The 257,500-nt window shown below is 45.0% G+C and overlaps 11 protein-coding genes across 22 annotated transcripts; 6 read left to right on the top strand and 5 right to left on the bottom strand.

The window, feature by feature from the left end:
- Positions 1–10,392: 10,392 nt before the first annotated feature.
- Positions 10,393–36,863, top strand: MYO1F (myosin IF). The gene is made up of 28 exons (XM_089535554.1): positions 10,393–10,449; positions 15,089–15,226; positions 15,489–15,578; positions 16,669–16,763; positions 18,435–18,522; positions 18,868–18,957; positions 19,628–19,759; positions 20,538–20,672; positions 21,277–21,409; positions 21,909–22,105; positions 22,678–22,758; positions 23,030–23,116; positions 23,391–23,477; positions 23,984–24,151; positions 24,423–24,508; positions 25,373–25,454; positions 26,506–26,612; positions 27,086–27,184; positions 27,586–27,730; positions 28,382–28,496; positions 29,699–29,868; positions 30,510–30,655; positions 31,396–31,542; positions 32,034–32,182; positions 32,534–32,617; positions 34,079–34,292; positions 35,260–35,429; positions 35,965–36,863. Exons 2-28 carry the CDS (start codon positions 15,149–15,151, stop codon positions 36,039–36,041), a joined length of 3,252 nt encoding a protein of 1,083 aa, XP_089391680.1. The 5' UTR covers positions 10,393–10,449; positions 15,089–15,148; the 3' UTR covers positions 36,042–36,863.
- Positions 36,864–36,932: 69 nt separating this feature from the next.
- On the bottom strand, positions 36,933–46,929 carry OAZ1 (ornithine decarboxylase antizyme 1). The gene is given in 6 exon segments (XM_089535555.1): positions 36,933–37,452; positions 37,625–37,710; positions 38,790–38,962; positions 39,242–39,328; positions 39,330–39,387; positions 46,691–46,929. Coding segments are annotated over 6 exon segments (669 nt in total). The 5' UTR covers positions 46,825–46,929; the 3' UTR covers positions 36,933–37,321.
- An 8,734-nt stretch (positions 46,930–55,663) lies between these two features.
- JSRP1 (junctional sarcoplasmic reticulum protein 1) lies at positions 55,664–67,580 on the top strand. Of its 2 annotated transcripts, none has more exons than XM_089535551.1 (7): positions 55,664–55,810; positions 57,843–57,990; positions 58,643–58,689; positions 61,837–62,185; positions 63,538–63,684; positions 64,523–64,617; positions 65,638–67,580. In XM_089535551.1, the coding sequence occupies exons 2-7, from the start codon at positions 57,873–57,875 to the stop codon at positions 66,247–66,249; spliced, it is 1,368 nt and encodes a 455-aa protein (XP_089391677.1). In that variant the 5' UTR covers positions 55,664–55,810; positions 57,843–57,872; the 3' UTR covers positions 66,250–67,580. The 2 variants fall into 2 exon arrangements, with proteins under 2 accessions (XP_089391677.1, XP_089391678.1); XM_089535552.1 differs by lacking the exon at positions 55,664–55,810 and adding an exon at positions 55,837–56,105.
- Positions 67,581–68,157: 577 nt separating this feature from the next.
- AMH (anti-Mullerian hormone) lies at positions 68,158–76,557 on the bottom strand. The gene is made up of 5 exons (XM_089535550.1): positions 75,854–76,557; positions 73,157–73,332; positions 72,042–72,165; positions 71,278–71,464; positions 68,158–70,718 (listed from the first exon to the last, which is right to left on the bottom strand). Exons 1-5 carry the CDS (start codon positions 76,434–76,436, stop codon positions 69,776–69,778), a joined length of 2,013 nt encoding a protein of 670 aa, XP_089391676.1. The 5' UTR covers positions 76,437–76,557; the 3' UTR covers positions 68,158–69,775.
- Positions 76,558–78,426: 1,869 nt separating this feature from the next.
- On the bottom strand, positions 78,427–86,967 carry SF3A2 (splicing factor 3a subunit 2). The gene is made up of 9 exons (XM_089535548.1): positions 86,465–86,967; positions 84,863–85,029; positions 83,971–84,042; positions 83,613–83,659; positions 81,344–81,453; positions 80,608–80,657; positions 80,174–80,314; positions 79,754–79,822; positions 78,427–78,901 (listed from the first exon to the last, which is right to left on the bottom strand). The coding sequence occupies exons 2-9, from the start codon at positions 84,986–84,988 to the stop codon at positions 78,566–78,568; spliced, it is 951 nt and encodes a 316-aa protein (XP_089391674.1). The 5' UTR covers positions 84,989–85,029; positions 86,465–86,967; the 3' UTR covers positions 78,427–78,565.
- A 77-nt stretch (positions 86,968–87,044) lies between these two features.
- On the top strand, positions 87,045–92,092 carry PLEKHJ1 (pleckstrin homology domain containing J1). The gene is made up of 6 exons (XM_089535549.1): positions 87,045–87,276; positions 87,731–87,798; positions 88,660–88,726; positions 89,177–89,267; positions 90,029–90,092; positions 90,452–92,092. Exons 1-6 carry the CDS (start codon positions 87,183–87,185, stop codon positions 90,515–90,517), a joined length of 450 nt encoding a protein of 149 aa, XP_089391675.1. The 5' UTR covers positions 87,045–87,182; the 3' UTR covers positions 90,518–92,092.
- Positions 92,093–92,472: 380 nt separating this feature from the next.
- DOT1L (DOT1 like histone lysine methyltransferase) lies at positions 92,473–149,735 on the bottom strand. Of its 6 annotated transcripts, none has more exons than XM_089535541.1 (29): positions 149,348–149,735; positions 135,060–135,103; positions 132,681–132,755; positions 128,270–128,333; positions 126,528–126,756; positions 123,165–123,259; positions 122,775–122,837; positions 118,946–119,001; positions 118,214–118,293; positions 113,876–113,944; positions 112,547–112,653; positions 112,090–112,131; positions 111,367–111,450; positions 110,767–111,007; positions 110,328–110,441; positions 109,989–110,080; positions 109,541–109,642; positions 109,255–109,392; positions 108,212–108,337; positions 107,314–107,798; positions 106,497–106,620; positions 105,537–105,683; positions 105,268–105,397; positions 104,394–105,019; positions 103,121–103,326; positions 102,928–102,992; positions 100,796–101,758; positions 99,639–100,254; positions 92,473–98,721 (listed from the first exon to the last, which is right to left on the bottom strand). In XM_089535541.1, exons 1-28 carry the CDS (start codon positions 149,426–149,428, stop codon positions 99,683–99,685), a joined length of 5,220 nt encoding a protein of 1,739 aa, XP_089391667.1. In that variant the 5' UTR covers positions 149,429–149,735; the 3' UTR covers positions 92,473–98,721; positions 99,639–99,682. The 6 variants fall into 6 exon arrangements, with proteins under 6 accessions (XP_089391667.1, XP_089391669.1, XP_089391668.1 ...); XM_089535543.1 differs by having other exon boundaries at positions 103,121–103,242; XM_089535542.1 differs by having other exon boundaries at positions 110,767–111,004.
- An 8,646-nt stretch (positions 149,736–158,381) lies between these two features.
- On the top strand, positions 158,382–194,989 carry AP3D1 (adaptor related protein complex 3 subunit delta 1). 2 transcript variants are annotated; one of them, XM_089535539.1, is made up of 33 exons: positions 158,382–158,657; positions 169,005–169,100; positions 169,803–169,883; positions 171,099–171,179; positions 172,726–172,833; positions 173,952–174,081; positions 175,178–175,317; positions 176,074–176,147; positions 178,371–178,420; positions 178,533–178,582; positions 179,773–179,821; positions 180,098–180,243; positions 180,373–180,521; positions 181,018–181,248; positions 181,601–181,832; positions 182,360–182,505; positions 183,396–183,537; positions 183,775–183,846; positions 184,241–184,316; positions 184,981–185,180; positions 185,831–185,904; positions 186,442–186,465; positions 187,551–187,752; positions 188,022–188,087; positions 188,659–188,757; positions 189,168–189,311; positions 189,758–189,805; positions 189,980–190,169; positions 190,822–190,910; positions 191,184–191,269; positions 191,454–191,575; positions 191,869–191,948; positions 192,918–194,989. In XM_089535539.1, exons 1-33 carry the CDS (start codon positions 158,562–158,564, stop codon positions 193,011–193,013), a joined length of 3,669 nt encoding a protein of 1,222 aa, XP_089391665.1. In that variant the 5' UTR covers positions 158,382–158,561; the 3' UTR covers positions 193,014–194,989. The 2 variants fall into 2 exon arrangements, with proteins under 2 accessions (XP_089391665.1, XP_089391666.1); XM_089535540.1 differs by lacking the exon at positions 186,442–186,465 and having other exon boundaries at positions 192,918–194,988.
- Positions 194,990–196,849: 1,860 nt separating this feature from the next.
- On the bottom strand, positions 196,850–214,996 carry IZUMO4 (IZUMO family member 4). Of its 4 annotated transcripts, none has more exons than XM_089535532.1 (11): positions 214,903–214,996; positions 204,590–204,670; positions 203,611–203,682; positions 202,719–202,745; positions 202,131–202,206; positions 201,448–201,495; positions 200,302–200,316; positions 199,022–199,069; positions 198,792–198,809; positions 197,935–197,957; positions 196,850–197,224 (listed from the first exon to the last, which is right to left on the bottom strand). In XM_089535532.1, the coding sequence occupies exons 1-11, from the start codon at positions 214,937–214,939 to the stop codon at positions 197,121–197,123; spliced, it is 549 nt and encodes a 182-aa protein (XP_089391658.1). In that variant the 5' UTR covers positions 214,940–214,996; the 3' UTR covers positions 196,850–197,120. The 4 variants fall into 4 exon arrangements, with proteins under 4 accessions (XP_089391658.1, XP_089391657.1, XP_089391659.1 ...); XM_089535531.1 differs by lacking the exon at positions 214,903–214,996 and adding an exon at positions 214,326–214,875; XM_089535533.1 differs by lacking the exon at positions 214,903–214,996 and adding an exon at positions 213,040–214,312.
- Positions 206,362–212,002, top strand: MOB3A (MOB kinase activator 3A). 2 transcript variants are annotated; one of them, XM_089535537.1, is made up of 5 exons: positions 206,362–206,426; positions 207,473–207,548; positions 208,731–209,253; positions 210,349–210,551; positions 211,241–212,002. In XM_089535537.1, the coding sequence occupies exons 3-5, from the start codon at positions 208,839–208,841 to the stop codon at positions 211,268–211,270; spliced, it is 648 nt and encodes a 215-aa protein (XP_089391663.1). In that variant the 5' UTR covers positions 206,362–206,426; positions 207,473–207,548; positions 208,731–208,838; the 3' UTR covers positions 211,271–212,002. The 2 variants fall into 2 exon arrangements, with proteins under 2 accessions (XP_089391663.1, XP_089391662.1); XM_089535536.1 differs by lacking the exon at positions 206,362–206,426 and having other exon boundaries at positions 207,335–207,548.
- An 11,078-nt stretch (positions 214,997–226,074) lies between the features above and the next one.
- Positions 226,075–255,631, top strand: MKNK2 (MAPK interacting serine/threonine kinase 2). Its single transcript, XM_089535517.1, has 14 exons — positions 226,075–226,147; positions 228,013–228,197; positions 233,471–233,552; positions 233,783–233,884; positions 235,056–235,153; positions 239,861–239,940; positions 240,548–240,621; positions 240,718–240,822; positions 241,136–241,191; positions 241,821–241,916; positions 245,862–246,056; positions 246,168–246,332; positions 246,801–246,844; positions 247,881–255,631. Exons 2-14 carry the CDS (start codon positions 228,150–228,152, stop codon positions 248,137–248,139), a joined length of 1,404 nt encoding a protein of 467 aa, XP_089391643.1. The 5' UTR covers positions 226,075–226,147; positions 228,013–228,149; the 3' UTR covers positions 248,140–255,631.
- Positions 255,632–257,500: the final 1,869 nt, after the last annotated feature.

Raw genomic sequence — 257,500 nt, 5'->3', positions numbered from 1 at the left:
TGGAATGGAGCCAACAAAGGCAGATTTGCATAACCCTGAGATCATATTAGGTGGGCTGCCTGAATCATGAGGTTCCAGAAGGCCTGGGCAGTTGGCCTTTGGCATCCCTTCGGCTGAGACATGGATGGCTTGGTTGTGGTTTCGATCTCGATTTTCTTCTGGCTGATCTTTGTTGGAGGAGCTGTAGCTTCAGTCTATCTGTTGTCCCATACATGGTCTCCGATAATGATTACCTTCTTGGGTGTCTCGAGCGTGTTGTTCCTTTCGTCATCGGTATACTATCTATATCGCATGGTTAAAGAGTATATCCGCCAACTCCAGTTACACTACAGGAATATGTTCATCAATGCACAGAGGCTGGTGAGTAATGGCTGGCGTCTCCCATCTCCATCTTTGGAGACCGGAAAGGTCAGCACCTTGGGAAGATGTGCGCTAAAAGTAGTTTTCTTTCCAGTCCTTTGAGGCAGGAAATTTGTTTTCCTTCTGGCTGTTTCCCCTTTGTTTAGAATCTGTATCGTGACCCAATTCCTGCCCCCTGCCCTTATCATGACTGAGGGCTTGCCAGAATAAAATCAAGGGACATCTAAACTGAATAAATAAATAAGACACATGTGGTCTAGGGGTTAGACTTTGGGACGTTATTGCCTCTGCTGTTGAGGTATATAAATATGTTTTTTAATATTTAGGTGTTTTTAAAGGCTGGTGAACAAGAGAACATGAACAGCATTGGTGATATTTTGGTGGAGGGGAGAATGGAAAGAAAAGGGGAAAGAAATGGGGGGCAGAATCTCCCCATCCTTTCAGAGCTCTTTTGCCGTTTGCTTTGTGACATATAGTGAAATTCAGACATTTAATTCTTTGGGATTCAAATTATTAATTTGCGATGTGCCTCAATGGGGAATCCCAAACTCTGATTTCCTTTAACTGGGGATTTGGTGATCTTTTTAAAGAAATCCAAAGCTTGCCAAAACTTCTGTTTGCTACACCGTCAACTTTTAAAATATATTGATAGTAATTCAGTTGTATAAATCCCCCAAATTGTGATTATAGCCATCTGTTAAAAACTTATCTGGCCAATCGTTGATGCAGTACAGAGTGATGATAAATGCTCAGGTATAAAGCATAGCCACATAGTTGTGGGAGTGGGACAGAAGTAATAAGATGTAAAATGTGCAAATCGTGATGCTTGTCCTAAATTTTCAAAGGGCATAATAAGGTAATACAGGTCTTTCAGATCTTTACATGGTCAGTTAATACTAATGTGTGAAAGCAATAAATTTGCTTGCTAAAAGTCAGTTTCCTTAAGATCAACCTTCTCTGAGAAGATTCTTTTTGTCAGAGTAGTGAGAACTCTTGTATTAATATATTTTGCATGCCATGAAGCCATTGTCTTTGCTCATACCTCTGTTAATGGATTGGAATTTGCAAATGCAATTCAATTCAGCTGTTTCAATTTCTAGTCTTCCTTTGTAATTTCATTGTCCAATGTATGTTCAGGAAAGTTGAATTATTCTGCAACTGGTTTTTCGATAAAGCCATTTGTGACAATTTGTCTTCTTGTGTAAAGACTGTCCAGTTTGTCTAGTATAGTGTAGAAGGGCATTGCTGGCATATGCCACACTGGAGAAGAACAATCTACCTCTAATGTTCTAGGTGATACTATTAGTCCCTGTGATATTGCTCCCAGAGTAGATGTGAGGTCAGCGTTGGCATTTGGGTTTGTACAGCATCTTGTCCCTCGACAGCGGGGCCTTGGTATCGGCTGGGATTTGGTTCCAGGACGGTCCATGGATGCCAAAATCTGTAGTTACTCAAGTGCCATTATATGCAATAATGTAGCAAAATGCCATCTCTTATGTAAAATGGCAAAATAAAGGTGTGCTTTTTGGATGTCATGTGTGTATTTTCAAACCATGGTAGCTTGAATCTGTGGATGCGTAATCCATGAATATGAACGAACCAAAGAATATTTCAGTCCTTCTGATACTCTTAAGACATTTCTTTTGGCATGAAGGGGGTCCAGGAAGCTTTGTGCCAAATAGAAATGTGTTAGGCTGCAACCACACTGCAGAAATAATCCAGTTTGACACCCCTTTAACTGCCCTGGCTCAGTGCTATGAAATCCTGGGAATTCTAGCTTTGTGAGACATTTAACCTTCTCTGTCAGCAAACTCTGGTGCAACAACAAACTACAGTTCCCAGGATTTCATAGCACTGGGCCATGGCATTTAAAGCAGTGTCAACCTGGCTCATTTTGGCATTACAGATACTGCCAAAGTGGCACCAAACTGCATGATTTCTACAATGCAGATGCACTCTTAGGCTGTATCCACACTGCAGAAATGATCCAGTGTGACACCGCTTGAACAGCCATGGCTCCATGCTATGGAGTCCTGGGATTTCTAGTTTCTTGGGTACCAGAGCTCCCTGACAGAGAAGGCTAAATGCCTCACAAAACAATTCCCAGGACACCTCAATCTGTGGCAGCGAAACTAACAAAATAATATTTGGCCCCTTCAAATATTTAAAACTATTTCTTTTGGCACAAAATTTTGCGGGTGCTGCTTCAAAGTTGTTCTTAACAAAATGATTCAGGAAATCCTTTCAAATATAAAAATAAATCAACTGAGTTCTTCCATTTCTTCTATATATAATTCATTCTATTTAACTAATATATCATATATATTTAAATATATATAGGTAAATCTATATATAGATCCAAAGAACTGTGAGTGCAAACAGCTATTAGTACTGTTTTTCAAATCCTTCTGCAATCACTTAAGTACCTTTTACACACAAAATGCCACCTTATTCTGACCCAACCCTACAAAACTGGAGTTGGAATTAACTGATAATTTTCTACTTAGACCTTTATGCAAGAGGTTTTACAACAGAGCTTTTCATTATTCCTAGACAGTATTAGTAGAATAAAATCACATCTGCTTGGGCAAACAGACCTATGTTAGCAATAGAACCACCCTCCTTCTGAATCATATTCTTCACAGCAGCTTTGCATGTCAATATTGTTCCCAAAAGATTGGTCTGAAGCTGGGAAACCGTATCTTCAGCCTTGGTTCATGACAACAAGCTATCCCTAATTAAAGAAAGAAAGAAGCAACAGGCTAAGATTAATACTAATTTATGGAGAAATAATATTCATTAGGCTTAAGAAAGAGACTGGGAAATGTGCTTAATCACAATTATTCACAATACACTGAGAAATATAAAAAGCATGTCAATTGGCATATTGACAATTTATTATAGTTGGTCAATGATTAAACCTAGAAAAGCATTTACATATAAATCCTAATAATTTCATTTTGAAGTTGTATACCCAAAAATCCACGATCATTGTACCTTCGTTCACTATAAGTATACAGTTACTGTCATTGCGGTAAATTTTAAAAGTCCCTTAAAAGGCTTACACAGATACTGATCTTGCTATTGGTTAAATAAGGCCCGTTCTGCACGGGCATATAGTATGTCCCCTGGACATACTAGGGTTAGGAAGGGGCATCACTTCCTGACGCCCCTAACCCTAGTACGGACTGGGTCCGTACAAAATGGCGGCACCCTTCCACATGGGCTCCGCCATCTTGATGTAGTGGACGCATAGCATCCGCACGTCGTGAGGCGCAAATGACGTCATGAGTGTGCCATTGGTGCCTCGCGTTGTCATAAGTGCGCCATTTTGGGGCTTCTTTTTGCTCTGCAAGGGAGCTGTGCAGTTTGGCCGCTGTGGCTCCCTCGCGGAGCAACTGGCAGCACCGGCAGACTGCCGCTTTTAGGCGGTCTGTAACGGACCTGTGCCATTTAAAATACTGCAGAGGCAGATAAAGATTTTCCAAAAACCTCATTCAGCCTCAGATCAAATAAAAAAGATTGAAACAAATTAAAGCAAGATCAAGTTTTATGTCTGCAAGGTCCAAATAACACATCCCTTACCTGTCCTCATGGTGAAAAGTCCAGGTGACGCAAGGCCCAATCCCCAATTCTGGTGCAAAATGTCAGTCCAACGGACTGTTCATACTATTTACTTCCATACGTACTGGCCACTCTACGGATGATGCCATTTCATCACTGAATCCACCTTCTGCCACACTTCACACAGATTTTTAAAACTTACCTTTTTTCTCTGCATTGTCCAAACAATCAAGAACCCTCTGGGGCAATTTCAGTGCTGATGCAAGATGAAAACGAGGTGCCCAGCCATGCAAACGGATGCCTTGTTTTCAACCTCAAAGGTGGCACAATGGGAAACACAGAGTTTGCTGCCCTCTGAGTGCCAGCTTCTCCAGCCCCCCTCCCCCAGGCCTTTTCAGATCGATAGCTCTCTCCGGAGAGACAGCTATGGGTCTGAAATGGCATGGGGGGTGGAGGAGTGGTGGACAAACTCTGAAGGGTGACAACCAGAAGTGCCCGCCTATGGCTGCCGTCCTCGGAAAGCTATTTGCTGGCCTGTGAGTGTCAATGTCTGTATTCTGGGAGCCGGCACTGGGGCTGAGCAAGGTTGCAGACCCTCCCCCTCCACTCTGTCTGTCACTCCCATGTTCTATCTTTCAGTATCAAATGTCTGGTCAATGACTGTCTTTTTTGTCTTCTTTTTTTTCTTGGGTAGCATATTTGTAGGCTACAAAGAGCCGCCCAGATGCCTCCCCGCGTTGTGATCCATTTGGTCCCCATCAATATCAACGTCCAGCAGGCCCGTGCACAGAGAATGCCGCAACAACCCAATGGCCGTATGCCTGGAGTCCACCACCACCAGCCACGTCGACGACGCAATAACCATGATGGGGGAAATGGCATTGCTGCAGATGGCATGAGGGCTCTCCCCCTACGGAGGAGTGCACGCATTAGGGCCCAGAAGGAAGCTGAGGAGAGGGTAGAACCTCTTCAGGCTCTACGCAGAAGCGCTCGAATCCAAGCCATGAGAGAAGCTGAACAGTGGAGAGCCCAGCAGCTACGATGAAACACAAGAAATCGGGCCTATTAAAATCAACATGTTGCGGTAGAGTCAGCCAGACAGTGCGACAATAGACTGATAGAATGACATAGTTAGGATTCATTTCTTTGACTTTTTTATGGTATTTGTAGAACAGTTAGCATAGGTTGTGTGTTTTTTGCAGTCTTCCCCTTTGAATTCGTGGGAGATCCATGCTGGGAACCTCCCTCCATCCTCACGCTCCTTTCCATCTCTCCTCCCTTCCCTCCTTCCCTCCTTCTTTTGTGCACACACAACACACACTGCATAGCTGAGAGAGGGCTGAGAGAGGGAACAGCTACCATCACTCCTCCCACCCCATCCTTCTACCTCCCCCTTCTAACAATGAAAAAGCAATACCCTCTCCTCCCCACTTGGCCTGAATTTGTTTCCTTTCCTTTTTAAAGTGCTTCTAATTTCCCCATCTCTCTTCTCCTACCCTTCCTTCCTGGCCTACCAAAAGCAGAACCTTTACATTCTCCCTAAGCCTGATTGCCTTGGAAAAACCTCGCCTGACCCAGCCCCATCGCGAAGGGGAAAGAGGGGAAGCAGGGAGGCAGCCACTGGCCAAGGGGGAGGGGTGCAGGTTGCACCTGATGGAAAGGGGGATCGCCATGGTGGCTTGCCAGCAGGGAGAGGATTGCATCCCCTGGCAGTCTCTGGCCTCTAGCCCCGTGCCCCTGGACTGTGGGGAAGACCTCTGCTAGCCCCCTGGGCAAAGCTATGCAGTGTGTGTTGTGTGTGCACAAAAGAAGGAGGGAAGGAGGGAAGGGAGGAGAGATGGAAATAGCAGGGGGGCCGGAGTAAGAGCTGGCAAACCCACAAATAATCAAAACTTCAAGTCCCAAAACCGCAAATTCAGGGAGACTACTGTAAAGCATCTGTAAATAAAACATTGATGTTGAAATGGAATCCTGCTTCCAGTTTGTATGTCTCTTTGTTTGGGTTTCATGGATCTGGTTATCATTGAATGATAGTCTTTATTAATGGCTTGGATGATAGTATTGGGGGCATAGTTATCAAATTTGCAGATGACACCAAATTAGGAAGAATAGCTAATACCCCAGAAGACAGGAGGACAAGATGCTATATGTGGCAATTACCCCTCCCATTCAAAATACAAAATCAATGTTGGCAGACATGAGCTCATTCATCCTTGCCAACCATATGTTACATCCAGTAATACATACAGATCAAGACAGGTATTGCTTAGCATAAGCACAGTAAAATGGAATCTGACTAGAAACATTTGGTGACAAATACACAGAACTTGTCGTTCACACCTCTTCAATATGTATTTGCATTTTTAAAAGCATGGTAAAATACCAGTCATGCAGTTCTGTTCTGCACCATGAAGTCAGAAATGTGTTCCACATGTCAGAAGAAAACATGTTTAGTAGAATAGTGGCTCTTGAAAGCAGGCTTCTGAAATATAGAGTATTTTTTAATCACATGTGGATATAATATTTCTTAATTCAATGAGGGGTCTTACTAACAAGAGTATTTGGGATTCATTGGGTTTAGAAACCAGCATTTCCATGCTGAGCTTCATGGTACACATGCTGTTTGCTGTGCCAAACTGGCTAGTCCCTTGCTTGACAGCAGAAAACAAATATCTGATGAATTATTTTGTAAGCATTTGTTTAGTTTCCACAAGAATTGTTTCCAGGAAAATGAGATGGTTATTGAAGTTGTATTTTGGAACTGTTTTAGCACTGCTTTTAGTGCTCTGATGCTAAATCTTTCCTCCTACACCCCTTGGAACTTTACTAGATTGTCAATGCATCTTCCAATGAATTTATGGGATTCACCAGACAAGGAGAGTTATATTTATGGGGTGCTTTCCTTGTTTAGCAAGGGCAGAGATTACTTTGAAAGGTAATTATGGTGCGTTACAGACCCAGGGACGTAGCTAGGATTTTAGGAAGGGGGGGTCCAGACTAAGTGCCACCATTATAATGGGGCTTGGGTGCGGTGGCGCAGCAGCACACACCATTCATTTTTCTAATGGAAGGGGGGGGTTCGGACCCCAAGAACCCCCCCTTGGCTACATCCCTGATAGACTGCTGAAAAGCAGCGGCCTGCACCCGCCCCTTTCCCGCTGGATTGGGGCCTCAGTGGCCAGAGCGGCAGCCGCTGAGGCCCCGATCCGCCGCTTTCCAGGCCGCGTTTGGAGGTGGTGCGTTCGTGACGCCATCATGGCAGTCCCCATGTAGATGGGGCACCGCCATCTTGTACGTCCTGTCTGTAACGCGCCAATATTTTCCATTTCATTTTTCAAGTTTTCTACTACTTCAGCATCCCACATTTCTCCCTATTTGTGCCTCACTGACTAGTCTGCATTTGTTAAGTCATGAAGTATTTGTTTTTTAAAGTTGTTTGTAAGCAACTTTTCAAAAGACACAACTAAGCATGGTGTGCCTTTATATTTGAGGCTTGAGTCACCTCTAGCGTTATCATCAATGTACGGAGTGAAATGCAGGCAGCTATTTCATTTTACTGTTTGACAAGCAAACTGTTTCCATAAATTACTGGCTAGATGTTACGGCATGCCAGTTACAAAATTAACCACAAGGACCAATAATTTTAGGGGGAAAACATCCCATCGCTTCTACAGCGACTTTGTTGTTAAGAGGCATCTTGAGTTTATTTATGGGAGGCTAGTCAGGCGTAAAGGGAGCACACCTGACTGTTCATTTTTATGTACTTCACTATATGACCAAGTGGGATGAAAATCATTTTATTTTATCTGCAGGGCTTTTAAGGGCTGAATCAGTCCGTCAACGATCAGTTCATTTCCAGATGCTTGTTTTTACCTTCAATATTGTTATTTCCTAGAGCTTGCCGTTCTATACATAGAAATGCAAAAGAAATGTGGAAACTTTAATAATTCTGCATTTAAGAGCAAATACAGAGTTATGTGTATGTTTCAGTGCTCCAGGGCTGGAACCGTCTATGCACTATGTTGCTACATAACTACTGTAGTTACATGGCTACATAAAGCATCCTGGCCCCTCGGGGGAGGTCGCGCGAGACTTCGCCGCCATTTTGGGCGAAAAAATGGCGACACCCAGAGCGGCCTCTGGGGCTATGGGCGCCGCCATTTTGCCGCCCAAAATGGCGGCGCCCAGAGCGGCGAAAAGCCGCGATGGGCGGCCGCGGCGGCGGGCCTTTAAGAGGCCCGCTGCCGTCCCTGGGGCCCTCCAGTAGGGCTCCGAGGGCGTCAGGGGGCCTCTGGGGGCCCTTTGCCATCCCTGGGCCCCTCCAGGAGGGCCCCGAGGGACGGCAGGGGGCCTCTGGGGGCCCTTTGCCATCCCTGGGGCCCTCCAGTAGGGCTCCGAGGGCGGCAGGGGGCCTCTGGGGGCCCTTTGCCATCCCTGGGGCCCTCCAGTAGGGCTCCAAGGGCAGCAGGGGGCCTCTGGGGACCCTTTGCCATCGCTGGGCCCTCCAGGAGGGCTCCGACGGCGGCAGGGGGCCTCTGGGAGGCCCGGTGCCGTCGCTGGGGCCCTCCAGGGGGCCCTCCAGCGCTGGTGGCCCCCACCAGCTTTTTTGCCGGTCTCTGACGGGGCCTGGGGCCCCGTCAGGGGCCAGCATAGATGGGGAGGCCTGGCCCCTGGAGGGTGGAAGCTCCGCCCCCAGCACGCAGCCCCGCCCCTGAGGGTGGAAGCTCCACCCCCCGCACGTGGCCCCGCCCCAGAGGGTTGAAGCTCCACCCCCGGCTTCGGCCCCCCCAGTTGCCTGAGGGACACCAACCCGGCCCCCGGCTCAAAAAGGTTGCCTTCCCCTGATATAGAGAAACGTTTGTGCAGGAGACTATTGGAGCCATCGCTGCATCGCAAAGGAGTCGGGAGGCTCCAAGGGACTCAGTCCTGGCTCTCGGGCGCCCTCTTGTGGCTGCATTCAAGCACATTTCCCAATGCTAGCCACAGGAGGGCGCCCGAGAGCCATGCAGCAATGGCCCTTTATCTGAATAAAGAGCCAGTGAGAGTCCTCAGACTACAATTCCTATCATCCCCAACCAACCCATATGCCCATGGCCCTGGAGAAGGGCTCAAGCATTCTGGGACTTTCCAGCTGCCATGGTCTGAGGATGATGAAACCAAGGGCAAATCCACTTCTTGTTAAACCACCTTGACATGTTAGATATGCATAGCCATGTTAACCATGTTAAGTGTTAAACCCAAAGGGTTTGGTTATGGAATAAGCCTCTGAAATATGCAAGAGGCTATGTTCAATAAAGCCATATCAAATGCCCAAATGTGCGTTGTGTGTGTTTTGGAATGGGGGGGGGGGGTGTCTGGCCAGAAAGGGAAGTACATTTCTGCCATCTGTCTAGGAATAATGCCAAAATGTCCTCCATTTTGAGCATGCCTAAGATACATGCCTTTATATTAATCCTTTTTATAATTTTTAAATTTTTTAGTTGTTCGTGTGTCCTCCATTTTAAAAATATGTTGGGGCTAAATTTTGCCCTCCATTTGTCCTACATTTTTAACACATTTGTCCCGGTTTGGAGGTTGACAGTTATGGCAAGGCTACCCGCTGAACGTGTTTTTAACACCCGGCTCCATTTTTAGGTTTGTGTCTTCATCATACTTCCGTTGTGGTTGCCGGTGGCCAATGCCTTGCACCATCGCCTATGCCTTTTGTGTTTGGTGAGATCTTCCTTTTTGTCAAACTGGCCAAGAAAACCCCATGATAGGGTCACCATAAGTTGGACGCGACTTGAAGGCATACAGCAACAACTACGGATTTGAAATCCAGCATGGCATAGTGGTTTAAGTATTGGAGTAACACTCCCATGATTAGGATTCGATCATTCCCCACTTGAGTGTAAAAAGCCCAATGGGAGACTGTGGGCAAGTCACACTCTCTCAGCCTCAGAGGATGGGCATGGCAACCCCCCCCCCTGAAACAACACCCCATTAGATGGATAGATAGATAGATAGATAGATGATAGATAGATGATAGATAGATAGATAGATAGATAGATAGATAGATAGATGGATGGATGATAGGCTAGTTCGATTTGTGTTCCAGATCAGTTTCTTTCCAAAAGTTGAACTCTGAATATGGTGGTTTGCATTTATTTTGACTCTACAGAGGCCACAACAACAAACTATATATCAATACAAGCTACATTGATTAGTGTTGCAGTGCAGATCAGGGGTTTTTGTTCTTTGCGAAAGCTGGACTCTGAATATGGTGGTTTGCCTCGATTTTGACCTTATGGAGGCCACACTTTTGCTTTTTTTAATGTATCTGTCAACTTGAACTCCAAAGGAGGAAGTGAAGGAGAAATTGAGAGAAGGGGTGGAGGGAAGATAGAGGAACCCACACGCCTTTAGTGTTCATGCGGTTCCACTTTTGTCTTGAAACACCAGCAACAAAGAGCCGAGAGAAACTTTGCTCTCTTGCCGTGCAAAAGCCAGGATCCCTGTGATGCGAGGGTTGCATCGGTGGCACCGGTGAGATCTCAGTGGCGCTGGAGTGCGGATGGGTGAAAGACCATGGTAAGAAGCCTAGGGTAGGGATGGAGGAGAAATGGAGTGCTGGAAAAGACATTGGGCATCCTCTCTTCCTGGTACGAAAGGAAACAAATGGATTGGGGAAGTGTCCTTCCTAAAGGGCAGGGCAGAGTTATGGGGTTGCCTCTCTGTTGGGCAAGGAGTTCACATCACATCTTGTCCTCTCCAAGATTTCATAGTTGGATATGTTTCCAACACAGATGAACAACATCAGAATGGGATCGCAATGGCAAGTGTTTTTAAGGAGGAAGAACCAAGCGAGGTGAGGACGCAGCAGTTTGCTTTTGCCAGAGGCGACTGGGACGGACTTAGTGTCGCCCGGTTTTTGAACACAGCAATAAGAGACCATTGACATTCATGATATACAAGAAGCAGCTTTTCACAAGTGTGTGTTCTACCAAAATGCCAAATGAAAGCATGAATTTCTGTGAAGCTAGCTGTGTTTCTGTTAAGCTAGTCGTGATTCCCAGATCGACCATGGAAACCCAGCTTGGGACAGTCACACTCTCTCAGCCTCAAGGGAAGGCAAGGACAAACTCTCTCTGAACAACTGGAAAGTACACTAGTGGGTGCTTGTCTTTACCACTTCAGATGGTGACAAGATGGAAAATCCATCCTTCAAGCATAAGAGCAAGAAGAAGAAGAAATGTGGTGATGATGATAATGATGATGATGATGGAGAATGATGATTTCTCCTTGCATGAAGAAAATGTCAAGACAAGGCGAGGGCGAAGCTGGTTTCCCTTCTTGGCACAGTAGCTTTCCAGGGGCATGGGTTTTATTTTTCTTAGCCTTATCAAGAGGTGAGGTTGTTTAGGCGGTGCCAGTTTGCCACCCTGCTGCCTCTGAAGTGGTCCGGCTTCAGAGTCCACTGTGTCACCTCAATGAGGACTAGAGCCTTGATCCTCCAGATAGCGAAGAACCACAAGAAGCACGTTTCCTTCCTGTCCCAGAAGCGGACACGCAAGACAGGAAATCCTGCTTGGGTCCACAGGTGGAGTTGGCAGCACAGTGTGCCTTTGCACCCAGGAAGGCAAGCCCAGAGCAGAGACTCAGACAGAGTTGCCTTATGAGACTCTGCAACCTTTGCATCGCTTTTCCATCTCTCTGGGATTCATTTATCATCACACTTCACCCAGGTCTCTTTGTTGTCATGTGCCTTCAAGTCGTTTCCAACTTATGGCGACCCTAACGGGAACCTATCCCAAGGTCTCCTTGGAAAGATTGGTTCAGAGGAGGTTTGCCATGGCCTTCCCCTGAGGCTGAGAGAGTGTGACTTGCCTAAGATCACAGCCAAGCTGGGAATCAAACCCTGGTCTCCAGCGTCGCAGTCCAACACTCTAACCACTATGCCACTTGTTATTGTTGTTAACTGCCTTTGCGTTAGTCTTGACCCATGGCAACCCTATCTATGGATGAGATATCTCTAAGCCCCACTGTCCTCTATTGCTCTGCCCAGCTCCATATTCATGGTCTCTTTAATAAAGTCCATCTGTCTAGCATTGGCCTTCTTCTCTTTCTACTTCCCTCCACCTTTCCTAACATTATTGTCTTTTCTAACGTTTCATGCCTTCCCATGATGTGTCCAAAATATGACAGTCTAAGTCTTGTCCTCTTGGCTTCGAGGGATATTTCTGGCTTGATCTGCTCCAGGACTCATTTGTTGGTCTTTTTGGTTGTCCATGGAATCCTTAGCACTTTTCTCCAGCACTACATTTCGAATGAGTTGGTTTTCCTCTTATTTTCTTTCTTGATGGTCCAGCATTGCCACTACATTGCCACTACAATGCATTAAAAACCATTTTGCAATTCAAGCTGGACAAGCTGGAGGGTGTCCAGAGGAGAGTGACCAAAATGGTGGAAGGCCTGGAAGCCACCAAGTCCTTAAGGATCTGGGTAGGTTTAGCCTGGAGAAAAAAGAGGTTAAAAGGTGATATGATAGTCATATTTAAGTATTTGAAGGTGTGTCATATTGAGGAGGGAGCAAGCTTGTTTGCTGTTGCTCCAGAAAATAGGAGACAATGGAGCAATGGATGCAAACTACAGGGAACCTTAGGAAGATCTTCCCGACGGTAAGAGTTGTTTGGCAGTGGAGTAACCTCCTTCTTTGGAGGTTTTCAAGCAGGGGATGGATGGTTATCTGTCACAGGGATTGTGTTTTCCTGCATGGCAGAATGGGGTCGGACTGGATGACCCTTGGGATCCCTTCCAACTCTAGCACTCTATGATTTTAAGGTCTGGATGTCAGGCTGTCCCGTCTTGCACCTTGTTTAAAATTACATCCCAGGCTTTCTCAACCCACCCTTCCTCCATCCCCCAAGTTCCCCATTCCCCCTTCCTTTTTTACTGAGCTGTTTCAGGCCACAGAGCCAGACCTCAGAGGAAGCAGTTTGTGGTGCACAGCCCCAAAACCCATTGAGGCTGTGCAGACAGCATTGGCCGAGAAGGGAATCGAATCCAGATCAAACGAAAGAGGGTCACCTTTTGAGTTGAGCCAGATCTTGAGCAGATATGAGCCTTATTATCTCCTTGCATTCAGGTCCCTGGCTGCATCTGCACTGCAGCATGAATGCACTCTGATGCCGCTTTAATTGCCACGGCTCCATACTATGGAAGCCTGGGATTTTGTAGCTTGGCGAGACATTTCCCCTTCTCTGGGTGCATTTGCATTGTGGGAAGTTGTTGTTGTTGTTCGGTGCCTTCAAGTCATTCCCAACTTAAGGGGAAGCTATCATAGGATTTTCTTGGCAAGGGAGGGTACCTCTGAGGCTCTGACTCAGCCTAGGACTCCCTGTGGGTTTCCATGGCTGAGCGGGGATTCGAAGCCTGGTCCCTAGAATCATAGTCCAGCACTCAAACCACGACACCATGCTGCCGTAGATGATTTTAGACCTCTGGAATAGAGGCCATGCCACCGTTGCACAGATCACACTCTCTCGCACATCTCTTCCCAAACCTTTCTTTCATATGGTCTCTCAGCTACAGAGTCAGTAGCCGGATGTTTGCACAAGCCAAGGGGGGGAGTCTTGCAAACTACCTGCAGAAAGAACACTTTTAAAGCCATGTTTCCTAACTTCCCCTCTTCTTTGGCTTTTGCTCAGTGATTGTGGAACTTGAAAAGCCTCCCACATCCCTTGTCTGAAGACAAATGTGACCACTTGGGCTCCTAGCATCCGCCCAGCAAACTTTGGATTCATTTTTCTTTTAGTCATAAACTAAATGAGAAACTGAACAACCTGCTCCTTTGGCCTGGTGTTTAATAGTGGGTTATTATTAGCAACCTTCTGCAAATAACCTTGTATTTAATTATTTAATTATTAGATTTTTGTGGGGGGGGGGGGGGGGTTGGGCTCTGTGACCATGTTCTAGAAGAGTTTATTCCTGACATTTTGCCTGCATCTATGGCTGGCATCTTCACTGCATCAGATGCAGGCGAAACGTCAGGAATAAACTCTTCTAGAACATGGCCTTCATATTTAATTATTATTTATTTAATGATTATTTAATGATTTAAATATTAATTAAATAATAATTAAATTAAATTAAATTTTTATTGCTGTTGTATTTTATTATTGTCGTTGTTGTATTTAACCATTGTATTCAATTATATAAAGAATAACCTTGCATTTAGTTACTCAGCAACTGCCCTAACTGCCTCTGTCTTGTAATTTTAATGATTGTTTCAATCGTTGTTCAATCATTTAATTGTATTTTATTGCAAATGGGAGGGTTAGGGAGGGCTTGGGATATAATGGTAACAGTCAATTATTGTATTTTATGGATGTTTTTAGTGTTAGTCCGCTTTGATCTTCTGGAGAAGTGGGATATAAATGCTTACAACTCTCCTCATCCTTGACCATCGGCAATTGCTGGCCAAGGAGTTGTCATCCAAGGCCTCCGAAGTTGGGAAGGTGGCCTTCCAGGTGTTGTTGTTGTTGTGTGCCTTCAAGTTGTTTCTGACTTATGGGGACCCTAAGGCAAACCTATCATGGACTTTTCTGGGGCTGAGAGAGTATGACTTGACCAAGGTTACCCAGTGGGTTTCCACAGCCAAGCAAGGAATTGAACACTGAGACCTATCATGGGATTTTCTGAGGCTGAGAGTGTGACTTGACCAAGGTTACCCAGTGGGTTTCCATGGCCAAGCAAGGAATTGAACACTGAGACCTATCATGGGGTTTTCTGAGGCTGAGAGAGTGTGACTTGCCCAAGCTCACCTGGCAGGTTTCTATTACTTGAACAGGGACTCAAACCCTGATCTCCTAGCCCTAAGTTCAAACCACTATGCCAAGATGCCCACCATTTATTTGTTTTTAATTTTACATTTCAAAAACTGGGCCTTTGTCTTTAGCCTAAAAGTCTCCCAAGGCAGTTATGACAGATATCGGCAGGAACAGAGGCACTGCCTTCAGGGGCTTACGATCCAAAGGATGCAGCACTAAAGAAAAAAGGGATGAGGAGGGAAGAGGAAAAAAACAAGTGCGGGCACCAATTCTTAAAATGATGGTTAAATATTAATACTCTAATCCAACTTCATCCAAAACTGGAGAAATTAATTCCTTTTCTCTTTTCTCCATAGGGCAGCAAGGAGAGATTTCACTGGCAGAGCCACAATGTCAAGCAGAGCGGGGTGGACGACATGGTCCTGCTCTCCAAAATCAACGAAGACGCCATCGTCGAGAATCTGAAGAAGCGCTTCATGGACGATTATATTTTTGTATCCTTTTAGCCTTATCTTTTTTAATCTGGGAGGGACAGTTTTAAAAGGAAAAATAAATCCTGAACTTGTCTGAGAATCCAATGTCTTTTCATACATTCTCTCAGCAGCCTTGCAAGGTAGGTCAGAATTTCTTTAGCCATGGTGCTTATATGGCCGTACAGAGGCGAAAGTGGGACTAGAAAAGGACCTAGAGAGTCTCCCTCCTTCATTCCCATGCCATTTTACATTGGGCACAGACACCTTAACAAGGGATGCTCAGACCTATATCGGGCCGGTTCTCATATCCATCAACCCCTTCAAACAGATGCCCTACTTCACAGACCGAGAAGTCGAACTCTACCAAGGAGCGGTAAGGATGCCGATTTGCATTCAGGAAAAAATAGCAGTCAAGAGAACAGAAAACAAGCAAAAGCTGCTGCCTCCCAGGTCAGTGGGGTGACGAATCCGCTCCAGGTTTTGGAGTGCTCCCATGGAGCTCTCCATAGTGCTGAATCCTATTCTCAACCAGGTTCAGCACTTTGGGGAGCTCCTCTATGCAAAACCTGGAGTGGATTCATTGCCCCACTGACATGGAAACCCCACAACCATGGGCCTGCCGCTGTCTTGTCTCCCAGAGGAGGGACAGGGGGCAGGGCAGGCAGTGACAAGAGGTTCCCATTGGCTGGTCCAACAGTAGCAACAGCTCAGAAGGAAATCTCCTTTTGTTCAATGGGGCTTTATTGTTGTTATCTGTCGTCAAGTCAACTTCGACTTATGGCGACCCCATGCATGAGAGACCTCCAATTCAACAGCCCAGCTCAGGTCTTCCAAAGTCATCACATCCTGTACATGAAACCCCGTGGAGACCCCATGCATGAGAGAACTCCAACTCACATTGTTATCGACAGCCCAGCTGAGGTCTTCAAAAGTCAGGGCATCCCATGGATAAAACCCCATGGAAACCCCATGCATGAGAGACCCGCAACTCACCCTGTTATCAGTAGCTCAGCTCAGGTCTTGCAAAATCAGGGTACCGCATGCATGAGACCCCAATGGAGACCCCCTACATGAGAGACTTCCAACTCACATTGTTATCAGCAGCCCAGCTCAGGTCTTGCAAAGTCAGGGCAGCCATTGTGGAGTCTATCCATCTGGAATGTGGTCTTCCTCTGTTTCCACTACCTTCTTCCTTCCCAAGCATTATTGTCTTTTCACATGAGACATGTCTTCTCATGATACATTCAAAGTATGGCAGTCTCAGTTTAGCCATCTTGGCTCCTAGGGTGAATTTAATCTTGATGTGCTCTAAGCCCCATTGATTTCCTTGGTATGTGAATTTACTCCCTGGTATGTGGCTATAGGTTTGCAATTCTGTTAGATTTCACTTCTTTTGATGCAGAATCTCAAATGCTTGTAGGGATTTTGTGGCCTTACCTCTATGCCTCCCAATTTCGTTCTAGGCTCAGTACGAAAATCCTCCCCACATCTACGCTCTGACGGACAACATGTACCGCAATATGCTCATTGATGGGGAGAATCAGTGCGTGATCATCAGGTAAAAAGCAAAACTGAGCTTCTCCATGGCTGAGGCAATGTGGCGCAGTGGTTTGAGCATCGGGCTACATCACAGAGGTGATCAACTGGTCACCTACCAAGTGTGGCTGGACTCTATCTCCCATGTTTCTGTGATGGAGTTCATAGGCTGGCCATATGGAAACAGCCACACATACAGAAATGCTGCTGCCTGGGGCCCTTTCACTCTACACAGTGTAGCAAGTGTGGAATTATGGGACTTGTAGTTCTTTGCGGTCCTCTTTAGCTAGCTTCCTGCTCTTCCCCTGGAGATGAGATCATTGCAACAGAAGGATTGCAAGATATGGATTAACTTCCTCCTTTCTCTTGTGACTGCTCACTGAAAAGTTTGCACTAGGGTGTGTTTCAAAATGTTCATAATGTCAAGACTCTCTTCCATAATATTCACACTCACAGAACTTCGTCCCTTGCCTTAAAGGAAGGTAAAGGAAATGATGGTGGTTGTGGTTCCTTGCTTGGTTTAGGACTTCTCTGTCCTTAATGTAGCTGGAAAAAATTCAACAGTTGGATCATAGCATTGGAAGGGACCCTAGCCTAACCCTGACCCTAACCCTAAGACTAAGACTAACCCTAATTTGATTTGCCAGTACAGCAGTCTTCACCAATCCCTAAAGGGTGGCCATCCGAGTTTCTTGGTGGTGGCCCCTCATCTCTGGAATTCTCTTCCTAGGAGAGCGAGAATGTCCTCCCCAATATATTGTCCTTCCATTGCCAGGCCAAGACTTTATTCCAGCTGGGATTTTGCAAATTTAACTATTTTAAAGAAAGGGCTTTGGATAGAGTGGTGTACTATTTTCAGTTGTACTCTTCTTAAGCTGCTCTCTTTCACTGGGGAGGGAGATGATGATGATGATGATGATGGTGATGATGATGATGATGATGATGATCCAGACTGAGATCAAGATGAAGAGATGGTGGAGATGATGGAGATGAGAAGATGGTGATGGAAATGGAGAAGATGAAGGAGGAGGAGGAGGAAATGGACATGGAGGTGGACATGGAAGTGGAGATGGACATGGACATGGAAGAGGGCAAGAAGACAGAGGAGGAGTAGCAGTTGGAGGCATTCAAGACTAAAAACAAGATGGAGAAAGAGGAGGAGATGGAGATGAAAGAGGACGAGGAGAAGGTGTATTCAAGACTGAGATCAAGATGAAGAAGGAGATGGAGATGGAGGAAAAGAGGGAGGAGAAGATGGTGAAGAAGGAGGAGAGGAAGATTAAGACTGAGATCAAGATGGAGGAGGAGAAAGAGAAGAAAGTGGAGATGAAGAAAGAGTAGAAAATGCAGTCTAACTAAAAGATTGTATGTACAGCGCTGGGTAAATTTACAGCACTATATAAATAAAGGTTAATAATAAAAAAATGGAGGAGGAGGAGATGGAGATGGAGATATAGGAGTAGGAGGCACCACTGAGAATTTAATTCCTTTTTAATAATAATCATTTTTCTGCATTTCAACTGTATTGTATTGTAGGCCATCTTTCATCCTGATTCTGAGGAAAAGGTGGAGTGTGGATGATGATGATGATGATGATGATGATGATGATGATGATGATGATGATGATGATATCATCCTGTTTCACTTTTTATTTCCTTCTAAATTGTGTGTGTATGTTTGTGGTTTTTTTTAGTGGCGAAAGCGGTGCTGGGAAAACCGTAGCAGCAAAATACATCATGGGATACATTTCCAAAGTGTCTGGAGGTGGTGAAAAAGTCCAGGTACAGCCCATTTGCAAAACTCGTCTAAACCCCATCGAAAAACAAAATGCTAGCTCACATGCTGTCTGGGAAGTTATAGTCTTGACAAAGTAAATTACTTCAGTGCTGTTGCCTCTTTCAGAAGGCAATCAGTCATATGGACTTACTGGTCAGGGGATTCTGGGAGATATAGTTCTCTTTCCCCTAAAAAGGTGCCAGCAGACATGGTGGCTGGTGGGATTCTGGGAGCTGCAGTCCAAAAATGTAAAAGCTCCATGTTTTGGTCCCTGTTCAGACATCTTGAATCATATTTCCATGACTCTACTATGTCTCCCTAACACAAAGGTCTTGTTGTTTTTAATTCAGCATGTCAAAGATATCATCCTCCAATCCAACCCATTACTTGAAGCCTTTGGCAATGCCAAGACCGTCAGAAACAACAACTCCAGCCGATTTGTAAGTCCTCGCAAGATTTTTGTTTGGGAAGTAAAGAGGGTCAGAGGCGGCTTCCCCATATTTCTGTTCATGAAAATTGGGCTACTTCATTGGAGAGATGGTTGTGGTTGCGTGCCTCAGAGTCGCTCATGGGATTTCCTTGGCAAGAAACTCATGTGGTTTCCTTGGCAAGATTTGTTCAGAGGAGGTTTGCCGTTGCCTTCCCCTGAGGCTGAGAGAGCGTGACTTGTCTAAGGGTTTCTGTGTTTGAGCAGAAGAGCGTCGGACCAAGTCTAATGGTTATAAGGGACAGACGGGTAGATTTGGATTGAACGTTAGAAGGAACTTTTTGACAGTAAGATTTTAGAAGGAACATCTTGAGAACTTTAGAAAGAGCATCTTGAGAACTTTAGAAGAAACATCTTAATAACATTAGAAGGAACATCTTGAGAATATTAGAAGAAACATCTCGAGTCTTGAGAGTGATAGGAGTTTGGAAATGGAGGCAACGGCCTAAAGGGGTGGTGATGTCTCCTTCTTTGGACATCTCCAAAAAGAGGCTGAGATGCCATAGCTGAAGACCCTTGGGGCTGGATTTGATGGCTTTTGGGGTTCCCTTCCAACTCCACAATTCTATGGATGTCTCATAAATTTCCCTGCCCTCCTTATTCTGTTGTCTCTCTCCCATCAGGGGAAATACTTTGAAATCCAATTCAGCCGCGGAGGAGAACCCGACGGAGGGAAGATCTCCAACTTCTTGCTGGAAAAATCCCGGGTGGTGAGCCAAAATGAGTGCGAGAGAAACTTCCACATCTACTACCAGGTGATGGCAGCCGGACGTGGCACAGCAGAGTCCGGCAATAACTAGTTACCAGTATAAGTTACTAGTGACCAGTTGGGACCATGGGACTAGTTGGGACCTCTTTGGGACCATGTTATTGTCGTTGTTGTTGTGTGCCTTCAAGTCATTTTCGACTAAGGCCAGCCTATCCTGGGTTTCCTTGTTCACAAGAGGTTTGCCATTGCCTTCCCCTGAGGCTGAGAGGATGTGACTTGCCCAAGCTCACCCAATGGATTTCCATGGCCAACCTAGGATTCGAACCCCGGTCTCCAAGGCCACAGTCCAACACTCAAACCAAGTAGTGGGCAAGTCACACTCTCTCAGCCCCAGAGGATGGCAAAGGCAAACCCTCCTCTGAACAAATCTTGCCCAGAAAACCCCTAGATAGGGTTGCCTTGGGTTGCCATAAATTGGAAATAACTTGAAGGCACACAACAGCAACAACACGCCCGTCGTAATGCAAAGTAGGTATTTTATGGCTTGGTTGAATTAGCAGTCTAGAACCGTTCGCTTGACAAAAAAACTGCTCCAGGCAGAAAAGGAAATTGCTAAAAGTGTTTTGCTGATATGGATGAACAATAGCTTGCTTTGTGAAGTTGAAGGCTTTCATGGCTGGGATACATAGATTTGAATGGGTTTTTTGGTCTATGTGTGCCCTGTTCTGGTACAGAGATGAAACTTGTCGCAATGACCACCCGTCCTTCCACACCATCTTTGTGTTGTCCTTTTGCTTACATTTCCCCCTTTCTCGCTTTGACAGCTCATCGAGGGTGCTACCCAAGATCAAAAACACAACTTGGGGATTATGTCCCCAGACTACTACTATTACCTAAACCAGTCGGAAACCTATGTCGTGGACGGGACGGATGACCGGAAGGACTTTCACGAGACCATGGTGAGCGGCCATTGTTCGTACTCAGAACCTTCACTTAAAATGTAGTCAATGCATATTTAAGAAATAGCGAACTAAGGTTCGCCTTAGGGTTGCCTCCAGTTGGAAATGACTCAAAGGTGCACAACAACACAACCCATGGCGGTGTTGTGGTTTAAGCATTGGAGTATGATTCTGGAGACCAGGGTTCGAATCCCGGCTTGGACACATAAACCCACTGGATAACCTTGGGCGAGTCCAACCTTGGGCATCTCAGTGGATGACAGTAGTAAACCCCCTTTGAAGAAACTTGCTAAGAAACCCCCTAGTAGGGGGTAGTAGGAAAGGTATAACCCATTCATTGATCAGCCTCCTGTGCCAACCAATTTTAAAGCCTAAAGCCCTATTTAAATGAATGGATGAAAAGAAAGCAGAGAAGGGACCAAGAAGGCCTCCCTTTGGAGGGAATCCTTAGCATAGGAGCCAGCACTAAAAAGGCCCCATCAGTAGTGTCCTCACAAAACAAGCCTGAGATGATGGTGGAACCAAGAAAAAGCTTCTTTTCTCAACTCTCTCTTGTTCTCCTTCCTCCCTTCTTTTCTTTTTCGGGGTTCCTGCCCACCTCCAGAATGCCATGGATGTGATTGGCATCACAGGCCAAGACAAACAACTCGTCCTGCAGATCGTGGCTGGCATCCTTCACCTGGGCAACATCGGCTTCGAGGAACAAGGCAACTATGCCCAAGTAGAGAACCCAGATTGTGAGTAATGATTGCCTTGGACTCATACGAATTCCTCTTCTGAATAACAATGAGCAAGTAGGAAAGATAAGAGCCAGCGTGGTGTAGTGGTTTGAGCGTCAGATTAGGACTCTGGGAGGCCAGGGTTCGAATCCCCATCCAGCCGTGGAAATCCACAGGGTGGCTTTGGGTAGGTCACACTCTCTCAGCTTCAGAGGAACACACACACACACACACGTGAGAGTATATTTTGGTATATTTATAGGAGTAGCTTTGGTAAACCTCCCTGTAGATACACCGCCCCAAACTAAGAGAGTTATTGTCCGACTCGGAGCCATGGCAGTTAAAGGGGTGTCAAACTGCATTATTTCCGCAATGCAGATGTCAACCTGTGACTACTTTTTGGGGAATAACTTTCCGCACTCTGGGCTTTCTGCTTGCATATGCGAGAAATGCAAGCACGTTCCTGACTTCCAGCATCCCACTGTATGGTCTTCCCGTTCCCCTTTCCCCATCTCAGTACTGGCTTTTCCGGCTTATCTCCTGGGGATCGACAAGGACCGCCTGAATGATAAGCTGACCAGTCGGAAGATGGACAGCAAATGGGGCGGACGGTCCGAGTCCATCAACGTGACCCTCAACGTCGAGCAAGCATCCTACACCCGAGATGCTCTCGCCAAGGGACTTTACTCCCGGGTCTTCGATTTCCTTGTGGAGGTGAGTGAACTTTTCCAGATGTGGTTTCAGAAGTGGGATCTCATCATAGGGAAAGCTTGGATGGCATGCCAGCGATAGTCTGGAACCACTTTCCACTTTGGAACATGGTCTCTCCTGGGTCTAAAGTATCGAAAAATAGGGCACAATTGCCCTCTGGAAGGCACATTTTTGAGGAAAGAACATTTATCATAGAACCTTATGGGGTTTATCACATTAAAGAGAGATTATGGGGCATTTAATGCATATTACAAATAAAGCGAACATGGTGAGTAATTGCACAAATGGTTATCACACGCAATCGTGCAAATAAAGTGATATCAGAAATACATTGTCACCGAGATCCTGAAAGTACAAAGATGCGCATTAGTGGTTCTTTGTGACCACATTAATGGCGGGTTTTGTGCGACATCATCCATTTTTCCAGATATTCCTGGGATAAACGCCATAGAGTTGGAAGAGACCCCAAGGGCCATCCATTCCAGCCCCATTCCACCATGTAGGAAGATTCATTACAACATTTGATAGGAGATTTTTTGCCGTATTTATGACCTAAAATTCTCCTTCGTCTCCAGTCTATCAACAGGGCCATGCGGAAGCCGAATGAAGAATATAGTGTTGGTGTTCTGGACATTTACGGCTTTGAAATATTTCAGGTACAAGTAACGTTCCCTAGCTCTTTGCACCTGTAAAGCCATAGTGCGTTGCAAGATATAGAATTAACCACTCCAGATTCTGAGGTTTAAGGCGACAATGATGTGAATAAGTGCAAAGGGTTGATAGATTGCAATCTGCTCCTTACTCTGGGATTTCCAGATCTGGCTTTATCACATCACAAGACTAAAGACTTTGGTCATCACTAGTAAATGCAATTTTTTAAATCTATTTTTTTTAATCCCGACTCACCACCTTTCTCTTTCTTTTCAGAGAAACGGCTTTGAGCAATTCTGCATCAACTTTGTGAATGAAAAGCTGCAACAGATTTTCATTGAGTTGACTCTCAAAGCGGAGCAGGTGAGCCCTGACCATTTCCTTTGCGAAATTCCCATTCCAGCCTAAATGCTCTGAATTTGGGCAAGCGAAATCGGGAACTGTTTTATGGAGAACTACAGAGCCCCTGTCCCAAGGCTTTTACAATCTAAAATTTCCTCGCAAGGGAAACCACTGCAAGGGAAGAAGATGCCACTGCAAGGAACAAATGCAGCATGAGATCGGTCCCTTTGCAGAGAAAAAGTACATTCTTTTTCTTTTATTTCCTCCTTTCTCGCCCTTTTGCCTTTTGCCATAGGAAGAGTACGTTCAGGAAGGCATCAAATGGACCCCGATCGAATATTTTAACAACAAAGTGGTGTGCGACCTTATCGAAAATAAGGTGGTAAGAAGATGACGGCATTTATGTTTTTCTTTATTTCAACTTTTATATTCTGCCCTTTCTGCAAAGATCCCAAGGCGGCTTATGATAATATCAATTTAAAACAGTAAATAATTAAAACCTGGTTAACATAACCATAAAACATGGTTAAGTCAGCATGGTGTGGTGGCTTGAGTGCTGGACTAGGACTTTGGGAGACCAAGGTTCGAATCCCGGCTTGACCATTTAAACCCACTGGCTGTCCTTGGGCGAGTCACACTCTCTCAGCCTCAGAGAAAGGCTGTGGCAAACAAATTTGAACAAACCTTGCCAAGAAAAACCCTGTGATAAGGTCACCATAAGTTGGACAGGCCTTGAAGGCAATGTGCCCGACGCACATTGGAACCCCGGATGCGCATCTTCGCCATTTTGTTGCATTTCTCCAAGATGGTGATAGGTGCATCAAGTTGCAAAATGTAGACTGTGATGTCGAATCTCAGCTTGTTTCCTTTCTGTGTTATTTTTCCCAGAATCCCCCTGGCATCATGAGCGTCTTGGACGACGTCTGTGCCACCGTCTATGCCAAGGGCGATGGAGCAGACCAGACGCTTTTGCAGAAACTGCAGTCGGCCGTGGGCACTCATGAGCATTTCAATGGCTCCAGCTCAGGATTCATCATCCACCATTATGCTGGCAAGGTCTCTGGAAAGAACTGGGTGCCAAAATACCTATGTATTTGCTACCACTTTTTAAAAATATTACCAAAATGCAAAGGTGGGATGAATTGTATAATATTGGGCACACCTCAAGTGGCGGATTCTGGAGGGTGGCAAAGAGAACCATATACCAGCTGTTTCCATCTGTCCTGTGCTAGGACTATAATAAATCATAATTATTTTTAATGTATACTCTTTAAAGGAGATTTACTGGTCAGATTGACGGTTGGTTGTCCCAAATGACTTTTTTAAGGTGTCCTACGATGTGAGCGGATTTTGCGAAAGGAATCGGGACGTGCTTTTCACGGACTTAATCGAGTTGATGCAAAGCAGCGAATTGTGAGTGTTACCCATCCTTCAGTCCACAATTGAAGTATTAGGGAATAAAATAAGAGAGAACGCAGATATTGGAGGAGTAAAAATTAAGGAAGATGAGTACGAAATAAAATTATACGCAGATGATATGGCTATTTATTTGGCAAATGCAGTAGAAAGAATTCATACTTTATTGGATCAATTGAAAACTTTGGGGCAATTCCAGATATTGTTGGTCTCCAGCTCCCATCAGCCTTGGCCAGCTGGTCAAGGATGATGGGATTTGTAGTTGAGCCAATGGTCAAAGATGATGATGATGGATGGATGGTCCACTTAATTGACCTAGAGCCCTTTCCCAGAAGGCTTATCCAGATAATATTAAAATGATGGCTTTTAAATATGGGTTGTTTTATGTCCTTTTAAACTGGTGCAAGCTTTAATTAAAGTGTTTTAATTGATGTTGTGCACTGTTGATATATTGTTGATCCCTGCCTCCACTGAAGGGGAGAGACGGGTAAGAAATTGTTGTTGTTGTTGTTAATATTAAATATTATATTGTTTTTATATATATATATATATATATAATATTGAATAATTATATTGTTATATATTTATAATAATAGTATGTTATTAATATATATATATTAATATATATATATATATATTATACTATTACGTATTATAAATATATAACAATGTAATTATTCATTTATTACTATGATCATCACCATTAGCATCATCATACGTCATTTTAAAATATTAATTGATTCCTTTTGTGAGCCACCTCATGTTCTCCCAGTCTGAGGCAAAAGTGGCATATAAATTAAATAAATACAAGGCATGGTCATCTCCTTTCTTTCTTTCTTTCTTTCTTTCTTTCTTTCTCAGCGCTTTCATCCGGACACTTTTTCCGGAAAAACTTGACGCGGACAAGAAAGGGAGGCCTACTACAGCTGGGACCAAAATCAAAGTAAGTCTTGCTCTGGTCAGCTATTTTTCTTAGATGGGTTTCTCACAACCTGGAAGGACTACACAACATATTATGCCGAGGGGGACAAAGTGTGTCCCATGGCTTACATTTACCTCCGGGACCAATGTTTAGTCCTAGGGGTCAAAAAGTAGCCCCAAAATATACTTGAGGAAACCCCCTGGGTGACCCTTGGGTGAGTCACACGCTCTCAGCCTCAGGGGAAGGCAATGGCAAACCTCCCTTGAACAAATTGTGCCAAGAAAAACCCATTATAGAAATGACTTGAAGACTCCTAACAAATCATCATCATCATCACCACCACCACCATCACCATAATCTAATCTCATTCTAATTTCTGCCTACCATATCCCAAAATACCCAAGGCTTGCAAAATTGGGGAAAGTGGTTTTCTTTGGACTACAGTCCCCAGAATCCAGTGGCCAGCGTTGAATTATGCCTTCCATATACCTGTCTACTCCAGGTAGTTGTCAGCCATTGATCGTATTGGTCTTGGTATTACTATTGCTGCTGCTATCACAATAATAATAATAATAATAATAATAATAATAATAATAATTAGATATCGTTGGTCTCCGACTCCCATCAGCCTTGGCCAGCTGGTCAAGGATGGTGGGATTTGTAGCTGAGCCAATGGTCAAAGAAGAAGATGATAGATGGATGGATGAATGGTCCACTTGGTTTAGAGCCCTTTCCCAGCAGGGTTATCCAGATAATATTTAAATGATGGCTATCACATATTTTGTGATATGTTATTTTATTTCTTTTTATTGTAGCCTGCCTCGATCTGTAGGGAGAGGGAGGCTAAAAATAATAGTTGTTATTATTATTATTATTAGCTCACCTCTCCCTACAGATCAAGGTGGGTTAAAAAGAAATAAAATGACATATCACAAAATCATAAATACATAAGTCAACAGAATAATCAATTAAACAACCCTCCACCACAGCAAAATAATAATCTAATACAAATTACACATCATCATCATCATCATCATCATCATCATCATCATCATCATCCTTTCCTATACAGAAACAAGCCAATGATCTGGTCAACACATTGATGAAGTGTACGCCTCACTACATCCGTTGCATCAAACCCAATGAGACGAAGAGACCCCGGGATTGGGAGGAAAGCAGGTGAGAGATAGCCAGAGATGTGTGAATGCTTCCTATGGTTTAGGTGGAACCTCTTTCTCTGTAGCTTGGATCCATTGCTCCAGTGTCTTCTATTCTCTGGATCAGCAGAAAACAAGCTTGCTCCATCCTCAATAGGACATCCCTTCCAATATTAAAACATGGCCATCGTGTCCCCAGTTAAGCTTCTTTTCCCCAGACTAAACATACCCAGATTCCTAAGGTGCTCCTCATAGGGTTTTTGGTGGCTTCCAGTCCTTCCAACATTTTGGTCGCCCAACTATGGACACGTTCCAGTTATTATTATTTTTGCCCCCAAGACATCCAGGGAATTGTTATTCCAAGAAAGTCGAGGTAAGGGAAATGTGGAGTTTTGTGGGACTGTTGGAACCAGGCTTCATGGAGTGTGGTGTTAACCATCATCTCCGTAAGAAGTGAATGTTGAAATGCAGATCAGCTTCTTCATGCTTTTGTAGGGTGAAGCATCAAGTGGAGTACCTGGGTCTGAAGGAGAACATCCGTGTCCGCCGTGCTGGCTTTGCCTATCGCAGGCTGTTCCAAAAATTCTTGCAAAGGTGAGAGATATCTCTAAAAACGTGGGGGGGGGGGATGACAACGTAGTGACTATCTATATGGTCATCTACTCACCTTGGCTTTAGGCAGCATCTTTCCTCCCGCTTTTGTCCGCCAATGACCATCAAACTTTTTACTTCGTCACCATACCCACAAGCTTTTGACTTTACATTATAAAGCTGCTGGCAAAATGTTGGGAATAAACTCTCCAATAATGGACATCTCCAATAATGGATAATGGGCAAACAACCCTTGCCCATTCCACTGAAAAGTACTGAATTAGAGCCATAGCAAGCAAAAAGTAACTTATTACTGCACCCAGGATCCTCCAACCACCTTTACACAGTTAAGAAAAAGGTATTTTTGCGGAGGAGATCCAGTAGATGTATACTTTTCCTCGCAGGTACGCCATCCTGACCCCAGAGACCTGGCCAAAATGGAGGGGAGATGAGCGCCAAGGGGTCCAGCATTTGTTGCGGGCTGTCAACATGGATGCTGACCAGTATCAGATGGGTCGCACCAAGGTTTTCGTCAAGAACCCAGAGTCGGTGAGAGCTATGCGCTGTCTGACATTAAGGTTCTAGAGCACTGTCTGACACCGGGGTTCTATGACGGGGTTCTTCGTAGCAGATATGTTGCTCAACGCCTTGAATTTGGCAGCTGTTATTTTTCCAAGTGCAAGCTGAGTCTCACTTATTCCTGCCATTGATTGTTTTAATAGTTTAAAATGGTATTATTAAATTATTATTTAATATGCAAGAATGATTGTATTGTTTTAGGAGGATGGGGACAATGAGATGTATTTTTATAACGTATGATGCATTCTACGTTGTATTTTATGACTCTTGTAAGCTGCCTCGATCCTGTCAGAGAGGCAGGGTAAAACTGTATTATTATTATTATTATTATTATTATTATTATTATTATTATTATTTGAAATGCTTCAAATCAGAAGTGTTTCGGATTTCAGCATTTTCCAGATTTTGGAATATTTGCCTATAGATAATGCGATATCTCGGAGATGAGACACAAGTCTAAACCTGGAATTCATGTATGTTCCGTACACACCTTTTACAGAGTCTGATGGCACTTCTATACACAATATTGTGAACAGTTTTGTGCACGGAACCAAGTTATAAATAATAATAAATAAAAGCTTTATTTTTACCCCGCTTTTTTATACCCACACTCCCTGCCAGCTCTTCCTTCTAGAAGAGATGAGAGAACGGAAGTTTGATGGATACGCCCGGGTCATCCAGAAAGCATGGCGACGACACATTGCGGTCCGGAAATATGAACAAATGCGAGAAGAAGGTAAGAAATGTCGGCATTCCTGGACGCAACAAGGTTTGCATCGGCACTACACAGTTATAGCCGTTTCTTAGCACTTTAACTTGTCATGGCTCCATCCTTTTAGAATGTAAGCCTGAGGGCAAGGAAATGTCTAATTAACAAATTGTAAGCTGCTCTGATAGCCTTGGCTGAAGAGTGGGGTATAAATAAATAATTATTATTATTATTATTATTATTATTATTATTATTATTATTATTATTATCTGTGGAAACCTAGGATTGGTAGAGAATGCCTCTCCAGACAGGCATTCAAAACAGAATGCTTTTAAAGAATGACCTGGGGTACTATATTCTTTAAACATATTTTAAGTATTTTTTAAATCTTTTTAAAGTATTTGATATTTTAGCATTGGATTTATTATTAATTAATTATTGTAGTAATTTAATCCTATTTTAACATATATATATTTTTGGGGGGTGTATTTTTTAACTGTACAGTCATCCCTCCATATTTGCGGCTTTGATATTTGCGGATTTGATTATTCACGGATGTCATTAATATGTTATCTCTAGGACTGTCTAGGTCCTGCAGTGCAACTCTGTGGTCAACTTTAACTAAAAGTTGCACTGAAAGACCATTTGTAGCTACTCCAGTGCCATTCTATGGTCAGTGTATGTTGGACATTGACCGCAGAGTTGCACTGGAGGACCTAGAGATTCCTAGAGAGGTGTCCTCTCAGGTAAAAACAGTGTTTTTGTTATTTGCGGTTTTTCCATATTCACGGGGGTCTTGTTCCCCTAACCCTAGCCAATATGGAGGGACAACTGTATTGTGTTTTTTAATATTATAAGCTGCCCTAAATCCCAGTTTGGGGGAAGGAATGGATATCATCATCATCATCATCATCATCATCATCATCATCATCATCATCATCTCCCAATGGGTGTTCTTACTTTTATCGGTTATGGGTCTATTTGTTTAATAATAATAATAATAATAATAATAATAATAATAATAATAGTTTGTGCCTCACAAAGCCAGAAACCCCAGGACTCGGTGGGATGGAGTCAGGGCAGTTAAACTGGCGTCAAAGTGCATTATTTCTACAGTGTCAAAGGCCCAAACCACTACTCTACACTGCATACCCATATTATATATATACACACACACACACTCAGCCTTGGTGTGTTGGTCAATGACTTTGTCCTTTCCTCTCGAAAAGCGTCCCACATCCTCTACAACTTCAAAGAGCGGCGACGGAACAGCATCAACCGAAATTTCGTGGGCGACTACCTGGGCATGGAAGACAAGCCAGAACTTCGCCAGTTCTTGGCCAAGAGGGAAAGGATCGATTTTGCCGACTCAGTCACCAAATACGACCGGCGATTTAAGGTGAGGAAAGGATCCATGGGACAATGTTCAATGGGACAATTGCTAGTATGGCACTGTCTAAGCTGCCCAAACAATCTGCTGCAAGCCTCATGTCTGTCCAAAATAATCCAATGTCCACGTTATCCCATCTTAAGACATGTAATTGTTTATATTTATAGGTTTCATTTTTAAACACAGAAGTCTATGGGGTCCCCTTCTCCCATATGGTCCACCCCATATACTCAAGCCTTCTGGGGGACACTTCATTGGATGTCTCTTCCAGCTCTATGATTCTATGGCCGGACTGCAACTCCCATCGCAGTTGGTGATGAATGTTAGGAGTTGAAGTCCAACAACATCCGGATCAGTGCTTCTCAAGCTTCCTAATGCCGGGACCCTTTAATACAGTTCCTCATGTTGTGGTGACCCCCCAAGCATAAAATTATTTTCGTTGCTACTTCCTAAATGTAATTTTGCTACTGTTTTCCAATGGTCTGAGGCGACCCCTTTGAAAGGGTCATTCAACCCAAAGGGGTCGCGACTCACAGGTTAAGAACCACTGATCTAGATGGTCTTGATCTAAAAAAGAGAAAGTCTTGCATGATCCCACTCTCCATTGCTTTCACATCCGGCAATCTCCTTCTCCTCCTCCTCCTCCTCAGCCTATCAAGCGGGATTTCATCTTGACCCCCAAATACTTCTACCTGATCGGCCGAGAGAAGGTAAAAAAGGGTCCCGAGAAAGGTCAAATCCGAGAAGTGCTGAAGAAGAAAGTAGAGGTCCAAGCGGTGAACCGAGTCTCTCTCAGGTGAGATCCTCAATCTGTTGTGTGTCCAAGGAGTTAGTGGTGTGTTTTCATTGCTATGTGCTTTAGGCTTAGTATATGTTTCTACCATCTTACCAACCTGTTTCCACAGTCCTACACAAGGCAAAGGTATTTCATTAGATGCAAAATCAGCCAGGACTCCTACACCTTTAATAGCAGTGCAGAAAGCCATATTTCAGCAGGCAACCGTTTATTAAAGGTGCAAGAGTCCTGTTTCGTTTTTGGTCGATAATCACCTTAACTGTCCAGAGATTGTCACGGTTCTGCCCAAAAGTCACAGCAAAATCTAGGTAGGTATGTATCCAGTTTTAATTTTAATTGTTTTTTAAAGTGTTGTTTTAATGTGTTTTTATGTGTTTACATACACACACACACACACACACACATACATTCACACATACATATATAGTGATCCAGCTTGGGTCCCAACTTGGGAGAATGGTGGTATAAAAATAAAATAAATTAATAATAATAATAATAATAATAATAATAATAATCTTTATTTATTAAGTGCTGTAAATTTACACAGTGCTTTACATGCAATCAGTTAAAAACAGAATAAAATAAAATAAGCCTACCTATGGCGTCAGTTCTATAAAAATAATTTCCTTCCATTCTCCTGCCCTCCCAGGGCTTTAGGGTATCTGTGTCACTCCCAAGAAAACTGATTTTCACTCCTTTTCTCTGGGTGTTTTCTCGTTGGGGTCTTTCCTGCCCATCAGCACCAAACAGGACGACTTCTTTATCCTCCATGAAGCGGAGGCAGACACCTTCCTGGAGTCCGTCTTCAAGACCGAACTCATCAGCCTCCTGTGCAAGCGCTACGAAGAGGCGACCCAGAGGAAACTCCTGCTCACTTTCAACGACACGTAAGCAGCGGGGTGCGGGCAGTCATTTTGGCATTGCCAGTTGCAACTAGGAGGATGGTACGCCATCATTTTCTACTTACAGAGACCCTACGTTGAACCTATCATGGGGTTTTCTTGGACAGATTTGTTTGAGGATGGGTTGCCTTGGCCTTCCTCTGAAGCTGAGAGTATGACTCACCTAAGGTCATCAATGGGTTTCCATGGACGAGCGGGGATTTGAACCTAGAATCGTAGTCCATTGCGCAAACCATGCACCACATTGACTCTCACTGTAGTTGGTGGTGCATAATGCATAATGCTTCATGGTGTCCCTACGTTTTCGATTTAGGTCTAGAAACCTGAGCAACTGAGATGATGCAGAACTGGCAAATCCACTCAGGACCGATTTGGCTTGGGACCTGTATTCCCCTACTTAGGCGCTCACATCCCCAATTCTTGCAAGCCATAACCATCCATCCACCTGACAAATTTCTTCCTCTCTGTCCCCTCAGGTTACAATTTAGGGTGAAGAAAGAAGGCTGGGGGGGAGGCAGCACCCGGACAGTGACCTTCGTAAGCGGTCAAGGCAGCGTTGCACTCCTCAAGGCCGGAGGGAAAACCCTGACCATCTCCATCGGGAGCGGGCTGCCCAAAAACTCCAGTAAGCATTGGGTCTTGATGGGACACCATGCACCTTCATGCTACACACCCCTTCCAACGTTTCACATACGAAAAGCGGGGCAGGTGTGGCCAAGGTAGTCACCCACAGTGGTCTGGAGGATGGTTCAGAGGATAGTCAAGAGGGCAAAAGTTATGATTCATAGAGGCTGCAGCAGCTTGCTTTTGCCAGTCTCCAAGGAAGGGCAAGTCTCTGCCCTCTCTAGTGTGCATGCGAATTTTCTATCAGCCCAGTATTCCTACCTTGGTTCTAATTTAGTGGGAAACTTTCCAAACACCAGGTGAGGAATTCTATCTTCCATCTCGCTCAGTCATCATGTTTTCTTCTTTCCAGAGCCTACCAAGAAAGGGATCCAACACAGCAAAGGTTACCCCAAGCGGGAAACGCCATCTCGATCTGCACCACCAGTCCCAAGAGGTAGGGAGGCCTGAATACTCTGTCTAAATGCACTTTCGGAAAGGTAGACAGCAGGACCAAAAGGGGGGGGAATTAAGCCTTGGGAACATGGATGGTCAGGTGACAATTACTTGTCTGGATGCATCCCATGACCCTTGCGTTGATCTCCAGCAACTTGGAAATGTTTAGGCTGGGGTCTGAAAAGGTACGGTTTTGGGGTCGCGTTCAGTCATTCGCCTTTAATGTGAATCGCTGGAGGTTACGATATTTTAAGTCCATCTGTCCCCCATGCTTTTCAACATCTACATGAAACCGCTGGGAGAGATCATCCGGAGGCATGGGGCACGGGGTTATCAGTACGCTGATGACACCCAGATAGTTTTCTCTATGTCCCCGACTGATTCAGTGACCAAGGATGGCATCTCACCTCTCATTGCCTGTCTGGAGTCGGTAATGGGCTGGATGAGGGAAAACAGACTCAGCCTGAATCCAGAGAAAACGGAAGTGCTCGTGATAGGTTCTCCGGGCCCGGGAATGGCTGTGTTTCCACCTGTCCTGAACGGGATCACACTTCCTGTGAAGGACTCAGTGCACAGTCTGGGGGTGCTCCTTGACTCGTCGCTCCACCTTACATCTCAGGTGGATGCGACAGTCAGGAGTACCTGTTATCAACTTCGGTTGATTCGCCAGCTGCGCCCCTACCTGGGCTGAGGGGACCTTGAAACGGTAATACATACTCTGGTAACCTCTCGACTGGATTTCTGCAATGCGCTCTACATGGGGCAACCCTTGTACCATACCCGGAAGCTGCAATTGGTGCAGAATATGGCGGCCAGACTGGTCACTGGTACTTCCCGGGCCAGTCATATAACACCGGTCCTTAAAGACCTTCATTGGTTGCCTATTCGCTTCCGGGCACAATACAAGGTGTTGGTTATTACCTATAAAGCCCTAAATAGCTTGGGCCCAGGGTACTTGGAGGACTGCCTCTCTCCATACAATCCGCCCCGCACACTCAGGTCTGCCGGGAAGCAATTGCTAAGGATTCCAGGGGGTAGATATGTTACCACCACGCAGAGGGCCTTTTCTACTTCGGCCCCCATGCTCTGGAACTCACTTCCCGGCGAGCTCCGCTCGGCCGCCTTGCTGGAACAATTTAAAAGGGGGTTGAAAACACACCTATTCCAGCAGGCATACCCCTGACTCCTGATGTACTCCCTTCCCCCCCCCCCCACTCTTAGCAGCATTGTTGAGCTAGTGCGAGATTTTTTATTGTGTGATATGTTTTAATGATGTTTTAATGGTTTTATTGGTGAAATGTATTGTATTATGTTGTAAAACTGCCTTAATCCCTGGAAAGGTGGTATATAAATAAAATTTTATTATTATTATTATTATCTTATGACCTCAGTGAACACAGAACTGTCAGCCCAAATGTCACAGATTTATTTGCAAAGCTGCTCTTTGCACCCTCCACTTTAGGAGGACCTCCTTCGGGGGCTTGCAGGAACGGAGCCCCACAGTTCCCCCGCAATAGCAGGCCGCAAGAACAGACGTACAGCACCCCCAGAAGGCCTGGGCATGGGCCCCCAGCCACAGCACTCCCCAAACAAAACATGTCACGGCGTGCAAAGGCCAGGACACCGTCCGACCACAACATGGAGTTCCTCAATGTTCCAGATCAGGGAATGGCAGGGTAAGTGATGCTTTGAGGATCCCATTGTCATAACATTGGGGTAAAGGCTAGAAGGCACTAGAAAGACACCTTCTGGCGTAATGCTCCCCTAAGTATTTACGTTGGCATAACCATGGCTGAAAAATCCTTGGGTGTGCTTTGAATTGTACTGTAAGCCCTCCATATCCTCAGACTGCATCCAAGGATTCAATCATCCATGACTTGAAAATATTCCCATTTTCCCTTCAAAAAAAGCAAACCTTGAGATTATCATTTTATATAAGGGAAACCATTTTACTACACCAGTCTATGTAATGGGAATTGAGCATCCAAGGATTTTGCTGCCTACAGCGGGGTCCAGAAACAAACCCCAGCAGATACAAAAGGCCCGCTGTAATTCAGAAAGGTAATTTTTCCTAATTCTGCACAAAAATGATGTGGACAGTGTCTGCCCTGAAAACTAATGCTCCCTTCCCCAATTTTTAGACAACAGAATTGGAAAGAATATTTGAAAATATCTGGAAAATGATTGAAAAGCATGTATTTCTAGTGCTGAGACACTCTGATGAGATGAATCCTGGATTGGTGTGGATTTATTTTGCAAGTTCAGGACTTCTTCTGTGCAAAATTCATACATTATTGTTTTCAACAGAAAACGCTGTCGCTAGGGAGTTCCACACAAACTTTGCACCTGCCTTATTTGCAGAAAACATTATGCGCAGAAATATTGTTCTGTGCAGAAATATTATTTTCAGCATTGAAAATGTTACTTCCTCTGCAAAGTAACTTTCTGCAAATTTTGCATCAAAGTCCTGAATTGTGAATACATTTTGGACACTACATGGTTTTCAAAACTTTTTCACAGCAGAAGGAAAAATGTGGCAATTACTCATTTCTTCCTTCAAGAACGTGAGTGAAGAATTACATCCCTATTAGAAAGATCCCCACAGATGTCCGCACTGACTCCATTTTGTATCTCGCACCGCAGGACACAAAGGAAGCGAAGCATTGGCCAAAGGCCTCCTCCGGCCGCAGGGCGGCCTAAGCCTCAGCCTAAAGTCTCTGGACCCCGCTGCCGTGCTCTGTACCAGTACCTCAGTCAGGATGTGGATGAGCTCAGCTTCAACGTGGGCGACGTGATAGACCTCCTGATGGAAGGTAAGAAAGCGTTAAGTGCTCTCTGAACAAATCATGCCAAGAAAACCTTATGATAGCGTTGCTGCCTGACATAAACTGGAAGGCACACAACAGCAGCAATGCAAAACTACACTGGTCATACCATGGAGTCACTATAGGTCCTTCCCACCATGAGACACACCATGCCTTGTAAAAGAAATGATGGATCAGAAAAGCATTTGGCTATGTCCCTGTAGCCAGCTATAAAATTACATCCTCTGCTGAGATCCACTAGGATACTCCAGAGATACTGGCAGACTGAAGCTGGCATCTGGTTACAGGGACATAGCCAGATGCCTCCAATCCATGAATCTTAGCAGGCATGGTATGGCTAACAGGGTCCCCAATAACTCTATAGGAAGCTAGGGATGGGGACTTTTGTTGATGCCATCTCCACATTGACCAGATGTATATGTAGACTTACCCTTCCGTATGCCATTAACAGGATATCAACCACATATGGACACAATGCAACATAGGGAGACTTAATAAATGCTTCATGTTTGATTTGTCACAGATGCCTCTGGATGGTGGAAGGGCCGTCTCCATGGGCGTGAAGGCCTTTTCCCTGGGAATTATGTACAGAAACTCTGAGGAAAGCCCTATCAACAGCCCCATAAGAGGGAAAAGGGCCCAATATCAGCAAGAAAGTACAAACCTGCTTTCCAGAGGAACAAGCCTGTGGAAGCTTGGTTAAGATGAACAAGGATATTGCAGGAAATCACTGACTCTTGACAGCCGTCTCTCTATAAAGGGCATTTCGTTTTTTCAAAGCCTCATTTAGAAAAATCCCATAAGGGGACATATGAAGGCAAACCTAGCAAGCACACCATATTGTCTGGATGCTCTGGTGCTAATTTACTGAAGAAGGGAGCAAGTAGGAATATGTTAAATAAAGGGCAGGGGTGTTGAACGTGTGCCACAGATACTGCATGGAATCCTTAATGTTTTTCGTACATGTTGCAGTGCTCCATGTGAAGCTGGAGTCTTACGGGAAGGAATGAAAACACTTGCTGTTTGGGAACGCAAGGGTTTTATCCTGTTGCTTTTTGGTGCCAGGTGAACCTCCCATACCTCTCTCCATTTTCAGGATGGACAGTCTCAGGGTGTTGTTAAGCCAGGGAGTCTTCCTAAGAGCTTGGCTAACCAAAACTACTGCATAAAGAATTGTACAAATAAAAATAAATAATACCCACATTTGTGTTGCCGCTAACATTTTCAGCCCAGTTTTACCCATGAAACCATACACATCCCTCCAAACCCCACTCCTACAAAGCAGAGCAGCCAGAGAAATCCTTTCCTACCTCCCAATCATTCACCTGCTGACCTCCAGGACTACAACTCCCATCAATCCCAGCCAAACTGGTGTGGTGCAGCCCCAAACATCTTAAAAGAGGGCACCAGGTTCCCTACCACTTGCCCGGCAAAAGGTCCTCTTCTCCTGGAGCCATAGCCTCTCCCTTTTTAAATATTTAAAACCAGCAATAAAGTAAAATATAAACTTTTATTTAGAATTAAAGCAAATACTTCAGTATCACAAACACACAATATTAAACTTCCAAGAAATATACTGCTAATTTGGAGTGAGCATTTATTTTTGAACGGTCACAACATGCGGACAAAATGCAAGGGAGAAAAGAGAAAGTGGGAGAAAGAAAGATGACAAAAGTTGGAAATTTTCAACATCTCCCCAACCACCACCACCAGAGCAGCCTGACACAATAATCCATACAAAGAAGTCATTTATGCGCACGCACAACACACACACACACACGTAGATATGCGTATGTATAAGATGTTGACAAAATTTCTACAGATTTCATCTTCTGACAAAGGACAAGAAAAAGCTCTACAAGGCAAAAACACTGCAAATTCTATTCTTCTTCCGAAGAGTCTCGTTCGAAGGTGTAGGCCATAAAGCAAGCGTCGGGTCGCTTAGGGACAAGGGGATGCCCCGGTCTCACAATCTCAAAGCCCAAGAAGCTGAAAGTACGGAGCAGCGAGGCTGGCGGAGGAGAAAGGAAAGGTTAAAGACAAGTGAATACAGGGCTGGAAGACCCCAAAAGTCACAGCTGACCAAACCCGCTGCTGCCGCCCATCTCTTAAGCAGTGCGGATTTGTATTTTATTTTTCTAAAGCAATGGGTTCATATAGCCCTCCCGTTCCCACTGACTCACCTCTGTCATCTCTGTTCTTGTGGAAGCAAATAAACACATGGTCTACTTGGAGCTGTTCTTCAGCAAACTCCAGAAGAACTGCAAAACTGAAAACAGGAAGTGGGTGAGACGCTTTCTCCTCCCTCTATCCAAACTTAACATGGCTGCGGTTTTAAGGGGAAGTCAGCAAAACAAGTGCAGGCAACAACACTCTACCAGTTAAACTGCAAGCCACAGAACAGATGTTGACACAATGATAAGCTTTCGATGCTCTGAGCAGACCAGTCCTGGACCTCATCTGCTCTGCCCAACACTACCAGGTAGATCTAGCGCTAAGGATTTAAAATGCAGGTAGAGTCAGCCTGGGAAAACAGCAATAGGTGGCTTTTTCTTTTCCCTGACAATCTGCTCTTCTGCATTCCTTGTCTGAACATGGTGGCTTCATGAGCAAACACTCTTCCATGAATCTGCTCAACTGATCCCTTTCTCAGCCAAAGTAAGGAACCATCTCATATGGGGCCAACGAGTTCCCCTCTCTTTTGCTTCTCTGCCAAAACTGACAGGGATCCAATTCTTCTCCCCCAGCTCCAAATTCCACCAAGCAACAAAGAGAAGGATACTGACAAGCTGGCACATGCCCAAAGGAAGGTGACCAAGATGGGGGAAAGTCTGGGAGCCAAAACTTATGGGTAATGGCTTAGGGAGCTTGGAGAAGAGAGTGCTAGGTGGTAAGATAAGCAGTCTTTCAGCCTCTGAAGGGATATCACACATAACAGGGAGCAAGCTTGTTTTCTGCTCCAAATTTAAAGGCGATTCAATCTCAACATTAAGAAAAATAGTGTGTCAATAGCCCAGATTGCCACAGAGGGTAATGGATTCTCCTTCATGGGAGATCTTTGGAAGGCCAACATCTAGGAGTGCTTTATTTGTGGTTTCCTGCATGACAAAGGAATGGACGAGATGCTATCAAGAGTCCCTTCCGAGTCCGATACACACTGAATGCCACAAGAGACAGCCACATGACAAGAGAAAACCCACATCCAGAGGTTTCAAGACTTATTGTGGGGCAGTTCCAGACAATAGGCTGAAGAAATAAGGGTACTTGTTGACTAAGCTGAACTTATTAAAAGCCACTGATGCCCTTCCATGTCCTTGCAACACAATGTCAGCATCACTGCCAGCTTACCTATCTTTGCTCCCTTCTGGCAGAGCGCCATTGGGAATTTCAATGTATAAGTTGTTGTTGTTCAACACTGTTCTCCAACTGATGTGTTTGGTATCCGTCAGCCTGGACTGGACATGGAGGATTCTTGTCCTGTTATTGGATGTTATTTCCTCTGTTACATTCAGCCGATTATCCTAGGGAAGGGCAAAGAAGATTTAGAACTATTTGCAGCCAAAGGCGACACTGAAATAGAAATATGCCAATCAACGAACACGCGGACTTAGGTTTTATGTCTCGCTCTCCCTGGATAATACAGTTTTACAAGATCCTCTGCTGGCACGCTCTTTTGCCTCACTGTACAAGACAGGTGCCATCAGAAGTTACAGGATACTGCCTGGAAGTCACCCCACCTCATCCCCTTCTCAAGCATTAAACAAAAGAGCCAAGATACTATAAAGACCATGCATACTTACAGAATAAAATAAATTAGCTGAAAGATTGTGATCCCTCTGACTATTCCCTCGCCCACCTGGGATCTTCAGGGGTGGGTGAGGGGCATCAGGAGCACCACCGAGGCCCTGGACCCAGGTTACTACAGCAATTGAAGGCCACCCTGGAACTGGAAAGGAGAAAAATACAGATGTATTAGTGAAGACGCTAACATGCAAGGAGAACCAGCGTGGTGCAGTGGTTTGAGTTTTCGATTTGGACTCAGGAAACCAAGGTTCAACTCAGACATGGAAACCCACTGGGTGAGTGGCCCTGGGCAAGTCTTACTTTCTCAGCCTCAGAAGGCAAGGGCAACCCCTCAATCTTGCCAAGAAAACCCTAGAATAGAGTAATCCATATGTCAGTGTCATATGACATATGGATCACTCTATGTACATTCATATGTGCTTGAAAGCATATAATAAATACACAAGGTAGCAAGTAGTGGGTTCCTATACATATAAAGTTAAGTCTTATCCAAGAAGGTGGGATATTTTAATCCATCTTGTTCTGTTTTTAGACATAAATTGGGGGGCAAGGAGAACAAGGTCTCCATAGTTATCAGAAGCATATATATGCCTCCAAGTCACTTATGGCAACCCATGAAAGGATGTTCTAAGGAAAGGAACCCTCAGAGGTGTTTTTGCTTTTTCTTCCCTCCAAAATATAGCCAACAGTACCTAATATTCACTGGCAATCTCCCATCGCAGTATTAGCCAGAGCTGACTCTGCTTAGGTTCCAAGACCAGACCAGATCTGATGCCTATGGGGATATTTTTAGGCCCCTAAAACCTGCAGATTTAAAAAAGCACAATACGGCCACAGTCTCATCTCACAGTAATCCGAGAGCTGAAATGACCGTGGAGATGTCCCGGCCAACTGAAATAGGTTTCAACCAGGACTTGTGCAGGGCCGAGGTGGCTTTAGTGTCACCATTAAGCCGGCTGAACCAAATGAAATCCTTCCCCCTTTCTGGCAACCTGGATTGCCCCTCCCTTCTGCACCATCCGTTGCCCGGCAGGCTCAACGCAGCTTGCGTCACCCCGGCAGATGCAGCACAGACTCCGTTCCCCTCGGGGAAAACGCTCACAACCCATCCGGCCAGCAGCCATTTACAAAACACTACAAACAGGCCAAAAAAAAAAAAATCCTCATCCACCATTTTAAATGGCCAAAAAACCACTCCACCACCTGGCTCTTCCTTAAACTCAGCGTTCCCTGAACAATTGTGTAACAACCCATTGTGCCGTAGGTGTTGTCAAGTGTTGCTAAAAGGAGAACTATGCCCCCCTCCATGACACTACAAATTTAACTCACTGGCTTCTTAAGTACAGATAAAATGTTTGTGCATGTCTACACCGGTGTCTTTTCAAATAGCTTCATCATCCTATCAGGACTCTTTGTCAAAGCCATTTGTGCCTCTATCACCATTTGCCACTTGGGTTCCTTTTATACTACACAATTACAGCACTACAATTCCACTTCCCAGCTGCAGCCTCTGAAAATCCTGGGATTTGCAGTTCAGGGAGGCACTAGAGCCTTCCAGTTGAGAATTCAGCATTCCCTCCCTGAATGGCTATATTTCATCAGAGGACAGAGCTAGTAAAGCCACCTCTTGAGCATTTCCTGCCTAAGAAAACTTTATGAATCTCAAAGAGTCACCCTTAGTTTACAGTTGACATGAAGGCACATACATACAAACTGCAAATCCCAGGAGTCCAGAGGATGTTGCCATGGCAGTCAAGAATCGAATCACAGTGCTACAATGATGCAATTTAAAAGTCCTTAATAAGAACCACTGAACTGTTTACGTCCTGGAGGATTTAACTGTTTGGATTCATTACTTTTAAAGTGCTTTGCACTGCAAACCAAGCACTGCTCAACCTTTGTGTTCTGCAATTACAAGTCCTGAACTGAAAGATGGGTATTGGTGTTTTTTGATTCCTCTACCTGCGTTTGACAGAAACAATCCTTCCTCCTCTGGTTAGGATGAACCAAATTCATCCTGACACCCAAAAGGTGAACCCTCAAGCCCACGGTGGGGAGATGCGACCAACTCAAGACCGAGGCCTGACCCCCATCATTATGTGGCGGCCAGCGACTTCTTCAGGTCCCCAGAATTGTTGCACTACAACTTCCACCATCCCTGACCACTGCCATGGCAGTACTGGAACCTACTAGCAAGATCTGGAGAGGTTAGGTTTCAAACCAGTTTTTATGGGCAGCATTACAGTCAGGAGAAGGGCAGTACGGGGCAGTGGTTTGAATGTTTATTTAGTGTTGGATTTATATTTAGTGTTGAATTCAGATTTGGGAGTCAGGTCCTTATTGAAGTTTAGCCTGGCCTACTTCAGAGCTGTTGCGAGGACAAAATAAATCATTAGCTCATTAGAAGGGCAAGATATATAAATGTAACTAGAGTCGGCATGGGGTAGTGGGCTGTTTTGAACTTGGACTCAAGAGAGACCAGGGTTCAAGCCCCCCCTCAGCCGTGGAAACCCACTAAGTGGCCTCAGCTTCAGAAGCAGGCAAAAGCAAACCTTCTCTGGACAAATGTTGCCGAGAAAATCCCATTGTTAGGGCTGCCATAAGTCACAGTGAAGGTCTTACAGTTGTTTTAAGTCCAAACAGCTGAAATGCCTGCAGCGACAAAAAATAAAATGTCTGTGTTAGCAATCAACAGATCAGTCCCCAGCTAAAGCGGAAAGAGGTCCCAGCTACGGTTGGCAAGGCCTTGGGTCTCGCCCCACAAAAAGAGGAAGCTGGGTGTTAATGAGCCCACAATGCAAAGGGATGGAAATTCCCCCAGCATGCCCTTCCCTTCCTGAAATGGGCAGCTACATCTCAAACCACACTCGCCTTATACGCCTCTTCTCATTTACTCAAGCCCAGGGAAGAAATGTTTCCGGAGGGACCTCTTTCTCCTGGTCACACCAAAACGTAGCATTCAACATCAGTCTTCCCCAACCTGCTTCCCAGTTTCTTTGTACTGTACCCACCACCACCAACCCCAACCATTAGGAAGGAGGAGTGGTGTAGTCCAAAACCTTCTAGAAGCACCCAGCTTGTGGAAGGTTTGCTTTTTTAAGTGCACAAATAAAAAGCTCTCCCTTTACTAAAAGCCCTGACCACCTTTCAGTGTTACTCAAGATCTTTCCCTACTTTAGCAGCCTCATGCCCAGTGTTACCAAAAAGGGAGGAATTGAGTATTAACTTCCTTTATAGGAGAATATGCTCTTGGAGGGATACCTACACAGGTTATTTAGCGAATGGTCCCTATGAGTAGTCAACATCCCAGTAATGACTACATTCTACACTATCCCTTCCTAATCCTAAAGGGTTTGAAGATGCAAACATGAGAGAGGGAAGGTACATAATTCTGCCTCGCCATTCACTAAGCATGTTTATTGTTCACAGAAGGGGGAATGTGCTCCATTTGCTTGCATCCCAACAAAAGAAGGACACTGGCCTCCTCTGAAACCTCTCCTCAGACCCTGGTACTTTGGATGGTGAAAGAACATAATCATGCTATTCCCATGTTCTGCATAGGGCTGCCCTCTTTCCTGGGTGCTTAAATCTAAGCAAACTCCATGCTTTTTTTGGCAGGGAAGAGCTGAAAAAAATCCACCAACGTGCCCCCATGAATGGCCATCTTGTGCGCATTTGAGGCCTCATTCTTTCATTGCCGGTGGGTACCTAAATATGCAGACATCTCCGTGGAAGGAAGAGGAGAACGTTCCCCCAATGAATAAAGGGCCTGTGTTTCTTCTTCCCATTTAGATCAGAGAGGGAGAGGTCCTATATAATGAATGAGCCTTCTGAGGGGTACAGAGATACACACACTGAATGAACCTTGTTCTTTCCTGGGTGGCAGTGACTAAGATCTTGCTTTCATTCCCTTTCAAGCAGCACAGAAAGACCTTCCTCTTCCTGGGAGGGGATGCGCGATGGAAGGGCCCTGGAAAGATTATAGCACAGCGGCCCCATGCTTTGCCAACTCTCCCTTCCACAGAACACATTTTTAAATGGGTCACCTCTGCTTCACAAATATTAGTTGCTTGAGCTGCAGCTCACCCTAATGGCCTTACCCTAAAGGCTAAGATTTAGGCTTTCCTCAATGACCAGGTTCTCACCAGCCCCTTTTTCCTGGCCTAGTAAATTTTAAGAACCCACCAGAGACAAGAAAACAGCAGTATTTGGTGGGTCTCATTCTACGCTGCCCGCCCCAAAGATACAACCACCACTAAGGCAATGATCCCACAAACATTGGCCCTTCAGCTGTTTTGGACTTCAGCTTCCAGAATTCCTGACTGTTGACCAAACTGTCTGGGGCTTCAGGGAGCTGGAAGCCTAATACACTTGGGAGGACCAAAGTTTGGGAATCCCTGCACTAAGGTATATTTTTGTTGTGTACAGTGGGCCCTTGGTATCCGCTGGGGTTTGCTTCCAGAACCCCCCCGTGGATAACAAAATCCATGGATGTTCGAGTCCCACTAAATACAATAGCATAGTAAAATAGTGTCTCTTATATAAAATGGAAAAATCAAAGTTTGCTATTTGGAATTTATACTGTTTTGGAATATTTTCAAGCTGTAGATGCTTGAATCCGTGGATAAAAAAAAAAACCATGGATAAGGAAAGCTGACCATAGTTTCCGACTTATGGCAACTCTATCATATGGTTTGCTTAGCAAGGTTTGTTCAAAGATGGTTTGCCGCTGCGTTCCGCTGAGGCCGAGAGCATGTGCCATGCCCAAAGTCTCCCAAAGTGGAGGGAATCGAACCCTGGTCTCCAACAGAGTAGTCTAACACTCAACTCACTACATTATGCTGGCTCATATCAATGTATATATGTATACATATATATAAATGGGACCTCCTTCTTTCCTGGGTTCCAAATTCTGGATGGCACTAGTGGGGAGGCAAAGGAGGTAACCGATTTGAACTTTCCCTGATGAAAACGGACAGGCTTCATTCCCTTTGCAACTCAGATTCCTCATATTCACCTAAGGAAGCTGGGTAGCCATTTTTGTTACTGAGGGAGGAAAGGATAACCCAAAGCAGATGCGAGTTCTCTTAATCGAGGGATGAAAAACTCACCTTCCGCTCTTATCCACCAGCCACCCTACTTGACCAAGATCTCAAGGCCTGGATGGTAGAAACCTAATATCTACGTTCTGGGAACCAGATCAAGATAAAAAAAGCATAGAGATAAAAAAAATTCCTGACGGCGAGTGAGTTCTCACTTCTTGCTCAAAACGTTTACGTGGAAGATCTTATTTCTTGGGTGATGGATAACTAATACTTGCAGGAGAAAGAAAAAAATGCCTTTTCTTTAAGGGACAAAGAGAGGGCTTTTGTTTCACCTCCTCTCACACTCCTTTGTGACCTGAAATCTCCCTCTCACAAACACACTTGTGTGGGGTCAGAAGAGAACAACCAACCACTGTCGCCCTGAGAAGGGGAAAAGGCAGGGAACTGAGTCATAAAGGTCCAAAACACATTGCAGAAATAATCCGGTTTGAGACCGCTTTAGCTGCCCTGGCTCGATACTAGGGAATCCTGGGAGCTGTAGTTTTGCGAGACACTGAGCCTTCTCTAGCAGAGAGCTCTGGTGCCACAACAAACTCCAGTTCCCACGATTGCCTAGCACTGACCCAAGGCAGTTAAAGCGGTCTCAAACCGGATTATTTTTTCAGTGTGCTTTGGACCAGAGGCTAAAAACGTCTCACAAAACTACAAATACCAGGATTGCCGAGCACTGAGCCAGGGCAGGTAAAGTGGTCTCAAACTGGATCCTTTTTGCAGTGTGTTTTGGACCATACTTACTCTTCCGGCCTCTACCACGCTATACTTCAGTCCACTACACCTCCACCGACCCTATCAATAGTCACTCTGGCTGAAGGGAAGCTCACTCCATCCTATATGAGTAGATCCAAGCACCTGGCCTGTGTATTTTGGGGGAAGCGGGAGGGATAAACCAATGCCTGGGAGATCTACTTTGGGAAGGGCGAGAGAAAATTCTTCCCTGCTGTTCACGCTGGGTAAAGAAGTGAATACTGGGGTGGCTTTGTTTTGTGGAGGGAAGAAGGGAAACTAAGGCTGCATCTACACTGGAGAAATAACCTGGTTTGGCACTGCTTTTCAGCATCCTGGCTCAAGGCTATGGAATTCTGGGAGTTAGGAGTTTGTTGTGGGCCCAGAGCGGAGCAGAGCTTAAGGAAGGAAGGCCCCACAACAAACTCCTAACTCCCAGAATTCCATAGCCTTGAGCCAGGATGCTGAAAAGCGGTGCCAAACCGGGTTATTTCTCCAGTGTGGATGCATTCCAAGGCTGTTTGGGGAAGGAGGAGAAGGAATTGCTGATGAAATTGGTGGAGGAGGAGGAGGAGAGATTGGGGAGGAGACATTTTGGGGAGGCAAACAGATGCGGCTTCGTGAGATCATTTTGGAGGATGGGAGAAGGAAAGGGGGTGCTTCCTGGGTCTTTCTTGGGGAGAAATCAATCGCCTCCTGAGGCCATTCTCGTGGGACGGTGGACGGAGAAAACTGATGCCGTGTGAGATTGTTTTGGGGTGACAAGGAGACGGTGCATTATTCTGGGGAGGGAAGGAAAAGGGAAGCTGGTGCCTCAAGTGAAACATTTTGGGAGGGATAGAAAAATGGGGGGGGGGGAGGAAACTGGTACCCAGTAAAACCATTTTGGGAAGGAAGGAGAGAACACTGGCACCCAGAGAGGCCATTTTGAGAGTGAAAAAGGGGGATAAAACAAATACCCATTTTTGGGAGAAAGGGATAAAACTGGAACCCAGAGAGACCATTTTGGGAAGGAAAAAGGGGATAAAGCTGGCACCTTGAGAGATCGTTTTGGGGAGAAAGAGAGGGATCTGGCACCCAGAGAGGCCATTTTGGGAAGGAAAAAGGGGGATAAAACTAACACTCAGGGAGACCATTTGGGGAGAGAGAAAGGGATAAAACTGGGACCCAGAGAGACCATTTTTGGTAAGGAAGAGGATGAAACCTGCACCAAGAGAGGCCATTTTGGGGAGGAAAAAGAGGGGAATTAAACTGGAACCCGGCGAGACCATTTTGGGAAGGAAAAAGGGGATAAAGCTGGCACCTTGAGAGATCATTTTGGGGAGAAAGAGGGGGGGAACTGGGCACCTAAAGACCCCATTTTGGGGAAGAGGCGTCTGAATGTGTCTCCTCCCAGGGATCCTGCTCTGGGGACAATAAAAGCGGCCATTTTGGGAAGAGGGGGTAAGCCAGCCCTATCAAGGCTCCTTGACAGGAGCCCCTTCTTCCCCCAAAACCACTTCGTGGGGGAGGCGAGGGGCGGGGCTACTCGGGGCCACGCCCCTCCCTCTCTCTCCCCTGGAAGGCGAGGCGGGTAGGCCGCGTGGGAGTCTTTCCCTGCGGGGCCTAACGCCTCACCTCCTCAAAGCGGCGGCGCTGGCGGGCAGGGCGGGCATCTCGGCGGCGGCGTTGGCGTAGGTCCTTTTATTCCCTTCCTTCTCTCGGGCGAAGCAGTGACTGTTGAGGATCCGCTGCAGGGAGGATTTCACCATCCGGTCGGGTCTTCTCCCCCCTCCGCCGCCTCCTCCTCCTCCTCCTCCTCCTCGGATCCCTCCGCGGCGGTACCTCCGATCCTCCTTCTCCCGTCGGCTTCACAAAATGGCGGACGGAGCAGCGCCGACAACCGCCTTTATATACCCCCTACTAAGCCACGCCCACTCCTCTCATTGAAACACGGTGATGCCACGCCCATTCCTGACGTAAACACCGCATGGCCACGCCCGTTTATGCATATCACTCTAACTCCACGCCTACTTCCAAGGCGCGCCACGCCCATCGTTCGTCATATAAGGACAAGGCCACGCCTACGTATTAATCCCGCCCACTAGCTCTTCTCCTTTCTCTCTCTGTGAGGTAAACAACGTTTTTTCCTCCCTCCCCGTCACCTTGAAAGGCTTCTGTGATTGGCTGAGAGAGAAAAAGAGAGAGAGGAAGGAGGGAGGGTGCTGTGGCACATCGCCCGAGATTGGGGGGCGGGGGGAGAAGGAGCTGTCTTGTTCTGATTGGCTGAAGGGAAATAAGCCTAGGCATTTGATTGGCTGGGAGAGTTGGCTTTCTTGAAAGAAATGGTCGTTGAAGAGGCGGCTGAGAAGAGTGATAAAAAATGGAGGGGAAGGAGCAGGGAATGAGAGAGTTGCGCATGCGCAGAAGCTTATAAGGCTGAGGGGACTCATTTATACACACACATATGTATATATACAGTATATATGTATATGTATATGTATATATATATATATATAAACGCCTTATAAAAGAAACACGAGCAAATTGTCACAAATTCATTTTTCACAATAAGCAACCATATAATGAATAAAATTACAATTCAAACATTCAAACACGAACAAATTGTGTCTGTTATATTATTACCATTAATTTATTATTATTATTATTATTATTATTATTATTATATATCTATATCTATATATCTATTGGGGTGCATGGTGAGAATTTGCTGTGGAGAATGTTTAACTGACCAAGGATTGCATTTCTTTCTATAGTAGTAATTATTGTTATTATTAATAATAATTATTAATTATAATATTACATGATTAATATAATAATAATTATTATTAATAAAAACGACAAAAAGGAATGTATTCTTTGGTCAGGTAAACATTCTCCACACCCCAATATATGTGTGTGTGTGTGTATATAAACATATATAAACACAAATCTATACATACACAAACACACATATTGGAGTACAAGGTAAGAAATTGCTGTGGAGAATATTTAACTGACCAAGGAATACATTTATTCCTATAGTAATAATTATTGTTAATAATCATCATCATCATCATCATCATCATCATCATCATCATCATCTAAAAAAGAAATGTATTCCTTGGTCACTTGAACATTCTCCACAGCAAATTCTTGCCATGCACCCCAATGCATATGTATGTGTTTGTGTGTTTATGTATACATTTATAGACACACGTTAATCATCATCATAATCTACAAAAATAAATGTATTCCTTGGTCACTTAAACATTCTCCACAGCAAAATCTCGCCATGCACCTCAATACGTATGTGTGAGTATATATATATGTGTGTGTGTGTGTGTGTGTGTGTGTGTGTAATAGATTCACCTTAGGGTCAAAAATTACTCGGACACAATACAAGAGTTCACCTATAAATGCAATGGAATTTGTAATATATACTATTTATGTAAGTGAGAGCAGGCATGGTGTAATGGCTTGAGCATTGAGGTATGACTGGAGACAAGGGTTCGAATCCCCACTCGGGCAATGCCAACCTCCCTTGGAACCAGGGACGTAGCCAGGATTTTGGGAAGGGGGGGGGTCCAGACTAAGTGCCACCATTATAATGGGGCTTGGGTGCGGCGGCGCAGCAGCACACACCATTGATTTTATCTAACGGAAGGGGGGATCCAGACCCCAAGAACCCCCCCTTGGCTACGTCCCTGTTGGAACAAATCTTGCCAAGGAAAGCCCATGTGGGTCGCCATGGGTCAAAACAATGGAGTTCTGTCCTCATAGTTACAGCTGACAATGTGAAAACCACTACCAACTGGTCCAAAAATGTGCATTTTTGCCTGCTTGCACTTGCACCCCCTTTCAGCTCTCCTGTGTTTGTGGGGTGCATCTTTGCAGGTTTTCCGCAATTGCTGACTGCAAACAGGAATCCCCAGTAGTTACAACACAGTGACTCCAATTTACAATTTCGTCGGTAACAAACAGGATCCCAGCAAAGCATATTTAATTATTTAAATTGTATTTTATTATTGTTATGCGGGAATTATTATGTTCTCTCCCTCACACTTTTCGCACATTGCAAAGTGGAATTTTTTAGTGGTCTCCGCTTCTGGCCAGGCATTTTGCCGGCTCTATTGTGCAAAGGACTTAGCTGTTCCCTTTCTGCCGGAGTGTCCTTCCGTGTGAGGACCAGGGTGTGTATAATCACAACACCTCTCTTGCTTCTTCTTTTTTGGCTTGGGGAACGATGAGCTGATCCTATTTAATCTCTTGTTATCGTTGGGCCGATCCGCCTTAGGGACACAGAAGGGCCCTGTATTGTTCTGTCGCTGCAACTCGCCACTCGGCCGGTAAATGCTGCGAAAACAATCAGAGGCCCCGGCGCGAGCGTTTACGTAAGGGATCTATCGTGAATAAATTCAGGCTCAGTTCTGCATGCCGAAACATTTCTATTCCAAACAGCCCATTATATTGGAATATGTGCTTGTTAGGATAGGTTCCCTATCCATCTGCAAAATGCCAGGCCATTTGATGGAAGTCCCTGGTCCTAAAAGAAGATATTCTGGCCTCATTCCCACAATCTATTAAACCCGATCACATATAGGTTTGAACCAGTTTAAATGACTATGGTTCACTCTTGAACCAAATCGCTGAAGTGATTCGGAGAGGGGGGCCATGCGCTAGACCCATTTAACCCGCATATTTTTGACGCCAATTTTTCCCATGTCTTTTTGGATAAATCGCTTCCGCGCATATTTCTCTCAGTCCAACCATCTTCAGAGGTACACAAGATAGAACCTTCTCGGCGGCTGCGCCCAGATTTTGGGGTTATTTTGACGGACTCCTTACAGTCCAACAATTGCACCCTTGTCTTGTGGAACATGGTGCTTTGTTTGTGTGATTCCCTTTCACCTTAGTCTCCATTTTCTCATCTCTTTGTCTTAACAGGTGAACCTTTCTGGCTATCAGTTAACCTTGCTTTGCTTGCACCGGCAACTCCAGGTTGTGAAACGCCGGATCGAAACATCAGGACTTTATTGAACTGAGAAGAACGGGTCTGGCCAGTTTGGATCCCTCCCTGCAGTGGTTTCAGTATCCTTCTTTTGTCCGTGGCATTATTGCTTTTCAGACCATGGACTCAAGAGAATGTACCTCAAACGGAGGGATGCTCAAAAGCTGCTAAGGTAGAACATGGGGTGGCCAGTCAGTTGAAGGTGAAATATGCAATTACACTCATTCCTCCATATTTGCGGCTTTAATATTTGCGGATTTGATTAATATGTTCTCTCTAGGTCCCCCAGTGCATCTCTGTGGTGAACTTTAACTAAAAGTTGCACTAAAAGACCTAGGGATTCCTAGAGAGAATACTAAGCATTTGCAACTCCTCCAGCGCAGTTTCTATGGTCAGTGTCTGTCAGACGTTGACCAAAGAGTTGCGCTGGAGGACCTAGAGATTCCTAGAGAGGTGTCTTCTTGGGTATAAACATTGTGTTTTTGTTATTTGTGGTTTTCCCATATTCACGGGGGTCTTGTGCCCCTAACCCTAGTGAATATGGAGAGACAAGTATATTCTTACTTAGGGAGATGGGATAACTATTTAATCTAGTCTACTAGGGCCAGCGTGGTGTAATGGTTTGAGGGTTGGACTATGACTCTGGAGACCAGAGTTCAGATTTGGGTTCAGCCATGAACACCCACCCACTGGATGATTTGGGCCAAATCACAGTCTCTCAGCCTCAAAGAAAGGCAAAAGCACATCCTTTCATAACAAATCTCGCCAAGAAAACCCTGTGATAGGGTCACCGTATGTCGGAAACGACTTGAAGGCACAGAGCAACCACTTGCTTCTAGACAGAACATTGATGTAGTGCAGAATGGAGGGATGAGCCCCAGGATCACAATTACTGGGAAAAGGCAGGAGGGAGCTAAGTTAGGTAAACATATAAAGCCCTGGAAAGTCTTTGCAAATTGATGCAGTAAATGAATATAACCTTGGAAATCATGGCTTCTCTCCTAGCTGAGCTGTAGACTTGCACCCAGCCCTTTCCTTTTTCCTGAAGGTGAGTACCCCAAAACTGGACAATTTGCGCTTGTCTTCTCCGAGGAGTTAATCCACAAAAACTGGAGACTCACTCAGGCCCAATCCCTGAGGTCTGGCAACGTTATGCCTGATATCCTTACACTAAAGTCCAGTTAGCAAAAAGTGCATGCGAAGGATCAGCTTCACGCTGATTCCTTTCCGCTGCGTAATAAATCTCAACACAAAAGCCTGCAAGGAAGAACTTTGCTCCGGTTTGAAGCTTGCGAGTCGAGGCTTGTGGGGAATGCTCTTAACATGTCTCTCAGGAATGTAGTTTGGATAGTCAAGAGAGTGGTTTCATTTGTTACAGCTGGTCTAAGCAAATATTTCAAATACCTAGGCTCTACCACCAAGTTTCTAGGCAAAGAACAGATTAAAATAGGTTTTTGCCTGCACCTATTGATGCGAAAGTCTATCCGTTTGAAGTCAGTGGGGATAAACATTAACCTGGCTTCAGTCTAAGAATTTCAAATATTGATAAGGACATTATTAACATATCCTCCAACCCTCCCAATTTGGTAGGGACAGTCCCAATTCATCCTGTATCATCCCACTTTCTCAACTGCTTTTAAAATGTCCCGGTTTCTCTTTCCTCCTCCCACTTTCCCCCTTTGTCCGAATTGCTTCAGTGGCCACAAAATGAGTTCAAAGCGCAATTTGCACACAATTAACTCAAGGAAGGGAGAGGAAGGAGGTGAAATCTTACCTTTCCCAGGAGTCTCAGGCAAAAGCAAGCTGCTCCTAGCTTGTCTGTTTTATTCCTTATTAATAGCTTTTTGCCATCTTGACCTCATGCAGATGTTGCTTGGCTACACCAGTCCCAGTTGTCATCTGTGAAACGTTGGAGGGTATGTGTTAAATGCTTTCTAATAAAGTTCATGGTATACGTCTCCTTAATTTCCCTTGCCACCTCTTTGTTCTTGTGTCCGTCTCCTTATTCGTGACTTGTCCTGAAATGTATTTATTTAATTTATATCCCTCTTTTCTCTCGAACGGGGGCCAAAGCAGCTCTGAACATGACTGAAAACAAGGTAAAATGGAGCAAAATAAACCTGCATGGAGAAGTCAAGACGACTCAACTGAAGCTATCTTGCTTTGGACATATCATGAGATGATGTGACTCAATAGAAAAGACAATCATGCTTGGCAAGGTAAAAGGCAGGAGGAAAAGAGGAATCAATCGCAGGTGGATTGATTCAACCAAGGAAGCCACAATCCTAAATTTGCAATACCTGAGCAGGGCAGTCGATGACAAGGTGTCATTTAAAGGTCTCCCATTTGTAAAGTCACCACAAGTCAAAGCCAACTTCACGGCAATAAATACTTGAAGGGATGTCATATTGAGGAGGGAGCAAACTTGTTTTCTGCTGCTCCAGAGACCAAGACCCAGAACAGTGGATGCAAACTGCAGGAAAAGAGATTCCACCCAAACATTAGGAGGAACTTCCTGACATTAAGAACTGTTCAACAGTGAAGTGCAGTGGAGCCTCCTTCTTTGGAGGTCTTTAAACAGAGGCTGGATGGCCATCAGCTGGGGATGCTTTGATTGAGAGTTCCTGCATGGCAGAAGGGGGTTGGACAGTTGACCCCTTGTGTAGTCTAACAACTACATGAATTAAAACCTAAGTGAGTCCACAGATTGTGGCTGCAGCCTTGACACCGCTTTAAAATCCATGCAAAGCTAATGCGAAGGAATTCTGGGATTTGCAGTTTGGTGGGGCGCCAGAGCTTTTTTGCCAGGAAAGGCTTAATATCTCACAAAATTAGAAATACCAGAAATCCCATTGCATTGAGTCAGGGCAGTTAAAGTGGTATCAAACTACTTTCTGGGAGCTGCCACCGAGAAGTCTCTCTCTCCCCGTATCCTCGCCAAACACATCCGTGGATTGAAAGGAAGCCCTCTTCAAAGTCAGGCGAGCTGATAAAATGAAATGGTGTGTTTGTGTGCGTAGGTGTGTTTGCTTGTGTGTGGACAGGGAAAGCTGCCGCCCTGAGGTTTTTGACACCCAGCCAAGCTACCTTTGTGACTAGCAAATGGTGACTCAACTCTCGGTGCCTTCAGACATCTGCTACGTGCCGCGAAAAAGAGAGGCGGCTCCGCGCGTGACCATGAGGAAAGATGACAAACCTCCGCCGATTTCCTAATCATAACTACTCCAGATTGTAAGCACACTTCTTCACAGAGCATGGGAAGGGCCCTTGTCGAATGGCACGTCCTTTGTATGGCAAAGGTTCAGGGTTCAGGTCCTGACAGCTCCCAAGGCCTCTGGAGCAAAGGTTTATGACAGCGAATCCCTTTGGCCACTGATGAAAGCAGAAATAAGTACACAAAAACACAGTTGACGCCAAGGTAAAAGGATTTTGGAGCATGGTTTTACATCAAATATCAATCATTTACCCACCAAACTGTATTTTTTTCGTCCTGCTTTAATCTTGCTTTCTGTGTTTGTAAAGAGAAATGTTAGCCTCAAACACAGGATTTTATCACACGGGGGGAAATTGGTAGTTTAAATGGTGATTATGCCGTGAAAATCACGCAATCACGAATCAAATGTGATTAACATTTTCGCACACGGCGCGATAAAAGAGCCATCGTCCCAGGAATAACCGGGCAATAAACCGCAACAAATCATTCAAGGGATTTTAAAAAGATTGCATTTTTAGATTAACATTCATATAGGAAAAATTAAAAGTAACAGGAGGAATTCTTGCTAGAGGCCAAAGCGTACTTTGGATATATCATGAGATATCATGAATCCCATTTCTGAGAGAAAGGCAACAGTATAAATCCAATAAATGAATAAATGCAGGAGTTTCTGGAAAGGACAATAATGCTGGGGAAAGTGGAAAGCAATTGGAAAAGAGGAAGATTGTGTTACAGATGGATGGATTCGATCCAAGGAAGTTTGCAAGACTTGAGCAGAGCTGCGGATGCATTATCATTTTACTATCAATTTCCTATGAATAACAAGCTGCTTCGTGGCTTCCTTGCAGAAGAAAACCTTATGAAATGCATGGAGTTGTCATCAATCAATAATAGATGATCAATTTGGAATACGTCATTAGCTAACCTCACCAATAGGGGGCACTGTTTATCCTTTCAATTTGGAAAACACACCCCCACCCAAAAAAACCCCTTTATATTTATTGTTTAAGAATATAATTACAACAAGCATGACTGAAAGGTTTGTGCCTTTGCTTCAGATACATAAAACGAGTCTCTCCAGAGGAGCTAATGCACTTCTTACTCTGAGCTGATGGTTTACTTATTGCTCCCCAGGGTTTCAAGCAGAAAAGGGCATTTCCCCATCTCTACAAATGTGGCTATTTTCACTCTGACAACCCTAGTTTGCTGTTATAGTGTACCTCCAAGGCGACCCTATCATGGGGTTTTACGTGACCAGGTTTGTCCAGAGGAGGTTTGCCATTGTCTTCCCCTGAGGCTGAGAGAGTGTGACTTGTCCTAGGTCATCCATTGGGTTTACATGGCTGAGACGGGATTCGCACCCTGGTCTCCAGAGTCAAACATATTGTCTTTATTTCTTTTTTCCATTCCTTGGAAATGGATCAGTAGAGCCATCCCAGCAGCGTTCCTCATTCTTTCTTCCATTTCTCCTTTCCCCGAATGGTGTGGCCAGCCGAGCCGTGTGCCCAGTTCTTCCATTTCTTGCCTTCCCTGACAATAGACTCAACCCAGCTGCTGCCACACTGCAAAAATAATCCAGTTCGACACCGCTTTAACTTCCATGGCTCTATTCTATGGAATCCTAGGATTTCTAGTTAGTTTTGGCACCAGATCTCTGAGGACTTTATCACACGGGAAAAACTGGAAGGTTAATCCAGGATCAATCGAGGTATTTCACGTAATTTCGCAAAAGGTTTTCAAACAACGTCACACGCAAACAGAAAGCAATCCAAACGCAATCGCGAGACATCCCAGGAATAGCTGGATTCGGAAAAATATCAAATTTATAAATCCTTTCCCACTCAAATTCACAGTCAATTTGCATTTGTGTTAGTAAATTGATGAAATGCATCTCCATGGGATTACTGTCGACCATGGGATCCTGTCGTCCCTGCGCATGCACAAACACACTCATTCGAAATCAAGAAGCCAATGGGTACATACTCATGTGATGAATTCATTTGCATTTGCACCGTTTTCTCTTTCGGACGGATGCTGTATTCGTCTGTGCGTGTGATAAACTACAACGTCATTTCTTGCATTTTCAGATTGCCCTCCCCTTTTCTTCTTCTTTTAGGATGGTGATACATTTCTCCGTGTGAAAAACTCCTCAGAGGGAGAAGACTAAACATCTCACAAATCCCAGAACGCCGTACCATGGAGCCATGGCAGTTAAAGCGGTTTCAAACTGCATTAAATCAGCAGTGTGGACACAGCTTTCCTTCCATTTCGTCACTCCGGCCCAGCTGTGCCCTTCCGTTCCTCTCTGGCCCTGTCAAGCCAGACGTGTCCTCGCCGCCTGCGAAAACGAAAGAGCGCCTGTGCCCCTCGCTTGGCTGGCATTTTCTGGGGAGGTATCGGCACCTGTTGCTGTATATTACATTTGCACAGAGCGAAAAGGGAGCAGGAGGGAGGAAAGCGCAGGCGGCTGATCCAGGCGACAAGCTCAAGGCGAGACGGAGGGATTTGAGCCCTGGGCCGAAACACACGTCGGGTAGGTTTGTGGGTCGGTCTCTCTCTAAACCTCAAAACGGTTCCATGTAAAGGCCTCTGTCCGCTTGCATGTTTTTGACACACTCTCAAGTCCACAGTGACTGTGGCTCCATAGGCTCTGTCAGCTTGCCTTGGACCCTGGCTGAAGTCCAGCACTTCTGCCTTGCATGGGCCGCCTGGCCTGGCTCCTCTGGGGAAGGACACTATTTTGGGATACTTCTTTGATGTTGAATCAGCAGCAGACTCCCAAAAGCCCTGCGCTGAGATTTTCTAAGCACAGGCATGAAGCTGGAAAGGTAACTCTTTTCTCCATATATATATATATATATATGAACTAACATCATGTGTTTTGCTGGTCTTACCAAATGCAACTTAACCAAGTTCATATGACTAACATCAGATGTTTTGCTGATCTTTCCAAATGTGACTTAACCAGGTTCATATATGTCTATGAACTAACATCAGATGTTTTGCTGATCTTTCCAAATGTGACTTAATCAAGTTCATATATATATTAACATCAGATGTTTTCCTGGCCTTACCAAATGCAACTTAACCAAGTTCATATACATTTATGAACTAATATCTGACGTATTGCTGATTGTACCAAATGCAACTTAACCAAGTTCACACACATGCGCACGTGCGCACACACACACACACACACACACACATATATGAACTAACATGAGATGTTTTACTGATCTTACCAAATGCAGCTTGAGTTAGTACATGTGATAAATGCCTATGACAGATTCACTTTAAGTCAGAAATGACTTAAAGGCACACAATACACTCAGACAAGTACATATCATCTCCTGACCCGACTCATCAAACCCACCTTAACATCCAAGCAACGGAAGCCTGTTCTGCCAGTGGCCAGGGCATAGCAAGATGTCATTTCCAGCCCCTTCCCACCAGCGAGCATTAGTGCAAAGAGGAATCTCAACAGGGGTCTTGCTTTGACCATGGTACTGCAGATCACTGGTAGGAGGGGGCTGGAAACATTATCCTGTTGCACCCTGGTTTCCAGACCAATGGTAGGTTTGGGGGACGAGATTGGGGATCATGGCACTGTGATCATAAACAGGAATACGCAATGGTTACAAGTGACTCAGGCTGCTGACACGATGCAGAAAGGATGCGGCATGACACTGCTTTAATTGCCATGGCTCAATATTCTGGAGCCATGGGATTTGTCACTGGTTGTGGCACCAAAGTGCTCTGACTAAATATCTCACCAAACTGCAAATCCCAGAGTTCTATAGCAATTAAATCAGTGTTTTCTCTCATCTCTGCATTATTTTTTCTGGTGTAGATGCAGCCTCAGTCAAATGCTGACTTTTCCCCAGCTCTGGTTCTTTAGGGAGGAGGGAGAGAAGGGTCAGGCTCTTACGTCTTGTAGCACCTGCTGGGGAAATCCAAATTCCCAGATTGGAAGCCCTCCAGCGTACTTGGTTTCACATCCCTATTCTTAGAAAACGGCCTCCGGGTTTTTTTAATGACGACTGCTCAGCCCCAGGTTTTATGTATCCGAGTGAATGAAGAGAGTTTGGTGTGTCCAGAAGTGGGGAGACCCAACAACTGTTTAAGAAACAAGGATATTCCTCTTCTTTCTCGTCTCAGTCTCCTACCTCAGTCAGTCAGTCAGTCAGTCAGTCAGTCAATCAATCCTTTTGGCTGAGATTTCGTAATGTCATGAGTCTGGAGCTCTGTGGCAGACAGGCAACAAATTCCTGGTAGTGAACTGCAACACATTCCTGGTAGTGAACTGCAACAAATTCCTGGTAGTGAACACTAGCAAGAGAGTCACGATTCTCATATGGTGCTCCCGATGAGCACCAGGCCCTTCTGCTGCGCATTGCATACATTACAATTCTGGGCAGAAAGGCCCTCTCCTTTGAGACCCTGTCCAAAACTTTGCATTAAAGATGAGCAAAGGTTGGAAGACAACCTTGGGTTTGTATCGATATATTTAAAGGAAAATGATACGACAAGGAACCAAAAGCTAACGTTTGTTCTCTTCTTTCCAGTGTGTTTAGCAAGGATTGCCAAGAAGGAATATGGCGACAGGACCGTGTGACGTACTGGAAAGAAAGGACGAACGCCCAGATCCCATAAAAGAGCTTCCAACCCAAAAGGAGGATATTCAGAGACAATTGAAGGAGGAGAGCAAAGAAGGTATTTTAATGCTGGGACTGCAGCTATGACTTTTCTAAGGGAAAAAGTTGATGGTATCTTTCCCTCTTCTGTGCCCAAAAAATTCTGCAATTCATCCATGCTAGGAAGATGTTTGCTTGCTGGACTGATTTATTTTCATAGAGCTATACAGTTGGAAGGGACCTCAAGGACCATCAAGGGTATATCCATACTGCAGAAATAAAGTAGTTTGACCCCACTTTAACAACCATGACAGTCTTACAGAATCCAGGGATTTATAGTTTGACACCAGAGCTCTCTAACAGACCCAGGCTGAATACTTCACCAAAAGACAAATCCCCAGATTTGTCTTTATTACTTTATAATTTGCATCGTGGACGTGCCAGGCAGTAATCCACAGCAAAAAGACGATCATTCAAAGTCATTTTAAAAACCTCTGTGCTGGTCAAGGCTTTCTACTTTTAATATCAGAAATATATTTTTGGGATAGATGACCGTTTTGTTATCGTTATTACAATGGAATCAGTATTTTATGATGGTTGTTTGTGGCAAAAATTGCAATGGCTCTTGGTTTGATGCAAACAGACTTTTGCCTAAAAGATGAACCAATAGTTTTTAAGATAGATTGATAAAAGTTTGACTTGTCTGCTTCTGTTTCTCTGTCTTTTAACAGATGCCAAGAAACCTCCAAGTAAAGAAGAGGTGATCAGCACCCCAAATGTAAGGAGACCTCTTTTCTTGAAGCCTAGATGCAAACAACAGTCTAACAAATCTTTGCACTGTCTGACGTTCCCTCCTTGAATCAAGAGACCCTTGAGAGATCATACAGAAAAAGAAAGGTGACACATAGGTCTTGGAGGATGGCCCAGTTCTTCAGGAACGATGATAGATTTGACCAGATGAAATGGTTTGCTAGTAACAGCCAGAGGAATGAGCAACCTTGTTCCCTCCTTACAGGATTTCCCCATATCCTCCAATTCCAGTCCCAATTAATCCTCTGCCATCCCACTTTCCCGGCTGGATTTTTATAATGTCCCAGTTTCTCTCTCCACCTCCCACCTTTTCCCTTTCAACCTCAGCTTACTTCAACTGCTATAAAACGGGTCCAAATTGCAAAAGTTGTTTACACTCCTGCAACGTCAGAGTGTGATCAAGATGGCCAAGGCCATTGCGTTTCATCGTTTGCTTTAGATTATTATACATTCGATGTTCTGACCTTTGGTGAAAAGAGAGTTATACTGTATATACTCGACTATAAGCCGACCTCACATATAAGTCAAGAGCAGGTTTGGAGCAGACCAAAATTGTGGGTTTTGATATGGCAAAGCAAAGGAAAACAATGCCAACAAACTTACAAAATTTCAGCAGACATAACTATTTGTGCTCAAACTAAAGGCTGGATGGATGAGAGAGTAGAAGGGGGTCAGTACTTCCAGGGCAGATTAAACTCTTGCCTTTCAGCACAGGATGTGTGTGTGTGTGTGTGTGTGTATATATATATATATGATTTAAAATACAGTACTTACATTGACCCATGGATAAGTTGACTCCGGTTTTTGGGGTCAATTTTTTAGCCTAAATTTCTAGACTTATACATGAGTATATACAGTAAATATATTATTGCTATTATTAACCAGACAAGCTAGGACAGCAACACTTTGCTTTTCCCTGAGTCAACTGGGAAGGGCAAGACTCTGCCTGCCTCCTTTCATCTTCCCCTGCTTGAGTTAAAATACTACTTTTGCAGCAATGAAAGTAAGCTGAGGATGAAGAGGGAAAGCAGGACATTTTAAAAGCAGTTGAAAAAGCTGGACAACAACAAAAATAAATAATGGGGATTGTTCGGTTCATTTCTTCCCTGCAAAATAACCCACTTGTGGTTCACATTCATGAACGAATCGGTTCAAAAGGGACCCACTCCAGCCAGACAAAGGACAAATTTAAATCGATTCCGATCTGCATCTGGTTCACACTTGCACAGAATTGATTTATCCAAAAAGTTTGTAAAAAATCATTGTCGAAAAGACATGGGTTAAATGGGTCTGGTGCATGGCCCCCATCGCCAGATCGCTCCAGTGATTCGATTTAAGTGGGAAGCAGAGTCATTTGAACCGTTTCAAACCAAATTGCGATCCCGTTCAGAAGGTAGTGGGAATGAGGCCTTAAAAAGTTTGTGTGGCAGTTAGACAACCCTAAATAATATTTTTTTAAAAGGTCTGTAGGCAGCCAATAAATCCTACCACTGACTGCCCTCCCAAACTGAAGGGACTCACCAATCTGCCACATTGTTTGAGAAGGGTTATCCGAGGCAGAGAAAGCATCCAAGGACATTTAAATTCCAACCAAATAGTGCAGAAAAAAGGACTGTGCTTAGGAAACCCACAAGATACAAAATAAAACCTCCTCCTTGAAACTGAAAGGGCAGAAAGCAAACCTTCGCCCGTCCTTCATGTTCCTCTGATAGATTGCTTTGTCCTCTAACAATACAGAGCATTTTTACAGAGTGCCCATGGAGGTGACTCAGCCACACAAACCTCCAACATTTCAGAAATGAAAACTAGGACATGCATGGTCAAGCAACATCGGAGTGTGGTCAAAATGGCAAGTTTTGAAGGAGGAAGAATGGAGGCTGCAGCAGTTTGCTTTTTCCTGAGCTGACAGGGAAGCGTAAAATGCTGCCACCATCTCTCTTCTCCCCACTGTTGAATGCAAACTATTTTCCCACTTTGATCTCAAGTTTGCAGCAAATGAAGTAAGATGAGGAGAAAGTGGGAGAGTGTGAGGAAGAGAAAAACCAGGACATTTTAAAGGCTGCTGAAAAAGTGGGACGACAGGGGATTAATTGGTCCTAAACCAAACCATGACAGCTGAACCGTATGCAGTCAGTATTAATATTCATTTACTGTTACATTAATTTCTATCTCACCTTGCCTCGAGCAAGTTCAGAGCGTCACATATGGCCTTCCTCCTTCCCACCTGATTCTCAGAACAACAACCCTGTCTGGCAGAGAAGGCCACACCATCGATTACTATTATTTTTTTGTCTGCAGCTCCCAAGATCTGTCACCCTTTCCATCAGAACTGTTAAACAAACACCGTTAAAACCATTCAGCTAAATGGGTACTCACCATAGTCAAGGCTATATGCACCTGAGAAGTAGACCAAAGTCTACAAAAGCTCATGCTGACAACTTCTTTCTTTCAGTTAGTCTCAAAGATCTCTCTACATAGGAGGAGAGGAGACTTTAGCCTGAAAGTCTTGGCTAGAGTAGACCTATTCCATAAATTAGATTTAGCTGCATGTTCACATAGCATTGAACAGCTGATGGAATAATGGGTCAGCTCTAGTTGGAACTAAATAACAGAACATCAGGCTTTGGTACTCCAGATGTTTTGGATTTGAGCATCCAAGATCCTTGACTGTTGGCCAAGCCCTTTGGGGCTTCTGAGAGCTGATGTTCAAAACATGTAAAGGACCAAAGTTTGGGAACTAGGGACCTAGGAACCGTTTAAATGTTGAATAAACATCCACACAGACTTACATGTGAAGTTTAGAAGCAGGATTTGAAAAAGAAATAATTAAATTTTGAGAAGTCAAAGGCAAACTATTTCACCGAACAGACAGGCCAAAATAAAGCTGCTTTGGGTCACTTTGGAGGTATGCTGTTTAAATGATGCATGCGTCCGAAGAGGCCGGAAGCCACGCCAAAGCCATGCTCCAGTCCTAAGGACTATAACGCAGCTTTTGCGCAGCTTCTGGCCTCTTAAGATGCATGTGTCATTTAACAGCATACCTCCAAAGTAACCCAAAGCAGCTTTATTTTGGCCTGTCTGTTCAGGCCCTATGTCATTTTCTCATTTGTCTCAGGGGATAGAGAAAGGAGAGACAGACAAGCTCCACGTGGTTGACCAGGACCTCGACGAATTTGTGGACAGCATGACGGAGGCCATGGCCCCAGAGAAGCCTCCAGAGGTGGAGAAGGCAACGGTTCCTGAGAAGGCCCCCGCCAAAACGCCCCGAGCGGAGCAAGTGGCTGAAAAGGTGCTGAGGGCTGAAAGGGTGGCTGAGAGACCACTGCCGCGGGTGGAGAAACCAGTGACAGCAGCGGCAGATAAAGCGCCAGAGCCCAAAGGGACACGCGTGGAGAAAGCACCGCGGGTAGAGAAGCCGGGGCGGACAGAGAAGCCGGTGGAGAAACCACGGCCAGCAGCACCAGGTTTTTATGATTCCATTTTTCATCATCATCATCTTTTCCCTCTCTTCCTATTCTTCTTTGTATTATCCAACAATAGCTGACGCCTAGATTCTTAGATGGAATGTGAGTAATGGACAGTCCAAATCTTCAGTCAATAACACCAGCGCTAGACTCTGAACCTGAGAATAATAACAACAGCTGGAATCCTGGATGGAAGTTACATCTTCATAAGTTGACTCATTGAATTGGGCAAAGCCATAATGTCTATATCCAGTAGAACAGTGATTGGCAAACTTGGGTCCTCCAGAGGTTTTTGGGCTTCAACTCCCAGCTTGGCCAACAGTCAGGAATCCTGGGAGCTGAAGTCCAAAACTTCTGAAGGACCCAAATTTGGGAACCATGTGTGGTAGAGATTCTCTACTACACAAGGAAGTTAGCAAAGTGTCCAATGCACATGGCGGCCCATTGGTCCTGACACACACTCTAGCTGGTCCCAAATCTCGATACGTACCGTTGCAATTCACTAATGGAGTCTCTTAATGCCTCTGTTACCTAGCTAAGTATGTGTAAAGTTAGGTTAAGTAAAAGGTGATGCATATAGGATTCTGGCAATTAAATGTCTCAACAAACTGTCAAAACATCTGAATGAAATTACTGTAGATAGGGTCACAAGAGCACAGTGACCCTGTATTATTATTCATTATTCACTACTACTTAGATTCTTGGAGACACTCTTTTGTGTCCAAAAATTCAGTCAGTAACACCTGGGAGACTGTGGAACCAGGAGGAGGAAAAGATGATAATGACAATGAATAAAACCCACAAATAATAATAACAACAACTATGTTTTCCTCTGCCCATTTCTTCTGGGAGCAATTCCAAATGGAGTGGAAAAATATCTGAATGGCATGGCCAACAATATCTGGAGGTCTACGTGATTCACATCTGGGCTTATAGGATAGGGAAGGGAAGGGAAGGGAAGGGAGGAAGGAAGGAAGGAAGGAAGGAAGGAAGGAAGGACAGGTAGGAGGGAAAGAATGATGAAGAAAAGGAATAAATGAACGAAGAACAAAGAGGAGAAAAGAATTAAGAGCATTGTTCACAGCAGAAGCCTTCATTTGGTTATTTATTCAGGTCTGTCCTTGTTCTGGTAGAATTATGAGTCTTAATCATCTTAGCTATTGGTTGAGGATGCTAGGAGTTGCAGTCCAACAGTTTTGGGGGGCATCCATTCCCCATCTTATAAAAGAAGTTCAACTTCCTGAGACCCATCTAGCATACTAGTCCTTGGGGTGTTGTGACCACTTTGAAAAGTTAATATCTCACTCCCCCATTTGATTTTAATTTTATTTCTGTCTGTCTCTGTCCTGAAGCCCCCAAGACTGTCCCCGTTAAGAGGAAAGCAGAAGCTCGTGGGGCTGCAAAGGACACGCTTCCCTGGGAGGGCCTGACCCTCAACAAATGCCTTTTCTTGGCCTCCTTTGTCGCCCTCCTCAGCGTGAGCTGCCAAGTGGTTCAAGGTAAGAGAACAGAGTCACTTCACCCCATTCGGGTACCTATCCTTTGGCAGCTCCCATGTCAATGGGGCAGTGAATCCAGTCTAGGTTTTAGGTAGCTTTAAACTCGCCAAGATGCTGAACTCAAGACCCAAATTAGATTCAGCACAGCAAGTAACTCCTTTGAGAAGTGTCCATTCATTGCCAGCCCTGCAGTAACCTTTCTTTGGAGAAACAGAAAAACCAAAGTCAGCAAGCACTTGTCTTGTTTGGAGCAGATCAGCCAGGCAGGAGCTGCATCCACACTGGAGAAATAACCCGGTTTGGCACAGTTTAACTGCCTTGGGTCAAGGCTATGGAATTCTGGAAGTTGGGGTTTGTTGTGGGGCCTTCCTTCCTTAAGTTCCGCTCCACTCTGGGCCCACAACAAACCCCAACTCCTAGAATTCCATAGCCTTGAGCCAGGGCAGTTAAAGTGATGCCAAACTGGATTATTTCTCCAGTATAGATGCAGTCAGGGTCTACTTTCTGCATAGACAGGACTCTGAATGCTTGCACATGACATTAACGGGATTCCAGTCCCTGTATTTATATCTGAGAGCCTGTGTGGTTGTTGTGTTTTGGGAGTTGGACTAGGACTCTGGGAGACTAGGGTTTGAATCCATTTGGCCCACTGGGTGCCTTTGGGCAGAAAGAGAGCAAAGAGGGGGCCAAGTGGAGCCTGTGAAGATGGTGGAACCAAGAGAAAGTCTTCCCCTGCTGACTTTAAAGTGAGAGCTGGTTTGTATAGGGAGATACAGTGTGTGTATGCCAACCTGCCTGTGATCCAGGAGCTCATTCCAGCATCCTCTCATTTTCACAGATATAATAGACTATGGCGAGAACGTCCTCATGGCAGAGTGGAGCGCCTGGACCCTGGAAGATGGCAGTCCTCAAGACGGCAGCATTGGGGAACTGGTGAGTGAAGGCGGTCAAGGATGGCAAGAGGGAGGCAGCAGCCAAATGGCAGCATACCCCCCTGAAGGAATCTGAGAGAATGGCATGACATCAGGGGGAAAAACATACGAAAAGTCGATTTTGGGGGGAAAGAGCTAAAACCTCTGCTTCACAAAACGCTGATGAAATTTACTGTTCTTTTCTGATGCCGTTTTCTCATATAGATTCCTAGCAAAGGCTTTCTCCTGTCCTGGCAAGGAAGATAGCAGTGAGCCACTAACATTAGGCACAACATATTTTAAAGCAATGTTGGAAGCCACAGGGGTGGGCAACTGTACCTTGCACCACCACATGGGTGTCCATATGCCTTCAAGTTGCCTGTTGACTTTTGGTGACACCACTTTCTTAAGCAAGGAAGACTAAGGTGTGCTTTTGCCAGTCCCTTCCTCTGAAACAAAACTGACAACACCTGGAATTCATTGGTGGTCTCCCATGCAAGCACTAACCAGGGCTGACTCTGCTTCGCTTCCAAGATCAGATGGGATTTTGTCCCATTTGCCAGTCGGGCTCCCAGTGGGTGCAGACTCCCCAACTTTGAGGCAAAGCGTTCATGCTAAATAACTCTGGTACAGTTACTGGAGGAGGGAAATGAAGGCATTGGCCTCTGAAAGAATTCTGCATCTCCAATGAAATATTCCTCCAGTCCTCAAATTTCTAGCATTTTACAGTGAAGACTTGAAAATTGTTCACACCTTAAACTCTTTGCTGAATTCTCAGTCCTTTGGTCACTCTCGGCCTGACCCTTGGCTTTGGGTCTGGATTCAACTGAGGTTTTAAGTGGCTGCATATTAGAAACTTGGGGCCTGAAGGACACTTTCATTGGGTGGGTGGGGGGGCAGAATTCTTATGTTGCTGCCTCTGGTAGCTACACCCCTGAGGAAACTTAACCATGATGCAGACCTAAGATTATCCCTACCAAATCTCAGGTCTGAACTCTCATCAATGGTCTTTTTTGGTCAAAGTCTGTGTGTTTCTTTCTAGGATGAGCGGTGGTTTTATGAGAGGTGGCTGGACTGGTCGGACACGGATGAACCACTTGAGGTGGAGGAAGAGGAAGAGGAAGATCTCATCGAAATCGAGGAGGGAGAGGAGGAACCAGCAGAAGAGGGGAAAGAAACTAAATTGATAGAAGAAGAAGAGGAGCAGGAGGAAGAGGAAGAAGAACTAGCAGAGAAAGAGGATGAGGAACCAGGGGCCAAGGTAGGACCCAAGAAGAGCCGGGAAAAAGTGATCAGGAGAGAAAAGGCACCCAAACACAAGAGGGTCAAAGATCACAAGGCCTCTAAGGAGGAAGAGGATGAGGAAGAGGAGGAAAAACATCCACCTGGCAGACGACTTCGGCGAGAGAGGAAGGGCAAAGAGGAATGGCCGCGTCGGGAAGAGAGCAAGGGCCATCCCAGCAAGGAGCCCAAGAGAGAACGGCGCCCCAAGGAAGAGCCCGAAAGCAAGAAGGGACGCCCCAAGCACGAAAAGGACTCTAAGCCCCATCCCCTAGAGCATAAGGAGAGGAAGCCCTGGCAGGCAGAGCGCTCTTTCTTCCCCTCCCACAAGTTTGGGAAACACAGAGCTCAGGAGGGCAAGAGGCACGACTAAGACTTTCCTTGCACCTTCCACCTTGTGGAAAGCAGGGCTCTGAGATACCTCCTACTCCAACCTCCCTACACTCAAAAGACGGCAACTGCCTGCCGCAACAACAGACACACCAATACCCTCCAACTTGGCAGGAGCAGTCCTGGTTAATCCTCTGCCGTCCCACTTTTCCAGCAGCTTTTAAAATGTCCCAGTTTCTCTCTCCTCCTCCTCCCGCTTTCCCCCTTGGTCCTCGGCAGACTTCAGGTGCTGCAGATAGAGTCCAAAGTGCAAAAGTAATTTGCACTCCCTTAATTCAGCAGTGGGGAGGTATAGGGAAGAATTTCTCCCTTCCAGTCGGCTCAGGCAAAAGCAAACTGTTGCAGCATCTCCTAGCTTGTCTGTTCTTGCTCATCCATAACTTTTGCCCTCTTGACCACACTCTGATGTTGCTTGGCCACGCATGTCCCTGTGTTTATTTGTGAAACATTGGAGGGTACACACACTCCCTGCCTGTCTATAGAGGATGCTTCCAGACAGAATCTTTCTGGACATGTTTTGTCCACATAGAATAGGGACTGAGCCGGACAAGATCGGTCTCACTCCTGACCTCTGACTCTCTGTAACCTCAAGAAAGACCTCTCTACCATTCTTTTTTGTCTCCTCTCCTGTGCCTTCATTCCCTCAGCTCCAAAAATGAAGGATCGTTGCTCCCCCATGGCCATAATTTTCCCTGTATAAATAATTTTATGATACCAGCAAAGGCATTGATGCAGCTGCTTTGCTAAATGTGGCCACTCCAGGAACGAATCTGATTTTCTCTCTAAGTCTATCCCTGTTTCTATCCCATTGTTCTCCAAAAGCTGAGAATCAATATGACTTACAAGATTTTGGAAGCCAAAAGGCGACTTTCTAGTGAGTTCGATCTTGTGCTTCGGCCACTAGGACTTGCCACACAGCTTCTGAAAGACTTGCAGCGGAAATCGTTCCAAAATGAACGCTGTCTTTGGATAGGACCCACAAGGGTCATGTAGTCCAACCTCCTCCCAGTGCAGGTGCCTGGAGCGAAAAGTGACAAAAAAGCTCCAGTAACATTGCTTAATCTGCAACGGTTCAGTCACACTCACACACATATGCATGCTGTTAAGATATTTGAAGCAACGGGAGTAGTTGGTTTCTGCTAACCCCGCTCCTGCATACACTTTCTAAAACTTTTCTGGGTCTCCTGCAGTCCTTTTCTCTCCGTGTTTTATTTTTTAGCATGGCCATTTGATCTTTTCTGGGTTTTTCCCTTAGATTGGAAGGATTTTGGGATTTCCAATCCTCTTGCACAAAATAAAGCAAGTCTCTCTTCCTGCCCAGCGTCATTAATGGTGTGTGACCAGGAGAAAGATGTATGATCCCACTAGGGGTCTTGTTCCTTGCTAATTTTCTTCCCCAAAAGGGCCTAAATACGACAAAGGCACCCATCTGATCTTGGAGGCTAAGCAGGGTCAGCCCTGATGAATACTTGGATAGGAGACCACTAAGGAATACATCTTAAGCAGAGCTAGTGGTTTAATATGGAGAAAAACAGGCAACCTTCAAGCAAACCCAGATGGAGAGGTATGGAGACGGCAGCAAAATCACCCCTCAGCATTATGATGGGTAAGCTGGCTGGGACACTGTTGTTGTTGTGTGCCTTCATGCCTTTTCTGACGTATGGCAATCCTACATGGGGTTTTCTTGACAAGATTTGTTCAGCGGAGGTTTGCCATGTCCTTCCCCTGAGGCTGAGAGAGTGTGACTCGCCCCAAAGTTATCCAGTGGGTTTCTAGGGCTGAGCAGAGAATGTGGCATTGGTCACCAAAATTCAATCACTCCCCCGCCCCCCCAAAAAAGAAGAGCTTAGATATCATTTTTAAAAGAGGCACCTTAAGTTTCTAACCCTTATTTATTTCTGAACTGGTAGATTGACTTCCAATATCGATCAATTCTATCTCAAAGATACACACAAACATTTTAAAACAATTACAAACCGCAGGATCTGTAAGCTAAAACACACTCCAAACTACCCAATATTTTCACAGCGGCTGGTAAACAGCAGAGTAAAACCGGTATGTAATTTGGTAACAACAACAACAACACCACAATATTCTTAAAGAACTGGATAGCCTTTGCAGTTAAAACTAAACAGCAACTGAATACCAAACAAAAAATATCAGTTGAGAGCAGCTTGGAATAAATAAATCCTCCAAGACAAATTCAGAGAGAGGAATGCAGGGGCTGTACATACCAAAGCAGCAAACTTGAAAGATTTGTGGAGCCACCACTGTAAAGACTCTGTTTTTAAACGAAACTAAAAAGAAATGCTTTTGAAGTCTGCAAGGCAGCTGAGAAGTCAGAGCAGAAGCTGTTCAATTTTCCTTTGGGAGGTTGGGGCAAAAGAGGAACATGTTATTTCCAGACATCTCCCTGACCCATCCTAGATTAATCTGTGCAGGAGCTGTATTTCACAGCATATAAGAACATGCAAGCAAGAATCATTCTGTGAGAGAGCTTGTTGTATGTACCTTTATAAAGAAAGTAGTTTACACTTGTATAAAGAATCAGAATTGTTATCAGTGCCTTGGATGCCCAAGACAAAGAGGAAGGTAGAGGCTCAAGCAGACCACCGGAGGAACATACAGTATATACTCGACTATAAGTTGACCTTATGTGTAAATCAAGGGCAGGTTTTGGGGCCAAAATTATGCATTTTGAAATGACCCGTGGATAAGTCAAGGGTGAAACTCAAGGGCATGTAATGAAGGATGTAAAGGACAAAGTAAAGGAAAACAATGCCAAAGAACTTGCAAAATTCCAGCAGGCATAACTATTAGTGCACATACTAAAGGTTGGATAGATGAGAGAGTAGAAGGGGGTCAGTGCTTCTAGGGCAGATTAAACTCTTGCCTTTCCCCACTATCTATCTATCTATCTATCTATCTATCTATCTATCTATCTATCTGAGTTAAAATACGGTACTTACATTGACCTGTGGATAAGTCGATTCAGGTTTTTTGGGTCAATTTTTTAACCTAAATTTCTAGACTTATACATGAGTATATACAGTAACTACTTTCAGAAATGTTGCAGAAGGCGTTACCAGGTACCTGCAACCAGGAGTTAAATCAGTACAGTTGCCCCTGCTTTTTCATGGGGGATTCACTGCAGACCCTCTCACAAAAATGGAGTTTTGCCTGTATTCAAGCCCCATTGGCTTGAATATAGGTATGGGCGTTTGGGCACGGACACGTGCCATGAGCATGTGCCCCATTCGTTCTCCCTCCATTCATCCCTCGCGCATAAGCGAAGATCGCAAGAATGGAAGGAAGACTGTATATGTATTTTCCGTAATGTTGTGAAAGGAGGTCCGTGGTACTTCTTTCTAATACTTAATCTGGGATTTTACCAGTGTATGTTACCACCAAGGAGATTCTGGGTATGAGCGTCATGCCATCCAAAGCGACAGGCCCAGCATGTCATACTTTCCCAGGAGAGCCTGGGAGCCCCCTTTCCCTCTCTTTCTCTATCGACATCCGCACGACTTAGCCACCATGTCTGGGTACACCTTCACCATCAGCCCTTGATCATTGGTAAAGGTGACCATGTGGCTTTGGGAGTATTTGACTGGGACACAGCATGGGGCCCGGTCCAAGGGCATGCCCTGTTCATGCATGCGCAGCAGGAAGACGGTGTGAGAGTAATAGTCGGAGATGCGGGTGGATAAAGGACTCCGGCAAGGGCCCACACAGTTGTTGGCATTGTACGACTCCGGCAAGATGATGTACCCTGTGGAGACAAGATCGATCTGGAGCTCCCGCAGCTGGCAGTAGTCGTCCTGGTTGCGGGCGCTACGGTTGGCCCGGGAGGATGCTTTCTTTGATTCTCGCCAGCGGGCCCGCACTGCCTGGAGGGCCTTGAGGAGCAGCAGGCTGTGGATTTTTTCCCGGCCTCTCGGTCCCTCCACCTGTCTGGAATCGCCATGGGAAAGACCGCCCGATGGGTAGTAGCAGAAACCCAGGAGTGTGTGGAAAAGGTCCGCATTGGCTTGGAAGGAAGGCAGGGACTTCAGTTCGCGGATCACCAAGCGCAGCTTCTCCAAAAGTTGCTGTAGCAAAGAGCCCTCCAAGTACCAGTGCCCCACATGCTCCTCCATCAAGGCCTGGCTGTCCTCCGGAAAAAGGACCACCAAGTGGTCCTCCGACTGCACCAGCTGCTCCAAGGCGACTTTCTCCGACAGGTTGAGACGCAGATGAGGGAGAGCCTCCATCGTGTCGAAATCCAGCCGGAGGTGGACCCTGGAGACGGAGGGTGGATCGCCTGAGGGACTCAGCACCTTGTTGACAAAGTGAGAGAGGGCCTCCAGGAAGCGTCCGGTGCTGGTGGGCTCTGGAACTGAGATATTGGTCAAGTTGGTGGCCCCGCTATCGGAAGGCGGCACTTCGGCCACGCCAAAGGCAGGCAAACGGCTGCAGAGACAGAACACAGAACTCATCACCATCACCTCCTTCATTTACAGTGCGATCAGGAGTGAAGGACCCATGTGAATGTGGAAAACCCACAAATAAAAAAACACTATTCTTTTAATCTAAGAATCTGCAGGTGCTCCAGTGCAACTCTATGGTCAACATCTGCCAGAGGTTGATCACAGATTCATGCTGGAGGACCTACAAATGCCTAGAGAAGTGTTTTCCCTAACAACTCTAGGTTCTCCAGCACAACTCTATGGTCAGCTTTTGGCAGAATTGCGCTGGAGGACTTAAGAGATTCCTAGAGAGAACATATTAGTCAAAACCACAAATAATCAAATCTGCAAAAGTCTGAGCCGCAAATGTGGGGGGCCAACTGCATATCACATCTTTTCTCCAAAAATGTGGACTCAAAGGAACTTTGAAAATTAAAATAAATACAACATAAAGAGACATAAGCAAAAGTGTGTGACAGCGCAACTATGATTTTTAAACTCTTTCAAACCCGTCCAAAGGCTAAAGGTAGAAACCACCTGGTAAAGCGAAAGGGAAGGTTCACCTGGGCTTCAGGTAAGGGACTGTGTCCAACTTGCCGCTGGCAGCCAGGAAAGAAGAGGGAGCGGGAAGAGCGGCATCTCCGGGCCTTTGCTTCACCAACAGCAACACCATCGGGGTCATACGCGTGAAACACTTCGGATCGAAGCCGAACAGCAGGTCTTGAGCTTCCTGGGAGGAGAGGGCAGCCCCTGGGAATCCCAAAACCACAGAAACTGGGATGAGAAAGAAAACCCCAAAGGCACCAGATCCTTCCAGATCTTGAAAGCTAAGCAGGGTCATCCCTGGTTAGTCCTGGGATAGGAGACGGCAAACAAATACCAAGTGCTGGAGGCTATATTTCAGAGGAAGGAAATAGCAAAGCTACCTTTCAGGATTCCTTGCCTAAGAAAAGCCTAGGACATCCATAGGGTTGTCGTAAGTCGACACGTGACCTATACACACAGAGAATTTGGAGCTCAGAAGGGTGACTTTTTTGGACTGCAGCTCCCAGAGTCCAGTCAGTCAGTTTACAAGGAAGGCAAGATTTTGCCTCTGCCTCTTTCTCAACTGAGTGCCAACTCCTTTTGTACTTCGAACTCATGTTTTCGACAACTGAAGTAAACCGAGGACAAAAGGACAAAGTGGGAGAAGGAGAGAGAAGCTGGGACATTTTTAAAGGCAGCTGAAAAAGTGGGAAGGCAGAGGATTCATTGGGACTGTGCCTGCCAAATTGGGACAGTTGGAGGGTATGACATTTGCATGTGGAACTCTCCACCACAACCGTACCTTCACTGCTCTGGCGTCTGATTTCCAAGGAAAGGTCAAAGCTTAAATGCCCAGGGCCAGGTCTCCCCAAAATCTCTGAACCTTGGAGGACGAGGAACTGTGTTCTCCTGGAGAGGCAAACTTCCTACGGAAAGAAAGAAATACATTAACTTTCACAGGACCAACAAAGCATGTAAATGAGACCTTGGCAGGCACAGGTTCAACTAGTAAAGTGTTCCCCCACTCAGTCCTTTCCTGGATAGGGTTAACTGACCACAGTAGATCAGGGACTGGAAGCTTCCTCATTAGACCACTGTAATGGATTCCTGATGGGACGGCCCTTGAGAGGGACTGCAGAGAAAAATGGAAGATATTTAAAGGAACTGCACCGGCCGCCAAGGTGTTCCTATTCTGAATCCAAGGTACCGATGCAGACTTTCAAATTACAGGTGGAGGATGAATCAGTTTGCTTTTCCTGGGAAGGAAACAATTTTGACCCTCCTCTCCTCTTCCTTCTGCTGAATTAATGACTTTTGCACTTTGAACCATTTGCAGCGATTGAAGCAAGCTGAAAATAAAGGAGGAAAGCGGGAAGAGAAGAAGAGAGAAACCGGGACATTTTTAAAAGAGCTGAAAAGTGGGACAGCAGAGATTTAATTGGGATTAAATAGTTTGGGATCCCAATGACAGGAGGAGCACCTATCCCTATAAAGTAATCTCCAAGTGTCTCAGTTCCCAATTAACCCATTCCCATCCCACTTTTCCAGATGCTTTTCAACCATCCCAGTTTCTGTCTTCTCCTCCCTCTTTTCCCCAGCTTACTTCCATTGCTGGAAATTGAGTTCAAAGTGCCAAAGTCAATTAATTCAGCAGGGACGAAAGGAGAAGAAAGGGAAGAATTTTGCCTTTCCCTGTTGGTTCAGGCAAAAGCAAACTGCTTCAACTTCTCCTAGCTTACGTGTTTTTCCTTATTAATAACTTATGCCCCTTTGACCACACTCTGACGTTCTCGGCCCACAAATGTCCTGATTTTCATCTGTGAAATGGATTCACAATCTAATTTTAATTCAGAGTGGGAAGGAAAAAGATCCAGTGATGTGTATGGAAGGGAAATGTCTATTAAAACCGTGGCTTACCTGTTCCTGATGGAGACCTTCCCCTCCGACGAGGAACTTCTCCAGAGGCATGGTTTCACCTTCTCTTCCTCCTCGGTAAAACACCAAAAGGGCATGTTGAAGAGGACCTAAGGATTCTTCAATATCCTCTTGAAAAACCACCTTGAAGCGGAGTTTTGTCTCCGCTTCCCATTTCACTGTCGGAAGAAAGAAGTTTAAAAATAAGGCTTTCAAAAAGAAAAAATCCCTTTTGCTTCAACAATCCTAGAGGTCATGTAATCCAGCCCCTTGCTGTTCCTTAAGCAGTCGCTGCAGTAACAAGATAAAACTGAAGTGGCCCAACTCCAAATCCGTCCCCAACTAGAGCAGATCCCATTGAACTGATAGACACATATATATAAGTGGCTGGCTTAAAATTCATTGCAATGTACATTTAAATGCCGACTTACCCTTCTCCCATTGATTAAATGAGTCTAAATTAGGTCTCTTCAATAGTATAATCTAGACCTGACCCATCTAGGTCTCTAGAAACCATCACCTGCATGCCCAGAAAAAAAACTGGCAACTATAGTGGAGTTGTTGCAACAAGGGAGTTATGTTGTGTTCCTCTGACTTTTGCCCTTCCCAAAAGTTGCCAAGCAGGAACTGCTCTATCTAGAGACTTCTTTATATTATTATTAAGCATAACAAACCATCGCCAAAACTGCCAAGAATTCTCTCTTGGATCAGCCTGTCCTTTCAAAACATCTAACGCTAAAAGCATCCCTTTATGGGAGGCAGCAATCCCTCTATCTCCGGAGCGGTTTGGGAGTTTTTATCTCAAAACGATGTGAACTTTCTGGTCCAGAGAGGGTTTTTGCAGCATTTTGCAGTTGTTGCTTTGCATTGTTCAATTGTTCATCAGTTTGTGATTCTGCCAGCTTGGGTATTCTGGCCCTAAGAGAGATGTTTGAGGGGATTGTGTTGTTCAACTGTGCTTTTCTTTCTCTGCTGCCATTTTCTAAATTCTCGTTTCTCTCTTGCTCTGAATTATTATCGATTTATATTAATTTGGAAAAAATTTATAGATTGTGAGCTATAAAATAAAATCCAGCTATAAAATCATTCAAATCTACTTTCCCCTCTTTACTGAGTTTGTTTGTTTATGGGTTCCTAAAACAATTCCCTACTCACAGGGTATGTCTGCACTGAAGAATTAAAGCACTTTGATACCACTTCAACTGCTGTGACTCTGTTCTACAGAGGATCTGTAGTTTGGTGAGGAACCAGGACTCTTTGACAGACCAGACTGAATAAAACCACCAAACTACAACTTCCAAGAGTCTGTAGGATAGAGTCATGTCAGTTAAAGGGATGTCAAACTGCTATAATTTTTTGCAGTGTGGATACAGCCATAGATAACAAAGGAAAAAAAGGCATGGGAAAGAGCCCTGTAATAAAATGTTGCAGTATGGAGCATTTCTATTCTGAGTTCGAGTCAGCCACGCTCAATCTCAGGCTATCCTTCCTATACAGTGGACCCTTGTTATATGCTGGGGTTTGGTTCCAAGATCCCCCATGGATAACAAAATCCATGTATGCTCAAGTCCCTTTAAATATAATGACATAGCAAAATGGTGTCCCTTATAAAAAATGGAAAATCAAGGTTTGATATTTGAAATTTATACTTTTTAAAAAATATTTTCAAACCGTGGATGCTTGAATCCGTGTATAAAAAATCCGTGTATAAGAAGGGCCGGCTGTATTCCCTTTTTCAAGATGAGGAAACAGTAACTAAGCATATTCATTGTACTGCTTTGGAGTCTTGGACATTAAGACTGCTTTAAAAAGATGCTTTTTGGACTTATAACTTTCAGAATTTGTCAACCTGCACCAAAATTCCTGTAATGATAGGGCTATTTCGGCAATATAATGACCAGCATGCAAAAAACAAATCTGTTTTCCTCTAAAGAACAGAATGTATAGCTTCCTCTATTGTGCTAGATTGGGGAGAGAGGTTTATATCTCTCCCCCAGATATCTGGTCTTGTTGGACTGGAACTCCCATCAGTCAGTGTAGCCAGAAGGATCACAGGTGTCGCAGTCCAACAGCCTCTGGAAGACCACATCTTGCTAGATTAAATACCCCACCCCACCCCAATCCTACAGGACTATTCTTATCCTAAAGCAAGGCTGGAAAGAAGGCCCTCCTGGTGATTCTGAACTTCGCAATTGCCAGAATTCCCACTTTTGCCTGGGATGGCTGGGGCAGCTGGGAGCTATAATCTAACAATACCTGGAGGGCTATAAGATTCCCACTCTGGCTTCTATTGAAGGGAAAGAAAGAGATGGGGAGGGAGGGAAGGAAGGAAGGAAGGAAGGAAGGAAGGAAGGAAGGAAGGAAGGAAGGTGGGAGAGAAGGAAGGAGGGAAGGAAGAAGGGGGAAGGAAGGAGGGAGTAAGGAAGGAAGGAAGGAAGGAAGGTGAGAGATAGAGAGGAAAGGAAGGAAGGCAGGTGGGCTGGTGAGAAGGAAGAAATAAAGAGGGAAAGAGAAGGAAAGAGAGAAGGAAGGAAGGAAATGATGGAACAGGGGACAAGGACAATGACTGATGAAAAAGTAAACAAATTAAGAGCATTGTTCACAGCAGAAGTTTTTCATTTTCTCATCCATTCTGGCTTCCTGAGTTCCCCTCTGACAGAAGCCAACTCATTCAGCCTCTGGGTTTTCTTCCACGCTTACCTTCTTCCAGATGAAGCAGGAGAAACCGGCTCTCCCCCGGATCGGCCAGGCTCTCCCCAACGCGCTGGAGGGATGAGAGGAGGCCGCGGGGGGTCTCTGTCGGACACAAGCCAAAAGTCTCCAGTTCTTCTTGGCTCCAGGCCAAGCGGCTCAGTGCCTTGAGGAACCCGCTGTCATAGCTGGTCAGGAGTCCCACCACTTCCAGGTGGTTGGGAGCCCAGAGGCTGCCCCGGTCCAGCTTCACCCGACAGACGGGCTCTTCTGGGACTCCTTGGGGCCACGGTTGGAAGCTGGCTCTGGCCCATAAACCCAACACCTCTCTGCCGGCAAAGTTCTGGCCAGGTTGGACATGGCCACCACGATGGTCTTGAAGGTTGACCACAGCAAGAGAGACCTGGGATCGAGGTCCTGTGATGTCTGACGCAGCCAGGATTTCATCTTCTTCTGGAGTCTCGGATCTTCTCAAGTTGGAGACCTCTGGCTCTGTCCGAAGTCCTTCTGAAAGGTTCTCCTTTTCAGGAATGGAGATGGCCTCCAGGACCAACAAGAGAGCCAACAAGAGCCCTCCGGCTGCAACCTGCATGGTCTTGCTTCCTCTGGAGAGTTAAAGCACCTTCCCCAAAACTCTCCAGAGAAGTCCAGAACCAAGAAAAGACATTTTTGGAAAGACAGGAGGGGGGAGAAAAAAACGCACACAAGACCAGACATACATACACCAGGCAGAAGTGGCTGGACTTCCCCTTCTTTAAGCCTCCTTGGATTGTGTCCTTGACTCGACAACACACATGGCACCTCCCTGAAGGCATTCTTGCAAGGAGGGAGGCAATGGCCAGCTCAAAGAAACCCTTTCTGTTCTATTTTCAGCATTTTGGTTATCTACAAAGAGACTTCACAAAAATCCACACCTCCCGGTTAGACTCAACCTTGACTTAAAATGTCTTTTATCGCATCCCGCCCCCCACCCCCAAAGGATCAAAGCGAAACAACCATCATATACAAAACACACACACACACACAAAACCAACAGTCTAGACTGCAACATCTCCCGAGGTGGCTCTAAAAGTATTATCGGAGCGAGCATCTCAAAAGAGTTTGAATTCAAAGGGGCTTTTGTTAGTCACAATGACCTGTGGAGTAACAAAACCAGGTGTGACTGGGTTGCAAGTCCCAGCGTCCCTCCCTTATGTATGCTGGCTTGGGCTGATGGGAGTGGTAGTCCCACATGATGCCCACTTTCACCTTATTATATCACATGGGTTTTAGAAAATACATTCAGTGAAGGAAAACATCATATGGGGAAGACAGAGGATCAGTGTGTGCGATTTAAAACTGTGAAGTTTGTATATTTTATTGACACGCAAACACATCCCTCTAGCTAGCTGCCCCTTACTCTTCCAACAAATGTCTCTGGCCATGCTGGATGGGGGATCCTGGGGATTGTAGTCCAAAATGTTTCCAAGAACGCATACTGTCTCATATCCTACTAGACCCGAAATTAAAGACTTCTCTAGTTTGCTAACTTCTTGCCCACATTAAATCAATGACACCTCTGAAGGTTTCCTCCTTTGGAATAGATGTTCACCTGCTTCTCTCACACAAAATTTGTTGTCTCATGTGTCACAAGCAGCCATGTTGTAGTTTGTTGGATGCTGGTGCGTGTGTGCCTGCCTACAACAGGCAAGGTACACAACAGCTACCTCCGAAATCCTGGACTGAGCATGCAAACCGAAAGAAAAACAGAGAAAGCAGGTAAGCCTAACCCCAAGTGTTTCAAAAGCACAGATCTGTAAGGCGATAAGTGAATAGAGATTGGTATAACTAAAGGTAATCCTTGGATATATTTTAGAAAAAGCCTTCAAATGGTGTCTAGAAGGTTCAAAATGTGTTTGATTACACAACTTGTACTTGATCTGGGGATTTCATTGACAATAGCTATTTCTGGATAGTTTTCTGAAATATGTTCAAATACTTTTTTTGGTGTGTGTCTTTTCATGCAATTTTAAGGTGCATCTCCACCACACAAATAATGCAGTTTGACACCACTTGAACTGCCGTGGCTCCATCCTACAGAATCCTGAGATTTGTAGTTTGGTGAGGCACCAGCCCTCTTTGGCAGAGACGGCTAAAGGCCCTGTAGAACTATAAACCTCAGGATCTCACAGCTGCAGCACTGAAAGTGGTGTCAAATTGCATTGTTTCTCTTTTGTAGATGTAACCTCTTGTCTCTCTCGACACTAAATTTTCTTAAAGAAGGACCACATCTGGCTCATTAACCAAGGTATACCTGTAGTGTCAAAAACATTTCCCAGATCAGGTCTTAAATAGGACCATTCTCAACTTTTTAGATAGTGCAGGGTTAAACTTATCTAGCAATACAACAAAGAGCTTTGGGATCACTAACCTGCTGTTCCTTACTTCACTAATTCAATCCACACGGCACATTAGCTTATGAATTCCCAATCTGCCCTCCCAACCAATGGAGAACTAACTCAGAAGCTTTGGACGCACAAGAGACTTATTTCCACAGAGGTTTAGAAGTCAAGACAAAGAGATCTGTGCAACGGAAACAAGCAGAGGTTTTTGTTGCTTTTAATACAGCTATATAAGATTCTAGGCAAAAGTCACTGGCGTACTCATTTTTAAAAAAAACGACAAAAACCAAGATGAAAAATGGCATTGCAAAACCGGAGAAACGGAACGAGGGGAATCTTTTCAACTGGTGGGGGGCGGTGGAGGAATATTTCCAGGCCCTTCTGTGGGGAGAGGGGGCCTGAGCATCGGGGGCATTGGGGCTGGAGGAGGGACGCCTGGAGCTGGGGGCAGCTGAGGCGGCCCCGGGGGCAAGGGCACAGGCCCCGTGGGGGGAGGCATAGGGGGCATGGCCATGCCTCCCGGAGGAGGGGGCGGGATGGACTCCGGGAGTGGCGGCCGAGGGGGCAGGCCGTTCATGAGAGGTGGAGGTGGGGGCCTCTTCACTGTGGCTGGTCCGGCGGGGATGCTTTGGGGCGCGGGGGGCTTCTCCATCTTGAAATGGAACTGAAGGAAGAACTGGAGGAGGAAGAGGAAGAGAAAGAAGGGAGAGAAAGAGAGAGACGGGGTGTTATTTCCAACAAGAAGAGCAATAGGCTTGTAAGAGACAGCGAACTGGACATTCAGAGAGCATGGATACAGAAATGCTCCCTCAACATAGTTTGGTGCAGAGCTCAGAAGCTGGCTTTCCACCTCTTTTTAACCTTGGAAGAACCTTTGTGTTTTGTACCACAGGTCAACAACCTGTACCATTCAGATGTACTAAAAAGGTAACTGAAAGTAACTTTGTTACTTTAGAGCAGTGGTCCCCAACTGTGGCCTTTAGGGGATTTTGGACTTCAGTTCCCAGAATCCCAGGCTATTGGCCAACATGGCTGAAACGTCTGGGAGCTGAAGTCCAAAATCTTTTAAAGGGCATAGTTTGGGGACCACTGCATTAGAGCAACAAGAAGGTAGAATTACTTTTTAAATGTATAGTTGTAATAGTAACAAAGGACTCAGTTTGTGTGCAGCAAGACCAGAGACTATGATTTAAATTATTCCCTTTTTCTTTTAAAACTAAGTTATTGATTTCACTGATGTTTTAGTTTTTTTAATTGCTTGTTAACATTTGAATGTTTAACTGTTGTAAGATGCCTTAATCACCATCATCACCAACATTATCTACTTATACAGTATAAAGATGATGCTGATTGCTATTCCTTCTATAACCACCATGCCTTTCTTCCAAAACTAGATGCAAACCAGCTCCCAACATACATTAAAACAAAATACAGTTTTAAAAATATATATAAGCATTTTTCAAACTAGCTTTACAAATGTTCAGGTATTTGTGGGCTGCAAAGCTCCCCTCCTTTGGCTACTCTTTACCTGTTTCGTTTCTCTGTTCCAGTGAGTCCAGAACTTCCCTTCAGCTTTATCAATCTCCCTGCTTGGGACCTGGGCAATGAGAAAGGCAAGAAGCCGTTAGTAGTGATGCCAAAACTGCTGCAAGGCAAGATACCAAGGATAAAGAAGTCCAACTATTCTGAGGAGAGAGGTAAGGAGGGGAGGTGGTTTGATAGATGTGGTCATCTCAGATCAAGGCTGAAAAGGGAGAGCTGCAAGTGCTCTGGGAGACTGAAAGGAGAAAAGCGAGGTGGGGAGACAGAATGGGAGGCAGGAAAGAGATATGCTTTTTGGCAGGAGAACTCATCTATAACTTAGCTTGATACACCAAAGTTCTCCACTATAGAACTGGTCAAACGACAGATTGTGAAAAAGAAACAAGGAAGTGGCATCTCTGGTCACCTTGAAAGCAATCGTCTCGTATGGTTCAGCTGCCATCAGAAGGTATTGCCAGCGGCGGTCAGGGGGTTCAATCCTTTGCTCATATGCTGACATGAACCGATGCCTTGGCATGATGCTCTCTGCGATCTCTGGGTAATCTATCTGTCAGGAGAGTAGAGATGATCAAATGCAAGAAAAAGGGCCGTTTAGATGCCAGTTGCCAACAAGTGATAAAGGAGGGTTGAAAAAGTACCTCTCTGTTTTAACTTGAGAGGTTAAAGGGCCTCTCAAAGGGTTGCCATAAATCAAAACCAACTTAGCGGCAAAGAAGCAACAACAAACCTGGCTTGAGGTTCAGTGGGCTCAGTGTGTATTTCAAAATAAGATGCTGTTTTATGTTGTAAAGGCAGCACCAAGAAAAGCCACAGGGTAAGGAAGAATTTGCTGGGTCTTACCTGGAAAAGCAGACTTTGCTGGCCTGTCTCTGGGTCCCTCTGTTTGGTCACTGAGGTGGAAAAAGAGAGGACATACTTAGCTTGGCACTGCCAAGAAGTACAGGCTTCATTACATTGCATGTGTGTTGCAGTTCCACAGGAGCTCAAAAGCACCACTTCTGAGATCCTGAGACTCTGCCCTTTAATTAAAAAGGGAGACCAAGTTTCTAATCCTGATGGGTATAGGGAAATTGCACAAACCCTAACAGACTAGTAGCTGAATTTCCAGGTTTCTAGGCTTTTCCTCTTCATGGAAAAACATGCAAATGTTTGCAATCTCTGGCCTGTTACAGGCTGCCAAAATAAAGCTGCTTCGGGTCTCTTTGGAGGTATGCTGTTTAAATGATGCATGCATCCTCAGAATCCGGAAGCTGCACCAAAGCTGCACTCCAGTGCTTAGGAATGGAGTGTGGCTTTGGCACGACCTCCGGACTCTTAGGACCCATGCATCATTTAAATAGCATACCTCCAAAGAGACCTGAAGCAGCTTTATTTTGGCAGTCTGTAACAGGCCTCTGTGACTGAGAGAGGCTGCCAAATCTGGCTTGCCTGACTCTATAAATGGAACTAGTATACGTACATATCACTCCGTTTATCCTACAAGCTACAATGAGGTCTAGCTCCCTGCCACAACGTTAATAGGGGTCTTTGCCAAGGGAACAAGAGAGAGAGTGTAAGGCTTCTAAGCACCACCTACCCTTGTAACCCGGCCGCCCAATCTTCACAAACTTCTTGACTTCAACCTTCACCTTTTCGGGGGCAGGCTGGGCTGGGGCTTCCTTGGCTTCTTTTGCAGCTCGCCGAGCTCTGAAATAGGAGAGAGAGAAAAACAAGGAAGGGTTGAGATCTGACATCACAGTTTACATTTTGTAACTTTATGACTCTGTAGCTAAGCTGCAGAAGCACAAAGCAACCTTGCTAGTGAATTGTGAAGATGTGCATCCAGACTCTGGCAAGATTGCTTCAATGCGCATTTGGCACTTCTGATAAGTACTGGACACTTCTGATGTGCAACTGGCATTCCTGTTGCCCTCTTGCTCTTCCTAGCCTGTGTCCAAATGCGCACTGGGAGCAACCAAACACGCATCGGTATCCACTGAGCATCACTCACTCCATTGGCTAGCGCTGCGCAACAGACACACACACGTTGCAATGTCACAGCAGCTCTTGCTGAATATTGGCATTGTGAAACCACTCCGTTTCAGTTTTGTGCACAAATCAGTTCAAGCCCTTAAAATGAGGCGAGCCAACCTCTTTGTGTCTGGGACAGACCACCAATACCCAATCTCTTTGCCTTGGGACTTTCCATCAAGTTGGAGCGACACAGCATTGTAACTGGGACCTGTGGCTGGTGGAGGACAGATGCTCTGAGACTGAGCTGTGGATGTTCCTTGCTCTACATAGGAATTTTGCCATAAACTAGTCAAAACCATGAATTTGTATTATCTACTCTACCCGCCAGCAACTCTCTGGACATGCATCTTTCCCCATCAACTGCCACCCAGCCCTACTAACTGGAGATGCTTCGATGTGTAGACTAAGGGTGCATCTAGACAGTAGAAATAATATATGAAGTCGAAGGCTTTCATAGCCAGCATCCATACTTTTTTGTGGGTTTTTCGGGATACATGGCCATGTTCTAGAAAAGTTTATTCCTGATGTTTCGCCAGCATCTGTGGCTGGCATCTTCAGAGAAAAAGAAGATGAAGATGCCTCCCACAGATGCTGGCAAAACATCAGGAATACTCTTCTAGAACATGGCCACGTAGCCCGAAAAACCCACAAAAACTATACAAATAATATAGGTTTGACACCACCTGAATTGCCATGGCTCCAACCTAGAGAATCCTGGGATTTCCAGTTTTGTGAGACACCAGAACTCTTTGGTTGTAGAAATAATTCAGATTGACACCACTTTAACTGCCATTCTATCATCCATTGCCAGCCTAGCAGGGATGATGGGATTTAGGATTCACCACTGCATCTGGAGGTCCTTAGATTTTGCAATGCTGCTTTTATACTGGAATTGGGAGGGACTGTAGGGACCTTGGGAGTTCCTTTTGCTTCCAAATGACCAGGAGCACAATCCACCAACGATGCATAGTGGCCGCCATGGTGGGAGACAGGCCTCAGACAAGCGTGTGCTTTCAAACAAAGACTCACACATTCTCCTGGGAGGAACTGAGGCGCAGCCAAAGCCCTCACAATGCTACCCAGGGATGGTCTGTTATCAAATGGAGTCTGTTACCGCTGGATGTCGTAAAATTGATACTTCCTAGGCAGCGCCAAGGCCACCTCTGGCCAAAAGGGAAATAAGAAAAAAAAAAGAAAAGGCACAGCTACCTCCTTGAAAACTGCATGCCTCTGTCTGGTTTCCAAAGACATTATTTGCACCCATTATTTGGGTCCAAGCAATAACAAAAAAAAGGATGAACTGTAGGGGCAGAAGAGGTGACAGGAAAAGGTAGGGAAGATGGAAAGATTTCCCCTTATTTATTTTATACCCTGCCTTTCTCCTGAACCTCCTACCTTCCCCAGATATCTCCATTTTCCTCTACAGTCCCTCTCAAAATGGTGACAGGAACGGTGAAAGCTTAAAACCCAACACTACACACCAATTAAATTAAGCAATGCCATTGGAACACAAATTTGAATCAATTTAAAACACATTTAAAATATGGTAAAGGTAAAATGTACAGCAGCCCTCATCAAAAGATGGCTCTGTGACAACCAGATGAAAAGGTCACTCAGTGTTGGGACTTCGTTCCCTTCCATTCCTCCTCCCAGAAAGTCCTGTGCCTAGTTTCCTTTTCTTGGCGGCAAGTGACTCACATTGTACCCAGTTCTTTTAACAAAACCCTGGCCACAACACACACACACACACACACTCTCTTTTGGAGGGCTTTCAACGGGAAGAAAGAAAGAAGGCTTCAATAATTAAAAAATAACAATTAGCCAACACTTACAAATTGGTCTGATGCTTCTTCCCCTGAGTGTGTGCCAAGTAACTTCCCTGTTGGGTGAGAAGAAGAATAAAGAATAAGCAAAGATTGGGTCTCAAAAGGAAGAAAGGACAAGGCAAGCTCCAAGCAAGAAAAAGGGAGCATAAGGAATTGCCATAGACTGAGTTGGATGATAGCTCCTTCTAGCTCAGTATCATTTGTACCAACTGGTAGTAACATTTCAGGTTTTCAAACTGGACTCTTCCCACCCCTAACTGGAGATGTCAGGATTTGAACCTGGAATCTCATGTATGCCAAGGATGTACATCCTTTTCAACTTCCCCAAGGAAGAGAAAGCGCACTGGCAAACGCAGGAGCTCACCTCATTGTTGTGCAGCGTCAGGCAAAGCTTGCACTCATAAGAGCCCAAGTGGTTTTTCATAAAATAGGGATCCTGAATGGGGAGAAAAAGAAGAATTTTATTTAGTTTCTTTTAAATGAAGATTCAGGCTTGGCTCTGCAGAAGCCACAGAGAAATACTGACACAAAGGTTTCGTTCTTTCCTGGCCAGGGATCAGCAAGTGATGGGTCACCAGTCCACAAACCACTTTTTCAGCAGCACCATTGTACAGAGGCATAGGCAGCTTTGTGAGGGCTCTTCTCATCCGGCTTTCCCACAACAAGCCCAAATGCCTCCATTTTACTCTGCAGTCACTCTCAAAATGGCAACAGGATCAGACTCCCTGTCACCATTTTGAGAGGAATTATAGTGGGAAATGGAAGTATCTGGGGACGGTAGGAGTTTCCGGGACACATGTGTGGATGGACATATTTTTGTGAGCTTTCATATATTTGGGGGATTTTCTCCATGGTTTTGGGAGGGGACAAAACCCATAATTGTGCTGAGGTTATTATTTTTTAATACAGAAAGATGGGTTGGGATACTTTAGGAGACAGAATTTGCCCACCTCTGTTGCTCAGGATTGTCGTTGTGTGCCTTCAAGTCATTTCCGACTTACGGTGACCCCAAGGCAAACCTATTGTGGGGTTTTCCTGGCAAGATTTGTTCAGAGGGGGTTTGCCATGGCTTTCCGCTGAGGCTGAGAGAGTGCGACTTGCCCTTATTTACCCAGTGGGTTTCATGACTGATTTGGCAATCAAGTTCTTCAGAGTCATAGTCCAATGCAATAAATCACTATGCCACACTGGCTCTCCTGGTCAGGATATGTCTGGCTTAATATTTCCTGCACTGTATTATCAAACCAGGAGCCCACCTTGTTGATGTCGATGGTTTCCAAGGCCAGCTGCCTCAGCCGCTCTCTGCGGTCGCGGTTGTTCTCCGAAGCAGAGGCCACCCCTCCGCTGCCCGTTTTGCCCCCCGGACGGTGCTGGAAATCCATGATGGAGGCTTTTGTGCTTCAAAGCGACCAAAGAAAAAAGGCTGAGGGGTCAGAGAGGAGGGGGGGGGGAAGGAGGAAAGATTACATTTTTAAGGCACTCAAATGGTAAAAAGGTTATCATAGAATTCAAAGGCAGAGCCCTGTCAGTCTGGGAAAGCAGTATGCAAGTAAGCATAACTCTCTGCAAGGCTATTAGAGGTTTATTCCATTAATACATGGAAGGAAGGAGGTTTAATGGTCCAATATACACTGCAGAAGTAATCCAGTTTGAAGCCGCTTTAGTTGCCCTGGCTCAGTGCCAGGGAATCCTGGGAAATGTAGTTTATTGCAGCACCAGAGCTCTCTGACCAAAAAAAACCCCTCAATGTCTCACAAAACTACAATTCCCAGAATTCCCTAGAATTGAGCCAGGGCAGTTAAAGCGGTCTCAAACAAGGTTATTATTATTATTATTATTATTATTAATCATATAATTTATTTATATTCTGTCTTTTCCTGAGGGAATCAAGGCGGATTACAGACAAAATAGAGGTAAAGTACAATACAGGATAAAATTCATGATTTTAAAATATCCCTTCCTCCCAATCATAAAAATAACAACAAAAAAGAAAATAACGATAACAATAAAAATTAAAGCACAAACTAATTTTTTTTTAAATTAAAATAAAAATTATCTAAAATTAAGAGGTAGATTTGAGGTGAGAGCAAGATTATTTGGGAGCGCCTTCTTCCTCAGAGGCTTTGCTAACCGAGGTACGTCTGCAATAAATAATAATAATAATAATAATAACTATATTTATTATATAATATATATATAAATTATACTATATATAATAATAATATATTTAATATTGACTAAATAATATATATATATAATATCTATTATGCAATAATATATTATATTATATATATTATTATATAATAAATATTTTAATGTGTTATTATATAATAATAATTATTATTATTATTATTATTATTTATATTTTAATGTGTTATTATATAATAATAATAATAATTATTATTATTATTATTATTATTTATACCTTGCCTCTCCAAAAGGATCGAAGCAGCTAACGATAATAAAAGCAGCATTAAAATACAGTAAAACATCAAAACCCGTAAAAACCATTTTAGTTATGAATTTTAATTATATAAAAATTATATATATATATATATATATATATATTAATGAATGAATGAAATTATAAAAGGGCACAATTGAGGGGCAAATGATGGGAGGCTACTCAGAAGCTAGTCTGTATTATCATCATTGTTCTCATCATCTAATTAAAAGCCATTCGAAGCTTACACTGTAAAAGCAGCGCAGGGAATTCTGGGATTTGTAGTTCCGCGCGCTTTGGCGTTTGAGGCCAAAGGCCAGGTTGAACTACAGATCCCAGGATCCCCTCGGATGGCGCTGCAATGCTTAAAGCGGTGTCAAACCACATTGTTGTTTTTTTGGCAGCGTAGACGGACCTGAAGTGCCTCCTTACGCCGCTCTCGGGCCTCCGCCGAAGAGGGAGCCCGCGAAGCCTTCCTTTCTCCTTACAACCTCTTTCCAGGAGGGAAAGCAGCAGAGAAAAGGCCAGGCCAGGCCTACCAACGCCGCCACACTCGCGCGAGGATCCACTTCCGGGTCGACCCGGAAGCGGTCCTCTGGAGCCCACCGAGTGTACTTCCGCTCATGAGGGAGGGGAAGTTATGTACATTCTAACACAGCAATGTAGATATTATGATTCAGAGCCGGTTATAACTGCCACGGCGGTGGTTTTCAAACTTTGGGCCTTCAGAGGGGTGGGGTTTTTGTTAAGGACTTCATTTCCCAGAATGCCTCGCCATTAGGTTTGTTAGAGGAGGCTTCTGGGAGTTGGAGTGCAAAAGGCCTGAAGGGACCCAGGTTGAGAGAGGGATAGGGATAGAGAGAGATAGAAATATATAGAGTTAGATAGGGTTAGAGATAAGATAGATAGATAGATAGATAGATAGATAGATAGATAGATAGATAGATAGATAGATAGATAGATAGATAGATAGATAGATGTATTATGTATGACTGTGTTCTGCTCTGAGGAGATAAGCTCCTCCTGGCCACCGGAAGTGAGGCTGAGGGAAAGTGCCCACTTCCGGTCCCGAGCCGGAAGTGCGCGAGGAAGGGTTGAACCATAGAGCGTGGGAGGGCAGAGTGTCGCTGGCGATGCGGTTCAACGAGCGGGAGCTGCTGTCTCTCTCTCGGCAGCCGGCGGAGAAGGCGGCCGAGGTGCTGATGCGGGCGCCCAAGAAGGGCAGCGGTGAGGAGGAGGAGGAGGAGGAAGCCGTGACGTCAGCACGCCGTGACGTCATGGGGCGTGGGCGGGGCCAGGGCTTCTTGAGTGAAAGGGCCCCAAGAAGAGCCAAGGCACTACAAACTCCATCTGGCATAGAAGAGAGTGGGGTCTATACTGTATAGACTCATCCCTCCGTATTTGCTGCTTTGATTATTCATGCATTTGATTAATATGTCCTCTCTAGGAATCTCTAGGTCCTCCAGCGCAACTCTATGGTCAGCTTTAACTAAAGGTTGCACTGAAGGACCTGGAGATTCCTAGAGAGGACACTCTCCCAGGCCTTTGTAGCTCCTCCAGCGCAACTCTATGGTCAGTGTCTGCCAAGGCAATTAAAGCGGTACCAAAGTGGGTCATTTCTGCCGTGTGGACGCAGCCCTGGCCAACTTTAACCCCTTTCCCTCTCCTTCTCTTTCCGCAGCACTCAAGAAGCGCCTGGTGAAGCTGGTGGTCAACTTCCTCTTCTATTTCCGGACGGATGAAGCCGAGGTAAAGGCTGCTGGGCATCTCCGCTGAGGACTAGCGGCCTGGATGGGAGCTTACAGTCTGCCCAGGGTTGGCCCCGTTGGCCATAGAGCAAAGTACAAGAACATCCAAAATCCACATTCCCTTTATTGAACCAACTCAATAAATACATCTCGGTTATAAACAAATCCGGTGGGGATTGCTGGTGCTAATTGCCATCAAGGCATCCTGTAATATACACCCCTCCCTCCGCATTTGCTGGGGTTAGGGGCACAGGACCCCCGTGAATGTGGGGAAAACCACAAACAACAAAAACACTATGTCTTTACCTGAGAGAATACCTCTCTAGGGATTTCTGAGTCCTCCAGCGCAACTCTGTGGTCAACATTTGCCAGAAATTGACCATAGAGTTACACTGGAGGAGCTACAAAGGCCTAGTGGAGTATTCTCTAGGTCCTTCAGTGCGACTTTTGGTTAAAGTTGACCATAGAGCTGCACTGGAGGACCTAGATATTCCTAGAGAGAACATATAAATCAAGTCCATGAATAATGAAGTCTGCAGACGTCAAAGCCGCAATGTGGAGGGACATGTGTATATGAACCCAGCGTGGTGCTTTGGTTTGAATGCTGGACCTGAATTACAGGAGACCAGGGTTCAAATCCCACTCCGCCACAGAAAACCCCCAGGTGACTATGGGCAAGCAGGCCTCCCTCAGGTTTAGAGGAAGGCAAGGGCTAAATCTTGCCAAGAAAAGCCAGAACTAGGATTGGCACATAACAAATGTCATTATTTGGTGTGACCATGACCTGCTGAAACCAAAATAGTGTGACGCTGCTTAGAAAGTGGATACGCAGATTTGTCGATTTCTCTTTCCTTCTCCCCAGCCCATTGGTGCTTTGCTGCTGGAACATTGCCGGATCATCCAAGAAGAAGAAAATGTCTTCTCGATCAGTGAGTCTTTGCAAAGGAGATTTTGGGGTGCAGCAGAGCAAAGGGGTTTCTGGACTGGGCCTTCCCCCCCAAAAAAAGGTTCCTGTCCCAGGGATATTACAGTTTGAAACTAAGATGGCAGGGGGAAGGATGCCACATTGAGGATGGAGCAAGCTTGTTATCTGCTGCTCCAGAGACTAGGATAGATGCAGACTCCAGGAAAAGAGATTCCACCTGAATGTTAGGAGGAACCTCCTGAGGGCAAGAGCTCTTTGACAGTAGATGATGCTGCCTCAGATGGTGGAGGAGTCTCCTTCTTTGGAGATGGTTGGTTGGTCATCTCTCTGGAAGGATATAATAATAATAATAATAATGTGTGTTCCTGCATGGCAGACCCTTGGGGTCTCTTCCAACTCTAGGAGTCTATGAATTGAGTATGAAAAGCCAGACTTAACAATAAGGTTCTTACAGGTTTCCTGGAGGAGCCAGAGCGGAAATACTACTTTGAGTGCGACACGGAGGAGCAATGCCAGGAATGGATTGAGGTGCTGAGGCGGGCCAGGTGAGGCAGAGGCAGACGGATTCCTCTGGTGGGAAACTTGATAGCTGTATCTTGAATTAATTGGTCAATAATTTGGTCTCCCAGAGCCCTAGTCCAACACTCAGTCCACTACTACACAGTGCCTCTTAATTGATACCCTCTCCTATCCTCCTCCTTTACCCATTTCCCCCCTATTTTACAGGGCTGCATCTAGACTAGACCTAATTCAGTTTGACGCTGCTTTAAGCGTTGTAGCTCCATCCAGTGTAATCCTGGGATTGGCAATTTTACAAGGTCTTTAGGTCTCTGCCAAATAGTAACGGTGCCTCACCAAACTTCAAACCCATGTTTCTGTAGGATGGAGCCATGGCAGTTAAAGTGGTGTCACAATGCATTAACGTTACAGTATAGATGCACCCCTAATCATCCCTGAAAACTCCCTAAAATAGGAAAGAGAGGCCTGTTACAGACTGCCAAAATAAAGCTGCTTCGGGTCTCTTTGCAGATATGCTATTTAAATGATGCATGGGTCCTAAGAGTCCGGAGGTTGTGCCAAAGCCACACTCCATTCCTAAGCACTGGAGTGCAGCTTTGGTGCAGCTTCCGGATTCTTAGGATGCATGCATCATTTAAACAGCATACCTCCAAAGAGACCCCAAGCAGCTTTATTTTGGCAGTCTGTAACAGGCCAGAGATTCAGAAAGAAAGAGGGAAATCAATCCCAGCTGTGTGGCCTATTCGCTTCAACTTCACTCTCAGCCTCCATCTTCTCTCTCCCACAGTTACGAGTTCATGAGGAGCAGCTTGATCTTCTACCGTAATGAGATCCAGAAGATGACCGGAAAGGTGAATTACTCCTTGGCTGTCTTTCCAAACATGTCATGTCCACTCCAAAGGGTCACACTAACTTTGGCCGTTCCAGTATGCAAAGAAATCTTGTCACACTTTTGAGACTAACTTAAAGAAGTTGGCAGCATGAGCTTTCGTAGACTTAAGTCTACTTCCTCAGATACATTTGGGGGAGTGGAAAGCCAGGGACAGACCTAGATGTGTCATTATATGTGTGACAATGTCAGTTCAAATTCAAAAACCTTTGTATATGGAAATGAAGTGGCAAGTCCAGCTGCTCTGGTGCTTTTTCAGCAAGGGATTTGTATATTCCCCGTAAGCAGTCCAGCTGCGAATAACCCTTCTCTCTCATACAGGACCCCTTGGAACAGTATGGCATTTCAGAAGAAGCGCGTTTCCAGTTGGGAACACGGAAACTGTAGCCTTGAATACACAGCATGGCGTCCTCAGCCTACTCCAACTCCCATCGTGCCTGGAGTCTGCCGACGGCCCAAGCCTCCTACTCAGGGCTTCTCTATGGAGCTGAAACCTTGACCAAGTGACTTTCCCCTTCATGTGTTTATTTTAAACAAGTTTATGGGAGGATTCTTCTCATTTTAGGAAGCGGGTGAAGTCTCATTTGTACGTATCCACCTCCTTCCCCCTCGTCTTCTCTTTGGAGGCTGTTGCCAGCAGTTTTGGCCTTTTTTTAACATCCTATTTTTATTTTTTACAAAATTAGCTTTGGCCCAAATAATGGAGAAAATGATCAGTTTAGGAAAATTGTCCTTTTAATAGTTTGACACAGCCACCGACCCCAGAATGCCTTCTGCAGTCCTGTTTGTGAAGACAAAGGAAAGAGGAGTTTGCCACTTTTAATTCCCCTCTGTATCGTTCTTTGGCAAGCCCTCTCTGAAGAAATCTTGCCACGAAAACCCCACAATAGGTGTGCCTTAGTCAGAAATGACTTGAAAGGCACACCAACAACAACAACTGTCATTCTTTGAACAATGTTGAAGCAGGTGAACGTCTCTCAATGAGTGACCGCACCTCACTGTGAGCGCACTCTTGCTCTTTCTCTGAAGCAGAAAGGCAGTGTAAATCTTTACTCTTGAAGCAAACCTCTCCTGGTGAAAGTGTTCTCTCCTCCTTAACTAAGCTAGTAATGCAAAGGGATTTTGGTTTTAGTTTCCGAGCTCAGTCTATCCTTTGCCACCATCTTGTGTTCAGTACCTGGGAGAGGTTGCGTATTCCCTCCCTCAGCCGCTCCAAGGGGCAATCGGACTACAAGGAGTGGGATCCCATCGCCCACCAAAAACGGCTTGGACTTCCAACTCCCAGAATCCCCAACATGGCCAAACAGCATGGGAAGTTGGGGCTCAAAACATCCAAAAGGCCAGATTTTCAGGGCTTTAAAGTGGGATATGGCATAGGAGGCAGTTTTCTATTTTGTTGCACCTTGCTGGCAACCCTTAAAAGTGCCGTTACTCTTCTTACCCCAAGGCAGAAGAAGCATAAATACCCTGCAGTCTTCCCCGTTCTTCTAGACCCTGTGCTTAGGCCTTGGGAGACTATAGAGCCATTCTCAGCACCAAAGACCACTACTGAGACTTGTGTGCTCTGCCTTTCACAAACCAGGAACACGGTGCTGATTTTCCTTTCTTTGCAGAATTCCTTTATCTAGAAAACGTTTTCTTTTTGGCCTGTTCTTTTATTCTTTCTCTCTTCTCCCCCCCCAACTTTTGGGGCTGGCAGCTGAATGTATTTTTTTAAAACCTGCTGTGAAATTTTTGTGAGGGCATTCTGAAATCTTCCTTCTGTGGGGGACTCAGTATGGAAGATGCCCATCAGAAGGGGTGGCATACGCCATTTAGAGTGTTTTCTGGGCGCTTCAGAAGCTCAGCGCTTGACCAGTTTACATCCAAAAACCTTCCTTCCTCCCCACCGCTCTGTTCCCTGCTAGCAGCCGATTTTATTACTTCTGTACATTCAATGAAAAGATTGTTTTCTCCTTGAAATGGTTGGAAATTCCTTTTTTGTCATGCATACACTGATTTTCTTGTTCAAGCCTCAAGTACAAGTGACTGTTATCTGGGTTTCAGGTCATTTTTATCAACCAAACTTAGGTCTGCCGTTTAATTTTTTTGTCCTTTTAATTTTATACTTCCATAGACATCATCCTCATCTGTGGACCAAAAAGAGTAACGTTTCCAAATTCCATTGGGAACATGTAGTTTTACTACCCTTTATGGTTAATAGATCACTCTCCTAAATCTTATTGGCAGCCTTTAAATCTAGCACCCCTTGCCACCTTTTCACGGTAACAAATCATTCAAGCGGCATCTTCCTCTCCAGAATTAAATCAGACAACTTCAAAATGATGGAAGCACAGCCATGGTACAGTGTATTAAAATACATACATTTTTTTTTTAATATAAAGACAAAACTTCAAAGCCTTTTTTTAATTACAAATCAAGGTGAAGTGGGGTTGGGAGGGAGGTTCATAGTGGAGATGAGAATGGAAAGAAAAACTTTTGCAGTGCAGAGGACTGGAAGGGCCAGAAAAGTGGAAAATATATCGATAAGATTATTATTATTAATTATTATTATTATTATCGTTACATATATACACACGCAAAAGGAGGTTTCACATGAGCTCCATGGAAGAATGACAAGTTAAAACGTAGGGACCGAAATTAAAAACGAGACAAACCAAAGACATATTAGAGAAGAGTTTGGATTTTAAATAAATTTCACTTTTCATGGGCTAATGTGTACAAATCAAGTCCCTAGGAAAGAACATCCCATATCACCACCTCTTAAGAAAATGGGAACTCCCTTCGATCCATTTACAAACAGATTTTTTTTTTTTTACATATATATTTATATTTATACTTATTATCTTACAAATGAATTCCTGAGCAGCAGTAATTTCCATCACTGACTGAATTTCATCAGCAAAGCAGATTTCCATTCCTGGGGGATTTGTAATAAAAAAAAGCAAAATTCATACATGGTACGACGTTTCCAGAGCGCTCAGAAATGCCGAGCGCTCCGAGGAGCAGTTAAGTTAGCTAAACCGCTACGTTAGCTAGTCCTAACTTTCCCTTACCTCGCTTTCAGGAAAAATTTAAGTTTCTACCTCATTGGGCTAGAATTGCCAAAGGCTACATGAAGAGCTGAGAGGACCACCGGCTTGGATGGCGGGAAGATACGTACGTGAAGGAATTAAAACTGCCCTGTACACCTTGACCCTCGTAGAGCCCTGTAAGTTTATACTGAAGAAGACAGCTTCAGTTTGAACGCGTTAAAATGGCCATAAAATGGTGGTCACCTCTAGGAAGTGTATAATCACTTTAGGAGACCAGGCAAGGTATTTTTGTAAACTGGGTTCCTTCTCACACTTCCAACTCCTCTCCTAGCGATGCGACTGATCTTACCAGAGATGGAAGAATCCAAACAAAGGCCTCTTTATTTTCACCTTTCTTTACAACTCGCAGAAGTATTGAAAAATAGTTTTACTCAACAGCAAAAATCTGTTGTCTCTTGCTCCCCGCCCCAGACACTTTTGAAGTAAACCATACTTGGAAATTAAACAAATCCCACGCCGTTCGTAAAAAGAACCCCTTCGGTTCAGCCAATAACTGTCTGTCAGTGATTTCAGAAATATTAATCGCTGTAGCAAACTGGGCAGATGCACATAAAACACCACCACAACTCAGCCTGAAGTATTAAAAGACACCAAAGCAGCCATTATTTTAAAAGCGGAGGACAGCAAAACGCAAGGGGATCCCAAAATGCAGATGACAAAGGTACTCTACTCATTTCTTTTGTTCAGGCACCGACAGAAACCAAACGGATGGTTCAGGAAAAGCAGGTGTGTGGCTTGGCCTTGTGTAAAATTGTTAACCATTGTAGAAACACGACTATACGTGGCAATACGAAAGCAACCGGCAATCCTTGGTTAGTCTAAGACGGCCGTGGATAAGGCGGATTGCAGATCTAGCAGGCGAATACAGAAACACACACAACCCATAGCACCATGTTCTGTACCGGAATGGGGTTTTTAAAAGTGTTTTGGGGTGAACCAAGCCATCCCCCATCCAAAGAAGTCACGGCAGCAAAAATGGCTGATGCTCCCACAATAAAACTAGATAGAAGATCTGTGCACTTAACAACGGAAAAGATAAGACATGTTTTTCTGACATTTTAGCTGAGAAGAACCCGCACCCTGCCCTAGCAGCGGTTAACCAGGATGCTGGGTCAAGGGCCGAAGCCCTCGCGTCATAAAACCAGTATTTGCACATAGCACCAACAAAGGGACCCGGGGGCTGATTCTGCTTCCAGATACATGCGTCCCCAAAAAGGAATCCAAAAAGCTGCGGTTGGCTTCGCGCACGCAACAGAAATAAAACCCCACGTCCCAACCGTGGCAAGTTTGGTTGCTGCACATCCAGTGATAGCAAAGGACTGTCTGGGGCATTTCAGAGATCCATTGCTGTGTCAGGAATAAGCGACGGGGACAAGAAAGCGCTCGGCTTTCAGCTTTGCACAGTTCTTGGGACAGCACCAGAAGAAACTGAAAAGCGCACAGTGGAATAAGGAGAGCCCAGGATGAAGGTCCCCGAAAACGGCCCTTCTCTGAGAACTTGGGTGCTCCAAATCTGAACAGCCGCCTCATTAAAGGCAGGTGGTTCGGTCTTGTTGAAGAGGCTAATTTATTTGACAACACTCCCATATTTTTGTTAATACTATAAAGCAAACCCTTACTTTGCCCTGTACTTTGTCTCTGTTGAGAACAGGAGAGGGATCTCTGACTCCAGTCTCCTTGGTCAAACAGTGCTATGGGGGACTTTTTGAACTGCAGAAGACGGAGAAGGATGGAACGGATTTAATCTGGCCTTCCCAAAGGGACACTGGATCCAAAAACAATCTCAATTTTGCTGCTAAGGAATCTTGGTTTTGTTGTCTTGTTGCTTGTTAAGGGCTGGGGGAATAGCTCTTTTCAGCAAGGAGTGAGCTTCTAAGAAGCAGATCGTTTGGTTTAGCCATCGCCTCCCTGTCATCAAAATTTCATTCCCTACTAACATCAAGCAAAGCCAGCTTCCTGGCAGAATAGAAGTCTTGCAAACACTTCTCCAACAAGGAAATCTCTCTTGTTACAGCTTGATTTTGTAGGCATTTCGAAGTCGCTCCTTCCTAGCAGAAAGCTCCCTCTAGATCTAAGCAGCTGGAGGAAGGTTCAATGCAACTTGGCATCCGATTTATGCCGCCGTAAGAAAAACATGCAAAAGGGACCGAGTGGCACAGTTGATCCAGATACAAGCACTGACTTGCGTTGGACATTTGGCTACTTTATTGGTATTATATAGACAAGAACTGGGAGAAGAGGAGTGATTTTTTTCCTCAATGGTTTGGCAAAGAAAAGTAGAGGAGTTAATAAGGTTTTGTACCTGGGTTCCAGGTGGGACAAAAGAAGGGAGAGAAAGGATGTGCGGTGTGTGATAAAATATCTCTCTGCTATCCACCTGCCAGAGGTTTATTGGTATGCAGAGCAATTATTTGTAAAGCCTCCTGAAGGGATGTCCAAAGTAGTATGGAGTGGGCTCCCCTTATTTGGCCAGTTTCCCCCCCAACTCTTCCGTCCCTCTATAAACCGAGACCGAAGCAACGGATGTTGTGAAGGAGGAGCAGCAACAAAACACTCAAAGGCTCTGAATGCTGTTGGCAGAAAGACCTAACATTTTCTCTTCTCACTCGTTCCCAACCTAGATATCCCTCCAGATATTCTTAAGCTACACCTGCTGCCATCTTGCCTATTGTCCAAGGCAAGCTTTGGAGGCTCCTGTGTGACTCAAGGATAGAAGACAATGCCTTTTTCTCAAAGAGTCAGGAATATTTTGGGTGGGGCGAGATACAGATCTCGCCTCAACTCCATCCTCTCAACACCCCTTTTGTCAAGTTAGCATTATAAAAGACAAGAGCACCGTGTTTCCACTTTGCACGGCTAACACAATGTGAATTATTGCATCTTCTCTCGCTTGTTCATCCTAAATGCTGAGCCAGAAGCCAAACTAGGAAAACAATTATAGTTTCCCCTTCCATCTCCTGCTTTCCATGCTCAAATAAATAAAACCAAGCTTTATGAACAACACAACTTAATGAAAATAAATGGAAAGCCTTAAGTCTTTTTATATAGAAATTATCGACACGTCGCTACAAAATACTTGTCGCGGTCAAGAAGTGGTGTGCCTTTAAAAAACAACGAAAACCCTTTGTGTGCAATGATCATCCGAGTCACTTGTTAAAAACTGCACCAAGTGTATTAAGTGTGCTACAAAGACTGTGATGTGTTTCCTTCTGATGTGTGAAACAACATTACAACCCTATGTTAAATGCAAAAGCATTACATACACAAAATTAATGAGCAAGCAAGTTCAAAGCTGATAAAACATTGCCAAAACAAAGCTGCTTCTCTTGATCAAGTATCAAAATTAACTAACAATGCCAAAAAAGACACTGTACGTTGAAGAAACAAAAAATTGAAGATGAGATGCAAGGCTACCCCGACATACACATTTCGGTCCTCTGATTTCTCAAGTCCTACTGAAAATGGTCTGGCTAATCTGAGAGGAATTATGGCATGTAGGGCCGACACTTTCTTAAGTCAATGGTTCTTAAATCTCTGGTCCTACAGATGTCTTAAGACTTCAGCTCCCAGAATCCCTGACCATTAGCCAAACTCGCTAGAGCTGCTGGGAACTGAAGTCCAAAACACCCAGTGGACCCAATTTTGAGGACTGCTCTGTGTTTGAGAAGTTTGCTCTAAGCAAAATTAGTCTTCGGACAAGAGGACTGCTATGGATGGTTAACAGGTTTAGCTCCTCCACCACCGCATCCCCCGTGAGAACATCGGATTAGACTCCGAATGCAGTGCAAAAAATGAAGGGGAAAGAATATTCAGAAGACAGCAAGGGAGGAAGCAGATCTGGATCGCTGCCTCACACCGCTGAGGTTCTTAACCTTAACCAAGAACACGGAGAAGGCTGCAGCGTGAAAGATGGAAACTGGACTTGGGAGATAACAGTGGGGTTTTCTCTCTCTGAAAGTCAAGAATATCTGCGGACAACTATGCTAGCGAGGCTGTTCACAGTGAGAAAAATACACCCTTCCGGTACCCGAACCAATTCCTAAACTTTGGTCTTCCAGGTGTTTTGGACTTCAGCCAGCTTGGCCAACAGTCAAGAACTTTAGGAGCTGAAACATCTCCAAAAACATCTGGGGGACCAAAGTTTGGGATCCACTGGTCTGGTCTAGGGGCTTTATGGGACCACACTTTGGTAGCCCAATGCCGGCATGCCCACCTCTTGCCAGAAGTGAACTAACAACCTGGAACACCAGAGACTGGTTTTACGAGTCACCTGCCCCAGAGGCTTTGTTACCCTAGTTTAGTCCTCTGAGTGCCGTTGGACTCACATCAGCTCCAGGCAACAGTGAAAGATGATGATGGGCACTGTAGTCCAAAGAGAAGATGGAGGCCCAAGAGCTATCCATCCCTCTCCCACCCCTCGTAAACTGTCGTTTAACTCCGCCTTTTGGCTTTCACATAATAAGGCAGAGACACCCTTCCAAAAAAAGCACCTGGATGTCTGAATGCCTTTCGGCAAAGGGTTGCAGGGAATGCCGCTGGTTACGAACGAGCACCATAGTTGAATTCTGCCTAGGGCCTGGAAAGGAGGACTGCAAGAGAGCGCACATCGGCGTTTCATCACCTTCCTGGTTGCAATATACATTACATTGATACCTGGACCTATTTCGAAAACAAAAACGAAGCACAAAGTTCCCCCGCTAAAAAAAACAAAAAAGAGAAAACCATCAATTTTGCTGATTTCCTGGCTCCGAGACAAAAATAACGTAATAATACTAACCCAGTCAAGTTGACATACGTCATTCGAGAATAGGCAGAATAAATACACAGACAGCATCCAGGAACAACGCGGGTTTGGTGTCAGTCATTCCCATCACGCCAAAAATAGAAACCCAAGTTCATTTTTTCTTTAAAAATAACCCCAAAAAGCACCACGGGTTCAGACCGGAGAGGCACTGTTCCTGCTGGAAGTCGATAGCACCACAAGAAGCCTTGTTACATCTCTGCTGGTGTGCCAGTCCTTTTATTTCACAGAAAGCTGTTACTGAATGTTTAAAGTCACCCTCTTTTTTTTGTTTTCTTCAGTTCTACAACTTCGGATGGAAACCCCCCGCCCCAAAAATAAAGTTGTGTCTGAGTTGTGTTTAACACATTTAAAAATATATATATATATGTATATAAATATCTAAACTATCAACAATACAAACTGGAGCTGATTCTAAGCATTTATTTTCTGCTCTTTGAATATATATATTTATATATATATATATTTATATTTATCTCTATCTATTTAACTTAAAATTCACAGTAGCATTTCATTTCCTCCGGTTTTTTATGATTGTTTCTGTCCAGTAGTAAAAGAGACAACAACAACAAAGGAGGGAAGGGGGAACTCTTTTAGCCGCCAAGGCAAACAGCACCTTCGGTGGAAGCTGGAAGAAGTTGGTCCAGGTTGTCCTTGCATAGGTCACGATGGGTTGAGGTAGAAATCCTAGTTACCTGTGAGAGAAGGAGGGAAAAGAAATAATGTTATTCGGCTTGAAGTTCACGCTTTACAAATTAGAAACGACAAAAGAGAATATGAGTGAGAGCGCATATACACAAACACGCTGATAGCTGAGCCCTGTGGCATATTGAACACAACAAATTGGCAAACCTTTGTGGTCTGCATTCCAAAAAACCCTACACATTTTGAGGGTGGGACTCTGGACTGTGAAGTCGGGGGGGGGGGAGATGGAAATGAACAAAGTACAGTAGTATTTACACTACTGAAAGTGCATCCAACTTTCATCCAACCACAATGGCTGTTGGGTGATAACGCAAGACATCCTGATGGACTGGTGTCCATTTTTTCACCAAATTACTCTCTAGTCTTAAATTCTTATTTTAAAAACATGAATAAGGGCAAACAGTGGACCATGCAAATGTTAATAGGTATACTTTAAAGCATATAAAGTTAACAAAGGTATGACTAGAGAGGGTCAAGACTGACAGCTGAACTTGCATTTCATTAGTTGGCATGCCTGTCAGTCACTCAGACTGCAATATGATCACGAATGCAGCTTGCCCATGGATTCTGCGGTGCGGAAAAGTGTCAGTCACTTTATTTATATCCTACTTTCATCATCATCCTCCCCCATCCCTGTATTACTGGAACCTTTCAATTACAAATACCAGGGACTGAAATCTTGGATCTCCTGGGTGAGAAGAGGCTTGAACTGGGACATAATTGCTTTTCTTTTTCACAGCCCTTGGGAAATCCGTGGCAAATCGTGAACCTGAAATGGAAAGCCCACCCAGTCTCACCACTTTTTCTAAGCATGAGCTGCCTGCCCACACCTCTCTCTCTCACACACACACACACACACACAGAGACACACGCACCCTGCCCACCTGTGAGCCCAGACCGGCCTTACCTTGCCGAGCACAAACTGCTTAGAAAGCTAAGCGGATCCCGCTTTTACCGTGGCTTAACCCCCGCGAGGTGCGAAGCGTAAGGCGACTGCGTGCCAAGGGCGACCCACATAGCGGGCGCGCCGGCCGCGTTGGTCTGTGGGATCCCAGCCGCGGCCTGGGCCAGCGCCAAGCGAGGCAAAGGCGGGTGGTGGACAGTGAAGGAAGGGCGGGAGGTTTTGTGCTGGAGAGAAGCTAGTTTAACAGACAAAGTGGAGTTAGCAGTGGAGGATGGCGGCAAGGCAGAGAGACTCTGCAGAAAGATGGGTTCCGGGTTAGACGCGAGGAGCGGAGGCAGGGGTGGGAGTGAAACATTTGGGGGTGGAGAGGTATGGAGGGAGGGTTGCGCGGCGGCCCGACCAGAGTGTTGGAGCTCGCCGGAGGGTGCGTGGAATGACGGGGAGCCCGCCGTAACCGGCAAGGGGTTTAAGCTGAGGACGGCACAGCTGGAGACGGTGCTGCTGCCCAAGGTGGTCCCGAAATGGAGGGAGGAAGCGGAAGAAGGAAAAGAGGAAGTGGAAGGGGAGGGAGTGGAAGAGGAGGAGGAGGAGGCAGAAGGCACCACATGGTTAAAAATACCTGCAAACAGGAGAGAAAAAAAATGCTCAGCAGATGGACTTTGTATAAGCGAGAGAAGCCAACAACGAAAATAAATGAACAAAAGGCAAGCAAGCAACCAAGGAAAACAGAATTGTAATGGTCATAGCTCAGACGCCAATGAGGTAAAGCATGGAAAACAGCAGCAGGCAATGGGCAGCGATGGGACAAAACCTAGACAGGAAGGAGACGCACTTACCTGCTTCTGTTCAGGTCCTAGCAAGACCAAAGGTGACTTTGTGGCTAGACACAGAAGATACCCATCAAGAACCACCCTGTCTAGGTCAACCTTTTTACCACCTTGAGTTTAACCTGGGCCATTCGGACACATCGCCTCTTCCACCGAAAACAGGTTATTTCACACATACATTCTTGGGATGGCGGGGGAAGGACTGACAACCCTACAGCTTGCGAGGCCCTCAGCTGGATGAATTTATGGTAAACCTTAGAAGAGGACTTTGGGAAGATCAACCAAGCTAAGACTCTCTGTGCTTGTGAAAACGAAAATGAAAAAAAGTGGTACCTCCAACTGTTCCACCCGTCACCCCCGGGGAAAAACTCCCCATCGCATGAGAGTTGGTCAAGCGGGTGGCGGCCGAGGAGACGTGGACCAGGCCGGTGGCTGGCATCGAGTTAAATAAGGACTGCAGTACCGAGGAGTTTGTCACCATGGGGCCGAGGGGGAACTGCGACCCGGAAGCTAAGGAGTTCAAGAAGGAGTGGTGTGCCTGGGCGGAGGAGGCCGTCACGGGTGATCCGCTGGAGGGAGGCGCAGAGAGTCCTTTGCCGTTGAGGAGGCCACTGGAGGGAGGAACAGCAGCAGCGGCGATGAAGAGGTTGTGCCCGTTCTTGAACTCCACGTCCCACTCCCGCCCTTTGCTGCCCGTTTTGCCATTGTGAAGCAGCGAGGCCTTTTCAGTAGTGGTCCCTAGGCGGAGGCTGAGTTCATTGCCCTCTTTGCATTTAGGCCCAGGCCAGTTTAAGTCTTCCCCCTTCCCAGCTCCCAGGCTTTCTAGCTGTCTTTTGCTCAAGAACAGGTTTGTCTCGGAGCCCCCAGATTCCTTGTTCCGCTGCACCAGGAAGCTCAGCGAGGAGCCGCCCAGGGCCGCCGCAGTCACCATGTCGGCATTTTTATGAGGCAGCGAAGCACCATCAATAAAGCTATGTAAACCGTCCACTGACAACCCTCCGTTATAAGTGAATCCATTCAGGGGGGTTGTACTTTGCCCAACCCCGTCAGGCCCAGGGGCGGACATATGTTTCCTCGGGTGCACAGCAGCTGCCTTGGCGTCTCCGGCTGGGCTGTCCTCAGAGGAAGGCCTCAAACCAGCAAAGAGGGAGTTCTGGCCCAGGGACGATGCTGATGCCTGCAAAGGACTGTCCATAGTTTTGGTCAAGTTGATGTCGGATATCGGAGAGAAGGTCGATTTCCACTTGCTCATGTTCACGTTCTCGCTGGCTTGCTTTCTCCCAGTTAAACTGAGGCCTGATATACAAAAAAAGATAGAGGGAGAGACTCTCACATTTGGAAGTAGGTTTACTCCAATCTTTTTACTCTCCTTGCATGCTCCAAAAAAAGAGAAAGGAAGGAAGGAAGGAAGGAAGGAAGGAAGGAAGGAAGGAAGGAAGGAAGGAAGGGATTTCCTCTGAGTGGGAGAAGAACAGCTAGGCACAGCTCCATCATGACTTGGCCCCAGTAGTTAGTGAAAGGCCCTCTCTCCATCTTCCAATTGCCATTGCTCTTGTGTCTGAGGGAGAGAAGAGTAGCCAGACACAGCTTCACTGTGCCGGGGTGCCAGTGGCTGGTGAGAAGCCTGCCCTCCATGTTCCAACTGCTATGGCCTTGGAGGGAGAAAAGAGCAGCCAGACACAGTGCCATTGTGCCTTGATCCCAGTGGCTGAGGAAAGGTCCTCTCTCCATCCCAACTGCTATTGCTGTGGCCTCTGAGGGAGAGAAGAGCAGTCAGGCAAGGCTCCAGCATACTTTGGCTCCAGTAATAATGAGAGGTCTTCCCTTCATATTCCAATTGCCATTGCTATTGTCTCTGAGAGAGAGAAGGACAGCTAGGCACAACTCCATTGGGCTTTGGCCTCAGCAGCTGCTGAAAGGTCTTGGCTCCATATTCCAACTGGCACTGCTCTGGCCAGTGAGAGAGAGAAAAGCAGCCAGCTTCTGCAGGTCCTAATTGCCTCCTTCATTGCTATACCCTTCTCCTTGTGTGACTTGTCTCTAGGATGTAAGCCTGAGAGCAGGGAACTGTCAAATTAAGGATTTATAAGCTGCCCAGGGAGTTTAAATACTATAAATAAGTAGCAGGATAGCAAAACCCCTATGAACAGGAATGGCTGTTTTTGACCACTACTTTTAAAGAGGAGATTGTATTGTTTTTTAATTGGCTTATAGTAACTTAAACTTTTTAATGTATTTTTATCATTTCTGCATCCCCCTGGGGAGCTGATGGATCAAAGATGCAATACATTAATGCCTTGGGTAGATAAAAAATTAATAAATGTATCTGAACTTCACAGAGGAGCAGCCCAACAGGATGAGAGTCCAAGATCAATCAAGCCAAGTACAGCAACAATGATAATCAATAGAAAAAGAGAATATACTAAGCACCCGAACGCACATGTATCAAAGACATCCAGACTTACTGTTTTCCATCGGCTTTTGTGGAGATTTGCTTTCCAGAGATATCGTTGCAATTTTCCTCTCAATCCTAGGAAGGAAGGAACAGAAAGAGAGTTTAATTTACAAAATATGTTACCCTACTCATTGCATGAGCCTTCAAGGGAACTACAGAAAGAAAACAGTATTTAAGAACAAAAGAAGGGTGGCTCAGCTCACCTGGTACTGTTCCGGTCGTCCTCCGATCCCTGCTCTTCATCGGATGTCAGGGGTGAGTAATGGATGCCATTGGTCTGGGGCAGCGGCTTCTCCTTTTTCAGCACTGGCGGCTGGTCGTTGTCCTGGTATGGAACAGGAGAATTCTTCAGGGAGTTTTCAGGGGAAGAAATGGCTGTTATTTCTAAAGGCTGGTTAATGTTACTGACCTGAAGAAGGGAAAGGACAGGAAAAAAGAGACAAAGTTGGAAAAAATATGTTAAGGATCAGAGAGGTAGAAGAATTGGAAGAGAGGTAAATGGAGAAAGAAAACCCTGTGTCTGCGGTCAAGACAGTTGTTTGGGTAGACTACAACTCCCACAAACACAAACCACTGTGCTCATGCTACCTTGGGAGAAAGGGGAGTTGTAGTCAACCTCAGCCGGGCAAGGTCCACAGGTTTCCCAGCCAATTCTATGAGAGCTTGCTGAAATGTTCTCAGCCCAACCAAAAAGGGAATAACCTACAGCTACAAAATGTATGTGCAATTCCACATATTCATCCCAAAGCTTGACACATTTGGCACATTGCTTCTCATGTTTCTTTCCCCTTTCAAAAAATAATGCTGACATCTGGTCAGTGAAATGCTGCTCAGCTGCTTCCTTTTAAACTCTTTTTAAGGTTTGGAAATAGGAAACAGTCAGCTGGAGAAAGACCTGGTGAGGAGAGTGGATGGTCTATGCACACAAATTGGGGATTTACAATACAAAAGAACACCTCTCGCAAGCTACAGCGACAAAATTATGCTCAAATTTTGGGATGTTGGTCTGGCCAAGAACTTTTCAGTACCTGCTTGTACATGAAAGAGAGAGAATGACAGAGAGAAAGAGAGCGCTTGGAACCGAAGACAATTCTGGCCAACATCTCTTCCAGCATTTGGAAGGAAAGAACACTATTTTGGGGACAGTTGCTCTCGAAACTACAGAATCCTGGAGTTGGAAGACACCCCAAGGGACATTTCAAACGCCCACCAAGAAGCCTCATGAAGCATCTATGAGCGTGCCTCACTTTTAAAATCTGTGGTCCAGGGCTTTCTTTTAGGGAAGGTACTATCTGGTGATGTCTCCTTCTCTGGGCATCTTCAAAAAGAGGCTGGACAGCTCCCTGCTGGGGATGCTTAGCTATGGTTTAACTCCAAATTAATCTTCCAAACCTGGTTGCCTAGGAAGACTCCTGATCTCCTGTTCTAAACAGCCCCATCTTAACCTTTCAAAGGCAACACCTTCCAGATTCTCACCATGGAGTTGATATTCAGTGGAGACCCCGATGGCTGAGCAAAGAGCCCAGCCACTGTAGGCAGCGATTTGCGTTTTGGTGACACCCCGGAATTGACACTTGGGGTTCCCGTGGAAGACCGCTTCCTCCGCCCACGCTTTTTCCCATCCTGCATGTACACCTGGCCGCATTCCATCCGGACGCTCGCAGTGAGGGGGCTGTGCTTGTTTGAGGGGGATTGCTTGATGGTTCCCGTTGCAGGGGAGATGGTGAAGATGATCCTCCTCTTGCCCTCACTCTCGGGATCGGAGAAGGCTGGATCGGACTGTACATCCCCTCGGGAGCCTTCAGAGAACATCTTCTGGGCCTCCACATATTGCAGCACCCCTCCCAGGTTCTGGGAGAGCCCATTCAACCTGGGACTCGCCGAGTGCTGGTGGGCAGGTGAGTTTTGCCCTGAGGTCCGTGACGGCATCATAAGTAAGGAAGGGTGCTGAGGCGTGGAGCTGCGAGATCCCGATGAGTTGAACAAACTTCCTGAACTGGACACATCTTCAAGAGCTGCGTGGTCGATGCTGTGGTTCGACTGGGCAGGGCTGTTGGGAAGAGTCCCGTTGAGTGACGCAGAGCCGGACATATAAGAAAAACCTGTGCAAAGGACGAAATCCTTGGTAAGGGTTGCAGTTTCACTGGGGTTTGGTTCCAAGACACACACACCCTCCAACATGGATACCAAAAATGCTCAAGAACCATTATAGACAATGGTGTGGTAAAATAGTATTCCTTATATAAAATGGCAAAATCAAAAGTGTTTAGAAGTTTAAAACTTCTCAGCACCCAAGAACCTCCAACCCATCTGTGTAGGAAAGAACAGAGGCAGAAGGCAAAGGACTCACCTGAGGTAGCCAAAGTCAGTGGCTTGTTGCCAGCAGCACTGCTAATGCCGTTATGAGAACTAGCACCATATTGTTTTTCAAGTGTTGAAAGGGAATCACGATTCTGGTGGACAGGACTGGGTGTGCTTCTCTGGGGGGAAGAAAAGAAGGAGAAAGGTGGTTTCATTTCAGCCAAGGAAAATGATGTTCTTGGGACCCCAAAAGCACACTTAGGAATAACATGGTCTGGCTTTGCATGAGAGAGAAACAAAAAACGGATCCTTACTCACCACCTTCTCAACACGGCTAGGTAGGACTACGCTGGCCAGGGGGATACTAACAGGGAGTTTATTGGGCTGCACTGTGCTGAGGGGAATACTGATGGGAAGGCTGGTGATCGTCTCCCCGTTATTCACAGATGACCTCTCACGCAAAGCCTGCAAACATACAAAAAGCAGACAAGGACAAAATTTGAACCTTTCACCTCCAGCCTGTGCTTTTGGCAAAACATGGGAAGAGCAGAGGTGGTGTTTGGAAAAGTGTGGGTAATGCTGCCCCACTTCCACACCAGCAAATACAGTGCAACCTCCGTGTCTGCTGGGGATACATTCAAAGATTTATTCTGGATAGTGAAAACCATGGATAATAGCAAACCCTGTATTTCCAGATGCCTAGAGGACGATATTTTTTCAGACACAGGTAAGTGAAACGGTGAATACCAGGCCCGTGAATACAGGGTTTGTGCTGTATACTTTTTACAGATGCAGACAGTCAACTAACATATGAATCCACAAACACATACACGCACACCCAAGTCTTGCTGTTCCAACAGTCACACTTCACAGCCACTCCCCAGGGAGGATTTTTACCTAGCCAAGTATCTACATTTAGCAGCAATATCTGCTGCTACTGCAGCACACAGTGAAGGATTTCTGTAACTGTGTACTGCCGTAACCCATAGAGGTAAAAGGGCTGTGCTTACCAGGCTTTTGTTGGTTAATGCTGTCTTTTATTAAGTCTATTATGGAGTAGACCCAATGAATTAATTGGATCTGCCTATGTGTTGAATCACCATTCGACAACTGACTTAATGGGTCTACTCTAGTTGGCATTAACCAACAGAATTCCATCCTATGTCTGAATTATGCTTATACCTATGGTGCAAAGCATCAATTTCCCCTCAAGTTAGTACATGATAAAACTGCTACTCGGATACAAAGGCTTGCAATGACACACAGCAGTTTCTTCACCTTCTCATTTGTGACTGGCAAGGCTGCTGGAGAAGATGGCCGGGGTTCCAGAGGACTCATTTTTATGCCATTTGATAGCGTAGGGCTTGGAAAGGTAAGGCCATTCTCCTTTAGGTGCTCAACTCTGAAAATTAAAAAGGCATTATTAAATTTAAAAAAGGTTTGAGGGTTTCTCTGCTTTTCAAGTGACATTTGCTCCCCAGTAAGAAAGCTAGTAATTGTAGACCATCTTCTGAGGGGCAGAAAGATAAACAGAGAGTGTGTGAATTTCCCCCTTGCTCCTGATATTTCCCTGCAGTTGTTTTATGTTGCTTCTGAAGGGTCACAGTAACCATTTTAAATACCTTTTGGATCATTGTTACCCTGCACCTTTTGCATTCCATTTCCCTTAAACCTTACTGATTATGCCCGAGTCCCAGTTTTGCAGGAAGGGGGGTATAAATAAATGTAACAATAATCATAACAATTATCTCAGCCATTCTATATGGACACTTGTGGATCTTGGAGGATTTCACAATTCCAGGTAAGGGAAGCCTAACCTGTATATACAAAATTAAGAGTAAGATGCCACAACTAATAGGTCTGTCTTTAGAAGTACCAAAAGACTCTGTATGGCATGGGTCAAAATGCTATAGCCATGTGCACTATCCTATCCAATCTGAACTGCCACGTTAACAATTTTCAAGCCACTCTGGGAGCCTTTTGGCTGAAAGGTGGAGTATAAATTCTCTAAACAAAGAAACAAGCAAACCAATATATATAGAAGTAGTACTACCGAGATTCTCAGACTGGCCTCCTGCCCTCCCCTCCCACTTACCTCTGATGATTCTCTCCACAGGATGCTTTCCCACCACCAACGTGGTCCTGGTTCAAATGCCTCCGGAGGGCAATCTTGGCCGGGGAAAACCTGGTATAATCCGGCAAGGACAAGCTAGATGCCTTGTCTGGCTTCTGCCTGGAACTGTGGTTGGGGGTGCAAGGAACGATATCTTGGTCCAGGTGAGGAGCCGGGTACTGGGGGGTGCTCTGCTTGGAAGTGGGGCGGCTGAGGGCATTGTGAATCTCGTAGGCTGTGGCATGGCCATTCATGGAGAGCTCTGGGCTCATGCCGTTGATCTGGGGCGGCGGGAACTTGGAGCACTCCAGCTCAAGGTGGAAGAGGCCCTGGTCGGGTTCTGCTTCACGGCTCAGGTGGCTTTTGTGCCGAGGCTGTGTCAGCAAGGACTCCTCAGGGGGCATGTATGACTTTAGCTGCAGCAGTTCCTGCTGCCTTTGGCTCTTCTCAAGCTCCACGATGCTGATCTGAAAAAAGCAAGGGCAAAAGGGGCAGGGGATGATTTAAACGCCACTGTTTTACAATAAACTTTTGGTTTTAGGGAGCAGGGGAGTTTCACTGTCTGTCCTTTCAAGCCTTTTTGCTGCTAGCCCGGTCTTTCTGCTCCCATAGCCATTGTGTGACCCACAGCCGAGAGGAAAACTCGAGTATCTCGTGCGCACAGAGGAATTAATTAATCCTTGGCCAAAATCCAACTGGCAGCAACTAAAAGAGCGGCCAGATGTCCTCTACTGGCACTGCGGCATGTGAAAATGAGACATACACATTCACTCGAAATAAAACAGAATGTAGCTAAAAGAAGGCATACAGAGAGAGAGTCAGAGAATGAAAAAGAGGAGCTGCTCCTAACATGGAGTTTTACACTGAATCCATACCCTACCTGCAGTTCCAAGCAATGCTTCTGCTTCTCAGAAATCTGGTTTTTCAGTGCTTGCTTTTCTTTGAGCAGATTCTCCAGTGAAAGGGTTGACCAGTCCAGCTTCAGTTCTTCGCACCTGGCCTTCAACTAGATGGATATGGGTTGTTAAGTGAAGAGAGAGACAGACAGACAAAGGGGAAAGATGGGTGAGCTAGACAATGGTATTGTTCGGCTTTCTTTACAAAAAAAATCCTACATATTATCATTTCACCTGACTGAAGGTATCAGGGTTTGCCTAGCCCACTGAAGCTGTTCTACAGTGTAGAGCAGCTCTTGGAATTCAGCTCATTTATGACCTACTCTCTTGGACAGCAACTTTTCTAACAATCAGTCTCACTGAGCATTGCTAATCAAGATCTTTGTCACTGGATACGCCAAGGAGTGGACCATCATGTCCATCATGGCTTAGCCCAGAGGCTGGTGAGAGGCCCTCCTTCCATGTTCTAACTGCCACTCCTATGGACTCTGAGGGACAGAGGATCAGCCAGGCACAGCTCCATAGTGCTTTGGCCCCAGTGGCTGGTGAGAGGCCCTTTCTCCATTTCCCAACTGCCTTTGCTCTGGCAGAGAGGTCAGCAGCCAGCTTCTGATGGACATAATTTCCTCCTCCACTGTCATCCTTTTTCCTTGTGTGTTTTAGGATATAAACCTGAGGATAGGGAACTGCAACTTTAATGATGTAAGCCATTCTGGGAGGCTTTTTGGCTAAAAGGCAGGGTAAAAATATTCTAAATACAGTAAAGTTCCTGCACTGAGCTACAGCCCATCTAGATAGGATGAAGAGATGGTAGAGAGGTAAGAGGGAGAGAGGTGATCCTAGGCCATTTAGCCAATTCTCACTGGCAGCAGCCTCACCAAAGGAGCATCTCTCTCATCACATGGTTCTCAATCCTTTTCAAGTGGAACCTAACATGATAGCTAAATAATAATTGGGTAGGATATCCAGGGAAGCTCTGTTTGTCCGCGCAGCTGTGTGAACCTAGATACCTTTGGAAGGAACCTACCAGCTGTAAACTCTGGTTCCTGAGCTCACTGTTGTCTTTCTCCAACTGCTTGCTCTGTTCCTTCAACTGCTGGTTGTGAGCAGAGATCTCTTTCTGGGCCTGAATAAGGTCGTTGTACGTCAGAGCCTTAACGCCCAGCTAGAAGATGAGGACAGAATGTAGTTAAGATTACCCCATTACCATCCCAGCTTTTGCTACCTCAGAGGCATCTGCAGGCCATCTCTTTGGGCATTTGATCCTGCTGAGGAGAGACCCACCCAGGCATGATCCCACCACTCCCACATACCTCATCTAACTTCTGCTGGAACAATCGCTTGATTTCTTCTTTCTGAGCCTGACAGTGAGTAAACAACTGCTGGGCCTTTCCTAGCAGCTGAGTGTTCTTTTCCTGAGAAAGGAGAGAAAAAGGAGGAATTTAAAGCAGCAGCAGCAGCAGCAACACTACAGAAAGGCAACAGGGTATTGATTCTACTCCATCCACTGGGTGATACAGCTTCAGAAGAGCAATAGACAAAATTATAAAGCATGGTTACTATGTGGGTCATCAGTGGCCAGGAGCAGTTTATATCCAAACCCTGTCAAGAAAGCCCCATGATAGGTTTGCTGTCAGGCTGCCGTAAGTCAGAAATAACTTGAAGGCACTCAACAACTACAGGATGTTTTAGCATGCCATCTGCAGCTAGCTATTGCCTTCCACCTCCCCCTGGACCTCGCATCATCTGATTTCTACATACCTTCTCCTGTTCCAGCAACTGCTGAAGGTTCGCCTTGTACTGAGGGGTCTTCATGTATGCCATGAATTGCATGTACTGGATCTTAAAAGAATCTGCAAGGACAGCAGGAGGGGAGAAGGGACAAGACAGACAAACACAAACATCAACCCTGTAGACAGTTTTCAATTGTCAAACCTTCCGTGCAATATATCATGTCTAAATCAGAGGTGAGCAGCCTTCAGGTTTGGGGGCCTTACTTTTTCCTGATGGCAGAATCCCAAGAGAACCACTGTAGTGTAGTGGTTTGAGTGTTGGACATCTTCCCTCCCTCCAAGTCCAGAGGAGCACAGGCCTCATTACCTAGCAGCTTCTGGAGTGCAGGAGGGGTTGGAGTCACCAAGAGCTGGTTTGACGAATGCCGCTGCACTTTCGGAGGTAGTTGGTAGAATGGGCTATGGGGTGACCTGTATGCATCTGGAGAGGGAAAAAATGGGGAGAGAAAAAAAGAAGACAAATGCTTTTGTGCAAAGGCCGAAGTGGAGCCAGCTGATCACAGCTCAGGGAATACTGTGAAGAGTGGGCTACAGGGGAGAAGGGATATAAAATTGAGGCTTATCTCTGACAGAAGGCAAATGGGGAAAGATGGCAGAGAGAGAGGGGAAAGGGCTTGGAACTGCAGGACCAGCCTGCAGAGGGGATTTATCCAATTTGTGGGTGCTGATGTTGTTTCAACATATTCAAGTCAACCATCTGAGACAGAGACTCTAACTGTCAACACAAAAGGCACAAAAGGCCTTACCCTGAGGAGAGGATGAGCATGTCTGTGAGACGGTTTGAGAATGGAGCAGCTCCAGCGCAGTCTGGTTCTTCTTGGGTTTGCGCTCTGCATTCCCAACGTTCATCTTCTTGGGGCGCCCGCGCTTCCTCCCAGCCATTTTCCTTCCCTTCTTGCTCAGCTTCTTCTTGCGCGCTTTGGACGGAGAAGGCTTTTTGATGGCGTTGGCTCCGGGGAGTTTCTCTTCTTCAGCACCATCGTCCTGCTTTTTTTAAAAATGGCAGGTGTGGGAGGAAGTTAAGAGATAAAAGGAAAGGGAGAGGGAATACAAATTTGAGATGAGTGATAGAAAGTTCCTAAAGAATTTCTCCCCAGGTAGGAAGAGGCAGGGAAGGGCTTTCTTGACAAGTTTTGTGCTGAGGAGGGAGGTTTGCCTTTGCTTCTCTCTGAGGCTGAGAGAGTGTGACTTACACACTCTTAGTTTCTCCCCCTCCCCCAAAACTATGAGCCAACACAGCTAAATATGCTTTTCTAGGGACTGGCACATGGCCACCATGCAGCCTAAACCTGACCATTCTAGAGAGAAAGCCAGTGACATGAAACAGAGCGTTTGTGAGTTCAGACCTTGTTCTCTTGGACTTTTGTCGGAGTCGTTGTGTTACTCTTGTTTTCTTTTTGCTGTCTGCGCCTAGCTGCCTCTTGTTCCTCCTACAATGGGTAAGTGAGGAGAAAATGGAGAGATAATCCAATAGGCAATCTGGTGCTGAGGGACACAAGATATAACTAGGCCTTCAAAAATGTATTATAGTGCAGTGGTTCTGGGATCGAAAATTATCAAAATAGGCCAATGCCAATCCAGCCTAGTTCACAAAGGCGCATTTTGATAACTATATCATTTATTCCAGGTATCAGACTTTGTGCTAATATTTCATGACATATACTTTATGTCTTATATACTACACTATCTATCCATTCATCCATCCATCCCTATATAAAACAATATATTTGTCTATCTATATATCACTATTTAGACTGCTTTTCTCTGGCATGACTTCAGGTAATTTCTGGCTTATGGTGACCCTAAGGTGAATCTCTCACAGGGTTTTCTTGGCAGAATCTGTTCAGAGGCGGTTTGCCCTTGCCTTCTTCTGAGGCTGAGAGAGTGGTACTTGTCTACTATAAGGTATAATGTTAGGTGCTATATAAAGTGAAAGGTGTAACATATCATGATATAACATGTTGGCACTACCTTACACATGATATCTAGGAATGGGTTGTCTGAAGGGCTGCTTCCACACAGGTGAATATACCCAAGCCCAAATACAATCATTAGGAATCAGCGCTTACCCTGAGTTTTGGATTTTTGAGACTAGAGAAGTAGTTTTCAAGCTAAAAACAAGAGGGAAGAAAAGACAAGTGGGTATCATTCCTGTGAACAGAAGGTATATTTCAGAACTCGGCATACGTCTTCACAAAGGAGATGCAAAGCAGCAAGTACTGCCTCTCTAAAACAATGTAAAAAACCTCACAGCAACCCTCACGGTTGACAACTGTAAGGATCATTTGATATAGAGACCATATTCCTCACATCACATTAAGTCAAGGTTTACCAAAGGGGAGGGCAAACTATGTCATCCAGGCCCACCATAAAGAAAAGCTTTTTTGCCTCCAAATGCCATCAGATTACCTTTAGGAGGTGTGGGGGCATTTCTGCCGTGTTTTTGGGAACTGGTTGGCCACAAAACCAACAACAGGTTATAACAATCTGGCACATTTCCACCCCGATTGCCCTGAACATACTCACTATTGTTCGATCAATGGTATGCAGGTAGTAAGAAACTGGTTTCCCGGTCCATGAGACAGATCCTTTCAGTGGTGACAATTCTACAACTCTCATTATAGTGCCAATGTCTTTGAAAGCAAGAGACCAAAATTCAGAATTGCTTGTGCAGAAATTCATAGATTAGAACAGGACCTCCAAAAGGCAGCTAGTGCAACTGCCAAGCAAGAATATACTGTACAACTAAACATTCCAAATGGCCATCCAACCTCTGTTTGTTGGTGCTGTTGTGTGACTTCCAAGTCATTTCTGACCTATGGCAACCCTAAGGTGACTCTTTCATCTCTAAAGGTGGAGTCCACCACCCTAGAGAACTGCTTATTCCACTGAAGAAGCTCTTCCAAATGGAATATATATTTCTTTTAATTTGAATACAGTATGTTTTTTCTTGTGTGTTCTGGAGCAGCGGAAAATAAGTTCCAATATGTCCAGAGATTTATTGCTTCCTAATCTATGACTCTTCGATTCCTAGGCACAGAAGCTTCTACTTGTGTTCAAGAGAACGTGAACAGAGCCTTCCTTCTAATCTTCAATATGTGGAACTCATGGACAGAGTTGAGTAAAGTGGGGCTTGGGAGAACACCCTCCACTGTGCTCACTTTCCCCTCACCCCCATGTGACTAGGATGACTGCAGCAAGCATAAGGCCGATATATTTGCGCTGGGAGTCCAACAGCTCTGGGGAAAAAACAGCATCCTGGAAGCCTATGCTTGGATGGATCCAGCAATGGGAAGTGCCCACCCTTATGGCATTTCTACCATGCTCAGACAATCTGACTCCTATCAATTGCAATCTCTCCTCCTTCCTCTATAAGGCTCCATGCTGCAATTCACTTCTGAACCTCAAGAGAGCTCCAAAATGCTGTCTGCTGTCTTTTGCCATTTCCGACTTATGGCAACCTCATCATGGGGATTTCTTGGCAAGTTTCTATAGTCGGGGTTGACACTACCATCCTCTGAGGCTGAGAGAGTGTGACTTGGCCAAGGTTACCCAGTCTGCATGGTCGAGCCAGGTTCGAACCCTGGTCTCCCAGTGTCCTAGTCCAACACTCAAGCCATTACACCATGCTGGAAGCATAGGACCTTTTAGATTACCCAGGCCTTTCAGTGTTAAAAGAGGCCCTTGCAGAAACTGGGGAATGCGGTATTATTATTATTATTATTATTATTATTATTATTATTATGTATACAGAACTCCCATAGGTTTTACACACAAAACTGAGTACTGCTGCTTAGATCCCTGGCTCAACAACTCTGAGAAACATGCGCCCAAGTGAGACAAGTCAGCCCTTACCGCTCAAGTTTCGACTGTTTATTCTGAAGTTTAGCGGTGCGAAAGGTTTCGAGGATACAATCTGGCCACCTGGGAAGAAAGGGAAGATCACAGCAGAATGTTAATTTCCCTTAGTGATGGAAAGGCAGACAGGAACAGGTGGAGTTTTGAGTGTGTGTGTCAGAAAAATGTTAACACTGAAAATCTTACCATCCAAAGATGAATGGGTACTTAGTTTGAATGCAGCTCACCTCTTTAACATTTAAGCAATTATTTATTTCAAACTATACAGACTCCTTTGTCCCAAGACTAGGCATCGGTGTTAGGGAATGCAAAAGAAATATTTAAATTAAAAGGACCCCAAAACCATGACATTTTGCAGCACTTCCTAACAATGGTTTATCTTTGAGGTTATGATTTTGGTGGGCACCAAAAGGTGAAAGCATGGTACTTCCTCCTTCGAGTTGTTACGCATTCTGAAGAACCAACATTGAAAAACCAACAACATGGGTAAATACAGAGGTAAACACTTGCCACATCTAAAGCTACACCTTTTGTCTGAAGAGCTGAAGGAGGGGAAGGAAGAGCACAAGAAAAAAAATGTTTGTAAAATACATACATGCACCAGCTTTTAAAAAACAATACACCTTGGAGCAGCCAAACACACCGGCTCAGACAAGCATCCAAAACAGCATTGATACAATTGGGAAGATAGAGATGGAGGAATACAGCTAAGCAATGAAGTAAACCGATGTAGCAAAGACAGAGACATTGAGTGAAAACTTATAAAGTTGGAGCAATCTTTTTCTACAGGAAAACCCAAAGATGAAAGGGGTCTGCTTGAGAAATCTGAATGAGCACAAACTCAAGTCAGTTTACGGCTTGATGTATTTCTATAAGTGCAGTTTTATTTGGCAGCCATGTGGTATCAAGTACCTATGGGAAGTTATGATGGTCACTGACTACATGCTTGAAAGAAGTAGCAACAGAGATTAACATGTGGGACAATCCGCAGAGAAGACTGAGAGGTGACATGATAGTCATATTTAAGAAACCTGATGTCAGGTAGAAGATGGAGCCAGCTTGCTTTCTGCTGCTCCAGAGGCCAGAAGATGGACCAGTGGGTTCAAATTGCCAGAAGAGATTCCACCTAAATGTTAGACAGAACTTGTTGACTGTTCAGAGCTGTTTGATTGTGGAATGAACTGCCACAGAAGGTGGTGGATTACCCTTCATTGTAAATCTTTAAACTGAGGTTGGATGAACATCTTTCAGGAGTGCTTTAGTTGTCTATTCCTGCAGGGGGGATACTTGACTGCATGGCCATTGCAGCCCCTTCCAACTATAAGTTTCCATGACTCTAAATGTGTAAACACAGCTCCATTATCCAATGAGACTGAAAGCTGCCATAGTGGACCACAGGCTGAACATGAGTCAGCTAAGAAAGCCAATGCAATACTAGGCTGTATCCAATATGAATGTAGTGCCTAAATTGAGGTAAGTGATAGTGTCACTCTATTCTACTTTGGCCAGACCTCTATTGGGTCCAGTTCTGGGCACCAGAATTCAAGAAGGATGTTGAGAAGCTGGAGCATGCCCAGAGGAGGGTGACCAAAATGGTGGAAGGTCTAGAAACCTCCAAGCTCTATGAGAAGCGGCTCAAGGAGCTGGGGAAGAAAAAGTTAAGAGGGGGCATGATAGCCATGATTAAATATATGAAAGGATGTCATGCTGAGGATGGAACAAGCTTGTTTTCTGTTGCTCCAGAGAACGGCATATGGAGCAATGGATTCAAACTTCAGGAAAAGAGATCCCTCCTAAAATTGGAAAAAACTTCCTGAGGGTAAGAGCTGTGCAACGGTGGGGTGGGCGGGGGAGTCTCCTTCTTTGGAGGTTTTTAAACAGAGACTGAATGGCCATCCGTCGGCGATGCTTTGATGGTGTCTTCTTGCATGGCAGAAGGAGGTTGAACTGGATGACCCTTGGGATCCCTTCCAACTCTAGCATTATATGCATTCCTGCATGGCAGGACTGGAAGACCCTTGAGGTATCTTTCAACTCTATGATTCTATGATTGAGTTCTGCCTATGCAGATGCGGGTATCCTGTATCTCTGTGGTGCAAATGCACATGTTCGGAATTGGCATGAGTGGCAAAGGCATTTAACACAGAACCAGAAGTGTTGGTCAACAATACACAGTAGATTGGCAATTAAATCCTTTTGTTATGTCATGATGGAAGGAGCTACAAATCTATCTCTGTGATCCTCGCTGAAGGGATCTATATATGGTACAAAAAAATTTCATCACTTAAGTGCACTACTACGGTGCGAAGATGCAGGTGCTGATGCAATTTTTTTGAAATGAGACAAATGATCTGTCAACAAGGAAATGAGTGCAGCTTTTGATGGAAAAAGAGGAGAAACCAGTAAATACATTAGCAAGGAGCAACGCAAAAGCCAGGAAAGTACTTTGGCCATTTGCTTTCAGCAGTCAGCGGGTTTTAGATGGAACAATGATAAATTTTTGGAAGCCCACAGACTGCAAGCAAAAGCTTCTAAGAAAATGGCAAAAGTGGAGATGCATGCAGAAGACTCTCCAGAATCTGTTTTTGGCACTATAGGAAGGACAAAAATCCTGATGCTACTACTAGGATTACACTAGATCGGGGCATAGCTCAGCATCTTTATATTATTTGCCCAAGTTTTCAATGTATTTGCTGAGTGGCCAAGGAAACTCTGTGATGAAGGCAAAAAAAATGGGGGTCTGAGAGACTCAATTGACAAGAGCCTCTGAAACAGAGAGTGTGCTGCCATTACACACACCAGATGCGCAAAGTAATTATTTTCCACAGCCAAACTGAGAAACGTTTTGGATAAGAAGCCTTATGCCTGGCAGGTGAAAGGAAAAAAACCTTTATGCAAAGTGCTGGGGAGGGAATTTTATAGCCAAGAGGCCTGTCAAGGGCAATGGATCATGTTTCAAGAACAGATGTGGAGTCTCCAACTGGGTGGGTTTACACACACACACACACACACACACAGAGAGAGAGAGAGAGAGAGAGAAAGAGAGAGAGAGAGAGAGAGAGAGAGAGAGAGAGAGAGAGAGAGTATATTGTTTTTGTTTTTTTACAAGGAGAAATTAAACAGAGTCAGGTTTCTTTTTAAGGGTGAGAACCAGGATTAGCAATTTTATACAGGGGACATAAGAGCAACCCAAAGGACCTAGACCACCTGGTACCCAAAGAGTGGCCTATGGGGAAACCCCAAAAGCAAAAGTCCTATTATTCCACAGCATGCCTACTGGGAGTTATAGCCAAATGCATCTGAAGAAATATCTGGTTATATGGCAGGTGTGGGCAACTGAATGGCAGGCAGGGGCCAATTCTGTTCCTCACTCCACTGTAGGTTGCACTCTCTCTCTCTCTGCCCCAAACACCTATTTTCATCCAAGTCCTTCCCAAAAGGGTGTCCAGAGGTGATGTTGCATCCCTGACACCATTTTGAGAAGGACTATGGAGGAAACAAGAGGCAGTTGGGGTGTCAGGGGGTTCTATGTGAGGCTGGGGGTATTACTGAACATTTTTGGGGCTTCTCTATGCAGATTTGGTAGAAAATAAATGCCTGAAATGATGCCAAACAAAACCATTTTAAAATGTGGGTGAGTTAGGGGCCTTGGGGGACTGGTGGGGGCCTTCAGTGACTGGAAAAGTGGGGTCCAGAGGACCAGTGGCTTGTGGGCTACATTTGGCCCACCCTTGGTTTATGGTATTAGAAAGAGTATTCTTGAGAAAGTCCTTAATACAGTTAGTAGTGATGGTAGCACCAGAGAGAGAGCCGGCATGCCACACTGGTTTGTGTTGGACTAAGACTCTGGAGACCAGGGTTTGATTCCCGGCTCAGCCATGGTCACCTAGTCAGTGACTCTGGGTAAGTCACATGCTCTCAGCCTCAGAGAATGGCAATGGCAAACCTCTTCTGAACAAACCTTGCCAAGAAAACCCATGACAGGTTTGCCTTAGAGTCGCAATAAGTCAGAAACGACTTGAAGGTACACAACAATAACAAAGCGCCAGGGTTTACTTAGTTTTGCAGAGGGACAGAAGTAAGAGGCCATTCTTTGCCCTAACAATTTTTCCAGTGTGAAAATAGAGAGAAGAGGAAAGGGTAAGAAGCTAAGAGGACTGATAAGAGTTAGGAAGGCAGCCAGAGCCACCAACACACACAAAAGGTCTTCACAAGCACACCACACATCTTGGAACACAGAGCATGGACCACTGCTCCATCTTAGTTTGTTTATCTCCATAAAATAAACCCCAAAACCACAAGAAAGCACTGGCCACAGTGGGCTCGACTCATTACCTTCCTTCATGTTTGCGAAGCGTTCCTTCAACTGGTGATCCACCTCAGGACCAAAGGCAAAGTTATTCACAAAAATAACACTGCAAGGAAACAAAAGAGTATTAAGAAAACAGCCAGGCATCTTGGTATCACTTTAAAGCACTGAGGAGTAACGGGGTGACACATACGTTGAGATGGGACAGGGGGGCATTTCGCATTGTTATGATCATTGTTTCTCAAGGGGACTCTGATCAGGTTAAACTCAAGCCAGAACTCAATATTTGGGTGGGGCAGTTTCTGCCTTTGTGAAAGAGTGAAATAAAAAAAGCAATTGCATGCAGATGTTGCTGAAGGAATTGTAATATTTAACTGATGTTGCAGCAAAATGAGAAAGATAAACGTCAATGGGCTCTGTGTTCATAAAACATGCTTCTCCCCTCCTCTTCTTTCTTAAATATCAAATTTTAATGTAAAACTTTTTCCTGAAAGCTCTGTTGCTTGTGGCTAAAGGGAAGTGGAAAGGTGGACAGATTTCAACTATTGTAAGAATGCCTTTGAGTTTCTCCAATGTATGATTGTGTGTGTGTGTGTGAGAGAGAGAGAGAGAGATGTTTGGGTAATCTCTGCCCTAAAATCATACAGAAAGCCCCTCATAGGCATGAAAGCATTCCAAAGTGAGGAAGGAGAAGAGTTTCGGGGAAACCATTTTACTTCTGAAAATCCAGATTAACCACAAATCGACTATTGCCGTACCTTGTATTTGCAATTCTCTCTCGCCATTCTTCTGAGAGGAAGTCACCTCTTTCCAGCTAAAGAGACAGAAGAGAGGAAAACCAAGGATGAGGTATCAACTTGGGGCATAATGAGGCACATCTGCTGAAATGGAAAGGAGAAAACCTCCTGCAACAACCTACAATGCGAACCCAAAGTTGGTTGGTCCTGTTATTTTATTTCTGACAGCGGCTCAAAACAGAGTCCACAAAAATGGAGCGCAACCTGTTTTAATACCAACTTCATTACTAGATCAATATAATAGTTCAAATTAAGAATGCCATTTTTGTCCAAGGGGGTTTCCCACATCTCAAGCCAGTGTAGGGAAAGCTGCAGGCAGAAACTCCCATCCTTCCTGAAGATATTAGGACTATACTTCCCATCATCACTGGCCTTGACTACAGTGGTGGGGGATAATGGGAACTGCAATCTAAAAACATTCAAGAGGGACACAGGCTCCCCTGGAATGCTGGTCTAAAGTTAGGAAGACCTGCATTCAAAACTTCAACCCTGGCACTCAATGTATAACCTTGGGGTTGCCACACTCTGACAGCATGGTATACCTCACAAAGTTGTTGGGATTTGTCATTTTGTGAAATATTTAGCCGCCTTTGTCAGCGCACTCTGGTGACACAATAAACTACAAATTCCTGGATTCCGTAGGATGAAGCCATGACAGTTAAAGTGGTGTCAAGCTGCATTAATTCTGGTGGACAGATACAATAAATAAATGCTTAGAAAGAATGGCTGGTCCACAATCAGTCACCTGGCTGCCTCTGGCAAGGAGGAATGGCCTCCCCATAACCAGAGACAAATAAACTTTTAGAAGCTGAAAGGCAATGGGATCTTGAAGGCACTCAGCCCACCACAAACTACAACACAGCAGATCTGTGGAAAACTCCAATTGCTAACATGAATGAAAAACCATCTGCAAAAAGCAGATTATATGACTGCATCAAACCTGGCACTGAAATTTGGGGAGGGGGCAGCGTATGACAGTGGTATGCATCTCTCTTCCAGCCAACTCCTTTTTATCAAGGGCAAAGATTACAGCATGTCAAATTCACTAGAACAGTTGGACTGCATATACAGCATCCCTAGAAACTGCTGCCCTGGCACACATCCCCTCCCCAAATCTCCTTTCACTGGTCTCATTCGTAGAAACTTAATCTCCTTAGTGAGAAATGAATGGGAAAGACCATCTGCATAAGATTTTTTTCCTCCCCATCTTCCTAGGCCATGAGGGAGCATCAGGCCAAGAGAGGCTGGATGAAAATCGACTTCAGAACACAACTCAATTGTTCCATAATTTATTGAGATACTCTCTCGGGTGGGCAACTGTGAGAGACTAGGGAGCCACATCGTGGCGTCCCTAGGATTGGTGTCACCCAGTGTGGTCACTCACAGTGTCACCCCTCCATTGATATTCTCCCATTTCACACTATACAGAAGCCTTAGTAATGCTTTTTTGCACCAATGTTACTTGTAAACCCTAATTTCTACACATGAATGAATGTCATGCTAATAGTTTTGACATAAACAACTAGCAATATTAAAATTATACCTTCAAATTAAATATCATGCATTCAACCTACACACACTTAAGTATATATAGTGAATATTTTGTTAAAATATGATGTTTTTAAGGTAAATTTAAAAAGAATTATTTTTTTTTCAAAATTTCATTTTTTTTAAATAAAATAAAATTTTCAAACTTAAAATTTAAAAAATTCTGGGCCTCTCCTTTCTCTTCCCACTGAGTTTCACCCCACTCTCACCACCACTTAAAGCATTTTAATGGGAAACAAATGAATGCCACAGCCCATTTCTGCCAAACGGTAGGTCTTTGAGAAGCAGTGGTGTCACCCCTCCTTAGATTGTCACTTGGTGCGGTCTGCACCCCCCTAGTGACACCACTGAGCCACATTAAACACCTAGGAGACCTAGGAAGCCCTCTATGAGACTGTAACACCTTCCAGACCCCTCCACTAAATGTCCTAAGAAAGTAGAAGGAGTCTTCCTAACTTCCTTCAGGAAGGAGTTCCAAAGTCTGGGAGCAGTCACTGAGAAAGTCCTCTCCCTTCTTCCCACCAAACGTTCCTGGGAAGGTAGACAGAGCCATCTTAGCCTCCCTACGGTGGGAGTTTCAAAGTCTGGGAACAGTCACTGAGAAGGCCCTCTTTCTTGTTCACACCAAATGTCCCTGGGAAGGCAGACAGCCATCCTAGAAAACCCTGTCCCTTTTCCCCAACAAATGTCCTGGGAACGTAGTAGAACGGAGAGAAGGGGCTCTCCTGAAATCTGTAGGGTGTAGCATCCCAGATATTTACAGGGAGAATCTGCCAGTTTTTTTCCTTATGTTGGTATTAGGGAGAATCGTTCCATCTTCCCCAACTCCCCAACAAAGCAGGCCTGCACAGAAGGAAATCACATTCATGGCCACAGTAGATTTGGCTGATACGCCAATGAAAGGGATGAGGGAAAATGTGAAGCCAGGGGAAGGCTTAGAGCGAATTAAGAAAGCAGGAGCTTTCCAGAAGTCAGCTTTTCTGGAATTTTGGATTCCAAAACAAACCTGAAAAAGGAACCAATAAAACACAATGCACCCCTACCGAAAAAGGAACCGCATTCCCAGTAGGAAGGACTGTGGCCAGTCTGGCTGGCTGGCGGAATGCATTAGAAATGCACACTCGAGAGAAAATCTCCTTCCAGCAGTCTCCGTGCAAAACGTTTGGCTCACAAAGAATTGTTTGTTCTGTCTGGGATAGCACACAGGGCTATTTTTAAAATAATATTCTTTCTTTTTTTTAAAAAAAGGAAAACAAAATAAAGAGCAGTAGGAGTCCCAAGCTGCGGAACGTGAGGCTCTGTCTCAAAGCCACAGGAGGCGTTGCAGGGCTATTTTCAAATAACTAGGCGGCCAAAAAGTTCCCGCTTAAAACTAAATCAAATAAAAAGAGGGCGCTGAGCATGTCTTTCAGGAACAAACTAGTGTCCCGCTGACTTTTAGTTTTGTAATTTTTTTGCCGTTAAACGGTCCTTGCTGGGTGAAGGGAAGGAGGAGGAAGGTACAGAAACCCACAATTAATGAAGCAAAGATCCATTAGAAAGGTGTGCATGAGTTGGGAAAGGGGGTCAGAAAATAAATTTCTTACACTTTCATCACAACAATATGCCTTAGTTACAGGTTACTAGGGGACAGCTGATAAGTTCTATCTTCCCACGTTATTTGTACAACCTGCAGTCCTTTCGTACTACGCAACTATAGCTCTTCAATCCCCCCCCCCCTTAATTGCTATGGCTGAATCCTATGGGATCCTAGGGTTTGTAATTTGGGGAGGCATTAGAGCTCTCTGGCTTCCAAGCTCCCCTCCCTAAATTGAAAATCCCAGGATTCCCCAGGATGCCGTCATGGCAGTTGAAGCGGAATAATAGCACTATAAATGTGTAGTATGGAAGGAAGCGCTATATGAAGTCTACTCTCCTTCCCTCCAACAAATTTGGAACCCCACCTCCATTTATTTAGTTAAAATATGAGAAAGCCAGTGTGATGTTATGGACTTGGAGTTCAGGAGACTAAGGTTCAAATCTCTGCTTGGCCATGGAAACCCACTTGGGGCAAGTCACACACTCTCTCAGCCTCAGAAGCAGGCAATAACATACTTCTCGCCTAATTTTTCCAATGGAGTCATCCATATTTTGGGTTCTGCGATGAGCAAGAAAAGGAGAAACAAACAGAAAGGGGAAGAAGGGATGCTTATTACTTAAAGGAAACTTTTCGAAATAAACTCTGTGGTTCAGTTTCACTCACTGTGTAGTCTGCATGTTTTTTCCCATACCATTTCATCCACCTTCTGAATTCTTTGTCCATCGTCTGCAAAAGCGTGACCAGATGGGAGATACACACACACACAAAACAAAACATTTTGCCATTAGTAAATTGGACAGTCATGTTTTCAACCCAGCCCTATTATGTTGAAAAGATGTCAGGAAACAGAGACAGTGAGGAATAGTGGTCTCAAGGTTTGAACAGCAAGGAGACCAGGTTTGAATCCCTGCTCAGTCAGCCATGAAAACCTACTGGCTGACCATAAGCAAGCCACACTAAGGGCAAGCAGTGAGAAGCCTCCTCTGAACATATCTTTACGTGCCATATACAGTTGCCAACACACTCCCTCATTTAAACCAAAGAAGCAAATACCTCAGCATATTTAGCCGGGATGTCCGCTTTCTCCACACCATAGTGATGCTTGCAGTTTGTGGCCGCGGCTACCTGTAGAACAACTTGACCCACACCTGAGATGGAAAGGGGTTGCAATAGATAGTGGGAGATGGAGAGAAAGATGGAGAAAGAACTAATTATTAATTTACTGCATTTATACGTCTCCTTCCTCCCAGCGTGGGACCAAAGGTGGCTCACCAGCAATAAAACAAAATTGCACAAAAATACAACAATAAATTAAAACACCGCATTATTAAAATTAGAATTGCTCCATCATACCTGATTCACAACAAAGCAGGCCTGCACAGCAGAAAATCACATTTATGGCTATAGTAGATTTGTGCAAGAGAATTGCCAGTACCCCAAGGAAACTCTCTTTTAAAATATGTGAAAATTAAAACTAGAGTAGCCACACACTGTCATAAGAAGCCTCCCCGTGAGCAGTTGCTTGAACAAGATGATTTTTGCCTACCAGCAAAAAGAGAGTAAAGAGGGGGCCAGTCTAGCCTTCCATGGAAGGGAACTCCACAAGGTGGGAACAGCCCCTGAAAAGGCCCTGTCTCTCATGTCCTCGCCAAACAGACCTGTAATGGTGGCAGGATGGATATAAAGCCTTCCCTTGTGGATCTTAAGACTCTGGTAGCTACATAAAAGGAGACACAGGCCTGTTACAGACTGCCAAAATAAAGCTGCTTTGGGTCTCTTTGGAGGTATGCTATTTAAATGATGCATGGGTCCTAAGAATCCGGAAGCTGCACCAAAGCTGCATTCCAGTGCTTAGGAATGGAGTGTGGCTTTGGCATGACCTCCGGACTCTTAGGACCCAAATAGCATACCTCCAAAGAGACCTGAAGCAGCTTTATTTTGGCAGTCTGTAACAGGCCACAGTCTTTAAAGTAGTTTGGGCCTAAGCCGCAGCTCTGTTAAAAGCCAAGTGGAGACGGGGAGGGTGTACAAGAAAGACAACTGCAAGCTTATCAGTGAAGTTCTGAAAATGTGTCCCCTCTGTGAAGGCAGAAACACAAGCATGACTCATTCGACTGTAGCTCTCTCTTGCAAATGCAGTACAAAGCACTTAGAAAGGAGCTCTTGTGGCTGCTGCTCATTTAAAGCCTGCCAATATGAAATTTTATATGAAAATTTTGCTTTTTTTTTTTTAAACCAAGGTTTCACTCACAGGAACCTTTCTTTAAAACACACCACAGGAGCACTGATAGCACACTGCTTCAAATGCTACAACCTCCACTTGGAATTCAGCTGAGAAGAAAATGGGGAACCGACATAAGCCAAGGTAAGATCAGAAGTAAACGGTCCAGGCTTCAGGTGCCAAAGAAAAAGTCTGGCTGCCACATTCTGAATCAACATTTTCCAGACACAGTCTTCAAAGGAGTGGGCCCATGCGGAGTGGGCTGGAATGGTCCAGCCAGGAAACAGAGGAAGTAAAGGAGCTTTCCTCCAGATGTTTTTTTTTTAACTACAAACCCAACCTGGTAGTCAAGGATAATGGGAACTATACTGAAAAAGCAGCTTAGAGGCCACCAGGCTACTTACGCCCAAAAGGGTAACCAAAGCCACCATGGCCCTCAGAGTTACAGAGTAAGGTTTGCAAGTGCTCAAGACGCTGGCTTTTCAACCCACCTGAATGTGGGTTCACCCACCGGTCTAAGCCATTGTTTAGTCTAGAATAACTCATAAGAACCAAGAGTCTCTCTTTCATTCTCCAGAGAGCCAGTATGGCATAGTGGGTCAAGCATTGGGACTATGAAGACCAGGGTTCGATTCCCAATTTGGCCATGGAAACCCAGTGGGTAACCTTGGGCAAGTCTCATTCTCTCAGCCTCAGAGAAAGGCCAAGGTTGAGCCTCTTGAACAAATCTTGCTGAGAAAAAAAGGCCATGAGAGGTTCACCATAGAGTCACCATAAGTTGGAAACAACTTGAAGGCACACAACAATTTTCTCTTCCTTCCTTCCTTTAAGAGGAACCTCCATGATAGGTTAGCCTTAGGGTCAACTTGAAGGCACACAACACCACCAACACCACATACAGGAGACGGGGAGAGGAAACGCCCTCATCGCTTCTCCCTTTGTCCAGTGACATTCATGGACTCCAGGGAAGGCAGCCATTAAATCTCTGCAGTTACTCTAGCAGCAAGAGGTAATGGGTAACCTGATACTTAAAAAGAGTGGCTTAATATAAAGCCTTGATGCAGTGGTGTGTACAGCTGGGGAGCTTTTGTGATGGAAGAACTGAGACCGCAAAACAAACACCATGGGGAGTCTAGCTACAACATCTGTTTGGATAGGGAAACAATGGGCAAAGTCAAGAGACACGGTGCAGATGGTGCTCTCATGCCCTCAGACTTTCCTGTGTCCCCCACATACATACACACCATGAAAAAGACCCTCATATGGGAAGGACAAATGAGTAAAAAAAGGTGTTCTTTTTTCCAATGACGGCCAGCCTCCAAGACCCCAGGAGGATGCACCATTGTCCATTCTGGGATATGGGACTCCAGTGGCTTAAGAAGAACACAGAGGTGTTCATTCTCCATCCATCCAGTCTTGCTCTCTAATAACTTGCAGGCAACCACATCCAAGCCCTCCAACATTTCACAGATGAAAACTGAGACACCTGTGACCAAACAACATCAGTGCTTGTTTGATAGCAAAAGGTATTAATGAGGAGGAACACACAAGCCGGAAGAGGCTACAGCGGTTTGCTTTTGCCTGAGTCGACTGAGAAAAGCAAGACTTTCCCCCTTCCTCTTGTTCCTTCTGCTGAGATAACAGCCCAAACTACTTTGAACTCAGTTTCTTGCAACTGAAGCAAACTGAGGGCAAAGGGACAAAGTGGGAAAAGGAGAGAGAAACTGGAAAATTTTAGAACTGCAAAAATGGAAAGAGAGAGGATTAATTGGGACTGTCCTTGCCAAACCGGGACAGATGGAGGCTATGCATATCCAATCATGTCAATTATAGTCACAGCAAGTCGAGGTTCATTTCCACCAGAACTGGAAAACTGCTTCCCGTCATGGTTTCCAGTTCTAATTTGGAGTCTAAACCTTGGATTCCAGTGATCATAATGTAAGTTCCAACCTGGTGTCATTAACAGCAAGTGACAGCTGTTGAACACTGGCATGTATGGAAAGGAAATCAGGTCCAAGAAACAACCTCAAAGAACAAATAGGGTCAGGAATTATATTGCTGGCGGGGGTGGGGGATATCCTTCTAGCAGACTGTATGCATGAGTTTTTCAAAAATGGTTTTGAAGAGATCAGAAAACAAATTCTATGCAAGTTTTAGGACTGGGTACAGGAGAGGAACTATGTGGAATCACTCACCACTGCCCAAGTCTACAAACAGGTCATCCTCTGTCATTTTAATCTCATCGATCATCTGGGCCACCAAGTCAAAGGAGGTCTCTCCGTAAACCTCTGGGGAAAAGGGCTCATAGTTGTTGAGTTTTTCTGGGTCAGTCACCGAGTGGTTATACACTTGCTGCAGAATGTGGCGAAGGAGCCCATTAGAAGGCCGGGTGTTGAGTTTCATGGGTTGGGTGGTACCTTTCCACTAGAGAACAACAGAAATAGAGGGGGGAAACAATCAGAAAACCCCTCTTAGCCTCTTTATTTTGCAATCGTACTTGTTCTCTTATAAATCCAAAGTCACTTTTTAAGCACAAAACTCCCCACGATCCTTGTCTGGAAGTTCGTGGTCCGTTCTAGAATGGCTCTAATTATTATTATTAACCTTTATTTATATAGTGCTGTAAACTTATGTTCTTATGTAGTTAGTGCCAGCCATGGTTTGCAAATCCACAACAAAATTGTAATTTTTCTATTTTGGTGTGCTGCTGGAGGCGAACCACAGCTCATCAATTCAGACTTCACGCTGAATTGTAGCTAAGCTTCAACAAAATCGCGGTTTGGCAGAACCTCTGAATTTGAGGGATAGCAGTGTGAGATGATGACCACTTATAGCTTGGAAGAGCGATTCCTTCTTCTACCGCTGTTAATGCTCCAGAACCACACCAACCACAGGATCAGACAAAGGTAACCCTAGACTAGACTCTGAAGCCTACAGATTAAAATCTGACTATACAAAGCAATAAACCAAAGTTTGTATTGACAAATCTACTGAAACTGAAGCTTGCAATCTACTCAAAACAGGAGTTCATTTCCCCCAAAAAACTGAGAAAATGCAGCTACTTTTTAAAAAACACATGCTCACACATACGGCTTTCCCTTCTTCCACCCCATCCATCACAAAGATCATGTGAAGCAGAGAAATTCCACTCATCTGTATTAATGAACTCAAGGAATTCTTAAACCCATGGACTACTGCCATGACACACTTTCAGGAGAGTTATTTTAAAAGGAGTCTGTAAGCCACAGAAAACCTGCACTTAATAAACCCTGCAGTTATTTCTGGAAAGTAAGTGTTACGCCTAAAAGTTATGGGACAGGAGGAATGTTCTTGTCCAAAAGACGCTGAGCTCTTCAAAATTGAGATGGTAAGAGCCTGCACTGAAAACTGGACAAAAATATAGGTTTTGATATAATGGATTAGTTCTTATTGACAAAGAGCCACTGTCTGTCAGTATGGCTATTTTAATTTTTGTTAGTGTTTTGAGTAAATGAGAATATAGCAGGATCATCTAGAGTATGTTTGTTTATTTAGAGCAGGGTTTCTCAACCACAGGTCATAAAGGATTCCTCGAGAGATCATGATTTTAAAATAAATTGAGCATTTTTTATGCTACAGATGAAGTAATTTTTTTTGCAGGGCTTCCCTGAGACCTAATTATTTCAAGGGTTCCTCCAGGGCAAAAAAAAACAAAGGTTGAGAAAGGCTGATTTAGAGTTTTTATTTTATCCTTGGCCCTAGGCAGAGCCAGGCCAAGATCTTATACACCAGTTAGAGGGTAGTATAAATATACACCAGCTTTGTTGCACTGGATCTCACATGTGTATAACCGATTGTATTTAAAGCACTACTACCATCAAAGCAGCTTGCTGGCCTTGAAATCATTTGTCCAGCCAAAAGTAAAGCAGAGCTGAGCAGGACGGCGAGGGATACATACCAACTGGTGAATGCTATCGATGGCGCGGTTGTACTTGTCGCAAAGTCTTTGCATGCTTTCAAAGCTGAAAATGTAGGAGGAGGGAAGACAAGTCAATCAACTGGACCAATATGCTCTCTTGAGGTGTCTAGGAATATACATCCCACCACGCACACACCCCATGGAAGCCAATACAAGAAACATCCCAGTCTCCACGCAACTCCCCAGACCATATTTTCTCCAAAAAAATCTTCGCATGTTCCAAAGCAAGTGGTGTCAAAATGCAGGAAGGAGCTGCAGAGGTTTGAGTGTTTGGTTAGGACTCTGAGAGACCAGGGTTCAAGTCCCCAGTCAGCCATGGAAACCCACTAGGTGGCCTTGGGCAAGTCAAACACTCACAATGGCAAACCTACTCCGAATAAATCTTGCTTAGGAAATCTAAGAAAAGGTCACCATAAACCAAGGTCTACTTAAAGGTAGGAGTTAACATGGTGTAGTGGTTTGAGTTAGGACTAACGCTCTAGGTCTCAGAGACATAACCATGTTAGTCTGGAAAACCAGTATGCAAAGGGATCTTAAAGCACCTTTGAGGCTCACTAAAAGAAAGGAGTCGTAGCAGAGGCTTTTGTAGACGTCTTCATGCATCTGAGGAAGTAGACCAGTCTCCAAAAGCCTATACTACAACTTACACAGATAATCTCAAAAGTGCTGCAAGATCCCTTTGCATAGGGTTCTAGGAGACAAGGGTTCAAATTCCCATTTAGCCACAGAAACCCAGCACATGACTGGCAATTCACACTCTCTCAGCCTCTCACTCTATTCTCCTCTGAGTAAATCTAGCTAAAAATATGCTAGGATAGGATGACCATGAAGACCGAGTTGACTTGAAGGCACTTGACAATGTAGAAAACTCAGCATGCTGGGGGTGACAATTCCAGAAATGTAACAAAAAGGTCTGGAGATGCAACGGTTTTAAAAGTGCTTGGTTTGTTTCCATGGTGGATCTTCCTTATCAAGGATACAAATATACACAAACACACAATTAAAATCATTAAGTAACCTTACCCTAATACTTGTTTCCACAGTAGAGCTTTTTTTAAAGCAACATATAACAATGCTTTAAAAATAAATGTTATCCCATACACAGGATGGATACAAATAAATGATCTGACAATGCAACTATAACAAGTATAATTATAACAAAATGTAACGACATTTATGACAATATTAATGCAACGTTGCCACTGCAGCAAAATTGTATAACATTATACATTTTGTTAATTGTTTATTTGCATTCATCTTGTGTAGGGGTTAAAATATTTTGTTATCAATATATCGTTTCTAGCAATGTTACCTGGTTGCTATTCACATCTCAGTGAGCTAATTCAGGGCACGCTTGTGTTACGTTTGTGTTTACTCTTGTGTTATATGTTTAAGTCTGAAGTCTGGCCAGTTCTATTTGTTGCAGCTGTGAGGTTAACCAAGAGAGAAGTTGGTAGCATAAGCTTCCATAGACTTGAGTCTACTTTCTCAGATGCATGAGGTGGAGTGGAAAGCCTTCCATGGCCCTCCTTTGAGGTTGAGAGTGTGGCTTGCTCAAGTTCATCTAGTGTTTTTTCATGGCTGAGCGGGGATTTGAACCCTGAATCCAGCACTCAAACCTCTCTTAATACATGATCTAACCACACAAAAAAGAGAAAGATCTCTTGAATTGTTGTTGTGTGCCTCCAAGTCATTTTTGACTTATAGTGACCCTATCATAGGGTTTTCTTGGCCAGTTTCTTCAGAGGGGGTTTGCCATTGCCATCCTCTGAGGCTGAGAGAGTGTGACTTGCCCAAGATCACCCACTGGGTTTTTAGGATCGTGCGGGGAATTGAACCCTGATCCCAGGAATCCAACACTCAAACCACAACACTATACTAGCTCTTGAACTCTCCCAGTATGAAACCCACCCTGTGGGGTTGTCTGGATGGTCTTTTATTTTGCAAAGCAAGCCCCTCAACTGCCCTGGAGAAGGGATTAAAGCACCATCTCGGGTCAAGGGAGGGAGGAGCGCTGCCTCGGGGGTCACGTGTGTGTGCCCATTGCATAATCAGATTTCAAACCTGCTGGCAGGGAGCCCTGCTCATGGAGCGCACCCCTGCCGAGGCGGCACGGGGGAAACTGGGTCACGCCAGCAAATTCCAACCTCGGGAAGCCTGCCTTTTGACAGCCCAGTAGCAAATGCTCAGCCCCAAGGGACCGTGGGTCGGGGCTGCCTTCTCACTTTGGGCACATCCAGAGTGAGGGAAAACTCCCAGATTTTGCTCCCAGTTATTTCTGGTTTTATACTTAGCTAAAACAAATCTTCCCAAGAATGGTGGTGCTATAAATCACTTCTGGCATCAGCACGGCATGGTGGTTTTTGTATTGGACTATGACTCTGGAGACCAGGATTAGATTTCCAGCTCAGACATGAAACCTCCTGGGTGACCTTGGGCAAGTCACATACTCTCGGCCTCACAGAAATGTCCTCTGAACAAATCTTGTCAAGAAAACTCTGTGATAAATTCACTTTAGGATTGCCATAAGTCGGAAACAACCCGAAGGCACACAACAATCATACCAAGAGCTGACAAAAAATACAGTTGCCTCTCTATTTGCATGGACTTCAGATCCGCGACCCTCAAGGAGCAAACAGAGAGGGATAAAATGGGGCTCATGCCCGAGGCCACTTGCAGTGGATTTTTCAAGTTTTATTCCACTCTGTTTGTGTTTGAAGGGTGAATTAACAATGCACAAAGGGAAGAGATGTGGCAAGTCGCTAGCAAAGATGAATAGTACAGCATAGGTATCACACTTTAAGGACAGCCTTCCTCAAATAAATAAATCCCTCCATTCCCATCCAGCAATCAGGCTGTGAAATTTGTCCCATGTGCCAAGTATGAGGTTGAAGGCCTCTTAAGGCCAACAATCATCTTGTAGGCAATAATGCCAACCAAAGTAGTAGGTGTCATTTTCTCTGACGCTTTTACGGTTTCTAATGTTAATGTTTAACCCAGTGGCAACTTTAATATGTTTAAAGTCCCCCCCCCAACACTAATGTAAATGAATTAACTTTGGGGGCTCATAGAAAGCTTAGGAGCTTTTCAACTAATGTTGGAATTGCTGCAACTAGGACAGCCTTCAGGCATAACAGCAGCTCCCACAGACTATATTGTTGCAGCCAATATCTGAGAAATTTAATCCATGAGGATCTTGAGCAAGGTTAAAGTTGGGAACACGGGCCTTTGAAGCAAAATGGAGTAAAATACACTCGACCGTGAGGAGACATCCTCAACGTGATGGAAACAGAGTCCAACCCAGTAAATGTTTAACATAGTAATTACACTGTACACAGGATTTAGTATTTGCCTCAACTCTGCATGTGATAGGGCTTGCCAAGCATTGAATTACTTTCCTCAAAAGCCAAAGAACAGGAACATAGACAAGAATGATTTCAGATTCAGTTCAGCCTCGAGGTGCTTAAACCTGCCTGCTTGCTCCTAAAAAGGGGTGCAATGCTAAATATTGAGGAGTGATGTACTGGGGATGGGATGAACAGCCTGATAAATTGCTGGGAGAGAACGTGCAACACCTTCATTGTTCAAGATGGATAACAATCACTCCTAACTGTAATCTCAGTAGTGCAGAAAGTGCTGTTCTGCAACTGGGGGTTAATATATTTAAATATTTTGGGCAGAATACGTAGCAGACAGTCTCTTCCCTATACAAGGCTGCCTGTGCATTGAGATAAATGGATGAGACCTGCCCTGTGCATCCCACCTGTACCAGAAGAATGTTTTGCTGGTTGGTTGGTTTGACGTGGGGAGCAAATGGGCTACACAAACCTACCAGCTCATTCATGGGAAGCCAAGATAAATCGGAAATCCTGGTTTAAAGTGCAAATACAGCCTCTGTAGTTTTGAACCTTTGAACACAGCACAAAAAGACGTGATTTACCAGTAAAGATGATAATGCTGGGTAAAACCGAAGACAGTAGGAAAAGAGGAAACCTGTGGTACAGGTGGATTAACTCAGCCAATGAAGCCATGACTGCCCTGAGTTTGCAAGACCAGTTAATAATAGGGTCTCACGGAACTCCGTATTCATTGTGTCAACATAAGCTGAAGCTAACTTGATGGAACACAACAACAATTCAGAATAGAAATAAAGTCTGAAGAATTATGCATTTCTAGCAGTTTCTTCCAACAGCTGAAACCATTTCTTTGCCTCTTCCATGACCAAACAACTCATTGCCTCTCTCAATGCATGTCTTGATGTGATTCCTTGGTTAAGAGTGCTCCTTTTGTGATAACAGCTGCCACTCATCGGCCCAATTAAATGTGTCCTACTTAGCCCTGGTATGCCAGGTCACTCTGCGGAATAACTTAATCACAGCCTTCTCCTCACCTTTTAGTATCGTAGTCAATTAGAACATAGTTTTCCATAGCGAGCTTGAGGTCTGGAATTTCTTCGCAGACCCACCTGAAAAAGAAAAGAATAAAGATAAGACTGGAAAGATAAGCCCCACAATTCCTCCACTATATTTGTCTCCCTTTTTTTAATGCTTGATTACCTGTCCAAACACAGTTGGTACCAACTGCATGCAGTGCACCAGCAGCCAGAAAGGCCAAAGGAGCCTATTTTGATTTAGAAAAGCATCCTTGGCTGATGACTCAGAAGCATTCTTAATCACCACAGATGACCAAACAGGTGGCTATTTTTAAGGCAGAGATGAGTAAATACCCATTTGCATTAATGCTGTGAAGTTGAGATCACTCTATGGATGTCTGCAAAAGTGTGCTCTTCGATAGCTGAGCTGCAGTTGCCACTGGGCATCTAACTAACTCTGGAGGGTCACACATCCCCAACAGAATGATGCACATCCATGCCTCCTAAGCAATCTGATGTGGGCAACTGACATTTTCCTGTTTCCAAAGTGCCAGGGACCAGCACCATAATTGTGGTTACTAGCTAAAATGATCTCTTTTCAGGAAACTGTCCAGAGACTGGGAGCTGATGGCTCATGGATCACCACTTTGGAGTGGCACAGTTGCACCTTAATTTAGGAATAGTTCTCCAATAATAAAGTAAGGAGAGGTCTCTGACCTGCAACAATAAATGCTCTCTTGCTCTCTCACCTTCAAAAAGAGACATATGAACCGAAGTCCTGAACAAGCAGTTGCTCTGGACTGAGGCTGCATGAATTCCCCACATGAAGGTCTCCTGCTTCTTTTCTCTCCCTCTCTCCCCGCTTTTTTAAAAGTCACACATGACATTCTTTCTCCTCTAGTCCCGGCTGTTCAATGTGACCTATTGTACTCCTACTTAGTTAGAAGGTCAATGGTGGTTTTGATTTGGATTATTTATGAAAAAGCACTCTTTTGGGGAGAAGAATAAAGGCTCATAGTCCCCTTCCCTTCAGGAGAATGTGAAATTCTCCTGCTACCCACTGATAACAACTGAGACTGAGTTAATTGAGTTAATTCTGATTTCTTTTATTAGGGGAAGGAGGAATAGAGTTGCCTTGAGATATAAAGTTTAGACAACTACCTCTGCAAGTTACAAAATAAGTAACAGGTTCCACTACCCTAAAGAACAAGCACAAAAAGAAAAAAAGGGGCCCTATCTATTTTCCTGAGAAGCTGGATCCACTGAGCTGCTTCTCTCTTCCAAATGTTTTTTATTCAGCCGGTGTTCAAACCAGGCTAAACAAGCTCACACCATTAAGGACCCACGCTTGAGTTCTTCCCTCCCTATTATATATATGCAATATATAATAAAACAGAAAGATAAGGACAGAGCAGATAAGCCTGCCTCACCAACTACTGCCACTCCAACATACTAATAAACCACAAATCTGTATGTTTGGTCACCAAAATGGAAATCATAACAAATTGTTTTCATTTACTTATGGAAGGCTTACCTGACCTGGTTGTTGTTTTTTTACATGTGCATCCATCTGAGGAAGTAGACTGACATCTACAAAAGCTCATGCTACCAGCTGCTTTCTTTTAGTTAGTCTCAAAGGTGCTACAAGATCGCTTTGCATTCTGATTCCCCAGATTAAAATGGCTATGCCTTTAAACTCTACCAACATGTGCATGTTGTTAGTTTTGAGTAACAAATTTGCTGAAAACCTGTTGGAACCACTCATAGTTTGGGGGCACAAACCTATTCCTATTTTTCCCCATATTTTTATCGACCTCCAGGACCAAGTTTCCTGCTGAAGAAGTCATGTCTAAGAACACATCTACTCTATTAAGTGAGGTATACCTGTCCTGGGCTATGTGGGCCAAGGGCCTAACTCAGGCTGCTTATACAGAGGGCCATAACTCAGCAAGTTGGCACTTTGCATGCAAAAGCTGCACAGGTTCCATCTTTGGTACACCTGGTTAAAAGGATCAGGAGACAAAAGAGGCAAAAAAATATTCTGCCAGAGACCCAAGGGATCCATCAGAGCAGACAATGGCAAGTAATGACGCTATTCACAATTTTATTTCAGTCACAGACCAGGAGATATAAAATGACAAGCAGTGGGATTTGGCATGAGGCTCCTGATTTCATCTAACCCAAGAGCTAGATTTTATTATCGGTTCACACGGGGAAACACCCGCCGTATTGCAAGACTTTGTTATTGCACAGCCAGAATAAAATATTAAACAAGAACAAAGCCCTCATTCTGCTTCTCTCCTCTTTCAGTATCAAGAGACCCATTCCCTGAGACATGGCACTGCAGGAAAGGGAGAAGAGAGAAATGTCTTGACACGGATTTGTCTTAATACCTACCGAATGGTCTCAATGATTTCATGAGCAGCATCGTGGTGTTTGTCCTGAAACAAAGGGAGGGGAAAAAAGGTGGGTTTTAGGGACAACCGGAAAAAGATAATCACATTAGGAGGGCAAGTCAACAGCAGTCAGTTTGCTTTGACAAAACACCTCGATGTTTGTAAATGGTGAGGAAGGAAAATACACATTCAACTGCTCTTCTCCAAGTTCCACATTATGAAATTGCCCCCTGCAACTCCTAGAAGGAACAGGGGTGGCCTTTAAGTTTAAAATGGGATGTTGGGGTACTGAGAATATGACCTTGTGAGACGTAACAGGGGTAAGTCTGAAGCCCACCAAACCTCAAGAAATTGCCCATCCCTGTTTTAAAAGCCCATTCAGTCTCTGGTGGAATCTAACCGGTAACCACTGTATTAATATGGTCAGATCACAGGCAGCAGTTAATAACCATGTAGCTGCTGTTAGGAGAACTTTTAAGACTGGCCAACAAGCTTAGAAATTGGCATCTGTGTTGCCATGCCCTTCACAGACAGACCTTTCTCCCGCCCCCCGTCTACGCTTTCCATGAGCCAAGAGATGACTAAGGGTGGGCTGAATGGGCGGCCTGCCCACCCATCTCGAGGGTTTGACTCCCAGGGCTGCCATTAACGCTGTGCCTTACTCATCCTTTGTGGTTAACCTTTAATAATAATAATAAAAAGATGTCAGCAGGCAATGACATTCACGGGCAGCCCACAAAAAAGGGTGGGTGGAGGGGGAAAGCCCTAAGAAGTTTGTAGCACCCAAGCTGGCACTTGGTACAGCAGTGGTGCCCACGCCAGGCCTCCACAGAGGACATTTATTAAGCTTTCCCCCCTCAAATACAAATAGGACGTTTACCATTTCAGACTCATTTCCTCGATTTAGGAGTCATGTACAAAACCTGAGTAATCGTGAGATTAACATTTCACCCATCGTAACCAGGGACATGGGTAGGAGGGTACCCAAAGTTTGGAGGCAACCAGCTACAGCTAACTTAAGCTGAGTATTTGCAACTTGTTTCTTTTCCTAGTAACAAAGCTGTGGCTCAGTAAGGGGTAACTTTGCTCCTTTGGAGGATATTAACTCCTAACACCATTGTTACTTCTGTGCCTACACATAGGTGGCTCCACAAAATGGAGAGGTGGGAATCCATGTGGTAGCAATGTTTTGCTTTCCTCTTCCCTCCCCATCCACTTTTCCTTTTGTGCAGTGGCTCTTTCCACAAAAAGCCTGAGGGCTGGGCCTGCCTTTGTGTTTTTCTATTGACACGTAAACTGCTCTGACAGGCTTTCCAACCATAGGGAGGGAGGGTAAACACTATAAATAAATGCATGTGTATACACTACAGTGGTGAACTATGCACTATGATTCATCTGCTCCTGCACAGAATTTTTAGCTTACTGAACACTTTCAATCCACAGTGTTGCTGTGAATACACATTACATATATTACACTTACAGTCTACATCACATACATAAATCATACTTAACCCTAATTTCTCTATGCAAAAGGATCTTGTAGCACTTTGAGACTGGGAGAAAGAAGTTCGTAGCATTAACCTTTCGTAGACTGGTCTATTCTGTTGCTGACCCAGTCTACGAAAGCTTAAGTTACAAACTTCTTTCAGTTAGCCTTAAGGGTGCTACAGGATCTCTTTACAGACTAATACAGCCATGTCTTTTGATACTACTTAATTTCTCTAGTCAACATTAAAAATTTTAAAGACAAAAGTCCAGATTCCAGATAATCACTGTTGCCTAACAAACAAAATTCACCAAAATGTATTACTGGACTTCCAGTAATGAGGCAGTTTGACACCACTCCACCCTATGGAATCCTGGGATGTGTAGTTTGGTGTGGCACCAACACCAGAGCTCTTGGACAGAGAAGGCGAAATAGCACACCAAACTACAAATCCCAGAATTCCATACCATTGAGCCACGGCTTTGGTGTCAAACCACATTATTTCTGCAGTGCAAATGAGGCCATGGTTGCCCAAGAGGATGAAAAGCATCCAAATTAAGTCCTATCTGGTGGTTTTAGGTTTCACCTGAGGCAGCCCCTAAGCATGCTGGGAGGAAGAAAGGTCACAATGTATGATCTTTTGAAAATGTAAAATGCAGCTGTGGGCTCAGAACTAGTCTGGCAGTCTGGGTGGAGCCCTAAAACACACCTGGGAAGCCATTACCATACGCTTAAATAGCGATTTTTCTGTACTTCGCTGGCACCCCAGGGCAAATGGAGTTCACTGGGACAAGCCTGGGATATCTTTACAACGATCTAACCAACTACCTTTGCACTCCAGGGCTAAAATCAAGATGCCCTTAATGCAGACTCTGCAGGTCTCTGGTCTAAATAGACCTTCAGCCCAAAGGAGTACAAAGGCAAACTAACCAGTTTCTCAGAGGGCGGCTATCCCTCCTAGGCTCAGGGTTTGGCAGAAGGTAGATTAGGATCTACTGGTGGAGTAGTTTGCAGCTTATGTACAAAGCCTTTCCAACTCCCAAACTGTTTAACAGCAGCAAGACAAAATAATTTTCTCCACTTACATTAGGGTGTATTGTTGCTGTGGGCATTCAAGTCATTTCTAACTTATGGTGAATCTTTGTTGTTGTTGTTGTGAAGGCATACAGTGCACCCACAGACACTCTAGGGCCCAGCTATTTGTCATTTTGGCAGTTTACCCAGTACCCCATTTCAAACCCGGCAACCCTATCATAGTGTTTCATGGTCAAATGGGGATTTGAACCATGGTCTCCCAGAGTCCTGGTTCAACATTCAATCCACGGCTCTATTGTTATGTGCTTTCATGCCAACTCCAACTAATGGCAAGCCTATACTGTGTGCTGTTTTTTAATGTTGTAAGCCGTCCCGGGTCCCAGTCTTGGGAGAAGGGCAGGATATAAAGAAAGATAATTATTATTATGGCATTTTCTTTAAGGGTTTGGCATTGCCTTCCTCTGAAAGGGAAAGAGCGCAACTAGACCAAGCTGTAGGTGGTCAAGTGGGGTTTCCAGGGATGAACAGAATTTTGAACCCCAGCCTCCCAGAGTCCTAGTCTGACATTCAAATCACTACAACAGGCTGGCACTAAAAACCCCAGGCTTGGAATATGCCCAGAGGCACCTTGTTCTTTAATTCTGAGTGCATGGTTTTAGTTATCACCCAGTCCTGGTTGACAGTCCCAGGGGGAAAGCGTGATAAAATAGATTGGCCGGGTCTCTCTTCTTCTTGGCTACCATTGCAGGAGGGGAGGGAAGCCCTGATGGAAATTGCCGAGGAGTGACACAGAAGATGAAAAACTTGCTCCAAACACAGCTGCCATTAATGCCACAGGTCAACAGCAGAAAATACTTTCTGAGTCACGGAGGAGCGGGTGGGGGAATTACAGCCAGGAGGACTCATCTTTGGCCTCGCACGCCTCCTTTTACTCAGATGGGCTGAACTACTCACGACTGATTCATTAGGGAAACTGTGCAGCCTTCCTTTTCAGGAAAGCAGGAGGCGGGAGGGAAACACATGTCTGAGGGTTTTACATGAAAGCCAGTGGGAGGGATGCATCTGGAAGGCCAACGCTGCTCTTCCTACAGTATTAATTCTCCTCAGCCGGGGGAATACACGCTTCCACGCCGCCACCGCCCGCCCACGCTCTTCGCAGGCCTCTTAACAACCGATGTTGTCGTGACACCCACGGTAACTCTTGTCGGCTAAGCAATTAAGCAAACCCAGCTGTCTGCAGCAGCCCTGGTTTCATCCTATAGGATCCTATACGAAAGGCTGAGAGGGAATCAGGTGCCAAAGAAATCAAAATGTCTCTCCCAAACATGAGCAAGTCCAGCGCCAAGCAATTTGAAACTGGCTGCTGCATGCAATATAGGCAGAGAGAGAGAAAGAGAGAGAGAACACTGCCTGAATATAACAGAGGCTATTCCCATTTTGCTGCCTGAACAACCAGTGACACGTTTTTTAACTGCAAAATACACCAAATTTTGTGTGTGACCATTCACGTTTTATCACTGGAAAATACACTGGATTTCCTATGTGTCCGTTCAAGTTTTATCACAACAAAATACACTGGATTTCATGTGCACTCATTTGGATTTTACCATGGCAAAATACACTGGATATGTCCATACGTGATTTACCATGGTAAAATACACTGGATTTTGTGTGTGCCCATTTGCATTTTACCACCGCAAAATACACCAGATGTGTCCATTCATGTTTTATCTTTGCAAAACACACCGGATTTCATGTGGGCCCGCTCACGTTTTATTACTGGAAAATGCACCAGATTTCATGTGTGCCTGTTTGCATGATGTGCTTCAAGCATGAGGCAGCCCTGAACACCAGTAACAACGTCAGCTTTGGCACAAGGCATTCTTCCAGAGGCACCTTGCCATGTAGCCTGCTGGAAGAGAAAAATGTTAAGGAGAGTAGAAAAATCAGAGGAGCGGGCAACAAGAGAGCCACAGCAGCAGAAAAAGCATCTGCCCAGGAAGACTAGGAAGACCCAAGCTCAAATCTCCACTCAAAAGTCTGGCCTCCACACAGTTGCTCAACCATCATCTTCTCACACTGCCAAGTATTAAATAAAGAAATTAATGAATCCACAGGGCTTCCATTACCTGTGATATATGGTAGCAGAGAAAAGGGGAGGCGAAGAAATATGAAACACACAAACCCATGGCTTGCAAGAGAACCCTGCAGTTATAAAAGAAACAGGCACTTCTTAATAAAAATGCAGAAGATCCAATACGAAAGGCTGAGAGGGAACCAGGTGCCAAAGAAATCAAAACCTCTCTCCCAAACCTGAGTAAGCCCAGTGCCAAGCAATCTGACGCTGGCTGCTTGCATGGAATATATACACGCATACAGAGAGAGACAGAGAGAGAGCACTGCCTGAATATAACAGAGGCAATTCCCATTTTGCTGCCTGAACAAGCAGTGACAAATGGAACCGTGAAACCAAGAGACGCCCGGCTGACGTCAAAGAGCCGAGCTCTGAAACCACAACGGACTCTTCTCCTCTTTGGTGCCAAGCAGCTTCTAAGCCAAGGGAAAAGGGCGGGAGGAGAGAAAAGTGTACCATTGACTACACGACAATGTTATCAGGTTAGGCCCTTGATATTCAACAAGGATTCATTTTTGAAAAGAAAAAACACAACCCAAACCTCCTGGATCTCTGCTGCAGTTGGAGTGACTCATTCCCCCTTTCTGTAACTGCTCGGATTTTAATAATGGATTAAAAGATGAAGCTCCATCAGAGGGGGGTTGCCATTGCCTGTTGGGCTGCGACCCTGGAGACCAGGGTTCGAATCCCTGCTGAGCCATGAAACCCACTGGGTGACTTAGGGCAAGTTGTATGTTTTCGGTCTCAGAGGATGGCAATGGCAAACCCCCTCTGAACAATGCTTGTCAAGAAAACCCCATGATAAGTGCTCCATAAGTTGGAAATGTTAAGTCATCGCCGCCAAGAAACAACTGCAGAAATGCCTAACGCCATGCTGGGAGCACACGGTGCAGAGTCTCCCGATTGGAACTATTATAACTAGTTAAGCTCATCAAAGGACTGTGGTTGGTTGGGCTTAGTGGGTCACATCCTCAGGGAGCACAGTCGCACAAGGGGCAGGGAGTTTGCGATCCTCCGCTTATTTTCACAAGGGCCTTGGCCCAATTTCCAAAGCCTGCTCCTAGCATCAGTTCAGAAACTCCTTTGGCAAAAATAATACAGTATCTTCTTCTCCTGACAGACTGCTGGGCAGGGATTCAAACTGGAAGGGGGGAGAAAATGGGGTGTCAAAAAGAAAAATGAAAGGAAAATGGGGTAACAAAAAAGGTGGGAGAGAGAGAGAGGTCCTGTCCACTTTTGGTTCTGGCTTTGGCCTCCACTTGCATGTGGATCCTGGTGCAAATTCTCCATGAAGAGCCCAGCTAAAGTTTAAAAAATGCTTAACAGCCTCGAGAAGCTAGCATCAATTTGTTTTAATGGTCAAACCCAACATGGTGGGTTTGGCTGATAGAGAGCCCAGTGAGGAACTGGTTAAGTTCAGGTCCCCAATGAGTTAGTTATGAATCTTTACTGGGTGACACTGGGGAGGTCATTCTCTCCCTCAGGCTAACCTACCCTATAGGGTTGTTCTGAGGACAGAAAACAAACCACAGACTCCAACAGACGAATAAAGGTTTCAAAATTTAGACACAGAACGAAAGGTTGTTGTCGCTTTGCAATAGAAGAGGTATTATAAGACTTTCAGAAAACATGATTGGACAATCTCATGAGGGATAAGTCTACCAACAGTGGCTACCCTCTACCACCAAATGACATTTCCTTAGTAACTGTCCTGAATGATTCTTTTTAAAGGTATGCGTCGCTTTCAAGTTTATGTCTACAGCTCACAGCAAGTAGACTGAAGAGCCCTGAAGCTCAGAGGAAGCCCTATCTCATTCAACCTTCTGTTCACACACCAGTTGCTGATAGGATGCCCATCAACTACAACATGATAAAACTGTCTTAATCAGCCTGAAAATAAACTGTTCAATGACATAAAACACTCAGCAGCAGAATCCAGTGAAGAGCGCTGGACCACCATTTGGGAAAAAAGGGCCAAAATCCCATTGATAGTCCCAACTAGAGTAGTAGACCCATCGGGTTAATTCAATTTACCTATGGGATGACACAAGAGAACTAGTGTGGTGTAGTAGTTTGAGTGTTGGACTGTGACTCTGGTGATCAGACCCTGAATCCCAGTTCAGACATGGAAACCCACTTTGGGCAAGTCACAGTCTCAGCTTCAGAGGATGGCAACGGCAAACCCCCTTGGAAGAAACTTGCCAAGAAAGCCTCATTATAGGTTTGCTTTAGGGTCGCCATAAGTCAGAAATGAGTTGACACACAACAACAAGATGTGCCGACACATCATACGACAATCAACTGGATGGCTCTACTTCAGCTGAAACTAAGCAACAGATTTCCACCTTGAGCTTCCACCAACCCAATGGATGATCTTGGACAAGTCACTTTTAGCCTGATCTACTTCACAGTGTTGTTGTGAGAGATGGAAAGGAACTGTAGATATCACCTTAAGCTCAGCGGAGGGAACGAGAGGCATAAAGGTCACCAAAAGATCTCATATACACCTACTCAGAAAGGATCCCTACAGCATTTAATGCTCTTCCCTCCACATAAGCATGGACTGAATGGTCGCCAGAACAGGTAGGCAAATTGCACTTTCGATTTCTGTGAAAGCATAAAGCAGGCAAAGGATAGTAAAAACAGAGACAAGAGAGCTGCCCAAACCGGAAAGGACATATTAACCACCGTGCGCTGCAGGCCCGGCACTCTTTGAGGAGAGTCAAAAATAGCACACCCTCCGAAATAGGCAGGATGTTTTGGAAAGCAGACCAAGATGACACAGGGCCAAGCGTAACATTACCATGGAGTAGGGTTTTGTCCATCTTTCTGCAAAAAGCACCCTCCCTAACCCGTCATGCTGACAGCTGAAGCAGAGCATGAATATCTATGTGACTCAGATCCCGCTGGGTTTCATGCCCTGCCTCTTTGAGGCCGCAATTGGAAAAATGCCACAGGCTGCAGAAATACAGTAGTCACAGCTCCATGCCAACTTTCTTTAATAATAATACTAATACTACTACTAATAATAATAATGCCGCCGCCACCACTGCCACCCTTCCCTGGCAAGAATGCAACCTTCCACTCTGGCTGAGACACTCAACACTATGGTATGGCAACTATGCGAGTCTACGCACAGAGACACAATCATGTGTGTGCCTCATTTTGTTTTCACAACTGTCATTTCTCAAGGGTCATTTCATCACAAAACACGATGATTCATAACAAAGAGGCAGCCAAGTTTGTCAGAGGTTTGAAATACTACGCAGAGAGGCCACAACAAAAATAAAGCGAGGTGTCACACTGGGGTGTTGTAGCACAACCAAAGATGGATCAGGAATCGGAGTGTAATTAAATGACTCACATTTGGGGTTCGTGTCAATTTGACAAAGGGACAGTGATGGGAAGAACTGTATTACTCTGGTTTGTCTTCTGTTCTCCTACTACTGCTCCTGTTTCTATTTTCTTTTCTAGCCAAAGGAAAACCACATATTTCCCAGTCAACCAAGTCAGAAAGTGACCCTAAATTTGGTTTTACAGGCAGTGTGACGCATCCTAGAACATCGTAATTCCAAACTGCTCCAGGATTAAAGGTGGCAAGACAACATCTACCATAATCTGTTCCACACTTCCCAAGGGGGGAAAAACCCACTGCATTTTATAACACAGAGACCCATGAAGTCTGAAGAATTCAAAAGCCTACATTCTCCTCTTTGCAACTATGGCTGGCCTTAATCAAGGCATTGCCAACTGTGGATGGAAAACCACTGGTATTCATGGGCCAAGCAAACTTCCTCAGAATATGGAAGGTCACGACAAACTTCCTCCGAGTAAATCTTACCAAGTAAACTCTACCCTAGAGCCATTGTAAGTTGGAACTCGAAGGCACATTCAAACAAAGAGAAAGGAAATGGTTGCAGACCTCCCTACTTCCCTGGCGGCTCTTAAGCAGAGGTTGGATGGCCACTTCTCAGGGATGCTTTAGCCGTGGATTCAGAAGGATGGACTAAATGCCCTTGGGATACCTGCCAATCTGTGTGGTCCACTACATGATGAGGGTCAATGGGAAATGTGTTTGTCTGCATGATGAGGATCAGTGGGATTTGGAGTCCAACATCATACAGCCACATACATATTCCTGATATTTGTACTACTGCATGAACATTTCCTTTTTGTCTTTACTCATTCCTGATGTTCCACTGTTTGAGGAGAGAAAGACACTGTCATCTAGAGCTGAAGACACAGAAGGGATCAAATCCTATAGATAGCAGACTTAAAGTATATATATATAGAGAAAGTTAAAATAGACTCTCCCCCCCCCCCCCCCATAGATATGAACTTAGAACATCACAGCTGCTCTGGCTTGTCCCTGTCAGGGACTGAGGTGCCATCTCCTTCCGACATTTTTGACAAAATGGAGAATTTTGGGGTATATAGACTAAAAAACTCCATGTGGCCTCAGTGAGTGGTGCATCTACACTGTGGAAATAATGCAGCTGGACACCACTTTAACTGCCATGGCTCCATCCTACAGAATCCTGGGATCTGTAGTTTCGATAGGTGCCAGCACTCTTTGGAAGAGAAAGTTTGTAAAACTACAAACTCCAAGATCCCATAGGATGGAAGGATAGTCCTTAAAGTGGTATCAAGCTGCATTATTTCTACCGTGTAGATGCACCCTTACAGGACAACACCATAATCCATTAAGAATGCTGATAAAAGCCAGCTAAACTGCCACTTTATATGAAGCTCATTTTCAACTTTATTTATTCATTAGAGCAAAGATCCACAAACTTTGGTCCTCCAGGTATTTTGTACTTCAACTCCCAGAAGCCCCAGTCAGTTTGGCCAACAGTCAGGAATTCTGGGAGCTGGAGTCCAAAACATCTGGAGCACCAAAGTTTGGGATCTCTCAATTTAGAGTGTTTATACCCAGCTTTTTCGCCACAAAGACTATCGGAGAGGCTTCCAGGTTGTTAATTTTTGGCGAGTGAAAAAGGCAGAAGCTGAAATGTTTTGCTTTTGGTATCTGTTTTTAAATTCTGTTTAATTGCTTATATGCCTACACCTAGAGCTATATATTGTCTCTATCAGACATGTACACAACATATACACTCATCCCTCCATATTTGCGGCTTTGATATTTGCGGATTTGATTATTCACGGATTTGATTAATATGTTCTCTCTAGGAATCTCTAGGTCCTCCAGTGCAACTCTATGGTCAACTTTAACTAAAAGTTGCACTGAAAGACCTAGAGATTCCTAGAGAGATCACTCCACTAGGCCTTTGTAGCTCCTCCAGTTCAGTTCTATGGTCAGTGTCTGTCGGACGTTGACCACAGAGTTGCGCTGGAGGACCTAGAGATTCCTAGAGAGATGTCCTCTCAGGTAAAAAAACATGGTGCTTTTGTTATCCGCAGTTTTTCCACATTCACGTGGGTCTTGTGCCCCAACCCTAGCGAATATGGAGGGACAAGTGTAAATGTATATATTTCTGTGTGTCCAGCAATGAGAAATTAATTGTCCCACAGTACAACCTTTCTCAAGGCTGACTACTAAGTTCAACTGTCAGGTGAGGGAGACAAGGAGAGAGCAATCTTGAGAGAAGGTCTTAGTGACCTGCTGGTAATTCATCATCCTTGTGAAACAGATAGGAAAAGCCCATGCCACTGCAACAGTACTGCGGAGGGAGATTACCGGGTGAAGAGGTGGAAGAGCAGACAGTGAAAATGGCTTGGGTGTGGACAAGGGAGGATCCGCAAGGCATGAGTCACGCACAACAGGAAAAGTAGGATTATCCCAAAACGGCTGGCCTGGGATATAAGGAATGCCTGGACCTAAAAAAAGAGAGAGAGGAAGATAGGGTGGGGGGAAAGAAAACTCAACAGGGAAGGCTGGCAGGGAACCAAAAAGCAACAACACTGTGTCCTGAGCCTTGGGGTCAAGATGGAGGCCAGGGAGCATTCAATTCAGTGGGTCAGCTGAGGATTTAGGAGTCAGGGAAAGGGAGTGGTGGGTGCGGGAAGCGAAAAGCTGGCTGGGGTAGGCACTGAGGCCCAACCTGACACTGCTTGAGCTGTCATGATGCAATTCTGGGATTTAAAGTTTGGAGAGATATTGAGCCTGTTCCGTCAGAGAGCTCTGTGCCACAACAGACTACGAATCCCAGGATTCCATAGCATTTGGCCATGGCAATTAAACTGGTGCCAATTGGTCTAATCTCATAAAAAGGTACCTATAAACAAGCAGCAGACACCACTTCTTGTGGCAACGAAGTGGTAAGAATTGGCAGAAATTTGAAAGTAAGGATTAAAGAAGGAAAGGGGAAAAATGTAGCAAGATATGTGAAAGGAGAAGCTTAGAGAGTCTCAAGGAAATGAAAGTGAAAGGAGTTAGTGAGATAGAGAGCATTAACAAGTTAACAGGTTTGTTTTAAAGAAGAGGAAAACAGTAGCGAGATGAAAATTTGGGAGATACCTTCTAAGGCGTGCAATGGAGGCCGGTTTCCAAAAGGCACGCAAGGAGGAAAAAGTGTGGCCAAAAAGAAACAGAGAGTTATTTTCAGAGACTGAGGCTTTGCAGGTTCAGATCCTGTATGACAGGGATGGAGAACATGTGGCTCTTCAGATATTAAGTGTATTACTGCAAGTCCCATCAGCCCCAGCTTTTGTGGCCAGTAGTGAGGGGCAATGGGAGCTGCTAGCCAACCGCATATGGAGGGACATATGTTTCCCATCCCTGCCTTAGGAAGGATTTAAGGGTGGAAATTCTAAGGTTAAAAGGAAAGGTTATGGGGAGGTCATATCAGGACACACAGCATTGGACCAGTGGGTCCCCAAGTTTGGTCTCCCATTTGTTTTGGACTCCAACTCCCAGAAGCCCCAGCCAGCTTGGCCAACATTCAGGAACTATGGGAGCTGAAGTCCAAAACATCAGGAAGACCAATGTTTGGGAACCACTGCCTTAAAGAAGGAGATAGGCGACTGTGACAAGCTGATGGTGGCCAAATTTGGGGGGCATTTAAAGCAGGGTCATATCTGAGGAAAGGTAGGGATGAGAAGTATTGCGGGGGAGCAACTTCAGAGGATGGCAATGGCAAACCTCCTCTGAAGAAACTTGCCAAGAAAACCCTGTGATAGGGTCACCTTAGGGTTGTCATAACTCAGAAACACCTTGAAGGCACACAACAACAACAACAATTATTATTATTACTCTAAGTCTCAGGGAGAAGCCATGACAAACCCCCTCTGAGCAAATCTTGTCAAGAAAACCCTGTGATAGGGTCACCTTAGTGTCGCCATAAGTTGGAAACGGCTTGATGGCACACAACAACAACAACAATAATACACAGCCTTCCAAAGGTTGTTGGACTGCAACTCCCGTGAAGCCTAGACCAAGGGTGAAGCATACTGGGGGTTGCAGTCCAATTATGTCTGGAGGGCCATACTTTATTATCCCTTCTGTCTGGATCAATGGTTCCCAAACTTTGGCCTTCCAGGTATTTTGGACTCCAGCTCCCATAATTCCTGAGTGTTGGCCAAGCTGGCTGGTGTTTCTGGGAGCTGGAATCCCAAACATCCAGAGGACCAAACCTTGGGATTGTCTATAGACAATCAAAATTCACTCTCCAAACAATAGGCCCAGTCACTTGACCCTAAAATACCTCTTTAGCACACCCATACACACCACTTCAGTCCCACAATAGTCCCACAATGGCAAGCAGCAGGGGGTCGGCTACGCCACTTCCTGCTCAACAATGTTGCAGGGTTGCCTCCGGACTATGCAACACCAACCCTACCAGAGTGGGATTTTCCATTAAAAAGCACTGTCCCCCACCAATATCCTCCTCCATACATAATGGGTTTAGGGCTCTGTGAGAGCAGGATTTGAATCCATGTCCAGCCGTGACAAGCCCACTGGGTGACCTTGCGCAAGTCACATGTTCTCAGTCTCAGTGGAGGGCAAAAGTGAACCCCTTCTGAAGAAGCTTGCCAAGAAAACCCCATGAGAGAGTCCCCATAAGTCAGAAACAATTGGAAGGCACACCACCACCAACACAACAAGAAGGACAAAGTAAGATCCCATTCCCCATCTATGGGACCCCAGGTCCCCTCTCCTCCACAGACACCCTCAGGATAAGCTAGCTTCTCCTCACCCCCAGGACACCCCACTTTCTCCTCCCTCTCCAAGGCAGCCCCCTTTCCTCTAAGAACACCCCACTTACCCCAGACACCCCAGTTTTACTTTCACCCCCTCATGCCCAAGGCACCCCCATTCTCTCCTTACACCTGGGGAGCCCCACTTCCTCCCAACTTCCAGGACACCCCAGTTCTTCTCCTCTATCAAACTCATTCTCCTTTCCCCTCACCCTCAGGACACCCCACTTTCCCCTCACTGCAAGACACCCCCATTCTCTCTCCACTTCAGGGCTTCCAGTACACCTGGGGAGCCCCACTTTCCCCTCACCTTCAAGGCGCCCCACTTTCTCTTCCCTCTCAAACTCAGCCCCTCACCCTTGGGACACCCCACTTTCCCCCTTCTCTCAGGACACTCCACTTTCTCTTCTCTATCAGACTCACTCTCCTTTCCCCTTACCTCCAGGGCACCCCACTTTCCCCTCACTCCCAAGGCACCCCATTCTCTGACTTTAGGAGCCCCACTTTCCCCTCTCTCAGGACACCTCAGTTTCCCTTCTCTATCGAAGCCACTCTCCTTTCCCCTTACCCCATGACACCCCACTTTCCCCTCGCTGTAAAGACACCCCCATTCTCTCCTAACCTCAGGGGGCTCCATACACCTGGGGACTCCCACGTTTACCCTCCCATCCCAAGACACCCCAGTTTCTCATCCTCCTCAAAGTCTGCCTCATTTCCCCTCACCCTTGGGACACCCCACTTTCTCCTCATGTCAAAGACACCCCCATTCTCTTCCCTCCTTTGCCCTCACCTTCATGACACCTCAGTTTCCCCTCTTTTCCAGGACACTCCAGTTCTTCTTCTCTACTAAACTGAGTCCTCTTTCCCCTCATTCCCAAGACACCCCCATTCCCTCCCAACCTCAGGACTCGGCACAGACTGGGGAGCCCCACTTTCCCCTGACTCCCAGGACACCTCTATCAAAGTCACTCCTTTCCCTCACCCTTGGGACACCCCACTTTCCTTTCACTCCCAAGGCACCCCCATTCCCTCCTAACCTCAGGGCTCCCCTTAGACCTGGGGAGCCCCACTTTCCCTCCTCTCCCAGGACACCCCACTTTCTCTTCTCTATCAAAGTCACTCTCCTTTCACCTCACCCCCATGACACCCCATTGCCCCCTCCCTCCCTCCCTCCCTCCCTCCCTCCCAAGACACCACTCTCTCCTTACCCCGGGGGACCCCATTCACCTGGGGAACCCCACTTCCACCCTCAGGACACCCCACTTTCCTTTCACTCCCAAGGCACCCCCATTCCCTGCTAGCCCCAGGGCTGCCTGTGCGACTGGGGAGCCCCACTTCCCCCTCACCTTCATGGCACCCACTTCCTCTCCCCTCTCCCTTGGGACACCCCACTTTCCCCTGCTTCCCAAGGCCCCCCATTCCCTCCATAGCCCTAGGGACCCCCCTTTCCCCTCCTCCTCCTCCTCGCCGGACTCACGTAGACGGGCAGGGGCCAGGGGTAGACGGCCGCCTCGGCTCCCACGGGGGACTTCAGCCGCAGCTCCAGCCTCTCGCCCATGCTGCCAACCGGAGGAGCAGGAGGCAGAGGAAGGAAGGAAGGCAGGCAGGCAGGCAGGAGGCAGAGGTCAGGTCGGGGCGGCGTGGGCGTCGGGGGGCAGGCGGCGTCGGCCCCGCACCATGCTAGACCGGCTCCACCGGCGGCTCTGGAGGACCAGCCAGCCAGAGAGCCCGGCGGGGACGCTCTTTCCCCCCAACTCTATCGCCTCTCTATTGTGGCTCCGCGCGCCCGACCGGCCCTCGCCTCCTCCTCCGCCTTCTTCGTCTCTTCAGCGGCCGCGGCCGACAGCGCCGCCATTTTGAGCCAAAGGGGGGAGGGAGGGGCCTAGCGCCGCTCTGTGTGTGTGTAAAAAAACCGTGCGGGAGGGAGACGGCAACCCAACTTTATTATAATAGGACTCAATGAGAGAATGGAGATATATATCTATCTATGGATAGAAAGAGGGGAGAGCACGAGGGCGGGAGCGGGTGGCGCGCGCGCGCACGAGCGCCCCCTCGAGGTATTGGATTAATATACTGTACATATATGTACATACACACACATATTATACACAGAGAGATCTCGAAGGAGCATGCGCACAAGACGCGATGGAGTGGGCGGAGTTTGCCCTCTCCCGGTTGTCCAATCGGGTTCGACATAGCCCCGAGGTTTGTCCAATCGAAGCTATTCCTCTCTTTTTTTTTTTTTTAAGAATACAGTATTATGACGATGATGATTAGTCTCCGCCCCTTTTCTAGAACGGGAACGCGCCTGAGTGGAATAAAGAAAGCAAGCGCCGATTCTCCCTCAGTCAGAGGGAGGCTGCGCGCGCACCCTACTAGCCCTCGCGCTTTCTCTCTCTCTCTGGTTCGCGCGTGCGCCGCCTTGTCCTCACTTGCCCTCCGCCAAAGAGAGAGAGAGAGAGAGAGGGAGAAAAGCAGTTGAGGGAAAAGAGCGAAGCGGAGCGCATGCGCAGTGGAAGACAGGGCGCGCGCCTCGTTTGTCGGGCCCGCGCGCCTCGATTTCTTTTTTCCCGCCTTCGCTTATTATTTGTTAATTGTGACGGAGGTTTTTTTCTTCTTTGCCTCCTCCTCCTCCTCAACACGAGTCACACAAACACACGACACGCGTCTTGGACTGCGTGACTTTTAGGGATTGTTGTTTTGTGTGTGTGCAGTTTTATAACACCTCAGGCTGATTTTAAATAAAAAATTTTTAGTAATAATGTTAACCCACTTGGGCAATAAGTCACACTCTCTCAGCCTCAGGGATGGCGATGGCAAACCTCCTCAGGACAAATGTGATAAAGAAAACCCTGAGATAGGATTGCCATGAGTCGAAAATGACTTAGAAGGCAAAACAACAACAACAAACTACAACTTTATTTGGGTCATGCTCTCTCAGCCTCAGGGATGTCCATTGCAAATCCCCTCAGGGACAAATCTTGCCAAATAGGTTTGCCTCAGAGTCGCCATAAAGCTGGAAACTATTGTGATAGGGTCCCCACAAGTCAAAAATGACTTAGAAGGCACAAAACAGCAACAACAAAATAGGATTCTCTTCAAGTCACACTCTCTCAGCCTCAGGGATGGCCATGGCAAGCCTCCTCAGGGCAAATCTTGTAAAGAAAGCCCTATGATCGCCTCAGGGTCGCCATAAGTTGGAAATGACTTTGAAGGCACAAAACAACAATAAAACTAGGGCTTTACTCAAGCCACGCTCTCTCAGCCTCAGGGGAAGGCAATGGCAAACCTCCTCTGAACAAATCCTGCCAAGAGAAACCCATGATAGGGTCGCCAGAATTGTCCAGAACCATCCAAGCCATTGTATTCCCCATCTCCACCTTGTCCTGTGCCCCTAACCCTAGCAAAAATAGTAATTATTATTATTATTATTATTATTTATTTATTTATTTATTTATTTATATTTTCCCACCTCTCCCTGGGACTGGAGGCCAGATTACAACAGAGATAAAATACAATAGAACAAAGATGATACAATAAAACAATAATAGCTAATAAAATGGAGGGACGTCTGTATTATTATTATTATTATTATTATGAAATACAACATTCATGTTTCAGTTCCTAGGATTCACCAGCACTGAGCCAGGGGAGTTAAAGCGGTCTCAAACTGAATTATTTCTGCAGTGTGTTTCGGGATCTATGTAGAGAGATCTTGAAAAGTGCTGTGAGATCCTCTCTACATAGACTGAGCCATCCAAAAGCAAAGGAGTCGCTATCTCCAGCAGCCATGAAAAACGTTTTGCTTTTTTGGAATACTTTGTTTTAGGTGTCGGAATTCAGGATAAAGAAGACTCAGATTGTACAGGATTGCCCTTGGACCTACTACAGTATTAGAATCGTAGTGTCATGGGATCATAGAGTTGGAAGAGACCCCAAGGGCCATCCAGTCCAACTCCATTCTGCCATGCAGGAACTCTCAATCAAAGCATCCCCATTGACAGATGGCCATCCAGCCTCTGCTCAAAGACCTCCAAGGAGGGAGACTCCACTACACTCTGAGGGAGTTTGTTCCACTGTCGAACAGCCCTTACTCTCAGGAAGTTCCTCCTAATGTTGAGGTGGAACCCCTTTTCCTGGAGCTTGCATCCATTACTCCGGGTTCTAATCTCTGGAGCAGCAGAAAACAAGCTTGCTCCTTCCTGAATATGGCATCCCTTCAAGTATTTAAACAGGGCTTTCATATCACCTCTTAACCTTCTCTTCTCCAGGCTAAACATCCCTAGCTCCCTAAGGCATTCCTCATAGGGCATGGTTTCCAGACCCTTCACCATTTTAGTCGCCCTCCTTTGCACATGCTCCAGTTTCTCCACATCCTTTTTGAATTGTGGTGCCCAGAACTGGACACAATATTCCAGGTGGGGCCTGACCAAAGCAGAACAGAGTTGCACTATTCCTTCCCTTTATCAAGAGCCTTGGAGCAGCAGCAGCAGCAGCACCATCCCTTTCTGGTGAGAAGAGCTGACATTTCAGGGCCTTGCCTTGCCATCTGGCTGCACATTGCAGAGGAAGGGAGGGAAAGGACGCTCCGAACGTGCAGACAGATGCTCTCCGCAGCTGCTGGGTACAGAACATCGCAGAGGAGGAGGAGGAGGAGGAGGAGGCATGGAAAAGCAGCACTCGCAGACTGTCGGCAGAGGGAAGGAATCTGCCGGCTGAGGCTTCCAACCTCTGCTAAAAACAACAAGAGCAGAAAGGCAACCAGAAGCCGAGCGATGCACTCCTAAAGGAACGTCGTTTCATCATTTTAGGCTCAGAAACAAAAAGACATTCAGACATACCATATGCACTCATCCCTTCATAATTGCAGATTTAATTAATCACAGATTTGATTAATATGTTCCTCTCTAGGCATATCTAGGTCCTTCAGAGCAACTCTGTGGTCAACTTTATAACTAAAGGTTGCACTGAAAGACCTAGAGATTCCTAGAGAGAATACTCCACTAGGCCTTTGTAGCTCCTCCAGCTCAGTTCTATGGCCAGTGTCAGTCAGACATTGACCACAGAGTTGCCCTGGAGGACCTAGAGATTCCTAGAGAGATGTCCTCTCAGGTAAAAATATGGTGTTTTTGTTATTTGTGTTTTTTCCATATTCATAGGGGTGTTCTAACCCTAGCAAATATGGAGGGACAAGTGTATACTTCACTGCAAGTTGACCTCATGTATAAATTGAGGGCAAGATTTGGGGCCAAAGTGATGGATTTTGATATGACCCGTGGATAAGTCGATGGTAAAACTTAGGGGCAGTAACGAAGGACTTAAAGGATGAAGCAAAGGGAAACAATGCTAAAGAACTGACAAAACCCCAGCAGACATGGGCTCACACCAAATGCTGGATGAATGAGAGAATAGAAGGGAGGCCAGTGCTTCCAAGACAGATTATGCTCTTGCCTTTCACCAGGGAATGGATTGGGAGATAGATAGATAGATAGATAGATAGATAGATAGATAGATTTTGACTAAAATTTCTAGATTTATACAGGAGTATCTACAGTAAAAGGTTGAAGATTTTCTGAAGATGCCAGCCACAGATGCTGCTGGCAAAACGTCAGGAATAAAGTCTTCCAGAACACAGCCACAGAACCTGAAAAACCAACAAAGAAAACTATAAAAGGTTGAGCCTCTTATCTGGAATTCAATTTGAGACATTTAGCCTTTCACTCTCAGAGAGCTCTATCTGGGGCCGCAATAAACTACAATTCCCAGGATTCCCTAGCACTGAGCCAGGGCAGTTAAAGCAGTGTCAAACTGGATTATTTCTGCCGCGGACCTTTGTGTCAGTGCAAATATTCCAAAACCAGGAAGAAAAATCCCCAAACACACTCCCGGTCTCAAGCGTTTTGGGTACATTTGGATTTTCACATTCACCATCAGTGCAAAAATTTGGCAATGCCATCAAGATTCAAATTCAGGTTCTTAATACTCTAGCGTGGTTGGTTTTTGCCTTTGAAAACGTATTCCTCACCTCTTCCCCCTGCCTTTCACGGTTACAACGGCAGGCATTTTGCTTTGGACAATGCCAGGAAAAATGAGATTTTGGAACTATTCCTTGTCTGCAGAAGCGAGGCATGCCTGGCTTTGCAAGGAGTGTGCCAGAGTTTTAGACGAAGCTGCTGGGATCCTGGACAAGCTGGAGAGGAGGGATCCAATTTCCCCCCCTCTTTGGTGCCAACATTTAGATGAACCAAAGAAAAACATTTCTATGGAGAGGTTTTCTTTTTCTTCTTCTTCTTCTTCTTCCTACCTTCTTCCTCTCATTCATTAACATTTCTATAAATCTTACTGTTACAAATCAGAGAGTGGATTGATTTTTAATGGTTGCCAACCAAAGCAAGAAATACTATTAATCCAATGTTGTCTGTTCTACAGTCTCACATTCTCACACAGGGGTATGTTGCTGTTGTGTCGTCGCATGCTGTGAATATTAAAGATGTTTAATTCGAAATGCAGTGCCGGAGGATAGTTCTGAAGACCGCCAAAATTACTTGAGGGCTCACAACAACAAACAAGGGTTCAAATCATTAAGCCCTCTGGATGCCATTGGACTGCGCCTCCCAGCATCCTGCACCCTTGGCTATACTACCTGGAGGCTGGCTAACCCCGATTCCCACCTCCAACTGTATTAGCCCAGTGTTTTCAATTTCAAACAACTCTGTAATGTGTGAAGTGTTTCCAGTTAATTCTGTTTGGTTCAGGGATGGAGAACTTCACCTGTGGAAGGCTGTTGTCGTGTGCCTTCAAGTCATTTCCAATTGATGGGAATGTAAGGTTCCCATAAGTTGGGAATGACTTGAAGGCACACAACAACAACCTTAGGGGTGAACCTATCCTGGAGTTTACTTGGCAAGATTTGTTCAGTGGTGGTTTGCCCTTGCCTTCTCCTTAGGCTGAGAGAGTGTGACTTCCCCAAGATCACCCAGTGGGTTTCATAATGAGGGAATCGAACCCTGGTCTCCAGAGTCGTAGCCCAACGCTATGGAAGACCAGAGTTTTAATTCCTGCTCAGCCATGGAATCCCATTGAGTGACCAAACCGCACTCTCTCGGCCTCAGAGGAAGGCAACGGTAAACCTCCTCTGGATAAATCTGATCCAGAAAACCCTAAAAAGATGCATCCACACTGCAGATATAATCCAGTTTGATCCCACTTCAGCTGCTAGGGCTCGACGCTATGGCATTCTTGGAACAGTGGTTTTGTAAAACATTTAGCCATCTCTATCAGAGAGCTCAGTGGCCACAAAAAACTCCAGTTCCCAGAACTCCATAGCATTGACCCGTGGCAATGAAAGTGGATTGTTTCTGCAGCATGGATGCAGCTTAAGTCAAAGTCAACTTGTAGGCAGGTAACAAGAGAGAGCCATTCTGGTGAGTGTTGGATCAGGACTAAAGGAGACCAGGGTTCAAATCCCTCCTCGAACATGGAAACCCAGTGGGGGATTGTGAAGCAAGCCACACTCTCTCAGCCTCAGAGGAAGTCAATGGCAAACCTCATATGAATAAATCTGGCAAAGAAACCCCTAAGGGAGGGTGGTCATGGGGTCGATGGCAAAACACATCCCACCAGAGTTGTTAAAAGCACAGGAAGGAGGAAGTTGGCAGCCTTCCCTTGGGAACCTGCAATTTTACTCAGGCAAAGGATATTTTTCATGGCTTCCTTCCATCTTCCTTTGGTCCCCTCCCTTGGCCCTTGAGGGTGTGTTTCACCTTCTCCACCCTGGAATGCACAAGCAAAGGCATACATAGAGAAAGGTGTGGCTCCTTTTCTGATCCATTTTGGGAGAGATCCAGACACACACTCTTCTGTGCCAGAGGTTTTTTGGGGAGACCAAGAAGAATTGGAAAGAAGTGACCTTTCCTCTTGCAAAGATATCATCCAGTCCAGGAACAGGCTTTGGGACTATCCTCAATGCCACAGTATTTCTGACTTTAACACAGGGTTGTCAACGGCTGTGAAGAAACTAGACAAGATCCTGAAGTGCAAAGAGCTGTCACTGAATACCAAAGCCAGGATTGTCCAAGCCATCCTATTTCCAATTTCTACGCGCGGCTGTGTCAGTTGGAGAGCAAAGAAAGCGGATGAGAAGAAAAGCAACCCCTTTGAAGAGAAGCGTTTGGTGGATACCACAGACTGCCAAAAAGGCAAATAAGTGGGTCCATGAAATAAGTCACACTCTCTCAGCCTCAGAGGAGGGCAAGGGCAAAACCGCTCTGAACAAATCTTGCCAAGAAAACCCTGTGATAGGTTTGCCTTAAGGGTCGCCATAAGTTGGAAACAACTTGAAGGCACAGAACAACTAGTATTATTATTATTAGCCTGATGGGAAGGCGATGGCAACCTTCCTCTGACCAAACCCTGCCAAGAAAACTCCAGGACAGAGTCGCCTTAGGGTTGCCATAAGTCGGGAATGACAACACACACACATACACACCCCATTGCAAAACCACCGATCCAGCTGCCACCTGGATCTTCTCCTTAAACCACTGCCCACAACCCGTTTCCCAAAACCCAGAGTCAGGTCATGCCAAAAGCCTCTTGCGTAAGGTTGGATGTGTCAGGCCCAGGTGGCGAGGGAGCTTGTCGGTATTCGTCCAGAGACACTAATATATATATATATATATATATGTTGCAATTGCGGGCACAAATCCCACACCTCTGTGGCTCATGGGTTTGCCAATGCAGGTGTGCCAGTGCCCATGTCTGAGGGCGTACCTGGGAATGAAAGAGAAGAAAGAAGATCTCTGCTGAGTCAGGGCTAAAAGATATGCTGTGTGCGCTCTCTCTCTCTCTCTCTATATATATATATATATATGGAACATGCATCAGAATAATATAATATAGACTCGTCCTTCCGCATGCGCTGGGGTTAGGGGCACAGGACCCCCGTGAACATGGAAAAACCGCAAATGACAAAAACACAATGTTTTTACCCCTGAGAGAACACCTCTCTAGGCATCTCTAGGTCCTCCAGTGCAACTCTGTGGTCAACATCTGCCAGACATGGACCATAGAAATTGCGCTGGAGGAGCCCCAAATTAAAGCTTGTAGAGTTGTGCTGGAGGACCTAGATATTCCTAGAGGGAGCCCTGGTGGCGCAGTGGTTAAATGCCTGTACTGCAGCCATTCACTCGAAACCACAAGGTTGCGAGTTCAAGACCAGCAAAAGGGCCCAAGCTCGACTCAGGCTTGCATCCTTCCGAGGTCGCTAAAATGAGTACCCAGACTGTTGGGGGCAAATTAGCTTACTTGCTAATTAGCTTACTTGCTGTTCACCGCTATGATCTTTGGAATAGCGGTATATAAATAAAACAAATTATTATTATTATTAATTATTAATTAATGAGTAATCAAATCTGCAAAAGCCAAAGCCGCGGATGTCGAGGGATGAGCGTCCATCATCATCACTGCCATTTTTGTTATTTTTAATAGTATTTTTATACGTATCTTTATTATTATTAATTGCCTTTTTTCCTTGTCCTGCCCCTAGCCATGCAGGAATGCTGTTGTTATTGTTGTTGTGTGTGCCTTAAAGTCATTTCTGGCTAATGCTGACCTTATCATGGGGTTTTTCTTGGCAGGATTTGACCAGAAGGCGTTTGCCGTCGCCTTCTTCTGAGGCTGAGAGAGTGTGACTTGCCCAAGGTCACCCAGTGCGTTTACATGGCCGACCAGGATTCGAACCCTGGTCTCCAGGGTCGCAGTCCAACACTCAAACCACTACACAACCCCTGGCTGTCTACACAGCCCTGGACAAATACAATGTGTGAGTCTCCAGTTTCAATGTTGTGAAGGCATTCCTTTCTTGAAACCTCCACTTGAGTGGAGAGTTGTGTTGGGCTGCCCCCAAATGGAGGAAGCCCTGAAATGCAGGGCAAAAGGAAGTGTGTTTGATTGTAAGCCTTCCTCCATCTTAGCCCAGCCAACAGATCAGTTGGGACTGCAACCTCCATCATCCCCAGCTCTGGCCCCCACAACATACTCCAACTCCCAGAATCCCACAGCCTTGAGCCAGGGCAGTTAAAGCGGTGCCAAACCGGGTTATTTCTCCAGTGTGGACGCAGCCTACACATCCCAAAACCCCGCCACAGCACTGAGCCAATTAATAGCGGTGTCAAAGCGCATTAATTTAATGCGACTGTGAGATCAAAGAGTGGGCGGGGCTTCGAATGACGCGTCGGAATCCCTCTAATGACGCAAAAGGGAAGCATAGAGAGCTGGCTAGAGCGCCCTTTCCTTCTTTCTCCCGGAAATGCCTGTAGAAAGAGGGAAACCGGATATGACGCTAAGGGGAGAAAAAAAAAACACCTTGAAGCCATAGAGACGCTTGGGCTAGAGCGTCCCCAGACTGTTCCTCGAAGTCTCCGATGCGTGCGTGCGTGCTGACGCAAGTACGTTAAAAGGGGGCGTGGCGGAGCGAGTCTTCCTCAGCTGACTGTCCGCCATTTTGTGGCTTTTTTTTCCCTTCGGAGGAGCGCCGCCGGAGGAAGGGAGGGAAGGAGCCCTCAATGAAGGAGGAAAGGGAGGGAGGAGCGCGGCGCTGCCTGGGGCCCGGCATGTGAGCTCCGGACGCTGGCCTCCTCCTCCTCCTCGGCTTCCCTTTCCTGCCTTGAGCCGGCGCTTTCCCTCCGTTCGCCATGGCGCTGAAGATGGTCAAAGGCAGCATCGACCGCATGTTCGACAAGAACCTCCAGGACCTGGTGCGGGGCATCCGGAACCACAAGGAGGACGAGGTGAGCCAGGCCCAGACATATATGTCTCCCACACAACCCTCTGGCCTTTCTTCCTCCACAGCTCTGTCGCTGTGGACTACAACTCCCATCATCCATGGACCCCCCAACAATAGGCGTGGAGGAGCACAGCTCCCATCGAGGTCCAGCCTTACTGCTTTCTCCCCTATGTACTATATATATATATATACACACACACACACACACACATACACACACCTCTGAGCCCACTTCTACAAATGCGGACTGCGGCTCCCATTATCCACCTACTGAGCATCGAGGGTGACAGCGTCCATTGAGATCTGGCATTATGACTGTTTTCTTCCCTATACACAAACACATGCTTCTCCTTGATCCTGGTTCTCCAGATGTGGACTGCAGTTCCCATCATCCACTGACACCCATGGAGGATGACAACTCCACACACACCTCTCTGAGCCTGGATCTACAGATGTAGACTACAGCTCCCATCGTCCACTGATGCCCACACTAGGCATGGAGAAGGAGCACTCCCATTGAAGTCCAGCCATACGGTTCTCCAGATGTAGACTACAGCTCCCATCACCCACAGAGCCCCACACTAGACATGGAGGAGGACGACTCCCATTGCTTCCTCCCCTGTATACAAACACACACCTCTGAGCCTGGTTCTGCAGATGTGGCTACAGCTCCCACCATCCACAGATGCACATACTAGGCATGAAGAACAACAGCTCCCATTGAGATCTAGCCGTACTGCTTTCTCCTGTATATACAAACATACGCTTGTCTGAGCTCGATTCTACAGATGTGGACTACAGCGCCCATCATCCTTGGGGCCCCACATACTAGGCTTCAAAGATAACAGCTCCCATTGAGGTCCAGCCATATTGCTTTCTGCTATATATATCTGAGCCTGTTTCTCCAGATGTAGACTATAGCTCCCATCATCCATGGACATCCATACTAGGCATGGAGGAGGACAGCTCCCATTGAGATTCAGCCACACTGCTGTTTCTGGTGTGTGTGTGTGTGTGTGTGTGTGTGTATGTATATGTATATTCACACACCTCTCTGAGCCTGGTTCTACAGATATGGACTACAGCTTCCATCATCCACAGACCCCCATACTAGATGTAGATGACAACAACTCCCATTGACATCTGGTCTTACTGGTTTCTCACACACACACATCCACCTCTCCGACCCTGGTTCTCCAGATGCAGACTACAGCTCCCATCATTCATGGACACCCACACTAGGCATGGAGGATGACAACTCCCATTGAGATCCAACCTTACTGCTTTCTCCTCTGTACACACACACACACCTCTCTGAGCCCACTTCTACAGATGTAGACTACAGCTCCCATCGTCCACAGACCCCCACACTAGGCACGGAGGACAATAACTCCCATTGAAATCTAGCCGTGCTGTTTCTCCCCTGTATATTTATACACACACACACACACACACCCCTCTCTGAGCCTGGTTCTCCAGATGTAGACTACACCTCTTATCATCCACAGACCCTCACATACTAGGCATGGAGGAGGACAACTCCCATTGAGATCTGGCCATACTGCTATATACATACAGTATATGTGGAGAAAGGTATTGTTTTCTCTACTCTCTGAGCCTGGTTCTACAAATGTGGACTACAGCTCCCATCATCCATGGACACCAATACTAGACATAGAGGATGACAGCTCCCATTGAGATCCAGCCTTACTGCTTTCCCCCCTATTATATACATCTCTCTGAGCCTGGTTCTACAGATGTAGAATACAGCTCCCATCATCCATGGACCTCCACACTATGCGCCCATTGAGGTCCAGCCATACTGCTTTCTCCCCCATATACACTCCCCTCTCTGAGCCCGGTCCTCCGCATGTACACTACAGCTCCCATCATCCACGGACCCGTACAGCCAACCTATAGGGAGCTTATCCTATGTATTACATTATATAGGGGCCTAAGGTTAAGAGAGTCTATCATCTGGAATTCCAAAATACTCCCAAGAACCCAAACTTCATTCATGGGGGACTTGAGATGGTGAAAGCTTTGCTTTGCAATGGTTCAGCGTGCACAAGTTTTGTTGCAATGCACAATTGTTTAAAACATTGCACAAAATTAACTTCACACTTAAGTATACAAGGCTTATATGAAACATAAATGAACTTTGTGTTTAGACTTGGATGCCCGATCCCCAAGATATCTCAGTATGTGCATATGTGCCAATACGGGTCCTTGCTATCCTCTGGGGTTCGGTTCCGGGACAAGTCCCATTAAATACAATGGCATAGTAAAATGGCGTCCCTTATATAAAATGGCAAGATCAAGGTTTGCTATTTGGGATGTATCCTTTTTTCAAGCCATGGGTGCTTGAATCCATCCATGGATGAGGAGGGTTCACTGTATTCCCAAATCCAAAGACACCCAGAACACCTCTGTCCTAAGCGTTTTAGACAAGGGAGGTTCAACCCCTATAGCAATAATCAGACATTAGTCGATGTTAGTCATTTTAATGATATTAATAGCCACCAATGTTGATGTTGTTGGTGTGTTTCTAGTGGCAGAGGGAGCGTAAATATTCCATCGCATGAGGTAACGGCTGCATCCGCACTGGAGAAATAACCTGGTTTGGCACCGCTTTAACTGCCCTGGCTCCAGGCATTCTGGGAGTTGCTCCACTCTGGGCCCACGACAAACTCTAACTCGACTTACACATGAGGTCGATTTATAGTTAAGTATATATGGTAGTCCTAGATACTTTTATATATATACATGATGTCCAGGTGTGGCTGGACTGAAGCTTTCCCCAACATTGGCCCTATACAGACAGGCCAAAATAAAGCTGCTTCAGGTCACTTTGGAGGTATGGTGTTTCAATGATGCATGCGTCCTAAGAGTCTAGAAGCTGCACCAAAGCTGCACTCCGGTCCTTGGGACTGGAGCATGGTTTTGGTGCGGCTTCTGGACTCTTAGGACACATGTATCATTTAAACAGCATGCCTCCAAAGTGACTCGAAGCAGCTTTATTTTGGCCTGTCTGTATCAGGCCATTGTTTCTTCCAGAGGTAGTCCTAACTAGATTTGCTCAGTGTCTCTTTAGAGAAAGGGATGTCGACATAGACTGAACAAGATGCCAAATAATACTGCATTTTGCGGTGTGGTCCTTCCATAAAGACAGAAATGTGTGCATCCTATCATTTATTTATTTATTTTATTAGAAATTATTAATATATAAAATACATCTACATCACACACAGAACAGGAGATCACATAAAATAGAAGTTTCTCCTGAATTGACTTCCTCAGTCCCTCTGGTAACAGCCCCTTATCTACAAATCCTCTCCTTGTCAGATATTGAATATAATGTCACAGCTTACCTTAATAGTCTTCCATGAGCATTTCCTAATTTATAGGAACGTTTAAGTATATATACAGATATAAAGTATTAAACCATGTTAAGATTTCACTTAGTGTTCCGGCATCTTACAACCATCTGGTTTTACAATATTCCACTGTTTGAGGCCATTCTTCTTCTATAACGTTGGGATCTTTGTTATGCAAGCAAGCTGTCAGTTTCTCAATTTCTGTCATTTCAGAAAGTTTAAATAACCAGCCTATGTGATCAATATGTTAATTTTTACAGAGAAACACATGGCTAAGTTGACCGAAGTCAATGTTTTCATTCGGTGTTTAGCTAGAATGCAAGCTTGTGAACAGCTGCTGCTTCCTCATTGCCAGCCCTGCAGGCCATGCATTTTGACCGTCCTTTATTGTAGTTTTGGAAACCTGAGTCCAAAACACACTGCAGAAATAATCCAGCTTGAGACCGTTTTAAATGCCCTGGCTCAGTGCTAGGGAATTCTGAGAACTGTAGTCTTGTGAGACATTGAGCCTTCTCTGTCAGAGAGCTCTGGTCCCACAATAAACTACAATTCCCAGGATCCCCTAGCATTGAGCCTGGGCAGTTACAGTAGTCTCAGCTGGATTATTTCTGCCATGTGTTTCGGACCCTGGTGACACTTCAGTCTAACACATCAGGACAGTACCAGATTGGGGAGATCTGGTAGCTGGCGACTGGTTACTCTTGCATCAGCCCTTGAAGGGATGTTTTTAGAGACGCTTCCCATGCATTATTAGTTCATCGGAAGAAAGTGGATTGATATCCACAAGAGCTCATGCCGGGATGAACCAGTTAGTCCCAAAGGTGCTGCTGAATTCCTTCTTCCTCTCCATTTATTACATTGGTTCTGTAATTGTTACAGCAGCCTTGCAAAGTTTCTTATCACCATGCTGTAGATTAGGCCAGGAGTGCCATCTACCATGTTAAATAACTGCTCTCCCACCCTAGTCATTTTCAAGATGCCCACGAAAATGGCTTGTCTTATAAGTAGGATTAGATGGAGCCTTCATGTTCGGTGGCAGCACTGGGTTTGAGAGTCTGGGGATAAAAGCCCTGCTTTTGTGAGCTTCCTAGAGCCATCTCTTTGGCCACTCTAGGAAGATGGGCAAACCAGCAGCAGGCAACAAAGATTTTGTGTCCCTGGCCTACTTACCCACAAGTGTGTCCTTCCAGCCCTTTGGGGGTTAATGCTTTAAAGACAAATGGCACTGTACTGCTTTTATGAATTAACAAAGCAAAACGTTCTTCTTAGTTCAATCTTTTTATCTAATTATCTATCTAAGGGAGTTCTATTCTTTTGGATAGAGGTACTACCACCTTTTCACCACGTTAAAGTGAGGCTTTAGATATGCTCATCCATTTAATCTGGAGATTTCCATCCAGGCTTCTGTTAGTTCCTAAAAGCCTTTCTTTTACAGTTGGGTACAGAGAGGCAATGTTCAGTGCTTCAACTTTTTGGATTTAACTTAGGGAAATGGGAGAATATTGGCCTGTTGCAGACAGCCAAAATAAAGCTGCTTCGAGTCACAGTGGAGGTATGGTGTTTCAATTATGCATACATCCTAAGAGTCCAGAAGTCGCACCAAAGCCATGCTCCAACCCTAAGGACTGGAGCGTGGCTTTGGTGTGGTTTCTGGACTCTTAGGACGCATGCATCATTGAAACACCATACCTCCACTGTGACTCGAAGCAGCTTTATTTTGGCTGTCTGTAACAGGCCATTGTCAGACATGTAGCTTGGCCGTTCCTTCCCTCCCCGGCTTCAAAGGAAATCATCTTTTAGGGCTTGTATAAATTGTCTTTTAGGGCTTGTATCGTTCCCCAAACTGTTTGCTTCCTCCCTATGAAGAGCAAGATATGGGAAGCCGCTTCACAAGGAGTGAAACTGTTGCTTCCTCTGTTGTCCACGTGAATCTCCAGGATTTCAGATGGGTTGGTAGGGATCGGACCAGGGACCTTTTCAATGCAAAGTATGCGTTCTACCACTGAACTACATACAGAGCAACAAAAAAAAGTGTATTGCTTTCTCATTAGCAAGAGAGCATGGATAATGTCTGAGCAAGAGCAGATCAAGCATTTGCTTCTGAGGCGAAAAGAGGAATTGCAGCAGAGAAACTGTAAGAAATGGGTGAGGCCAAAGAAGAACGTTGTCAGAATCTGTGCCAGCTGGGCAGCAAATCTGAGAGAAAGACCACAGTCTTAAAAACTGTGGTGCTATGGCCTCTTCCCACACAGCTTTGGTTAAAGAGCATTTACCTCCCCTCTACCCGTTTACTACCATTTGAGAGAAAGGCTGGTTGGTCTCTGATGTTGTAGTAACTAGCAGTATAAGAGAACTGGATTGATAATAACTAGCTAATGAAAATATTGAACCAGGCAGGGGTTTCTTTTGCTCAAACAGATGTTTATATCAGTGTACGAGAGACTGCCTCTGATCCACTGTAGTGCCAAGGTGAGCTGTGCCAACCTAAGTGTGGCTTGACTCTGACCTCTCTTGCTTTATGGGGCTAAGTTGTAGGCACACCTCCCTCATCATATGCCCTTCCTCTAGTTTGGGAAAGAGGAAAGGCAGGGGCTGGTGCTGGGATGTCAATAGGCAGCAAAGAGTACCTCCTCTTGTTTTTTGTGGGTTTTTCGGGCTATGTGGCCATGTTCTAGAAGAGTTTATTCCTAACATTTTGCCAGCATCTGTGGCTGGCATCTTTAGAGAAAGTACCTTCAGTATCTTCTCTTCTTTACTCACCTAGATAAAAAGGGACCTTGGAACACTTTCAGGAAACTAAGAGGCTATCCACAGTGGAGAGATAATGCGGTTGAACAATGCTTGAATTCTCATGCTAGAGAAATCCGGGAATGGTTGTTTGTTGTGGCACACATGGCCATTCAAGCACTGTCCAACCGCATTATTTCTTCACTGTAGATGTATCCCAAGTCCTTGGAAGGTGACAAAGGGCCTTTAAGATTTCTTCTCTAGTGCCTTCCCTTCCCTTCCAAACCACTCCCTTTCATTCAGCCCTTTTTGTTTGCCTTGCCGCTTTCTCAAGCCTCCCCCTCTCCGTCTTTCTCAGCCTCACAGTGGCAGCCAGAAACCTTGCTTCCTCCCTGTTTCTATTTCCATGTGACGTTAGGTCCGCTCAGCAAATCGCAGCCTGATGCTCCCTTTCTCCGCTTCACATGACTCATGGGTAAACTCCGACGTGTCTTTCTAGAATTGCCTTTCTGTCCAGTGCCACATGTCATGGCTGTCTGGCTTTTGGCAGAAAGACCAGTTCGTCTTACAGACAGGTTTTCTGCTTTCCAGGTTGCCAGCACTGAAAGTAAATAACACCTGTGCTTTCAACAACTTATGGCTGGTGCGTTTCAGGTCCTTTTGGCTGCCTCCAACGCCATGGCTGCCCACTTGGCAGAGAACACAGTTCAGAATGAATTAAATTGCTTTTTCCTATGGGCCAGGAGCAGATCCTATAAACGTGAATTCTCCCTCTCTGCCCTGTCATTCTGAAGAGGCAGCGCAGGGGCTGAATTTGACTCAAGTGTAAACCTGCTAAAAATGACACCCAGCAGGAGAGAGCAGAGTGTGAATTGGGAAGAGGAGGAGGAGTGAGATGCAAGCTAAAAGGAGCCCTGTCTTTCCTTTTTCTTACACAGCTCTTGTCACCACACTTAGGCTGTGTTTGTGACTGGTTATTCCTTTGTTTGCTCCTGCTCTTCCACCTTGTCCTCACTAAGCTTCCCTCTGGCATTCTTGTGATGCTTTTCTTTCACAGTTTCAGACTCAAAAACTGGAAAGAAAGGGACATTGTGCGCAACTGTGGGCATCAATGGCAGGAATTTATATTAGATGGATTGTGCTATTTGCCCTGAGTTGACGGATGTGTGGTGCATGAGACCAGTGCAGACGTCAGATGGGGGAATTTTGTTCCAAAATCTGTGAACCAGTCTCTTCCTGCTATATTTACCCTACTTTTCCTCTTTCCTCCAGCACAAATAATCCTCATCTGCTAATTGTCCTCTCATGGGCACAAGGATTTGTGGGTTGGGATAGTAATTTGATGTGTGCATTATAGAATAGATATACCAAGATACTCAGCATGGTCTTCTCAAGATCATGCACAAAGAGAGCATAATAGGAACAAAACTTTCATCCCTTCCCCATGTAAGTACTGTGATCGAAGTGCAAGATAGAGGCTTCTCTGTGGCTGCTCCAGACTCTAGAAATCCCTCCCTAGCAAGGCTAGAATGGCCCCCTCTTTGCTGTCCATCAGCAGGAAAAGACTTTTTAAAAAGCAATTCTGTCAGGTTTTTAGAACTGATTGTTTTTAAGGGCTTTTAGGAAGGTGCTGTGGTATTTTAAACTGCACTTTTTAAAACTACTTTTTATCTTTTTTAGATACAGACAGACCTCCATATCCACAGATTCTACATTCATGGATTCAACCATCCATGACCTGAAAATTCCAAAGAGCAAACCTTGGTTTTGCCCTTTTCTATAAGGGACAGCTTTTTACCATCCCATTGTACATTATGGGACTTGAGTATCCTTGGATTTTGGTATCCATGGCGGGTCCTGGAGCCAAAATCCAGCAGATGCCAAGGCCCACTGTACATTTTAAACTGTTTTACTAGTGTCAATGATCTAATTCTATTTTAACGGTAGTTGGGCAGGGGTGAGTAACTGTGGAAGAGGTGACATATACCACTGTGGCACTGTAAAAACACAATACGATTCCCAGTTACTGTCTTCAATATCAGTAGTACTTCAATAGCAAATACATTTCTGTACCGCTTATCATCATTGCACTTAAGCATTCCCTAAACGGTTTACAGTCTGTTCAGCTTGAAATTTAGAAGAGGTGTGTTTGGGTATTTCCCCCCCACTGTCTTTGGCCATCACATCTTGGGTGACTTCAGAAATAACTCCTCATGTGAGAGATTAGGGCCTTTGCTGGCAAGTACAGGAGTAGCCGAGGCCTGTACAAACGCATGAGGGATTCCATGACACTAGTTTTCTCCTGCTGCGACATGGCCATCAAATATTTAGCAGGGGCACAATGTGTTAAGAGATCTGTTGCATACCGAACAAGGAGGCTCTGTCAGCATCTCGTGTTACTGCCGGAATTGTGAAACCTTCATGATCTGAAGGTAGATGTTAAATATGTGTTCCTGGTGTTTTCTGTAGTTTCCCCAACTTTTAGGGAAACAAAAGCCATATGTCACCCAATCTTTCCCCCATGCAGCTATCCAGGCTGTCTGAACAAATCCAGAAGGGTTCCTGCTGACAAAAAGGAGGTGAATTTTTCTCAGCATTTGCAGTGATTTTGCACACTCTACACTAGTCCAGGCACAAGAGAATATGGGAATTTAAAAAAAAAAAACCAGCAGTCTGTTTCTATTTTCACATTTCTAAAGAACTTCTTTTTATCTGCTTTGCTTATCTGTTGTGATGAGCAACAACTCTTTGAGTTCTCTGACAGAGGATTCTTGGCCTTGCTACTACCTCTGCTGCTATTTTAACTTGAAATGCTGGGGATTTCTGAATCTGCAAAGCAGGCTCTCAGTTGTGGAACTCGGTTTTTATTCCTGGAATTGTGTATACCACAGCCTTAAGTCTCCATGTCTTCTTTGTCCTACTGTCACCTCTTTGGGAGTCTATGTTTGCACTGTAGAGCCCTTCGGAATCTTGGTGCTGATTTGCCTTTTCAGTTGTGGCCTCATGTGCTTCTGTGATGGGGCAAAATCCCATGACTAGGAGCACGTCGGTCACATCGGCCGTCTCAGAGAGAGGCCCACAGAACAACAGGGGAGGTTTGTGTTCTTGGTGGAGTCAGAAGGAGGCTAGGAGACTCTAAAATCAGCTAGCAGACCAGTATAAACCATAGAGCAAAGCAATGTTAATAGCTTTTTAAAACATGTTTTTGGTCTAAATATATTTCTACTATTTGCCTTTATAATATACAGTACTTTAGTGACTTCTGTAGAAAGCTGGTATTATTACCAATAAATTGATGGCTTGCAAAGTCTTCTTCCCTTTATGCTGCCAGCCCAGGCTTAAAGAGTCACTACAGTTGCTGTTTGTTTTAATACTTAAAGCTCTCTTGGTTAAAAAAGGGATAATGTTTTATTAATTCTTATATCCTGCTTTATAGTCCCCAGAGTGGCTTGCACAGGAATCATGAAAGTGGAAAACAAATTGTTGATGTCCTTTGCCACCAGGTGAACTTCAGTTTATGAATGAGATATCTCCAGGAGATCGTGTATGAACATCCCTTCTCAGGTCTTGGAAATGTAGAGCAGTCATGGCTTCCTCGATGAAACCAGTCAACCTATAGTGCAGTCTCCCTCTTTCTCTACCTCTTCTATAATTCCACAGCATTGCTATTTTCTTAAGCAAGTCATGTTTCATGTTTTATCACGAGCATACACCACAATGCCCATCTTCTTTGGTGAATCTTAGCCTAGTCCAGTGAATTCCAAAGGACATGGTTCCCCTCCCACCTGCCATAGGACTTGAGAGAGCTAGGGGTGTCCTATGAGAACTCAGTTAATTGCTCAAAGTCCTCTCTGGGGTCATACATTTGCCTCTTCCCAGTCACCCTCTTTGGAGGGCCAGTAGCCTTGCTATGTCTTTGATCAGAAAATTCATTTCCAGCTCCTGGTTCTTCTGTCCTTAGAGAAGGTAACCTGCTGTGTCTCTTTGTGACTTCTGGTTGAAGGCATGCCTCTTGGCAGCTGTGGACAATCCAAAGTAGCAACTCGTGTAGACAATAACCTTCTTGGACACTTGGCTGGCAGCCCTGCTGCATTTCATCCTGGCAATTACGAAATATGTGTGTTCTGCAGACTAGACTAAACCTTTGGGTCTTAAGAGTGAAGTGTATCACCGTTTATCAAAACTCAAGGCACTGTTGGCCTAACACTTCCTTCTCCTTTCCTCTCTTCCCCCTGCTTTTTCTCCAGGCAAAATACATCTCCCAGTGCATTGATGAGATCAAGCAAGAGTTGAAGCAGGATAACATTGCGGTGAAAGCAAATGCCGTCTGTAAGCTCACCTATGTAAGTATCTCCCTTGCAGAGGTGTTAAGTTGCTTTGCCTTTCAGCCCAGACTGCTAGCAGGCACCTTGCTACCTGCCTCTCTGGGGAACATCCCAGGATGAGATGTTGGATGGCCTTGGAGGAGATTGTGTAGGCTTGTAGGAGCATTTTCATTTCCAGAAGTTGGGGGCCCGATTCTCATATCAGAGGAAGCCAGAATTGCAGGGCTGCTCAGTTTCTCAGATGAATAAAATTATTCTTATTCGATTCCACTAGTGTTCATCCCTCCTTTTTTGGCTCCCAAATATCCTTTAGAGAGTTATGGATAATTTTGGCATGCTTCTGGGGACCCTGCAGATTATTTTAGGCCCAGGAGAGACTTGGAGCTTAGAGTCCAAAACAAATCCTCCCCCCGCCCACCCACCCCCCTGAGTATGACAGGAGTGCAGCCCTAACCCCTAACAATTACTAACTCCTGAGCTAAAGAAACCAGGGAGCTCATATCTGTGGACTGCATAAAGTTAAAGAGATGAAGTAGCCCTGAATTTTAATTATTCTCTTGGGTCGCATGCCTACTTTGTGTTTTGTTTAAATTTATTTACTTTTGTTAGGCGAGTGTAAAACAGGATGTTTCTCTGCTAACAATAAATAGATGCATGTCCCAAGGATGTTTTCACCCTTGCTGTTCTGAAATTAACACCTTGACCTTTCTGCTTCCCCAGTTGCAGATGCTGGGCTATGATATCAGCTGGGCAGCTTTCAACATCATCGAAGTCATGAGCGCGTCCAAATTCACCTTCAAAGTAAGTAGCCTTTGTGAAAGGTACAGTTTAAAAGCCACCCTGAAGGTGTTGCGTCAGGGAGGCAAAGAACATTGGCACACTTTCTAATTCTCAGCAGTAGAGGCTGTTTGAGCAGAAAACCTGATCTGCTCAGACAGCCCTGCTGAGAAATCTCCAGCTTTTGGAAGAGTTGTCACATCCAGTCAGCACAAGACAAAGGAATGCTTTGCTTTTCATTGAGGTTTCTGTGATCTGAGCTGAAAATTCTCTGCATAAAACTCTACTGTTTTCCCTTTGCGAAGCAAAGTATATGTGCAAGCCAGCTTAGAAGACCAGTCTGACCAAAATCCAAGCAATCCATTGAGTGCTTCTAATTTTTAAAAGTGCAACAGGGTAGCAGCTATTATAGTTCAGTTATGTGATTTTCACAAAATTTGTCCTCGTGGGTGTGAAAACTGTTTAAATAAGTGTGACTTGCCTAAGGCCACCCCATGTTATGTGGCTGAGTGGATTTAAATCTCCTGGGTTCCTAATCTAACATCCAGACCACAACGCTGTAGTGATGTCTGTACTCTGCCACAGTTGGAAATGTAACTTATCTACGATTCTGGCTTTTGAGACTTTTGCTTTGCCCACAGATCTCTGGTTTTTGGGATTGGGATTTTGCATTTTCACAGAAGGATAGATGCCACCTTAAAAAGCTTAAATTACCAAGAACTTTGCACTGTCTTTTGTCACATCTTTACAGTCCTGGACTTCTAACTGATAACAGCTTAACTCCCAGCCTCACCTATAGTTTCTGTTGCACCCACAGCTGAATTATAGGCCTCTGGGTTTATCAGAAGCCATGTGCTTGACTGATATGAGCAGATTACTAGATTTCAAAAATCTCCTGAAAAAATAAGTGGAGCTCTTGACACTGACCACATGATTGTCAAATGACATATAGATGGGTTTAAGGAATATTGAACCCAGGAATTTGTTCAGGGTATCAAACCTGAACTAAGCTCATGGTCCTTACACCCATTCCTTTCTTCTTTTCAAGCAGTCTGTTCAGACAGGTGAGGAAGGTGTAATATGGTTCTAGATACTAGTGGGAATTGGAAACTCTTACCAGTGTGTATTGCGGATTACCTAGAGATTTGTTAGGTCTAGTTTTCATCAATCTTCTGCTATATGTGATGGCAACAGAGTATTTGACCTCTAGTTGTGACTTCTTTTCCTTTCATTCTGCAGAGGATTGGGTACCTGGCTGCCTCTCAGTGCTTTCACGAGGGGACTGACGTTATCATGCTAACAACTAACCAGATCCGAAAGGTGAGCATTTGCCATGCAGAAAAGGGTCTCATGCCATGCTGCTTTTTCCCCAGCTCGATCTTCCATGCATCTGTGGTTTCTTATGTTTATTATAATTAAATCTGTATGTCACTCAGCAGTATACATTCAAAACAGTTCTCATGTTTGACAGATAACAGGTAAAAACAATAATGTGTTGGATAAAGACCGATATGCATAATCTTGGGACCTAACACCATGGGGACCTATGGGTTGATGGTTTGAGAAACTGCAAATTGGATAGATATTGTTACATTTCCCCTTTATATATATTAAGAGTATGATTCAGATTTGTTATGAGAAGTCTGTTTCTGGACAGAGATGGCTTAACCATTGTGCCCTGAAAATCTTTCTTTTGGACTACTGTAACACATTTTAAGTGGAGTTTGTTTATTTATTTAGACCATTTGCACACCATCCTTCAGCCAAAAGGCTCCCAGAGCAGCTTACAAATTGTTAATTTCACAGTTCCCTGCTCTCAGGCTTGCAATGTAATACAGTACGAGGAAAAAAGGGTGGCAGTAGGGGAGGGCATTAAGTCCATCAAATGCTAGCTGCAGTGTTCTCCCTCAGAGGCCACAGCAGTGCCATTTGGAATGGAGTAAGGGCTTCTTGCCAGCCTGTGGGACCAAGGCACAGTGGAGTGGGGCCTGGTTCTTCTTCTCTCCTTCAGAAGCCACAGCGGTGGTAGTCAGAATGGAGGGAGGACTTCTCATCAACCACTGGGACCAAGGCATGATGGAGATGTGCTACAAACAAAAGATGAATTAAATGGGGCAAAATGGGGCTGCATGGATGAGGATAGGGACAGCAGTCAGGGAGCCCTAAAAGGACTCCATAGGCTGCACGTTACTGAATCAAATTCAGCGTGCTGGTCCTGGACTACAGAGCCCTAAATGACTGTGGCCTGGGTCTCTATAGAAATGCCTCTCCATGAATCAGCCTGCCCATGTTGTTAGATCTAGGGGAGAAGTCTGTTTGGTTCCCCCCCCCCCCTTAGGGGAAAATATGACTGTCTGCAGTGGCCTCCTAACTTAGAAAAGCCCTTACCCAAGATTTACATATGCATCACTGAGTGGCATTTCTGTGCCAGGCTAAGACCCATCTGTTCAATTGGGTATTAGGTGCTTTCAGTCAGTCTCCTGACTGATTGGCTGTTGACTTTATTTCCTTGTTTATTTATTGTAAGTTATTGCTGCTTTAACATTGTTAAATGGAATATAAATAGGATGGGCGGGATATAAATAGGATGAAAAATAAATAAGTAATTTATGTCTTAACGCATGCACATTAAAACAGCAGCTATAGTGCAAGCAAAGCCACAACAGCATCTGAACATCATAGCTGATAGCAGGCAAGATTCCCTCATAGGAAGATTTCAAAGGTGATGGTGCAACAACCCTTATAGTTTCCTTCTGCTGCTTCCCAGAAGACAGGCACACCTAATGGTGATCTCTGGATGTAGGTACATTCCCATGGGAAGACTAACTGTTCTTTGATTTTCTCTCTCTCCCCATTCTGTTCCTAGGACTTGAGCAGCCCCAACCAGTATGATACAGGAGTTGCACTGACTGGTTTGTCCTGTTTTGTGACTCCTGACCTTGCTAGAGATTTGGCAAACGACATCATGACCCTGGTGAGTCCCAGGATGGTGATAGACCTTCAATGCCAGCGCAGTTTGCTTTTTCTGTGGCTTCTGACTGCTACCTGAAAAGCCCTTGAAAGCCTTTACCCCTCTGCTAGGCTCTGTATCCATTTCAGATATTCTTCAGGAGATAAGCTGAGCAGTGGTTTGCACTGAGAGCTACCGCTGTTGTTCTTACTTATCACTACTACTAAGTAGTGGTCTAGGGATCAGTGCAGTCCACAAGTCATTAGCTAAAAGCCCCTGGGAATTTTTCAGGAAAGAAATACACTTAGCCAACGGACATAAATATGTTGTTTGTACCTGGTGTGCCGCAAGGGGAAAAACCAGATAATTTGGATGCCCTGCTCTAAGTACTCATCTATAAGAAAGCAGGGGATCTTTTTTCTTGGAAGTAAAAGGACAGCACATTTAGAAGAGAGTTCTTTTTTCTGTTCTGGGTCGAGGCTGTCCTTCTTGTGCTCTTTTTTTTATTGCTGCATGTATGCACAATCTAGCCCCAGGATCTTTTGAGTTGTGCTGGAATTCCATGGTAGAGATGGAGGATCTTTCTTGGCTTTGGATTGGATCATCCTTTCGAGGAAGGTGGTCTGAAAGTCCCTGGGTTAGTTTCCCCCTTCCATCCCAAAACTAATAGGCCTGTAATTCTGAATACAGTTCCTCCTGGTGATAGCAGCCTTTCCAAAAGGAGCTGCATTGTGCAGGGTTATGGATTGAGGGGCCTATGCCAAAAGAGCAGCTTTGCATTTTAGAGAATAAGCCGCTCACTGCTGGCACTGTGATAGCCACAGATCTATACACATCTGTACTCTGCAGTAGGATAGATCTGTATGCTTCAATCCCTGTTCATGAATATTTTGAGTGGTATGGCTTTTTTGTTTGTTCTTTGCACCTCACAGTGCCTTCATAAACAGCTGCATGGCCATGGGGAACCAAACCACGTCCAAAGGGACTCTCTCCCGACCCCAGCAGTTTTTTAATAGTGTGTCTGTGTGCAGCAGCGGGTGAGGGATCTGGTTAGCGAGCTGTGGAATAGCAAAATCTTTGCTTACTTATTGTGAGAACACCACACCAAGAGCTTTTCCTCCTCTCTGTTCTCTCCCCACCAGATGTCTCACACGAAGCCTTACATCAGGAAGAAAGCAGTGCTAATCATGTACAAAGTGTTCTTGAAATACCCTGAATCCCTTCGACCTGCATTTCCCCGCCTTAAAGAGAAGCTGGAAGATCCAGACCCTGGTGAGCGAGTTGGAGAAGTGGGGGGCAGAAGCTTCTGAGGCCTGAGGGCTTTTGGGTGACTTTTTGCTTTGGTGGAGGGTAGCTATCCACAGAATTAGCTAAAACTGGATATGAAAGGCTGAGATCAGGGTAGGGCAGTGGTGAGTAAGAGAAGAGGTGAAGATGTGAGGGAATCAATGAGTCAGGACTTCAGCTTCCTCACCAAATGCATCATTGTGTGGCTCAGATTAGATGTAGTAGATAACAGCTACTGAATACAGCAGCTATTCCTCAAAATGCCAGATGACTGTGTTTTTACTCCTCTGTCATCTTGTGCGTAGTCCACAAGCCAGATCTTAAGGTCCCCATCTTTTCAGTCTTTCCCATCCGTTCTCCCTCTGGGGAAAGGGGTTTTGGGAAGGCCGTGAGACCAAGGAAACTCTTGTGGATTGGCCTGAAGACCCAAGCAATCAAAATTAGGCCCATGAGCCAGGAGTTCTTTTCTACCTGTGTCAGCCCTGAATACAAGCCTCTGCAACAGATTCTTTCTGGTAGCCTTGATCAAGTCACTTATCTACTCACTCCTTAGTATTGTGGGGAACATCTCTGGCAATGGGTATCCCCAGAGTATTCAAGCACTCTGCCACTTGAACATGAACACAGCCGAAAGGGACAAGAAAGTATTCTTCTCTTTTCTGTGCGTGCTATGAATGCATAATTCTGTACAGCTGGAAATGATGGGAAGGAGACCTTTCTTTATGTTAACGTGCATGCCTCCCAAGTCGAATGTAGGCTTATGTTGGTCATGAATTTCATAGCAAGGAAGATTCAGAGGCATTTTGACATTGGCTTATTCCGAATACAGCCTTCAGCACCTGGTATTTCCTGGGAGTTTCCCTTCCAAATATTAACTAGGTGTCAATCTTCTTAGCTTCCAAGATCAGATGGGATCTGGCTGCTTTCAGGTTATTTAGGCATCAAATATCCCTTGGTACCCTAGATTTCTCTGCATCGATTTTCTGCTTGTTCATGTCAAAATTAGATGTCTCTTATGAGTCCATTGTCCCTATAAGTCCATTCACTCAGACTCTTCCCTCTTCCTCCTCCTCTTTCCCAGGCGTTCAGTCAGCTGCCGTGAACGTTATCTGTGAGCTGGCCCGGCGCAACCCAAAAAACTATCTTTCCCTCGCTCCGCTCTTTTTTAAGCTGATGACATCGTCCACCAACAACTGGGTCCTCATTAAAATTATAAAATTGGCAAGTATTAGCAAGTGCCAGCAAAGAGTGTCTTCTTTGTTAGCGGTGTGAAAGAAAGAAAAGAAAAAAGCAGAAGCGCTATCGTCACTTAAGAGGTGGTGGCAGCAGACACAGAAGGAAGGAAGGAACAACAGCTTGCATAATTGGCTTGGAGAAAAAAATATTGCCTGCTTCACAGCCTGTGTTTAGTTTATATCTTTCTGTGGGGAAGATGTGAGGTGCACACATGATTGTCCAGAGTGGCCATGAAGGTCTTTGCTGTGACATTTAGAATCCTAGAGTTGGAAGGGGCTTCATGGGTCATTGTATCCAATCCCCTGCTCAGAGCAGGATCTTCAGTTAAAGCATCCCCAGCAGCAGGTACCTGACCATACTCCTTGTAGATGTCCATAGAAGGAGACCCCACCATCTCTCTAGGCAATTGGTTCCCCTGCCAAACTGTTCTTGCTGTCAAGAAGGTCCTTCTGTTATATAGCTGGAATCTACTCTCTTGTAACACCCCCCCTGGGGCAACAGAGCACAGACCTTGACCCCCTCCTCTCTGTGCTAAGCCTCTAGGTATTTAAAGAGTGAAATCCTGTCATCCCTCAGTCTACGACTCTATGAGCTCAATCCCACTTCAAATCCACCCAAAACAGGAGGCACTGTGGCATGCCACTTGTCATGCTACTATGACTAATAGTGTCTTCGTGGCCCTTTATAGAATCTGGAGACAGCTGCCATTTCCAACAGCCTTTCCTTTTCCTTGTCTTGCAGTTTGGTGCTCTCACTCCCTTGGAACCCAGATTGGGCAAGAAGTTAATTGAACCCCTGACCAATCTTATACACAGGTAAGGACTGTTTTTTTGGTTGGCAGCAGTGGCTGCTTTGGGGGGTATAGGGAACTGTATTTTTTTGCTGTGTTTCAACACTAGAATTCATTTAGTCCAGATGATACTAGTTTGTTTCTGATCAGCACAAGCATTCCTGTGTCTGGGCAAGGTAGTTATAAGGCTCTTGGTTCTTCAACCAACTTTTGGATCATTTTTTCAGAGGCTGGCTCAGTTGCCGTGTTTACCATGAGGGACTTTTTTCATTTTACGAGTCCCCCAAGACAGTGCCACCTCCAGAATGCTTTGGGAAATTTCCCTTTCTGTAGTAGACTACACAGAGAAGAGTGAAGCATCCACTTAATCTTCCTTTCTTTCTCAAACAGCCAGCGTGCCCTCTTCCAATTACCTAAAGAGGGTAGAGTCCCTGCCCAAGATAAAAAATTAGTCTGCTCCCAAGAAATGCAGCAAAGTGGACAGTATGTATACTTCAACCCTCCGACACACCCCTGCTCCAGTCTTCTTCCTCCCCTTCTCCCCTTGCTCCCATCCCTGCCTTAGTCAGCTAGATGTTGGGGCTTCTAGTGGAGAAGCTTGGAAGATTTCCCCAGAGATAGCAATGGTATTCTAGGCTTCGAAACCAGTACACCACACTAGCCCTCTAAGTGCTAGAAATTTGAGGACTGAAGCAAAATGAGCTACATCCTTGGTTAGCACTAGCTGGAGTTTACTGCATTTCCCTTGGTTAAGCCTCTGGAAGTAAAATGATACCATGGTTTGCTGCATTTCCATCCTACATTGGAGGTGGTGCCACATTTATAAGGCCAACTCACAATCTGAGAGGGAGGCTACAAATGGGAAGAAAAGACAGGAAAGAAAGAGGCTGAGATGCAAATTTAACTACTTTGGTCTGCTACATGCAATAGTGCTGGGAGAGGGAGGAGAGTTGTCCACCCACTTGGGGGTTTCCTCATGGCTTTTCAGGTAATAAAAGACCGTGGACAGAGTCCTGGGAAAGAAGTGGTGGATTTGTGACTTCTGGTTCCACCGCTTGTATCCCACAGTGCTTTGGTTCTGACAGATAATGCAAGTTGCATGAGTCGCCACTGTGTGTTTCACTGGCACTCCTGGCTTCCCACTGAACGCAGTCAGACAGGACGGTGACCAAGGCCGGGCAGATAAGACAGAGGGGCTTCTCCCTGTCTGCTGGGTCATGGTCTCAGCTCCCTCTGGCAACCTTCACACTGAAACCAGAAGGAAGGGGCTGTGTGTTGCTCTAGTCCTTCCTCCTTCGCTACCTGTAGCAGCGTGCTGTGGCTCACCCTTCCTTATGTGTTCCCTTACCTCTCTTACGGTTTTTGGAGGCACTGGCTGTATGCTACTCTAGCATTTGTAAATTGTCATTCTTGTATCAAAGATATCTCTGTAAAATTTTCAGTAAGTGGCATAAACTAGTCTAGCAGCCATGGGACCACACTACCTGATGTTTCTTCCAGGAGACTAGTGACCCATTGTAGACCCATTGAAAACAATGAGCCTGATATGGAGACTAAAGCATTCTGTTGACTTCAGTGAGTCTGCTCTATTTGGGATTTGCATTGGATTGATCCCTAAATCTTGCATAAATCTAAGAGAACCTTTGGCTACGTTAATATTAGTAAAAGGGAATGTTGTACTTAGGCAATTTCTAGTGTATTTGCACTCTGAAAGGCATTCCCTATAGGGAAAAGAAGTTTTCTCAGTGTCTGTTTGATAACTAGTCGACATAGGTTGGGAACCCTGGGGTGAAACAGGTTTTTAGCTCTAGTCCACATTAGCACGAACCCTGGCTTGCATGGACCATAATCTGAGTGTCTACCTCTTCTGTGTTTGTAGAGGTATATAGGTTAGAGAGCAGAGAGTCTAGCCTAGTGGTTTGGTGTTTTCTTTCAGCCTTCCTTTTAAACCAGTTTCCAAAGGGATAGCCCTGTGAGTCTGTTAAAGCAAAGAGTTCTATATGCAAAACATGAAATGGCCTCTGGTCTACAAAGGTTTGTGTTACAATAAACCCTTTAAAGTGCAACAGTGTCATGGCAAAAAGGCATTAAAAAAACAAAACAAAAATAATGCTTTTATCCACCCTGAAGAAAACCAAGCTCAATGATTAAAAATTTTGGAATAAAGCTGGCTGTCGTCTTCCATAGCACTGGTTCAGTTGGGTCAGGAGTGTCCCATAACTTGGTCCTTCTGTCTTTTCCCCTTCAGCACTTCTGCCATGTCGCTTCTCTATGAGTGTGTGAACACGGTGATCGCAGGTAAGGGGGGAAAGCTCCCAGGCACAGACTGATTTTCTTCTGATTTAATATGTCTGCCCCTTTTGGAAAAGCTGCCACAGCTTAAATGCTTGCCACTTTGTGCCTTTTTCAGTTTTGATTTCTCTCTCCTCGGGGATGCCCAACCACAGTGCCAGCATCCAGGTAAAGCCCTTTTGTTTTGGACTGAGCTTTTATGTGTGTCTTGATTTGTGTCTTGTTTTGATTCTTGCAAATTAGAGCCCCTATTTAAAGCCTCCCAACCCTTTGCTTTAAAGATATAATGCTGGGCTAATTGGCTAGTTTGTCAATGCCCTTTCTTGTCAAGGATAAGAAAATTTGTAAGCGTTCTTTATAGCCACATCCAATAGGCCTTTAACATCAGGTCCAGCCATGTCAAGTTGCCTCTTGCACATTACTCAGATATGGCACTTTCCCATGACTCCATACTAGAGAGCCCTGGAATTGGTGAGCTATTTCTCAGCCAGAGAGCTGTAGCGTCTCTCCAAACTATAAATCCCAGGATTCCATGATAGTTCAAATGCAATCATATTGCTGTAATTGCATAGTCGTGTAAAAGAGATCCAAGAATGGGGATTCAGCAACAATACTATATTCCTCTGGCATTGTTAATAATAATAATTAAAAAACACAGTTTTTCAAAACCAGGGTCCCTTTCACACTACAAAACTGCAGTGTAGTGATTCCACTTGATGAACTGACATGGCAAATAGGAAGGGGCATGTAGAATTCTCAACCAGAGAGCTCTAGTACCTCTCCTAACTACGAATCCCAGGATTCTATGAGATGTAGCCATGGCAATTAAAGTGGAATCATAGTGCTATAGTTGTGTAGTGTGAAAAACACCCTGTTCCCAAGACACATGCCTTTCTGTGTCTGCTTGTTAAAGTATAGCATTGTCCTGTTATTTTCACAAGTGCTCTTGGTTTATGGAGCCCTGGTGGCGCAGTGGTTAAATGCCTGTACTGCAGCCATTCACTCAAAACCACAAGGTTGCTAGTTCAAGACCAGCAAAGGGTCCAAGCTCGACTCAGGCTTGCATCTTTCCGAGGTCGCTAAAATGAGTACCCAGACTGTTGGGGGCAAATTAGCTTACTTGCTAATTAGCTTACTTGCTGTTCACCGCTGTGATCTTTGGAATAGCGGTATATAAATAAAACAAATTATTATTATTATTATTATTAGTGTTCAGTCCAGAGCTGTTGCTGTTGCAAATTCAGACTCCTGCTTCTATCAGGGCCACAGTCTTGAGGGTGTTTAAAGTGGGCAGGGGAAGCAGAGCAAACCTCTCTTCATCTTGCAGGGAATACTAATGGTCTATGTTCTCTCTACAGCTTTGTGTTCAGAAGCTGAGGATATTGATAGAAGATTCAGACCAGAACTGTAAGTATGGGAGCTCTTGTCAATCCCTTGCTGAAGTCTGTGTCAACTGTAGCCCAGTCCCTGTGGGATTCAGGGGTGCGTTAAATTGTTATAAATTGGGTAGATAATCCCAGGGACTGGGTGTGACTGTTTTTCATCCCTCAGCCCCTCCAGATTCCCTGGACTGCCTTTTTGTTGCCATTCTCTTGCATACTTACTCTTACAGAAATTACGCTCTTACACTTTATAACTGTGTGAACTTTTTGTTGTTGTCTCTTCTCTCTCCCTGCTCCACAGTGAAATATTTAGGGTTGCTGGCAATGTCTAAAATCCTGAAAACCCACCCTAAATCAGTCCAGTCTCATAAGGACCTCATCCTCCAGTGCTTAGATGACAAAGATGAGTCCATCCGTCTCCGAGCCTTGGACCTCCTCTATGGAATGGTATGTCCGCAGTGACAGCCTTGCTTTATTCCAGACATACACACAATATAAGCAAGAGTTTGTGTGGGTTGCAGACAAACAAACTCTTGCTGATATTGTCTGTGTGTATGCCTCCCTTTCTTACTACAGGTCTCCAAGAAGAACTTGATGGAGATTGTAAAGAAGCTGATGATCCATGTGGACAAAGCCGAAGGGACAACCTACAGGGACGAGCTGTTGACCAAAATCATTGATATCTGTAGTCAGTCTAACTACCAGTACATCACAAACTTTGAATGGTCAGTTTCCTGTTGCACATGCTTTGAAGTACTCCCACAGAGGTGCCGGGATGGGTAGAAATGTTGCTGTGGCAGCCATGGGTTCAATGGTTATTATTTAGGGAGGGGCCCAATGGGCTGAAGAACCAAGAAAAAGGAGAGGGAGAAGAAATCACCTCAAAACGCAGTGTAGAAGTGGAGAGGATTTATAGAAAGAGAAGGCTAGACACTGGGGAAGAGAATAGACGCAAAAGGCAAGCTGGTGAAGAGAATGAGCAGAGAATGCCCAGGAGATGCAGGGGTGAAGAAAATAGCACATTTTTTGATGTAGTGGGAGTGGACACTGCAAGCTGCTCTGAACTAGTAGGAGAGACAAGGATATAAATCTAAATAATTGTGGAGTTGGGTTTACATACTCATTTGAATCAACCAATGCAAGCTTGCTAAGGATGATAAATTTCTCCTGGTTTTTCTGCCTGTCAAATGATGTCTGCTCCCCCCTTCTCACCTGCTTCAGGTACATCAGCATCCTGGTGGAGCTAACACGGCTGGAGGGCACCCGGCACGGTCACCTCATTGCCTCCCAGATGCTGGATGTAGCCATCCGGGTGAAAGCCATCCGCAAGTTTGCTGTCTCACAGATGGCCATGCTTCTGGACAATGCTCACCTTCTGGCTAGCAACACACAGCGGAATGGGATCTGTGAGGTGCTCTATGCTGCCGCCTGGATATGCGGGGAGTTCTCGGAGTAAGTGCCACAGGGTTTAGAATGGGGTCTGACATCTCTTTCTCTCCAGAAATGGGGTAGGATGGAGGATGTGTTTGGGGTGATACCTAACAGTCAGTGTGGTGTAGTGGTTGAAGCACTGCACTATGACTCTGAAGACCAGGGTTTGAATCTCCCCTCAACCATGGAAGCTCACTGGGTGATCTTGGGCAAGGAACCCTCTCTCAGCCTCAGAGAAAGACTAAGACAAGCTCCCATTACAGAACAAATCTTGGCAAGAAACCCCCCTGATGATTTTGCCTCAGGGTTGCCATAAGTCTGAAAGGCCTTGAAAGCGTACAGCGAAAACCTAACAGTCAACTTTCTTCTTCAGACACCTTGAAGAACCCCACCAGACCCTTGAGGCTATGCTGCGCCCAAAAGTGACCACCCTTCCTGGCCACATCCAAGCTGTTTACGTCCAAAACATGGTGAAGCTGTATGCCTGCATCTTGCAGCAGAAGGAAGAGGCTGGGGATAAGGAGGTGGCCCAGGAGGCCACCCAGATGATGATTGAGCGTCTGCCTCAGTTTGTACAAAGCGCAGACCTTGAAGTCCAGGAGAGGGTAAGCATAACTGCTCCCCCCCAAGATCTACCTCCCCCTGGGCTGAAATGTTTTTTATGTATGGGTCTTTGTTACCCTCTTTGTGGAATCTCCCATTAAACATCCTTATCTATTTAGAGCATTTATAGTCCACCTTTCAGTTCAAAGGGTTCCCAGAGCATCTTACAAATCATTGGTTACACAATTCCCTGCCCTTGGGTTTGTGATAATACATAAGGAAAGGGGGATGGCAGTGGAGTAGGGCAGTGATTGCCAACCTTTGATCCTCCAGATGCTTTAGATTTCAGCTCCCATAATTCCTGGCTGTAGGTCAGGCTGGCCAGGGCTTCTGGAATCTGAAGTCCAAAACATATGGAGTACCAACATATGGAGTTGGTGGGGGATTAAGTCCAGTGGCTGCTCTCCCTCAGAGGCCACAGTAGTAGCAGTTAGCATGGAGGGGGGGCTCTCCAGGGTGCAGTGGCACCGCAGCTGGCTTCTTCTTCCCTCAGCAGGAGAAAAACAGTAGGATACTCTTTGCCCCACAGGCTTCCTGCATCCTTCAGCTCATGAAGTATATCCACAAGCTTCAGATCAAAGAGGTGCCAGTGGCTGAGGAAGTGATGGCCTTGTTTGCTGGGGAGCTGAACCCTGTGGCCCCCAAAGCACAGAAGAAAGTTCCTATTCCAGAAGGGTAAGATCCTCTCCCACCAGGAGGACAATGTTAGTCTCAAGTGGTGAGGGATAGAGTTATAAATCCTCAACTGTGTTGTCCTCACAGTCAGGGACAAATAATTACAAAAGCTTTCTCCTCTCTGCAGAAGAAGATCAGCATTCCGCTGCAATAATCTCCCCACATTCGAACGTCTTGACGTTTATTGCATAGGAATTAATCTGCATATAAAACTTGTTTTTTAACACAAAAACTCGTTTTGTGTAGAGAAAAGGCTTCTTGTGTAGAACAGTGTTTTCTGTACAAAAAACGCTGTATGTGCAAGTGTTGTGCAAAACCCTGTTTTTGCACAAAAAACACTCATGTTTTTGTACGTAGAATAATTCTTCTGAAACATTTCAGGATGTTCAGATTCTGGGAGAAAAATATGCAAGATTCTTATTGGTTTGTTACTCTTCCCAACAGGTTTCCAGCTGTTAGGAACCTTGTTTTTTGACAGGGGAATGAATAGTGCCAAATATTCTTTCCATTCCTAGCCCCATTCTGAGGCAGTCTGTGAGCAGAAGGGGCACTGCTGTGCCCACTGATATTGAAATAACAGTGGAGGCACATATAGAAGGGAATACCCTGGCAATTTCTGGATCGTAATAGCAGGATGGGAATAGTAAATAATAAATAATAATAAAATCTTTATTTATAGCCCGCCTTTCCTTGGTAGATCAAGGTGGGTTACAAAGTACATAAATGTACAGTTCCACAATAAACAAATACAACTATAAAACAGCAATAAAAACAAGTTAAAAATTACAGATTAAAAAACTCACATATCTAGCTTAAAGTGCAAGTGCGATGGAGGGGGAGCAGATAGTGACCATGATGTACATGCTGAAACAAAAGCACTCTTTTCACAGCTTGGATCTTGATGCCTGGATCAATGAGCCCCCCTCAGAGAGCGAGTCTGAGGACGAGAAACCCAGGACAATCTTCCATGACGAGGAGCAGAGGCACACAAGGCACCGACAGCCTGAAATGGATGAGGAGGAGCTGGCCCGGGTAAGCTGACTGGGAACGGCTGGGTCTAGGAAATCCCAAGGTTACTCAAGACTTCGTTGGGTGGTTGAGACTCTTCTGTTGGTTACATCTTGATCAGCTGTGTCTCACTGCCTCTTGACTCCCCATCCTGCCCTCTTGTCGCTGGTAGAATTGTTGGCAGGTATGAGAGCTCTTTTTTTCATGAAACTGGGAACGTGCCCACTAACTGTACTATTTTTCTCCTTTCTCTCTTTAAAGCGCCGAGAGGTCCGGAAACAGGAACAAGCAAACAATCCTTTCTACATTAAAAGTTCTCCTTCCCCACAAAAGGTGAGTCTGGCTTCTTTGGGCTGGAATTATGAACCCTGGAAGTATCATTGCCCTAGCATGAGGTTTCTTGAGTCCTTTTTAGTTCAGGGGTGGTAAATGGTATGCTTTGGAGAATAAATCTAGCATTCAATCCAGCCCTATTGACTTTGCTTTTATTCTGTTTTTGTTAAAGTACTAAGAGTTTTTTCTCCCTTTCTGTGTTTTTCTTTTGTACAGTTTTGAGCTTTGTTTTACTGAATTGCTTTTACTCTTGTGGAGTCTGGGAATAGACTAAAAATTTTAGTCGCTGTTTTTCTGTTCAGAGATTTCTCCCTTCCTATCAGGCTGCTGTCAAATTGAACAATGCTGATGCATAATTTGTCTTCACTAACCCAGTCATTTTCTCTTAATCTAGCGGTACCAAGACAGTCCTGGCGTTGAGCATATCCCTGTGGTTCAGATTGACCTTTCGGTTCCCTTAAAGGTTCCTGGTAAGAAAATACCATGATTAATAAAATGTTGTTGCATATCTTGTATGATTTTGAAAGCTAGACAGGGACACCTCTGGTTGGTATTTAGATGAGAGACTACCAAATGAATACCAGCTGCTGTAGGCTATATTTTGGAGCAATTCCTTGCCTAAGAAAAACTTATGAAAGCCATGTGGTCGCTCTCAGTCAACAGGTGACTTGAAAGCACATACACAGACACTGTGGTCTCTGTAGTGAATGAATTAGGCCACTGCTACTAGAGAAATGGATGTTGGAGTTCTTGTTGGCATCATGGCTATTATTGTTGTAAATATAGTTGTAGGTATTACCACAGTTCACCTGCCAGTAAAAGTAGAGTTCAGTATTTCTTGGTTTGGGCCAATTAATCCTTGGCTGGCCCTGTATAAGGAGAAATGCCCCTTCAAGTATCGAGGTCTCAAGCCACTTTGGGCTTTGGGTGTCATCACTGATGATATTGGCAGCTTCTGGTCTGGATCCAAATGGCAGTTGGTTTATTCTTTTCAAGAACAGTCCAATTGCGTGCATACCTAAATTGATCCATCTGCTTCATCTGATAGCAGTCCTTTTCTTCGAAGATGCCAATAGTATGTTGCCCAGTCTTTCTGAAAAGTGCCTCTGCTCCTTCCTCCTCACAATCACACAGGCCTCCCCGTATCTGACCAGTATGTCAAGCTGGAGGAGGAACGGCGGCACCAGCAGAAGATAGAGAAGGACAAGAAGAAGCAGAAGCAGAAGAAGGAGAAGCGGGGCAAGAGCCGGCGGCATCCCTCCCTGCACACGGAGAGCGATGAGGACATCACACCCGCTCAACACGTGGACATCATCACTGAGGAGATGCCAGAGGTGAGTCCCATGAAAAAGGGATGAGTGATTTTCCTGGAAAAAGTGACATGGGGAAAACTTTCAGGTAATTTCCCAGCATGCTTAAGTAGCCTTATCTGATTTAAGTATTATATTCAAATCTTTTCTGTGGAAACTGTTTTTTATTATGATCTGTGTATATTGGGCAGTCAGCATACATAGCACTTCACAAAGTGTGTAACACTATAAAGAATATAATCTTCTCTAATATTTAACAAAGAATGTATACACCTGAAAGGGAACCTGTTTTTCAAAAAGGTCACATACTTAAAGCTATACCTGACATACTTTATATCAACATGTTTTAAATATTATATTTCCACTTTTCCCATTACAAATATTTCTTACCTTATATATTAACGTCAGTCCGCTTTTCCTCAACAGTTTAACTTTCCTCTGCTCGGGTATAACTACTACCTTCAACTTCACTCAGTCACTCTCTGCATGACTTACCAGTTCCATTTCAAGCGGAGGGAAAAAATTGTATCCCAAGGGGAAACTGTAGCAGGGAATAACCTGGAAGGAGAAACAGGATAAACTCCAGTTCTTGGCAGCATAGTAGATCAGGGGTAGGCTTCTCTTTTTCCTTGGCCTTCTTCAGATATAAGCTGGTTTTCTATCTGCTTTTTCAGAATGCTCTGCCCAGTGATGATGATGAGAAAGACCCCAACGACCCTTACAAGGCTCTGGATATAGACCTGGACAAGTAAGTAGAAAATTGACCATTTGTTCTTGGTGTCAGCTTGCCTTCTTTTCTGGAAAAAGCACAAGGTGCTCAGCTTGCGGTGAAAAGGACTGGGCTTTTGGTGCTCAAGCATTCACACTGTGGTCTTCAACTTACTTTGTGTTCCCAGTCTGGTGGGGGTGCCTTTGTTCTTTTATTCCTCCTTAAGCTTAAGATAGACTGCCATATACCAGAGGTGGCAAAAATTTGGCACATGGGCCACATGTTGTCCCCAGCATCCATTGTGGTCCCTGGAGCTCACCAGTTCACAAAAGTTTGTAAAAATCAGCTGATTTTTAGGCTATTGATTACCCCAAAACTGACCAAAATGTCCCCCCTCCAATGTATTATTTGGGTTATCACCCCCAACCCTTGCTCTACTCAAGTTTCTCACGGTATCATCAGGGCCTCTCACCTCTTCTCTTTCTCTACTCATTTGCTCTTTCCATTTTCGCATGGTTGCTTCATTCTGTCATCATGGTTTTTTCTTTCTTTTCTCTTTCTGTCTATCAAACACAGTCTGGTTTCAGGGAAGCCTGCCAGGTAAGACTTCTCTCTAGCAGCGTGGAAGCTAGCTGCTTCTGCCCAACACTGTAAAACTGCAGCATGGCCCAGATCCGTCACTTTCCCAAATTGCAGTGGAAGGTTCTGGTTTCAGTCATGCAAACAAATCCCAAGAAGTTGAATCGCCCATCTTGCCCTTGCAGGCCTGCATTTCTGCTTGTGTGGCCTACATTTTAAAAAAATCAAGTTAAGTTTGGCCAGTGCTCCTAATATAAAAGATTTTTTTTAACTGACCAGCTTGTTGGATTTTACAGTGTTTGGCTGCCTCCTTTCACCCTTCCCTTGCCCCTTAGTGAAATGAGAGTCCTCATGCCAAGGGGGGACCTGCAGTTTTTCCAAGACAGCTTGCTTCCCAAATTGCAGAATTAAAGGTCATCAAACAATCCATTTCGAAGTGATGTTTCCCTCTCTGCCTTTCCGCCCTCCTCCTTCCCTTGCAATGCAGGCGTGGGGAATGGGGAAACACTTATCAAAAAGTTGTTATATTTGGCATTAAAAACAGTAAGAAGGCAGGTCATGAGAAGGAGGATGTGGGGTAGGAGTTGACATGAATGCATGGCGGCTTTGTTCTGCGTAGGGTTCAAATAGAAATCCCAGAATCTAGGGCAAATTGGATCCCTAAACTTGCCCAAAAGTCCACAGGAAATCTCGCCCAACTAGGACAAAGTGCTCTTGGAGTATCATGAAAGTTTAATCTTTCATTGGGAATACCAAGGACAGCAGTTCTGTTTCTAACGCTCCGCAGAACATCCGTTCATCTATAGAGCTGCAGCCAGTCATCTCAGCTTTCTGGCAAGCAGTGGCTATCCTGGTCTGGCGTGTGTATGTTTTAGCAAATTGTCCACATTGGGTTTTGAGAGGAATGCAGTGTCAGATTTGGTTCTGGGCTCTTTTGGGCCAAAGAATAATTTGTATATTTTGGAAGCACACTGTGTACTCCATAGTTTTTCATGTAAGGGGACTTCCAGACCGAAGAGCTGGATGGATAAAGGATGATCTTCCCTGGACGATGTTGCTTTTCTGGAAGAGCCCATTTCCTTCACTTGCTTTTTCCCTTCAAAAAGGCCTTTAGCAGACAGTGAGAAACTGCCCGTGCAGAGGCATAGAAACGCTGAGGATCTCAAGTCACCACAAGAAACAGAAGCACCGCCTGTCGAGAAGAAGAGCAAAAAGCCGAAAAAGAAGGAAAAGAAACACAAAGAAAAAGAGAGGGAGAAAGAGAAGAGGAAAGAACGAGAGAGAAAAATCGAGGAGGAAGACAAAAAGGTAATTCTAGCTTCTGGCATACCATGGTGAACTTTTGCAGCTACAGACAACAAAATTAGAAGGTTTTACTATGCAATGTGCCCATGCAATGTCTGTTTAAAGACCCCCAAAGAGGTCCTTCTTATCCTCTTCCACATAACATCCCTTCAGATATGTAAAGGTATTCAACTTTTAAAAGATGGCTGTCATATCATATCATAGCCAGCGTAATGAAGTGCTTTGTCTCTGCAGTCGTTACTCAATAATGCTATTTTTCTGGCTCATTCCAGGTTGATGACATGGACTTCTGGCTTTCTGATGCTCCACCACCCCCTGCTGCGGCTACAGAGGCAAAGGTCAGCCTTCCCAACCTAGAATAACCCTGGAAAGTTTAATATGGGGAATTTTAAGATGATAAATTAGAATTTATACCATACCATGTAATACATTAGTTATTTGGAGTATTATATGGCTATGTGCAATAACAGTTTTGAAGGCTCTGAAAAAAAGGAGAAACATGTAACCCTTTTGTTGGACTGCACTTCCCATCACCCCTAGCTAGGAGTGAGAGGAACACCTTTCCAGCTCCAGGAATTCCTAGATGAGTGAGATTGTCTAGATCAGTGCTTTTTAATCTGATTTATGTGGGGCACTAGCAGGGATTTTTTTTTCCTGTCCCTTCCTTCCTGCTTCTCCTTTATGGTTTATAAGCTGTAAGCCAATTGCCCCCAACAAGCTGGATGCTCATTTTACCAACCTACGAAAGGACAGAAGGCTGAGTCAGCCTTGGAGCCTCCTGGGATCAAACACACAACCTTGTGGCTGAAGGACTGGCATTTAACTACTACGCCACCAGGGCCAGATAGTCGCAGCCTCTGCCCCTTAGACCTGGCTGGTTCTGAGTATTCCGATTGGCTTCTTCACCAGAGTCCGCTGGAAATGAGCACCGACACAGTTGAGCCAGAGGAAGCCAAGAAGGAGGACCGAGAGGAGGACTTGGACTTGGAGGAAGAAGATGAAGGAAAGGTGAGTGGCTTCTCCATCCCTGTGATTGCCAAGGATGGTGTTTGCCAGTCTCAGACAAGGGTGCGTGGTGTATGCTTATCCCTAAATCACCCAGTCAGCAGGGCCAGTAGTTATTCTGGCAGAGGATTCTGGGAGTCATAGTCCAAAACTGTTGCTTTTCCAAGCTCTGGTCCTGAGCAAGTATTAGAGCCATGCTTGTTGGGGAATTCTGGGCATCATAATCTAGAATAGTTATTGTACCAGGTTCTGGTCCAGAACAAGTAGGGGCCATGCTGGTTGGGGAATGCTGGGAGTTATAAGCCAAACAAATTACTTTTCCAAGTTCTGGTCTGGTTAGTGTTAGGAAAGAGCTAACACTCTTTTCTGCTGAGTGAGCCAATGACTGACATGTGGTTTGCCTGTCCTAGTAGAAATCCTCCAAGCACAAGAAGAAGAAGAAGCATAAGAAGGAAGAGAAGTCCAAGGAGAAGAAGTCAAAGAAGCATCATGGCAGTGGAGAGGAGGCCCCGACGGAATCCGTGCAGAACGGGACGCTGGACGATGAGCCATTGCCGGTGAGCCAGCTATCATCTTGGGGATGGCAGCAGAGACAGAACTGCACCTCAGTGGCAGAGACAGATATAAAGGATGTCCTTGGTTCTAGTACATGCCTTAGTTAGATGACTTGGTGGTGCAAGGCATGGGTCTCCAGGATACAGCTGCCATTCCTGGAGCTTTTTAAACATCAGTTTTAATAATTGAAAAACAGTTTAAAACATTACCATTAAAAATAGGACCTTTCACAATGTATTGTCTCTATCTCCCTAAGCAGTCAGCCCTCAGCTTAAACAAAAAACAGAAGTCATCCCTTTACCTACACAAGGATAGCAAAGGGGGCTCCAGGCTACTGTCTCTAGGAAGGATGTTCCAGAGCCTGGGAGCAGCCACCCGAGAAGTCTTTCTAACTCTGATGTTTCCTTTCCTGCCTGGCAATGACTTCTGATTTTTTTTTCCTTTCCAGCCTATGTCAAGTTACTGCCTTCTTGCTGAAAATGCATACATCAAAATGGTGAGTCTGCTGGTTTCTGTCTTCTTTGTTCCCTTCCCCACTACTATGAGCTCTTTGACCGAGGATGAACTTCTGGCATCTCTAGGATTTTCTTTTCAGCAGCAGTTCAGTACTCAAAAGGTCTGGCATTTGTTTGTTTTTTAACCTCCCCCAGTGACACCTTCCTTTTTGCAGACGTATGACATTCAGGGCAACCTCCAGAACCACGGCCAAGTGACCGTCTCAGTGATCTTTGAGAACAAGTGCAGCAGTTTCCTCAAGAGCATGGAGCTGAACGTCTTGGACTCGCTCAACACTAAAATGCTCCGGCCAGAAGGCGCCTCCCTTCATGATGGAATCCCTGTCCCTTTCCAGCTGCCTCCTGGTATGGACAGTGCAGATTTTTTTGGGGGGGGGGGGCGGGGGGATGCTGGTGAAGTCTGAAGTTAGATTTTCTCCCTTTGTAGAAAGTGTTAAAACCTCTTACCTGCCTTCTGAAATCAGTTGTGTGGTAGTAACAGGTGGGAATCATCCTTTTTTGGATGCAGTCTCATTCAGTTTCATTCCACTGCTGCCCTTAGTGCAGAAGTGAGCAAAGTTTGGCCTTGTGCCTGCATATGGCCCTTGACCCCTGGACAACTCTTGCTCTGTCTCCTCTCTCTAGGTGCACCTTTTAAATTAGTTGAACAACTCCAAGATATGGTTTAACATGAACAGAGGGCCTTTTTTAAAGCTTTTTGTGGTCTATATGGCCCCCAGAGGGCCTGAGAGGCAGGGAAATGGATCTTGAAACCACCACTGTTTCCCACCCTGCTGTAACCCTTTTAATTCTTTAAATGGTTTACTGCTGAGTTTATAACTTAATGGTGAATTGCTCCACGCTTCTTTGCCCATTTCTCAGGGAAGAACAGATTCAGTCAAATAAATGAATGCAAGCTCAAGGAGGAAGAATTTATATTCTTTATAGAAAAAAGGAGAGAATTCATAACGTTCCTGTTACCCTGATCTAACGTTCCCCTTTCTATCTTTCAATTTAGGAGTCTCAAATGAAGCCCAGTTTGTCTTCACGTTGCAGAGTATTGTCATGGCGCAGAAGCTGAAAGGAACCTTGTCCTTCATAGTCAAAGTAAGGGCTCTTTTTTCAATAACTCTCGAATTCTTCCCATATCGTTGACTGGTGGGGTAAATATCCCACCATAGTGAAATTGAAGCATTTTCCCCAGAGCTATAGAGGATAGCTCAGGCCTTCTGTCTGTCTGTCCCTCCCTCCATCTTCCTTGCCACGTGGGCCAATTACAAAGAGTTAATGTGGGGTTGTTTCGAACCAGCAGCCTTGCCAGGTCACTGGGCTGGTGTCCCTGCACACCATGACCCACCTCTCTTTCCCCTTCTTTTGCAGGATGAAGAGGGTTCCACGCATGACAAGCTCGATTTTAAATTGCACTTCAGCTGCGCCTCTTACCTTATCACCACGCCCTGTTACAGGTAAGTCCTTCTGGCAAAGGCTGAGCATGGCTCTTAGATGCAGGGAAAGAATATAGTACGGTGCGCCTGCCAGGTGCATAATTGGAGCTTGATAAAAATTAGAAGTTAGAAAGGGATCCTTCCCCGTTTCCCAGCATTCTCCGCTATTCCTTCCGGCTACTTCCTCCCTGTGTTTTCTCCACAGCGATGCTTTTGCCAAGCTCTTGGAATCAGGGGACTTGCATGCCAGCTCCTTTAAAGTGGACGGCATCACCATTCCTTTCCACCACATCCTGGCAAAAATTTGTTTCCACCATCATTTTTCAGGTGAGTTTCTGTCATCAGGGTATTTTGTTCCCTCCCACCAGTGTCTTCCAAGTGTTTTTACCCCCACACTTTATATCCCAACTCCTCAAGGTACTCAAAGTGACATAGAAAGGATTCTGAAATTAAAATGGCACTGAGAACTTAATGCAGTGCCTTACAGAAGTACTCCACACACTTTAAGTTTCCCTTCGCATTTGTTGTGTTACACCCTTAAAATGAAATGGCTGCAATTGGCATTTTTAAGAACTTGATATACCCAAGAAACCATGCCGCTTTTTTCCCTTCTCTTCCAGTTGTTGAACGACTGGGGGACTGTGCGTCCATGTACAGCCGTTCTATCCAGGGCCATCATGTCTGCCTGCTAGTGAAAAAGGTGAGGTGGTCAGAGAGAAGGGGGTGACTTCAATGGCTTTGCCAGCCTTGGATGTGAATCCACTTTTATTCTAGATAATAGGCCCTCTTTTAAAGTGGGGGGGTCGGGGGGGAGAGGTTGAGCAGATGTTGTGCCCAAGTTCCCCGCATAGATCACTGTTTCTCCAATTCTGAGTGATTCCCAAGCTTGGAGCTACTGATTTCAGATGTTTGGGACTTCAGCCCCCAGAATTCTTGACCATTGACTCTGCTGTTCATGGAGGTAGAAGTCCCAAACATCTGGAGGACCAAAGGTTGAGAAGCTCTGACCTAGATCGAAGCTCTGACCTAGGTCATCTTTCCCTCAACCAAGAAGTGGGGACGAGATCACTCCCAGGATCCTCAGCAGCCAGTAGCAGGAATCTTGGCCACTTTCCCCTGTCACTGCTTGAGAAAGTGGGGAGAGGGATGTCTTGGGAGATGTATTTGGGGGGCAGGAGAGAGTATAGCAATGGCAGGCCGTAGTTCCCGTCTCACTGAGGCAATGCCTTGGCTCCAGGTTTGGGATTGATCTAAAGGAACTTTCCACGGTTCTGAACCTGTTGAGGTAGAGTCTAGTGCCTTGGACAACTTCTTTAAACAACTTTGTCCATTAAAACCTGGAGCAGATTTGTTGCCTCATTGACATGGGAACTACAAACTACCACTTGTAGTATTGTATGGATAGCTAGAAGATGGAATCTGAATTCTTCCACTTACACCTTGGCCCTTTTGGAAGTAGGACTAAAGGCGTGGGATCTCTGGCCTTCCAGATATTTTGGACCGCCAACTCCCACCGTTCCTTTTCCAATGGGCCATGCCACCTAGAGCTGCTTTGACTTGATGTCCAAAGCATCAGGCAGGCTTGAGGTTTCCTGCCCTGACCTAGCCCAGTTTTTTCTCTTCTTTTCTCGCTTCTTGAGTTTGGCTAACTGCCCTCTTTCTCTTTAAGGGAGAGAATTCAGTGTCCATCGATGGGAAATGCAACGATTCGACTTTGTTGGGCAACCTCCTCTCTGAACTCAAGGAGACCTTATCGAAGTGCTGAGTCCTCTTGGGGGGGAAACCCCCACTGTGGTCCCACCTTCTCCCTCAGCCTCTGCAAGAGGAGCACCGTAAGGCTCAAAAGACTGACCCCAGCTGAGCATTTAGATTTCACTCCCTCCCTTTCTCCTTCCATCCGCATGTACACTCTCCAGGGCATGTGTTCGGTTTGTGTTTTTTCCTTTCCAGCCCACCTTGAGTTGTGGTGTGAGGGATTGTTTCCCACCCATTTTTGTTCATTACGGTTTACCTTTTAAAAAAACGGTAGCCTCCTTCCCCTGGGTGGTGAACAATTTTGCGGGAACCATTTTCTGGAAGTATCTCTGCCAAAATTCCCACTGGTGGGAGGACGATCCTGAAGAAATCTCCAAATTCCTGTGGGATTATGCTTTGCTGGCAGGGGGGACGCGGGCAGCAGCTCTGGCCACCTTCCCTGCGGTGGCCAACGTGATTTCACCTGCAAGTTTGCTCTGTTGAAGTGGCAATGGCCCAGGATCCTTCTCCGCCTTCACCAGTCCAGGATGTTTTCTCCTTCCTTCCACCCCAAAGCTCTTACTTTTCCAGTCCATCTCCTCAAACAAAACCCATCGGCACCTCTGCCCCCCTCCGGTGGACCTCGGCTGGGAGGCTTTTTGTGAAGTCCATTGAAATACGTCACATTCCTGAAGTTATAGAATGTAGCAGAAACAACGACGACGACAACAAAAAGAACTGGAAACCCAAAGGCTTTATGTGTGAGTGCATGTTTTTGGTTTGACTCCACCTCATCATAGATATGTGTTTTTTTTTACCCTTTACTTGAATCACTGTGTTAGGTCGGCCAATCTTAGGGGGTCGAGAGACCCTCCTCCCACCTTCCTTTAGTGTCTGTGATTCTTTATTTTGTTCTCTTCCAAAGAGCTAACCTGTTCTGCCACCCCGTCCTCTTTCCGTGCTTCAGGCCTTGAGCTCCGGAGAGGCCAAGATGTTGCAAACTGACACCTAGGCATCAGATCAGATCATTTGGGGTGGATGCAAATCTGGAGACTGTTTTGTGTTTTGGAAAATCTGCTCTGTCTTTTTGCTAGTCATTAGACTACTTCCCTGCCCTGCACCCTGGTAATTTCTTCGTCCACAGATTTCATCTCCCACCGAGATTGGAAGCAATCCCTGATTATTTATTTGGACATTCCTCACCATCGGCACTTAGCTGTTTTGATTTTTCTTATAAAATGGCTTTCCATTGTTGGACACCACTACGAACACCAGATCTCCTCTGAGTCTAAAATCTTAAGTTCAAGGAGGAAACGGAGAAAGTTTTAGATCCTGGCTTGCTCTGATGTCGTCTTTGTTTTAAGACACTCAGTGCCTCTTACTGTTCTTCTCTGTGTTTTAGGAGTGTGCTTTTTTCTTTCTTCCTTTCTTTCAAACACCTGCAGTCATGTGTCTTTTGAGCTGTGTTCGCTCTGGCAGAACTTGATTTATCAAGACAAATCGAGGACTCGTTCCTCGTACTGAAGCAGATCTCGTAGTTCGATGAAGCAAGAAGCAATGGGGATCTGGGTCGGGTGGGTTATCGGTCGACCTTGCGTGCATTACTCCAGGATTGTTGTTTCTGGAAGAGAATCTGCACCTATTCGGACTCATCTGACAGGGCAAACGTTCCTTGGAATTAGTGGATTTGAAGTAAATAAATATATATATCTAAATATATATATATATATATATATATATTCCTGGATGAAAACTTGTCACTTTAGCATGTAGACCTGTCTTCTTACAGAACCCCTGTGTGGTGATTCTAGAATCCTCCGAAACAATATGTACGATATGTTCTGTTTAAAAAGAAATAAAACTTATTTGCTATCAACATTCCCCTGAAAAGAGGAGGGAAAAACACCCACATACCATGAAGCTGCTGTAATGATTTTTTTTGTGTGTGTCAAGATGATCCAATAAAATTTCAAAACTAGTTGAATCTGAAAGGTTTTGCTCATTGGTCTGAAAATGTTCCTCCGTGTAGTTGATGGCAATCGCTCAAATGCTGAGTCCTTTCTATGGGAGTGGGGTTGTGTGCGCCAACTGAGAGCCAATGTGTTGGTATAGTCTGGGTACTGGGCTAGGACTTGGGGGACCGGGGCTCAAATCCTCCCTTGGCCATGGAAATCCACTGTCACATTCTCTCAGAGGAAGGCAAAAGGCAAAGCCCCTCTAAAGAAATCTTGCCAAGAAAACCCAGTGATAGGGATGCCTTTGAGTCTCCGTAAGTCAAAAATGATGAAGGGAGGGACAAAGATATGCTGATGTTAGCAGTGCTGCTGTTAAAGTCTCCCAAGTCAGACAGGTTTTTGCAAAGGAGCTAAGCTAAATGTGCCAAATAGCTCCTGAGCATCAGTGATAGTAAGGTGTGTGTAACCCTAGCAGAGGAGCTCAGAAACAGTGACACTATGGTTAACTCCAAAGGAGCTGGTCCTATGTAGAAGGAGGCAATGGTCAACCACTCCTGAATGCCTTGAAAACCCTGTGAAGAGACAATCCAAAATGTAGTAATGGAGAGTGCTGTAAGATGTGACTCCCTTGCTGGAAGGTACTGAACCAGCTACTAAGGAAGAGCAGAGGACAAGTAGCAATGGGGCTAGACTCAGCCCAAAAGGATGTCCAGCTGCTGACCTTCCAGGAGGTGAAAGGAAAGCCAAAAGTTGCATGACAAATGGAGCAGGGTTGATTCAATTGAAGCCATGGCTGTCCTGAGTTTGCAAAGCCTGAGCTAGGCAGTGGATACCCAGGACTCTTGGAGGTATGTCATTATTTTAATGATTATTTAAATGTTTTAAATGTTATTTATTATGGTTATGTAGGGATTATTATGTTGTGTTCAAGGGAGGGAGGGGATGATGAGATTATTTTTGTATTAGATGGAATTATTGTTATTGTAAACCACCTCGATCCTGCTGGAGAGATGGGATAAAAATAAACATTATTATTATTTTTATTATTATTGCCATAACTTTAAAGACTCCTTTCTCCTTCCCCCTTGCACTAATCTCTCTCTTGACAATAGTTGTTAACATCAGTCCTGATAAATAGCCAGGGCAAGTTTTCAACCAAGTTTGCAAACAGGTTAAAATCCTCATGGATCAAAGCGTTGTTAATGTGAGCACCAAGGGCACGTTTATAAAAAGGTCTGGTTCCAAAAAGGTGCTTGAATGCGGGTTTGTGTTGAAATCCCTGACGCTAAAGGAGTTTCAGGATAAGAGTGGGTAGTAAGCAGTCCCCTGAATACATCACTGTCCAACCATGAGCAACATTATGGAAGACCTTGAAAATGCAGCTAAGGTGGCATAATAACGGAATCAAATGCGCAGTTTTGTCTCATGTATGCGGGCTGCAGAATTTGGATCCTGCCCTCCCCCATAAAGGCCTACAAAGTTTGGCTTGAGGTCTTAAGTGAGGCAGTTGCATTTCTAGAAAGAGCCCCTTCAATACAAATATTGCAATGGGAAAGAAAATAACACAAATGTGGCATCTGTTAGAGGTTAGGGGACTTTGGAAGACCTCACACATGCTCCCAATATGGAAATATCTTGCTCCCAAATGTCACCTCACTCTCTGGAACCCATGGCACTCCATTCCACCACATTTTGGGGGTTCAGAAGGGCCATTTTCCCAACCGTTTGGAATTTGAGTTTCAGGCCACTTACTTTTGGGAGGGAAGAGCCTCTTCATGGGCTAAAACGGGTAGACAACTCAGGGACCCCATAAATAACACACCTTCCCCGCATGGGGAAAAGAAGACTGCAAACAATGACACAACACAACAGGCTTCAAAGGAGAGGCAGGCAAAATTATATTTTTGCAAGCATTCCATAGAGGTTCATGTTGAGTTGGCATTGCCTGAAACTTTTCTTAGGGGAATAACATAGTCCCAAGCTTTCCAGGGCTAAAAGGAAGATCTTGAATCCCCGCGTTCTTTCCCCCCACTTTTCCTGAGATTGTCGAATGCTTGAAGGAAGTAGCGAATGCGCTGGGGAGGGAGTTTGAATTAACAGAGCACATGGCTGCCAGGTTGGTCACTTGTGTCCATTCAATTTCTGTGTGTCAACTTGACTGCCTTCCTTTTTGCAGAAAGAATTCAGCACTTGGGAGCCAGCAACTGGAGGGAAGAAGGCGTTTGCTCTTGCAGATCCTTCAGGGCCCTCATGTTGAGCCAATTTTTCGAGAGAGTATTCGATATACCTTGCAAGAGAGATTGGAAAGGCACACAAAATGGTTAGCAATTGATTCCCACATGTTTAGCTACTCAAAGGTCAGTCTCGGGTCTTCTCCTGAAAGACTCCTTCTTTAAAGCAATTTTAAAGTCATAGTTGTGTGTCCAAATGGACACCCAGCCTTGGCTTTTGGACACTCGGCGGAGGGGGGTTGCTCCCAGGTCAGCAGGGCATTGAATCTACTCCAGGTTTTTGTTGGCTTTAAAAGAGTTTGCCACCCTTAGGAAGCCACAATGAAAACCTGCAGTGGATTCACTGGCCCACTGACATGGGAACCAGGACCTATCACTGGTAAAGAAGAGTGGACACATACAATTTAATTTAAACCTCAATTTCACTGCCTTTGGCAAGTTACTACTAAACAAGAATAAAAATAACCCTCAAATATCTTATCTTTTCCAATTTTATGCTTTATAATATTTTTCTCTATTTCTAATGTAATTTATTTAGCATACACCTACATATACATCACAGCATAGTGACAATGACAACAATAATAACATCTAATGAGCACCCAAGGCTTCTCCTTCTGCTTTTAACCAATGCTTTTAGAGAGTATATAACCAGCTATTTGTAGTGACAAATAGCAGAAATTTAGAGGCGCCTTAAATTAAATAGACTGCAGCACTGGTTTTTCAAAGTGCCCTCCTGCTCTTAATTTTAATGTTGGAAACTTACTTGTAAAATTCAGATTATCCGGGCTGGTGAAAGAAAGAGGAAGGAAGGGTCAGATTTTTTAAAGTGAAGGGAAGAATTGAGAAACATTGTGCTTAGAACTGCGTACATCACAAACAAGCTAGCTTTCCCCATCCTGGTCACCTCGATTGGACTACAAATCCTATCATCCTCAACCAGCATGAGTGAGACATAGGCTGCCTCTAACCTTAGATGTTCCATCTATCCAGGTAAGTAAGACGTTCACAGGACTAGACAACCCAGGTTTCCTCTTTGCTTACAACAGGGATGGGAATCATGTAACTGTTGGGGATTGGGGCTCTCTCTGAATGAACAGATTGAGTCTCACTTCATCCAGGATTCTGAAATCTGAAATACTCAAAATATTCAAAATGGTCCACCTGGGTGGCTGAGACAGTGACAGCTTCACTTTCTGATGGCTCAGGGGACACAAACTTTGTTCCACACACAAGAATGGTACAACTATTATGTTTAAAATAACTTTCCGGCTATGTTATAAGGGATATAAGGTACATAACTGGGTCCCATCGCCAAGGTATCTTATTATGTATAGGCAAAAATTCCCAAAAATACTCTGCCTGTATGCCTTTCCTTTAAAAAAGTGAAGTCTTTTTAAAATTATCTAAAACCCATTACACCTTGTGGCAAGGTATTGTTTAAGGTTGCATCCTTCATTACCTCTCTTGAAAAATAACCTTTTAAAACCAAACCCAACCAAAGTGGTACTCCAATATTCAGGTATGTTTGAATATTCACGGTTTTTGTCCAATATTCCCCACTCAACGGAGACTTCTGAACCAAATAACCCCCATCATTCCAATCTTGCGCTTGGGTTTTACCTTGTGGATGTGCAGTGGCTGAAAGATAAAAATGGAGGTGAGGGGAGAGAAGGAAGTTAATTTGAGATGGAAAAGCAGTTAATTTGACATTAACTTAAACAATATGTGCACATTCCCCCAGGCTGAGATGGAAAATATATATATTTTAATGGAGTCATTTGAATCCTGAAGCATCACTCTTGGGCAACCCTCAGTTTTCCCCAATAGCTGTCAAGGAAATGGGTACATACCTAAATCCAGGGAGCTGCTTTAATCCTACCGCCCACTTTTGTGGCTCCCTGTGGAAACAACAGACGGGTTTTTAAAAGATTTTCCCTCAGGACCAGACTATTATATACTTCAGCAGCTGAGGGTTCACTTGGGTGAGGCGAGGTGGATCCATCGCAGAAGAGGATTTGATTCCCCACTTGGCCCTTGGAACCTCCTGGGTAACCCTGGTTGAGTCACTCTCCCAGCCTAAGAGGAAGCCAGTGGCAAACCTCTGAATAAATCTTGCCCAGAAATCCCTAGAAGAGGCAGTATGGTGTAGTGGCTTGAGTACAGAAATAGGAGACCTGTATCCAAATCCCAGCTTGGCTATGGAAACCCACTGGGTGACCTTAGGTAAGTCACATTCCCTCGGAGGAAAGCCATGGCTAATATGCATGGACTAAATCTGGTCAAGCAAACTAGGATAGGGTCACCGGGTGTCAGAATCAACACACAGCCATGGAGGCATGGTTTGAGTATTGGACTAGGATTTTGAGGAACTAGGTTTCGAATCCTTGCTCAGCCCTGAAAACCTATGGGGTGACTTTGGGCAAGTGACATGCTCTCAGCCTCAAAAGAAGCCCATGACAAACCTCCTTGGAATAAATCTGGTCAAAAAAAAAACAAACCTCTGAGAGGATTGCCATAAGTCAGAGCACATAACAACAAATTCATCTAATGCACATAGATGTTCTTGTACTTTTCTTCTGAAAGCATCTGGAGGTTGACAAAAAGCCCTAAGAACTTGTTGGAATAATGGGGGGTGTTTGACCCATACTCTCCAGGTGTTTCTGAACTACAACTCCCAATGTTCTGGTAGGGGCTGATGGGTCTCACAGGCCAAGGAGGGCTGTAGGATTCCCACCTCCGCTCCAGATGTTTTGTATGATGATGACTACCATCATCATACCGTTGGCCATGGTGGCTGAGCCTTCTGGGAGTTAAAAGTCCAAAACATCTGACAGGTTTCTTAATGAGCGAGGGAGCAAATGTTTTACAAAACGCCACCTTCACCTGGACAGCGTTCTGTCAATATCACCAACCAAAGCCATGTTGGGGAAAGCTTTAAACCAGGGAAAGGAATCATGCGGCCCTTGTGATGCACATGGGCTGTTAACTCTCAGCAATCCTTAGCCAACATGGCCAATGGTGAAGAGTGCTGGGGTTTGGAGTCCAATGACACAATTCCCACACTGTAAATTAAGAACTAGTGTTGTTCACAACTTAATTTACTCAAAGATGCAGAAGGGTTTCAACTTACGAGCTCAAGCCGCTTCTGAAAGAGAGAGGGAGGGGGGAATAGAGCACATAGATTAGAAATTTTGTCGGTCTCACAAGAGAGAATATTACCAAAAGTGCTATGATATATATTATAGCAGTTTTGGGAATAAGATAATGTAATATTCCCATTATATAATATAACTGCTATCTATGCTATAATATTTCTGATTTCTTTGTATGATTGTGAAAGCTGGGCAGTGAAGAAAGCAGACAGGAAAAGGATCGATGCATTAGAAACGTAGTGCTGAAAAGAGTTGGAGGGCTAAAAAGGCAAATAAATGGATCCAGGAGCAAAGTGGCTTCTCACTAGAAGCCAAGGTTGTTAAACCAAGGCTATCATACTTTGGGCGTATCATGATATGCAACTGACTCATTGAAAATGACAGTAATGCTGGGAAAAGTGGAAGACAGGAGGAAAAGAGGGAAGCCACATGAATGATGGATTGACTCCCATGCATGGCTGCCCTGAGTTTACAAGACCTGAGGAGTGTTATTACTAACAGAATCTCTTGGAGGTTTCTTAGTCATAAGGTCGCCATAGGTCCAAGCAGACTTCATGGCTATTAACAACAAACCCCAGAGGGTAGCATTCTGCCCTTCCTTTGAGATTTTGTTTTGAAACAGAAGCTATATGTCTTTGTCTCAGAGATGCTGTGTCTCTGCATGTCAGGGGTTGAGCTAGAGATGAATCCTTGGACTCCCTTCCAATTCTATGACTTAAAGAACAACCAGAGACCCCCAGATTGTTTTGGAAATCCATCCTCCCCAATTCAGACTTGGCACAGTGTGTTTCTAGAGTCCTAACATTTATCAAATGTAGGTTGGAAGGGGAAGGCTTTGGAGAAATAATAATTACTATTATTATTATTTGTATTTTCCCGCCTCTCCCAGGTGGATCGAGGCGGGATAACAACTAATTTAAAAACAATACAGAATAACACACAGCACTTCAATAAATACATAACAGTTAAAAATTAAACAAGATATCACTGGATGACTCATGGATTGCAAATTCCAGAATCCGCCCCACACCTATAGCCTACTTGCTATTCTATTGAATGATATCCAGGTACTTTTCACAAGAAGCACCATTTAGAAGGCATTCCACCCACCGCCGGAAACTTACAAGTATTTGTAGATGCCCTTCAGCGCGGCTTCCCAACCTTCGGAGGACCTGGTGGGGAATTGAAACGAGTTTTATTTATTTTTAACAGCAACCTATCAGGCTTCAAGGAAGTGTTTTCTGAAATGCATCAGTAGAGCCTCCTACTTACCGCATACAAATAGAAAAACACCCTGAGTATGGTAACTGTAATGCAGTTTGCAATCAGGTTGCATTCTGGTGGAGCAACACTTACTTCTGTAGCAAACTGTCCTGCCCTTGTTAACAGGTGTACAGTGCAATAAGGTAGTTATAACCAGTTATAAAATAATTAACATTATAAACGCACTGTAATAATTCACATGTTTATAGAAGAGTATGCCACCCCTCCTGTAAAAATAGTCCATAACACACTGCAGAAATAATCTAGTTTGAGACCGCTTTAACTGTCCTGACTCAATGCTAGGTCTCAAACTGGATTATGTCTGCAGTGTGTTTTGGACCTATGTTTGTAGGAGATAATAGGACAGACCTTCATTCAACAACATTTTAAGGCATCCAAACCATGGAGGTCCTACAAGTACAGCTTTTCTTGGCTAGAGAATATAGGTATGTACAACTCCTCAAGCACCTCAATATCGTAGTTGCCTCTAAATCCCCCAATTCCACATGCCTCCCTCCGAAAGAGAAGCATAAATGATCCTTACTCGCAGTTATATCCAAAACAAGTGGGTTTGGTCTTGTTGCAGGTCTCACAAGAGATTGCATCGTATTGGTTTATTCCTGCAAACAAAGTTGAAAAAGGAAGAAAATTAGTGGAAGGGAGGCAGAAGGGGTGGGTAATTTCTAGAGACACACTATGTCTGTCTATCTATCAATTGATCGATCAATCGATCGATTGATGGATTGATCTAATGTCTCAGCATTCTCCAAAATGGGACACAGGATAGCTCACAAATGTGCAGGCTATTTGCAGCATAGAGAGGATTGTGTTGTACCTTTATGCTACATAAGATAAGGCACATTTCTGAATCAAATAAATGGCAACCCTCAAAACCTTATCCCAGCACCCGCATGGATGGATTCACAGTGCTATACACATGGTTTTATCAGTTTCTCTCACGTCTGAACTGTTTACAAATCAAAATTTCACATCATTTCTATCTGAATTATGAAGAAACTGGAGACTTTGGGTAAGCGTTTATCAGCCTGAAGCAAAGGAAATGTACAGCCAACCCAACTTTCCATCTGAAAGCACCTGAGTCTGGCTTTCTCCCCCTTCCTGCCTCACTTACCACAATGGCGTTCACACTTCACTCTGCCTAAGTAAAAAGATTGGGAAAAAGAAAAGAAAAGAAGTTTGGACAGATTCAGCGTAGATGGTTGGGCATCTCATTCAATTCTGAAGTTTTCCCAAAAAGCCTATTAACATCAGGGCTGCAGTAAAGCAGTCAGTCAATCTGTCTGGAAGAGGCATTCTTACTAGCTGCCATTTCAAACATCATTCAAAACAGTGGCAGGCTTAGAAGAAGCATCTTGCCAACAGCTGTTTTAGGGAAGACCTTTCTATCTTAGGAGAGTCTTATTGTAGGGAGTGTCCTGGAAGCAGCATCCCCCTTTTTAGTGCGTACAAACATTAGAAAAGTCATTCTTGCTTGCGGCTGCTTTTTCAGAAGAGGCATTCTCAAATTGGCTGCCTGTCTTAGAAAAGCATTCTTACCCACTACTGTATTAGCATTCCAATCCAAACAGGTATTGTTTTAACAAAAACATCCCCTTTCTTTCATGCATGCATGCAAACAGTATGGCAGTCTTTGTTAGAAGAGGCACTCTCACCCGTTGCCATTTGAAGGGGGATTCTCAAACCAGTTGCCCATCTTAGAAGAAGCATTCCCACCCACTGCTGTGTGAGAGGAGGCATTCCTAGCAGGCGCTGTCTTAGAAGAGCCATTCCCCTGCTTTCACACATGCAAGCATTAGAAGAGGATTTCCACCAGCTACCATTCAAAAAGGTATTCCCACCAGATGTTCTTAAAAGAGGCATTCTTCTTTTCCCACAAGTGCAAACGGGAATGCCTCTCCCTGAATGAGGCTGCTCCAACACACACACACACACACACACACACACACAAATGTATAGATATATAATTGAAGAAACAATCTCAGAGCAAAGGAGGGAAGTCTCACTTTCAATGATGGCATTCCGTAGCATTTTGATTTGTTCCTCGAAAATGGAACGCAGGATTTCAGGAAGAACACCTTGGAAAAAGAAAAGGGGAAAAAGAGAGAGAAATGCAAAATTATGAAAATAGTGACAAAATTGCATGCTACGCTTTTGCATCAATGTAATAAATAATTAAATCATAAAGAAAAGCTGTATTGGCCACATTCCTGAGGCTGCATCCCTTTGTACATTTACTTGGAAGTGAGCCTTTTGGAATTGTGTTGACTTCTGAGTGTATACATTTAGAGGATACACGACTTGAAGGCACACAACAGCAAAGTGAATCAGCACACAGGTCAGTTTTATTTACTCGGTGTTTCTAACTGGGAATGTACAGTAGGATATTTTGAACACTGAGTTAGGGTCGGTTTGCTAAATTTGGTTATTTTTAGGGCACACAGAACCCTTGGACAGTGAATCATGGGGAACAGCACAGATATAAGAGGAAAATGATCCAGGAAGGAGGAGGAAAGAGGTATGAACAAGGCTTATTTCTGTGTATAAGCATTGGGTAGATGGATAGATAGGTGGATGGATAGATAGATAGATAGACGATGGATGGGTAGCTAGGTAGGTAGGTAGGTAGATGGATAGATAAAAGAGACTGACTGTTGGATAGATGGAGGGATGGGTTGATAGGAAGATAGGTAGATGGATAGATAAATTGAAAGATAGACGGACGGATGGATGGATGGGTAGATGAACAGATAAATTGAAAGGCAGACTGACACATAGATGGATAGTTGGATGGATAGATAAATTGATAGACTGATTGATGGATGGACATATAAATGGATGGATGGATGGATGGATGGATGGATGGATGGATGGATGGATGGACAGATAAATTGATAGATTGACAGATGGGTAGGTAGATGGATAGATAAATTGATAGACTGCCTAATGAATGGATGAATGGATATAGAGGCATACAGTATTTACCTGGCTTGTATGTCTTGCCTTTAAACAAAGTGTCGAGTTTTCCATACACCTTGGTTGCTATCCTCTGGAGTTCCTCCATAGCTGGCAAAGAAAAATGCAGAAGCAGAGGGGAGGAAGGGAAGGGAGATAGTATCAAACACTAAACCACCTCAAATCTTGCATTCCCTGCTCCAGAAAGTACTGAATGGGGACTTGCTCTCATTGACTGATGGCTGTACCCTGTTGGAATCCCTCTGCCAATTTAAGAAATACAGAAATTGTGAGTGTCTTGAGGCAGTGAATCTACAAGTTCAGGAACACTTGCCAGGGATCCTGGGATTTGGTTGCATCTACACTGTAGAAATAATGCAGTTGGACACCACTTTAAGTGCAGCAGCTGTCTCCTTACAGAATCCTGGGATTTGCAGTTTCACAAAGAGTGTTCTTCCCAAATCTCAGGATTCTGTAAAATGGAGCCGTGGCAAGTAAGAGTGGTGTCAAACTGCATTAATTTCTACAGTGCAGATGCACCTAAATCTCAGGATTCCCTAGGATGGAGCTATGGCCCTTAAAGAGGTATCAAACTGCGTTAATTTCTACAGTGCAGATGCACTCAGTTCCAGTATGGAGCTGTGGCGTTTAATGTGATATGAAACTGCACTGTTTCTATACTGTAGATGCACCCTCCTGGTCTTGTGGCAGTGAGTCCCACAAGTTAAGCAGTCCTGTTGCAAAAGGCTTTCAAAATGGGTGTTTTTTTGGCAGGGGGGCTACTCACGGATCTCAGGTGGCACCCCGAGGTTCAAGCCCTTGAGGGTGTCTTGGGCCCATCCTCTCAGCCTCCGTCCGGCCGCTGGCACGTCCCCCAACCCCCAGGACTTGCGGCTCAAGTGTGGGGCATAGGAGGCGAAGCGGATGGCAAAATTGGGCTCGCACTGCAGGCAGGACCAGGAAGAAGGGATGGGTGCCAGGAGCAGCACCCGCGCCAGGCTCCAGAGGAGGAGACCCATGGCTTGCCTGGCCTCCCTCGTTCCATCTTGTGACATCTTCGGACGGAACATCGGAAGCCGGGGGGCATTCCGGCCCCACATTCTAGAACCTCTCAGGCTCTTGCGCTCCTTTGGCACTGCAACTCCCAGCAGCCCTAGACAGCATGGCCGACGGTCAGGAACGCTGGTTTGAAGTCACAAGCCAGAAGCACATTGACCATATTCTCCACTGTTGAAACCAGCGTGGTTTGAGCATTGGGACTCTGACTGAAGGTGAAGAAGATGTCTTGCCTGGTGGGTTTCCATGGCCGAATGGGGATTCGAACCCTGGCCTACAAACCCTGGTTTATTTATGCACACTGAACCGTCCAAAAGCGAAGGCGTCACCATCTCAGCCACCCAAGATGGACAATTTTAGATAAGGGAAACCCAACCTGTCCGTTCAGGGAGGGCTCCAAGCCTCACCTTTTTACAAAACTACACATCCCAAAGCAAAAAGGTGCCCCTCTCTCAGCCACCCAGGGATGTGTAGTTTTGCAAAGGTCTCTTAGTGCCTTGGTGCAGAAACAAACCCTACAGACCCCATGGTTTTTATAGCATGGAGCCATAGAAGTTCAAGTGGTGCCCAGCCAAACTGCCTTCCATTTCTAGTGCAATCACTTTAACATTTGCAAAAGTAACAGGCTAGAAGTTGCATTCCTGGTGGAAGAAAGGGAGGAGGAAGAAAGAAGGCTTTTGGGTGGGTGTGTGTGTGTGGGGGGATTAGGACCCGGAAGGGGAGGGGCTTCATGCAAAAAGCTTCCCCCAGGGAGGAAAGGTTTTGAACTTTCCAAACCTCTCCTCCTGGGCTTTTCCTGCAAGAGACACAGGTAAGGAATAAGAAGCACGTGGGGATCCAACAATCCACGTGTATCCCCTTTCTCTGCTTCCTTTTCAAATGCTTTTTTGTCCCCCCCCCCTTAAAGAAATAATCTTTGCTTTGCTTTTGCAAGGCATGGCAGCCTCTGGGTTTCCGGTCCTTGCAACAGGCCAAAAAGCAAAGCCACTCCTTCCCTCCTGAAAAAGTAACTTTTGGGGGGAGGAGAGAGGAGTCCCTAACTTTGGGGGAGTGTGTGTGTGTGTGTGTGTATATATATATTAGCCAGGGTTGCTAACTGATCATAAAAGTATAGATAGATTAGATAGATTAGATAGATTAGATAGAGAGAGAGAGAGAGAGAGATGATAGATAGATAGATAGATAGATAGATAGATAGATAGATAGATAGATAGATAGATAATGAAAGTTTCACAACCTCATACTCCTGTATCGTTCTTCGATGAACTTTTGTCTAAAATCAATTAAAAACCTACTAATTCTGACCTGTCTTAAAAAAAGGTCACCCCCAAATTAAAAAGAATGGAATACACAATTTTCCCATAGAAACAACATACTAGTCTGTGTATTTATCACATAACAAACATGTGCTGTTGTACTATAAACATTTAAACACAATGCCTTTACAAAATCCAACATTTTCCCCCATTTCTTCTTGCTTAAGAGGAACCCTCGTTGCAGTTTGTCCTTGCCTTTGCCAACTTCATTCAGTTCTGGCGTCACTTGACTAGCTCTTTCTGCACACTGTCGACTTCTTGGTATTTCTATAAGCGACAATGGCTCTGCTCTGATGTCAGCTAGATTTCCCCAGAAGCGGCCTTTTCATATGAGGCAGCTTCCCTTCCCCTAAAAGGAAGTGCTCTGGAGTTCATTACTCATTGTGGGTTTTTTAACCCAAGCGGCTGGTGGGGCCGAAAGAAACGAGAACAACGCTGGGGATGGTAGAAAAAAGGAACCGCTCCTTGCCTTTGTCACAGCTCCTCTTAAAGTAGATTTCCTTAGAATACTATATTTTGTCTTGCGTTTTCTGCTCCGTAGGTCTTTCCGCCTCTTTGAAACCGATTCCTGCAAAGCTGTTGATGGGGATTTCTCTTTGAGGAGCAAAGAGATGCAGGTGAGACTTTTGATTTTGATGATGGAATAAGGACCTTTATGGGGACCAGATTTGAATACACTTTAGTTTTTCAGCCATTGTGGTTTGAGTAGGACTCCTGGAAACCAGGGTTTGAATCCCTGTTTGGCTATGGAAATCCATTGGATGACTTTGGGCAAGCCATACACTCTTGGCCTCTTGCTGTTACTTTCCTAGTTTAAATTGTACACTGCCATCCAATCTCATTGGATGAAAAGCAGCAAAGGGTTTTTTATTTTAAACAATCAATCTTATGAAAGCAGGGAAGTTAGAGTGCTTTTGTGGGATTGGAGAGATCAGTGTTCAAGTCCTTGTTCCGTTTCTTCAAGCCGTTTCTGACTTATGGCAACCCTAAGGCAAAGGTTTTCTTGGCAAGATTTGTTCAGAGGAGGTTTGACATGGCCTTCCTTTGAGGCTGAGAGAGCATGACTTACCCAAGGTCACCCAGTGGTTTTACATGGCCGAGCCAGGATTCAAAGCCTGGTCTCCAGAGTCATAAGCTGCCCTTATATTTATATCCCAGCTCAACCACAGTGATTGAACCGAACCTCCATGAACAGAGGCACTTTGCCTCCAAAGACTAGCAGCCAGGGGAGATTGCTGTCATCTTGGTGACCTTTTTATTTTGGATTGGAGGAGAGGGACTTGGCTGTCCCTCGCTTGAGTTGGGATGCTGGGTCTAATGATCCTTCAGAGGCCACCGTTCCTACATTTATGTGAATACTTGCAAGCCTGTAAAGAGCAGAACTAACAGCTTGGCTCTGTTCACTGGGTCACTGGGTTGTTTCCCTTGAGCTGTGAAACAAGATCTTCTCTGCCGGCTGAGCAGTCTCTCTCTCTTTCCGTCTCTGTTATTTCCACCTTCTTACCAGAACAGAAATGTGTTCGCCGGATGTGGTTGCCACCAGCCCTGAGCCAATTTCTTAGCAATGCTCTTGCATCTTCTCCCCATCTGAGTTCTGCTGCTTTCTGCAACGGAAATACAGAGTTTCCTATTATCCACGTTTTTCATTTATCCATGGTAATTCTGGGATTGATTATCCCAAACATACTGTATTTTGCTCTCCTGAACTTGTTGTCTAGATCTTCTAGTAATGCCTCGGAGCATATTGCATATTTAGACCTCCTGTTCCCCAAATTTCACTGTGTATCTCTTGATTTCAGATTTTGCAAAGCATCTGAATCACCTGCAAAACTTACTGAAGATTTAGTCCCTCTCTGGGTGTCCAACTACTGAGGGACTTAAAACAGAGAACATTGCAGGGCGAGGAAATGTCTAACCCATTAAAGCAGGTTTTCAACAAGGACCGAACGTTCCGCCCGAAGCGGAAATTTGAACCTGGGACACAACGCTTCGAGCTCCACAAAAAGGCCCAGGCATCGCTCAATGCCGGATTGGATTTGAAGCTGGCGGTGCAGCTGCCGCGCGATGAGGAGCTGAATGACTGGGTGGCGGTTCATGTGGTGGACTTTTTCAACCGGATCAACCTCATCTACGGGACGGTCAGCGACTGTTGCACAGAGCAGTCCTGTCCAGTCATGTCTGGTGGTCCGAAGTACGAATACCGGTGGCAGGATGAGAAACACCGTAAGCCGACCGCCCTTTCCGCTCCCAAATATATGGATCTCCTCATGGACTGGATTGAGGTACAGATCAACAATGAAGACCTCTTTCCTACAAATGTCGGTGAGTCAGGATGGGGAGAAATTCGGAGATCTGAGAATGGGGCAGCCTCTGGGGGAGAGAATAGGTTTCTCTGCCTTGCCTCCGAATAGGAGGCACAAAGGCAACCCAGAAGTGCCACCATGCCACTTCTGTTTCCAGTTTCAGCTGTGAATCAACTCTTTCCATAAACTTAGAGAATTTAGGGTACAGTAGAAGATTCTTCCAATCTGTCCCCTTTTTACAGCAGTGATTCAGGTGGACTTCAGTTTGAAAGGCTGCAAAAAAGAGACTGGAGGAAACGTGCAGATGGCTAGTTGCACTTTCCCCATCCTTTGATTGCAGTAAGTCAAAAGCCTTGGAGTGTAGCGTGGCCTCAAAAAAGGCAAAAGTCATTGTAGGCTGTGTCGATACAACTGAAATTTCCAAGTACTGGGAAGGAATCGTTCTCTTTCTTATACTTTGTTCCAACTTCCACCTGATGTGCTATGTTTAGTGGGTATTACCTGGATAGTTGCACTGTAAGATGAATGGAGGTGAATTATTTGTGTAAGAGGAGGCATTGGATTTTGCGCAAGCTTGCAAAATGTATCCTCAGTGAGACAAAACAGGAGTTGGGATACATGAGGGCTGCAAGTTCCCTGTTCCTCTTCATTTTGGACATAGGAAATCAGCATCCACATTTCACCCAGTGCCCATGGTTGCCTCCAGTTTTTCTTGAAAACTGATGTTTAAGTTCTTGTTGGTGACATTGTTATTGTTGTGTGCCTTCAAGTTGTTTCTGACCTATGGCAGCCCTAAGGAGAACCTAGCACAGGGTTTCCTTGGAAAGATTTATTCAAAGGAGCTTTGCTTTTGCCTTCCGCTGAGGCTGAGGGAGTGTGACTTGCCCACAGTCACCCAGGGGGTTTCCCTAGCCGAGCTGGGATTTGATTCTTGCTCTCTGGAGTCCTCATCTAATGCTCAGTCCACTACACCACACCGGCTGTCCGCTTCCTATGGAAACCTCCAGTGCCCATGGACACCAGCTGTCTGTGCCAAATCTGGGCTGGTAGACATTCAGCACTTGCCCTCTCCTTTCCTTTCCTTTTGTCTTAGCCTCTTTGATATTTCTCGCAGGTACTCCCTTTCCCAAGAACTTTCTCCAGGTGGTGAAGAAGATCCTCTCCCGCCTTTTCCGCGTCTTCGTCCACGTCTACATCCACCACTTCGACCGCATCGCCCAAATGGGCTCAGAGGCTCACGTGAACACTTGCTACAAGCATTTCTACTATTTTGTCAAAGAGTTCAACCTCATAGAGACCAAGGAATTGGAGCCACTGGTGAGTGTGCAGTTGGGCTTGGCAGGCAGAGACTGCTATTCCAAGAACGTATTCTACAAAATGGCTCTAGGAGATGGGTTTATTTGTTGTTGTTGTTATGTGCCTTCAAGTCCTTTCCGACTTATGGCGACCCCATTTCGCAGTTTTCTTGGCAAGATTAAGGAATTAGGGAGGCATACATAGCTTTCCTACAACCCACATATGCAGGGAACCTCGAACAAGTATACTTTAGTTAACAAACCCTTTGTTAAGGCTGCGCTTACACTGCAGAATTAATGCAGTTTGACACCGCTTTAACTGATATGGCTCCGTGCTATGGAATCCTGGGATGCTTACTTTTGTGAGAGATTTAGCCTCGCTCAACTACAGATCCAAGGATCTCCATGCATGGAGCCATGACAATTAAAGCGGTGTCAAACTGCATTAATTCTGCAGTGTGGCAGCAGCCCTAATTAGAGGCTTTGCTAATTGAGGTATGCTTATTCTAGGTTCCCTAAATATAAGGATTGGGTTTTTAAATGCTGGATCCTGTGCCCAGTTTATTACTTTGGGCTTCTGCAATACAGAGGCTGACTTGTCTAAAATGTTCCTTTTGCAATTCATTTCTTGATTTTTTCAGTGTTAAAAGGTGGGAGAGGAAACAAAAGCATTTGTGTCAACGCCTTCCCTCTGCCTTCTCTTTTTGACAGAAGGAAATGACCTCCCGGATGTGCCACTGACCTTTGGGGACCCTTCCTACCACTTTGTGAGCCAGGCCTGACCCACAGGCATCTCTTTCTCAGGACTATGGAACTCCTCTCCACCGCGTAGTGTGCCAGCATGGACACTTCCCTTTGAAAAACAACAATAATAGTAGTAATTACGTGTATCTTCGTAATGTTAAAAATCATTTTGGAGCTCCTAGTGCAAGGGTGGGCAACTGTCAGCTCCAGAGCAGACCCAAAAACATGGGGAAAATGGCCTCTGGAGAATGTTTTGGGGGAACAAGGAAAATCCCCAAAAATGGGGGACCCATCCGAGTGCAACTGTTTTATGAGATTCTTTTCTTCGTTGGATTATTGATAGAGACGTATATATTTTAAAGGACTTGTGAATGTTTGGGGAAAGGACCACTGTTAAATATAATATATATGTATATATTTTAAAGGCTGACCGTCTTTTTTTCCTATTACCCTAAGCCATCTCTAGGACTCAGATGTGGGGTGGCAGGGTGCAATTTTCTCAGCCCCCAAATTCCTGTTTTCAACAGGGTTCAGGATTTGTCTGTTGGGTCACAAGAAGCCTTTGAGTCAGCCAAATAATTCAGATTTGTGTCTCGGTAAATTTTGAAAGAATTTAGCGATTAGCTACCCCAGTCGGACACAATGGAAACCAATAAGGCTTGGGGGATATTTTAAAGGAAAATAAAACTTCTGCAGAACCCTTTTTCCGCTTGGTATCTTGTGTAACACCATAAGTTGCGTCTCAGCTGCTTTGTTCTCGGGGAAGAGATTGGTCACAGTTGTGTGTGCGTGTGTTCGATACGAAACACATCTGATCCAAATCAAACTTGGAAGCTTTACTTCTGTGGACTACATGTCCCATCCTCCTCCAACCAACAGCCAGTTTCAGCTACTGTTTCCTAAAAGAACTCTCCTGGAGGGGAATTTGGATTACTGATTTGCTTCAGAAGTGAATGTCTCTTTCAGTTTGCAGCTTCGTTTTGTGTGACATTGTCTTCCCCAACATAAACACACTGTGTCCTTCTCATTTCTCAGACGGAGGGAGATTCCAGATGGGAATTTCCAGCTTCTGGTAAAAACTTTTAAAGTTGATTTGATGTCCCCTCGCCTTGGTCTGCCAACAAATCCTGGATCTCAAGTTACAGTATTATAAGAAGGGACTTTTGGAAGGAAATCCTTCAAACCTTTTTTTTTTTAAAGAGAGAAAACCAAAACTACATATAATCTTTCCAATAATATATTCCTGCATTTCTGTTTCTGTTTGGACCTCTGACATACTGAGCTGGGTGCAGTTTTATCTTCTCTCCCAGTTCCAGCCTTTTACTCTTTGCTGGTTTCTTGGGTCATGAAAAGTCAATGGAATCAAAGATTATTCTTAAGTGCTGGAAGGAATCCATGACAAAACTAACGCTCAACCACTGCTTAAAGATCTCTAAAGAATGAGAATCCACTGCCTTCCAAGGGAATCCATTCAAATGTCAGACAACTCTTACAGTCAAGAAGTTCTTCCCAATGTTTAGGTGGAATCTCTTTTCCTGGAATCTGAATTCATTTGTGTTTTCATCTCTAGAGCAGCAGAAAATAAGCTCGTTCCATCTTAAGTTGGAAGGAATCCATGACTAAAGTAAACCTCAACCACTGCTTAAAGATCTCTAAAGAATGAGGATCCACCACCTTCCAAGGGAATCCATTGACTTGGAGGACAAAATAGGGGGCATACTTATCAAACCTGAAGATGACACCAAATTAGGGAGAGTAGCTAATACCCCAGAGGACAGGATCAAAATTCAGAATGACCTGAATAGACTAGAAAGCTGGGCCAAAGCTAACAAAATGGAATTCAACAGGGAGAAATGTAAGGTACAGCACTTAGGGCAGAAAAAAAAATGCACAGATCTAGGATGGGGGACATATGGCTGAATGAAACTATGTGTGAAAGGGATCTAGGAGTCCAAGTAGATCATAAGCTGAACATGAGTCAACAGTGTGATGCGGCAGCTAACAAGGCCAATGCGATTTTAGGCTGCATCAATAAAAGTATAGTGTCTAGATCAATGGAAGTAATAGTGCCACTCTATTCTGTGTCCAGTTCTGGGCACCACAATTTAAAAAGGATGTGGAGAAACTGGAGCGTGTCCAAAGGAGGGCAACTAAAATGGTGAGGGGTCTGGAAACCATGCCCTGACGAACAACAGGGAGCTCTTCTCTTAGCCTGGAAAAGAGAAGGCTAAGGGGTGATATGATAGCCCTGTTTAAATATTTGAAGGGATGTCATATTGAGGAGGGAGCAAGCTTGTTTTCTGCTGCTCCAGAGACTAGGACCTGGAGCAGTGGATGCAAGCTCCAGGAAGATAGGTTCCACCTGAACATTAGGAGGACCTTCCTGACAGTAAGGGCTGTTCGACAGTGGAACACAATTCCTTGAAGTGCAGTGGAGTCTCCTTCCTTAGAGGTCTTTAAACAGAGGCTGGATGGCCATCTGTCGTTGGTGATTTGATTGGGAGTTCCTGCATGGCAGAATGGGGTTGGACTGGATGGCCCTTGGGGTCTCTTCCAACTCTATGATTCTATGATACGTTCATCCCAATGTTTAGGTGGAATCTCTTTTCCTGGAATTTGAATTCATTTGTGTTTTCATCTCTAGAGGAGCAGAAAACAAAGCTCATTCCATTTCCTCCATGACATCCCTTTAGCTAATTAAAGAAGACTATCCTATTTGGTGGCAGCGCCGGGATCCAAAAAATCCAGTTGCTGAGAGTGTACTTGAGTTTTGGAGTTAGGATTCTGAGTGCGAGTTACCAGAAACCCAATGTTTGGTTTGAACTTTAAAGTAAAGAAGTTCAGAAGTTTATAAATTATAGGCGTTCATGTCAGGGGAGTAATCTCTGAGGTAAATGTAAAGGGTATTTGTAGGAGATTACTCGGATATTGACCACGCTGGAGAGTAACTAGTCCCTGAGGTAAATTGCTGAGGTAATTGTAGAAAAAAGAAAGGAGAAAAAGCACTCCATTTATAACAGGAATAGAACAAAAGTACACATAAGAAACTAACTTGAAAAGTGATTTCTGAGGTAAAAAACATTGGTGTAAAGTAGGAAATCACTAAAACCAAGTGTCAGCTTAATAACCATCTGAGGCATAAATAGTTAAGAGTATTTCCTGAGGTAAAAGTTTTAGGTAGATGTAGGGAAATGCCATAAATATGCCTCCTAAGTAAATAAAACCTCCAATGGTGCCAGAAATGGTAGAAGAAAAAGGAGTTAGAGAAGAAATGGTGGCCAGCCTTGATACTTCCATTTCCTGAATCTGAATCTGAGGAGAGTGTGGTGATTTGGAAAAATCAAGCTTGAAATGGCTAGACTTAAAAAGGAAGAAAAAGAAATTGAAATGGCCAGAATTAAAAAAGGAAGAAAGAGATAAAGAAAAAGGAAACTTGAATTAGAAAGAATAATGTTAAGACAAGCTGAACTGGAAAAAGGAAGAAAGAGGCAAAACCGCCTCTTGAGTCTTGGCTAAGAAAACCCTATGAAAATTTATGGTTTCAGAATACGAATCCTTCCCTAAAGAGTTGATGCGTATTATACTCAATGGCGCATATGAAACGTAACAGGATTGTTGTAGTTGCGCACCTCCCTGAGCATCCTTTTCGGTGCCAAACACCGACATGTGTTACTGTTATGGCGTAAGCTTTCTTGTTGGTCAATGGATGCAGCAGAGCTGAAATAACATAAAATAAAATGCATGTGCACAAGCATGACCCATCATTAATAATCTATTTTTTTAAAAAAAACAATTAAAAACCTCCACGTTATACAATGGCGTTGTTGTTGCTGTGTGCCTTCCAAGTCATTTCCAACTTACGGCAACCCGTAAGGCTTTTGCCTTCCTTTGTGAGGCTGAGAGAGTGTGACTTGACTAAGGTCACACAATAGATTTCCATGGCCAAGCAGGGATTCGAACCCTGGTCCCCGGGGTTTTAGTCCATTGCTCAAACCACTGCACCATGCTGGCTCCCCAGGAATAAATGCACATCATAAAATTATATAAAAAAGCATCATATATGTGTGTGTGTGTGTGTGTGTGTGTGTGTGTGTGTGTGTGTGTGTATATATATATATATATATGATGCTTTTTTATATTTTTCTGATGTGCATTTAATCATGGAGAGCCAGCATGGTGCAGTGGTTTGAGCAATGGACTGACTCTCTCTCTCTCTCTCTCTCTCTCTCTCTCTATATATATATATATATATATATATATATATATATATATAATCCAAAAGCAAATGTAAACCAAATGCTTTTCTTTCCCTTCTGCTCTTCAGTTTCTCAAGAGGTAGTATCTGGGTTTTCCCTCTGGAGGGTGCTATTTTCCAATCATGCAACATACCAGGAGATATATATATATATATATATATATATATATATATATATATATATTGCATACTTAAGAGATTTAAGGTGGAAATGGAAAAAATATTTTGAAAATTTGGGGGAACATTTTTATCATGCTCGCCTCGCTACCCAGCTCCCTCCTTTATGGAAAATGCAGTGCAAAATGCATGTATTTGGGAATTTCCCATGCAAGCCTACTTTAGGGAATTAGAGAAGGGACTCTGCTTTGCTGTGACGACAACCCTGCAAGGATGCTCAGGTTGAATGAGGGATGAGCTTGAGATCATGCAATGAAAGGGTCATCATAAATTAGAAATGGCTTGAAGACACCAACGCCGTGTCTTTTCTCTACACATTTGCTGTGGTTAGGGGTGCAAGATCCCAGTGAAAATGGAAGAAACACAAATAACCGTTGGAATTTTTTAACCTAAGAGAACACCTTTCTAGGAGTCTCAGTCTAGGTAGTGCAGCACAACTCTATGGCTACCATCTGGCAGAGGTTGACCATAGAATTGTGCGGGAGGACCTAGAAATACCTAGAGAAATGTTCTCTCTAGGAATCTCTAGGTCCTTTGGCACAAGTCCATAGTCAACATCTGCCAGAAATTGACCACAGAATTGCACTGGAGCACTAGAAAAGTATTATCTCTAGGAATATAGGTCTTGCAGCACAGGTCTGTGGTCAACATCTACCAGAAATTGACCAAAAAATTGCAGTGGAGGGCCTAAAAATGCTTAGAAAGCGCTCTCTCTAGGAATTTCTAGGTCTTCCAGAGCAAATCCGTGGTCAACATCTGCCAGAAATTGGCCAAAGAATTGCACTGGAAGACCTACAAATGCCTAAAATAGTGTTCTCTCTAGGACTCTCAAGGTCCTCCAATGCAGCTTCTGGCAGATGTTGACCATAGAGTCACTCTGGAGGACCTAGAAATTCCTAGAGAGAACATATTAATAAAATTTACGAATAATCAAAGCTGCAAAAGTCAAAGCCGCAAACTGACTGTATGTTCAGATTCTATTAAAGCAGACTTTCTAGCGCTTAATTATCAACGGAGTTCAGGACTGTAGTTGTTCAACTTTCCAAGACTTTCTAGCACTTAATAAGCAACAGAGTGTAGAACTGTTAAATGTGTAGCTCTGATTGGTGTGTTAATCCGATGTTTAAAATCTCATTTTAGATCCCAAAGACCTCCTCCTAAGTCTTCCTGGGGAGCCTTCTCTCTGTCCGTTCCCACATGAGACCGAACACCATGTGAGCCGCGTCTCCTTGGACGGTGTCCCAGGTTCAACTTTCCAAAGCCCCGCTGGTTTCTTTGACTAATGTCCCTATGTTGGACTCGCGAGAGCTATTTTTGGATGCCCACTGCATGCCAGTCCTGTCACTTGATGATGTGACTGATGGACATCACTGCCCTGCCTTTGGGGGTCAGTTACTTTAACCTCTCTTTTTCTTTCCATCTCCTTTTTCTGTTCTTCTTTCTTCATCTCTGGCCCAAACCCTGGATCTTCCTGGCATGGCTTCATGTGAACTTCGTGCCCCGGGGGTTTCATGCGCCAAGTTTCACAGGACAAATCCAGGAGGCGATGCTCGGTTTTCTGGGAATGGAACTGTACCCTGCGTATTGATTTGCGGTTTGTTGTCGTTGGCCTCTGGATGGTGGCCTAGGGACAGCGTGACATGGCTGGGTTCCCATTGGAAAGGGTGATCCCCGATGAGAGGAGGAGTGGACCGATAAACCAAAATAAATATCATTTCAGCCAGTGTTGCTTCAGTGGCCTTAGAGCTCCATCTCACCCCTTTTGTGACGGTGCCCACTGTGTTTGCCTTTCATTACACACCATTTCTGACCCGCCTTTTCCACACCCTCAAAGTGCCCCAATTTGGCAAGGACAGTCCCGATTTAATCCACTGTTTTGACCACTTTTAAAATGTCCCGGTTTGTCAGTCTCCTCCTCCCACTTTCCCCCTTAGTTCCCAGCTTGTTCCAATAGCTGCAAACTGAGTTCAGAGTGCAAAACCGCATTTCGAACTGGAGTTTGGCATTGTTTGTTAATCTAGATTGTTAGTGCATTATCTGTTTTATAGTTTGTATGGGGTTGTTGTTGTATTTAATGCGATAGTTAGTCTAATCACGATATATTATTTTTATCTTATAGCTTTTTAGATTGTACGCACACAACAAGAACAACAACAACAGTATTGTCCAATGTGCAGGTCTTTCTCTTTTCATCCTTAATCCACCCCAAAGGTTTTGAACTGGAGTTACAACTGAGGAGAGATTGTTTGCAGCGGAGGAGAAAGAAGCCTGACAGCTTAAGCTAAAGTTTGCTTTTGGCTCCAGCGCAAACTTCAGTGGCTTTGTCCATGGTTTCTAGGAAAACGATGGAACAAGCGATGGGACGTGATCCAGTTCTCAGTCTCTGGCGCAAAGAATACATTCAATTTGCAATGCTGGTTGGATGTTTCCTAAGGAGAGGTGTGTGTTTGTGTGTGGAAATCCCTTCTTGCAACAACAAAGCCAGAGCTGGGGAGAAAAAGATGGCTTTCTGGAGTGCAGCTCCCAGAATCCCCAGCCAGCTGTGGAGAGATCAGTGGGCATCAGAGTAAATGCACAGGTCAAAAGGATGTTAAAATGATGGTTGTTGTTACTGCGTGCCTTCAAGTTGTCTCCAGCTTATGGAGACCCTAAGGCAAAGCTATCATGGGTTTTTCTTGGCGAGAGTTGTCCAGAGGAGTTTGGCCACTGCCTTTCCCTGATGCTGAGAGAGTGTGACTTATCCAAGGTCACACAGCAGGTTTTATGGCTGAGCTGGGAATCGAACCCCGGTCTCCAACACTCAACCACTATGCCATGCTGGCACTTTTGCTTTTGGAGAATGGGGTCAAGCTGTGTGGCATCTCCGCTAAGAGGTGGCAAGGGTCCCCCAGAGGCCACCAACCCCCTGTTCAATGCAGGATATACATCTCTAAAGCATCCTCAGAAGGTAGGAAAATGGTGACACTGAAACTACCCACACCGACTGGGAGGATTGTGGGTGTTAGAGTCCCAAAGTGTAATTTCTCAAAGCTCTGGCTTTTATGGAGCGATTGCAGAAAAGGTTATGTGCATCCACAGAAAACTGGAAACGTGGAAGACCCACACGTTTACCTTGTTTATGGGCTCCATGCTTCAGTGTTTTGCAAACTGCCTGCCCTCTTGCTCCTGAAGACCAAAAGGGAGAGGTTGCCCAAGGTTTGACAGCTGTTGGTTTGTTATTTGAGACTGGGAACAGCCTGGAAGGAACTGAAACTGGCGCAGCCCTGGACTGAGAAGGAAGAGGACAGAGACATTTTGCCACCTGAGTCAAAGGGACAAGATGGTGCCCAGGTACACAAGCCCATTGCGCAAATAAGGTGATATTGAAAATGCATTGTCGCTGAAATCCTGAAAGTAAAAAGATGCGCGTTAATGCTTCTTTGTGACCACTTTAATGGTGGGTTTTGTGCAACATTGTGTGAAATCATTTTGCGTAATTACGCGATTTTCCTGGAATATTCACAGGATAAACTCCCGATCTCCATCCTGTGATAAACTCCTCTGTTCCCTTTAGTTGGGGAAAGAAAATGAGAAGATGGTGTTTCTTTGCATGGCTGACTGACTCCTTTCTGCACAGGAGAAATCCATGCAATCTATCTATCTGTTGGGAAACATCCTTTATTCTGCCTTTTAGTAAAGGAAACGAAAATTCTGGGGGAAATGGGAATACTGTGCTTCTTCACACTCCAAGGAGCGTTTGGAAAGAGAAGTGTGCAACTGTGCAATCCTGTCCAATTCTGTTTCTCCTTCCCCCTCCTACCCATTTTGTTTTTTTGGCTGATTTCCCAGGCTGTGTCGCGTTCTGTTTTGCAAATCCCAACCGCCCAGCTGAGGACGACAACATCAACCATTTCAGTTCCTCTAATCCAAGCGCCTTTCCCTCCCTGCTGTTGCAATTCGGCAAAGGTCACTGCGAAGTCAAAGGCACATTCTGTGGCCCGCTTGCACACTGGAGAATGTGTGTGTTTGTGATTGTATACAACAGGTACAGGAACATACTTGCATGGGTGTGGGCTTGTGGCAAGCTAAGGACACAAAGTGGGAGGTTTTGGAAGAGGCCGAAGCGTTTCTGATGTCCACTCCTTGGTCCCAGAGGTGTGGTCTTTTCCTCGGGACGTTCTGTTTTTCCCCCCCACACCGGATCATGTGCTTTGTGGGTTGTGCGCCACGGGTGCCCCCTTTGGCCTCTTGGCTCGGCCACAAGCCAAAGGGGTGGAGTTGATCTCTCCGGTGTCCTAAGACTATGTTGGTTGTGGCATTGCGGCCTCCTCTCGAAATCAGAAGCCTGGGGACAAAGGTACAGACGTAAACTGCTTGCGCTCCTGGGCCGTGGCCCAAGTGATCCACCTCTGGCTCCATGTGGTGCAACTACACATCATGCACATCTCATGGAGTTTGTCCCCTCCAGTGTTTCACAAAACAAAAAAGCAGGAAACATCTGGCCAAGCAAAAGCGGTCGAGATAGCAAATGTTATTAAAGGAGGAAGAAGACTCCAGCTTGCTTTTGCCTGAGCAAAAATTCTGCTCCTTCTTCTCCTTTCCCCGCTCCTGAACTAATGGAAGGCAAACTACTTTAGAAGTTTAAACTCAGTTTGCAGCAGCTGAAGTTAGATGAGGATGAATGGAGGGGGGAAGTAATGGGTAATGCAGATGGCAGAATTAATGCAGTTCAATGCCGTTTTAACTGCCATGGCTCAGTGTGATAGGATTCCAGGATTTGCAGTTTGGTGAGATATTGTGAGAGCCAACATGGTGTAGTGGTTTGAGGGTCAGATTGTGACTATGGAGACAAGGGTTCAATTCCTTGAACATCCATGAAACCTATTGGGTGACCTTAGGCAAGTCACATTCTCTCAGCCTCAGGAGAAGGCAATGGCAAACCTCCTCTGAACAAATCTTGCCAAGAAAACCTCATGATAGGTTTGCTTCAGGGTTGGAAATGACATGGAGGCATACACTATAACAATAAAAAGATATTAAGCTTTCTTTGTCAGAGAGCTCTGGTGCCACAACAAACTACAAATCCCAGGACTCCACAGGAAGGAGCCATGGCAGTTAAAGCAGTGCTGAGCTGCATTAATTCTGCAGTGCGGCTGCAACTTGAGTCATCTCTTTGGTTTCTGTGGGAAAAGGGGAATCAATTAAAGTAATTCATTGTTCGTAACAAGTTCTCTCCTAGTTCTGACTTGATCCATAGTCGACAGGCGAGTCTTCCAAGTACTCCAAGATGCTTTGCAGTGAGGAATGCTGTGGGAACTGCAGGCTAATAAGGACGGGAGGGGAAATTTTGGAAAGAAAGAAGGCCTGTAGGAAACGGTTTGTTTTTGTTTGCTGGTGCAAGGAGGGAGATAAGCAGGCGTGCATGGGTGCATGTTGGGGGCAGAGATAAGGGAGTGCGCGCGTGTATTTCTGCACAGAGCTATCTGGTCTGCCATTTGTCTGCTCGCCTAGGGCGAATCGAGGATGCTCAGTGGAAAATTGCAACCTTGCAAACCGCAGTCTCTTCTCAGCCCCTACTAGGGTAAAGCCACTGAATCAAGGGGTAACGTTTCCAGACCCGGCGTGGTGTAGACGTTTGAGTGTTGGACGACGACTTTGGAGATCAGGATTCGATTCCTCGCACGGCCATGGAATCACACACTCTCAGCCCCAGAAAAACCCATGATAGGTTCACCTTGGGGTTGCCATAAGTCAGAAGTGACTTGAAGGCACACAACAAAGGTTCTCCAAAGCCTCTTGTGTACAAGCAACTGGTGGTTCATGTCAGGTTGTTGTTGTTATTGTTGTTGTGTGCCTTCAAGTCATTTTTGACTTATGGCAACCCTAACATGGGTTTTTCCAGGGCTGAGAGTGTGCAACTTGCTCCTTGTCATCCACTGGGTTTCCATGTTGAACTCTGATCTCCAGAAAGTTGTAATCTAATGCTCATACCACTACGCCATAGTGGCTTTATTGGGTATTTCCATATATTAGGGTTTTGGGGATATCCTAATATAATTAGAGCCACTGTGGCATAGCAGTTTGAGCCTATGACTCTGGAGACCAGGGTTCAATTCCCGCTTGGCCACTGGGTGACCTTGGGCAAGTCACACACTCTCAGCCTCAAGGGAAGGCAATGGCAAACCACCTCAACCAATCTTGCCAAGAAAACCCCATGATAGGGTCACCATAAGGTGGAAACAACTTGAAGACGCCAAACAACAACAGAATATACCCCAACCTTAACAAAATTATGGAAACAGGGCAGCATCCAAGGACCAGTACATCATACAGGGACACAGAAGCCAACCTCATCTCTCTCTCTCTGCTTTTGGGAATTGACTGCAGAGGCAAATCTCCTCTTTCAGGTTCACTTTTTGGGAGCTCAGTTCTATTCCAGGCTTCTGGTGTTTCTCAGAAACCCATCCCAGTCCCATGGCCTATGCGCTTCCCCTCTTCGCTCTCCACGAAAACATGTTTTGCCGGATTGTGGCTGGGTAGCGTCTGTGGGCCAGGAGGGGAAGGAGCCAATGAGCAAAAGCCCCGAGTCTCCTCCTTGCGGTTGTTTGCTTAAAATCAGAAGTACTTGGGAAATTCTCTCCCTTGGGGAATCTTTCCACCACCTCCAGGAGAAAAATCCTTGGAAGACGAAGGTCTGGAACCAATTTTCTCTATTCTTTTGAAGGGTCCGGCTGTGCCTCTTGAAACTGGAGATGAATTTCCAAGTCTAACAACAGGCCAAGATGGCAATGTTGCCAACTACTGGCAGGGTTCCACTGCTAGAAGATGTGGTGTGTCGGTTAATTGTTATTATTCCCCGCCTTGGTCCATGGGGAGAGGCGGGTAAGAAATAAGTATTAGAATAATTATTATTTATGCAAGAAGTCGAGTCAGAATAATGCATATGTTTCAGCTATCCCAACTAATGCTCTGCTGTCTCACTTTTCCAGCTGCTTTTACAACATCCTGGTGTGTCTCTTCCACTTTCCACTGTTGTCCTCAGCTTACTCCCATTGCTGCAAATTGAGCTGGAAGAGCCCAGTCTGATTCCCAGTATTAATCAGATATGTCCAATGTGTGTATAAGAAGGGCAGATGTGTCCAGTATGCATTGGAATAGCCCAATGCACACCAGAAGTGCCCAGTATGCATCAGAAGAGCTCAGTGCACCTTGGCAGTCCCCAGTGTACATTGGAAGAGCCCAGTCTGCCTCGGAAGATAACCAGTCAAGATGCCTGGTGTGCATCAGATATGCCCAGTGCACATTGGAAGAGCCCAGTGCACACCGGAAGATAATCAGTCTATTGCCTAGTGTGCATCAGATGTGCCTAGCGTGCATCAGAAGAGCCCAGTGCACCTTGGAACTCCCCAGCATGCATTAGAAGTACACATTGGAAGAGCCCAGTATGCATCGGATGATAACCAGTCAGTTGTGCCTAGTGTGCATCGGAGGAGCATACTGTGCATCAAACATGCCCAACGTGCCAGTACTCCAAGACGCATCTTGGCAGTTCACTAACAAGGTTCCATTGCACCTCTGCGGTGTAACTAAAGGTTGGTAAAGTACACAACTTGGACCATGGTGCAGACTCTCAGCCTGTGTCTTGTGGTAACCTCTGGGTTAGGCAAGGCTTGGCATCTCCACTGGGTCTGCTCACTGCTGTTTATGAGCTGATAACACCGGTTGCCGAATATACGGCAAAAGTCCAAGGTTTGCAGAGGAGCAGGCAAAGAAGCCGACAGAGATACTCAAAGGGAAGAGTTGTTTTGCCGCAGCATCAATATCTGGCCGATAGTGTCAACTTTCGCTCCTGTTTCAAAACAGCCTTTTGGTCCTGCCTTGTTTTCCCTCTTCATAGGTAGATGTACGTGAAGCAAGGTGTAAAATCAATAGTTTCCCACAGATATTTGGGGATTATAATACCCATCATCTCTCCATAGATGGTATCAGCAATGCTGAGGGTTGATGGGAGTTGCAGTCCAACACCAGAGTGTGGTCAAGATGGCAAACATTATGAATGAAGAAGAAGAGACAAGCTACTTCTCTAACTTTCCTAACTTTCTTGCCTTCTCTAACTTTCCATCCTCTTCTTCAGTCACCCACCAATGAGGTTTGCTCTGTGGAGCCAATCCGCCCATCCTTTTGTTTTGGGCATCCTTGGGGCAGTCCAGGTGGATCGTCCCATTGGGCAGCCAGGCTGGGAAAGTGACTTAGGCCCAGGGCAAAGGTAATGAAACCGGCTATAAAATGGAAGGAGAGCCAGCCAGACGCACCAGCTGCTCCTCTGCCAAAGAGGCTTGGGTGCCACACCTGAGTCTGGGAGCTACGGACCGACCGGGTAACCTTGTTTCTTTGCACCGATCCAGAATCTTGCTCCACTGGAATGTTTTCCAAACCACATGCAGCAGCATTGGCGTGAGAAACCGTCTATAAAGGATGCCCTGGGTGAAGCCATGGGGAAAACCCACAGACCAGGTTGGCTGATGCCACTCTGCACCATCACTAGTATGCAGTGCCATCTCTTTTACACTCCACAAGGGTCTGAGCAGAGTCGGCCTTGGTCAGCACTTGGATGGGAGACTCATGAGGGATGCTGGAGGCTGTATTTCAGAGGAAGGGACCGGCAAAACCACCTCTGAGGTTTCCTCGCCTGAGAAAACCCTATAAAATTAATGGGTCTCACCTAAGTCTGCAAGCAACTTGAAAGCACACGCAATATTTAAACAGAGAAGGGACTCTGCATACTTACTGCTTGCTAAAATTGGCCTCCGGTATTTTTATTTTAACCTTTTAAAATTTTATTTTAATCTTTCCAGCAACTTTTACGTTCAAAGAGATACACCAAACGGGGAAAGATCAGCAGAAAATAATATGACAAAACATAAAAGAGCGGTATGTGTCTCCAAGCCATTTCTAACTTTTCTTGGCAAGTTTCTGCAGAGGGTTTTTTTTTGCCATTGCCTTCCTCTGAAGCTGAGAGAGAGTGGCTCGCCCAAGGGAGGATTCGAACCCTGCTCTCCAGAGTTGTAGTCCAGCGCTCAAACCGTCAATGAACCCCAAAACACCAAACAGCTTTTCCCAGATGTGTTGAACAGCATAAGAAAGAAAACTCAGCCTTGATTTGGTGATGGAAGGGCAGGGGAAAAAGAATTTGAAGGAGGATTTTGCGGCCCATGGAAAAGATGTAGAGAAAGGCAACTGGGGGACATGTGCGCATGAGAAACCATGGGGAGGTATCACTCTGTACGTGCTCAGAGAGGCACAGCCAGCAAGGAAGGACAAGGGAAAGGAAATGGGCTGTTTGGGGTTTCTCTGGCCAAAGGGGGAGAAAGGAAATTAAGGATATGATGCAATATGACTGAGCCCTTAGAAGAGGGGATGCTGTGGCTGCAGCCGCTCTATGTCTCTCCTCATTGAATGCCTGTTCCCTGCCCATGCTCAGAGGCAAACCCTCCCTCCTCTTTCTCCTTGCCCTCCTCTGCCTGGCCCTCTGTCCATGCTCAGAGGCACACTCTTCCTTGCCTTTCCCCTCTTTCCTCTGCCTCCTTACTCCCTGGAGTCCCAATGGCTCCTCGGCCCATGCTCAGAGGCACCCTCACCCTTTCTCCTCCTTGCTCCTTGCCTCCCCACTCAACTCTCTGCCCATTCTCAGAGGTGCAGTCCTCTCTCCTTTCCTCTGCCTGCTTTCTCCCTGGAGTCCCAGTGAGCCCTCTGCCCATGCCCAGAGGCCCTCCTTCCTTTGCATTTCTCCTTCCCTCTGCCTGCTTTCTCCTTGGAGTCCCATTGAGCCCTCTGCCCATGCCCAGAGGCCCTCCTTCCTTTGCATTTCTCCTTCCCTCTGCCTGCTTTCTCCTTGGAGTCCCAGTGAGCCCTCTGCCCATGCCCAGAGGCCCTCCTTCCTTTGCATTTCTCCTTCCCTCTGCCTGCTTTCTCCTTGGAGTCCCAGTGAGCCCTCTGCCCATGCCCAGAGGCCCTCCTTCCTTTGCATTTCTCCTTCCCTCTGCCTGCTTTCTCCCTGGAGTCCCAGTGAGCCCTCTGCCCATGTCCAGAGGCACACTCCCCCCTGTCTTTCACCCTCTTTCCTCTGCCTCTTCTTCTCTGGTCCCTCTGCCCATGCCCAGAGACCCTCCTCCCCTTGCATTTCTCCTTTCCTCTGCCTGCTTTCTCCCTGGAGTCCCAGTGGGCCCTCTGCCCATGCCCAGAGGCACACTCCCCTCTCCTTTCCTGTGCCTGGTCCCTCAGCCCATGCTCCCTCCCCCGGGGGGCGTGTCCGTCTCAGCTGATGGCGGGGGGCGTGGCTTGCCCTGCCTGCTCCTTCTTAAGGCTGGCGCGGGGCCCTCCTTCCCCGGACCCTGAAGGAGAGAGAGAGAGAGAAGGAGCAGCTCTCTGGGCAGCTGGCCCTCGCCCCGCAGGAGCCCCGAAAGGTAAGGCCAGGCCTTGGGCAGGGAAGGAGGGAGCTCTGCAAAGGGGGGATTTTGCAAGGGGTCCCCCTTTGCATCGCCTTCCAGGACCCTCCCAAATCAAGCTCATCCCTTTTGCAAGGGGAATAGATAGATAGATAGATAGATAGATCTAGATAACGATTCCTGCAAAGAAAGGGCTCAGTCCACGGAAACCTTGTCCAAAACCTGGCAAGCCCCAAAGCCCTTCGTCATGCATGGAGTCTCTCTCCTTCCTTCCCTTCCTTGGTTGCATTGCCTTTGAATGCTTGCAAAGGACAACAACTCTGTGCAGGAAAGAAGGAATGGGGTTTTGTGGTGTTGTTCCTTGGGGGAAGGGGGTGTGTTGTGTGTGTGTGTGTGTTGCAGTGTGGAAGGCAAGCAGCAGGAGGAAAGGGGGCTGGGCCAGGAAGGTATTAGCAACCCCTCTCTTCCCCCCCCCCCCCATAAGATCCAGAAGGTTCCCATTTTGCAAGGGAGAGGGGGAAATATCTGTATTCGTTTTGCAAATGAAAATGCATTTGGAAAGGCTGATTTATTGCTTTGCAGGCTGGGGGGGGGGGGGGCTTGGAGGGTTTTTTTTGGGGGGGGGAGGTGTTTAAAAGAAGACACCCCCCCAAAATAATATCCAGAAATTCAGAGCCTCTAACGAGCAAAATAACTACATGTTTTGCAAAAAGAAAAACATACATTTGCAACACCATTTTATCTATCTCTTTATCTTTTGCAAGAGCTTTGGAAGACCTTTGGAAGTGTTAGTTTATTTTCTTGCAATCTGGAGGAAGGCTTGGAGATCAGAGGGGGGTTAAACCCCCCCCCCCTTTTGCCTTCCTAAAACCATATTTTGTGGGGTGTTTCAGTTCTCCCCTTGAAGTTGTGTCCCCCCAAAATGAGAATGAACTTCATCAAAGTGGGGTGAACCTATGTACCCCCTTTTTGTCCCCATCTAGGATGGGAAGGATTAAATTGAATTGCAAAATTAAAAGCTGTGGGGTGAAAGAAGAGAGTTGTATATCATATATATATATATGGATTTCAAGTCCTATCTTGTGCAAAAGAAGTGTGATGCGCACACACCCCCTTTGGCGCAGGAGCTTTCATGCCCTGGCTTTCCAAACCCAAAATGTGCACAAATAAACATGGGAAATGAATAAATAGATAGAGAAATATGTGTATTTTTAAAAGGGTATATATCATGCTGGGTTGCATTGCTGCTCAAAAGAATCCTTTCCTCCTCTATAACTCTCATATATCTGTATATAGTTGAAAGGATAGTAAACCATGCTGGGTTGCATTGCTGCACAAAAGAATTATGAAAAGAACCCAATCTGCCTCTTTAACCCATATATATATATATATATATATAGATAGATAAAGCATGATGGGTTGCATTGCTGCACAAAATAATTTGAACACTCTTTTCCATGGAAGGCCTCCCTGCATTGTAGTTTAAAACAGAACCAAAAAATGAGTACTTTTTAAAAAGAGGGTTTTCTTGTTCCAGGCCACATCTGTCTCCTCCTTCCTTGTCTTTGTGTGTTTGTGCTTTGTATCCTCAAGAGATGGAGGGGGAGTGTGCCTTGCCTTGTTTTGTATGTGTGTGCAAACTGTAACGTATATTAAAAAGGAATAATTATTTCTGGATCCAAAATGTCTCCTTGGTTGTGAGCATTTTCATTGCCTTTATTTCTTGGAATCAATTAGGCCTTTGCAGGGCAATGCTTCATGCAGAATAAAACTTGTGAGCCTTTGCAATCTGGCCGCCACAACAACACACTTTGTTTGGTTTTCCAAGTTTGTGAGTCCAAAGTGTTTTCTGACACCCTCCTTGTACCCTCTTTCTTTTGCAGGGTTTCCATCAGATCTGGATTAGCTCCATCTAAATTCCCCCACCTTCCTCCTTTCTTTTCTTTTCTCCCTTCATTTCCCCATTCCCTTCTTCTTCTTCATTTGAACACTCAGTTTCCGGCATTTTAAGAATCTCAAGATGGTGCAGAAGAAAACCGAGCTCAAAGGCTTTCATCGTTCTTTTAAGGTAAGGCAGGAGGGTTATATTATTATTATTATTATATTAAAAAGGATGAATTTTGGATCTGATTTCAGGTGGCTCTGTACTTTCTTTAGGGGTTGATTTCGCTTTCTGTCTAGTAACAAAAGGATCCATGGATTCTAAGTTGTAAAATCAGAAGAGAGGAGGATTTTGATTTACTTGTGAAACTTAAAAAACCACACAACACTCTTGTTTTTCTCTTCTAAGCGCATGCAAATGTCCCTGAGTTAAATCAGGGGAAATGGCAAAGGATTCGTCACTTGTATAATAGAATAGTTTCCCAGCTCAGTCTACCTTGCAGGGTTGTTGGGAAACCTAGTTTCCATCCTGCTGCAAAATGGACTAATTACAGGCTCGTTTTCTGAGCCTGATCTACCTTGCAGGGCTGTTGTGAGGAATAAAGCATGGAGGAGGAGAGCCGTAGAGGTTACATTGAGCTCTTGGGTGGAAAGGCAGGATATAAATTACCAGCTATATCTTTCAGATCATAGAATCCTGCCATGTAGGAATACATAGAATCTTAGTTGGAAGGGACCCTCAAGGGTCTTCTGCCATGCAGGAATACATAGAATCAAAGCCCTCCCTGTGACAGATGGCCATCCAGCTTCTGTTTTAAAACCTCCAAAGCAGCTCTGCAGAATGAATCTGGTTTGGCACTGCTTTCAATAGTACTATAAAGTCCTGGGATTTGCAGTTTATCTAGCCTTCCCTGGGTGCATCTACACAGTGGAATCAGTGCAGTTTGATACCCCTTTAACTGCCTTGGCTTAATAATGCCATGAAATCTTGCAATTCCCATAGCGTTGAGCAACCATGGTGTCAAAAGTGTATTATTTCTTCAGTGCAGATGCAGCCATAATGATGATGTTGTTGTGGTGTGTGCCTTCAAGTTGTTTCCAACTTATGGCAAATCTGTCGTGGAGTTTGCTTGGCAAGGATGTTTTTTGCCATGGCCATCCTCTGAGGCTGAGAGAGTGTGACTTGCCAAGGTCACCCAGTGGGCATATAGGGTTTATAATGTGAAAACCATAAACGGGAAGATGTCATTGTGGTTAACAACAGTCCTCATGGCATTGCTGTAAAGGCACATGGGTGTGTGTTTGTGTGCTTGTTGTTCAACACTGCCTTCCATTAATGCCAAGTGCAGCCTCTCACAGGCGTCCCTTTGTAGGTTGCAAAACAAGCCAGCTTGGGAACAGAGTGCGAGTGTGCGCTCTTGTTGTGGCACTGATTTTTGCTGAGTGAGCATGGTGCGCTGGCTTCCGCTTTTGCATTGAACAAGTCAAAGGAGGCTGGGTGCAATTTTGGATTTGTGGCGCAGGGCTGTGATGGAAATGTGTATGGGGACAACCCTCGCAACCTGTGGCTTTTGGAAAGCCCTTTCCAGTGGCGTTTTGAACCCATGGCTCAACATTGAGAAGAGAGGAAACTTTGCTTGTGTGGACAGTCTCCTTCGTCTCTCAGGGATTCCCAAATTTGCCTAGTTATGTGCACAAAATCACGTTTATTCAATGTGAACAGCAGGCTAATTCTGCAAAAGTGCAGGGAAGGATGTGGTTGTTGTTGTTGTTGTGCGCTGTCTAGTCCTTGCTGGCTTATGGCGACCCTTTTGTGGGGTTTTCTTGGCAGGTTTCTTCAGAGGGGGTTTGCCATAGCCTTCCTCTGAGGCTGAGAAAGTGTCACTTCTCGTCCAGAATCACCCAGTGGGTTTACATGGCCGAGCCGGGATTTTAACCCTGGTCTCCAGAGCCATAGTCCAGTGCTCAAACCGCTACACCATGTATTGGTTTCAGCGTTGGACTGGGAGACCCGAGTTCAAATCCCTGCTTGCTATATAAACTCGCTGGGTGAGTTTGGGCAAGTCACACTCTCTCAGCCTCAGAGGGTGGCCATGGCAAACCCTCTACTACAGTGGGCCCTTGGTTTCCACTGAGTTTTGCTTCCAAGACTCCCATGGATATCAAAATTTGGACGCTCAAGTCTCATTATATACAATTATACACAATTATACTACTACAGTGGTCCCTTGGTATCCGCTGGCGTTTGCTTCCAGGACCACCCACGGAGACCCAAATCCAGGGATGGCCAAGTTCCATTAAAAACCATGGCATGACTAAACGGCGTCCCTAAATATATCAAGTAGCAAAATCCAGGTTTGCTTTTGGGAATTTATATTTGGTTATTTTCGAGCCGCGGATGCTTGGATCCACAGATTAAACTCAGAGTGGACCCAGAGGGCTGGATGTCGTAATAAAGGATGTGGAGTGGAGACCTAACCTGCCCTTCTTAAATGTCCTGAAGAGAAGAGGCGCTCCTCATTGCTCCGGCCGCCTTGTTCCCATTGCGCAGGTGGGGCAACCGAGTCCAAAGCCCCAATCCTCCCTGCTTATTAACCTCTACCGTGGGGTGTTTTGGCGTGGCTTCTCCTCTTTCCTCCTCCGGACCCATCGGTTGGCCTCTAATGGGTGCTCCTAATGATGGCATGACGGCGTTTTGGGTTGGAGCGCATCGTGGGACCGGTTGGGCCAGTCCTGACTCCCAAAGAGAAGCTGTCGCTGCTTGTGTTTGGCTTTGGGAGTTGCAGCTCCCGTCGTCCCAGTCCATCAGATTTATGGCGTCCGACGTTTCACGAGTTTATGGTGGCTTTGGGGTTGGATGCCTAATGTTGGGATGTGTGAGTGTGGCTGAAATTGTGCTTGCGTGCAAGATTTGTTCAGAGGAAGTTTGCTCTTGCCCTCCCTTGAGGCTGAGAGAGTGTGACTTATACCCAAGGTCCCCTGATGAGTTTCCATGGCCGAGCGGGGATTCGAACCTTGCTCTCCAGACTTGCAGTCCAACACTCAAACCATTCATATATTCCCCCCAAACTTTCAAATATGGAAAAGCTCTGTTAATTTGGATTTTATTTCCCCTGCAGAAAACATGTCTGTGCTGCAGAAACAAATGTGGTTTGATGCCGTCCTCCTGAAGCCTGGGACTTGTAGTTTTGCAAGGCAACGTACCTCTTGGACAGGCAAAAGACTACAAATCCCAGGAACCCATAGGTTCAAACTATGCATCCCAGGAACCCATCAGATGGAGCCAATGTGCTCAAAGTGGTGCCAGACTGCATTATCTCTCATCTCCTCAACACAAATATCTCCATGCACCCCCTCCATTTCTAAACCCAAAGAGAGAGAGAGTGTGTGTGTGTGTGTGTGTGTGTGTGTGTGTGTGTGTGTGTACGGTTTCTCACTCGGTCCACCCATCATCCCTTGTGACACTTGGAGTTTCCTGCCAGTATTTTTCCGCCTCGCTCCGTAATTGTTTCAGACACTTGGGCGCATTACTGCCTCGTAATCTCAAATTAACGTCCTCCGCCATTCAGGGGACAAAAAACCCAAACAAAATAAAATATGAAACCCGACAATGCAAGATGTCAAGTGTGTGGGTGCATGAACATATAATGTATATATACACATATATAATTCTCATTATTTGCTGCAGAGGTCTTGCAGCTTCTTGAAAGGCCCTAGGTTTATTTTCTTTCTGGCAAGGAACCAAACCAGCAGTGCAGCATTTAAAGCTCTTATTTTTTCCCTCTCAAGTGGGAAAGGGAAGGAAGGCTGAGTGGGCGGATCAAAAGGAATAGTGGCTTCTTATGGGGGGGGGGGGACTCGTGCAATGCGTATTTTCAGTCCCTTGGCTGCTCCTCTCACATATATCTTTCCCTTCCAACTTGCTTGCAAGAGTGATGCAACTTCTCTTGCACCTCGTGGTTCGGGTGGTGAGATCCGCTGGGAGGGGAATTCCAGGCTTGTTATGTAACCCTCCTTTTGCAAAATTTGCAGCGTGTTTTTTGGCTCTGCGCTGCTGTTGTGGCGGTTCCAAAAAAGAAAAAGGCCATCTATCGCATTGCAAGAGCGGGAAGAAAAATGTCTGCAATAAAGATGCAATTCCTGCAGATGTGTTCCCTGGCTATTAGAGAATTGAGTTCGAGAGGCAGAAAGGATAGGGATGATAGGTTGCAGCCCTGCAAACAAGGAAGAGTAGCTGAACTGTGTTTTAACAATTTGGGTTTTAATTGCTTTCAATTGTGTTTTAGCACAGTTTATAACAACCCAGTTGCACAGCTTGTGAAATGAGGTAGCCAAGAATATTTGGAGGGCTACGTTTTTCATATGAGAGCCATTGTGGTGTTTGAGCGCTGGACTAAGGCTCTGGAGACCAGGGTTCGAATCGTGGCTTGGCCATCAAAACCCATATTGGGTGACCCTTGGGCAAGTCACATTCAGCCTTAGAGGACAGCCATGGCAAACCTCTGAACAAATGTAGCCAAGAAGACCCCATGATAGGTTTGCTTTAGGGTCTTCATGGTCGGAAACAACAACAACCACCCATCTCCAAGAGGTCTCCTTAAGTATGTGCAGATACTCCAAAATCCCAAACCTTTCTGGACCCAAGCAGTTGGGGTAACCTTGTATATTCCAGGGAGGGTTTCTGCAGAATAGATTTTGCTGGATGCTGCATTTTGAGAATCTGAATGGCCTTGGTTTCTTTTCCCAAGGTCTGGTTTCCAGCAGAGGAGACGCGGGGGTGTTTCTTCTCCAGGGCCGTCCCAAATAAACATTATGAGTTGGATCTCTGGCCAGCTGGCCCAAATTACGTTCCGGCCGAGGCTTGTTCGACAAGCTCTGGGCTTGTTCTGCCCTGTCACTTAGCCCTCCTCTGTGACCTCTTTTGGAGTCACACCTATCCCTGGTGCAAATTGGGAGGGAATCTGGTTCTGCTGCTTTAAAATCACCATCATCATCATTGTCCATCATCATCGCAGGGGTTGGAATCTTGCCACCTTCAAATATTCTTGGACTGCAACTCCCAGTATTCCCTTAACACTGCTTACTAAGGCTGTTGGGAATTACAGTCTGACCACCTCTAGAGAGGGAATAATAATAATTATCCATCATCATCGGGGTTAGAATCTTGCCACCTTCAAATAATGACTGCAATATTCCCTTAACACTGGTTATGCTCACTAGGACTAGGAATGGTTAATGGTTAATGCAAACCATAGTTTCATGTGATGTGCAAATGGGACTTGAATACAGCCAGATAAACATGAGAATGTATGTGATGCCCTGCTAAAATTACAATGAAGCGCTAGGCTATCATCCAAACCTGCCTGGTGGCAAAAGAAATTCCTTAACAACATTTTTTAAAACAAGCAAACCTGGCTTATGCCTATCTGTAACTCCTTTTTGCTTTGATTTTCCTACCAGGGCCAGAATCCGTTCGACCTGGAATTCTCCCAATCAAATCACTTGGAGTCTGTCTTTAACTTTGAATGTTCATCTCGGCCCGGTAAGCTCCTTAATTTATCTCTATTATTATTATTATTATTATTATTATTATTATTATTATTATTATTCACGGAGATTGACAGGAAGGCATTTAAGTCTTGTGGGGAATCAAACCAAACAGGTGAAGTTTGGGATCCCACGCTTGTGCTAGAAAGACTTTTCTTTGGACCAGTCCTGGGTTTGCAATGCTGCTTTACTATGACTTTGCTTCTTATTTTCTATTATGGACAGACATGCCTTCAAGTCAACCCATCGACATCCCCAATGCCAAGAGAAGAAACAAGAAGAAAAAACGCTGCAGGGCAACAGATAGCTTTTCAGGAAGGTTCGAAGGTAAGGATGCAGCAGTCTTTTAAGTTGCTAGTCCACAATGTGAGGTGGAGAGGAGAGATTGTGCCTTTCTCCCCTTCCCTATGCAGGAAAAAATATTTCAGTCGAAGCACTGGTAGGATTGCAGCCTTTGGAGAACGATGTTGCAAAAGGATATTTTTAAAAAGCCATTTATAAACATGTTTACATATTAACTTCAAAAGCCCGTTTTGCAAAGCACAGTTCAACCTTTCATTGATCCAGAGAACAATAAAAGCAAACAGGCAGCGGCTCAGTGATGAAATCCTCACAAAGGGGTTCAGGAACAGAGAGCAATAAATGTCCCAAAGCGGACCAAAACCAAAAATCTGTTTAATCCGTTTTCAATGCATTACTTGGAAGGAGGCGATGGTTAGCAGAGGCCTCTTCGTAACAAGATTTCCACTCGGTTAACCCTCTAGTTTGCACGTAAGCCAGGCTTTGGGTTGCCTCTGAAATAATGACTAGAAACTTAAACACCATAAAACAGGGATAAGCAAAGCTTGCTAGCTGCATGTGCCTCCCAAGCCCTGCCAAAGTACTCCCCTGAATACATTTATTTTTTAAAACAGTTGGCTTTGTAGTTTGCTCCTGAAGTTAGGCAAAAAAAAGCTAAATACGCTCCAGACACACCTCAGTTAAAAAAGCTTCTGATGAAGAGCTTTGCTTCCCTAGCTCCGTTTTCCTTCTCATCCTCCGTCTAGTGGGAGGTTTTTAGCATCAGCATTCTGAGGATGTGGAAGCAAGGATGGAGAAACGCAAGGCTTTTTATTGCAGCAGAGTGTTTGCAGTAAATAATGCAATTAAAGCTTGAAGTGGGAAGGAATAGGAGTTGGCACTAGCTGATCCTATTATAGATGTGTGTGGCTGCTTACAACAGGCAAGGTAAACAGCAGCTGCCTCCAGAATCCCTTACTGAGCGTATGTTGAAAGGCAAAACTGCAGAAAGGAGAAAGAGGGAAAATGCAGTTTGGAAAGAGCCTTCAAGGGATGGAGTGTGTCCAGAGGAAGGGTCCAGAAACCATAAAGCCCTGCAAGGAGAGACTTAGGTAGCTGTGAATGTTTGCTGTGCAGAAGGTTAAGAGGAACCCATCAGCTTGTGCTCCCTTTACTGAGGTCTTTCCATTTTTCTTTCTCTCTGCCCTCCAATCTTCAGATGTTTACCAGCTCAAAGAAGAAGTCCTTGGCGAAGGAGCACACGCAAAAGTCCAGGCCTGTGTTAACCTCATTACCAATAAGGAGTATGCAGTGAAGGTATGTGTTTGGTCGGTGGCAACATCTATCTGAAAAGGAGAGCAAAATATCTGTGTGTGTGTGTGTGGGCCCTTGTTTTCCGCTGGGGTTTGGTTCCTGGACACCCCCCCCCCCCCGTGGATAACAAAATCCGTTGATGCTCAAGTCCCATTCAGTACAATGTCATAGAAAATATATAAAATGGTAAAATTAAGATTTGCTTTCTGGAATTTATATATTTTTGAAGCATTTTCAAGCCATGGTTGCTTGAATCCTTGGATAAAAAAAAATCTCTGGATAAGAAGGGCTGACTGTATATATACTGTATATACTCATGTATAAGTCTAGAAATTTGGGGCAAAAAAAAATGACCCAAACAACCTGAGTCTGCTTATCCATGGGTCAAAGTACGTAGTGTATCTTAACTCTTATTTAAAAGAAGGAAACATCCCCTGGTGAAAAACAGGAGTATAATCAGTTCTGGAAGCACTGACTCCCTCTACTCTCTCATCCATCCAGCCTTAAGAGTAAGCTGGAATTTTGTTAAGTTCTTTGATGTTGTTTTGCTTTGCTTCATCCTTCAGATAATTTGCTGAATGCTCCTCAGTTTTACCCTCGCCATGGGTCATAGCAAAATCCATGATTTTGGCCTCAAAACTTGCCCTTGACTTATATATGAAGTCGACTTATAGTTGTGTACATACGGTATATTTGTCCTGGGAACCTGGGGCTGTTCCTTGTTTCCGGCAAAGCCGCAGACCCAAAGGTTAGCCTATGCATGTGGGAGGAAAGTCCCAGCTTTTTTGGCCTCTGCAAGAATGGTTTTGTGGTAGGCCAAGATTGGTATGGGAGATCATCAGATAACAATTTCTAGACAGGTTTTGGGCTGCTGACAAGCCAGTGAAAATCTTTGCAACTTGGACAAGGTCTCTCTTGCTGTCTGCGCATACTGCCTGCTTTCTTTATCTTTTCCTCCTCTCCTCTCTTTCCCACACTTCTTCTTTTTCTTTGGTTGTGCTTTGATGGTGTCTTTTGGGTTGGACTGGATGTCCCTTGAGGGTCTCTCCCAACTCTAGGATTTTCTTTCTTTAAGTCATGATCTCTCAAATTGGGAGCCCTGAGGCGTTGCAAAGGGGTCTCACTTGGCCAAATGCAGAGCAGTCTTGTGGAGTTGGGAGAGGGTCAAGTTTGCTCCATGAACGCAAGTGGATTTTGAGAAGTGGCATTCCTAACTGGCTGGCTGTTGTCTTCCTCTTGTTTTACCTCCGCTCTTGTTCATCCTGACCTTAATCCATCTTTGTAAATAAGCCGGTCGGTCTTTCTAGACTGCCTTGCATTTGCAGTCTGGAAATGAGGGTAAGAGGGTGGCGGTTTGAGTGCCTTTTCGTTTTTGTTTTAACCCAGTTGGGTAGAGGAAATGTTCTATTCTTGATCCAGGTCTTTAGCGTTACAGAGTTGAGGCCAAAGAGAATTGGATGGCGTTTGGGTCCTTGGCATCACAGTGATCCTTCCTGCCCTACCTTGCAGGGTTGCTGAGTGGCTTCTGTTGTTGTCAGAAGGTCATAATGCATAAAAATAACTATACAGCCCGGCCACTGACTCCCTTTTGCAGGCCTTGGTTGAATTACGTAGCCATTAGGTGCAGTGGGTTCACTGCTATGGCTGCAAATGGTATCTTAGAAAAACATGACTTTTTGGTGCACGGGTGGAGGCTGTTCTCTCTTCTTGACTTTAACCCAACCTCTGCCTGAATTTAGAGAAGTGAGAGGCAGGAAATAGAGCGTGAATTTTCACTCTTTACGTGAACCTGGTGAACCTAACGCTGTCTCAGTTTGTTTCCTTGAGGGTTATTTTTTAAAGTTTGGTTTCTTCTGCTTTAACTCCTTCCTTCTAAATCAGGACTGGGCTGCCTGCCCCACAGTCTTGCATGGATCAATAGCTGCCCATCTGCTCACACTTCTTGATAGAGAAGTGTGTCAAAATGGGAGGCGTGTTGCAGAATGGAGCGTACTGCTTTGGGGTGGCTTTGTGTGCGCGTCTGGCGGAAATCAATTTCAAATGCTCAAATACACTTGACAACAAACGCTTCCCTCAAGTCGAGCTCGTTTCCTGAGATGCTAGCTTTTCCCGGGGGGCCCAAACTTAGTGAAGAGAGCAAAATGGAGTAAAATACAGGTTGGGTCTCCTTTATCTTGAATTACTTCAAAATCCAAAATATCCACATGGGTGGGAAATATAGTGGCACCTTTGCTTTTCTGATCGTGCAATGTACACAGACTCTGTTCATGCACGAAATTATTGTGTATAAACTTATCTCCAGGCTATGTGTGTAAGGTGTATATGAGACATTTCGTGTTTAGACTTGAGTCCCATCTCCAAGATATCTCATTATGTAATGTTCCAAAATCCGGGAAAGCATCCAGAAGACTTCTGGTCCCAGGGCATTTCGGATAAGGGGCATGCAGCTCATTAAAAACCCTTGAGATGTGTTCTGAAAACATACGAGAGGGAGGCCGTGGTGTGATGGAGCAGCCCAAACTGTTGTCGCTTTTTGCCTTGCAGATTCTTTGCAGCCTCAGCTTTCCAATTTGATCCTTGGTTTATTTTTTTAGAAGAGACCCTATTCCTTCTGGCATGTCCTAACAGCCACACAAACCCAGGAAGATCCTGGAAGCCTCTCCGGCATCTGTTTTGCGCAGATGTGGTGTTGTGGGGAACAACCCCCCCAAAAAATGGTTGTGAAATCAGGCGGCCAAGGAGGGGCAATGAGAACGGAGGTGGCAAGGTTGTGACCTCCGTGGGCAGCAGGGAGGAGAGGAACAGCTGCTTCGGCCCACTGTTTTTGGCGTCTCTCCAGGGACTTTGCAGAAGAAAAAATTACTGGCAGAAGGGGAGAGCCACTGAAGGAGACAGCCGTTCTTTCTTTTTGTCTTGGGCTGCAAAGAAAGAGAGGCAACTCAAAAAACACAACTAGGAGCCCAGAGCGCCACAAATCATCTTCAAGGGTGCATCCTGAAAATACCCAGATTCAGTTCCCATTTTGTTTTGGAGATCCGTACGCCTGGGGTTTATCTCATTATATTTTCCATCAGCTCCCAGTGTAGGATCAGAGGCTTTAGATACCAGGTTTTTATTTTAACCAATTTAAAATGAGTAAGAACAGGAACAAAATCTGGGACTTTTCAATCCATCTGGATACCACCTGACAGTCTACCCCAGAAAAGGGTTTTTGTAAGAGAATCTCTGTCTCTGCCCCTCTTGCTGTGTAAATAATCTAATTCACTTCTCTTCCTCCCCAGCATTCATACGAGAGTCTGGAGCTCCATAAATTGAATTATCCACTGTCCAGAAAAGTCATGTGCAAGAGATTTGGGGTCTGGAAATCTAATTCTCAACCCCATGCAAAAAAAATTCCATGTGCTAAAGAGGCAGAAATTATCTAATTATCCAACTAATAATCCAACTTTGCAACAAAACAAAACGAAACCCCTCAATATACAAGAGATTGGGTTATTAAAAAATAATCTGAATCGCTTGCCCTTTCCTAAATAAACTCATAATACCAGAGACTGGGTGTCTGAAAATAATCTTAATTCTTCACCCTACAAAACTTGTCTGGAAATCCATAAACCGGGTTCTCTCCCACACACCTCTAATCTGATAAGCAAGAGTTGTGCTAGTTGTGACCATAATCGACTGATTGATCATAAGCAAGCGTTGGCATTGTTTTGTGATAAAGCAAGGATGCATTTATTTCTTTATTGCTACTTGCTTCTTAGGGTCTGAACTGAATTCTTGCTTGGAGTTCATGGGGTGAACGAATGAGACGGTCCTGGAAAAGTCCCAAAATCTCTGTGCCAATTGCAGTTTAAAGAAAGAGAAAAGGAACAGCTGCAAAAAGACCAACTGTTCCTTGATTCCCAAAGAGACAATAGTTTTTCTGTGACTTGGAGTGGGAGGAAACATGGACTTTTGGAGAGGTTGAGGGGACAATTTTGCGATCCAAAATTTATGGCTGGTTTTTCCAGTCAGTTGTCTGGTTGCTCCAATTCAAAGGCTTGAACTCCTCTTACCCCGACAAGACTGGAAATGTCTTGTTCCAAACATCTTAGAAATGTGGAGTGGACAAAAGAGGTCAAAACAAGATTGGGTGGAGAAACAGCCTCCGGAGAGACTTGCCAGCCTAAAAAAGTTAGGAGATTTTCTGCTGAAAACTTCCCAGCATGGAAACATGTATTTTTCCTGCAAAGTTTCAATATTTGACCATCACCACCCCCATATTTTTAAACAATCATTCTGCAGATGGGACCCATTCACACGACATAATTATAGCACTATAATTCTGTTTTAACTGCCATGGTAACATGGCATGGCATGAATTCTAAGTTGGAGAGAGAGTGACTTACCCTAAGTCTTCCAATGGGCTTCAGTGGTTAAGCTGGGATTCAAGCCCAGGTCTCCAGAGTCATAGTCCAATGCTCAAACCATTGGACCACGCTGGCTTCTCTTAGAATGTTGAGTGTGTTAAATTTAGTGTGCGTCTCAGCAGTTTTTCAAAACAGAGACTGTTTGGTATGCAGGTTGAGTCTCCCTTATCCGAAATACTTCACAGTTGTCCACCTGGGTGGCAGAGAGAGTGGCAACTTTGCTTTCTGATGGCTCAGTGTACACAACTCGTTGCCAATTTTAACTGTTTCGCTCTTCCTTTTTTGTCCCCCCTTTTCAAAGATAATTGAGAAGCGTCTCGGACATATCCGAAGCCGGGTCTTCCGAGAAGTGGAGATGCTCTACCAGTGCCAAGGACATAGGTATTGGTGGGGGGATTAAAGTGGCAAGATTTTGGCATGCGCTGGGTAAGCGAGTGGAAGTGGAAAAATCACAAAGAACAAAACACTGTGGTTTTCTTACCTCTGAGGACACTTCTCTAGGTCCTTTAGCACAAATCTGTAGTTAGTGTCTGCCAGACATTGACCATAGAATTGCTCTGGAGGACCTACAATTATCTTAGAGAAGTATTCTCCCTAGGAATCTCTAGGTCCTACAGGACAAACTTGTAGTCAACGCCTACCAGACATTGACCATAGAACTGTGCTGAAGGACCTACAAATGCCTAGAGAAGTGTTCTCTCTAGGAATCTCCAGGGCCTCCAGCATAAGTCTGTGGTCAATGTCTGTGAGATGTTGACCATATAATTGTGCTGGAGGACCTACAAATGCCTTGCGTTCTCTCTTGGAACTCATAGGTCCTCTGGTGTAACGTCTGGTGGATATTGACCACAGCGTCGCACCGGAGGACCTAGAGATTCCTAGAGAGAACACATTTACTCAAATCTGAATGATCGAAGTCAAAACCACCAATGTGGAGGGCTGACTATAATGCCTTTTCTTCTTCTTTCTTCTTTGTGTCTGACATTAGAAACATCTTGGAACTGATTGAGTTCTTTGAAGAGGAGGACCGTTTCTACCTCGTGTTTGAGAAGATGAGAGGAGGCAAGTGGAGCAGGAAATGGTTGTGTTTGTGTATTTTGTTTCTCTCAGCTTGGTTCTCATTAACATGGCTTTTCCCTTTGTGTTCTTCCTCCCCAGGCTCCATCTTAACTCACATCCATCGTCGGCGCCATTTCAATGAACTGGAGGCCAGCATGGTGGTGCATGATATAGCCAGTGCCCTTAATTTCTTGCACAACAAAGGTGGGTAAAACACGCAGTCTGGTTAGGGCTAGGGGGGCAATTAGTCAACCAAGCAATTCAGCCCAGTTGTTCAGGGTTAGGGCACAAACTGGGGCTCACATCTGGCCTCTTGTCGGTAGAATTTCCCAGTAATTTTAGCCCCCCAATATCCAGTAGGTCCAGTTGGGTAATAAAATAGCGTCCCTTATATAAAACGGCAAAATCAAGGTTTGCTTTTGGGAATTAGAAATATTGAAAATTCGAGCCGTGAATGCAGAATCCGTGGATACGGAGGGCTGACTCTAAAATACGGTTTGTTTGTTTGTTTTAACAGGAATAGCACATAGAGATTTAAAGCCGGAAAATATTCTCTGTGAGAGTACTAATCAGGTAAAATGTGACTTAAGAGCTTCCCTGGTTGAATAGCCAAATATCTTAAAGCAAAGGGACCTGGGTCTGAATTGGCTTCCTTAGGCGTGATGGCCACCCCCCCCCTTTAATTTAATATAATACATGGGTCGTCTTTTGGGCCCACCCCTTTTGCCTCTGGTTCCGCCCTCCAACACGGCCAATGAGAACGTTTCTGAAATCGAATTCGCCTCTCGGGGTAAAAGAGATTCCCTAACTATGTCTTAAGAAGGCATTCCCTTTGGGAGCTGCAAGATCTAGGAAGGAAGGGGCTCATTAATAATAAGCTGCTTAATTTTTATTGATTGTTCTCTTTGTGTGTGTGATTTGTTTCTATTGATTTGCCTGCTGTTTTTTAATGGCTGGAAATAGAATTTCGTGATTACATCTTTTATCTTATAAGCCACTTTGAGCAGTTCCCCTCTTTGCCTAGGGAAAATGTGATATCCGTGTCTGCAAAATGGGATATCAGTGTCTATAAGTAAATGAAAATGCTTCCAAGTACTAGTCAGAATTTTGCTAGTATATTGGGTTCTTTTGCTCTTTTTAAAAGAAATCAACAGGTTTTCCCACCTCTATCTCTTTTTCTCTCTCACGGTTGCAATTGATAGGTTTCCCCGGTGAAAATCTGTGACTTCGATTTAGGAAGCGGGATCAAGCTCAATGGGGACTGTTCTCCCATCTCCACCCCCGAGCTGCTCACTCCGGTAAGCCCCAAAACAGGGGATAATCATATTTACTTGCCTCATCCAATAATAATAATAATAATAATAATAATAATAATAATAATAATAATAATAATAGATTTATTTGAATCCGGGTGGGTTGGGGAGCAACAGCAAATTAAACCAATTACCCGGAGCCACATTTGTCCATTTCATATGTTTTCTCTTAAAGCATAAAATCTAGCCCTGCCTTTGTTTACTAGAGCCAAGATCCTCTCTTCTTCCTCAATGGGTGCATCTGCACTAGATAACTAATGCCTTTCAACACCACTTTAACTGCCATTGCTGTCTCCTACAGAAACTTGGGATTTGTAGTTTGGTGAGGCACCTGAACTCTTGGGCAGAGGAGGCTAAAGACTTTGCAATACAATAAACTGCAGCATTCCATAGGATGGAACTACAGCTCTTAAAGTGGTGTCAAACTGCACTAATTTTTACAGTCTAGATGCACCCAAATCCCAGGATTCCATAAAATGGAGCTATAGCACTTAAAGCGGTGTCAAACTGCATTATGTAGATGCACCCAAATCTTAGGATTCGATCAAATGGAGCTACAGCCCTTAAAGTCGTGTCAAACTGCACTAATTTCTACAGTCTAGATGCACCCAAATCCCAGGATTCCATAAAATGGAACTATAGTGCTTAAAGTGTTGCCAAACCACTTTACTCTCTACAGTGTAGATGCCCCCAAATCCCCACTTGAATGCCATGGCTCCATCTTAGAAAATCCTGGAGTTTGTAGATTGGAGAGGCCCTAGCACTCTTTGGCAGAGAAAGCTTGTAATGCTGCGAATCCCAGATTCCCATAAAATGGAACTATCACACTTAAAAGTGGCATTATTTCTGCAATTTAGATGCACCCTATGTTAGATTGAAGCGTAGCCCTGGCATGCAAGATCCTTACACAGACATCCCCGAATTCCTTTGTTTGGCACACTACCCCCCCCGGCCAAAACTTGCTGAGATCTAGCAGGATGGTGGTTGCATTTGGGTTACATAATGCTTTTTAATTTCCTCCCTTCTGTGGTTTCCCTTCCAAAGGCAGCAGCTGGTTTTCCCAACCCCGGCTGTTTCTCTCTTCCCCCCTTCTCCTCCTCCTCTTTTTGGGAAGAATGCCGAAAAATAAAAACCGACCCTAGCAACAGCGGAGGGGATTGGCTGGCAGATTGGGCACGCTCCCGCCCCTCTTTGACGTGGGAAGGAGGCAGAAGTGGGTCAGACCGAGTCTTGTCTGTGGGGCTGGAAGGGGAGGAAAGCCCTGGACATTGTTTGGCCTTTCTTTTCACTTTGCATTTGCACCTGGTGGCATCTGGGTTTGCATAAATGCCTGGCGCGTTGCAACGCATTTCTCTTTGCGTTTGCTGGGAGAAAGTGTCTGCTTCCTCCCTCCCCCCTTTTTCCGGCCCACTCCTCTCCCTTCCTGTGTTTAAAAATAACCACAGAAACTCTCCTTTCAAAATGAATAAATAAGCAGACGCAATCCTCGTTTTGCAGCGTTTGGTGGCTGCATCTGTTTGTCTGCCTTTGCAGAATTAATGCAGTTTTTTAACGTTTTAACTTGCAATGGCTCCATCCCATGAAATCCCAGAATGTGTAGTTTGCGGTGGCCTTGCCGACAAAGAAGGGGAACTCGCTCAGACAACTGCAAATCCCATAATCCTAAAGCATGGTGCCATGGCAGTTGTAGGGGTGCCAACACCCAGAATTCCCCAGGAAAGCTGAAAGCTTGTTCTGAAAGACCATGGCTCTTTTTGGATTGCAGTAACCAGAATCCCCCGGCAGAGCTTGGAGCCACAGCTCTCTTTGGATTACAATCCCCCAACCTATCTGGCTGCTATAGTGTGGTCCCAAAATAACAGTGCTTTGAGTTGGGTTTAAAAGAGCCAGGGGTGGGAAAAGGTCTGTATTTGGAACCACAAGCCAATCCAAAAATAACAAAACAAGCCCTTTAAAAGACCCAAAACATGAATGAACTTTCTTACAAGGACAGTATTTGACGGGGGATTCTGGGCAGTGCAGTCTTTGCTGCTTTTAGGGGATCCTGGGAGCTGTAACCTGGAAAAAAAAAAGCTATTTTTCTAAGCTGTGCTCTCCCTTTCAGTATTGCTTATTCAAGAGAAGGCAAATACACCCCGTTTTTTGTGCACACCTTGGGATCTTTGCATGAATGAAATAAAATCCATGGTTTTCAGAAACTTTGCAGTATCCGAGAAGACCTCCCTGCCTCTCGATTCCTGACCTCTGCCTTGTCCCGGTGGCTTATTTCAGTCAGTGGCCTCACCCCATGTAGTCCAATTTGTCTCCCCAAAACTGGCTTAGTTCCAGATTAAAGAGCCCTGCCCCATAGTTCAGGTTTTGTTTGTCTCGGCCATGTGTGACTGTTTGTTTGATTTCTCCTTCCGATGGCTGATGCAACCGCAATGCAATCCGAGGACCTGACACACTTCACTGGTGCAATCCGGTTTTAGGTCTCAGTGGAATTTGTAACCTTGATGTGGAATTTGTAGTTTGCAAAGGCACCAGGCAGACTGGGCTGAATACCTCACCAAACTACAAAACCCAGGATTCTGTAGGATAGATTCACACCACTTAAAGTGGTCTCCAAGCTTGTTTAATTCTGCAGTGTGGGTTGAGGTACCATCTCAGCCAATGTTAATACAGATAGTCTGCCTTCTCCAAAACGCTTGGTACCGGAAGTGTTTCAGATTTTGGACCTTTTTGGATTTTGAAATATGTGCATGTACCTAACAACATGAGAGCCAGGGTGGTATAGTGGTTTGACTTTGGAGGCAAGGGTTTGAATCCCCGCTCGATCGTGGAAACCCACTGCGTGCCCTTGAGCGAGTGACACTCTCTCAGCCTCCAAGAAAGGCAATGGCAAACTCCCTATGAACAAATCTTGCCAAGAAAACTCCATGATAGCTTTGCTTTAGAGTTGAAAACAGCTTGAAGGCACATAACAGCGAGAGATCGTGAAGATGGGACCCAAGACTAAACATGAAATTCATTTATGTTTCGTATACACCTTAGACACAAAGCCTGAAGGCAATTTTATACACAATATTTTGAATAATTTGGTGCTGAACCATCGTCAGAAAGCAAAGGTGTCACTCTCTCAGCCACCCATGTAAACCATTTTGGAGTATTTTGGATAAGAAAGACTCAGCCTGTAATAAGACTATTTGTCTAAAGATCTTAAGCTTTGGTTTCTTCTTGAGAAAAAACAACAACCCAGACCTTAAGATCTTTGGAAACATATTCTTCTTATCATTTAAAATCTGGAGCTGGTTTTGACTCCGTGACTCTTTTATTCCAGGAAACAGTGGGTCTCTTTATAGCTCTCTGGCTGGTTTCCCTCCTTGGCTAGATTGCTTATGGGAAAGAATTTGTATGTGGAAGGCGGTATAGCTATATTTATGCCGGGTGAACCCTGGGTTGCAATGTGTGTGTGTGTTTGTGTATGTGATCACAGTTTGCCCGTCTCACCCTGTCTCCTGTTTCAGACAGCAGTCAGACCACAAATCCCAAATCTTTCACAAATCCCAGGATTCCATAAGATGAAATGACAGTACTTAAAGCAGTATCAAGCCGTATTATTTCTATGGTGTAGATTCACCGAAGGGAGAGCCAATGTGGTGTGGTGGCTTGAGAGTTGGACTATGACTCTAGTGAACAGGGTTCGAGTCTCCACTCGGCCATAAAATCCAGAGGGTGACCCTGGGCAAGTCACACACTTTTAGGATGGCAATGGCAAACCCCCTCTGAACAAAGCTTGCCAAAAAAAACCCATGAGTTGCAACTGACTTGAAGGCACATGACACACCACAAAGATTCATCCCTAGAAACCAAAACTTGAGCCTGTGTCTTAATGGCCCTTTGCTCTTTTCCTTCCTTCCTTCCTTCCTTCCTTCCTTCCTTCCCATGCAGTGCGGTTCGGCAGAATACATGGCCCCGGAAGTCGTGGAAGCGTTCAACGAAGAAGCTTCCATCTACGACAAGCGGTGCGACTTGTGGAGCTTGGGGGTCATTCTCTACATCATGTTAAGTGGCTACCCCCCTTTTGTGGGGCACTGTGGGACAGACTGCGGCTGGGACCGTGGCGAAGCATGTCCCGCCTGCCAGGTGCGTCGTAGGCTTTGATCTGTGGGTTAGGAATATGGGTGTACCCCAGTTCCTGCACACAAACCTGTTGCTAGATCCTAACCTGCATTCTCTCCGTCTCTCCTTCTTCAGAACATGTTGTTCGAAAGCATCCAGGAAGGGAAGTACGAATTCCCGGACAAAGACTGGGCTCACATCTCTTTCGGAGCCAAAGATCTCATTTCGAAACTCCTTGTGAGGGACGCCAAGAAGCGCCTGAGCGCAGCTGAAGTCCTGAAGCACCCTTGGGTGCAAGGGGTGAGTGTCTTTCAACCAGGGAAGGGGGATTGGTAGTTTGGCGAGGCACTGGAGCTGTCTGGCTGAGAAATCCAAATTATTATTGTGAGCCTTCAAGTCATTTCTGACTTAGGGCAAACTTATAATGGGTTTTATTGGCAATATTTGTTCAGAAGCTTGCCATTTTGGCCCTCTGAGGCTAAGAGAGTACGATTTGCTCAACACATTGGGTTTCATGACCACACTGGTGATTGAATCTTGACCTCCAGAGTCATAGTCCAGCACCAAACCACTATGCCATGCTGGGCCACTTGCAGGTGGTATCACATTAATTCTGCATTTGCAGCCCTAGCAACCATTTCTTTAAAAAATGGCCTTGGCTGTTAAAGTGGAATTGCACCGCTACAAATGTGTAGTGGGGAAAGACCCCAGGAGAGAAGAACTTGAGGGTAATTCTTGCCCTTTTGTGTTTCTTTTTTGTCCCCCTAGTGTGCTCCGGACAATACCCTTCCGACTCCTATCATCCTACAAAGGTGAGTGGAAATCCTTGCAAACTTTCACCACCCAGGGTTCCCTTGCAGAATAATGTAATGTCTCTGCATTCTAGCCCTGTGTGCGTATGTGAGAGGCTGTGTTTGCACTCAGAAACAATCCAGTTTGACACCATTTTAACTGCTGTAGCTCAATGCTGTGCTGTTCTGGGAACTGTACCTTGTTGTGGCACTGAGGCTCTCTGAGAGAGACGGCCAAACGTCCCACAAATATTGTAATTCCTAGAATTTCCATAACCTTGAGCCATGGTAGTTAAAAGATTGTCAAATAGGGTCATTTCTGCAGTGCGGATGCAGCCAGAGAGGAGGGTTAGTGAATAGTGGTTTTATGGGACAAGGTCTGTTTTTAGTCTGTTTTTAACTTAACTATATATTATATTTTATTGTGTATATTTTATGTGATTTTATATATAGATGTTTAATTGTTTGAATTTTATAATACACTTGTTGCTCCATATTCGCTAGGGTTAGGGGCACAAGACCCCCGTGAATATGGAAAAAATGCAGATAACAAAACACCATGTTTGTACCTGAGAGGACACTTCTCTAGGAATCTCTGGGTCCTCCAGTTCAAGTCTGTAGTCAACATCCAACAGACACTGACCATAGAGTTGTGTTTGAGGAGCTACAAATGCCTAGTAGAGTATTCTCTCTAAGAATCTCTAGGTCCTCCAGTGCAACTCTGTGGTGAACGTGCAACAGATACTGACAATAGAACTACACTGGAGGAGCTACAAAGTCCTAGTAGAGTATTCTCTCCAGGAATCTCTTAAGTCTTTCAGTGCAACTTTTAGTTAAAGTTGACCACGGAGTTGCACTGGAGGACCTAGATATTCCTAGAGAGAACATATTAATCAAATCCATGAATAATCAAAGCCGCAAATCTGGAGCGGTGAGTGTAATTGTAAAGGTTTTCTGTGTGAGTTGCCTTGGGTTCCACTGGGGAGAATGGCGGGGTATAAACGAAATAAATAAATGCACAGGTGGAATAAGCTCACCCTCTCTTCCGTCGCCACAGGAATAGCAGTGCCAAAGAGCTGACGTCCTTCGCTGCCGAAGCCATCGCCGTCAACCGCCAGCTGATGGAAGACGAGGAGGCGGCTGCCGAGGAGACTCAACAACCCATCATCATCAAAGCTACCTCACGCTCCATGCAGCTCTCTCCACCATCGGAGTCCAAGCTGGCAAAGCGGCGGCAGAAAGCCAGCATGGCAAAAGCGGACGCCAACCAGCACCTGGTTACGACCCCTTTGGTCCTCGTCGGGGAACTCCTGTGACTCTTCCTTCTCCGCGTACACATCCATTCGTTTCTTCCATTTCCTCCCTTTCTTTTTCACTCCCTTTTTCCTTTTTCAATATTAAAACAAAAGCTATATTTGAATAGCTAGGAAGAAAAGGAAAGGAAAAAAAAAAAAGATCAGAACTAACCCTCCCTTTTTCACGTTGGCTGGTTTCCAAGGTTTCTTTCTACGTCCGTTTCCTGATCTTGTTTTAAACACTGGCTGTCTCCCCCTCCCCTGTTTTTTTAATTTTATTTTATTTTTAGGTTGGAAAAAAGTGCCAGTTATTTGAACTGGGTTCTTCTACCTTTTACTTGTTTTGTTTTAAAAAGAAAAGAAAGAATTTAAATTTTGATTTTTTCCCCTCGCATAAAATGGGTCGCGCCTCCCTTTTTCATCGAAGGAAGGGTTCTGAGGGGTGTTTCTGTAACCCAGATTTTTGTTTAAAAATGCAATTTTTTAACCCCAAATGTCCTCTTTGGGTGTTTATGGGGGGCATTTTGTGACACTTTTAGCCCTTCTGGTTTAATTTAAGTGCAAGAGAGGTCTTTTTTGAAACGGGAAGTGACTTCCACTCATTTTCTGTTGCTAAAAAAGCTGCAAATGGTAAAAAGGCCACCCATACCCCCATGGAAGGCATTTAGGGGCAAAAAATTTGGATGTGGGCATCTGGGTGGCCCTCCAAATTTCTCCTGGGGGGCTGGTGTGCCCCCCTAACTTCTGTGTTTGCCTATCCCTGGTTTAAATAATAGGCTCCTTTTCTTTTTCTCTCTATTCCTGTCGGTTCCTCTTTGTACTGTGAAAAAATGGCAGGGAGAGGGAAGTCTGCAATTGTCTTTCTGTCTTTCTTTCTTTCTTTCTTTCTTTCTTTCTAATGTAGCATTCTAATGTTCAAGATCTGTCGTTCCATTTTTCTGATTGCAGTTTTCCTTCTTGATTTCGCCCTTTCGTTTCCTTCTTTAATATTTCTATACCTGCAGATTCTGCAATGGGAAATGACAGCGTTAGTGCGGTTTTGAGAGTAGGGTGTGGATTTATTTAGTCTCTTTCCGATCCCTAACGTTTTGGGTTGGGAGCACCGGGGGACTGCGGGGGAGAAGAAAGCATTAGAGTAGGGATGGTGGGCAACTATTGGGTGTTGCGATGAGGTCAACTTGGCCTCCGGGGGGGATTTTCGATAGCTAAATCCCCCTGTAGCCTGAAAAGGCCCTTGGTTGGGTCCTTTTTTGGGGAGGACAAGGCCTAAAGTTGGTGCAAAATTTTTCCCCAACACTTCTTGGAGTGCATTTGGGGGACAAATACGTCCACAGAAACCCCATGTTTCCCATCCCTTCATGTGCACTCTTTTCTAACTTGGTGTGGATTCTGTGGCTTCATCCACACTGCAGAATTAATGCAGTTTGACACCAATTTAACGGCCATAGGGAATTCTGGGGTTTGTAGTTTTGTGAGATGTTTTTAGCCTCTGTCAGAGTGTTGTGGCACCAATTCAGATCCCAGGATTCCATAGGATGGAGCCATGACAGTTAGAGCGGTGTCAAACTGCATTAATTCTATGGTGTGGCACCAGCCTCTAAACCAAAAATGAGCATTTGAGATACCTTTGGAATCCAGGACACATCCTGAAGGTATAAGACGGGTTGGGTATCTTTTTCCCCCTCCCTTTCCCTTCTATTCAACAATTTTACAGCACTTTTGTTAGCAGATTGGTTCTTGGATCTGTAACTCAGTTTCTTGCTAAGGACTCTGTGTAGGAAGGATGTGGAAATCTTATCTCCCCAAGCTCCTGTTTAATCGATATTTGTCCCGATCTAAAGTGGGATTTTATAGAGGACTTAATTTTGTTGTTTAAAAAAGGTTCTGCATAGGGAATGGTCAAATAAAATCCAGTTCTTCTTTTGCAGGATGGTAATGAGGGAGGTCTACTCAAAAGCAAAGGCGGGAGTCCTGTATCTTTTCTGTTACGATCAGACTGTAAATCCCAGCATTCTGCTGAGAGCTGAAACCAAACAGTGGCCTGAGAGCTTTATGCTAGTTTGAGTACCTTCCTGCAATAATTTCCCTAGTTTTTAATAGGGAAAATATACCACAAAGCGATTCTCGGCAGGGCGTTATGTAAGAAGAGGGAAAGGAATCGAAAAGGACCATGCAACATTACTCGGTTGAGTTGCAGATCTAGAATGTACTGCGGTGTTACGTGTGTCTGTTTCAGGGCTGGAAGTCCTTTAATAAGAGTTGAGCAACAAATTAGAAAAAGGTTTCTAATTTGGCGTTTTAATTTCGTTTTGAGTTGAGTTTAAAAAGAAAGAACACCAACAAAAATGGTGTCGTGGATCATGTTTATCCTCCCAACACACGCGCTGAAAATATTTTTTAAAAACGACAGTGAAGTTAGTTTGAAATTATAGGTGCCGAAGGCTTGAGAAACAATATTTGTAAGCAGCGGGGGAATTTATCTGAGATGGTGCGGGATCCTTTAGTTGTGTGGAAGAGATCAGAAAAACTTTCTTAAAAAGTTAAAACACTGGAAAAGGAGAGATAGGCAAGTTGTTAAACTGGATGCATTTTGTATTTTTGCGGTGATAAACTGGGATCCCTTTCACACCACACAGTTTTGTAGTGCTGTTGTTCCACTTTAACTGCTGCAGTTGCCGTTTGTGGCATCCCAGGATTTGTAGTTTCTTGAGAACCTAGATCTCTTGGGCTGAGAATTTTAATATACCCCTCCCTAAACTGCAAATCCCAGGAATCATAGTGCTACAACTCTGTTGTGTGGAAGGACCCCTGGATCGGTTTTTACCAATGCAGGGACAACGTAGTCCTAATTTCTTTCCAAAACGCAAAATCCGAAACGAAAGAGGGGGCAAGATGGTGTCAGAGCTTGAGGAACTGAAGCAGCGCCGGTGTAAATCGTTGGACCCTTCTTATATTGTTGGACTGTCACTCCCAGCAGTCCTTATCTTTGGCTTGGATTGATGATGGGAGTTGCAGTCCAAGAGCTTTGGAAAGGCTGGACTATGCTTGCCCCTGAGCTAACATAAATGAAACTGGTTTTGGTTGTGGTTTTTACTGACGGTGCAATAAGAAGAAGACTAGCCCCCAAAGATTTAAGCAAGAGAAGTGAAGTTGAATGTGGCTCAGGGCTAGGTTGTTTTGAGATAATCTTGGCTTGTTCTCAGTGGCTTTTCTCAGTCCCTTTAAGCCTAGGAACAGTGTGGGCATGCAGTCTCCCTTGTAGTCCCAAAAATGCCCATTTGGAATGCAGTTTCCTTGCTTCTCCCCCAAAGTTTCCCTACAAATACTGGGCAGGTAGGATTTGGAGCTTTAAAATGTAACGTCCTACACTGCCATGGAACAATATTTGGGTAAATCAAATATGCCATGGCATGGATTTTGCTGAATCCTTTGGGCTTACTCCTGAGTAGCTTTGGAGGAGGAAATTATGTGTCAGGGATATCGAACGCACTGTGAGATATTAAACTGGCTGCCAGCTGTCCCTTGTTCGCTGGTTCCCATTTGAAATGGAAACTTTCTGAATCATACTGAAGATTTCAAACTGTTCCCTTAACTATTAAAAGCACCCATCACAATAATCTCACAACATGGACAGCACAGGCATCTAGTTTGCTTTGTGTGTGTTGCAGCGTGTCCTGTCTCTTTCTGCCTGGACCTTGGTCACATTAACTGTGCTGCATATGCGCAGGATGGAGGTGTGCGCCGTGCAACATGGAATAGCCAACCTAGCATCGCAGTAGTTGCTGGAAATTGATTTTTGGCCATAGGTTGTGCATGCGCATATCTGACCATGGTGTCAGGGCTCAGCATAGCTTGAGATCGGTTGACAGTAGCCATTTGTGAGGTGGATTTTAGCAGACCACTTTCCTGGCACAATTGGCCCCTTATTGCTCCCCCGTTTGCCTTTAGCGCAGTCCTCAAAATGGAGTGGAGGAAAACAGCATAAGGACATCTCTCTTCTTCTGAAATGTTCTTATTTTGTCGCCTTGTTTCTGCTCTTTGTACCCTTCTTTTCATGCTGTGGTCCCCGTTTCTTCTTGATAAATATGTGTGCTGTATCTCTGCAGATTTGTTGACTGGCAAATCAAGTTTGTCACGGCATGGATAGAGGAATCTTGCTGAAACTGTTGGTCTTACTTCTGAGTAAACCTGAGACGGAGTAGCTTTGAAGGAGGACTTTACGTGTATCCCAGACTTGTTAGGGAGGTAATTTTCAAACTTGAGGTGGTTTGCGGTGCATATCTGAAGTGCTGAACTTACTAGACGGTAATGCCTAGGTCAGCTTCACATTTTTTCCCGTGGATCTGTTCTCCTTTTGGCATCCTGGGCATTGTTCTTGTTTTCTCTTTCGGATCTTCTCCGAAGAATTCCCCGAGGCCTTTGGAGGGGATTGCAGCTACAAGGGCTTTCCGACTGGGAGGCAAAACCTCCTTTGCACATCTTGAACTGTTGTTTTGTGATTTCGAGAACCATTCTTTTCTCTGAGAAAAGATTTAACAGTACTATGCAATAGCTGTTTGGGGTGGCAATATTGCATATAACGTTTTCGGATATCTTAATGGCTGTGTGAGGCCATTCTGATAAAGTAAGGGGGCTGTAAAGTAGTTTGGCTGTGCTTAAACCCTCACCTTTTTCTACTTTGGATAATTTTGTGCCCTCGCCGACAGCTGGGTTCCTCCCCCAATCGGTCTGTTGTCTGTTTCTTTTGTATATCCATGCAATCTTACCCATCAAATGCCCTTTTTTGCAGGGCAAGGGGTGCCGACTGAACTTTGGGAGGTGCAGAGTGGTCTGTGAATCCGAGAGCACCTCGAAGCGGAACGGTCTGAATCACTAAAGAGGTTGTTTTTCTATTAAGAGAACTTTGTGTAATGCATTTAGTTATCAGATATAGACCGTAGTCTTATGGGAAGAAATACTTGAACTACGTACTGTTGAATCGGGATGCCTTTCTGTCAGGGAAAGCTGCAGGTTACAGCTTTTAAATCACTTTTGCTTTTTCAGTTTGTTGGGGACACCTCTGATTGTTTTTGGTCAAGAAGTGAAAGCCTCTAGACCCAGTTTTGATGTCAGGCGTGGACTACTGTTTGCAGCGCCTGGTCGCTGCCATTGGTTTGAAAAAACGGAGAAACCTATTCAATTTGGGGTTCTCCCAAAGCACAGAACTTGAATTTCAGACCTCATGGAAGTGCTAGATTGGGATCCCAGGGTAAGTAACCTGGGTCGGGAAATGATTTAATAATTCTCAAGATATTGGATTGATAGGTTGGCTTGTGCCTGCATTTTTTGGGGTCGGGTGTATGCGTTTGTAAAAAAATAGCCTGCACATTTGAAGGCGGGGGGAATGGGAAGTTTGACAGCTGCAGATAGATAGGAAAACCTGCTTTCCTTTTGCTGCTGAGTCTGCCACAGAAACAAGTTCTGTGAATCGTTTCAGCAATGGAAGGTCACTGGGAGCCCAGTGCTGTATTGCCAAAGGAGGAGATGGTCTTCTTTGGGATTTTCTTCTTTCCTTCCACCTTGGGTTTGCCATCTAATTTTGGGAAAGGGAAGGACTGCATGTTGTTCTGGTTCCTTCTTGATCCTATGCCTTTGGTTGTAGACTCCCCATGGGCATGGTTGTTTTTTTGTTTCTGCATTGAATGGTCAGTAAGAGATGCTAATCTGCTTTTCGGGTCTTCTTCCCAAAGAAGATTTCCTGTCGGCATGATTTTAGCACATGATCTTGCTCCAAAGTCGCTTTTATCCTCTTTCCACTGTCCAACGCTATTCGGTTGGATGCGGATACAGCGTGTCAGGACCATGGCCTCCAAAAATCAATGAATTTGGGTTTTTTTAAAAAAGAAAATACACAGCAACCCAGTGTATCAATTTTGGTGGAGAATTAGTTGAGAGACTCATGATCTTGCCCTTTTTATGGCTTGTGTAGGTTGAAGAGGGACAGTGTGACGGAGAAGCCACCTTAGGGATGCTTCCCCTCCCAAAACCTCAAAGTCCAATTCAGGCATAAATGGAGAGAGCTTTCCAAAAATGTCCTTGTGCTACAAGTCCCAGAATCCCATGGCCAGCATGGGAAACGCCGGGACTTGTGGTCCAAAAATGTAACTTTTTCTGAGCTCTTGAGAAATGGGACCCTGCTGTTGGGGAAGGGATGAACTCTAGTACTGTGAAAACCCGACATCTTGGCTTGTAAATCCCATTGAAAGCGACGGGTTTGTTTCGACTGATGGCGATTCTCCCTTCTTTCAGATCCTGGGTTTGCAGTATTTAGCCTTCAGGGATGTATCTCAGTGATCCAGTTTTGTGTGTGTGTGTGTATGCGTATTGAAAACGCTTTTATTCCCGGGACGTGAGTAGGATATTTCCTCCGTGCGGCCCTTGAATTTTTCCTTTTTCCTGCCCCCTAAACCTATATTTTTGTGTGTGTGAGAGACCAAAATGTAGCGGTGCTTAGATTCCTCACCTCTGGATATAGAGATGAAACCTTCTTTCTTTAATTAATTCCTTTTTCTCCGAGTATCTTCCATAGCCGAAGATTGTCTAGACTTACCTTTTCACGAATATGTGTGCGAATCCTCCGTATTGGAGAATTGCAAACTAGTGCCCTTGTTACACACAATTCCTCCTGTTTGGAAACTGGGGGGGGGGGGGGGGGAATTAAACTCAGTTTCAAGTTACTAGTCCTGATTCTCTGGATGAGGTGGGAACTCCTCGAACACAGACCTTTGGCATCTTATCAGACTCTCTCTCTCTCTCTCTCTCAAGGTAGCTTTCCATCTTTGGTTTGGTTTATTTAGCCACCCGATATTTCTTTGAAACATTAACCCTTGCCAAAGTGTTCTCCCTTTTATTCCTCCTAATGAAAATCTTGTCTGTCTTGGAATATGCTCTCTTTTATTTTTAATTTACCTCCACGAGTTTTTATTAGCTGCAAGTTCGGGGAAGGATTTGGGGAACGAACGTCTCGACGCCGCTTCGATTCGACGCCCTCCTCCTCTCTTCCTTTCCTCGGTTTAAAAGTCTGATTAGGACTGGTTAGTAACGTTTTTGTTGTTTTTTTTTTACTGTGAAACGTTTTATTTTGTTTTCTTTTTAAAAGAAAAAAGGAGAAAAAAAATGGGGGGATAAAATCAGTCCAGGAGAAGAAGAAGAAGAAAAAGGACTGCCAAAGGGTTTTGTGTTTTTGTGACGCGAAAAGTCATCTTTTCAGGGGCGGAAGAATCCTCCGCAAAAGAGGCTGGTTTTGGAAGCGAGGAAGGGAGGAAGAAATAACAACAACTTTAAAAACAAAAATAAAAAAACCTTAAAAAAAGAAACAAAAACAAACAAACAAATAAAAAACAAGCACTTTATTATGTATCAGGTGAACTGATACAGCTTGATGGAACTGTTTCCTTTGTAACAACCTTGTTGATGCCAGAATTTTTTGTATTCTGTTTTGTAAGGATTTAATAAATGCATTGAAACACATGGATTCCTGTTGTTGTTGTTGTTGTTGTTGTTGTTGTGTTGACTGCTCAGATTTCCTCCAAAAAGCAGGGATTCCCAAACTTTGGTCCTCCAGGTGTTTTGGACTTCGACTCCCAGAAGCCTCAGCCAGCTTGGCCAAGAGTCAAGGATGCTGGGAGATGGAGTCCAAAACATCTGGACGTTTGGGAACCGCCGCTCCAAAGCTTTCAACAACAGTCCAGTAATTTAATTGTATTGTGGATGGGAGGGTTTGGGATATAATGAAACATGCTATTGTATTATTACAGTAAAAATAAACATGCGTACACAAATACATACATACAAGCATACATATATACAAATAAACAAGTATCACATAACATAAAGTAACAAATCTTCCAGAGCACCGCTGTGACTTGCTTGCCCAAGGTCCATGATTGAGAAGGGATTTGAACCTTGGTCTCCTTCAACACAATGTATATATTTGGACAAATTCTTGTATGAACATGTCTGACAACACTTCCGTTTCTTAGATTTTAGGCCTTCGTTCTCTCGGTTTTTAACCCTTTTCCTTGTTCTTAGTGTGCGCAGGTCCCCCATTTTGTTCTAGGGATGAAATGGAGAAGAAATGTGTTGCTAATCAGATGATTGCAAGGGAGCTCCAGCTGCATCCAGCATTCGTGGTCTGCAGCAACCTCTAGCGTTGGTTGGTTCATCGCAGCCATTGGGCTGGAAAGTCTGGGTTTTCCTTCTTAAGGTGCAATGAAGTCTCTGGCAGGCCTCTGAATGCTGGACTAAGACTCTGAAGGACCAGGGTTTGAATCCTGGCTCGGCCACATAAACCCACTGGGTGACCTTCTGTAAGTCACACTCTCTCGGCCTCAAAGGAAGGTCATGACAAACCTCTGAACAAATCTGGTCAAGAAAACTGTATGATAGGGTCGCCATAAATAAGATTTAGGGACACGCAAGAAGGTAACATAATAGGTACAGATAAGAGAGATAGATATATAAGAAATATAGATAAGGGATAGATATAGATAAGAGAGGAATGCAAGATATATAAAATATAGATGAGATGGATATATGAGATTTTAAAGAAAGATATGTAAGATATGTAAGATATATATATATATATATATATATATATATATATATATATATAGCGAGAGAGAGCTTATAGGATACTAGTATAGGTTATATTTAACCTCTTGGACTTCAACTCCCAGAAGCCTCAGCCATGTTGGCCAATAGTGTGGGATTCTGGGAGCTGAAGTCCTAGGTCCCTTAAAGGGCACAGTTTGGAAACCACTGCCCTAAAGGGTGTCTCCTTCTCCTTTTCTTTGCACCAAAACACACTGAAGAAATGATGCACTCTGAGGCTGCTTGCTTTGCCTCAGCGCCGGGGAATCATGGGAGTTGTAGTTTATTGTGGCACTGGAACACTGAGGCAGAGAAGGCTCAATGGCCCAAAACACACTGAAGAAATAACCCAGCTGCCTCTCCTCAGCGCCGGGGCATCATGGGAACTGTAGTTTATTGTGAGCACTGGAACTGACAGAAGGTTCAATGGCGCAAAACGCCTAAGAACTTATTCGCTTTGAATCATGGGAGTTGTAGTTTGTGAGCATTGGCACTCTGGCCGAGGAAGGCTCAATGGCCTAAAACGCACTGAAGAAACGATGCACTTTGTGGCCGTTTGCCTCAGCAATAGGGAACCATGGGAGTTGTAGTTTATTGTGGGCACTGGGATTCTCTCACAGAGAAGGCTCAATGGCCGCAAACACAGTGAATAATTGGTCCGCTTTGCTTCGCCGCAGCGCTGGGGGAATCATGGGAGTTGTAGTTTATTGTGGGCACTGGCACTCTCCGAGGAAGGCTCAATGGCCCCAAA

This window comes from Sceloporus occidentalis, unplaced genomic scaffold (genome assembly GCF_023333645.1).
Source record: "Sceloporus occidentalis isolate IW3139 unplaced genomic scaffold, rSceOcc1.0.p SCAF_8, whole genome shotgun sequence".
In the NCBI taxonomy this organism is placed as follows: Eukaryota; Metazoa; Chordata; class Lepidosauria; order Squamata; family Phrynosomatidae; genus Sceloporus; species Sceloporus occidentalis.
This window is presented reverse-complemented; position numbering and strand designations above follow the sequence as displayed.

Excerpts from the sequence above, each read along its gene's own strand:
- MYO1F (XM_089535554.1), top strand. The coding sequence starts at position 15,149 with ATGGTCCTGCTCTCCAAAATCAACGAAGACGCCATCGTCGAGAATCTG. Across the intron at positions 24,152-24,422 it reads TCCACCATTATGCTGGCAAG|GTGTCCTACGATGTGAGCGG; the intron begins GTCTCTGGAAAG and ends GACTTTTTTAAG. Across the intron at positions 32,618-34,078 it reads TGCACCACCAGTCCCAAGAG|GAGGACCTCCTTCGGGGGCT; the intron begins GTAGGGAGGCCT and ends CCTCCACTTTAG.
- JSRP1 (XM_089535551.1), top strand. The coding sequence starts at position 57,873 with ATGGCGACAGGACCGTGTGACGTACTGGAAAGAAAGGACGAACGCCCA. Across the intron at positions 62,186-63,537 it reads ACCACGGCCAGCAGCACCAG|CCCCCAAGACTGTCCCCGTT; the intron begins GTTTTTATGATT and ends TCTGTCCTGAAG. Across the intron at positions 63,685-64,522 it reads GAGCTGCCAAGTGGTTCAAG|ATATAATAGACTATGGCGAG; the intron begins GTAAGAGAACAG and ends TCATTTTCACAG.
- AMH (XM_089535550.1), bottom strand. The coding sequence starts at position 76,436 with ATGCAGGTTGCAGCCGGAGGGCTCTTGTTGGCTCTCTTGTTGGTCCTG. Across the intron at positions 72,166-73,156 it reads AAGGTCTCCATCAGGAACAG|GAAGTTTGCCTCTCCAGGAG; the intron begins GTAAGCCACGGT and ends TTCTTTCCGTAG. Across the intron at positions 70,719-71,277 it reads GTCCCTTACCTGAAGCCCAG|CCGTTTGCCTGCCTTTGGCG; the intron begins GTGAACCTTCCC and ends CTGTCTCTGCAG.
- SF3A2 (XM_089535548.1), bottom strand. The coding sequence starts at position 84,988 with ATGGATTTCCAGCACCGTCCGGGGGGCAAAACGGGCAGCGGAGGGGTG. Across the intron at positions 83,660-83,970 it reads TGACGCTGCACAACAATGAG|GGAAGTTACTTGGCACACAC; the intron begins GTGAGCTCCTGC and ends CTCACCCAACAG. Across the intron at positions 80,658-81,343 it reads TGGGCGGCCGGGTTACAAGG|TGACCAAACAGAGGGACCCA; the intron begins GTAGGTGGTGCT and ends TTTCCACCTCAG.
- PLEKHJ1 (XM_089535549.1), top strand. The coding sequence starts at position 87,183 with ATGCGGTTCAACGAGCGGGAGCTGCTGTCTCTCTCTCGGCAGCCGGCG. Across the intron at positions 88,727-89,176 it reads AGAAAATGTCTTCTCGATCA|GTTTCCTGGAGGAGCCAGAG; the intron begins GTGAGTCTTTGC and ends AGGTTCTTACAG. Across the intron at positions 89,268-90,028 it reads GAGGTGCTGAGGCGGGCCAG|TTACGAGTTCATGAGGAGCA; the intron begins GTGAGGCAGAGG and ends TCTCTCCCACAG.
- DOT1L (XM_089535541.1), bottom strand. The coding sequence starts at position 149,428 with ATGGGCGAGAGGCTGGAGCTGCGGCTGAAGTCCCCCGTGGGAGCCGAG. Across the intron at positions 105,398-105,536 it reads CTAGCCGTGTTGAGAAGGTG|AGAAGCACACCCAGTCCTGT; the intron begins GTGAGTAAGGAT and ends TCTTCCCCCCAG. Across the intron at positions 102,993-103,120 it reads GACGACCGGAACAGTACCAG|GATTGAGAGGAAAATTGCAA; the intron begins GTGAGCTGAGCC and ends CTTCCTTCCTAG.
- AP3D1 (XM_089535539.1), top strand. The coding sequence starts at position 158,562 with ATGGCGCTGAAGATGGTCAAAGGCAGCATCGACCGCATGTTCGACAAG. Across the intron at positions 178,421-178,532 it reads TGTGAACACGGTGATCGCAG|TTTTGATTTCTCTCTCCTCG; the intron begins GTAAGGGGGGAA and ends TGCCTTTTTCAG. Across the intron at positions 188,758-189,167 it reads AGGAAGAAGATGAAGGAAAG|AAATCCTCCAAGCACAAGAA; the intron begins GTGAGTGGCTTC and ends CTGTCCTAGTAG.
- IZUMO4 (XM_089535530.1), bottom strand. The coding sequence starts at position 205,659 with ATGTGGGGCCGGAATGCCCCCCGGCTTCCGATGTTCCGTCCGAAGATG. Across the intron at positions 202,746-203,610 it reads ACGGAATGCCATCATTGAAA|GCAGAGTGAAGTGTGAACGC; the intron begins GTGAGACTTCCC and ends CTTTTTACTTAG. Across the intron at positions 197,225-197,934 it reads GGATAATCTGAATTTTACAA|GTATATCGAATACTCTCTCG; the intron begins GTAAGTTTCCAA and ends CTCTCTTGCAAG.
- MOB3A (XM_089535537.1), top strand. The coding sequence starts at position 208,839 with ATGTCTAACCCATTAAAGCAGGTTTTCAACAAGGACCGAACGTTCCGC. Across the intron at positions 209,254-210,348 it reads CCTCTTTCCTACAAATGTCG|GTACTCCCTTTCCCAAGAAC; the intron begins GTGAGTCAGGAT and ends TATTTCTCGCAG. Across the intron at positions 210,552-211,240 it reads CCAAGGAATTGGAGCCACTG|AAGGAAATGACCTCCCGGAT; the intron begins GTGAGTGTGCAG and ends TCTTTTTGACAG.
- MKNK2 (XM_089535517.1), top strand. The coding sequence starts at position 228,150 with ATGGTGCAGAAGAAAACCGAGCTCAAAGGCTTTCATCGTTCTTTTAAG. Across the intron at positions 240,823-241,135 it reads TAATTTCTTGCACAACAAAG|GAATAGCACATAGAGATTTA; the intron begins GTGGGTAAAACA and ends TTGTTTTAACAG. Across the intron at positions 246,333-246,800 it reads AGCACCCTTGGGTGCAAGGG|TGTGCTCCGGACAATACCCT; the intron begins GTGAGTGTCTTT and ends TTGTCCCCCTAG.